General features: G+C 36.1%; 1 protein-coding gene across 2 annotated transcripts; it reads right to left on the bottom strand.

Moving 5' to 3' along the window:
• Positions 1-15,637: 15,637 nt before the first annotated feature.
• On the bottom strand, positions 15,638-201,436 carry LOC149551209 (uncharacterized). Of its 2 annotated transcripts, none has more exons than XM_089786784.1 (15): positions 201,318-201,436; positions 197,196-197,828; positions 196,674-197,042; positions 196,200-196,592; positions 195,723-196,109; positions 195,285-195,629; positions 194,741-195,061; positions 161,237-161,335; positions 161,071-161,130; positions 160,906-160,965; positions 160,652-160,800; positions 129,683-129,802; positions 81,431-81,536; positions 16,215-16,289; positions 15,638-16,059 (listed from the first exon to the last, which is right to left on the bottom strand). In XM_089786784.1, the coding sequence occupies exons 2-14, from the start codon at positions 197,616-197,618 to the stop codon at positions 16,230-16,232; spliced, it is 2,892 nt and encodes a 963-aa protein (XP_089642910.1). In that variant the 5' UTR covers positions 197,619-197,828; positions 201,318-201,436; the 3' UTR covers positions 15,638-16,059; positions 16,215-16,229. The 2 variants fall into 2 exon arrangements, with proteins under 2 accessions (XP_089642910.1, XP_089642908.1); XM_089786782.1 differs by lacking the exon at positions 15,638-16,059 and adding an exon at positions 73,870-73,968.
• Positions 201,437-288,358: the final 86,922 nt, after the last annotated feature.

The raw sequence follows: 288,358 nt of genomic DNA on the forward strand, positions 1-288,358 counted from the left end.
GAGGACACAATGTGTGAGCACCCAATTAAGTTTGAGGACACACAATCCGAGCTTGGGCTTGTCGATGCCAAGCGACTCTCCATGATGTCAGCCCTTACATAGTAAGCCCATTGAGGTGTCTGACCAGGACCTGTAGTTTATGCATTGTCTATGTCTTGGTTTCAGTCATCATACTGCTTGGCATGAGTGTTAGCCATGGTTGTTGTGTTTTTGTGTTGTTTGCGGTTGGATCACTATCTCCATCAGCACGGCAGGTGTGGACCTATGAGTTCCACGTGGTTGGGAGGCATAGCTACCCTCACCACTGCTAGGGACCAGTGTACAGATACGGTCTATTTTTCTAGTACGACTGTAGCTGGATGTGTCACTTGGTACTTCGGTATACGGAGTATGCTTCTTGTGATTTATGCTCTCATTATGATGTTATCATGTCTAGATGATGTTAGTTTTAACACATTCCTCATTATGATGATTAGCATGTAGTAGATGATGTTATCTGATTACAGTTTTATCTTATGCTTACTACTAGCATGTTAGATTTTATTTACTTACATTATAGCATGTTTAGTAGTGACGTCCCTATTACGACAGCACCAATGATTTGATCGATGGCTTGGGATGTTATGCGCAGGGGATGGCTAGGGCCCATGATGGTCCTATGACGCCATTGATGGTTGGGAGGAACTGCGTACTTAGTTGGTTATTTTGCTCATTGCAATGTTAACTATGTTATTGCGATGTTTCTTTCAGTTGAATGTGATGTTTCCTTTCTGTACTTTTCCCTTCTCTGTTTGGTAGATGGTTAGATTCTAGTGTTTTATCTTTCAGTTACGCTGTTATTGTTCTAGTGCTCTCACCTCGGAATGTGGATCCGGTACTCCCCAGTGTGGAGCTTTTTCTGTGTGTTTGGCCTTTTTTGAGTTTCCTTAAGTGTTTTTGTTTTTTATGGGCAACATTTGTTCAGCATTGTGCGACACTGTTAAAGTATTGCACACCCATAGAAAGAATGGCGTACGATACTATAAAGTATCACACTCATTACTGGAGAAGTATCGTACGACACTGGAAGAGTGTCGCACGGCTTCATGAGAAATGTCGCGCGATACTTTTCCAGTATCGCACACCTTCTTGAGAAGTGTTGCACGCACTAAGGGAGAAGTGTTGCCCTCCCTTTGTAAAAAGTGTCGCACGCCCTTTGGTTAAAACCTGCGTGTGCCAACAGCGGGCACTTTTTGTAGTGTTCCAATCATTTTGAGAGTTGATCTAGATACCCTTTTGGGTGTTCTTCAAGCCTCTGTTGTTGCATTTTGAATTCAGGAGGTTTCTTTTGAAATTCAGTTTTTGGGTTTCTGTTGTTGTCCTTCAAGGTTTAAAATATATCGTTTAAGTATAAGTTATACTTTAAATATATTTTAATATATGCGACGATTCATTTGAGATGGGTTTCAGACCTCTGTGAGCTAAGGTGTAGATTCTAGGAAAAATCAGGGCTTCAAGATTTCAGACTTAGCCAGTTTCCTAGAGTCAGCTTATGTCTTTCAGCTTGGTAGGTCTTTGTGGTTTTCGTGGTTGTGTTTTGGTTGGTAGTGGCATTTGGAGATCCGTTGGTGCTTGGTTGTCTTTCAGTCTTCTGTTGCGATCTTTTGGTTTGTGTAGGTTGTATCATGTGCACTTACACTTGTTTTAAAAAAAAAATTGTTCTGGCTTGTTTTTCATCCTTGTTTCCAAGGATCTCCGGGCGAGGCATTACAGACTTGCTAGAGACTTTGGGATTGATAAGATTGTTAAACTGATATCTATGAGATACTTTTGGCCACAAGTTTATAGAGATGTGCGACGAATGATTAGAGGTTGCAAAATTTGTCAAGTAGCAAAGGGAACTAGTTAGAATGCGGGATTGTATTCGCCTATACTTGTACCTGATAAACCTTGGGAAGATGTGAGCATGGATTTTGTTCTTGGATTGCCTAGAACTCATAGGTGTAATGATTCTATTTTGGTAGTGGTTGATAGATTTTCAAAGATGACTCATTTTATACCTTTTAAGAAGACCTCTGATGCATTGTGTGTAGCTGAGTTATTTTTCAAGGAAGTAGTAAGATTACATGGTTTTCCTAAGACTATTGTTTCAGATAGAGACACTAAGTTTACAAGTTATTTTTGGATAATACTTTGGAAAAAGATGAATACAAAGTTGAAGTTTAGTTCTATATTTCACCCTCAAATAGATGGACAAACTAAAGTACTTAGTGAACACAAGTTTGGGTAACTTACTGGGATGTTTAGTTGGAAATAAGCTTCATAATTGGAATTTAGTATTAGCACAAGCAGAGTCTACATACAACAATTATGTGAATAGTGTACCTATGAAATGTGGGCCTCTGAACCTCACAGACACTTCGACATGGTCATTACGTGCGGAATCATCCTAGAATAAACATTGAGTTGTTTATCCAAGAGGTCTATCTAGAGGGATTTTTCCTATTTAATATCCTTAGAGATGAGGCTTAGGCAACCAAACCCTCTAAGAACAAAGGATTTAAAGATGTAACTAAATCTATATGGAGATGCAAAGTAATCTAGAATGGTATATGCAATTTAGTCTAAATACAAATAAAAAGAAACTATATTAGAGCATATGCATATTATACTAAAAATGATTCTTAATCTAAGAAATGAGAGTGTATGCTAATAATGAGTAAATGAGTGCACAGTTCAGCAAAGTTTCGATAGCAATTCAATTCAACCTCTGTAATGAGAAAATGAGAGTCTCTTAAATAGACTTTCCTAGAATCCATCAATGGTTGAGATCGATTTCAATCAACAGTCATGATTGAAGATGAGGTTCAGTTAAGGGGGAAGATTCCCAAATTAGAGGGAGTTAACTGGTTCAGATCTGAGTGTAAGAGTCAGTCAACTCAGATAGACTTCAGTGTGAGAGCAAGTGATCTAGGTCACTTCTAATTTGATCAGCAGTGAACTGGGCACTTCCATTCTTGAACTAAAGAGAAAATTAGGAGAGATATTTAATTTAATACAATGAGATATGCTCTCATAATTACCTTTTTCTATTTAATTAATTAGAGACACTTTTCTTATTTAATTAAATAACTCTATTTAATTAATTTAGGAATAACTTCCCATTTAATTAAATGACTTTATTTAATTAACTTAGAAGTAGCTTCTTCATTTAATTAAATAATTTTATTTAATTAATTAGAATAGGCATATTTATTAAATTAAATAAATTTAATTCCATAGTACATTAGCCTTAGGAGATAATTTAATTTAATAAAGTATGAATACTTTAGATTAAATTAAACTGAAATCAAATAGGTTTAATGTAGCTAATATGAGTGCATACTATAGGGATTAAATAATGAGCATGATGAATACAGATTAGGGTTTTCTATATCTGACAATTAAGTCAAGTAGCGAGTAGCAGAATGAGAATTGCCTATTAGAATAGGTCTTAAGAATCGATCAGAAATAGACCAGAATTGGTTGAGATGGCAATGAGCCAATTTTGGGGTATTACAAATAGAAGCACTAAGAAGACACCCTTTGAGATTGTTACTATATTTCATCGTAAAGGAACCATAGGCTTGAGAGAATTGCCTACTAAGACAAGGAGCATTGAAACTGAGGACTTTGTACTTTTCATAAAGACTTTACATGAGGAAGTTAAAAGAAATTTGGAAGACAATAGTCAAAAGTATAAATAGAGAGTTGATAAAGGGAAGAGACGCAAATCTTTTGAAGTTGGTGATGCGGTTATGATTCATTTGAAGAAGAATAAATTTCTAGTTGGTACCTACAGTAAGCTGAAAATGAAAAAGTTTGGACCTCATAAGATTTTGAAGAAGTTTGACAATAGAAATGTTTATGAAGTGGACTTACCTAAAGATATGGATCTATTACCTATATTCAACATTGCAGATATCTTTGAGTGCTATGAATCAAAAGACGAGAATGACAATAACCCAAATTATCTTAGAAAGAAAAAAGAAGCCATTGAAAAGATTTTGAATAGTAGAGTAAGAAAGAGTATCAAAGGAAAGGACTACATGGAATACCCAGTTCAATAGAAAGGCAAACTAGTTGAAGATAATTCATGGATTACACGAGTTGGATATTTATGATTTAGGTTAGAATACAAGCAGTGCCTAATGTGGACACCAATTCTTTATTAACGCTAGGTGTCTAATGTAGGAGCATCTTAGGTCTTAGATATATCTTGCGTCAACCAAAAATATCTCTAATTTTTTGTACTAGTCTGTTGTTCATGAGGTAGTCATTTTTGCTATTGGTTTCATGTAATTTGTGGTTAAAATGATGATAGGACCTATCCTTGATCCTTCTCTTAAGTGTATAAGACTTGATCGTTTGTATTTCTTGAGTTGTGAACCGTTCTTTGCGTTCCATGTTTCCTACATTTCCCTTCTAACGTGGTGTGTTGTTTCTTTTGGCATGGTTTCTTATGTTAACATGACATGTTGCAAAGTTAGGGACTGACTCCTAAGACACGTGTGGATCCCACTTCGAGTGCACATCTCTTTAGGTTTCATTTAGCAATGGTTTTGATTTACTCTTCCTAGGTTGTGTAATATCCCCATCATAAAATAGATTATTAATCAAACTATTGCTAATGGGTCGATTGATTTAATATATATCAAACTCATTTTGTTTTCGAGGGAAAAAGATAACAAACCTCCACCAAGAAAGTCATCATTGGACAAAGCTACCAGATAAGAGCTCTAAAGGAAGAAACTATGTTTCAACTACAAAGGGCCATGGGAACTTGGGCAAAACTACCTTGGGGAAGGAAAAAATCCACTACATTGAAGTCGTGTTTGATGATGAGGACAAACAGGAAGATATACCCTCCGAAGACAACCAACCCCACGAGGACACCAAAATGGTTGCTTTGAATCGTACATAAAGAATTGTAGCATTGTATGATGAGGGGGAACTATTGCCCTGACTGGTAGCCCGAGGTGCACAATTTTTCGTGTACGAGGAACCCTTCAAGGACAAAGGGTTATGGTGATGCTTGATAGCGGAGCCACCCTAAACTTCATAAACTCATCTCTGGTGAAGCAAAGAGGTCTATCTATGGAGAAACATGTAGGATTCTAGGTCAAGGTTGTTGGAGGGACTCTTTTGCCCTGCACACACCTTGTTCCTCAACTAAGTGTCACAATGACGAGTCAAATGGTGACCGAGGATTTCTTCATAGTGGACCTTGATGACATGGAGGTTATTCTAGGCATACAATGGATGGCGCCACTTGATGAATACAGTCAGAGCTTCAAATGGATGGACTTCACTTTTGTTGTCAATGGAAAGAAGGTATTCTCTGCAGAATGGAAAATGAGGGTCTGAAGGAAGTTTCTGCACATCAGATGGAGGCAATATTTTGACATGATGATGTTGCTTGGGTTGCACATTATTTTCTCTTGGCAGAACCTATAAAAGGGCAACGAACACCTCCCCAAGACGATGATCTCCAGAATATTTTGAGTGATCATGATAAAGTTTTTATAGACATTCCTCCTATCATACTGCCTCATCGAGGGTTTGAACATAATATCGAGTTGCAAGCAGAAGCCAAGCTGGTCATAAGAACACCCTACTGCCATCCCAAGAAATTCAAAGATGAGATAGAAAGGATGATTTAGGAACTACTGGAGAAAGGATGGATCCGTCCCAGTTCTAGTCATTTTGCGTCATCAGTGGTATTGGTCAAAAAGAAGGACGGGACGATGCGCATGTGTGTGGACTATCGTGCGCTAAACAAAAACATAAAAAATAGATATCCCATTCCAAGGATAGATGAGTTGTTAGATGAATTACATGGTGCAGTCTATTTTTCCAAAATAGATCTTTGTTTCAGATACCACCAGATCCACATGAGGGAAGAAGACGTAGAAAAGACAAATTTTCATTGTCACTATGAGCATTATGAGTTCCTGGTCATCTCATTCGGATTAACAAATGCACCTGCTACATTCCAATCATGCATGAATCACATCTTCAACAAACAATTGCGTAAGTACTTATTGGTATTGTTTTGATGATATTCTTATTTATAGCAAGACATGGGAAGAGCACTTGAAGCATCTGGATGTAGTCCTAAGGATCATGAATGATCAGTCTTTGTTCGCCAAGCAATCCAAGTGTAAATTCAATATGACAGAAATATTGTACCTGGGGCATGTTCTCAGTAAATATGGCCTTCAAGTTCATCAGAAGAAGATTCAAGCTATCCTTGATTTGCCCCCTCCAAAATCACTCATGGAGTTGCGAGGATTTTTTGGACTGTGCAGTTATTACTAGAGGTTTGTAAAGGGGTTCTTTCAGCTTGACGCACCACTAACAAATCTGACAAGAAAGGGATCCTTCCAATGGAATGAAAAGGCAAAACTCACTTTTGATAAGCTGAAGGAAGCAATGAGCACTTGTCTTGTACTTTACCTGATTTCACTCGATCGTTCATTATGGAGTGTGACGCATCCAAAGAAGGCATTGGCGTAGTACTGATGCAAGATTGTACTGATGCAAGATAAACACCCCATAGCTTATGAAAGCATGAATCTTATGCAAACATAACACTTATATTCCATCTACGACAAAGAGATGTTGGCCATCATACATGCGCTAATCAAGTTCTTGTAGTATCTAGTGGGTGCCAAGTTTGTCATTTGTACGAATCACAATAGTTTAAGATATTTTCTGGAGCAACGGGATTGGAACGAGAGACAACAAAAATGGGTAAGCAAGGTTCAGGGTTTTGATTTTGACATTGAATATGTGAAAGGAAAGAACAATGTGGTTGTAGATGCCTTGTCCAAGAAACCCACCATCTGCTTAGTAACCTAGATTTCAGCCGACTAGAAAGCACATATGTTGGTAGAATATTCCAAAAACACATTTTCATGTGAGCTAATGGACAACAACACCTAGGATGATTGGTACAAAGTGGTAGATGACATCATTTACTATAAGAATCAAATATTTTTAGTGCTAGAATCCAAATTGAAGCAGAAAATCTTGAAGGAAGTACACGACTCATCCTTGGTAGGACACCTGAGTTTCCTCAAAACGTACAGACGTCTCAGGGTGAGGTTTTCATGAAAAGGACTTAAAGGAGACGTATTGCAATATGTAAGAGAGTGTGCGATTTGCCAGCAGAACAAATCCAAACTTATTTTACATGTCGGGTTATTGCAACCTCTTCCAATTCTAGGACATAAGTGGGAAAGTATCTCAATGGATTTCACAACTAGACTTCCCAAGGTGAATGGAAAGAATTGTATCTTCATGGTGGTTGACAGATTGAAAAAGTACGACCATTTCTTTGCCATCCCCTCAAATTTTTAGGCTGCACAAGTTGTTGATCTATTTTTTAGAGGTCTTTCGTCTGCACGGGTTACCCCAAAACATTGTCAGTGATCAAAATGGGCAATTCATTAGTATCTTCTAGACAGAACTATTTCGGTTGGCAGGGATAGAATTTCACTGAGTACGAGTTACCACCCTCAGACAGACGAACAAACAAAGATTGTGAACAAGTGGCTCAAAGGTTACATTTGGAACTATGTTTCAACACAACAACAGGCGTTAGTCAAATGGATACACCTAGGGGAATATTGTTACAATACCACATACCACATGTCCATTGGGATGACACCATTGAAAGCTCTATACGGGTACAAACCCCTCTCCTTCATTGACACCGTTCTAGGAGACAATCATTCACCAAGGGCAATGGACTAGCTTCAGGAAGGACGAGACATTCTAAGATACCTAAAGGAAAACTTATAGTGGGCATGGAATCAACAAAAGATGTATGCTAACAGACACCAAATAGAGAGGAGTTTCAAAGTAGGAGAGTTGGTCTACCTCAGGCTCCAACCATACCAACAATCCTCACTAAAAGAAAAGGGAAAAGAAAAACTGAAGCCGTGATTTAATGGCCCTTATTGTGTAGTTCATCACATCAATGAAGTTGCCTATGAGCTAGAACTTCCGAAGGGAAGTCGTATTCATAATGTTTTTCACATTTCTTGCCTGAAGAAAGTTGTGGGACATAATGTCATGGTAGCTACATACCTACCACAACTCAATGAAGAAGGAAAGGTCATATTGGAACCAGTCGAGATTATTGAAATATGTGAGAAGACCTTGTGGAACTGAATAGTGAAGGAAGATTTGGTACATTGGAAACACTTGTCATTAGACGACGCAACTTGGGAAGGTGAGCACATTCTATAGCATCTAGTATTTCATTTTATTGAGGACAAGTAAATTTTGGGACAGGAGGATTGTAATATCCCCGTCATAAAATAGATTATTAATTAAACTATTGTTAATGGGTTGATTGATTTAATATATCTTGGACCCATTTTGTTTTGTTTTCTGTAATTTGTGTTGTTGTTGGCTATCTTTGTACACCCTCAAAAAGCTTTCCCCAGTGGGTATTTAAGCATGGCTTGTAGGTAGCCTTTAGGTAGGCAATTTGGATTATTTTCTTTGTACTGCGAATTCCTGTCAGAGTTCTCTATTTTTTGCCATTTTGAAAGTGAAAGACTTTCCCTATTTGGGTTATCCGATTTTAGTGGGATTTAACCCTCACTCTATTCTATCGCTTGTAATACTTTTCTCGGATCTGGCAAATCAGACACCATCTTTTGGCTAATATTTATTGAAGAATTATTTGTATTCGATCTCCATTATTGTTTGGATTTTATTTGATGAATTTGGGACTACAAGTCTATGCTTGAAAGACTGGAAAACACCTTCCATCCGTATGCAACAATTTCCATACCGTACAACCACGAGTCTCTTTCGTACGACCACTGTGCCTATCCACCATACGGCCCACACTTCACCATACATCTTCTTCACACCGCACAACCTTCAATCATTCGTGCATGGTTGACCTATCATCTCCATTCCCTCATACCATACAAGCACCCAAATACTGTACGACCTTCCCCCTTGTGTCACCATACATCACATCTATTATTCAATAGAATACTATACGACCTGTATCGTACAACCGTCACATTGTCTGTACCCTTTGCATCTAGTTTCCATACACCAACTCCACCTAGCCATATTGTCCTCCAGAATACCGTACGAGTTGTCATCTGACTGCCATTTCAAGAGAAAGATTGTTTGAGAGTAGTTGTGTAGGACGGTTCATTACAGGTTGGACCTATAATATAATTAAATGCTTGACTAGTCAATTTGTGACTTAGTTGGCTATATAAGAAACTTTATTAGATGTAGAAAAAAAAAAAGGTTGGATGATTAGTGAAGAACATGAAATATTGAGTAAAGGGATAGGATGCAAGGTTGGACTCTAACTTCATAAATTCTTTTGTATATGGTCGCAACCCAGAAGGCCTCACAACTGGGCATGTTGACAGACTTCTTTTAATTATTACTTCAATGTGGTTTCCAATTGCCTAGCCTCATATGAATCTTGTTTGCATTGTTTCATGTGATATTTATATTACTTCTATGTGTAACTCTGAGCAGGTTTTGTTGTATGTATAAGTTTGAGGTTTTCTACTTGAATATACCATGTCCTTGTGTCACATAGAGGTAAGAACTTGTTCAAACTCAACACCTTTTTATTACGGGATGAAGATTTCCTAGAAGCTATTAGGATTGTTACCACCCTCTCTAAATTTTGAAATCATGGAGCCTCTCTAAGAGACGAGTCGGATCAACAGGTGGAGATCTTGAAAAACATGTTTCAAATCTTTGGGAAAAATGACTACATTAATAGGAAAAAGGAGGAAAACTCTACCAAACTCAATGCTTTAGAGAAGGATTTGTAGAATTTAAAAAATGACCTTACCCTAGAACAAGAACTAATTCATGCTAAGATCAATTGAGGAAAATTCAAAACCACAAAGATCGTAGGGTAGAAAGTCAGATCAAAAGCTAGATGGATCAAAGAAGGTAATAGAGCTACCAAATACTTCTTTAATCTAGTAAGACGAAAAACAAAACAAGATAATGCATGTTGTCATTGGAATTCATAATGTCTTAGCTGTAAACCAAGATTATTTGTTTTGTTTGTGTATGGTAGTTGTCATTCTATCTAACCATTCATTACAAGTGTCATTTTGTGAACTTCCTATTAGTTACATCAACCATTCAATACATCATTGTTTATAACCTTCTACAACAAGATAGTGCATTGCAATCTAGTGACATGACAATGCTTATGTATTGAAAGAGAATGTTTTAATGCATTTTATTATTTAGTGCCATGATTGGTATAACCCTAATATTTGACTTTTTAAAAACTTTCTTCATGTATATTTCAGCATAGGTAATACTGATGTGTTCATTGGAGGTCATTATAACTATTTGATCATTAAGCCAATGTAACATGTTACTCTAATGCATAACTCTTACTGATATTTCCTTTGCCATACTAGTATAATTTTATCTAATGAGCCTATTTATCCTTCTTCGTTACATCCATTGGTATAACATAGACCACTTCTTTTATTCCCCTCGATCGATATAAGTCCCCTGATAACCTTATCAAGTATTGAGATAAGTCAAAATTAGTTCCTCTAATGTATAAAGTCCCTTGAATAGGTTCATCATTGTATGCCTTCCCAATGTCCTCATAACAGTTGATCACTATAACTTACTTTGATCTTTTTATGGTCCTTTTGTTCTTAATAACCTTCATTGCCATAGGATATACCAAAAAGCTTGTCGCATATCAAGGAGACTCAAATTTCCTTTTGTCGATTGCATATGTTATCCCAATGAGTTTCACTGGGAAGACCTTGTTTGATGTTTATGCTTTATTACTTGTTGTTTCATATCGGCATAAAATATCTCGATAGATCCATTGGGGATTAGTGGGTTTCAATAATGTCTTCATTGATGATATTTGTTACCCTGATAATATTTCTCACTATGGGTTACTCTAATATCACGTGTTTCTCTCCTTTGAATGGTAAGTCATTTGTATGTCTCTTGATGATACAACTTTGCATTATTGTTCTCATGCAATTCATTCCAGTATACACTATTTTGATTGCATCTTTGCCTTAGCTTGTCTACCCCTTATTGGGATAACTCTGATCGATAGAGTAAAACATCATCGATACAGTTCTTCCAAAGTCCAAATCCCCTAATTCAAAAGCCAAGGTTTATAACTCTTGGTTTTCAATCTAATTCTTAGAAGTCATTCTAATTGATTGATCTTTTAAGGCCACACCACAAATAGTCTTTGCTTGACACCTTATTAAATCCAATCTTGTAGATGACGACCTCTTACTGTGGTCCATCCCTCCTCCACCAAACCAGCTGCCCTCTACCCAGCAAAGTTAGCAACACCACAACCATCCCCTAAAACCCCTGCAGCCAAGGAACGAACCACAACAGAAGAATCAACAACGTCCAGAGATGGGGCAACAAAATCCAGAGACGAAGCCATAGGTGGGGCAGTAGTCGAATCGCCAGAGACAGAATCTAGAAGAAGGTGATCAAAAGAGGTCACCACAACTTAATGTAGTCAATCATGACGATAGGTCAAGCTATTGTTAAGATTGCCACCTTACAATAGCGACCTCACAAATACATCAATAAAAGATCATCACCTTTCATGACATAATACACATATGCAAAATAGTAACCTCCATAAACCAAGTTAGAGGTTGGAACGAGGGCTTTCACGTCAACTTCTCACTTATAGAGAAGATTGCATTACAAGGAAGTTCTCCTCGAACTTTTTTTTTGTAGAGAAGAACTCATTAATAAGGGATTGCGCCTCGGAATTCTCCCTCTGAACAAAGACTCTGAGAACTCATATCCTCTAGTTGCTCCCATAAAAGCTCTCTTTGTCCAAGGATGCCTAAGATAAATTGTTAGACTGCCTCTGAATATGATATCAATCTTTTAACTCTCTAGTGACAAGTTGTCGCTTCCTTATGATGTACACAAGGGTAGGCCCATCATAATCTTGGAATCATACATATGTATCTTTAGACTCCTCTTAATATAGAAGGATACTCATCCTCTGAATTATCAAATATATTTGCTTCAAGAGCCTCACTTTATCCAGCTTGATCATCAAATGAATTCTAAATCACAACTTCTTAGAAGCTACTATCATAAGGTTGAGTTTGCACACGATTTGGTAGCATGTGTAAAATACCAACCTTCTTTTTCTTTATTTGCACATGAAGGTCCATTGATATTAAATAATAATAAAATTTTCTTAGATTATTTGAGAATGGAACATCTCCCTTCTAAAGATGGTTCAAGTGGGAATGTAACATTGATTATTATGCCCCCATCGATTGAAAATTCCCACTTATATCGTTGACCCTCAGTCTTGTGTCTCATTTGCATATGATAAGCCTATCAACATGCAACTTCAACTTTCCTTCCTTAATACTTGCAACATTATCTCCTATAACTTTGTGCCAAGAAAGTATGCATCTTGAATCTATCCAAAAAATGCACCATCTTTCTTATGTGTGACTTATAACTTTATAAGTTTTGTTCATGTTATGCCATATTACTCTATGGCTCAAATGGACCCATAACTTGATCGAAGAATTAAAATAAGTTCTTCACACTCTCTTATTAGCACTGCTTAGAATTACACTATCCACTTTGTTGGTGCCGCTATAGTAATCTCTATATATTTGAATACTTAGAGATATCGTGTTGACTTGTATACTCTTGGCGTTATTATCACTATGAGTATTCCAGTGCAGTAACAAATTTGGTGAAATAATTATATGTATATTTAAACACCTTTAATTTGTTTGACATGTTCTTTGCTAAGTATATGTTGTTCATGATATATTTTGTTATCCTTATGATTTATTTATTTATCATCCATCACTCGGGGTCTCAATTGGGGTATCGGTTCATAGAGAAATCTTTAATTACGTGCCACTTAATTGACACATAATATGAAGACCGCATTCCTTATTAAATCTCCAACTTGCTTTATTATCCTCGAGTTGTTCGATCCTTACATTTCCATTTTGTATTTTAGTGAATCGTATATTAAGGTATCAGCCTTTAATATGTCATTTCATATAAAAGAGTTGGGAACAAGTGTTCCTTGGTCCACGGTGGAAGCTTGTAACTGCTGAATGGAACACCAATTAAGGTGTTTTTTTTATAAAGTCTCATTGTCAGTTTCCTCACTCTAGGTAAGGATCATTGTCAGTTGGGCTAAATACTTCGATATAAAATGACTATTAGAAAAATGTCTTATAGACAAAACATGAACTGATAATTTTGCATCTATACATGCATGAAACATTTTTGGTTAATAACACAGTAGTAAACAATTGCAGTAGATCCAGTTAGCCAACCTTTTGTAAAACTAAATACTCATTTTTATTATTGTCCTCTTCCTTTACAATTAGTCTTTACACTTCTTATTTCTTCTTGCACACTTCACCACTGTTTATTCACATAATCACGATCGCATCATATCCCCTTTAATACACACATGCCTTCTCTTCTTTGGATAATTTGATTAAACAAATACATATGTCGACTAGCAAAAATATGTTAGCTTGAATAGAAAAAGATATTTTAATATGCTTTAACACGCTTATGCCATATCAAAGGGTGATACCTTAATATACGATTCACGGTGGAAGCTTGTAACTGCTGATGTGGATATTGTTTGTCCCACCCAATAGCCCGTGACTCAGTAGTATGAAACCACTTTCAAATATGTCTCATAATTATAGCGGCTTCAAGAAAAACATCTATTCCTTACGCTAAATTGAATTTGATTTAATAAATTAAAGCCTTAAATTTGTCATTCGAAAGATACCGGGCATAGTAACCTTAGGGCAACTGTAATTCCACTTTTAAGTGAATTCTCAGTCAAAGCCAAATAACAAATTTGGGCCATTGAAATAATATGTGTATATTATATATATGATGTCTGGGTTTGTATATCTTCAGTGCGTTGCTGTTGGATGAAGTTTTACGCATTCAGACTCCAACACTATTAATAATGCACCTCCTGTACCGTGTCTTCCAAGAGATGTTGCATCTTCGAATTTCTCACTCGCTAACACTTTGTTTTTCGCGTGAAATCGGGCTTAAGTATAGGAGCGAATATGGATATAACAAGTAATGATAGGCATAACCCTTTGTTCTTTGCTCAATATCGATCATAAAACATGGCATGAAGGATATTGCATTTATGGCAATATGGAGGTTGTCTCAAGTGCGAGACACAATAAATATAATCCTTTCGAATATGATCTGTTAAGGAATTCAATATCATTGATACGAATGACTACTGAATGTATATCCACCCGCATTTATGTTGAATCATCTTCTTTCCATTTTTCTTTTTCTTTTATTTTCATTTAGGCCTTCAAAACACAAAGACACTCGATGATGTTCCTTTGAGATCCGCTATTTGATGCCAAAAGGACCTCCCTTAGTTGAGTTCAAAGGGATATGTTTGTTTGGTTGGTTGGGTCAAAGTCTTATGATGGCTTGGAATATCGATCAAGATGCTCTGCTCTTTATCTCCCATGAATGCTTATTCTTAATTATGAACAGACTACCAATACACAGTGAGTAGTGTTTAATCAAAATCCACATAGGGAAGTACATCTTCACTGTTATAGCCTAACTCCTTCGGAAGACCCCCACGCGGGTGAGGTGGTCTCCACGCTAGAGCCTCACCTGCAAACCTCAATCAAAGCCAAAGTCAAGCCATGAATGAAGATGGTTTACAAAGACCAACAGAGGACTATCGCCTACATTGAGTGCTCTTTGTTCTTTCAAACCTTTGTTGGATTACGAACCCGCAAAAAAACCAAGCATTTGGTTCTCAATTTCCATCCACAATCAATATTCATCAACATGATCTTCTTACATTTGCAACTTTGGCTTTGATACCATGTTGATTTTCAAGATCACTGCAAATGTAATGGTAATATTTATATATTATGTGTTTTTCAAATACAGATCTAAATGCATATAAATAAGAGTAAAAGAAACATATCTCTATGTTAATCAATATTGGTCATGACAAATTAATTTCATTAGACATTAAATATATATATATATAGTATTGATTATAATCGGAGGTACAAGGACAAGTCCAGGTCAATTTTGTTGGCAAGAAACATAATATCATAAAGGGTCTGATACGGAAGATATCAGATATTCTTAAATTTTAGGGGGTGGTAAAGGAGTGGTAGATATCGGTTAGAGGATATTAAAAAACATAAGTGATTAGTCAGCAACCAATAAGAGTTCAAGAGTTGTCAATAGCATGAACATCGATTATTAAGAGACGCTAAGTATAGTAAAATAGAAGGCAATGTTCAATACGTTTAATTAGTCCATGTGATATCAATTAACGTGGATATTATCGTGTTTGTATGAAGAGATACAAATGGAGTAAAGACGTATCAGTTATATCACTTAAGATGTACCAGTGATATCACTTAAGATGCATCGTTTGGTGTGGCCAAATATATAATGGATGTGTAATTCCTTTTTGGGGAGCGAACATTCCAGAGAGGGAAGATAAAATGTAAGTGTTACCAATCGAATTGAGTAATTGGTAGAGAATAGAATCAATTCATTAATCCAAAATTATATTCAACATCTTCATTATTGCAGTCGCCTTATATACAGAGACAAAAAAACCGATTATGTATGCAAAGAATAGTTTGTCCAGGCTTGGTCTCCCGAATAAAGAATGAAAAAAATAAATATTGAAAGTACTTTTCCGTTAATCATAAATTATTGTTCTAGATAATGCTACATGATCATGTTCTTATTAAAGAGATTCAGATAAATATTTCCCAACTCTATTGAGAAATCTTTCTCAAAGGACAGAGAGTTCTCAGACAAGGGTCGCTGCTAGTTTCCAATTTGTCATTTGAAAACTAATTCATATCATTCTTGTGATAATGCATGTCAAGATCAACGATGAACATTGGATGTATCCAAGTTGGATCACTCGCCCAAATCAGCTTCTGGTCTTTCTGTTATTGGATTATTCTGTTACACGGGAACATTCAGAACCAATAAAACACTTAATTTTTTAGCTAATAGCTATGCAAACTTCACTGCTAATGAGATAGATTATGTTCGAAAAAAGGTTAGAAATCAAACAATTTCAATAAATTGTTTTTGAAGCAAAAGAGAACAAAAACCTGTTCAGGTGAAATTTAAGATTGAGACTGGCTTCCCAAGTTGGTACAACTTTTTGAAAGATCCCTCAGCAGTCCCTGCACGAAGTGCAAAATAATTGTTAAGACACTTTTAAGTGTAATAAATGTGGAATTGACATAAAACAATAGATATAAGCTGAATGAATTTTTTAAGACATGCTAATAGCACACACGGCTTTGCATATTTTCAGATATAGGCAGAAAGCCAATAATCAGTCTGTTAATCATTATCCTATAGGTCCAAACTGCAAAAAGTTAAGGTGAATAATAATTTTTTAGGTCATCAACAAGCAAGATGACAATTTAGGTATGAGACTCCAAATTTTGTAATCTTGGCTTTAAAACTCATTACCGAAATTAGTAGTAAACACAACCTTACAAAACAACCTAAACACAAAGGACCCTGATAGTTGACTACCAAGGTGAAACTACTGCATTTAAATTTTCTACAAGGTCTATGCAAATCTTAAATATGCTTCTTCATCCAGAATTACCATAAAAGATAATGTAGATGTCAAAATCACCAATAAAATTCAAACCAGCAAATTATTACATTAAATTAATAAGTTAATAAATTTTGCAGCAAAGGACATCTATTGAGGAATTAATTTCTTTAAACTGATTCCCAACTTGACATATATCATATTTTCTGTCATAAATTTGATAGAAACAGCTAGATACTTCTGCTACAAATTAACCCAAAACAGTGAGCATATATGAAGTCTGCAATGTACTGCAAGCTCAACTCAACAAACTAAAACCCAACTTAGTTAATTAATAATTATCATGAAAATACATTAAATAAGAGCAATCCTACTGCCTCAAGGCTACCATGAACTTCTGTAAATGCTGAAGCCCTCAAAACCAAAAAATCACACTCCAAACAACTGCAAACTGAAGAAAATCTAAACTAATTAGCACAATGATGACCTCTGATTGAGATTATTATATAGGATTCCATGACTCCTGTCCTTGCAACATCAACTGATCCTCTTAACTCCTGTCCTTATAGTTTGGTTGGAAATTTTCAAACTCTCATTCTACAGTTTCATTCACTAGTTTATCAGCCACTGGAGAATAAAGCAAAAGCTTTCATAAAATATGCAACAAAAATGATCCAAAATGGAGCCAAATCCATGTATACATGAAACCACTTTCAAAATTCAAATTGGGCACCCAAATCCAACTACTCAAACCAGAGTAAACTTCTATGAAACGGAAATTATAAAATATGCAACAAAATGATCCAAAATGGAGCCAAATCCATGTATACATAAAATCGCTTTCAAAATTGAAATTGGGTACCCAAATCAAACTACTCAAACCAGAGTAAACTTCTATGAAATGGAAACAATCAGTTTATGGCGACTACCTCAAAGCCACTAGATGCCAAAGATGCCCAAAAGCTGCCAAGAAAACTTTCCAAAAATCAATGTCCACCATAAGAGGAAATTGATTTTATATTTATTTGTTTGAGGGATATGGATTTGCATCAAAACAAATAAACTAATAAGTTAATATATTCTTCGGGAACAATTGTACAGCCTCGACTTACTATTTCTGCATATTGGGGACTCGCTGTTTTTGGTAAGTTTTTATTTTTGGAAAAATGGAACATGACAATTCCTCCCTTCCCAAACTTACGTGCCCTCAAGAAATTGAAGGAATATATCTCCTAGTCATGATGCCAAAATGATATGTCATGACAAACTGCATACCAAGCGTTGACTCTGCATCTCTGAAATGTTGTGTCTTCTTTTCAAGCATCTTGAAGAGACTTTGTGAGTTATAGCTATGTTGAGTTGTTTGGTTGTGACCCTCTTCAATGCATAACAAAAGTGCCCATGTAATTAATTTCAATTTTCCTACCTTTCAAAACTTATCTTCCAGAGATCCACTTCCATACTGAATCAATGCACGAAAATTGAGCAACTTGTACCAGAAGCTCCTGATACTTTTTCATGAATTTGACTTTTGCTGCTATTAGGACTGTTATAGCAGTAATTGCAACCTCTACCACATCCAATACATCTTTTTGAAACAAATATTTTGTTCATCCCTATGTTGCTAAAAGACATGTTACTGAAATTCTCACCAATAGACCCATACATTACCTCAATTTGTGGAATATTATTTCCAGCTTTGTGGATTCGTATCTAAGAGAAAGGTACAATGATGGACTGATTAATGTTAACATACAACAACAATATTCATATTATTCTCTAGATACCTAAACTACAGATAACAACTTACTCTGATTGAAGTTGGTGTATCCTCTAAAATCATCCATTGCACATACTTCACACCTTTGCCATGGGCTGCCCTCGAAATCCTTCTTTTCATCTTGGTTGTAAGAAGAGATACTCATATGGTGAACTCATCTTGAAACCTTTGATGAAACCCATCATGGAAACTCCTAGATTCATCACGCACAATCATGTGATCTCCTATGAAGACATTGATCATGAATCTCTTTCAAATTAAAGATAAAGTTGTTGGATTATTTGACACTAGCAACGATAACATTCTAAGCAATGAAAACATAGAAATTGGAGCTCTTCAAAACAAGACTCGTCAGGCTGGGGGCCTGATGCAGAGATTCTAGGATTGTTTTAAGTTTCCCTTAGGGTTTCACTGACTTTAGGCTTCTACTTGGCACCATTGAATGGTCCAACATATTTGCCTTTCCAAAAGGCCTTAACACGCCTTTGAACTTGCTCTTGGCCCTTTCTCCTTGTGACAAACTCCGTGAGCAATGCAACCCTTTCCTTTGGAGATACAACTTCTCACATCCAGCCCAACCCGAGAGACAACTCAACACAACCTAAACCTCTAGCATATTAGGATTGTTGTCCTACATTTTGTAACCACAAAATGTAGGTAACAGTATGAAACCTTTTCAAGCTTAGTTTTGCATTTATCTGAGTTTAGTTCATTATTTGATTGGTTAGTATTGATCAACCAATCAGTACCAATTGATATAATGAATCTTTTTACTAAAGGCCTTCGTTAAGTCTTTTTCGTTTTGCTTTCTGTCAAGCCTTTGCTTGATTTTTGAAGCCTTCATCGTCCGTTCTTTACTTTTGAGTTTGTGTTTGTTTGTTTTTAGTTCTTTGGTTTTTTCTCATGTCATGCCTTACGTTTTTCCTTTCGATTCGGTCTAACTTAGAGGTCAATTAGAGTTGCCAGTCAACAGTTATGCCCATTTTAGTGCCTCAAAAGTGGACATTTTAGATGCAACAACACAAATTAAAAATATGATGTTATATTTTCAATTTGACATTCACTTTTTGAAGAATATAACATTATATTCAGTTTTTGTTATGTTTTTAAGTTACTTTTACTTTAAATTTATAACTTAAAGTGACTATAGTGCACTTTATGTTATAATTTTAAGTTGAGTTACTTTTTAATTTTTCACATAAAGTAACTATATAACTATATAGTTTCATTTTAATTTTTGATTTTAAAAATCAAATGCTTATTTAAATGTTACTTTAAAATGATGTTTATGTATTATATTTCATAATATGATAAATAAATACTGTTTATGACCCATTTTGTAACATTTTTATAATTTTAAGTAAATTAAATAGCTTAAAGTCTTCATAAGTGTTTCAGATGTAATTAACATGTAAAATTCATCAAAAAGTGAACTTTTTACATGCCATTGCATATAAAGTTTACTTTGGTGGACCTTTTTTATGTCATTGCATTAAAAGTTCATCATAAGTGGACCTTATTGATGTAATAACATGAAAAGTGAAGTTTTCATGTCTTTGCATCTTAAAAGTGAGATGTAACTTAAAATATGCAAGTGACCCAAAAAGGTCCGATTTTGATTACTTGCATGTTTTAAAACATGTTATGCACCCAAAAAGGTCTGATTTTACTTGGTTGCATATTTTAAAACATGCTATTGAACCCAAAAGATCTGATTTTGACTTGTTGCATGTTTTAAAGTATGCTATGCATTCCAAAAAGTCCGATTTTGAAAGGAAAGCATGCACTTGGCCTCCAAGAACCCAATTTTGCTCATAACTTGAGATTTACTTGGTGGATTTGCATGAAATCTTCTCCATTGAAGACGTTTTTCCTTGGCAATGATTTTCTTTGCGTCAAGAATGGATTTAACATGCTGAAAATTGTTTTTGGGAGCTCAATCCTAGGACACGTTTTTGAAGAAAACTCCAAATTCTTCCATTTTTGCTCATAACTTGAGTTATTCTCAATGGATTTGCATGGGATTTGTTCCATTTGAAACATTTTTGGATGGCAATGAGTTTCCTTGCTTCTAAAATGGATTCATTTACCTCAAAAACGTTTTTGAAACTTTCATAATGGTTCACGTTTTTGAAGAAACTTGTAAAAAAATTCATTTTTGATGCATGTTTTTCCTCCCAGCCAAATTGATTTGGCATATTTTGGGGATTACATTGCATTGAAGTTCATGTTTTGGTGTTTAATGATCAAAATATTTTGATTTTGCAATATGAGAAAAAACGTTTTTTGCCAAAAACATTTGCAAGCATGAAGATTCAAAAACGTTGGAATACAGAGTGTTTTTAGGGCACATTTTGGCATCTTCCAACAACTTCTTATTTTCTGCCCTCTTCCATTCGAATTTGTTGAGTTGGAAAAAGTCTTGACATTTTTGGAGAATTTTTCAAACATGGGAGCATCTTTTCCCTTCATTTTTGGCACATGTAAGTAGACTCTTTCTTTCTTGCTTTAAATTCATGCTTATCTTGTTGATTTTATGCATGAAATTACTTGATGGTTGCCATTTGTGAAAATCTTTGCCATGGAAAGTGCATTTTTCCTTTAAATATGAAGTTTTTATTCATTTTCATGTTTTTGGTTCTTTCCCAAGTCCCAATTTCGAATTTGAGTTTTGAAGTGCATTGCATCTTGGCATGTTTGAGTTATTTTCTGAAGGTACGTTGTTTCTTTTGTGTTTTGTGTTTCGTGCTTGCTTGCTGATTTTCTCCACTTTCCATTTCATGCGAAAGCATCGTCATATTCCACATTTCGTTTCCATGTCACAACACTTCATCTCTCACTCAACAAAATGCGATTACATGTTTTTCATTCCATTTTCCATCCTCACATGCATGTAATCCCATTTTCCACTTTTGTTTTCACCCATCTCACTTTTTGCTTCCATTCACACGACACGATTACATGAAATGTCTTACATGTAATTGTATCCAAAAGGTCTAATTTTGATTAAAAGTCACATTTTGAAAAGTCAAAAGGATGTCATTTTCACCTCTCATGTACTTTGACTTCTCCTTTTCACCAAAAGTGACTATAAAACTCATTATCTCACTTCCACTTTCCATTTCCATCCCTTCATATGCATTTGTGTTTTCATGAGAAAATACATGTTTCCGCATCTTTCCATGTTTTTCATGTCATCCTTCATTCCACTTACATATGAAGTGCATCCTCCACCCGTATTCGCATCTTATTTCACCTTTCATCTCCCATTGCATGTTGCATTTACATGTAATCCATTTTCCGTGCAATGACATCTTGAAAGCTCAAATCACATTTTGGAAATCAGCAATCTCCATTTGCACGCATTCTCATGCGCCAAGCACTTCAAGAAAAAAAAGAGGTAAAGGTGCTGATGGGAAGTTGTTCTGAGTTTACATCCGGACATCATCAAGAAGGTTTTCAAAGTGTTAGAGACTCCAATTTGTGCTGATCTGCAAAGGAGAATTCACGACAACTTGAACGAGAAAAGTTTGATCCCATCAAGTTTTCAAATGACAGCAGACAATTCATCAAAGTCAGAGGTTATAAAAAGACAAAACATCATGGTTATCAAGGTGAATGCAACGATACAAAATACAGGAACTCCTAATCCTTTGATCATTCGGGATTGCATCGTCAAGTACAAGGCCTTTCAGAACAACCCCTAGGATTATTTCAATTCTCTTCTGTTTTTCTTCTTCTTTCATATTTGTAGCTAGACAGGATGCATGGCATGAAAAAGCATAATTACATGTAATGTGAGTTACATGTATGTAAAAGGATGTAATGCGAGTTGCATGTGCAGTTGAATGTAACCCTTTATTTTCTTCTGTAGTTAGATTAGGTCAAAGTTGGTTGAGTTACTCGCACTTTTTCCTCCACCTTTTTCTCAACTTATTTGCCTATATAAAGGAGTGCTCTCTCATTGTAAAATCATCATTATCTTTATGCAAGAGAGCTTTGAAGAAATTGTGTCAGCAAAACTTTGTTTGTGTAAGCACTATTTTGAGAGAAAGTGAATACAAAGGAGCATTTGAGACATAACTTTGATTAAGCGAGATTGTTATTTGTATGAATTGTAAGCTTTGTTTATAATTCATCCAAGTTGTCTTTGATTCATGTTATCTTGTGTTATTGGTAATTATCATGTGAATTGAATAGAAAAGAGTTAAGAAGCAATTGAAGGTAGAGCTTTGACCAGGAGCAATTGTTTAAGTGTATAGCTAGAAGCTTTGTCTGTAGCTTATACTTCTCTCTTAATTCGCAAAATAGTTAAGTTATTTTTACTTTTAGGAATCTTTGTGCCCTAATTGTAAAGTTTTTCCATATAGAAGTACAAACGGACTTAGAGCCAAACCGATACATTTCTAGCTAGCCTTTGAGTTAGTGAACGTTTATCAGTATCACTGTTTCCAGCTCTTGATAGAAGTGTAGTTAGAGATTCACCGTACCCATTACTCGCTCCACGAGTAAGTGGATTCTTTCTTGAAAGTTCAGAAGAAAGAATATTGGTAACACCCATTTTATAAAATCTCTCAACTTCTTGCTTACCTTGAGTTGATCCAAGGAATGGTGAGAAGGGGGAGCCTTCCCTTTAAAGTAGGAGAAACTCTGTCTCACACGCTGTGGCTGGTCATCCTATTTTGCGACTAGATTTTTACCCAAAACTATCGGTTGCAAAATATCCACCCAACAAGGATCTTTTCAGCATACCTTGTAATTGGATTTGTATAGATGCTTCCCGTGTTCCTAGCATCTTATTTGATCAACCTGACCCCTTAGAACCAACCCAAACTACCCAAAACCCCAACTGGCATAGTAAGGCCTACTAGGAGACCTAGTAGCAATTAGCCCTCCAAACTTGGTTTCTAGCTTTTAACTTTCAATCCATCTGAACAAGGCCCCAAACAAAATGTATTTTTGGATATCCTTTAGCTTCTCTACAATATTGTAAAAGGGGAACTGGGTTTTTTCATTGCCCTGATCAACCAAAAAATGCCCAATTTAGGCCTAAATGGCTAGTTTGGTTAGGGTCTGAAAAACCTCTTCACCAATTATTTCTTGACAAATACCTCATCCCACCATGTCTGCCCATGCATAAGGGAACTGAGACAACCCTTCCTTCACAACCACACTACCTCCTTTTACTGTTGCAATCAAAATTCTACTCAAATCAGGCTTGTCACATCTAAATGCCAAGCCTAGGGCTTCATGCTAAAAATCAGGGATAGAGAAGACTGTTCCAAAACGAGATGCATCTTCATCTTGTACTGAACACTAAGACCTAACATTCCCCACAAAATTGGCCAAATCCAATGGTGGAATGTCAAACAATGGCCATTTGTACCCTAAACCTAGGGTTTGAATGTTTTAACAACCAAGTTTTACAAAAATGAAGAGGTTTATGTTGTTTGATCACCTAATGACTTCAAACCAATCATAATAGAGAGCTAACTTATCATGCTTGACAACCATTACAATGGATTTGACTAGCCAATCAGAGGATGTCCATACAATAGCAAGAAACAGTAAAATTGCTCGAAAATTTGCTTGAAACAGTCTCAAATTTCCTCCATTCACCAAAATCTTCAAGTTACATCTTGTGGGAACCACAATGATCTTATATCTTCATCCCACAACTCCCAGCCAGCTACAACCAAAATTTGAATTAGTTGACCATTGGATTACAAAGTTGCAACTTCTTTTCGTCAAAGTTGCCATTTGACAGCATTGACAACTTTGACAACTTTTCTTGATCAAAACATGATAACTTGATCCCCGAATGACTCAAATGGTCACGAAACAACATTTGATGCCATCTTACCAGCCAATGTTAGCCATTGACCAAGATTGATCATCAGAAGGTAAGTGCATTTAAATGTATTACAAGCAAAAAAATGGTTCTAATGGCCTTATTAGATCACATCATCATAGAAAATGGTCCATAAGAGACCTTATTACATTTTACAATGTTCCTGCCTACAAGAATCCAGTAAGGTCTTGGGCACCCTGCACAATGGTCTGGCTCATTGAAAGAGCTTCCTATGGTAAAGAACAAGGTCATGAGTTCCAGTATCTCCCTCCCACCCGCATGGCACCAAAGGAAATGGCACTAGCACATCATAAGACACATTTAAAAAGTTTACGACTAGGTTGCAGGTTTCAAACCCTGCTAGGTAGGTTCTGGTATGGGTCCTTCATGGGTTCAAATTTGCTCCGGGTCTGTAGCTGGTCCTAACACAGTCTGCGCCATGGAGTTTGGGTCCATGCAGGTCCACGTCTTCATATTATTATTATATATACCATAGATTGTGATTCATCAGACTACTAAAAAAACTCAAGGAATTCTATTATCAGCAGTTTACAAGGAAATCATCATAAGTTCTCAAGTCCTCACGGCAAGGGACATTACACAGCATAATTAGTCACAAAATATTGATTGTTAAAATGCTCTCTTAAGTTTACCATGATCTAGCATCTAAAACCCCAAGTTGATTGTTTCCATTTGGCCATTATCCAAAATATGAACACTGTCTCATCACAAAACAATTACAATGCTCAAAAAATTTTATATTATTCTTCATAAATTCCATGTCTTTCCAATTGCAACAAATGGATGAATCAATGGTATCAATGATGAATTTTTCTAACTTGATCCTCAAAGATTACTTTGATCCCCTATGCCAAAGACTGAAACGTGAAACCAAGAGCCAACATCCTCTGAACTACAAATTGCACCCCTTACTCTTATTGCTCATCTTTGAATGTTTTTCTTGTTTACAAAATTCTTGTATTGGCACGTAAAGAGGCAATAAATCTGAAAATTGAAAATATTTGTCCACAGCTGTATATAATACATTAGTGAAAGGTTTGGCGGATCAGGACAAGCTTGTATTCGAAGTTTTCTCCACCGATATTAATTACATGTTCCTGTTAATTGTCTTAATAATATTCGCTCAAGTCAGCTAAGGTTTCTTGATACATGAAGGATGTTGTTATTGCCAGCAGAGATTATTATATAATCTCATGCCTGTGGACTTACTATTGTTACTAACTCTGCTTGTCATTTCCATTATGGTATATTTCTAAACTTGTAATTTGAAATGTATTTGGTAAATAAATTTCAATCTTCGAAATTTATTTTAAATCGTATTTGAATATCACAAATTGAGGATGTTACACATTGAAAGCAGTCTATTTTACATCTATGTTCAAAGTCTCAGAGTGCATATACAAACTGGCAAGTTTTATTGCCTTGCCAAAGTTGAAGTTCTGGTAGCAACAAGATAAATAATTCATACATGTGTTCTCTGTTATTGTGGTCTCAAGAGTTGTGATCATCTTTAGCAGAGACTCTGTCTTGTCTATGCTTGCTATATTGTTCATTACGTATGTACCTGGTTTGGAGTTGTGATGGTTATTGCTATTTACAGCACTACAGTTGTATTGTTTTCCTCTTGTAACTGTCATCGCTCATTGGATGGTGATACTATGTTTGTTGTTGAGTTGTACGAACTTATTGTGGACCTCTACCTCAATCAAATGCCATCAACACTTTTTCCTCAAGCGGTTACAGGTGTTACTTTATGTTCGATGAATATAAGATGACATGGCATAGATATGAGATGCCATGGCATGACAGCACTATGACTTGGTATCAAGAATTCATCGTGGGTTGATCTACAACAGTTTATGGCTATGTTCCTTCATCTAAGGTGGCTCGTGATTATGAACGACGTAAACATATCAGGCTTTTGATGGTTCATGTTTTTTTATCAATAGTCAAAATTGTGTTGTATATGATCATCTATTGTCTTCAATTATTCATGTTATCAGTTCCTCCTTCAAGTCAGGTATTGAACGCCTTGGCATTGTTGTCCCTTCAAATTTGTGTGAGTTGTGCTCTTATTTGGTGAAGTTACACCTAGCATATTAATTGTCAGTTCTCATCTTGTGTAACAGAAGTGTCTCCCGACATTCAACGAAAAAGGCTATATTCATTCTAATCAGTTGTGAAGAGTATGTTTCAGATGTGAAGTATCAGTTTGTGGCTTTTAGTCAATTGTTGGTTCATGGTAGTAATTACCCTGAACTCTTTGAAGATTCTAGCTAGTGCTTGTAAGTTGTAATGACAGTCATTTGATATTCCATCATTAGACCCTTCAGTTACCGAGGAGCATCCATGGAATGGATGTTGCTGATGTTATTATAGCTACGGGATTCCTCCGAGACAACATAGATAACATAAAGGTTGTGATATATTATGTCAAATTGAAAATATAAGTATTATATCAATAATAATTATATATTATATTATATAATAATCATTATATTACATTGCATTAATTATTGATAATATAATTGTTATATCATATAATTATTATATAATATAATATAATAATTATGTAATTATATAATAATAATATATGTTTATGAAAAGGTGGCATCCCTTGGTGACAGGGCATCACCCACATATATGAAGGAAGAATAAGTCTTTATCAAAGGGACGGATTACAAAAGATTTAATATAAGATACACACTGAAATATTTAACATTGTATTAGAGCAGATTCAAACTTCTGAATCTAAATTTCTTTTAGGTTTTGGATGAATTCTAGTCAGAGAACGATCTGAAGTATAGAAGGATTAGAGAATTACAACAAAGACTATATGGGAAGCAACATAATACATGAGGACATCGACTCAACTACTTTGTTCTTGGATAATACACACCGGCAGTCCAGCCCTAACTAGTGGTCAATAATGAAGTATGTGTTGCTATCTTGACAGAGAAGGAGGCATCCGAGAGCATTGCAGACACAACTACCATGACATGTGCAAAAGGAAACATATATATATATATATACACACACGCACACACACATTCAATAATCAAACAGAATTGAAAAAGAAAACAGGTGAATTTGGATACTATACAAAATATAAGAGATATCTTCAACGAATCTTGTACGCCCACACCCTGCCAATTTTTTTTGTTTGAGATACTTGCTCCTTGTCATGCTACAATAGCTGAAGGTGGCTCTAGCACTCTTGGCCAAGTAAGTGCCCCACATTTGAGATAAGGTCCAAGCGTAAAGGATTGCATGGTCATGGATTTGCTAGACAGTTTAAGGACTCACGAGGGGGTTGAAGTGTAAATTTACAATTGGTAGGGCACTCCAAAATTTTGGGCCTTGCGTACATGGCACGAGGCATGGATCAAATTTGAAGTTTTTAAGCCAAGTGCTTCTCGCTCCATGTTTTACTCTTATTCCATGTTTAAATTTGTGAGTTATGCAATTGGCATTGAATGGTTATCTTGAGATAATGAGGAAGACGTTGGTGATTAATGTCAACCTATTGTGGAGACAAATGTTGCCTCCACTCTACAAAAGCTTTATGATTTGGAGGTTTCTATTTTTGTGCATGGATGTCTTAATATCATTGGTAAAGTTATAGCTAATAACAAGGACACTGTCTCATTTTCCTCAAAGACACACTTCTTTGTTTGATTTTGAAACAAAATATGTTGTAAGCATGCCTTCTATGAGGCTTCTTGCTCGTATTGTTAACAACAGTGATTATAGGAATAATTGGAATGCACGGCTCAATGATGCTACTGCTGCTCCCATAGGCCAGCTCCTTGCTCTAGTTGCCAACATTTGTACATTGGGGTCTTCGCCTCAGTTTCACATGTCTAAGAATGTTCGGCGAAGATTCGTGAACTGGAATTGGAGAATAGTTGAGTTTGTTCCTAATGGGCAGGTTACTGCCGAAACTTCTCTGTTTCATAGCATTGCTGGTTTGTTGACTTTCAAAGATCGAAAATTAAATAAAGAGAACAGAATTTGACTGATGCTTGACAATGTTGATTACCATTCCCATATCATGTCAATATCTTCTATGCAATGATGTTTCTTTTTTTTCCTTTGGAGTTTCCCCAAATTATTGTGTTAGAAGATAGTTGGCTCGCAGCTTCAAGCTTTTATTATAGTCATCAGGAATTTACTCAGACATTTGGTGTGTGCATCTACCACAGTTAGCATGCAGCTTCAAGCTTTTATTGTACTCATCTAGAATCTGCTTAGACCGTTGGTGTATGCATGTACATGTAGTGTATTCATATGTCAAAAGGTTCAACTTCAAATTGAATTGGAGTCATAAAATTTTGATAAAGTTTGGAAAGAAACATATTGTGATGAGAAACTGGTGCAATTCCACAACTTCAGCAATGAAGATCGATGTTAGGAATTTGCCACAGTTTGAGCAATAAGTAGAATTGATTATAATTGTTAACTAGCAGTAAGATTTTGACAATTGTTAGTGTTTCTAGTGTAGATGGGATAGGTAATGGTTCCTCCTGGTTGCAGAAACCTCCTATGAAGGAGTCGTAAAAGAAGCTCTTGTGAAGGTGTCATAAAAGAAGCTCTTATGTGATAAGGCATTGCTTCAACAATACGATTAATGTCTCAAATAATATGTCGTATTACTTGAGACATCATTGTGAATCAGATACGTAAGCCTCCTAAAGCTAACTTCAACACTCCCTCTTAGCTAGGGAGGCTTCCATGTTAGATTAAATTTGATGTCCCTAATTTAGCACATTTTGGTAGCTTGCCAATGTCATTTCATCATCACGACCCTTTTGAGCTAACACTATGTTTTGAGGGTCTTAGTGGAGAGACTTGCAATTTATAATAAGTTAGTCTTGGCATAGTTTTAATTTTTGGCAGTGCAGTTGAGGCACCTAGTGACTTGGCTCCTTTAGGGATTGACTTGAGTAATTAATGAATTTCATTTTGCAAATTATTAATTTAAGTTTAGCTTAATCAATAACTTTATTATTTCATCATTCTAATTTGATGGTGTCAAGTTGAAGCTTCTTTGATGAAGAGTGTAACAATGAAGCTTTGAGGTGTTTGTGTATGGGTGAAGTTTCAAGCCACAAATATGTTTAATAATGGCCTCCTTATGAAGGATCAGTCTCTCTCACAAAGTTTATGTTTTCTTGAATATGGAGAAACAAGGGTTTGGTGAATCGCATGAGGAAGTCCGAATTTTCCTCTTAACTGATAGAACATGGAATTGGGTCTAATTTTTCAATGAGTTGTGCAAGTTTCTGCTGTTCGTTTTCATATTGGACATTGTAATTTGGAGGTTAGCATTTGCAAATTGTCGCAAATCTGCTGAGGAAAGGTGTTGTTTCACTCTCAGGTTGATATCTTTGCATTCTAGTCTGAAATTTGGTATTATCAAGTGGCACAAAAAGGCCTGCGATGTGTTAGAGGTTCTTTCGAAATAACTACAGCTGGAATCATTATATCTGATTTGGCATCTTATTTGCAGTAAGGTGATTTGGGAAATTGCGGTGTTTTGGCATCAAGAAAGGGATGCGTTTGTCTGCGATAAGTGTGCGGGCAGCGTTCACACTTTGAGCTGCGATATATTCACTCCACGAAGCAACATGGTCTCAGCATTATCTAGGTTTCATAAATATTTACAAGTTGATAGTTGCTTGTTGAAATTGTAAACAAGTTAGAGAATGTAGGTGGCTTCTGAAATTTCAATTAATTGTTTAGTTTGTTTCTAAGCACTCATTCATGCTGAAAATAAAAAAAAAGCAATATACATTCAAAGCCAGAAAAACAAAACAAAAAAATTCAGCAGAGTTCTCCAATGAACTAGCAGAGCTCTTACAGTGGTATCAATCCAGTTTCTTGCTAGCCTGCAAGAAAACTGGGTTTATAATGGCACAGAGGTTCATACCTAAAATATCATCAATTTTATGATAAAAGATTTGAGAGTGTGCTAAAATGGAGGCAAAAAATTGGGCTCCATTAGTGGCCTGCAAAGAAACTGGGTTCATTATGGCACAGAGATTCATACCTGGCATGCATTATACCTGCTGCCAAAGGCTAGGTGAAGAAGAACTGGAGATACAATTTGGCAACATAAGTGACAAGGGTGTTCGTGGTTCTAGAGTTTCTAGTGGTATAGGTTACAGGGATGTTGATACAAGTTCTGTAATTGACAAGGAAGCTAGGGAGATACTAAGAGACCTTGTACATGGTCAGCACCATGTTGTCAATGTACCACACCAGCTATCTAGGACTTTGCAGCACATTTCTCTCCCTAGAGGACAAAGCAGAAATAGAGGTACTAGGAGTATATTAGTTAGATCTCAAAGGTCTAGAGCTGAGTACGAGATTGACAGGGTTGAGGACACAGACGTATATGATAGGCCACAATGGCCTACTTTTCTAAGACCTGAGCCTGGTGTGGCTAGTGTTGAGGCTGGGGCCGTGCAATTTTTCAATGATGTGGTTGCACACTATGCTAGGTGGGATGCTTTACCCTAGGCCATCAAGCAAAATCTCAAAATTGATAGGTTCTTGACATAGAAGTGGGAGCACACTAGAGGTATGGCATGTGCTTGAGAGAGAGAGGCCTAGACAAATTGATCTAAGAGAGGCAACCAACAAGATGACCTCGACTAACTTTGATGTCAGTGGGAAGGTTACAACATGAACCTAGATACATAAGCTTGACCACCTATCTCGTATTGCATCCCATGACTGAGGAGGATGCCATCCACTTTGCTAAGTCGCATTTAGATGGGATAGCCCATGACTGGTGGTACCATGGGTTAGTTTGTATGCATCATGACCAGATAGTATCCTACCAAGAGTTTTCTAACATGTTGGTAGAGAGATTTGATAAGGACCCTAAGACTTACTTCAGAGAGTTGGCGTAGTTGAGACAGATAGGGGACCTTGAGACATTTATCAGTGAGTTTCAACGTCTATCTGTGATGGTGTATGACATTTTAGAGAGGAGACAGGTTATGTTATTTGTAGAGGGATTAGTAAGCCTCTCAAAGGGTGGTTTAAGTCATTGGATCCACCTACCTTGCAAAAAGTCATGAAAAAAGCAAGGAACCTTGAGATGACTACTCCACGAAGCAAGTGTTTTTCCAAACATGCTACTTCACCAATTAATAATTGAGCAGCCCCTAAGAAAGATGACAGATCTGATTCTAAGCATCTTATGGCAGTCCTTTTAAATTAGGAGACTCTTAATGATCTAAGGAGGAAACTGTGTTTTTACTATAGAGGGCCCTATGATGTAAAACACGATTGCCTTTTGAAGCCTAAGGGTAAACACATGATGATGGAGCGGTTCTATGAAGGAGATGAGGTGATTGATGATTCTGACCTTAAGGTGGGATACCTTTCTAGCATGAGAAAAGAAGGTGTATTTAGGATGTGTGGTCTCTTCGTAGGACATCATGTAATTGCTCTATTGATAGAGGTGCTACACATAATTTCAATGATTCACATTTGGTCTCCAAGAGAGGGATTAAGATAGAAGAGTTTGAGGGACTTAGAGTGCAAGTGGTTGATGGTTACACTCTTAAGTGTAACAAGATGACTTTTGAGCTTCCCATTAAGCTGAATAATTATTCCGTTAAGGCAGATTTTTATGTCACAAGACATGGGCAGTACTTGTAATCAACTAAAAATGGTCATCTAGACTATGAGCCCCCTTTCTAGCATTTTTCCATAATTTATCCAATGGTTATTTTTTATCAAATCCTCAAAAATCTATTTATTCGATTATAACCTATGGAATGACCAATTTATCCCAAGTTCATATTTAATTAAAAGAACATGTCCCCCTTTTAATTGAATAAAATTCCCCACTCATCTCTTATCCTAAGTGTTCGCACATAAAGCATTATTCCTATTTTAAAAATAAAAGAAAAGGCATTTTTGTCTACACATGAGTGCACAATTTTCTATGTGAGAGGAATTTTCTATTTTTAAAATAACTCTAATTCTCCTCCACACATTTCAAACCCTCTCAAAAGTCAGTCATTAATTGTGATTGGTTGAGATGCTTGTGCACATGGATCACTCAAGATGCATTCTGCTCCTTTTATTATTCCTCTTTTGCCTCTTATTCTCTACCGTCCATTTTTCTTTAAAAGGGAGGGCTCTCTCCTCATTCAAAAAATCTTAGTCTCTCACGCTATTGTTATGCTACAAGTTTTCTTGGTGATTTTGGAGACTCGGAGCATTCTTGCATTTTTGCATTTTAGGTTAGCTCTCATTCTACTTACATCATGGCATACTTTTTAGCTTAGTTTCATTTATGCTTTAGCTTAGTTCTCTTTGTTAGCTTGCATTACATTTAAAATAGCTTGAATTTGTATTGCATTTTATTCTAGAGTCTTGGATATTGGCACTCTTGCCTCTACTTTTTGAATTTCTTATTCTATGGTGCACCTTGCAAGGGTTGCATAGTTTGGTTCATTTGAGAACCACCATCTCTTAGCCTTTGCACGTCATAGATAGAGAGCTATAAGCCGGCTCTTGAGACTACCTCTTCCATGGGTTCTTTCAAGAATAATGGGTTATATGAGTGTGACACTTTTATTCACACATTTTTGGCACCCCCCATGGGGCAGAACGTCTTAGTTTTGCTCTCCTTTTAGCTGTATTTTTGCATTTTCTGCATTCTGTCTACATGTTTTCCTTTTTTTACAGTCACAGTTTTCATATGACATTTTTCTAGTTTCATACGACAGTTTTCGTAACTGTTGGGCGATATTTTTTTGGAAATAGTGTCACACGACTATACTGTACTTTGTCGCCCTGGTACAAAAAGTTCTATTGTCTGGCTTAGGAAGAAATATCACACAGGAAGGTTCTGTCGCACACTCATACTGAGAAGTATCGTACGACAATCTTCTGGCAAAAACTATCACCAGACTTGAATTTGCTTGTTGTTTAGGGTGATTTTGTCAATTTTTCAGTTGTTGCTTGCTGCTTACTAGTTTTTACAGGCCCTTAGTTGTTTTACAGGAGTTTTTGTCTACACATTGCATATTGTTTTTGAAGCTAACTTGTGGGGCTAACGGTTGTGATTGCAAGGTGTTTACCTTGAAACATTTGCTTAAATTGCCTAAAACAACGCATGTCAAAGCTTCAATTGCACAAGGGCTACTAACACTTGTTTGCAGGGCTGCCCAACGCATAAAAACCCAAACTTGCTTGCTTTTTTTTATTTCATGTGCAACATCTACTAGTTGTTCATTTTTTATAGGCATATTAAACTTGCAATTAGGATTCCTTGGTGATAGGAGAGTATGTTCTTCACCCTTGTGGTGAATCAGACATCTTGACTCACCTTTGGATTTCGAAAGCACGGGGGTAATTGAATCTTCTTGATGTGTTTGGGGGAAGCAATCAAGATAAGAGAGTATGCTCTTCACCCTTGGGGTGAATCAAAAATCGACCCTTGAGAGTGGATCCATTTTGTAGTAGTTAGAATCCTTTAGAGGGCCTGCTCTCGGACAACCTGAGAGGAACAACCCAAGTGGTGACAAGAAAATTACCCGGCTCTTCCAACCCACTATAAATTCAAGGCTATCAAGGACACAAAACCTTGGTAGACATAGTGTTTGTCTTCGCTTAGTGTGATCGCTTATGGGATTTCGACCATAAGGAGATCACTAGGCAAGAACGCTTAAAGTGCTCTTATGACCGCGAGGTCTGCTACCCACTGCAAGGTGGGGTGTCCCTTAATTGGGTGCAAGAGGAACATTAGGAACAAAAGCCCTTTCTAAACACCCTAGGTTAGTATCTACCCTATTTTGCCGCTCAACTTCTTAGTGCAAGGATCGATCCTAAAGGACTACTCGGATCACCCCAAGATTTACACTTACCATATGTGTTCCCTTGGTTGCGCTTAGGGCACTTCCATGACAAAGTCAATATCTCTTGTGGGTAACCACTTGGTGTGAGGCGAAGGAGCATCAAGCGTAGGCCAAGTTGTTGAGTAATGAACCGTGACTCTAAGGTAGATTGCTTGGCTACTGTTTTCAAATGTGTTGACCAGTGTTAACATTCTTACAAATCAAACATCTCGGTAACATTGGTAGGAAGGCTGTTTTGATATCACAAATGCATGTTGGCAAAGTTGTTTTTACCCTTGTTCAATTGTTTGAGACATGTTAAAACCCCTACTGTTTGCAAACCTTGCTGATAATCAACACAAACTGAAATCTCACACTGATTGATCTGAAAACTACTTGATTGTCAAACTGAAACATAAACTTTTGGAGTCAAAATTGGTCCTTTTTGCACAAAAACTGGCACTTTATCGCCTATTCTCTAGAGAAATATCGTGTGACAGTCTTTTTCCAAAATTGTGTCGCCTTTTTGTTGTAAAGTCTATCGCCTTACTATACTGAGATCTATCGCCTCGCCTTGTGCAAAACTGTCGCTCAGAAAAAAAGTATCCCACGAATGTTCTAAAGTGTGTCATATGACATATTATGCTGTCTTACTATCGCCTGGTTTCTGAGAAAGTATCGCTTGAGATTATTTACAACCAAAACAGGGTCTGTGTTTTGATTTTTCTGATCTAGGGTCTTGTCACTTCAGTCTTTCCTGGTCCTGGTTGCACATCTATATGTCAAGAGCTGTCCAAAGTTGAAAAGATGGGTTTAGTCCATCAGATGTAAGTCTTGAAACGTCATTGATGAATCACTTGTCAAAATCTAGTTACCATTCTATTGTGGCTATTTGCTATTGAGCTTCTTGCTCGCTCGCTCAGCTCAAGTCACCAATGCTGTAAGTTCTCGAGCACTGTTTGACAAGCCATCTGTTATAATTTCACAAGTGACTAATCTTGATTGTAAAAGCTTCAAATCTGACACACTTTTCTTGTCCTATTAAACAAAGACAAATTCTTACATGCCAGTTAAAACTAGATTTCAAGTTGGTAACGCTAGTCATACCCCTTTTGTCTTCAAGCAATTGGAAACACCACCTACGCATCCTTGCAGACAACCTTGTGTGGAGGACCTCAAATCTACTCAAACACAAACAACCAACGTTCGGCATAATTCGCTTTACAACTTTGAAAATCCATTCAATAGACTCTGTGAGACACCTAAGGGTGAAAACAGTTTGGTCACCATGGTGCACCCCGATGGAGTCCAATGCCGCTTAGAAGAACAGGCGCGTGAAAATCAAAAGATCCTAGAAGCCATGTACGCCAAGGAAAAAGAACATCAACGAGCTGAAAATGATAACCATACCCGCCATAACGGGAACAGGGGAACTTGCTCTCGAAATTCTTTTGATGGTAATGATGGCCACAACACACCTCCAAGAACTCCTAGAGTCACCATGGGCGCATGCCCTTCCCATCATGAAAGTGATGATTTAGTAACTAGAGAAGATGTTGTAAAATTCCAACAAGATGGTTTTGCTCAAAAATTGATGCTTAGAGCTTTCGAGGAAAATGGGGACCAATACTTCCGATACATGGCAGCAAGGGGTTGGAAGTTCCCTCAAGATTTTGATGTGGAACGCATAATTCAAAAACGAGAACCCATCGAAGCTGAAATCTTAAGGGAAGAAATACAAGAACTGAGGAAACAATTTACACAATTGCAAACTTCAAAGGAGCCACCTAAAACTTCATTTGTTGAATCAATATGCGCTCTTCCATTTGATAGGAGTCTATACATGCTACCATTTCCTAAGGATATAGAGGTTCCTAAGTATGAAAAATACAATGGAAATGGTGACCCTCATGATCATGTGAGGCATTTTTATGCTCTTAGCATGGATTTTATGCATGAGGACACCTTTCTTATGTGTTTGTTTCCTAGGAGTCTAAGAGGACAAGCCATGGAATAGTTCACAAAATTGAGTCCCCCTCTTAAAACATTTGATGAGCTTGCACAACCCTTTATCCAACAATACTCCTACAACATTCAACATCCTGTAACTGTGCTGGACTTGTGCAACATCAAACAAAAACTGAGAGAACCTTTTGCAACATATCTTCAATGATGGAGATCCTTATACTCTCGGTACCCTCAGCAAGTTCTTGAGGCTGAAAAAATTGACATTTTTGTCAATACGCTTGTACCGGAGCTATACTTTGATCTAAGAAAATAGTTATTCACATCCTTCAACGCCATGGTTGAGAGTGCGTATCACATTGACGATGTTGCTATCAAAAAGGGTGACATTGTTATACACAAAGACAAAAATAATAGAAATGGTAAAGACAAAGGCAAACCTTGGAATAAAAACAAGTATGTTGTCAATGACAGAGTAGTGGACACTCCTAAGATCAAGGAACCTGCGTTTAACCTTTCTACTGCCATCTATGCTACAAAACAACAAGAAACTGCGAAACCACAAACATTTGACAAGAGCTCTAAATTTACCAAAAAACGACGTGGTTATACACCAATGGTTGAGCCTTACAAAGAGGTCTTAAAAACTTTAATTGCAAACAAGCTGGTTACTTTACCAGATAATTCCCGACCCTATGACCCACCCGTCAAACCCTCGTGGTGGAGAGAGGATCATATCTACAGTTATCACCGAAGCAAGGGTCACAACACTGAAAACTGTTTCAAGCTCAAATACGTAATTCAAGATCTCATTGAGGAGGGTAAATTTGTCACAGATGACCTTGTCAAAAATGCTGTCCATAAAGCTTTTAAACAACCCTTGCCAAAATACGAGGAAGGTGAAACCTCCAAAGCTGCTAAAAAGAATCATGATGCAAAGATCAGCTATGCTTATGCTGACACAGACAATGTCATGGCAAGTTCTAATGATGACAACCAACTTGAAGATGAATGACCCAAAGTTGTCCTAAAAACGCGCAATGTTCCTCAACACCATAATGACTCTAGACCTAAGGTGGTGCTCCGAGTGGCTAAATCTTCCTCTTCACAAAGTGAACCGCTTAACGCCGTCACTAGGGGGAAATATTTGGTTGTCCTAAAAAATGCTCATGATCCTAAGAATGCTTCATCTTCTAAACAACCAACTACTTCCAGGATCTCCAACTATGACCTTGTCAGCCAACTACAATGTACCCTAGCTCAAATTTCCATTTTCAAGTTGTTAGAATTATCCCCTTTGCACAAGGATATCCTTGAAAAAGCTTAACGTTATGCCAATGTTCCCACAGATATTGATGCAGAACGATTCCAAGCTATGGTGAACCATATCTCTTCACCTCACTACCTCACCTTTTCTGACTATGTAGAACGGATTTCCAACATCATACATGTATCTAAACATGATAAAACTATCCGAGTTTGTACTGGTTTCAGAGATCTTAACAAAGCATGCCCCAAGGATGACTTTTCGCTACCAAACATCGATATGATAGTGGACATGACTGCAGATTATGAAATGTACTCCCTCATGAATGGATTTTCTGGGTATAACCAAATTAAGATAGCTCCAACTGATCAAGAGAAGACAACCTTTACATGTGCATGGGGTACTTTCTGCTGGAATGTCATGCCTTTTGGGCTCAAGAATGTTGTTGCTACCTATCAAAGAGCAATGACCACCATATTCCATGATATGATGCATAAAAATATGGAAGACTATGTTGATGAGACACTAGCAAAATCTAGAAAACGAGACACACATCTTGAAGACCTTAGCCTGATATGGGACCGTATGGAACAATTTCAACTAAGGCTAACCCCAAAAAGTGTGCCTTTGGTGTTATTTCTGTAAAATTGCTAGGCTACATTATCTCAGCAAAAGGTATTGAGGTTGATCCTAAAAAAGTCCAAGCTATCATGGAAATGCCTCCAAGAAATATCAGCCAACTTAGAAGTCTACAAGGACATCTACAATCCATAAGAAGATTTATTTCTTAGTTGGTTGATAAAGCTCAACCTTTTAACAAGAATTTGCATAAAGGCTCTACTCATATTTGGAATGACGAGTGTCAACAAAGTCTAGACCAAATCAAAAGGTACTTGGCAAAACCGCCAGTTTTGATGCCACCTATTCTAGGAAAACCTTAGATCTTGTATATCTTAGCTACAACTTCTTCTCTAGGAGCAGTATTAGCCCAAAGTGATGAGACTGGTAAAGAACGAGCTATATATTACATCAGTCAAATTTTGGTTTCTTATGAAATGAACTACACTAGTATCGAGAAAGTCTATCTTGCAGTGGTCTTTGCTTCTCAAAAACTCCGACATTACATGTTGGCACATACAGTTCACCTAATTGCTAAAATTGATCCTTTGAAATATTTGTTGAGCAAAGCTGCGCTTACTGGTCCTCTAGCTAAATTGATGATAATTCTTTCAGAATTTGACATTCAGTATGTCAAACGTAAACCCATCAAAGGACAAGCTATAGCTGACCAATTGGTTGATTTTCCATTAGAGGATACAACACCCATGCAAGTTGAATTTCCAGATGCCTCAATTATGTACATCACTGAGAGAACTTGGAAAATGTTCTTTGACGGTTCTCATACACAGAATGGAGCTGGAGCAAGTGTCTTGTTTGTTTCCCCTCATGGATATACAATCCCCAAATCTTACAAACTCTTATTCCCTTGTACAAACAACATTGCAGAATATGAGGCACTAACAAATGGGATCAAAATGGCCCTTGAATGGAGAATAATTGAATTGCACATCTATGGAGATTCTCAACTTGTTATCAACCAAGTGAACAATGACTATCAAACAAAGGATGACAAGTTGATACCTTACAAAAAGTTGATAGACGCTCTAAGGAACTATTTCACTTTTGTGATATTCCAGCAAATTCCTAGAGCAAAAAACAAGGCTGTCAATGCTATGGCCACTCTAGCATCTATCCTCCAACTACAAGAACATGAATCACGATTTGAGTTCCTGGTGGAAGAACTGCGTCATCCCACCTATGATTCCTCAGATAACCACGTGATCTACACTGTTATATGTCACGATTCCTCTAGCTACACGGCTATCTTCTCTTACTTGTGTGATCAAGTTATTCCTGAAAACGTCACGCTCAACCAAAAATGCCAATTCCTCCGCAATGCTTCACATTACACTTTGGTCTCTGGTGACTTGTATAGGAAGAGTCTAGACGGAACATTGCTTAGGTGTTTAAAACTAGAAGAGTCTGAAAAGGCACTTGTTGAAATCCATCACAGCATTTGTGGGGCACATTCTAATGGCCTTGCATTTTCTCGAAAACTACTTAGGGTGGGTTATTACTGGCCAACCATGCAAGCTAATGTTGTTTGTTATGCCAAGTCCTGTTAGAAATGTCAACTTCATGGCAACTTAATTCATGCTCCTGGATGTGAGCTGATTCCCTCTGTGACATATTGGCCATTTCAACAATGGGCCTTCAACTTGATAGGCAAAATTCACCCAAGTTTATCTAGTGGTCACAAGTTCATCATTACAACAACTGAATATTTCACCAAATGGGTTGAAGTTGTGCCACTATCTGCTGCTACAGGCAAACATGTCCTCCATTGTCACTAATAATGGAGGACAGTTCACGAATAAGGACCTCAAATAGCTGTGCAAGAAATTTCGAATTAAACAACATTGGTCCTCTGTTTACTACCCTCAAGGGAACGGCCAAGCTAAGGCCTCCAACAAAACATTGTTCAAAATCTTACACCGCATGGTTCACAAGTCTCAGAAAGATTGACACCTACAAATAAATCCGACACTTTGGGCCTACTAAACTACCATTCATACTCCTACAGGGGCCACACCCTTTTCTCTAGTTTATGGCTCTGAGGTCGTCCTCCCATTAGAAGTAGAGATCCCCTCCTTGCGAGTCTCCTTACAATGGTTGATAACTAATGAAGACCATAGAGCTATGCGAATACAGGAATTGGAGACTCTTGATGAACGCCGTAAGGCTGCTTTTGATCACATGAGGGCTTATCAGAAGTGCATGTCTACTCTGTATAACAAGAAAGCTCACCCACGTGAGTTTCAAGTAGGTGAACTTGTGCTTAGAGAGAATCCGAAAAATCAGCTGCATAGAGAGCAGAAGGGCAAGTTTGAACCTAATTGGTTAGGCCCATACATTATTACAACAATATTTGAGTCTGGTGCTTATCAACTGTCTACTCCTAAAGACGAAGAACTTGTCAAGCCTATCAATGTCCTACATTTGAAGAAGTTCTATGCTTAGAGGCTCACTACTCAATTATCTTGTACATACTTATTGATCCTGAAAAAATTCTAAGAATCAAAAAATGTCCTGAAAAAATGATCATCTTAGTGAAAACCTAGCAATAGGCGCTTTGATGCATCACCAAAAAAATCAAAAAAATCAAAACTCCAAAAAAATTGAAAAAAAGTCACGAAAAAAAATTGCCAAGTGGTGAAAACCTAGATTATGTATTCTTTGACGTCATGTGTTCCCAGATTGATCACACATTAGTCAAGGAGGGACAAATGTAATCAACTAAAAATGGTCATCTAGACTATGAGCCCCATTTCTAGCATTTTTCCATAGTTTATCTAATGGTTATTTTTTATCAAATCCTCAAAAATCTATTTATTCGATTATAACCTATGGTATGACCAATTTATTCCAAGTTCATATTTAATTAAAAGAACATTTCCCCCTTATAATTAAATAAAATTCCCCACTCATCTCTTATCCTAAGTTTTCACACATTAAGCATTATTCCTATTTTAGAAATAAAATAAAAGGCATTTTTGTCTACACATGAATGCACAATTTTCTATGTGAGAGGAATCTTCTATTTTTAAACTAACTTATATTCTCCTCCACACATTTCAAACCCTCTCAAGAGTCAACCATTAATTGTGATAGGTTGAGATGCTTGTGCACATGGATCACTCAAGATGCATTCTCCTCCCTTGATTATTCCTCTTTTGCCTCTTAATCTCTACCGTCCATTTTTCTTTAAAAAGGAGGGCTCTCTCCTCATTCAAAAAATCTCTGTCTCTCATGTTATTGTTATGCTGCAAGTTTTCTTGGTGATTTTGGAGACTCGAAGCATTCTTGCATTTTTGCATTTTAGGTTAGCTCTCATTCTACTTACATTATGACATGCTTTTTAGCCTAGTTTCATTTATGCTTTAGCTTAGTTCTCTTTGTTAGCTTGCATTTCATTTAGAATAGCTTGCATTTGCATTGCATTTTATTCTAAATTCTTGGATATTGGCACTCTTGCCTCTACTCTTTGAATCTTCCATTCTATGGTGCACCTTACAAGTGTTGCATAGTTTGGTTCATTTGAGAGTCACCATCTCATAGCCTTTGCACGCCATAGATAGAGAGCTATAAGTCGGCTCTTGAGACTCCCTCTTCCATGGGTTCTCTCAAGAATAATGGTTTATAGAAGTGACACTTTTATGCACACAGTACTGGTGTGGTTCTTGGTATGAGTTGGTTACACACCATAGAGAACATTTATCTCAATGTCAAGAAGATGAAAATAAGATTCATTAAAGATGGGAAAACACATCCTTAACAATACTACAAATATCAATCTGAGGATAATTTCTTTCAGGTGGATGCAATGTCTAGTTGATCATGACATAGCTGATTGCACAACAAAGTGTAGGATGTTGCCTACATTTGATGGGACAGAAATACTAGACTATCATCCAAATATTCAACATCTTAGAACTAAACACTCTAAGGTGTTTAGTGGCATACCACCTGACAAGCCACCTAACAGAGGGATAGAGCACATCATTGACCTAGAGGAGGGCACTAAGCTCGTTATGATCACTCCTTACCAGCACCCTACGCAACTAAAAGATAAGATAGAGAACACCATTCAAGAGTTGCTCGCTATGGGACATACTAGGCCGAATGTGTCTCCTTTTGCTTCATTAACCATTTTGGTGAAGGAAATGGACGAGATGTTGAGAATGTGCATAGGCTACTAGATGCTAAATAGGAGAACTATTATGAACCGGTATCCTATTCCATGGATTGATAAGCTTATAGATGAGTTGCATGGGGTATGTTATTTCTCCAAAATTGATTTGAGACTGGAATATCATCAGATCAGAGTCAGAGAGAAGAATGTGGAAACGAAAACATTCAGGTATCACTATGGACACTTAGAGTTTCTAGTCATGCCATTTGGCTTCACAAATGCCCCAGTCACATTTTAGTCTACTATGAACAGTCTTCCACAGTGAGCTAAGTATATTTGTTCTAGTGTTTTTTTATGATATACTTGTTTATAGTAAGACATGATATGATCATGTAGCTTCCTTGTAAGCCAAGGAGTCCAAATGTGCATTAGGCATGACTGAGTTGCTCTATCCTAGGTACACAATCAGCGCAAAGGGAGTTCACATGGATCTTGATAAGGTTTGTGCTATACTGGATTGGCCTACTCTAGAGAAGTTGACACGGCTTAGAGGATTCAATGGGTTGTGTGCATTCTATTGCAGATTTGCGGTAGGTTTCTCTTGCCACACAGCTCCCCTAACAGATCTAACAAGTAAGGGTGCATTTGAGTGGACTACTCAGGCACAGGGGTGCTTCGAGAAGTTCAAAAAGATCATGACATCATGCCTAGTGTTAGCATGCTAGACTTTTCAAGGCTATTTGGGTTATATTGTGATGCCTCCAAGGACGGCATTAGTGTTGCTCTTTCCCAAGGTTGCCATCCCATTGCATTTGAGGACAAGAAGCTTAAGGATCCTGAGAGATCATCTAGTGTTTATGATAAGGAGATGTTGGCCATTATGAATTCTTTGGCCAAATTTAGGCAATACTTAATATGTAGCCAATTTTGCATCAAAATTGATCATAATGGCTTGAAGCATTTCTTTGGACAATGGGATCTTAATGAGAGGCAGTAGAAATGAGTCAGCAAACTACAGTGCTATGATTTTGATATTTCCTATATTAAGGGTAATTAGAATGTAGTTGTTGAAGCTCTCTCATGGAGACCCCACTTGTGTGTGATTATAGAGGTATCTAAGGACTGGAGACACTTGATCACTGCAGATTATGTCAAGGACCAGTGGGCAGCAGGTATTGTTGATGGAAGTATTTAGGACAGCAAATATGCCCTTGTGTGATGTTTCATTCCTGGAGGGTGGTCTGATGGTCAATCAAAAACACTAAGGGTCCTCAATGAAGAGCTACAAGAAGGCCGTACGGTGGGATTGTTTGGTCTGTACAGAGCCTCGAAGCTAGTACGGTGAGCAAGGGCAAATGAACAGGGGGCTGTATGGTAGAAGATGGTGCAGCTGTACGCTATTCAAACAGGGTCGTACAGTGGGAGACGTGAAGAGGTGGGTGTACAGTGGATAGTTGGCCATATAGGGAGCAAGGAAGAGCAAGTTGTACAATTAACATAGGAGTCTAAAGGGTGAAAGGGAGGGAAGTATAGTGAAGTCCAAGAAGGCCTTATAGTATGTGCAACCCATATAGTAGGACCACTGGAGGGTGCAGGATGTACATTTGTACGGTGATTCAGTAAGAGTCTGAGCGAAGTGTTTAAGGCAAACATTGCTAGGGGAAAGTGCTGAGGAAATTCGATAATGCCGTTAGAAATGTAAATGTGATATACTAAACACAAACAACTTGTTGAAGCTAGAGTCCGAATAGATACACACATATAGTCAATACGCACAAACAACCAATTTACTACCAAGTCGATATCATAGTTACAAATAACAAAGATGCTTTGATTTGCCAAATCCAAGCCAAAAGCACAGACGGAATAGAGTGAGGGATGAATCCCATCGAAACCGGACAAGCCAAGTAGGGAAGATCTTTCACTTCCGAAATGGCGAACAATAGAGAATCCCAACAGGAATTCACAGTACATAAGAAATAATCCAAATCACATCCCTACGACTACCTACAAGCCGTGCTTAAATACCCATCAGGGGAAACCTTTCCAAGGGTGTACAAAGATAGCCGACGGCAATACTTACCAACGAAAACTAAAATAAAAAATAGGTCCGAGATATATTAAATCAATCGGAACCACAAGTACAAATATTAACTTGGGCTCCATATTAATTAATTAAAGTAGCTAATTAAGGTCCTTTTATTATATTATTTAAATTCTGGGACCAGTTAATTAACTAATTTAATTTAATTATTACATTAAAAACTGGGAACATTACAAATCCTTACCGGCCAAAGATTGTTTGTCCTTAAGCAATACGCAAACTCCAAGATCCCAAACCATGCGCAGATGCAGATTGCTATATCTATTGAAAACTCCATGCTTCTTTAGGATCACAAATTCAATTGAGATGAGTAGAGCGTCATTCGGCTTCACTGCGCCACTCTGATATAAACATTGTTTTATCCAAAACCACTAGGATCCCAAGGGCAACAATCATTAAACACATTGATGTCCAAATCCATAATCTTCATGTAATCATCGATCTCCTCAGGAACTTCACAACACATGTAGATTCTAATATTTTTATGAGGAAGCACTTCACATGGAAAAATTGCAGTCATGCACGACTTAGGCGACACTGAAGGGTAAACTCCATATTCAACCAACCGTGGTTGCTCCGGCAAGGAATCATCCATGGCATCTCCAGAAAGTTGAACAACCATTGATGGAACCTTCTGAACATTTGGAGGGCCACTGACAAAACCCAAATTTTCATCGAGATGATCACTGGGTGTTGGTTTGACAATATTTGTGTCGGTATCTTACTCCAGAATCCATTCCTTCATCTTCGATTTGAGTACCAAATAGATTCTTTCTTTGTGGTAAGTGATATCATCAACCACTTGGTATCTGTCATCCTGCACTTGTCCATCCAATAGTTGGCATGCAAAAGTATTCTTGGAGTATTCGACTAACAAATGTGCTCTCCAATCGGATGGAAATTGAGCCATAGTGTCATCCAAGTCAAAGCTCTTCATTCTCTCAACAGGCTGGCAGAATCACCAGTTCTGATACCACTGTGATGTTTCGTTCCTGGAGGGTGGTTTGATGGTCAATCACAAACCAAATATTAACTTGGGCCCCATATTAATTTATTGAAGTAACTAATTAATTATTATATTATTTTAACGCTGGGACCAATTAATTTAATTTAATTATTACATTAAAATTGGGGACATTACACCTTGCAAATGAGTTGATTATTTACAAAGGAAGGATTTTTTTAGTCCCAGGATCAGGTGTTAGATGGATTATATTGTGGGTCTTTCATGACTCTCCATTAATTGGACATCTCAAATTCTTTGAGATCTATAAACAAATTCGGGAGACGTTCATATGGAAGGACCTGAAGTGAGATGTGCAACAGTATGTCAAAGAGTGTTCTATTTGTCAAAAAAATAAATGGGAGCATACCTATCCAGTCGGGCTACTGCAGTTACTTCATATTTCTGAGAGGAAGTGGGAATGTTTATCCATGGATTTTATCGTGGGCTTGTTGAAAGCCTAAGGCAGAGACTGTATATATGTAGTGGTGGATCACCTCACCAAATAAGCACACTTATTTCCCATCACTACTCCATTTTCAGCCACTCATATTGCAGAGTTGTTCTTCTGAGAGGTATTCAGATTGTATTGTTTAACCTGGAGTATTGTGCATGACCAAAATAGTTGTTTTATGAGTCACTTTTGGTAGGAGTTATTCAGATTATGTGGAACAAAGTTGACTCCGAGCACTAGTTACCACCCTCAAACTGATGATCAAACTTAGATTGTTAATAAATGGGTTATGGGTTGTGAGCTATCTACAGAATTATGTATCAGCACAACAACAGGCTTGGGTGAAATGGATATACTTATGTAAGTAATGTTATAATTCTACTCACTACATCTCTATTCAAATGTCCCCATTTAGAGCCTTGTACGAGTATGATCCCTCAAGCTTCATGGATTTTCTATTCAATCATAGAAGGGTACCTAGTTCAAGTGATTTACTATAGCACAATAGGATGTCATGAGGACTCTGAGAGACAATGTTCAGAAGACACAGAATCAACTGAAGTAGTATGTTGATCAAAGGAGGATTATTCGTTCTTTTTAGGTTGGAGGTATGGTATACTTGATGTTGTAGCCCACCATGGAATCTTCCATTAGAAAGAGTAGAGCTGACAAGCTCAAGCCTTGCTATTATGGTCCCTTCCGGGTGATTAGACATGTGGGTGAGGTAACCTATGAGCTTGGTTTGCTAGAGGATAGTGGAGTTCATAATGTGTTTCCTGCATCGCGTCTCTCCCCACGGCAATACTGGATACCAAGGAGTATCATTTGTGTTAGCCGATCATTAGAGAGTTTCTAGTGAAATGGCAGGCTCTTCAAGATGAGGATGCCACTTGGGAGCCTAACGATATACTTCAGCACTCCAAACTACAATTGCTTGGGGACAAGCAATCTTGGGGAGGGAGGACTATAACATCCCCAATTGCACAATTTCTAGTACCTAGGCAATGTCAATTCATCATTACAACCCTCATGAGCTGACACTAAGTTTTGAGGGTCTCAGTGGAAAGACTTGCTATTTATACTAAGCCAGTTTTGGCATACTTTCTATTTTTAGCTTGCACAATTTCTAGTACCTAGGCAATGTCAATTCATCATTACGACCCTCATGAGCTGACACTAAGTTTTGAGGGTCTCAGTGGAAAGACTTGCTATTTATACTAAGCCAGTTTTGGCATACTTTCTATTTTTAGCTTAATCAATAACTTAATTATTTCATGATTCTAATTTGATGGTGTCAAGTTGAAGCTTCTTTAATGAAAAGTGTAACAATGAAGCTTTGAGGCATTTGTGTATGGGTGAAGTTTCAAACCACAAAAATTGTTATAAGAAGGCCTCTTTATGAAGGATTGGTCTCTCTCATTATGTTTATGTTTTCTTGAATACAAAGAAACAAGGGTTTGGTGAATTACATGAGGAAGTCCGAATTTTCCTCTTGATTGATAGCACTTTTAATTGAATTTAATTGCCAATGAATTGTGCCAGTTTCTGAAAATCTATCTGTTGTTTATTTGCATACTAGAGGTTGTAATTTCGATGTTAGCATTTGCAAATTGTGGTAAATCTGCTGAGGAAAGGTGTCGTTTCACTCTCAGGTTGATATCTTTGCATTCTAGTCTGAAATTTGGTGTTAGCAAGCGGCACAAAATGACCCGTGATCTCATGTTAGACCTGCATTGCAAATACCTATAGCAGTGATCGTTATATCTGATTTGGCATCTTATTTGCGGTAAGGCGATTTGGTAAATTGTAGTGTTTTGGTGTCAAGAAAGAGAGGTGTCTGTTTGAGATAAGTCTGAGGAAAGCATTCACACTTTGAGCTGTGATATACTCACTCTACCAAGCCACATGGTCTCAGCATTATCCAGGTTTCATAAATTTAGAAGTTGATAGTTTCTTGTTGAAATTGTAAAGAAGTTAGGGTTCTGAAATTTCAAATAACTGTCTAGTTTGTTTCTAAGCATTCATTTATTCTGAAAATACAAAAAAAACATATGCGATCAAAACCAAAAAAACAAAACAAAATTCCTAAGCGAGCCAGCAGGGCTCTTACATTAAATCATAATGAATTTATCATTAAGGTTCATCAAAAACATCACAATGAATTTTAGATATCTCCATATGATACATCCTAGGATATCATCTCATGCGATATGATCATTTTCGATATATCTACAACATAGCATGTCCTTAGACATCACCTCATGGTGGATTTAGAAAATTACCTTTATGGAATGTCCTCGGATACCATGATGTAACCCAATCTCGTCCAAAAATAATTTAAAAAATTGACTCAAGACAGATGTTTCAGAATATCATAATTCTTTATTAAAACTTCTGCAACTCTACTCTACCACTACAATGAAAACCAACCCCTACTTAATACAATTCCGAAAATTACCATATTTGGCAGTTTTTCAGGAAAAACAGATTTTTCCATTTTTGGTAATTTTTAAAACTCATCCTAAGAATCCCGATTTTTCCCAAGAAAAGCCCCCAACTAAGGCAAGACGAATTGCCAACTAATCAATGAAATCAAAGATATGATTTCGGATTTAGTACAAAAACGAATTTCTAAAAAAACTGGAAAAAACACAAAAAGCGAATTTTGGAGGTCAGGATGAGAGATTTCAGGCTTCCAGAAAAATGTCAAAACGGCCACCTATCAAGCTGAGCTCAATCGGCAATCCAAATAACTCCTAGTGCAACTATCTGTAAAATTTCAGCCAAAACCCACATCCAAGTCAAAAGTCATGACCCCCGGAAGTAAATCTCAACCAAAACCCACATCTAAGTCAACAACTTTGACCCACAAATGCCCCTGCATCATTCTCCCCTGCTTGAAAAGAACGAAGCTCCTGCGAGTTTCGGTCCTCAAACTGCTTCCATTTAGGCTCATCTAGCTTCTGCAACTCCCATTCTATAATCCAAGTGCTATCTATCGGTGCCAACCCTTCCCACTACACGAGGTATCTGTTGTAGTCACCTTGGCGAGTCTGAACAATCTTCTTGTCTAGAATCTGTGCAACCTTTTCTCTCTTTTTTGACGGGTATGGTGTGTGTCCAGTCTACCTCATCTTCCTTTTCAACAGAAGTATCATCACCATGGAAAGTATACAAATCAGAAATATTAAACACAGGAGATATATCAAGACCACTTGGGAGCTCTACCTCATAAGCATTATCATTAATCTTCTTCAAAATCTTGCAAGGATCAATTTTCTTATATTTCAATTTATGATACGTCCCAGTAGGAAACCTCTCCTTTCTGAGATAAACTATCACTAGATCCCCTGCACTAAAAACCTGATACCTTCAAGTAGCATCTGTAGAAGCTTTGTACCGCTCATTACTGTCCTGCAACTTTTGTCTTACATCTTCCTGCAACTAGTAGAGCTGCTCTGCAAAGGCTTCTCCATCATCACTGACTCTGTCACCCAAAGGAAGCTACACCAAATCGAGAACACCCTAAGGGTTATGTCCATAAACAACTTGAAATGGTGACTTACCAGTTGACCTGTTCACTGAGCTGTTATAAGCAAATTCTACTTGAGGCAATGCCAAATCCCATTGTTTGGGCTTCTCTCCAACAATACATCGCAACAGATTACCCAAACTCCGATTGACAACTTTTGTTTGTCCATCAATTTGTGGATGGTAAGCACTACTGAACTGTAATTTTGTTCCCATTTTCTTCCATAACATCCTCCAAAGATGACTCAAGAACTTGGTATCTCAGTCAGAGGTAATCATTTTTGGAACCCCATGCAATCTGACTATTTTAGAAAAGAATAACTCGGCCACCCTAGTAGCATCACTAATTTTCTTACAAGCAATGAAATGAGCCATTTTTTAGAATCTGTCCACAACTACAAAGATAGAGTCATTACCTCGTTGTGTATGTGGAAATCCCAATACAAAATCCATACTCAAGTCTACCCATGGTCTGACTGGTACTGGTAATGGCATGTACAATCCAGTGTTCTGGGAGTGCCCTTTGGCTACTTGACAAACTCGACAACTCTCTACAAACCTGGTGATATCTCGCTTCATCTTTGGCCAATAGTACTTATCTGCCACCAAAGATATTGTTTTATCCTTCCCAAAATGCCTAGTCATACCACTACTATGAAATTCTCGAATAATATTTTCCCGCATTGAGCCTATAGGAACACATAGTTGCTTCCCCTTGAATAAGTAACCATCTTGCATTAGATAATCACCTTGAATAGTGTCTGCATGTCCAGGTACTGGATTCTTTAATTGATCAACAACTTCCCAAAAGTCACTATCAGATTCATACAAGCCTTTGATTGCATCAAAGCCAACCACCTATGTTTCCATGATGGTCAGAAGAACAACTCGCCTGCTGGCATCTGCAAGTTGATTCTGTTTCCCTGATTTATGCTTCAAAACAAAGGTAAACCCCTGCAGGAAAGGAACCCACTTTGCATGTCTAGTGTTCAATTTCTTTTGTGTGTTCAAGTATTTCAGAGCAATATCTGTAAACAACACAAATTCTTTGGCTACTAGATAATGCTTCCAGTGCCTCAAAGCTTGCACAATTGCATAGAATTCTATATCATATGTAGAATATTTCTTTCGCACATCATTCAATTTTTCAGTAAAAAAGGCAATGGGCTTACCTTCTTGGCTAAGTACAGCACCAGTGCCCACATGTGAGGCATCACAATCCACCTCAAACACTTTGTCAAAATCTAGTAGTGCTAGTATTGGAGCTTTAGTGACCTTCTTCTTTAGTTATTAGAAACTCTCTTCAGCTTCTTTAGTCCATGAAAACTCTCAACCCTTAGTGCAATCTGTCACAGGTGCTACAATGCTACTGAAATTACGAATGAACTTTCTATAGAAAGTAGCCAAGCCATGGAAACTTCTGACCTTTGTTAGGAACCTGTGTGTTCCTTCTATTTATTTTGTTAGAGTAGTGTTGTTGGACGCATATGCTTTGTAAGTCGTCCGGTGAGTATATTTTATTATCCCACATGCATAGGTAGTATTACTTTTCTAGATCGTACCCAGTATATAAGAATAGGTTGAGGCCCTTGATGGGCACGGACGAATTTATTGTATTGAGCTTGCTCAAAGGAGGTTACCCCCTCGAAGTGGCCTGCGATCAGTAGATTCATTCTGAGTTCTGCTATCACTTTGTATTCTGTTATTTCGAGCATTCGCACGATATTGCTATAAGGAGGTTCTTCACATCTGGTATCAGAGCACTCTCTTGGGCTCGCTGGGTGGAAATTACATCAAATTTTTTTTTCTGTCGTGGCCTTCAGGTTCCTCTCACTTCTAATATCTCTTGTTATTGCAATAACTCTTTTCAGTTGTTCTGTCTGTGAGTGAATTTTTCTAAGTCGACTGTTCAAAAAAAAAGAGTAAAAATTTTTCTGTTTTTTCGTCGTAGCTTCCTTGTTTGCTTTCTGTTTCTGCTCATACTTCCGCAGAACGTCTGCAATATCATTTCGCATACTTCCTTCCTTGGCGACCCAACCCCAAATTTTACATATCAAAGCCCTAAATCCCTCATTTATCTAATTTTAGGGTTTGCCCTATTTTTTTCCCCTCTCATCCAATCGCCACCAAACTGAGCCACAAGATTCAATTCCTCATTTTGCTCCCTTATCCCTCTTGGACTGTTCGCCTCATTTCGCCTCCCTACCCTTGAAACCCTCATTTTTCTTTTTCCCTTGTCCCCAGATAGTCTCCTACCACCCGTCGAACACCCATTTCCTATATGAGTTTTACCCAAATCCAAGTTTGCCGTAACTAAAAAAGTTTTTGTTTCTCATCTTCTACCCATTCCAAAAAAAAAAAAAAAAAAAAAAAAAAAACCTTGTTTTATGGTTGTTACGCGTACAGGAGCAAAAATCATGGAAGAGGAAATTGCATCCCTCAAAACCAAACTTCAAGATCTGGATGACAAAATTCTGGGTCTTAACTTTCAGCAGTCAGCCATGAGCCGAAACCATTCAGGAGATACTGGGTCCTCTTCTGGCAATTTCCGTGGACCAAAGCTTGATTTTCCACGCTTCGATGGTTCTGATCCGACTGGATGGATCTATAGGGCAGAGCAGTATTTCAGCTTGCATAATACTTTGGATAACCACAAAGTCTCCCTTGCATCTTTTCATTTGGAACATGAAGCTCTTCAATGGTTCCGTTGGTACATCAAGGCTAATGTAGACCCAACGTGGAGAGAATTGTGCACCCTCATTTTGGAGCGCTTTGGCCCTAGTTCCTTTGATGATTTCACAGGAGCACTCACTAAACTGCGTCAAACAGGCACTGTAAGAGAATACCAGACAGAGTTTGAAAAATTAGCTAATTACACAGAGGGCTTGTCTGATGAATTCTTCCGTAGTTGTTTTGTCAGTGGTCTGAAGGATGCACTTCGCTCAGAAGTCAAAATGTTTCGACCTACTACAATGATGGAAGCCCTTGGGTTGGCTAAGTTAGCGGAAGACAAGATTAGTGCTCTACAACGCTCCAGATCTAATTTTGTTCCATTCAGAAATACAGGTTCTCACAACCCTCCAGTCATACCAGCTCCCAAAACTACTCCGATCAAGCACTTGTCTGAAACAGAGATGCGAGTCAGGCGAGACAAAGGGCTTTGTTATAATTGTGATGAGAAATGGTCTCGGGGCCATAGATGTGTTCAGCAAAAGCTCTATCTCTTGGATGTGGATTCTCCACCGGAACTGGAAGAATATGTAGATGCTCAGGAAACAGTGGATGATGAGGTTGAGCCTCACCAGCTTGAACCTCCTTCACCAGAAGCTCCACCAGAGATATCTGTCCATGCTTTGGCAGGAGTCACTACTCCACAAACCATGCGGGTCCAGGGTTTCTTCAAGAAGATCCCTCTTACTATACTCATTGATTCTGGTAGCACTCATAACTTCATTGATCCACGAATAGCCAAACAGGCTGATTGCTTTATCCATCCCTGCTCTAGCTTTGAAGTCATGATTGCCAATGGAGGCACTTTACCTTGTAAAGGGAAATGTCGCAATGTGCGTCTCTCTATTGGAGATTATAACATGCGCTCTGACATGTTTGCCTTACCCTTAGGTGGCTGTGATGTGGTTTTGGGTGCCCAATGGTTACGCACTCTTGGCCCCATTCTCTGGGATTTTGCTGAACTTTGGATGCAGTTTTCAGCCGAGGGGCACCAACACACTTTGAAAGGCTTACAACCAGGGTCTCTCAGCATCATCAGTTCACACCGTATGGAAAAACTTCTTAAGAAGAATTCACATGGTGTCATCGCTCAGCTCCATTCCATTCAGATGCAGCCATCAGCAGTCTCTAGCACTCCTGCCGATCTCCAACACATTTTGGACAAGTATTCTGGTATATTTGCTGAACCTGTGGGATTACCTCCTTCTCGTTCAGAGGACCACCGTATTCAGCTCCTTCCTGGTAGTGTTCCGCCCAACATCAGGCCCTACCGCTACCCATTTCATCAGAAGACCGAAATCGAGATACTTGTCCGTGACTTACTGAAGCAAGGTATTATTCGCCCTAGTACCAGTTCCTTTTCTTCTCCAGTTCTGCTTGTTCGCAAAAAAGATGGGTCATGGCGACTCTGCATTGATTTCCGAGCACTTAATCATCTCACTATAAAGGACAAGTTTCCCATTCCAGTTATTGATGAACTTCTTGATGAACTTCATGGGGCTCATTTTTTCTCCAAGTTAGATCTTCGTTCTGGGTATCATCAAATTCGGGTTAATGAGGAGGATATACCTAAAACTGCCTTCCGCACACATGATGGTCACTATGAATTTTTAGTCATGCCCTTTGGCCTCACGAATGCTCCTTCAACATTTCAGGCAGTGATGAATAACATATTTCGACCATACCTCCGGAAATTCATTCTGGTCTTCTTTGATGATATCCTCATATATAGCAAAACTTGGGCTGAGCATCTCCATCATCTGGAGCTTGTCTTGCAACTTCTCTCTGATCATCAACTCTGTGCAAAACTATCTAAATGTGTGTTTGGCCAGGAGGAAGTGGAGTATCTCGGGCATATTGTTGCACACCATGGAGTGCGGGTGGATCCTACAAAAATAGATGCCATGAAAACTTGGCCGCATCCTAAAACTCTCAAGAGCCTTCGGGGTTTTTTGGGGTTGACTGGCTACTACCGCAAGTTTGTCAAAGATTACGGGAAAATTGCAGCACCATTGACAGCTCTGTTAAAAAAGGATGCCTTCTCCTGGACCCCTGTTGCTGAGACTGCATTTGAACAACTGAAACAGGCTATGTGCAGTACACCTGTTCTCGCGATGCCAGATTTTTCCAAACCCTTCACTATTGAGAGTGATGCTTGCGGCAATGGATTGGGTGCTGTTCTCCTGCAAGATGACCATCCTATTGCGTTCACTAGCAAAGCCCTCTCTGGTAAGAATCTAGCCCTCTCTACTTATGAAAAAGAAATGATGGCTATTTTGCATGCTGTACAAAAGTGACGGCCATACCTCTTAGGGAGTCATTTTTGCATCAGAACCGATCACCAAAGTCTGAAATACTTCCTGGACCAACGGGTATCCTCTCCTACACAACAGAAATGGGTCAGCAAACTCATGGGGTATGATTATGAGATCACCTACAAGAAGGGTAAGGAGAATATTGTGGCAGATGCTCTTTCTCGCACATTTGATAATCAAGCTTCCCTTTCCGCTATTTCTATGCCCATTCCCAATTGGTTAGCGTCTGTTCAGCAGGGCTACGACAGTGACTCTTCTTTATCTCAAATCATTCACCAGCTAGCCAATAATCCTTCTGCAATACCACATTACTCTTGGGATGGTGCTTCTCTTCGATACAAGGGTCGGCTAGTGCTTCCTCAGAAGCCAGCTCTACATCAGGCTATTTTTTATGAACTCCATGCTTCTCCTTCAGCAGGGCACTCAGGCTTCCTCAAAACTTATGAGCAAGCAAGGAGAAACTTCTTTTGGAAAGGGATGAAACAGACGATTCAACAGATGGTGGCTGAATGTGATACTTGCCAACGCCACAAGGGTGAAACGACCCTCCTTCCTGGCTTGCTCGAACCATTGCCCATCCCTACACGGATTTGGACTGATATTTCTATGGATTTCATTGAAGGGCTTCCTAAATCCGGTGGCAAGACAGTGATCTTGGTTGTGGTTGATCGTCTCTCGAAATATAGTCATTTTTGTGCCCTCAGCCACCCCTATACTGCCTCCTCTGTTGCACAAATCTTCATGGACCAGATATTTCGTCTTCATGGACTCCCTTCTTCCATTGTCTCTGATCGTGATGCAACTTTTACCAGTCATTTTTGGACTGAACTGTTTCAGAAAACTGGCACCAAACTGAAGATGAGTTCGGGCTATCACCCACAAACTGATGGTCAAACTGAAATTGTCAATAAATGCTTGGAAACTTATCTTCGTTGCTTCACTTCCGAACAGCAACATCAGTGGGCCAAGTGGCTCCCTTTAGCTGAATGGTGGTACAATACCTCTTACCACACTGCCTCTAAAATGACTCCATATGAAGCAGTCTATGGTCAGGCACCTCCAGTGCTCCTTCCCTACACTCCCAACAGCTCACCAGTCCAGGCAGTTGACATAGTTCTCCGCAGCAGGGATCAGATTCTTCGTACCTTACAGGATAATCTTCACATGGCCCGTAATCGGATGAAACAGCAAGCAGATCAACACCGTTCTGAGCGCTCATTTCAAGTTGGGGATATGGTTTTTCTTCGTCTACAGCCATACAAACAATCCTCCCTAAAGCTGAAAGGGCGTCATAAGCTGGCCCCAAAATTTTATGGGCCTTATAAGGTTCTGCAGAAGATTGGTTCAGTTGCTTATAAACTGGAACTTCCTCCTTCTTCCCGCATTCATCCAATCTTTCATGTTTCTTGTCTAAAGAAAGTTCTGGGTACCACTGTCAGAGCACAAACTACTCTCCCTGAAATGGATATGGAAGGATCCATTATCCTGGAGCCGGTGGCAATCATTGACCAGCGCACTCGCCAGCTTCGCTCTCGCTCCATCTCTGAGGTCTTGATTCAGTGGCATGGCATGCAACCAGAGGATGCTACCTGGGAACCCCTTCTTCAGATTCAACAACAATTTCCACACCTTAAGCTTTGAGGACAAAGCTTTTTTCTAAGGGAGAGGGGATGTTAGGAACCTGTGTGTTCCTTCTGTTTATTTTGTTAGAGTAGTGTTGTTGGACGCATATGCTTTGTAAGTCGTCCTATGAGTATATTTTATTATCCCACATGCATAGGTAGTATTACTTTTCTAGATCGTACCGAGTATATAAGAATAGGTTGAGGCCCTTGATGGGCACGGACGAATTTATTGTATTGAGCTTGCTCAAAGGAGGTTACCCCCTCGAAGTGGCCTGCGATCAGTAGATTCATTCTGAGTTCTGCTATCACTTTGTATTCTGTTATTTCGAGCATTCGCACGATATTGCTATAAGGAGGTTCTTCACAACCTTGGTGATACTTTGTGAACTACGCCATTCAAGAATGGCTCAAACTTTCTCTAGATCCATCTTGACACCATCTGCAGAAATGACAAATCCTAGAAAAACCAAGCTTTCTTGCATGAACCTACACTTCTTCAAATTAGCATAGAGCTTTTCTCTTCTCAATACCCCCAATATGATCCTCAAGTGTTGCAGATGTTCTTCCCTTCCCTTACTAAAAATCAATATATCATCAAAATAAACTACTACAAACTTACCAATGTAGGGACGCAACACAGTGTTCATGAGTCTCATAAAAGTACTAGGTGCGTTGGATAAACCAAAAGGCATAACCTTCCATTCATATAAACCATCCCTAGTTTTGAAAGTTGTTTTCCATTCATCCCCCTCTCGGATGTGGATCTGATAGTACCCACTTCGTAGATCAATCTTAGAGAAATACTTCGCTCTAGCAAGAACATCCAACATGTCATCCAAATGTGGGACAGGAAAATGATACCTGATGGTTATCCTATTGATGGCTCGACTGTCTGTGCACATCCTCCACGTTCCATCTTTCTTCGGAGTTAATAATGTTGGGACAGCACAAGGGCTCATGCTTTCTTGTACTAAGCCCTTTTGTATTAGCTCAATCACCTGTTTGTCCAGTTCTGCATGTTGTGTCAAACTCATTCTATATGTCGCTTGATTGGGGAGACTTGCTCCTCGAATAAGATCAATATGATGTTGTATATCTTGTTTTGGGGGAAGTCCATCAGGTAGCTCCTCTAGAATGACATCTGAATATTCTTCCAACACTGCAGCTGCTTCTGGTGGTATAGCCAAGTCTTCTTCTTTTCCCTTTTGTACTACCAATGCATAACAACACCCTATCACTTTCATCTCCTTGACAAGTTCCTTTTCAAATAGCATACTTTCAGTTTTTCCATCACCCTTGAGAGGTAATAAGAATACCTTAGATCCATCCTTCCAGAAGGTGTAAGTATTATTTTTCCCATTATGAATAACCTTTCTGTCATACTGCAAGGGACGACCCACGAGGACATGGCATGCATCCATTGGAATCACATCACACCATAGCTTATCCTTGTAGACCTTCCCTATGGAAAATTTAACAAGGCATCTCTTATCTACTGTGACTTCATTTCCCTTTTTAAACCATGCAATCCAATAAGGAAAAGGGTTATTTTCACACTGGAGATTTAGTTTATCTACCATTTCTTTAGAAACCATATTCTCACAACTACCTCCATCAACAATTACTTGACATACCTTTTCCCCTGAGGTGCACCTTGTCCAAAATATGTTGGTCCTGAACCATGAATCATCAATGCCTTTCTCCTCTACATCCTCCTTGGCTGGAATAATCATTGTCCTTCTCATCATGAGACTTTCTACCATATCTAGAGATACTTCTTGTTCAGATTTGCTGTTAGCCTGGGCTAGGTTCACTCTGGATGGCCCTCCTTGATTTCTATCTTGCATGTTGAAATTGGAACACTCAAAAGCCCTATGGCCTTCTTCTCCGCACCTAAAACAAGTGAAAGGCCTTCTCTGGTTTTCCCAGCCTCTTTTGCTTCCATAGCCTCGACCTCGCTAAAACCCCCTTCCTCTTTCTTGATTTGAAGGATCCTGCCTAGTGTCTATATTTCTTTCAGAACCTTGAAAATGTTAGAATCTGAAAAGATTAATAACCTAGAAAACTAGTGCAAAGAGTAAATATCTAAACTATGAATGCAAATGATACAAAATCAAAATAGCATCATAGAGTTAGTCTCCAAGAGAGTAATGCAAATGCTGGAAGCAAAATAGCATTAAGAGGATGCAAAAACAAGAGATGCAAATACAAGCCAGGTAGCATGCTTATATAGGCTAGGAAGAGGGAGGAGGTGGCAACTCCAACCAATGAGGAGCAACCATCTATCGGACTAAAGATAGCAAAGTATCTTCCCAAGATAGCTAATGGATGCTCACATGTAGGAAGGTGACACCTCACAACCATTCACCTAATAAGACATGCTTTATTAACCTAAGCGAGATTATTAAAAAGTGTAGGAAAAACCTAGCAAAATAGGAAAAATAAAAAACTACACTAACACCCCCCCATAAGCGAAGCTTAGGTGGATGTAGAAATGGGTCCCGGCAAGTCAAGCCTGATGAGGTACCCATGTACATAAGATTTCTCAAAAGAAAGAGAAAAGAGACCCCCCCACAAAAAAGTTAGGACTCCGAGTGAGAGGAAGAGGCCCCCCCAAAAGATGAAGCATCCCGCACCCCCAGCAAAGCTCGCAAATGAAGGAACTTGCTCTTAGTGAAAGGTTTGGTGAAGATATCAGCAACTTGCTCAGAAGTCGGACAATAGCGAAGGTCAATGACATGACCATGGATGAGCTCCCAGATGTAGTGCATGTGGACCTCTATGTGTTTGGTCTGTTGATGATGAACTGGATTCCGTGAGATCTGAATGGTACTCTGGTTGTCACAAAATATGACTGATGGCCGTCTAATCTGGATACCAAACTCAGTGAGAAGATGTTGAATCCAAATGGCCTCAGTGGTGGCATTTACAGCCCCCCGATACTCAGCCTCAGTAGAAGACAGAGCAATAGCAGACTGCTTTTTGCTTGACCAACAAACAGGACCTGACCCAAGTGAGAAGCTATACCCTGAAGTAGACTTGCGATCCTCAGAATCACCTGCCCAATCTGAATCTGTGTAGCCCACCAAATCAAGCTCAATACCTGCTACGTAGTGAATCCCACAACTATGAGAACCCTGAATGTAGTGAAGGATCCGCTTGGCTGCTTTCCAGTGTAACTCATGGGGCTCCTGCATGAATCGAGAGACCATGCCTACAGCATAGGAGATGTCAGGTCTCGTATGAGTCAGATAAATGAGACTCCCAACAAGTTGGCGGTACAAAGTGCCATCAACAAGTGGAGAAGAACATTGAGCCTCAAGTTTGACTCCAGAAAGGAAGGGAGTCGGAGCAGGCTTACAGTCAGCCATATGAAACCTCGAGAGTAAATCTAGAGCATACTTGGATTGTGTGATGGTGATCCCAGAAGGAGACTGAAGGATCTCAATCCCGAGAAAGTAATGTAACAAGCCCAAGTCAGTCATCAAAAAACTGTCCTGAAGGGCCACTTTAACAGCCTTAATGGTGGGTGAAGAACTTCCTGTGATCAGCAAGTCATCGACATACAAAACCAAAAATAGAAGTGAATCACCCTGTTGCAAAATGTACACATTAGGATCAGAATGGCACCGAGTGAACCCAACTGATAGAAGGAAGGAGTCCATCTTGGCATACCAGGCCCGAGGAGCTTGTTTGAGGCCATAGAGAGACTTTCAAAGACGACACACAAGTGAAGAATCCTGAAGGAAGCCCTGTGGCTGCTCCATGTAGATCTCCTCATGAAGGTCACCATGAAGAAAAGCACTCTTCACATCCATCTGATGTACTTCCCAACGATTAGCTGCAGCAATGGCAAGAACAATTCGAATGGAATTCATTCGGGCAACTGGCGCAAAAGTCTCAGAATAGTCAATCCCAGGAACCTGGGAGAATCCTTTGGCGACCAAGCGAGCCTTGTGTTTGTCAACTGACCCATCTACTGCAAATTTTGTCCGATAGATCCACTTACATCGAACAAGTTTTCTTCCTTTAGGAAGAGGGACAAGATCCCAAGTGTGGTTCCTCATCAAGGAACTATACTCTTCTTGCATAGTTGTATCCCACTCAGAAATACCAGAAGCCTCATGAAAGGACTGTGGATCTGAGGCAGTAGCAATGAAGACATGTGGAGCATCCTGGAATTGTGAACGAATTCGCCTGGTGTCTGATGGATCCCCAACCCAATCACCTGCAGACTGCAAGGTCTGTCTAGCCCAAAGTGGGCAAGCAAATGGAGAATCTGGAGGGGAATCATTAACCTCTGAATGATGACTAGGAGAGGAAGGAGGTGAGTTCTCTGAATCACTTTTTGCATCAGAAGTAGAGGAAGAAGACTGTTCAGGTGAATCTGACTCATCAGAAAATCTGTCATGTATTCCAAGTGACTCTAATGTCAAGGTAGAAGGAGTTGGAGAAGTGATAGAAAGTGAGCTTGAAGATCCCTCCTCAAACTAAACACTCCTCTCAATGAATAACTCATGTGTAGTAGGGTGGAGCAACCGATAACCCTTCACACCATCAGGATAACCTACAAATATGCAAGGTCTGCTTTGCGGATCCAAGGCCTTACGTTTCTTTGTAGGAATGTGGGCCCATGCAGGGGAGCCAAAAACTTGAAAGTGCTTAACTGATGGTTTCCGACCGCTCCAAGCTTCAAAAGGAGTAACTCCCTTCAAGGCTCGGTGAGGAACACGGTTTTGGATATAACAAGCACAGTTAATGGCTTCTGCCCAATACTGTGGTGCAAGAGATCTAAAGTGAATCATACAGTTTGCCATTTCCTTCAAGGATCTATTCTTCTGTTCTGCAACACCATTTTGCTGAGGATTGTATGGAACTGAATGCTGTAAATCAATCCCCTCTGAAGTGCAAAATCTTTCAAACCGATGGTTGACATACTCACCACCATTGTCTGTGCGCAAAACCTTGATGACTTTCCCAGATTGCTTTTCTACAAAAATTTTGAAGTCTTGAAAATGATCAAATACCTCTGACTTTTGTTTGAGAAAGTACACCCATGTATATCGAGAAAGGTCATCAATGAATGTGAGGACATATCGGGCCCTGCTGAAAGAAGGATGTTGAAATGGACCAGCCAAATCACTGTGAACTAACTCTAGTATCTGTGAAGCTCTCCATGCCTTACTTTTGTCAAACTTTTCCTTAGGATGCTTACCAAGAATGCAACCTTGGCAAACACCTCCTGAGAATTGAACCGAAGGCAACCCTGTGACCATGCTCTGCTGGTTGAGCTGATGCAAATAGAGGAAGTTAAGATGGCCAAACCGCTCATGCCATAATTTACTCACATCATTAGAGTGAGTGAGCAAAACAGATGAAGGAGGATCAGGAACAAAGTGAAAAAACAGATAGAGCCGTGACTGATGATCTACTCTCCCAACTGCAACTACAGAATCACTATGCAACTCATGTATCTCCACTGAATCAGGAGTGAACTCAACCCGCTTGCCTAAACCTGTGTGAGTGATTTGGTATATTGATAGGAGATTAGTTGATAATGAGGGTACACAAAGAACATCATGGAATGTGCCATCCCCCACATCAACAAACCCTCTCCCACACACCTCAATAGGAGTGTCATCACCCATCAAAATAGAAGGCATAGTACATGGCTCCAAGGATGCAAGTTCTTCCTTAGATGAAGCCATGTGGTGCGAAGCACCCGAATCAAGAACCCAAGTGGATGGTGAGGAAGCAACTGCAACAAGAGCTTTGCCCTTTCCTTTCCCCTTGTTGTTTTCTTTTGCCTTGTTAGACTCTTCATTAGAACTTTGTTTGATAGACTCAGGAACACTAATATTATTCTTCTCAAGAATGTATGTCAAGTGATCAATTTGTTTCTTCAAACATTTATGTTCATCATGACCGGGTCTTTTACAATAGGCACATTTAACCTTTTCTTTCTTAGGCTTATTGCCCTTAGAGGATGAGGTATCAATAGTTGCTTTTGAAGCAATTGGTATCTTATCCTTCTTTTCCTCATTATTATTTTGTTTCTCATCCTTACTATTATTGTTACTACTTTGTCTTTTTTGTTCTTTTGTGCCTTGGTTGGTTGCTAAGGCATGTGACTTAGAGGACTTAAGAGTGCCCATCTGGATTAGCTTGTCCTGTTCTCGAGTGAGATTGACAGCAAAATCATCTAGAGATGGCATGGTGAATTGAGTACCAAGTGCACCCTTAGTAGCATAGAAGGTAGAGACAAACACAGAATATTCTGAACTTAGCTTAGAGAGAATACTGAGAATCAGTTGTTCATCTTTCTTTTCAATTCCACATTGTTTTAACTGCAGCCTTAGTGATTTCAATTTGGTAAAGAAATCTTGGATTGTGTTGAAATTGCCTGGACTCACACTAATTAATTCATTTTCCAACATATGACCCCTCATTGAATCTTGTGTGCCAAATAATGTTTCTAGCTTTGTCCATACTTCATTTGGTGTATCCAAAGACTCAATGTGAAATAGCAAGTCAGGAGAAACAGACAAACACAATGTTCCATATGCCTCATCACATTTGTTAAACCACTTAGGCTTGTCTTCATCTTTAGCAGGTTCAGTTTCAAGTTCCATAGTTATCCTATTTAATCCAACTTTCCTTAAGTGAATTATCATGCGTGATTTCCACTCAAAGTAATTGTATGGAGTTAGGATGGGCATATTTGTTTGATCCATGATGAAGGAATGCAAAGAAATGCTAAAAAGAAGAGAACCCAACCACGACAATGCCCCCCCCTTTTTACTCAATCAAAGAACACCCCCCCCCAAAGAAATATGATTTGGCACTTTATTTTAGTGCATTTACAACTACCACTAGAAAGAGATACTTAGTGGTCTTGATTTCAATGCATTAAAAACCCTCATGAAGAACATATGCTAAAAGTGAAACTTGGGCACAATAATCAAGGAAACAAATAGCACCACTGTGATCTACTCGAAAAATCATGGACTTTCAAAAAAAGAATCGCCTCGATACGAGGTCATATGAGAAAGTTATGATCCTCCGAAATTTCCAAAACGAGAACTGTGCACAGTCACGGCTGAGAATCTGCAATTTCTGAAGAATTCATGCATGAAAATCAAAAAACAACTCCACTAGTGGATAGAGCACAAAAAAATAGCCAAGTTCATAACAAGAATCATCAAAATCGGAGTCCGTATGAGCAAGAATGAGACATTTGAAAACTGCATTCAAATCTGCAACTGCCAACGGAGAGGGGTATGGCTGTAGCTTTGCATGCTCGATTCTGAAAAATATACAGCCTGCATGCAAAATCTAAAAGATACCCAGATGGTTTTTCGGGGCTGCGAACAAAACCCAAAAAGCGTTTTTCTTGCTGATGTACAAAAGATGTTGCTGTAGTGTAAATCAGACGCCTTTAACAGTAAAAAACGGCTCCAAAAATCAAAAAACGACCCCAACAACCAAAATATGACATGCAAATGCTGGATCAGCTACTTAAGTCCATCAATGGCATGCTGGAACCTGCAAAACTGATTGAAAACTCCAAATATGCAAGTTGGTTGTCAGATTTGAGATTGAAACCCCAGAGAAAAACTGTTTTTGTCAAAACTTTTCTGATTCTCAGGATCATCCAAAGATGCAAGAGAAGAGCATACTTCGTTTTTCAAAAAAAATACAATAAAGTTTATTTGCCCCCCCCGAATCTCTCAAATAAGGAAACTAAAATCTACTCTTGCACATAGAAAAGCTCTGATACCATGTTAGAATCTGAAAAGATTAATAACCCAGAAAACTAGTGCAAAGAGTAAATATCTAAACTATGAATGCAAATGATACAAAATCAAAATAGCATCATAGAGTTAGTCTCCAAGAGAGTAATGCAAATGCTGGAAGCAAAATAGCATTAAGAGGATGCAAAAACAAGAGATGCAAATACAAGCCAGGTAGCATGCTTATATAGGCTAGGAAGAGGGAGGAGGTGGCAACACCAACCAATGAGGAGCAACCATCTATCGGACTAAAGATAGCAAAGTATCTTCGCAAGATAGCTAATGGATGCTCACATGTAGGAAGGTGACACCTCACAACCATTCACCTAATAAGACATGCTTTATTAACCTAAGCGAGATTATTAAAAAGTGTAGGAAAAACCTAGCAAAATAGGAAAAATAAAAAACTACACTAACAGAAAACTCTCTCCCCGGCCATTATTAGAACCTCCCCGAAATGGAGTTGAGGTACCCCTTCGACCACCTCTATTCCTCTAGTTATATTGCCTATTCTGCTTTTCTTCAGCCTTCAAAGCTAATTGGTAGGCTTCCTCCATATTGTTAACACGATGCATGCTCAGTTCATCTTGAATTGAGAATTTCAAGCCATTCACATATCTAGCAGCCATCTGCTCATTATTTTCTTGATGCTCTATGCACATGGATAGCTTGTAGAACTCATTTGTATAGTCTTGCACTGAAGACAAATTCTACTTCAAATTCTGGAATCTGCAAAAGAGGGTTTGTGAATAATCCATGGGTAAGAATTTTTCTCTCAGCTTTTTCTCTATCTTGGTCCATGTCTTAACCTTCTCCTTGTCATTTCTAACTTGTTCCTTTTGGAGGTGATCCCACCATATCATTGCATATCCTTTTAGTTTTGTGCATGCAAACTTCATCTTCTTTTCTTCTGTCATAGGTTTCCATTCAAAAAACTTTCCCATCTCGTTCAGCCAATCTATTAGTTCTTTTGGCTTAAGACTACTAGCATAGTCTGAAACATCAATCTTTATTGCTTTGCTCCTTCCTTCTAAAGTCCTTAGAACTCTATCTTCGTAGCTCATTTCTCCCAGTCTTTCATCTACGTTTTCACCCTCTTCATCAGATTCATTTCCTCTTTGTATTCCCTAATTATCTAGTCTCTCATTGAGTCGTTCAATCTCCCTTTGCATATCTAATACCAATCTTTGCATCGGCGTGATGCCTCCTCTTCCTCTTCCTCTTCCTCCCCCAGCCATCTTACTGCTCTGATACCAAATGATGTAACCCAATGTTGTCCAAAAATAATTTAAAAAATTGACTCAAGACAGATGTTTCGGAATGTCATAATTTTTTATTAAAACTTCTGCAACTCTACTCTGCCACTACAATGAAAACCAACCCCTACTTAATACAATTCCGAAAATTACCATATTTGGCAGTTTTTTGGGAAAAACGAATTTTTCAATTTTTGGTAATTTTTAAAACTCATTCTAAGAATCCCGATTTTTTCCAAGAAAAGCCCCCAACTAAGGCAAGACGAATTGCCAACTAATCAATGAAACCAAAGATATAATTTCGGATTTATTACAAAAACAAATTTCTAAAAAAACTAGAAAAAACACAAAAAGCCAATTTCGGAGGTCAAGATGAGATTTTTGGCTCCCGGAAAAATGTTGAAATGGCCACCTATTGAGCTGAGCTCAATTGGCAATCCAAATAGCTCCTAGTGCAACTATCTGTAAAATTTCAGCCAAAACCCACATCCGAGTCAAAAATTATGACCCCCAGAAGTAAATCTCAACCAAAACCCACATCTGAGTCAACAGCCTTGACCCCCAGATGCCCCTGCATCATACCACCACATGCACTATCCACTATAAAGGATTTTAAGATATCTACCATTATTTCCTTGGATGCCATCACATGCGCTATCCCCCATAATGAATTTATGATATCTACCATTATGACATCTCATCGGGTACCACCACATGTGCTACCCACCATAATGGAGTTAGATAATTACCTTTATGACATGTTCTCGGATACCACCACATGTACTATCCACCATAAATGATTCTATGATAACTACCATTATGTCCTTGGATACCACCACATGTGCTATCCTCTATAATGGATTTATGATATCTACCATAATGACATGTCCTCGAGTCCCACCACATGCACTACCCACCATAATGGATTTAGAAAAAAAAAAACTTTATGGCATGTCCTCGAATACCATCACATGCGCTATGAACCATAAAGGATTTCAAGATCTACCATTATGTCCTTGAATACCACTACATGTGCTATCTTCCATAATAGATCTATGATATCTACCATTATTGTGAGATCGTCACCTCACAATAAATGTAACAATGTACAAGTGTCTTATCGTTGTGAGATCGTCAACTCATAAAGATATTCCCTTCACACGTACTAGGAAAACCACCACGGATTCTCTCATGTGGTGTTGTCATAGTGTCACACACGACATCCACACAAGGGCTTTCACCTCAAACTTCTCTCTTACAAAGAAGAATTCATTAACGAAGGGTAGCACTCATTAAGCAAATATTAATGCCTTGACCTTATCGTCCAAGGTTGTTTTTGATGAATTATTAGACTCCATCTGAATCTGATATCAACCTTCTAACCTCATGTAAGCAAGTTGTGTATTTATTCTTTAACCTGCATCAACCTCTTTTCTTGAATGCTCCTTGATCCAACAACTATCCATCTATTCAGGATATCATGAGTTGGATGTTATCATAAAGGTCTTCCAGTCTACATACATGGAACTTCATCATATGAAGTTATGAACCATAGCCCTTTGACTGTAGCAGTTTCCTAGTCAATAGAGAAACCATCGCAATACAGTCCACTCCCCCTAAACCAATATGATCAAAGATCATCGACAGTCAACTGAAGAAAATCCTCTAGTTGCTCCCTTTGTCACAGAAGGATACCCTGCTCACATAGTCCCAATCATGGAAGATATCCTGTTCCAAGAGACTTATAACCTGACATGATTCACATACGACTGAAGGTGCCAGATTCAAGACCAGTTTGGAGTTACTGTCATAGGATCAAGTCCTGGACAAATGCCTCAACAGTATGCCTAATGCACCATTTTTCATTTCTTGCAAGAGCATCCCCAGAGACCAAGGAAGGAACGAGAGTATAACAAATCAAATCACTCTTATAGTACATATAGGGATACAAATAAGAGAATAACTGCAAACAAAAGGTACTTAAGAAAGAATATATATCTCACTATTCTAGAGAAAATGCTCATCAACATCCTTCTTGATATAATGCTCTATATATTTGGCTTTCGATCATCAAATGTATCCTTAATTGATTTGTGCCTTGTGATGACAATGAAAGTAACAAGATGAAATCTTGAGTCTTGGATGAAATGATCTTTTCTTGGCTCTTTTACAATTTAACCAAAAAAAAATTAATATTTAGTTGAAAGAAATTGTTCATAGTGATAAGACAGGATTTCCAATTCCCAAAAACATAAATAGCTCAAGCAGAAATGAGTAATAACTAATGAAGTCCTTGTGGAATTCAGGGAATTAATTACACAGGCTGAATATACAAATAGTTAAATCCTAAATCAAACAGACCAGAACTTTGACCATGTGGCTAGCAATATTGGTGTTTCAGATTTTTGGCAGACCTCAGCCAAGATGCTTTTTTGGGGTTCTAGACAATTGTTCCAGCTGCTTGATGTTTTACCAGGCTGAGAATTACTACAAAGCTTCATCAGTTGGGATCGAAGAAGGAAACGCTAAGCTAAAGGTGCAGATTGGATGCTCTCAGAATAACTTCATTTCCATGTTGTCCTTCCATAAAAAACATAGCTCACTGAATGATAAGATCACTAACTAATAATCTGTACCGGAGTTGCGTCCAGATCAGCTGCTGCATCAGAGGTTTCGTCCTGAACAGATACACGATATGCAGAGAAAAATAACATAATCAAAAACTAGAATGCCCATTCTTTCCCATCGAGAGCCCTTGTATATTCTTCTTACTCCAAGAAGCTGTGATCCTCACAAAATCCATATTTTTAGGTGGTTTCTATATTATCTCCCACCATGAGATTTCCACTAGTAACAAAACATTTGCAACATAAGTTGGACCCATTAATGATCTTAATGAATAATTAGATATATTTAAACTGAACTTTACCTCTTTGGCTCTTTTCCCCAGTTATTCAGTTGTTTCCCTTATTCGTTCAATTTGACTAACCCCAGGAATGAGGAAGGCTAGGAAAACTCTACTCCAATTGTTGTGATATGGAAGGAACTTTACAGTCTTAATCAGTGATTCAAAGAATGAGCAAACAACAGTAATGATCTCCATAATAACTAAACCAGTGATCTCCAATATCAAGTAATGTTTATTCCATAAGGCAAGCAATTGTATTAAGGACCAATTATCCTGAAATAAATTTAATAAAATATTTTAATACAACAATTCCAGTAAGCAATAAGTTCTGTAGTAGCATGCATTACATCAGGAAAGAAGTAATTGTTAGAAGCAGTGCTTACATTCTATAAGAGATCTTTTAAAGATGGTGATTTGTAAAAGAGATGAAAGCCAGCAATTAGCACTTACATGACAAAAGGTGCAAGTTGTTGAAAAGAAAGAAACTTTATTCTTTAAGGACCGTGGTGTGATTATAAACAAGACTATAGTGATTAGTAATTGTCTTCTCAAGGGGTGCATTTTGTTTTGTTCCTCAAGATATTTCATTTAAAAGAGATGTCTACTTTCATAAGGGATATGTCCCTTCATTAAACATGAAGTTATTTAGAGAGAGAGATTGAAAGAAAGGAGAAGCATGTGATGTGTCTTTAAAAGAAACCAAAGTTTATGCACCAAGAGCAATTGTTAAGAAGATAGACTGCAGATCTAATAAAGAAAGTCTGAAAAGACAAATGGCAGATTTAATGAGAAATGTGTAATGCAGATTGGAAAGAAAAGATATGGGATAAATGGCATCAGATTTAACAAGACCTGTAAGAACAGATTCATACAAAGGTAAAAAAGACTTCGCTGCAGATTTATGAAGCATTTTGAAGAAAGTATTCTGAAGTTTGTACGACAGATTTATAAGAGTTTTATTACAAGATTGTAAACAGTTTTATGATAAATTTCTTGTCACCATAACAGCAGTTTGAAGAAGCGAGTTTGTGGAGGAAAAGGATATCCATCTTTTGTTGTACAAGCAACATTATAAGGTGGAAAATTGGAGGGGTTGATACCTCAAGTAGGCAGGTGCTCATGAGTAGAATGATGGATTGGTGCCTCTGGTAGGTTAAGCCTAAAATTTTTGTAAAAGAAGAATCTGGATAGAAAGCATTAATTTGTAGAAGGGCATTAATTTTCACTTCAATTGAATGGATTCAGTTTGTCTTTGCTAGTCACTTCGATGCAAGGATCATCTCCACATTTGTTTTTAATGAATTTTTGGTTGGATGCACGATAAATGTGCAAATTTCATAATCAATTTCTCAACTGTATGCCCAGAAAATCTCAAATTGGAGGTTCAAAAAAGATTCAGTGATTTCAAAGAGAGATCAGTCATATTTGATATTTCAAATGATTTGGACAACTTTTAATTGCGATTTGACAAACATTTAAAATCAAACATAAAGGAGAGAAATATTGTCCTGTCCCCTAATTTCCTCCAGTAGAATTTAATAAAAATTAATAATAAAATGAATAAATAAGTAATAATATAATTTATGATTCAATTAACTATAGAAAATGATATACTAATTAATATAATATAAAATTATACAAATAACCTATGCCCCACGGAGTCTCCAGGATGGGGACGTGTTTTCAGTATAGATACAGGTCAAAGCCAAATTTTAAGGGACAGGACCTCAGGGGACGGCATAGATAAACCATTTGCCATAGACATTTTAGAAGATCAATACATGGAAAATTATCAAATGACAAACACTAAGTACTTCCATTATAACAATATCACATACATATATAGCAAAAAACAAAATGCCTAAAGGCTCCAAGTATCATGCATGAAATCAAAATGAAAGAAAGAGAAGTTCAACTAAAATAGTAAATACTAAATACTAAATGTGATCTTTCCTCACTGCTGCTGCTGGTCTATGTTTTTTTTCTTCCTCTTTGCAAGTATGTCAAATTTTTAAAAAAGTCGAAGAATTAATGTTTTAGTGTTTTAAATTGTTGATGGATAAAATATGGTTTGCGTATTTTTATCATGTCTTTAAAACAACTATGGGCCAGACAGCAAAAAATTAAAAATTAAAATAGTTTTTGGAATGTTTTGCCTTTACCCAACTGGCTGGAATAAAGGGGACAGCCAGCAGTTTCGGGGATGAGTTGGGGATGGCAAAGCAATCCCCGGTACTGTTGGTCGTCCCCAAGTTTCCTGCAAAAACAAAATTGACCATTTCGAAGACGTTTTCAAATTAAGCAAAAAAAGGATGGCTCTAGGGATGGCAAAAATGTGTACCCGTCGAACATTGCAAATAACACAATATGATATTATATAATAAATGACAAAAATATGATATAATCTCATGATAATAATAATAAAACAAGGATGTCGACCAAGTATTTAATAAATAGATAATCTAAATGATAATATTATATTTAAAACTATATAGTATATAATATAATAATATACTATTGTTAATAAATAATGAAAAAATATATATGATATAAATTAATATAACTATTAATACTGATAATATAATATTAATGTATTAATATTAATATTACATCAACTAATATAATAGTGAGGAGTTATACAAGACAACGATGATTTAAAGAAGTGATTAATATGAGGAATGTGAGATGTGATTAGTAATGGAGTTGTGGGAACTGAGACAAATAGTTATGTCTTTGCATCATGTCTCATCATTCTCTTCACAAAGTATATAAAGATTTCCCTCATTGGAATAGGGGAATACAATGGAGAAGATAATAATTGATAACTTAGGAAGGAAAGATAGATGGTGGGAGGAATATAGGATGAGGGCAAGAAAGAGTAACTAGAATTGTAAAACATTAAAAAAAATATGATCCATCGAACATGACTGCACTAGACAATCATATTAAAGACATTACATGGTCATAATTGATCAAGCAATAAGTGTGCTACACAAACATCCAACCTGTATAGGAATTACCCAATATATAGAACTGAAAATAGAGATTCAAAGAAAGTAAGAAATGTTAATATGATGGACAACATCAAACAGGAAGATCAAAGCATGAACGAATGGTCAAAGTGGGTTAGTTGCAGTCATGGATGACGTTAGTGTGATATCTCCACTAAAATAAGATTTATATAATTGAAACATAAATAATATTATAATTTTATGTTATAATATAATATCAAACAACATATTACATTATAATAATGAGAAAATTAATGAATAAGATGGATTAAATGGTAATTAAATATTATTATATAAAATTATTAAATATTGATTTTATTTTATTTTGATAGATAACAATTTATTTATTTTTATTGATAATAAAAGAGGTATTAAATTGGATTTCCATTTGCGTAAGTTGGCCAAAAGCATTAGAAACTTCTATCTTCCCTACCCCACAGACATATATAGATATATGACAAAAAAAGGGCATTAGCACCCAACCCAAAAGACAAAAGCACCCCAACCCACATAAAAGAGACATAGAAGATGCCTAAGGCAATGACACCGTCAATCACCACCAAACGCCTGTGCTAGTCCTTAAACCATTGTGCCAGCTCCTCCCTCGTGAAGTTTGGAATGGCCCGGTCATCCTGAACTAACCTTGGCATGCCGAGACTACTAGTTCCTTGGTCACACATACTGCCCATATCACTTGTGCTTGCCTCTTCAGTCAATGAGATGTCCAACTACATTCCTCTCACCATGGAATCTCCAACATCCTTCTGAAGTCTCCTCTCAATCTGGTGTTGCGGGGGAAATCCTGTAGTTGTCATGCTCTTACGTGGCATCGCCTTCATAAATCCCCGCCTCTCCTCGCTCGACACCCAGATCTTCCCCTACAAGAATTCCACAATCTTCTCCCACCCTTTCTCTACCTGTGGTACATGCACCCCTTGTGGATTTGCCAATGACCAAACAATCAAGGGTTGAACTGAGGAATCCCATCCCCCACTTAGCCTCAATGGCTCCTGTCCCATCTCTAAACCCATACCAAGAACAACTCTGTCCATAATATCCTCCAGCCCCTGCAGTCATTGTGGGTTGACAAATGCTGCCACAACCCTAAGGACTTCCTCCTTGGTCTCACCAACTAGCAGTGCCAACACCACGAATAGCGAAACCACATCCAAGTTGGAGCGTCTCCTTCAGTAGGATTCCAGGCATTTCAAACATTTGTTGGATGCCATCCAAGAACTCTTGGTCATCAAACAAAAAAATGTTCTTCAGACACCTAACCATGATCTTCCCTTCATACGATTGCATCTGGTTGTCTGATTCAAGCGCAAAGTTAGCCTCCACTTCCATCACTCTACTGAAACCCTATAAAGTGCCCTTCCTTTCCTCCTTAAAATCACACACTTCAAACAATCTGGAAGCCTTCTCTATGCGGGGTGCCATTTAATTATTACAATCTTTGTCGCATGCGTGGGATTGATATTTCATGAATGCCACCGGGAGTATTGATGCATGATTTGAGTTTCACTCCCTTCATAATCAGCTAAAACACTTTTTTGGCCCTTTCATTGTGTTTTCCAATCTTTATTCCAAGTCGAGAAGCCTAAGGTCTTCAAAAATTTTGTTCTGAATCCCCAAAGCTGCATTTGCACCCATGTTGGCCAGCTTATCTGCCACCTTATTTGCTTCTTTGTAAACATGGGAAACCTTAAAGTCCTCGAACTCCATTAGCAAGCATCTAATCTGCTTTATGTGCTTGTCAAGATGCCAAGCTTCCAGCTTTCCTTTCTTAATTCCGTTAGTGATTATCTCTGAATCTCCTTCAAGATGCACTCTACGGATGCCCAATTTAACACCTAAGACTAAAGCCTCTTTAGCCGCTTCACATTCTACCACATTATTTGTTCCATCCCTCAGTCGTTTGGCCACAAAAGCAAGGGTGTTACCTTGATGATCTCTTGCTATACATCCACAACCGGAGACCCCCGGACTTCCCCGAGCTGCCCCATCATTGATTTTTACCCATCCTTCCTCTAGTGGTAGCCAACACACCTTTTCCCTTTTCTGTTTAGGATCAATCTTTAAAAGCCCATTAACAGGCCAAATATTAATATTTTTAATAACAATCAAAATATATAAATTAAAGTATATATTTTTACGTGTATTATAATATTAATATTAATAACATAATATCAACATTAATAAATAATAATAAAAAATAACGAAAAGGCACACCTTTTCTTTTCTCATAACAAAGTATATAAGGAACATTATACTCTAATAAGAGATAGGAAGAAGGATATGAAATTAGTTTACTAAAGTTCAAATCTAAAAAAAAAACAAGACAATTTAACTAGGTCCTAGGTCCTAGGTCTTAGCAGGGGACATTACAATTTGTATTGAAGCTGGTTCCCCTACCAGTCTGTGAGGTTTTTATTTAGATAAAAAATATATTGTGCCATACATTTGCCTATGCAAAAGCCTTGGTGTCATGGTCTTGAGAAATCGGCTTTAATATTTAAAGTGGGTACAATGAAGTATTTCATTTGGACAATTTAACATTAGAAAATGCAATTTTAGTTTGTCGTGAGGAGCGAATGACCAATAGCTTGATAAAGTTGATTAACGGGCTCTATCTTTTATGGGAGGACTATAGTTAATGTCTCCATTTAATTCAATACACAAAAAGTACTGCACAACAATCTTTTAAGATAGTTTGCCTATAGAGAAAGGGTAAGAGCAAATGAAAAAGATAAGTGTGCAAATACTCCTATTAAAAACAGGTTCATCCTAAGTGATAAAAGATCACTTAAGCAAAGCAATAGTAGTTTAAAAATTGGTTCGCAAATTGAATAAAAACAAAGGAATTGTGAAAATAAAAATAAAAATAATGTGGGGTGGTTGAGGTGGATGGATCCGTCTGTAGGAATATACTAGGCAAAGGTAAAGGGAGGTGTAACATACCTAAATGTATATGTCTATGCCTGCTATTGCTCAAAATCCGTCGGGAAAGTCACTGCTAGAATTGTACAATGTTATAACGACAAAACAAAGTTGTTCCATCTGCAAAATGATTAGAGGAGTTATACTATTTTGTTGCAAAAATCCGCTACATCATAATTCCTATACTATTTTTCGACTATTTTATCAGTACAGGAAAGCAAATATATTAATCTTATATTAGATTTTATTGCTAATAACACTACTAATTCTTCAGTGAGAATCTTGAGAGATTGAGCACTCTATTCTATTTTATCATAAAATTTATGGTTTTTTTTTCTTATGAAGGATGCTCACGTAGATTCAATTTGAAATTTTGAGACACTATTGAAATTCGCACCAGTAAAGATAATTATTGTAATGAGGGATATCGAAATCATTAATACATTAGGGTTTATTCTGATTCTATCAATCAGATATCATACCCACTATCTAACGCAGTACTATATCTATGAAGCACTCCACACATGTTTTTAAAGAGTTCGGGAATGCCAACATTGCTAACCATTAGACTTTACATTTCCCACAAGGAGATGTGTATTCAACAGAACAATATACCAACAGAAAATACCTTCCCAATAGAAGGAAAATGCATGCTACATTTGCAGAAACATTTTTACACATTTGTAAAGCTTACGACATACCTGCTTCAATGATGTTGATGAGAAGCAAGGTTGAGGATTTCAAAAATTACTTTGAGGAGATTTGAGGGAAATGGATGGAGAGAATTGTGTGTTCGGAGCTTTATAAGTTGAATGCTAGGGAGGCTGGCTAAACTGTAAACACTTGTGTTACCATGCATGTCTTGCTGAAAGAAAATGGTGCCACATCTATTTACGATGTTGCAATTTTTACCTAAGGTAAGGAGCTATTCAGAGATAACCATTTTGGCCCGAATGTATGACAGGTGTATACTGGAGATCAGCCCTTGAAATTGTCAAAAAGAACTATTTCCGATCCCAAAACACGTTATTCTTACTCCCGTTCTCCATCTAGCCATGCAAACAAGGCTGCTCAAATGTATGATAGGCATGTCATTTTGACTACATGATATTGAGGTGTCAGAGAAGGTTTAACCATGTTCATTCAAATGAAGATCAAGAATTTCTGCCTTTACTATTTTAAAACATTTGGATTTTATACATTTCTTTTTTTTTTAATTACTCTACAGTATACTAAATAAAGAATGTTCTTGCTCTTATAGTTTATAAGTCACATATATGCTTATATCAACATATAAATAATATATTTAACTATAACTACCTTCAAATTTAGTACCCAAAGTATTAAAGCAGTATTATACATTTTAATTCTAAGGAGACCCAAACCTGCTGATTTCAGGTATATCAGAACATCACATTATTTTTTTTAAATAAATTGTAAACATGTGATTTCCACACTCTGTATTAATTTTGGATTAAATATATGGTTTGGATGTCACTGGGCACCTTCTATTTTGTCTGTCTTTGAAATGAGCTTAAACATTCTTAAATTTTGTCATTAACAGGCATCTAAGAGTGCTTGTGCACTGGTCAAATGTAGAAATCTTTTGTCCATTTGTGAAGTTTAGAATATCATTTGATTAAGCGTGCTTTTAAATAATTTATTTCCAGGAAAGCCATTTTGGCTGCATTCTCCTGAAAATAATAGATTTAGAATTTAGAATGCTTTAAACAGCTCACATGTTAATTAAATTCCAAATCACTTAAACTAAATACTAAAGACAATATTAACATCGCACATGCCAAAAAAAAATTCCCATCGAAATCACTGTTAATCCAATAGCTTTTTACAGCGGGGTCTTTTTAAGCCAAAGGTCATCTTTCTATTCTAAAGCATCTGACCATGCCGGATTGTCAAACAATCCAGCCGAAAGTAAACCTATCAGCTTAATAAAGTTTGGTATGCATCCTCTTTTGCACAGAGTTAATATGGAAAACATTTGTGATATAAATACATTGCTTAAATAAATAAATATTTGGCAGATAAACTTCAGAGCTTCTAAAGAAGGGATAATTTCTGATAATTGTCGGGACTTTCTTCCAAGGTTTTGACATATATTTGCAGAGACTTGCTAGAATGACTGCAATATGCATAAATTTTGGAAACTATTCTTGTTAACAAGTTCTTATATGTCGTTTGTGCTCACCATTGTTATTGTTTGGTCCTGATGAAGGAAAAGTACCCTCCCAGTGGAGGAGGATTTGCCTAGAATTGGGAATTATAAATCTTTAAGCTAGCGTGAATATTGAATTTGGGCCCGAGTTCTGCCTTGCCCAACTACACTGAGCAGCCACTGGGTACAAGACAAGAAACAAAATTCCACAATGAGGTTTGCATAGTTTTTGGTTCACTCGGCAAGGGGAGGATTACAGTGATGTCTGGGCATCAGTAGAAAATTGCTGAATAATTGTTCCTTCTAACATACAGATTCATAAGCTTGGCAAGGGCTCGCCATTATCAGGTGCTGCATTGTAACCACACTTTATACCATTTCATTTTTATGAACGCTAGCACAAGCTTCTAGTCATTTGTATGTAAAAAAAATCACAGAATGTTACATTTTGGGACATAGTATTTGCTGGACAGAGATTCATATTACTGCAGTAGTTAAAAGAAATGTCACACCCCTTAATCATTACTGGAGTTGTTGAGTTGATAATCCATTAATAATGAAAGTTCCTCCTGGGCATTGAATAAGGAATCTGGTTTGAGTATATCATCAAGAAACGGTCTTCAGATGGTTCACAACAATGATAGTTTTGATACATTTCTCAACTATTTCAAAACTTCACATACAACAAAATCTATGCAGTTAGAGATTACTGCAGACCAGGCATAATTATGTTTGTAAGAATTTGGTCTTGTGTAAGGAGTAGGACAAATAGTGTGGCTCAGATTTTGGGATTTTAAGAATAAATGGTGCATTGACCAGTGCTATTGGAGCCAGATTCAATATTCAGTAGAAGGTACTCCTATGACAGGTTGCAGACATAAATTTCTAGATCGGCAGTCTGTTTGCTTTTTAAAAAACTAAAGGGGAATTAATAGCAGCTAAAAATCGTTCAGAACCTGGGAATTTCTAGTGGACCCAAATTATTTCTACCATTTGTCTCTTATGCATGAAGACTTGCTGTGAATAAGCCGTTTAAATAAATTGCTCAGTTACCGAGTACTGCTGTTTAGGCCCGGGTCCTGGTACTGGTACAGTGTTGGTACTGGTTCTTCCAGGGTACTTCATGTTTTCTCTGTGGGTCATTCATAGAAGAACACACAATGAATGTGGGCACCCAGGAAGTACCCCAAATCGTAGGTCAGTTTATGTATGTATTTGTGATTTGTTCATCAGCATGCTCTTTGTATCAGCTTTAGGTAGCTTCTTGCAACAGCTTGCTAATATTATTTAAGTTAAACTTTATCTATGTAATGCCCTTAGTTTATGACAGTAGTGAACAGCAACCTACTTCGATTCATTTGAAGGTCAAGGATTGATTTTTTATTTATTATTAGATCTGAGTATATTAATGTTGATAGATTTGTATAACCCAGCAAATAGTTATGTTTGTTGATCATGTTCAGATATACGTCAATTTGTAATGCATGTAATCTGAAACTATATTAGTGATACAATTATTTATTTATAATTTTATTGGAGAATATGGATTTGAGAATTAGTCTTCTTTTTGTATTTGTAACTTTGATGTTTGAACATAAATACACACATATATGGACAAACCCGAATCTGCAAGGGGGGAAAATTGTCGTACCCGAACCCCGTATCCTTACCCAAACCAGAACCCGAATTAGCAACTTAGATATATTGCAATGGTTCGTTGATTTCCTTTTGGAAAATGTAGTGGAGTTTCAGATCATGATTTCTATTCAACTTGGCCTGAGCATGGGAGTCTATACAAACACATGGTACATTCAGAAAATGAGGTTCGAGAGAGTTCAAACTATACCACTGTTACCGTGAAGATTCAATTCTATTCGAGCAGACAATGCATGTGGGCTGGAAGTGAAGAATCCTGAGCCGCATGTTTAGTGGTTGTTGTATATTCACAGGGAGTTACTGTTAAATTGCACTGAAGTTATGCCGGTCCTATGGTGTACGGGTTGCAAGTCAAGCTTTGAAGGTGAGTTGCAACTTAGCAAACAAGCTACTTCCATCTCAATGCACATGAGGCTGACCTCTTACTGTTGATAGCACTGAAGATTTTTCTTTCCTGGCCCTACTTAGTAGGGTGTTACATGTTACTTCTGAAAGTGGCAATTAATCCAAGCGGAGGATAAACCACTAAGTGTTTGTCTGAAATAATGTTAGACATATTCTTCTAATTCCTATTTTCATTTGAATATGCAATGATTGGATGATGCTCCATTTAGCATTTTGGAAGCTGCAAATTTCACCCAGTAGTAGCGTTGGCAGGTAGAAACCATTTCTATGGTTTCCTGGACAGTCCTGCAGTTGAATACATCTCAGATTTGATCCAATTGTTGTCTTCCATGCCTGAGTATAATATCAAAGGTCTGTCTAGTGTGATTTGGAGCCATTACAGTTCTGAAAATTTGTATGCAAATATCCAGGTCTGCACCACATTATGAATCTCTGAGATAAGTATGTTACTTATTAATCAATTCATTTAAATAATATCCATGCTCAAATCATTATAATTATGAAATAGAAGAAATGAATAGGGGATATAGTGTGGGAAAGGCCAACAGGTTATTCTGAGATGGGTAAGGATCGGCATCCCCAAAGATGCCTTGAGGACATGTCAAAGATGGATTTAAGGGCTTGGATCCACAAAAACCTTGAGGAAGACAGTTGAGTTTGGTGTCAAAGTGACCTATTGCATGTTAGCATTCCTTTTAGACCAAAGTTATAACCGAAATAGCATGAACTTTCAACTCATATATAGTTTATTAAATTATTACTAACTTACCTATAAGGGTAACCTCAGCAGAGAGAACAAGGTGTATTCAGGGAGAGGCTAGTTTAAATCCAGTCAATAGGTTATTCCGAGATGGGTAAGGATAGGAGTCCCCAACCAATGCCTTGACGACACATCCAAGATGGGCTTAAGGGCTTAGATCCACAAAAACCTTGAGGGAGGCAGTTGAGTTTGGTGTCTAAGCCATCTGATTACATCCTAAGTATTCTTCTCAACTAACAACGATAATAAGAGAAAAACAAAACAAGCATCCCACTAAGTAGGCCACCTCGTGTGGATGCATAAACACCAACACCGAGGCTAAGGGGGCCAAAGTTCCACTCTTGGACTTAGTATGGGATTGGCTTGGAGTAAATTATCATGACACACTTTCTTTGAAATCTATATATACTCATATGTACTAATGATCAGTTGTGGTTGCAGGATTCTATTGAAGAAGTAATTTTTTGTAAATCTTTTTCTTATCCCTAGCTCATTACAAATTGTATGCCATTAATCAGGAATGCATGCATTGTATGTCTGCATCATGTCTACTCCATGTCTTCATGCATTCACGTGTCTGCTTTGAGTCTACTTCATGTCTTCATGCATTCATGTGTCTAATTCGTGTTTTCATGCACTTACGCGTTTACTTCATGTATGCTTTGTGTTTTGATGCATACTCCATGAATCCCTCATGCTTTCTTGCATACAATTATATGCTCTACAAGAAAAGTTATAAATTTGAGAGGGGAGGACACTGATACCCCTGCTAAAACAAGATTAATATAATTAAGATATAAATTACATTATAATACAATAATAATATCAAACAATATATTACATTATAATGATAACAATATTGATGAATGAAGATGGATTAAATGGTAATTGAATATTATTATATAAAATAATAAAATACTATTACTTTTAATAATAATCAAAATATATAAATTAAAGTATATACTTACATATATGATAATATTAATTTTAATAACATAATATTAAGAATAATAATAAATTAACGAAAAGACACCTTTTCTTATAACAAAGCATGTAAGGAACATTATACACCAATAAGAAGGATTTGAAATTAGTCTACTAAAGTTCAAATCAAAACAAAAAAAAATGAGACAATTTAACTAGGTCCCAGCAAGGGGCATTACATAGAGGCACAAACAGTACTGACTCAGAACCTTGATGTTGATACTGTTCAACACAACTAATGAATACATAATGATATTCTATACATTTGTCGCAGTGTAAGTGATTCAAAGAATACGGTACAGAATTATAATATTTGGTGGAGACCAACGAAGGGATCAGAAACTGTTGCAGATACTCATGAGATGTTTTGTTAATTGAATCATATTGATGGAATGAAATATTCTCAGCCTACTCAGCATCCAATAAGGCATCGCATAAAAGAAGGGATAAAAACAAGAATATAGTTTCATCCATAGCATCCATTTGCAGCAAAAGGCAAAATCAAACAATCAACATATAATCACATAACAATCATAAGGAAAGGAGCACATAGTTATTGCAGAGAATAGACAACAAAAATATTTCAGAGAAAAGAAATATTATTGGATCCCAATGCCCAGCAACACAAAAAAAATAGTCTACGCTTCCTCTCAGCCATGAAATACACATCAGCATGTACCATTGTTAAAACATTTGACCTACATAATCAGTGTCAGCAATCTGTGATCGCATGTCATAGCAGAAGTATAAAGAGTCTATTTGAGAACGACAAAAGGAAGCAAAGATCGATAAGAAAGGAAAGAAATAAATAGAATATTATCGTACTTTGGACATATTTCAGAACCAATAAAAATATCAGAACCATATTGTTTAAGAATGCTATTTGCTTGAGTTGCAAGGGTGAGATAGGGAGTAAGCAGTTGGCATTGCTACCTCATTCAATCCTATGAATTACGGACGAGAATAATGGTGATCTAATTTTTTTCTTACTCCCCACATGAGGAAAGAATACAATCTGTTAAGGGCTTTATACTAGCTCATTATTGAAGGATTTAGATTATTATCATATTAAGGACAAAGAGTGATTCCTTAAATCACTATATCAATCAAATGCTCAGACAAATGGTAAACATACACGATTGGTCCAGGATTCCCAATAATCATTAAGTATGGATGGAACCTTTGGTTATGAGGAGATATAACTATATTAAATGATCTGGTTTATTATTAAGGACAAATCGAATAAATTATTTATATTGGAAAAGTAAGGAAATAGTGCAACAACTTGATCAGGGACATTACAAATATCATCATTCACTTTCCCTGCAAGAGAATCTCTCGGTAATATCATAAAGAAAAACACAATGGATGAGGCTCAAGCATGGATATTTAATGCTAAGGACGATAATTAACACTACACAATAAAGGGAAGACAAACTCACATTTTACAAGGGTCACAAAATGTATTAGTAAAAAGGAAAAAGGCACATTGATGCCACAAATCAAACAAAATGCTGTAAATGTATCAAACTCAAACCAAGAGAAATAATATATCTTTTACAGTTTTAACCTAACACAAAAGATTCAACAATCAATGGTCTAACCTTGTTGGCCCATGCCAACCCACAGGCATTGCAAAGTGTCCTTGGCCCAGATGGGCCACGACGCATCATTGGAGTAGAACTTTCACCAGCACCACAATGAAGGCAACTGTCACAAAAATATACAAATTCCATGAACCTCAATTCTGTAATTGTACCTCTCCTGATGTAAATTGCAAACGTACATAATGGAATATGGGGATAAAGACAACTACACAAACAGGTGCTTACAGCTAATATGGCTAAAAGCCTAAATATCATTAAAAAAAATTGCATTTTGTATGTCTCGCCAGTACTGTCTAAGAACTCAATTGGATGGAAATGGAAACTTTGCACCTTACTTATGAAATCCAATCTCACAAACTTGCCTTGAAAACAAAATACCAATTTCCACAATTTGCATGCAATACAAAAGAACAGAAATACTTCAAACTTCATCGATATCAAGTCAAAAGCCACTATGTGAAAAATGTCACTAGATTCCCACAATTAAATCTAGATATACTGTCGCAATAATATAATTTATTAAAACAAATAAGCCACTAAACAGAATCATAATATTTTATGCTACAAGAACACGTGCATTCCTGTGTAAATGTTATATGGCACATTCATCTAAAAATTCCCTGGAGTACATCATCTTTACAGAATACTACATTTTTTTTTTTCATTTTTATAGCAGGTAACAGCGATATTGATTTAAAGGAACCCTCCCCTGTTAAAGGGAACGAAGGTAATTAATCAATAGCAGTTTATAGCCAAAGATAATAAATGGAAATCAAGATAACAATTTAGAATAGCACATCAGGAGTACCAAAAGGTCTGCGATAAATAAACACATTTAGAACAAACTTGATATCTAGATCAAGGACAAGAACTTGAAAAGAAAGGTATAAATCTTAGACAGAGCAGTCTATAAAGAGCCAGTAGTACAGAACAATCCTAGGAAATGTCACTCACCTGTGAAAAACATGAAAAATGCTGATGCTAGAGCCAGGAGAAGAGATCCAATAAGGAATAAAGCTCTAGCCTTCAACAGCATTGGGTAAAGGAGGGACCAGAATTATCAACAACAACAAATGGGTCAAGGGATCTGATGATGTCCCATGTACATGACCAGGGATAAGAGCAGGCAGCTGAACAACCCTTCAGACTTTAGTATTTTACCAGTTGGTAAATCAATGAACCATGTACAAGGAATACAATAGGACAGGTTTGGGTGTGACATAATCTGAGCTGAAAAATATTTAATGAAAAAGCTTGTGCAATACCATCACTTTCGACATAGCTGGATCCACATACCAGTTCCCATGGTATATCAGGTAATGTTACCATTTTACCTGAAAGCTCCTTCAGCACAGCTTCAAACCATAATCTGACATATCAGGAGCATATTTGAAGAGTCTCTCAATCATTTTACGATCAGTTTTCTCTCTATCACAAGACTGCCTTTCACAATGAGTATAGATAAACCTCTCAGAATACCTTCATTCAAACAAAAACCAGAGCTCGTCCTATTTACTTAAGCTTATTTTCAAGTTTGGAAATTCATAGATAACAAAAAAAAATCTTCCCAAAGTCTTATTCTACATCATCTATTGTACAGACCACAACAAGCCTTGCACCCAGACCAAAACTACAAAATCGAGAAAACTGGACATGGTAAAAACTTAAAAGATTTTAAACAGACACTGTTCCAACCTTTATATTGGACTGAAATGTTAAGAGCACCGGCTAACTTATCATTGATATAGTGTTAAAGATGCCGGTGTTTTTAAAGAGATACCTCTTCTGGTCATCTACCCTTTGTGAGTTTTATTTGGTTGATTGTGTAAATTGGGAATTATTTTAAATTCCCTTATACGAATGCACTAGACACTCCTGCTTTCACACTTATTGCAGTCCCTTTGGACATATGGCCATTTATTTCACTTATAAATATTTGCTACACACAAATACTGCATGTGCCTTAGTGTGTGATTTCAGGCATTGTAACTGCACACATTACACTTCAGTAGGTAAGGTGTGTCCTTGCATAGTTTAGACTGCAAATGTGCATTCAAAATAAAGTCTCCAAACCTCCCCAAGCCGCAATAGGCCTGGGAGGTTTCCTTGGCAGCAATCATAAGAACATGATCAAGATGCAGCCTATGTAACCTAAAATCAGGAGAAACATAGATAATACAAAAGTAATGGATATTTTCCAAATTGAGATCAAAACATGCATTAAGTGGTAAGCAAATGATAACATTCAGAGATTGTTATAAAGTGGCTTTTTAATGCATGCGAGAACATGTAAAGAACAATGGATTTTAGAAGAAAGCTAAGAAGGATTTAAAAGGCCAAGCTCAAAAGAAACAGAACTGGGGACCCTCAAGACAATCTCTCAAAAGGCGTGCAGGAATTTGAATCCAACCAAATACTTCTAAGTATTAGCATCCCATACAATAAGTACAAGTTTATGTCTGAAATCAAAAGATTAAGTATCAGCATTTATTTGATGAGACAATAGGCATTTGGCATCCAAACTAATTCTTCTTCAACTCACTACCAAGAGACAGGAGAAGTAATTAATAAAGATATTTGACAGCCAGCTCGATTTTGAATATCAGCAGCTAATTTTAGAATATGAATTCAATATTTAAAGTGATATTAAATAGAAAGTCACTACAATCTTCCCAACAGTTTCTAGGGAAATATAAACATATATGCGAGAGAAGAAACCTTCAATGAAAGCAAATGCTGTCATATGCATGTAACAAGACTTGAGGTTGAATAGCTAATGCCATCAACATCTCTACCAAGATGGGATAAAAAGGGGATAAAATCAATAATTAATTTTTGTAATCATCTCCTTATTGAATCCTATGTAGGGATCAGTGCTTTGCTACTGGTCTCCAATACTTCTAGATTAGTTTAAGAAATCACCGAATGGTTACGTTCACTTGAGATGCCTAGAAAAAGAATCAAGGATCATATTCAAAGTGCTTACCTATTTCTAGGGGTAATAATTCTGATGAACATATACAAATTACTGTGCACCAAAATATATTAAAAAGTTAAAATTAATTTTGGCAACTCAGATGATGGAAAATTCGAAACTGGACAAGGTAGTGTTTTGTTACCTGGGGAATTAGTTAGATAATCAACATGGTGTCCTCAATTTTGACATTACAAAATTGAGGCAACTCTACAAAATTTCTCATGGATTCGTAAGCTCATCCTCTTTGTTTTAACACATTGATTAGGAGTCATCAAAACAATTCATTATCTCCAAATTGTTCTTTGTGTATTCTTGTCTATGTGTTCTTTTGAAGGTTCTCCGTCGAGATTATCCCCAATTGTTTGTTGGTAAGATTTTTTCTTCTCACACTACAAACATTTGATTTTGGTGAACTTTCATGTGCTTTCTTTGTTTTTCTTTATGTTGTAAATAGTTTTTGGTCTTGTTTTTTCCTTAGGTGAATAGCCCCTTGAATTCCGCTCGTTTCGAGCTAACTTAGATCAAAATCAAAGTTGTCTAGCTCAAGTTATAGAGGAAAAAGTGGGAGTTTTTAGGTCAACTACATATTTTATTAAAAACCTCATACAAGTGGGGTTTTTATTGGTAATTACACAATATAAAATTATATTTAATATTTAAAGAAAATTTTGTGGTTCATTTTATAATTTCAACTCATTATGAGTTGATTTGACCATAGTTTTTTATGTTTTATGAAAATAGTTTATTTCAAGACTATTTTTCATGTTACTTTATTAAAAACTACAATTGAATATTAAATATAATTACATGAGACAACTTAAGTGTATAAAGTGGGATTTTTATTTCATATTGCATATATCCACATGCAAAATACGTCATGCAAATCCACTCCCAACAAATTTTAAGTCCCAACATCATTAAAAGTGTTTTTTTTTTTTAATAAATACGATTACATATGTTATTGTATTTAAAGTTCATTTTTAATAATCAAATGCATATGTATTGTTAAATCACCATTTACGCGGGCTTTTGAGATTCATTCTAAGACTCTAGATCATTCACGTTTATATCCTTATGTTACTAATTTCTTTGTACCAAGGAAGGATCTTTAGTCCTTACCTTGGTTTCTCTGGCTTAGTGTTTTGTTTTGTTTCTTCTCAGACACCATTTGGTGTTCCTATTTTGGTCGGCTCTTCTGTTTGTATGCTCAGTCCCATAAACCCCTATGGTGTTTTGTTGGACATTAATATTATTATCTTATCTTATCTTATCTTTTCATGTCTTTATAACATGTAAATGTAAATTTAAAATGAAGTTTTTACCCATATTAAGCCAAAGTGAATTTTGGATCCAAATACAAATGTCGTTGATTAAAAATACATTATTCCCTTTTAGCCTAAGGCAAAAGTGGCAAATTCAAAGCCAACTGCATATCTTTTGAACTCATGTAAATGCATCTCAAAAATGTGTTATGCTTTCGTCATTGGAGAAAGATTCAAGGGTGGCAATTTTCTACCCTATTGCATATGTTTTAAAAATATGTTAGTGACTTCCAAAAACACGTTTAGACTTGGTGGCAATTTTTGGAGGGTTTGCATATATGTTAAAGCACGTAAAAGCTTTCTAAAAGGGCATTATTCACTAAAGTCATTAATCGTTTAGATTTGGTGGCGATCTTCTTAGCAAAAGCATGTAGTTATAAACATGTTAATGTCTTTTTTAAATGCATAAAAGACTTGGTGGCTATTTTTATGGTATTACATGTTCTCAAATACATGCATATACCTCCAAATAATAAGTTTTCTTCTAATAGGGCAAAAGTGGCAAATTTCCTTGCTATTACATGCATTTTGGTGTAAAAGCATGTTCTCCAATACATGTGTTTGGTAGAAAACAGCCCGTCTAGGGCACGTTTTTGGTCAAAAACTTCACATTTCTTCATGGATTATGCCTTCCAATCACTTCAAGAAGCATTCTAGGGTAGGTATTTCAATTTTCAGCTTGTTCATCATTTTGCAAGCTAATCCCTTGCCCTAGATGTTGTTTTTACATGCCTTTGCATATAGAGTTGCTAGGTCAAAGTTTGTTCCACATTTTGAGCATTGTATTTCTCTATCCATCTCTGTAAGAATTTGGCTTAGGCCAAAATTCACCCAAGACCAAGGAACTCAAACACAAGCACAACTGTAGACCAAAGAGTATGATCAGAATGACGATATATTCATTCAATATGCCATATGAAAGTACACAAGGAGTGCCTGTATTTAAAGGCCTTTAGAGAGTTTCTAGAATGCATAGAAGTTAGCAACATGATAAGTCATACAACCAGGCACATGTCCACCAGATATGGGTTATCCTCCATTAAGCACGGAAGTAAGTGCAATGATGTGAGGATAAGCCTACAATGGTGTATCACACAAATCAGTGGTGTAGACAACATGTGATAAACTAGGAGTGCAAATAATTGTGTTGGCTACATGACAACTGAGTGAATGATGCAAACTCCAATGTTGTAGACACCATGTGCTGAAATAGAGTTACGTACTTCTGTGTCATGAACATGACAATTCATGAGAGTACACAAACTCCTAAGTGTCTCACCTAAATAAATAATAAAATAATGCATTAACCTAAGTAAACTTAAGTGTAAATAGTAAATACTTATTTACACCAACAATCTCAACATGTCCAAATTCAAACCATGTTTGGATTTCGAAATCTATTTAGGTCTTCGACTTTGGACAAATCTAAAATCCTAAATCTCTTGGATTTATTTCAGATTTGCTCAAGTTTTGGATAAAGACTTGTTTTTCTAATTCTTGATGGAGTTGAGGTAAATTTCTTTGGTTATTTTCCTAAAGGCATTTGCATATATTTGATTTAACTGTTTTTGCAAATCCTTGTCATTTCCATTTTCAGATTTGCATCTCTTTTTATGTACATGAAGTTGCTATTTCTATCTTTCGTCTTCTTCTCCAAGTTGCATATGCAAGGTCTCATTTTACTTGCATATGCAGTTGAGTGTAAAATCTCGTTCTTAAAGGAAAAACAAGATCATTTTTCCCTCACATGTGAATGAAGATTAAACCCCACCATCACGCATTCCATGTAACTCCATCTGGCTGCCCTATGGTTGAAGTTTCTCCCACATGCTTACCAAATCGTCCCACATTTTGCACTTATTAAAATGTGCTATGCTCAATGTGTTACTCATTTTCCCCTTGTTCAATTAATTCCAAGCATGCTGGTCGTATATGCAATTTACTCCAAAAACCCGCTTTTGGCTACTGTACTCATATTTGAGCCTTTCTAAGCTTGCCCATTTGTTCATTCTTCATCCTTAATCATTCCATTCATTTTCCCTATCCATACCTTTCCCAAAACTCATGTTTTTACATCAAAAACTTATCATGGATCCCTCACATGAAGATGTTCTCACATTATGGGATTTTTATGTGATTAGTGTGCAAGCGTACCATTTTGCTATGTCGAGAGAACCTACTCCAGCAAAGGGCAAAAGACAAAAAGAAGATGAAGTATCAATATGATCAGTATCATAATTCCATTCCACCATCACAAGTAACTCACATGAGCATTGAAGACTTCCTAGCAAGAGTCGATGTTGAAGCTACTAAGAATATGACATGGATCAAATGAAGCCATATTCATCTATTGTCTACTTTTTCCTTGGCAACACAAGTCAAGATTCATTGTTGCATGTGCGAAACACTTTGATGCACCCTCCCGAACCATTAGAGATCAGGATGGTAATGCTATCATTAGTCTCGATCCCAAGACTATTAATCGTATTTTTCATGTTCCTCATACTCCAGTTGTTAAAAACATCACAAGACAAAAGGCTATGGAGCAATGGAACAAGGATACTTCCTATTGTACCAAGTTCATTAATGATAACTAGTTGGTCACTAAAAGGCCAAATATGGTTAGATGGCCAATAAAGGATGTTCACCGATGTCATTTCAAAGAAGAAATCAATGACCTCATTACATTGCTCAGTCGCTTGTCAGGGCTCAAGGATTCAAGGCTCAAGGATTCAAACAACTTTGAACCCTAGATGTATAAGTACATCTCACTCATAATAAATTCAAAAAAGAATGTGTTTTGGGCTGAAATAGTGAATGATTCAATATGTGAGCAGTTGGTGAACGTGTTGTCTATTGGTGTATTCAACATAAATTCCTACATGGTATATATTGCTGCTGCCTTGAGTACTTTTTCTGGTTTGTCAACAAAAAATGGCAGGTCTATAGTTCATGTGTGGGGGTACTATGAGCAACTACCTTTGAAGTAAAGTCGGATACACTTCCAATGGGTTTAGGATGCCTTCTTTGGGCATTTCATTTGCTTATTTGATAAAAAACTCCCAAACAACCAAGTCTCTGATGAGGCATGGAACAAGGTAAATGAGTATGGTTGTATGTTGTTACAGTCCCAACTACACATATATGTGAGTTGGATGTGAGTTGGATGCTTCAAGGGAGAACCATACACATTGCCAAGGTACCCTACTGATAAAATTATACTCATGGAATGGGCTAGACAACTCATGGAGGTACACGCTTATCAATCCAGTTTGCACCAGCCAGGAGTGGGGATCTCATCATGTAACATAAAGAACTCCCAAACAACCGAGTCTCTGATGAAGCATGGAACAAGGTAAATGAGTATGGTTGCATGTTGTTACAATTTCCCAACTTCACATATATGTGAGTTGGATGTGAGTTGGATGCTCCAAGGGAGAACCATACACGTTGCCAAGGTACCCTACTGATAAAATTATACTTATGGAATTGGCTAGACAACTCATGGAGGTACACACTTATCAATCCAGTTTGCACCGGCCAGGAGTAGGGATCTCATCACGTAACCCATTGAAGATTTGTGGGTACTCATTAGATATTGTGCCTAAAGTGAAGACCATGGAATTTGAACTTCAAAGGATCACGCTAAACAGATTTGCAGCCAAGACATATTTTGACTAGAGAGGGCTACATGACAAGATGAGGAAGCAATTCCTATACATACATAGTCTAGAAGATATTTGGATCGATGTACGAACTAAGGTGGATATATGACACATTGACTATACTCAGTTTATTGTGAAGCAGGATTGTGGATTTCAACTTGGCATCAATCCCTCCTGGATTTGAGGATGATGATAAAATTTTAGATCCTGAATATTTTCAGCATGATGTGGAGAAGTTACCCTTTCTTCCTCCTGCATGGTCGTGCAAGAAAAGCACCTCAATTTGGGATTGATTTCAGTCTATTCTTGCTAACAACAACACTTGTGTTGGTTAACAGTTTGTCTCCTTTAATTCTTTGGTTTATACCTTGACTCTTAAATGCCCAATGGCTAGTGGAGAACAAAGAAGTTAACAACAGAATGGGCCACTGTAGTAATCTATCAAAGACCCCTGAATTGAAAGGTACAGCTCCCCTAGGTGCAAGATTTGCAATGAATTTTGTTTTTAAATTTTCGGGGGTATGCTCTTAACTAGAGAGTAGAAGAGGTCAATAACCAGATTGTTCAACACTTGAAACAACCTACGCAGTTTCAAAAATAAGGACTAGCTCATGAAATGCAGTCTATTCTAACTTAAATGCAAGGATGGAAACATGGAAGACTAGCTACGACAACAAGAGAGTAGAAGGAAAGACAAAATGAGCAATTCTTGGATTGTTGAGTTAACTGATATTCGACAATACCCGGATTGTCCCCTTTTCAGCTACTTCATTAGTCTAATTCCGGTCCTATCATACAATGAACTAAGCTACACATACGAACTACAATGTATAGCACGAAGAATAGAATAATGCTTTATGTTGAAGAGAATAAAGCTTACAATCCATTGAATGAAGGAAATAATATCAAGTTTACTTGCAATCATTCAATTCTCAACAACACATTCATTCCACATATTATACAGTAACTAAATGAACAACAAAATATAAAAATGGACTCAGAGTCACACACAGTAGTTCCAGCTACAGGGGTTCGCCCACATATAATTTGCCGATCTTATTAACTTCTCAAAAAGTTACATATATAGGCCTTTCCAAAATCACCAGTTACATTTGATGATTGTAGTGCAGAGCATCCTTGAACAGAATAAACTAAAAATAGAACTATCCATTACAAAGAAAAAGCTTACTGAGAGAATGCCATAAATGGCTACAAAAAAAGAGAGAGGGAATGACAGATGTCTAGAAGAATGTCAGAGCATCATGCCTTCTTAGGAGTAACTGCCTTAGCTCTATAAGCCTTCATTGCATCCATTACTTTGTCTAGCTCCTCGATACTTGGGATGATGATATTGTCAGCTTGAATCATCCAGTAGTCGTGCATCTCTGTCACCTCATCCACTCTGCAAACTTTTGATTGGAACTTCTCTGATGCACGCCTTGAGATTGAATTAGTGGATGAAAGTTCTTGGATTTTGACATCTGGAAATTGAGTGGATCAACAACTTCATCAACAAATGCCAGGAACTTGGTTTTCATCCTCTCAATATTTACGAATCTGCCATTGACAAACACATAGGACTCTATGTGCAGTACTTTCAAGTATTCAAAGAACTTCTCTATGACCTTTTGCACTAGGTCATGCACATCCTTAACCTCATTTGCAGATCTTGCAGAGCTTTCCATTATAAATTCCAAAGATTGTTTCCAATGAAACAATGGCTCCTTACTTGTTTTAAGGATCCCATGGGAGATGGCAACATTGGTCTTCATATCAACCGCTTCTTGCAATAGTGCCAATTGCTTTGTTAGTTTGTCTATTGCGTTTTGTGTGGTAATTTGATGAATTAGTAGTTGCCTCCCTTAACTTGTGAGCATATAACAGTAGATTTCCCAATTTCTCAATGAGTGGGGGACCTTGTGCCTTCATCTAATCAACCCATGCTCGACAATTTGCCCAAATTGCCTTTCTTGATGTAGCTTCATAAGCAAGTTCTTATTCTCTTGTGCATTTGGGTCAAATGCACTAGTTGAAGTACTCCCAAGTGCAAACCTAATGTAGTTCATTAATTCTTTGTTTGAGGCTTTATGCACCTCTTCCTTCACCCTCAACTCTTCTAGCCTGTCCTCAATATTTTCATTAGTAGACTTCCATATATTTACCATGGAATCATAAATAGCAATACCAAGGTCCACCATTCGGATCTGGAGGTCATTTGCAGTGAGCTCATGGAACTTGCCCTCCTTTTGAGGCTCTGCTATTTCCATCAACATGTGGCCAATAGAAGGATCAGTGGCCAATGTTGCTACAGACTTTTGCTTCTTTGTCTTCTTCAATGGTGGCTGAGAAGTTGTTGCCTGTGTGATAAGGTCTTTTGATGGGGCGGCTTCTTCATATCTCTACTTCTTCCAACCAATGGTTTCCTCCAACAATGAGTTGGTTGAAAGGACATTGAGTGCTGATTGCAGGGCAGTAGGATCAAAGAGTTTCCTTGGGACTAGGGGACTTTACTTGCTCTAAGAAATAGTAGGGAAGGCAGTGACTTAGGTTACTGAGAGGGACAAAGTATCCCCTTATTGTGATGTATCCTGTTCTTCGCCATCCATGGGGTTGGTGTCACCATCCAAATTGATGGCTTGGACAAAGGAGGCAGGCTTAGCTACTGACTTCTCTTGTTCTTCCTCTTTTTCCTTCCCCTTGTCCACTTCCTTCTCCCCAACTCTTCCAGTATTCAAAAGAGATCCACCTTTACAAGTGGGGGTAATTGGAACATTTTTCTACGAGGGTTGGTCTCCTCCTTGGCCTATAGACTGAGATGGGCCCGAAGATGTTGAGGTGGCAGCAGTGGTGGAGATCACTACAGTTGATTGAGCAGTGTCGAAAGTCACTCCAACATTGGATCCAATACTTCTTGTTCTCTTCTTTTCTTGCTCGAGTCCACTCTGCCCACTTGTCCGTCCTCTCGATGATTCTGTGCATCAGAATCTACATGGTATCGATGACATGCCTTACAAGTGGGGTAGACACAATGGGAGTGCCTTTAATCTACTCGTAGGACAAGGGATACATATAGAAGCCATCATCTGCAAGATTAGAAACATCAATAGAGTCATTATATAATTTAACTTCTTAAATTGTCAACCAGGACCAAAACTTCTCCCAGGTTTAATACTCATTAAGGCATCCAACCCAAAAATCTTCAATGTCTGGAACGTGTCTATAGGCATATCCCAACTTCAAACAATCCTTCACGAAGTTTACTGGTTCATACTGAGGCCTGAGTACCTCATAATCGATCAATTTGATTTTACTTTCAAAGTTCTCAACTAGATTTCAAGCATCGGATCTAGAGGCACAGGAATAGGGTCCAACCACTATGGGGAAGGAAATCTTGGCTATCTTCTTCACATTTGAACACAATGTGTTCACTTTAAGAATTTGCCGACACAATTTGAAAAGAACAACCTTGTCTTCCGGGTACCTAGGAAGTCTTTTGGGAAATCCATAAAAAGCACCTATCTATAGCTAGGAGAAGCTCAGAAATTGGATGAAATAGCATCCAAACTACCATATGGCCGAAATTGCTTCTAGTGAAAATCTTCTCTCAGGGCAGTCCTACAATTCTCGGTACAATCACATCGTGAAAGCGTCATTGACTGTTACATACTCCTCATAGCTCCTCTACAGCTGAAGGTGCGGGTAGAACTCATACACTTTTGTTTTTTCATCGTGGTCTTCAGTTCTAGGAAGACCTGTCCATAGGTGATGCATAGCCAAGGTGTAGATTAAGTACGAAGACATTGTAAAACTTCTTGAATCCTCTAGTGGAATTCAACCATGATGCAAGCTTGTAAGCATATGATTTTGGCCTAGTCAATTTGCAAACCTTTGGCACAAATGGCTTGCACCAGGAAGAAGTTGTGCTCAATGAATTCTAGGATTTCCTCCTTTCCTTTTAATCTAAGCAACAGTGCTAGGATGTCAATGATCTCCCTTTTTAAATTGGTTCAAATAGGGTCTTCGACATCTTGCTCTTCTTTGAGCGCAGCGTTTGGAACCAGGTCCTCTGCAAATCCTCTATTCTCAAGGTCTTCCTCTCATTGAACATGGATGCAAAGGAGCCGAAGTCAATGTCACAATATTCCTCCTTCACAGGCATGCCCAATGCAAACTGCATTAAAGCCTTGTTGATTGAGAGGAGGATAGACTGGTCAGGAAGCAGAGTTTGCTTCATCTCTAGATCATATCTCTCTCTGCACTCCCTTACTAGCTCTGGAGCTTGTACAGCCATGGGAAAACCAATAGCTTCCACCAATCCGCTTTCTTTCAACTTCTGAGAAATCAGGTGGACAGGCTATGAGTTAAGTCTTCTGTGAAGCTCACCTAAATCATAAAACTTGAATGTTGTACCTATTAAATCTTTTAACTCACTCTCTAGGTTTATAAGCTTATCATAACTTGCAGCTTTGATTACCATTTGCTATGATTTCAAAGGATGTGATTCTCAATAAATAGTCATTTCAAATAGCGAGGAAACACATTAGAGGCAATTTCGATGAAATAGATGCAAAAATCTGAACATTGGCGCCACACGAACGAAACTAACTTCAGCCAACGATCATAACGGCAGAATTTGCAATTAATTTCATGATCAACGGCCATTTAAAACTTTTCGTTTCTATGCACATAAAAACTCATAATCTTGAAAGCCATATTACTTTACCTAAAGTAAAGTCATATCATTAAAAGCCACTTACCGAAACAAGGGTTTTAGTTAAGCGGAAAATGCCTTGTTTCCTTCTAAATCTGGAATGAAGATTCATTCGATAACTTACTATGTGCGGGGGAGAGAGAGCAGATCAACTTTTCCGAAAGCCCAATTTTCCTTTGATTCAGAATTGTAGTACAGTGAATGATCTTTTAATAGCTTGAGCACTTCATTCTTTCATTCTACACCTAAGCACTTAACACTTGGGTTGCTTATATCGGGGTTGCACCTTTATAGCTGACTTTATCGGAAGCATCTATTGGGCATCTCTGAAGAATATTCGCACATTAAAGTCACTTGGTTATTTGTTTTCCAAGCCTTCGGATAAGTGGTCCTTTACATTTCGGTAAACCCCTCTGAAAGTAGCATTTTCCAGAGAGAGGAAAAGTTCCCGACATCTTCTCTTTGATCTCGATCTAATGGCTACGAGGTAAGATTTCGAGTGTGGATCTTTCATTACAAGCTTAAAATAATTCCTTTTAGGATCATGCTTGCCCTACTTATGCACAAAGACTTTAGAATTGAGCACTAGCCTAGTTAGCTTCAGTAACAGAACAGAATACCTTTGTTTCCATTAGTGAGCAGCTGGAAACCCGCAAACCCGTCTTTCTTCATAAAAGTAGGTTTTTACCTCTGCAACTTGATTTGAGACCTTCTAGGCTTCAACTTACACTTTCATGGATCTTTCCATAATGACACAACCCAATGTACCGCTTGTTAACACCATCAGGACTTCGTTCCTCAAGTGCATACTTGATGAACTTCGCCAAGGGGAAAACCAACACGACTGTTCAGAATCTGTAGGAAATGGAATACTTGTACAAGATGGCAGTTTGGAAACATTGGAGAACTTACTTCTCATCGAGAAGGCACTTAAAACACATACCAATCCAACCTAAACTACCCAAAACCTAAATGCATTAAGACAACAAGAAACTCACATTGAGGGATAAGGATAAGGCAAAGCAAAGGATACCCAGAAAAGATACAAAGTGAGAGCCTTGGGAATTGATGAGAAAGTAAGTCGCCTAAAGACTACTTGATATGCAAACTTGGACAAAGACTCAATGAATACCAACAATTATAAGGGACAAAGGAAAAACTGAAAGTTGGCAACAACTTGGATGAAAAGAAGGGGTCTCAAATGCATTAAAGCCAAGCCTCAAAAAGACTTTGATCCTGCTGGTCCAATTGGTTTGAGATAAAAAATAAAGGGTAAAGGTAAAGATGGGACATCATCCTCTATATTTGAACCTCCTATTCAAAGTTTTTCCAAGCTATCTATCAAAGGAGGAAAGGAATCGAGAGTACTTGAAGTAAAGGGGATTGAAACTCAATCAATTCAAGTTGACTCAAGTGATGATGAAGCGAGGAAATCAAAAGAGCCTTTACCATTGGTTTCATGTCCTCTTGAGGTTCTTGTTGCGGCTTCTCTTCCAGATTCAACACTAGTATTAGATGAATCTCATGATTCACCCTTGGGCATGGCTATGGATGCATTTTCTATAGAGCATCTATCTCTTGAGGATCCTGTGACCATTACTCCAATAATGCCTGTATCCTTAGCTACACCTGCATTAGAAATAGAAGGAGATCAATATGATTATGAGAGTGTCTTTGATACATACTCCTTGTCAATTCCATCTGCCATTGTTTGTTCTACAACATTACTTGATGTGACTTCAGCTCAGTTTGAGTAATTCATGACTAAAGTTACACATAGTAGTCCTACTCTTGTGGCCATTCAAACTGAGGCACCTGCTATAGTCACTACTGTCATGCAAAGCAATCCAGAGTTAACTATGGTGACTACTACTTCAAGCAATGCTTCTTCTTTCAGACCTCCTCCATGGTTGAGTATTGTCGCACAAAATAGAAAGAAAGAGGAAATCCCACTTGAGGAGTCTGACAGGCAGGTGACCAAACCAAGGGTTTCAAAGAATAAGAAAGCCAAGACAATTTCTTGAGTTGTGGTTGATGAATACCACATTAAGTATGTTGAAGTAGCTGAACCACTTGTGGAGAAATCTATTGAAGACATGTAGCCTGTTGATTATAGAATTACATGAGTTGAACTGGGTAAACAAACTAGGCTAAGTTATCAACAAGATGCGTATGAGGTCATCAACTTCTTAGCTCGGAAGAATCATGAATTATGGGATAAGAAGAGAAAACTCAAAGAGTAGAATACATATCTCCTAGGGGTCATTAAGGAACTGAAGAAGTCTTCTGTGAAAACCGAATCTATTCCAGATACTTGTACTGAGAAGATCATTAGAAAGTCACAACTTGTGGATGAATGGGCAACCAGCATTGAATTACAAGGTTATAACTCATTCATGATATTTACAGGGTGTTGAGGAAAGGAGAGGAAGTTGTTGCTCAATTAAGTGATATTCAAGGGTCACTTAAATGACAATTATAGTCGTTGGATGGGGGCTTTGGTGCTTGGAAAAGTGTGATGGATCTTGATTTGGATGGTTTATGTGATTATGAAGTCATCTCATATGTTGAGATATATTATGATTACAAGCATTTGATGATTAACAAGGAACAAGTCCAACAACAGCACATGAAGGACATAGAGACAGCAGTGGTGAAAATTGATGAGCAGGAACACATGATCAACGAATGCTACAAAAAGTTATCATGTGAAGTTATGACTGAAAACGGAGTAACTCAAGAAAGAAGAGGATATTCTCACAAGCAATTCGCTTACAGCTTGGAGCGAATGATTTCAATCTCAGTATAATGAATACATTTGCAAGCTAGAAGTGTTCACTAGATGAGCTACAAAGCGAAAAAAAAATTATATCAAGGAAGTTGCAGAGGCAGCCAATACATATTGAAGGATCATAATGGTTTTTTATTACATCGGTGAGCCCGATAACGAGGTTTTGCGTGACTCACTTATTTGCAAAGATTATTGAGACTCTATGAACGTTTCACTTTTTCATATGCTTTGAGTAGAACAGTAGTAGGGAAGCTACATGTAAAGAGCATCTATATTGTAAGTACAGGATAACATGTACCTTTATAATCAGCTCATATAGTTATATTGCAATCGCAATAGGCAAGCCACTTTCAATAAAGTCAAAATAGTTAGAGATAAGTCAAGGTGGTTGAGGTTGTTCCACTTTTTCCTCCACCTTTCTCTCTTCGTTTTTCCTATATAAAGGAGAGAGATCGTTGTAAATAATCATCTTTTTCTTTATAGGAGAAGGTTGGGCTTGTGACAAGAAGGCTTTGTATTCTTGTTTCAAATCTTTGAAGTGAATACAGAAGTTTTTCCTAAATGTTGTGTTGTGATACTTGGAAAAAATCTTTGTCTCTTGCGTTGCATTGATTGATTCATCTTTGTTAGTTCTTTCTTTGTGAAACATTTGAGTATTTGATGTTGTTCTTGAAAGACTTTGAGCTTTCATAAAGAAGATTGATATAGTCTGATAGTGGCTGCAAGTAGTAGGAATTAAAAACTTTGAGCTTTACTTCTTCCTATATTATTTCACATCTAAATAGTTGAGCAAAGACTTTGAGCTTTGTTGGTTATTCCTCCTTTTGTTTCAAAGAGATTGCTTATAGGATACTTTGGGTAGTTGTTGTCAAGCACACAAATTAAGTCATAATTGTTGTCTTAAGGTTGTTCTTACGTCAACACTTAAGCCACTGGTATTACCATAGCAATAGATTCTGTAGTTAAATTGCAAATAGTTGTTGTTAGTATAAGATCATTCCTGAAAGAAGAGGAATTGATCCCACAAACTACCCATTTGTTAATTTCAATTAGGTCTCTATTGTAGCCACCTACTGTAAGAAGGGAGCCTCCCTTATTGCTGAGAGGAGACACTTGTCTGACTACACCATTGCCTAAAGTTCCCATTTTGTAAGTTGTGGTTACAATGACTTACAAAATATTTAACCAACACAACAAGGGGCACATGAAATATAGTATAACTCCTTACAAATGGACCAACACAATACTGATATCCATAAGGCAAGCAAGCTATAAGGATATCAACACCAAAACAAAGTAGATCCCTAATGTCTGGAAAGGAAGTGATTTGACTAAAAGATTAGTAGAAATATGCGGATCAGCAGTGGCTCACTAAGCTATCCCAATCTATGCGAGAATCAACAATATTAAAAGGGTACATAAAATTTGTGTTGTGATTGAAATGCAAGTTGCAAGAAACCTAGAAACGAGTTTGGTTTTGAAAACAAAAACATCTTATGTAATGTGTAAAGTACCCAATTTTTTAGGTGACAATTAATTAAATTGATTGCTACAAAAATGTCAAAATAAAAATAAAAATGCTAAAATAATCACATAATATTAATTATTTCACTTAAATAATAATAACCTACTACAAAATGTCACTTTTTTAAAAAAAGTTTTCCAAATATGATAAATATTAAAGTCAACTTACACGGCCTATTATTCTAGATACTCCTTAGAATTCTTTATAAGAGGTTGCAAGAGGAAGTCAGGAACCTTTTGGATTTGATGAATGTTTCATGATTTTTGCACATAGCCTTCAAGAATTCAATTAAAGGGCTAGACAAAAACCTGGTTCTTCCAAAGGGGTAGACTATAATGTTTCCATTTTTGGCAAGCTCTTGTGGATGACACAATCAGTTATTATAGTGACCCTCATGAGTTGACAAAGTGATTGAGGGTCTCACTGGTGGACTGACTATTTTTAGTGAGTCAGTTTCAAGTGGTTTTCGTATTTGGCAGTGAGGATGTTAGCACTAGAAGTTCGTCGTTGCTTGCAGTTATAAAAGAAAGTTGTGTTGGTGAAGTTTGGGAAATGAAGTTGCATTTGGGAAACTTTTGCCATCAGGAGAATATAAATATGGGCCCATTTAATGGAAAAAAGCATTGATCAAATATTATTGCTTTTGTGTATTTCCAACATTTTTTGAGTCTAAAGCTTTTGTGCCCTTGCTGAAGTATAAGGGTTTAGTCCGTGATTTTGAGAAGTGTCTGGCAATTCACAGTTGAGGTATTGTGAATTAATTTATGAGAGATAGTTTGGTCTTCCTACTGTTCTTGTTACTGGAAGATTTTGTTATCATTATCTTGAATTTTGGTTGTGATTCCTTTATGTTTCATACTGTGGCTAGGAAGCAATCTGAGTGTTGAGTATTTAGTTGGTATTCTGGTGAGGGTTCAATTTGAGCCTGAATTGTGAGTTGGAATAAATTGTCCTTTGTGAATGAATAAAGGAAAGAGCGGAATTTAGTGATTTATATCTGTGTCTAGAAGTGAATTTTGAATTATCGAGAATAAGTTGTAATAGATATCCTACAACTTGCGCCTACACTTAGTGATTCCCTGAGGATGGAAACGGAAATTGTTTAGCATTTATATGCTTCGATGTTGAAGAAAGGAGAGCCCATTATGCAGGAAGGAGTTGTGAACCCTCATTTGTTTCTCACATGAGTAAATTGGTTGCCTGTGAACTATCTTTTGTGGCTCACAATTATTGTCCAAAAGTTTGCAAATTGTTTTGAAGACTGCACTCTTCCCATACAAACACAAGGGTGTGTGTCTAGTGATTTATTTCTATGCTAGTTGTGTTGGACTCCATCTACGCTGTGGTGGGTTCTGGCATTTGGTTGTAAGGTTGGAGGAGCTCACATGTATTTAACCCATGGTTGCGATTTAATTTTTTGGGGCACACGTTACTCCTTAGCACCCACGAAAGAAACACAATGTTGCATTGGAAGCAAACAACCCTTTCTGGCAACTGCATGAGCCATTACCACTCTAGTCAGGAGCTTGAAAAAATATAGGCACTCTCTTGTTTGCTATCATGGCACCCAGGTGGCTTTATATTGGTCATTCACTCTTGAGAAAACAATGAGAAATATATTTTCTGGTCGACGCCTAGCTGACTGGACATTTGGGACCGGTTTGTTTTGGACTATTATGGCATCTTTGTGACCAGGTTCGAAAGTTTGGTTAATGCCAAAATGATCAGGCATATCAGGTTCTTTAGTTTAATGTGATTTTCAGATATTGTTGCAACTATGGGATAATGAATAAAATATCAATATCATTGCAGCCTTATTGTAATCAAATATGAACTTAGTAAAAATCAGTTAGAGAATACTTGCAACTCTGAATTTTAAATGGAAAATTCATAAGGAACAATTCATGTGTTTGGTATTTATCAAATGCAAATTTCCTAAATTCTGATTTATCTAACAATTGTGAGTAGTTCACTACACTTCATAGTATTGTGTTTAGAATTTAAAAATATTGTATATACAATAAATTCATAATGTTCACCAATTGTTTGACAAAATGTCAAACCTTTGAAATGTGAAAGAAATTAATGTTTGACTAAGCTATAACCAGATAGGGTTTATTACATAGACTCATGAAAAAGTCTACGTCTGTGACAAATTTATGAAATCCTCATCTACAGAAACTTTGTAGGAATAAAGATATTTTATATCAATTCATATTGTCATTCATTTTGTCATCACAAAATGGAGGCAACGCTACAAAACTTTTCCAATTAAATTTCATATTTCTCTAAGGTAACTCACTATTTGATAGGCAAAGATTGATCAATCAATCATTCCCAATGTATATAATGAGTCTTTTTACCAAAGGCTCTCATCAAGTTCTTTTTGTTTTTTCAGTTTGTTAGTCTACTTGATTTTTGAGGCCTTCAAAGTCCTTTTTGCATTTTTGAGTGTTTGTTGGATTGCTTTTATTTATTTGTTTCTTTCAATCTCTTGCTTTTGGTCACTCCCTCGTTTTGAGCTAATTTAGGACTTAATCAGAGTTGTCAAACAAAAGTTATTTAAGCTAAAGTGCATATGTAAGGGGGGTTTAGAACCCCCCTGCATATTTTAAATATTGGACATTATAATTTAATGTTTTATTGCACTTTTTGAAATATATGACTTAAACTTGCTTTATGTTATGTTTTTAATTTAAATAGTTTTACTTTTTTACTTTTAATTTATAACTTAAGTGATTCAAGTTATATAGTTCAGTTTGTTAGCCTACTTGATTTTTGAGGCCTTCAAACTTCTTTTTGCATTTTTTGGTGTTTGTTTGGATTTATTTTACTATTTCATTTCTTTTAATCTCTTTCTTTCAGTCACTCCCTCGTTTTGAGCCAGCTTGGGACTTAATCGGAGTTGTTAGACAAAAGTTATTTAGGTTTAAGTGCATATGTAAGGCGGGTAGAACCCCTACTACATATTTTAAATATTAGACATTATAATTTAATGTTTTGTTGCACTTTTTGAAATATATGACCTGAACTCACTTTATGCTATGTTTTTAAGTTGAACAATTTGACTTTTTGATTTTTCATTTATAACTTAAGCGATTTAAGTTATATAGTTCACTTTTGTTCTAATTTAATGTTGAGTTGCACATTAATGTTTTAAATTAGTGAAATTTCACTTTTTCAACCTATTCACACAACATTTAAAAATGTTAGTGGAAAGATGTAATGGACCCTTTGAAGTGAGATTCGCTTAAGTGAATCAATTGAACATGTGCTAAATTAGATCTTTAAGTTGATGCAAGTCTCATGCACATGTAGTTGCACTCATGAACCCCCATTTTTGCTTGTATTTTCTCACAAGAAGCAAATCGTGCTTTAGAGCGCCAATTCCATGTTAAATGTTACATGTTTTGAATATGCAATGTGTAAATGATTTCTTAAACCATGTTTTGACTTGCAAAACTACTTGTTTCTCATCAAACAACTAGCTGGGCAGTTTCATATGCATTTTAAAACATCCATTTCATTCTCCAAACCCCACTTTGCTCTTTTGCATGCAATATAAAATATGTAAATTTTTGTGAGAACCACGATTTGCCAAATGCATGTGTTTTTAAAACACATAAAAGACTCCGTGAACCACAATTTGCCAAATGAAAGCAAATATGTGACTTATGTTTGCATTGCCAAACTACAATTTGCCTTTGCTCTTGATTTATAAACATGTAAATGCATATTCAAACCACGATTTGTCTTAGAGGTTATTTTTTATATGCAATGAGTTCTTCAAACCACAATTTACATGGAAAGGGGTTATTGTAAATATGTATATGGGTTTCTAAACCCCCTTTCCACCCTAAGTTTGCATTTTAAACTTAATCTTTCCATTTGGGCGTCTGAGTCTATGAGTGCATGTTTTCCAAATACATCATAAAACGTAACATGCAATGACCTTTCCAAACCCTGAATTGTGCTTGGGCATGGGTTTTATGTACTTGCATTACATATTTCAAATATGCATTGGTTTCTCCAAACACGATTTGGGCATTTAAAGGAAAACGCTACATGTACGGGCATTCTAAAACCCGATATATGGCAAAGGGTTTAAATTTGAACATTCATGTCATCCCCAAAACGTGTTTGCATCTCCAAACCATGATTTGGACATGCAATGCAAAAGCATTACATGTGTTGTCCTGCATTGTCATCACAAAATGCAGGTAACAGTATGAAACTTTTTCAAATTAGTTTCACATCTCTCTAAGTTGAATTTGATATTCAATTACTTAATGTTGATTGATCGATCAATTACAATTCCTATATCAAATTGTTTTACTGAAGGCTTTCGTCAAGTCTTTTTCATTTTGTTTTCTGTCGAGCCTTTGCTTGATTTTTGAAGCCTTCATCGTTCTTTTCTTTGCTTTTGAGTTTGTGTTTGCTGGTTTTTAGTCCTTTAGTTTTGCTCATGTCATGGCTTTCAGTTTCCCCTTCGTTTTGGTCTAACCTAGAGTGTAATTGGAGTTGTCAGCCAAGAGTTATGGTCATTTTAGTGCCTCAAAAGTGGACATTTTTTATGTAACAACACGAATTAAAATTATCATGTTATATTTTATAATTGACATTCATTTTTTGAAAAATATAACTTAAATTCACTTTATGTTATATTTTAAAATTACTTCATCATTTAAATTTTCACTTAAAGTAACTATAGTGCACTTTATGTTATACTTTTAAGTTAAGTTACTTTTTCATTTTTCACTTAAAATGACTATATAAACTATAGAGTTTCAGTTTAATTTTTGATATTTAAATCAAATGCTCATTTAAATGTTAATTTTTAAATGACATTTATGTGTTATATTTTTAATATGATATATAAATATAGTTTATGTCCCATTAAAGTAACATTTTAATGAAATTAAATTGATATATGTTTATTAAATGAATTTAAGTTATCAAAAGTGGACATTTTATATGCATAAGACTATCAAAAGAGGACCTTTTTGGTGTCATTACACCAAAAATGTGAGTTTTCACTTGAAATGTGTCATTGCATCAAAAACACGAGCTTTAATTAAAATATGCATTTCTCCCTAAAAGGTCCAATTTAACCATGTGTATATTTTAAAATGTGTACTGCCTCCCAAAAGGTGCAATTTGCCTTATGGGGAGTTTTTGAAATGTGCATTCCATCTTAAAAGGTCCGATTTACATCTTGCATATTTTAAAACATGTTATGCCTCATAAGAAGTCTGATTTTGGAAAGGAAAGGAAAGGAAAGGTGGTTTTATAGTCCACGACACTATGCCATAGTTTTTGGGTTTACATATGGTGACAGTGATATGGGACTACCTCGTACTCTTTTTCGAGAGGCACTTGGCGCTACAAACGAGGCATACATACCCTACCCCCCAGTGGGATTTGAACTTGTGACCTCTCTTTCAAGAGTACAAGTTCTCCACCACTAGGCCAACTCACGCTGTACAACTCAGGAAGAAGACGTGTAATGGGTCTCCAAGAACCTGATTTTGGAGATTGTGAGAGATTGATGGTATGGGGAGTTTTTAAAATGTGCATTCCATCTTAAAAGGTCCAATTTACATCTTGTGCATATTTTAAAACATGTTATGCCTCCTAAGAAGTCTAATTTTGGAAGAAGACATGTAATGGGCCTCCAAGAACCCGATTTTGGAGATTGTGAGAAATTTACTTGATGGTTTTGCATGAGATTTTCTCCAATAGGGTCGATTTTTCTTGGCAATGGATTTTCTAACATCAAAAATGGATTCATCTTGCTAAAAGACATTTTTCTAAGCTCTATCCTAGGGCACGTTTTTGGTGAATACTCCAAATCAATCCATTTTTGGCCCACATTTTTGCTCAAGAAGGAATCGATTTGATATATTTTGGAGATCGCATTGCATTTTGGCATATGTCTTGGTGTTTAATGACCAATACGTTTTGATCATGTGCCTTTGAGAAAAACGTTTTTATTGAAAACATCCCATATGCATTTAATCCAAAAACATTGAATCTTAGAGCAAGAAAAGGGCGCGTTTTGGTGTCTTCCACCTAAAACACCTTGTTTCCTACCTTTTCCCATTCAAATTTGCAAAAGTTTCAAAGATTCAAGTGTTTTTGAAGAACTTTTCAACATTGGAGCATCTTTTTCCTGCATTTTTGGCACTTAATCTTCATGTAAGTGGACTTATTCTTTCTTGCTATTTAATTTGTGCTTATCTTGTTGAATTTATGCACATTATTGCTTGATGATTGCCACTTGTTGAAATCAATACCATGGAAAGTGCAATTTTTCTTTAAAAATGAAGAAATTGTTCATTTTCATGTTTATGGTTTTTCCCCAAACTCCAAATTCGAAATTGTGTGTTGAAGTGCTTTGCATGTTGACATGTTTGAGTCACTTTCCAAAAGTACATTTTTGTTTTGAGTTTTTGAACTTTGTGCTTGCTTTCCAGTTTTCTCCACTTTGGAGAAGTTACAAGTTCTTTCTCAAGAACTTGTTGGTGTTTCACTTCATGCAAAAGCATCATCACGTTTCACTTCCATCTTTCATGTCAGAACACTTCACATTTCATCCAAGAAATGCGATTACATGTTTTTCATCTCATTCGCCATCCGCACATGCATGTAATCTCATTTTCCGCTTCCATTTTCATTCATCTCACTTTTCACATCCACTCGCACGACACTATTACACAAAAAGCCTTACATGTAATAGCATCTACAAACCCCGATTTTGACTAAAAGTCACTTTTTGAAAAGTCAAAAAGATGTCATTTTCATTTTCCATGTACTTTGACTTCACCTTTTCACCAAAAATGACTATAAAATTCATTATCCCTCTTCCATTTTCCATTTCCATCTCTCCATATGCATTCGTGCCTTAATGAGCAAATACATGTTTCCACATCTTCCCCTGCTTTCCACTGTTACATCCCAAATCTTGCCCTAATTTTAAATTTGTTCATAACTGTTGGATTTAACGAATTAATTTTTTCATGATCATGTGAAATAAGCTAGTTATTTATATACGTTGCACTAACTATTGATGATATGTTATTAAGTGATTAGCAGTTGTTGATTTAAATTAACGATTAATATGTTTTATTATGAATTACTATGGAATTTTTATTATGGCAAAAGTATTTTCATGGGTGACTGCAGGAGAAGATTGAAGAGAGGGGAAGAATTGCTAAACGGGATCATCGGAATGGGATGTTCGCTTGGTTCAGTCATTAGGATCAGCAGGTATGACCTTAGACTTCCTTGGAAAGAATATGATGACTTGACCACAAGTTACATTATGGGACCCGCATGAGCTATTAAGAAAACAATATAGGAAAAACATAAAATAATCTAATTTAAAATATAATACATACCTAGAGATTTGTTTATTAATTTTCATCATATCATTATAATAAATACTTACATACGAACACATAAATATAAAAATGAAATGGCACCACTAAATTATAGTAATATAATCTAATGATGTCGCCCCATCAATATACTTACATGAAAGTACATAAGAATATATTATAATATATGAAATTATAATCTCTTCAACTCCTCTTTACAAATTTTTTCTTTATTTATTTTCCTTCGTTTTCTTTCTTTTTGAAATTGAATCAATGATTGGAATTCGAATGCACTTCTTGAAACCGATAGAAGCCGAGAAGCCACGGCTAGTTCTTTAAGAGAAGTCGTACCAAGACCTCAAATATCATCCTTATTTTCCTGCTACATAGCTTACTTTCCAAGCTGAGTCCATACATTCTGAGCCGTGATAGGAGTCGGATTGTTTTATTTTACCACTATTCAGCATGTTTACACCGAGTTTTCACCATTATCTCTCATTTTCGGCCGAACCCTGCAAATATCCTAACCATACTATAATCGAGATCAGGTGGTGTACTAATCTGAGCAATAAAACTGGTTAGAGGATGGCAGGAAGCCAAATTCCAAATCAATTCTCAATTGCATACATAACATGCAACTATTGTCTATCTGTCATGAATTATGCTTCCATCTTTTCTTATTTATAAGTCTGATTACAGTCGGCTAGGTATAAGAAAGACAAACAATAGAACTGAGATCATATTATGATTACTTGTTGATGGCTCTAATGATTTCCATATAGTTCTGTTGATCTTTTAATTATTGAATACTATCACCATCATTAAGAAGTCGAAATGATAGCTGTAGAGTATTGTAATGATTGTATAAACCATCACCATTAATTCGAAAATCAATGGCATTAACCATGCAGTCTTGATCCATGACATAAAGAACAAAATGCTTTTAATTCTCTAACACCTAGGATTCACCGGCAATGAAGCCATGAAATGGTGAAGAGGTGTAAACAAAACAGAATGATCATAATATTTCAAGCACCTAGGATTCACCGGCAATGAAGCCATGAAATGGTGAAGAGGTGCAAATAAAACATACTGTTCATAATCTTTCATGCACCTAGGATTCATCGGCAAAGAAGCCATGAAATGGTGAAGAGGTGGAGTGAACCTGCAAAGAAAACAAGAATGAAATTAGATATGAACATCTTAATAATGAAATGCTTAATAGCCCATGCTTATCCTTGTAATGGAAATTGTTGTCAAGTCGAGTGGTGGTGATCGGGTCTATGCACCCATCAGAAATCCTTGGCCACGGTAGTATATAGGCATGTGCCATTCTTTGATCACTTGATGTCCATAATGTCAATTATATAGGTATAACTGATTGGGCACTCGAACCACCCGATAGCTTGGATGGTTGCACTGAAGAGCATCCCAAGCCCGATCTCGAGGTAGGGAGGGTCGTTCTAATATGTTAGGATGTTTGGGGATAAGTGTGGTCCAAGGTTGGGAGGTTAAGCCTATGTAATGCTTTTCCTCTCATCAATGCCAAAGCTTGCACAACTAAATAAAGAATCTTCGATAATACTGTATGTTTTTCAATCTTCTTGATACTTACTTGTTAATCATTTAGCATGGATGTTAGATAGTCATTTTATTTCAGCTAGAATAAGATAATTGTCACCTAGATCTAAATAAGAATGCATATATTTTCAGTTAAGCATAATTATAGTTAAGAAAGATAGTCGTTGCTTTGTTTTCACTTGAACATGATTACAGTTAGGAATGGTAAAATTGTTTAGAATGAATATGTATTTCGTTATATCAGCTGAACATGAAAATACAGTTAGATTGGTTAATAGTTGTTTTTCCGAATATTATTACAGTTACTTCCTATTAGTGATAAAAGAAGTTATTGTCATGTGAAATGGAATCAGTTACTTTTATAAACGTTTGAAGTCATTAGTCATTAAGATGTCTTTCAATTATTAGGAAAATCCGTTTGTTACATATGGTATCAAAGCCAAGTTCAACACTGAGCCTAGGGCACACTACCTTCTATGTAAACCTAAAAGTTCTAGAATGATTGCACAGGATGCAAGTATGTAAAACACCCCACAAGAAGGCTCGATATCCCATATTTTCTTATCTAACTAAAAACATGCCTAAATATGACTACACATGTTGCGCGATGCCCCAAGACAACGAAACTCTGAACCAGGCATTACAACAGATGAAAAAAGAAAGAGTCAAATGGACTCCTGCTAGTAAAGCAGCATATAGGAACAAATTAATCCAAAACTAGAATGCTCGACAGGGCAATTCTCTTTTGCAGTTCAATAGATCCTAGATGGTGCGGGATATGTACCAATATGAGGCAAAACTAAGTGTTGTAAAGCAAGATTAAATATATTGATAAAAACATCCTCAGTAGAGGAAATTTTTGTAAATAAGGTTGCTCTAAGTGCAGCAACAAAGTATTAAGTTAAATAAAAATTTAGTTCATCTGTTCATACATCCACAAGCTCATTTTGATTTAATTTCTTAAACATGTATAAATCCAATTAATTGACACAAAATTGTAAATTAACAAGTGAAACCAATAAACATAAAATGAACAACAACGAGAACGTTGCAAATCAGGGCATAATTTGTGAAAACACTCAATCTTCTAATGACTTGTTACTTCAAATCTTGCAAGAAACGCAACTGAAGTTGGAAAACATGGAAAAAAGAATGAATGAGATGGCAGCCCAGATGGGGCATAATCACAAGGAAACTCAATCATCACCTCCTCTTAGAGCAGAGACAGAAGTCTCCGCGCATAACAGGAGAAACTCCTCACCCAAACAAACAGAAAAACAAAAGAAACAAGAGATAGTGGCAGATCTATCAACGGATATTAAGAAAATCAAACCACCCAAGTTTTCTGGTTCTAAGTCCGGAGAGGAAGCAGAAGCTTGGCTAACCGAAATGGAACAATATTTTGAAATTAGAAACTTCTCTGAAACCTCAAAAGCGGTTTGGGGAATATATCATTTTACTGAAGATGCTACAACCTAGTGAAGAAACACCAAAATTGCGCAAAACATTAAAACCACTGAGATCACTTGGGAAAAGTTTGTGACCATTTTTAGGAACCGCTGGCTGCCCCAAACCTTTTATTATCAGAAACTTTTAGACTTCCAAAACTTGAAGCAAGGAGATATGTCAGTACATAAGTATTGGGAGAAATTCACCCGATTGTTAAAGTATGTACCACCGTATCAGCAGGATACCATCCTGAAAGTGAGGAAATTCATTATGAGTTTGAACAACAAAAAAGGTGGAGCAATTGATGTTCTCACTCCTCGAACCATGGAGGAAGCTCTAGAGAAGGTTGTTCGGCAAGAGCACAAAATCAAGAAAGATGACTCCATCTAAGATAATAAAAGGAACACAAACCGGAATTCAAAAGGTGCTGATTTTGGATCTCAGAAAAATAGTTTAAGGACTTCAAGTGCAGCAAACCAAAGCCAAAGGGAAATGGAGTTAAGGATGTTAAACGTAATTTTAATGCAAATAAGAATAATGAGAGGAAGGGACCACTTTTTGGGTCCTTCACTTGTGGAGGAGATCATTTTGCTAATAAATGCCCCAACAAACCCAACACCAATCAGGCACAACGACATCCTCTTCCGCAACAACAGCAAGTTTTTCAACAGAGGATTCATGCAACCCTAGATAATAGGCATGCAGAACAGCAAATAGGCCCAATTGAAACTCCGTTTAAGATCTACGGAAACCCTGTCTCCATTTTAATTGATACTGGAGCTTCTGAATTTTTTTTATCTCCTAGACTGTTAAGTAGATTCCCTAAAAAGATCTAGCTGTATGGCAAAACCATGGACAATTGAATATGAAAAGCAATCAAGAGCTAAGGTAGAGCAGTGTCTGTTTGAGGCTCAGCTTGACTTTCCAAATTTTTCAACAGAATTGAACTTATATGTAGCACCCTTGGGTCTTACAACATTATCATAGGCATCAATTGGCTCAGTGAACATAAGGTCAAGGTGGATTGTCTTGCCAAAACTGTAAATTGTTTGGATGATCAAGGTAGACCGACAAGCATTACAGGAGTTAAACATAAAATTAAATCAAAATAAATATCTACAATGCAACTTAAGAGATATGGAAGAAAAGGATGTGAGATTTTTGCACTCAGGGTCGACGACACGAGAGAACCTCAAACCACCAATTATGGAGATGACTATATTTATGAGGATGGGGAAATCAGAGAAAAATTAAAGGAATCTTTTGAGGAAATATATCTCTATCTAAAGAATTATCAAGATGTGTTTCCTAAAGAAATCCTTGGGGTACCCCCTTACCGAGCCTTTGTTTTCACCATAGATTTGATACCGAGAGCAGACCCATATCTCGAGCACCATATAGGATGACTACCACGGAATTAATGGAGTTACAGATCCAACTACAGGACATGTTAGATAAGAAACTGATCCGGCCCAGTGTCTCACCATGGGGAGCCCCAGTGTTGTTTGTTAGGAAGAAGTACGGAACCATGAGGTTATGCATAGATTACAAAATGCTCAATAAAGTTACTATCAAAAACCGGTATCCACTTCCTAGAATAGTGTTTTCAAAAATTGATTTGAGGTCAAGTTACCACTAGCTATGTATAAAGGACGAGGATATACACAAAACTACATTCAGAACTAGGTACGGACATTACGAATTTACAGAATTGCATTTCGGGTTAACCAATGCTCCAGCAGCTTTTATGAACTTAATGAATAGCATATTTCAAGATTGCTCGGGTAAGTTTGTGTTGGTCTTTATAGATGATATTCTAATCTATTCTAAGAACGAGGAAGAAAATCAAAGGTATTTGGAAATAGTTTTGCAAAAATTAAGAGAACATAAATTGTATGGAAAATTGTCTAAGTGCGCCTTTTATCAAAAGGAAATTCAGTATTTAGGGCATATTATATCAACTCAGGGCATAGTCGTAAATCCATCAAAAATAAAAGCAATTATGGAATGGCCTATACCTAAAAATGTGTCACGAGTTAAAAGCTTTATGCGATTAGCAGGATTTTATAGAAAATTTGTCAAAAATTTCTCTAGGATAGCTTATCCAATCACATCACTCCAAAGGAAAGGAAAAAAATACATCTGGATAGAAAATGTCAATCAGCCTTTGAGTATTTGAAAGAAAAATTAACTACAGCACCCGTATTAAAGGTACCTAATCCACAAAAGCAGTTCGCAGTTATAACAGATGCATCTGGAGAAGGATTAGGAAGTGTGTTAATGTAGAATGAACAGGTTATTGCTTATGAATCTAGGAAATTGAAGAATTATGAATAGAATTATGCACCCCATGATCTCAAATTAGCAACTATTGTACATGCTCTGCAAATGTGGAGACATTACTTAATCGGAAAACTTTTTGAACTTCGATCCGATCATCACAGTTTGAAATATATTTTCACCCAACCAAATCTAAATGCTAGAGAAAGAAGATGGCTGGACTTTTTAGCAGACTACGAGTTTGACATAAGTTATGTTAGAGGTAAGGAAAAAATAGTGGCAGATGCCCTAAGTAGGAGAAGACACATCTCTGCAATGGCTACTATAAACTTCAAATTAAAAGACCAGATTCTACAATACTTAGAACATGATGAGTTTTATGCAGAAATCAGTCTAGCTCTTATCACAGACCCACATCATTCTAAGTTTTCAGAGTTTAGTTTAGATGAGGATGGATTACTAAGATATCACAGCAAGATTTATGTACCTAACAATCCTAAACTCTGAAGATTGATTCTGGAAGAATTCCATTTAGCTTCATCTTCAGGACACCCACGGGTAACAAAAATGTTACCTTATGTAAAACCCCTATATTTTTGAAAAGGGATGAAAAGGGAGATAACAGAGTTTATTGCAAATTGTTTAGAATGCTAGAGAGCAAAGGCAGAACATCTATACCCAGCAGGTCCTTTGCACCCTAATGAGGTACCCAAATGGAAATGGCAGATAATTTCCATGGACTTTGTACATGGATTACCTATGAGACGGAATCGACACAATACCATTTTGGTCGTGGTTGATAGATTGACAAAGCTTGCTCATTTTATAGCAGGGAATCTAAATGATGGAGCACCAGAAATTGCTCATAAATTCATAAAGGAAATTTTCAGATTGCATGGAATTTCAGAGAAAATTATTTCAGATAGGGATGCTAGGATAACTTCTAGATTCTGGCAAACATTATTTTCAGCATTGGGCACTAAATTAAACATTAGTTCGGCTTATCCTCCTGAGACAGATGGTCAAACAGAAAGGGTGAATCAAGTATAAGAAGATCTTCTGAGTATATTGTATGGACCAACAATACCAGTGAGAAACATATTTACCCTTGGTAGAATTTGCATATAACAATTCCTATCAGTCCACCATTAAAATGGCTCCCTTTGAGGCCTTGTATGGCCGTAAATGTAGAACTCCTGTGAGTTGGAATCGGTTGAAAGACAGAATCATTGTTAGACCCGAAATGCTTAAGGAAATGGAAGAACAAATAATCCAGATTCATCAAAGATTAAAGGAAGCTAATGACAGATAGAAAAGTTATGCAGATGCAAGAACACCTAGAGAATTCTCAGTAGGAGAAAAGGTATTACTAAGAGTTAAACCTCATAAAAGTACCATCAAGTTTGGTAAGAATGCCAAGTTAGCCCTGAGGTATGTGGGACCTTTTGAAATACTAGAAGTTGTGAACCCAGTAGCTTACAGAATTGCTTTACCACCAGCCCTTGCCAGGATGCATGACATCTTCCATGTGTTGTATCTTAAGAAATACATTACCCACCATGATCATATAATCGATTGGAAATTATTATAGGTGCAAGAGCCAAGGGTGGTAGAGGTAGGACCACTCAAAATACTTGAGATGTGTAAGCTACACTTATGAAATTAGGAGGTGACACAATGCAAGGTCTAGTGGGACTAGTATGCAGAGGCTAATGCCATTTGGGAGGATTATTATGAAATTTTCCAAAAATACCCTCATCTTTTCTCTGGAACTAGAAATTGAACATTTCTTTTTGAATAAACTGATTAAGTATTGTTTAAAGTTTTGTTGTTATGTTCATCGAGGACGATGAAAAATCTAAAAGAGAGCTTATGTTACATCCCAAATTTTCCCCTAATTTTAAATTTGTTCATAACTGTTGGATTCCACGAATTATTTTTTTTCATGATCATGTGAAATAATTTAGTTATTTATATATGTTGTACTAACTGTTGATGATATGGTCGGTAGCCTATAATGATTAATATGTTTTATTATGAATTACTATGGAATTATTATTATGGCAAAAGTGTTTTCATGGGTGAATGCAAGAGAAGATTGGAGAGAGGGGAAGCATTGCTAAACGGGATCATCGGAATGGGATGTTCGCTTGGTTCAGTCATCAGGATTGGTAGGTATAACCATAAATTAAAATATCGCCGATAAGTAAACTTCTCACGAGAAGTTTGAGGCAGTGAGAAAACTCTAGTTTTTATCACCAGAGTAGGGTGCCAAGATTTTCAACTTATCGCCGCAAGAAGTTGGCGAGAAATCGGCAATATATCGCCAATTTCTCTCAATAACTTGGACTTTTCTCGCAGGCAGCATCTAGTATAAACCTGCGGTTACAAAAAACAACATTTCATTGTTTCATTTTTTGCGTTTGGCGTCTTGGGTGGAGGAGAAGAGTTTTGGAGCAGCACCAAGTGTTGGGCATTGATTTGTAGCGATTTCCAACGGAGTAGCAACGGATTCGAACCGGATTCAAAGCTCTCTCCAAGCAAATAACCCCCTCCCTCTCCCATAGTTTTTACTAGAACTATTGGGATGGGGAAGAGGAAGATGTAGAGTCAGAATAGTTTCATACTGAACTTGACATTTGTATTTGCTTATATTTTGACAAAGACAATTCGGTATTTACTATTTGTAGCTTGTTTCAGTGTTCAAAGTCTGTGACTACATCAGCATTCCACATGAGGATGCGATTTTGTTACTTATGGCATTTATATATATCTAGATCATCTTGTTTGGTTTGTTTACTCATTTACTGACTCAATACATGCATCTACTTATTGAATTTTGTGAAAAAATGCATTTTTAATTAAATAAGTCATTTCTAAAATTCCTGATATTTTCCTGAGAAGTTGCTAATTTCTCTCCGATATTTGCTGAGAAATTTTTTTTGGCCTCACCGAGAAGTGGCAAAGAACGAGAAGTTGAACTATGGGTATGACCTTGGACTTCCTTGGAAGGGATACGATGACTTGACCACAGGTCACATTATGGGACCCGCATGAGCTATTAAGAAAACAATATGGGAAGAAAACAATATGGGAAAAACATAAAATAATCTAATTTAAAATATAATACATACCTCAAGAGATTTGTTTATTAATTTTCATCATATCATTATAATAAATACTTACATACAAACACATAAATATAAAAATAAAATGGCACCAATAAATTATAGTAATATAATCTAATGATGTCACCTCATCGATATACTTACAAGAAAGTACATAAGAATATATTATAATTAATGAAATTATAATCTCTTCAACTCCTCTTTACAATTTTTTTCTTTATTTCTTTTCCTTCTTTTTCTTTCTTTTTCAAATTGAATCAATGATTGGAATTCGAATGGACTTCTTGAAACCGATAGAAGCCAAGAAGCCATGGCTAGTTCTTTAAGAGAAGCCATACCAAGACCTCAGATATCATCCTTATTTTCCTACTACATATCTTACTTTTCAAGTTGAGTCCATACATTCCAAGCCGTGATAGGAGTCGGAATGTTTCAATCCGACTAACCATTCTTCTGCTACGTTTACCACTATTCAGCCTGTTTACACCGAGTCTTCAACATTATCTCTCATTTTCTGCCGGACCTTGCAGATATCCTAACCATACTATAATCGAGATCGGGTGGTGTACTAAGCCAAGCAAGAGTACTGGTTAGAGGACGGCAGGAAGCCAAGTTCCAAATCAATTCTCAATCGCATACATAACAGGTTACTGTTGTCTATCCGTCATGAATTATACTTCCATCTTTTCTGATTTATAAGTCCGATTACAATTGGCTAGGTATAAGAAAGACAAACAATAGAACTGAGATCGTATTATGATTACTTGTTGATGGCTCTAGTGATCTCCATATAGTTCTATTGATCTTTTAATTACTGAATACTATCACCGTCATTAAGAAGTCGAAATGATAGCTATAAAGTATTGTAATGATTGCATAAACCATCACCATTAATTCGAATATCAATGGCATTAACCATGCAGTCTTGATCCATGACATAAAGAACAAAATGCTTTTAATTCTCTAACACCTAGGATTCACCAACAATGAAGCCATGAAATGGTGTAGAGGTGTAAACAAAACAGAATGATCATAATTTTTCAAGCACCTAGGATTGACTGGCAATGAAGCCATGAAATGGTGAAGAGGTGCAAATAAAACATAATGTTTGTAATCTCTCAAGCACCTAGGATTCACCGGCAAAGAAGCCATGAAATGGTGAAGAGGTGGAGTGAACCTACAAATAAAACAAAATGAAATCAGATATGAATATCTTAATAATGGAATCTGTTGTCAAGTGAGTGGTAGTCATCGGGTCCATGCACCCAGCGGAAATCCTTGGCCAAGGTAGTATATAGGCATATGTGCCATTCTTTGATCACTTGATGTCCGTAACACCAGTTATATAAATATAATTGATTGGGCTCTCAAACCACCCGATAGCTCAATGGTTGCACTGAAGAACATTCCAAGCCTGATCCCGCGATAGGGAGGGTCGTTCTAATATGTTAGGATGTGTGGGGATAAGTATGGTCCGAAGTTGGGAGGTTAAGCCTATGTCAATGCTTCTCCTCTCACCAATGCCAAAGCTTGCACAACCAGATAAAGGATCCTTGGATAATACTGTGAGTTTTTCAATCTTCTTGATACTTACTTGTTAATCATTTAGCATGGATGTTAGATAGTCATTTTATTTCAGCTAGAATAAGATAATTGTCACCTAGATCTGAATAAGAATGCGTACATTTTCAGTTAAGCATAATTATTCTTAAGAAAGATAGTTGTTGCTTTGTTTTCAGCTAAACATGATTACAGTTAGGAATGGTAAAATTGTTTACAATGAATATGTATTTCATTATATCAGCTAAACATGAAAATACAGTTAGATTGGTTAATAATCGTATTTTCGAATATTATTATAGTTACTTCCTGTTATTGATAAAAGAAGTCATTGTCATGTGAAATGGAATCAGTTACTTTTATAAACATTAGAAGTCATTAGTTATTAAGATGTCTTTCATTTAGTTAGGAAAATCCATTCGTTACATCCACCTCATCCACCATTCGCACTTACACGAAAAAGCTCATCCTCCATCCACCTTCGCATCTCATCTCACTTTTCATCTCCCACTACATGTTGCACATATACATAATCATTTTTCATGCAATAATGCCTTGAAAACCCTTAGTCACATTTGAAAATCAGGAATCTTCATTGACACGCATTTCCATGCATTCCACCTTCACACATTTTCATTTCATTCCATCTTCCATCTTTCATCTTCATAACACTTCATTCCGCATTTTGTTTCCGTTTTCATTTTCCATCTTCATTCACTGCATATGCATATGATTTCTTTTTAAGATCATTTCATCGGATCTACAAAATCTCCAATCCATTTCTGAACCTTTGTTGCTGATCACAAATCAGTTTGTATGACAATTCCTTCTAATGATGTGTTTATGTTTTGGGATTTTTGTGTTGCAGCGCAAGCACAAGAGGTGCCCTCATCATCAAAATCCAAAGGAAAGATGAAATATCAATACAATAAAGAGTTGGCTCATGCAACTCCATCATCAGTCGTATTAGTTCTTGATAATGTAATGGACACAATTATCAGTCATGTGGACGTAGCTGATTTTCTGCGAAGAGTTGAAACTCCTATTGGCCATGAGATAAAGCGCATCAAAAGAAGTAACATTCACTTGGTGTCTGCATTTCCTATGGCAGCCATGGACATTGGAACCTGATTTTGTTCTTGGGTGTACAAGACACATTAATCCAATATCGAAAACTATCAAGGACACTAACGGCAAGGTTGTTATTAGCCTTGATCCAGAGGTCATTGAGTAGATCTTCAAGGTACCAGATAAAGCAAAATGTGCAGATCTAACCAAGGAATCATCTTTGGCATGCTGGAATCAAAAGAAAGGTGATTATCAGAAATATGTCAATTTTCAAGATGGCCAAAGACCGTTCATCGATCTAATTTCAAACAACAATACAAAGACCTAATTATCCTTCTCAATAGAGTTTGCAGTCTCAAAGATTCCACTGATTTCAAGCCATGGATGTACAAGTTCATCTTCCAAATCATGGAAAATAGAGTACACATCTTCTATGGAGAACTGATTAGCACTGCACTTTGCCAATAGTTGCTCAACATGGGAACTTCAGCACCCTTCTACATGAACTTCTACCTTGTCTACATTGTTGATGTCATGGGATCTTTCTCTGGCCTCTCAACCAAAGGGGATTGTCTTCAGATTCCAGTTTGGGATTACTATGAACAGATCACTCTGGTTAATAGTAAATTTCATTATAGAAGGGTCCAAGATGCCTTCTTTGGGCATTTCTAATGCTTATTTGATAGATAGTTATCCATCAAGAGGGTATCTGATGCAACATGGGAAAAGGTGAATCAATACGGTTGTATTTTCATTCAATTTCCAACTTTTACATACTTGAAAGTTGGGTATTTTAAAGGCGAACTGTATAGCTTACCTAAGTATGCTATAGATCAAATCATCTTGATGGAGCTAGCTAGACAGCTCATGGATGTCCAGAGTGATCAGCATGCTATGCATAGGCCTGGTTTCGGTATTACTTCAACCAAACCCTTGGTGATTGGTAACTATTCATTCAATTATGAGACCAAAGCAAAGATCATGGAAGAAGAGTAGTAGTTGATCACCTTGAAGAAGTTCAAGGCCAGATTTGACTTTGATTACCGAAAAATGAATTCTCAAATGAAAAGAGCGTACATGCATGTTCATCGCATCTAGGACATTTGGATTGATATGAGAATAGAGCTTGACATAATGAAGATGGACTACTGTAGGTTGACCTTGTAGCAGATTTCCAAGTTGAAGATGACGGCAACATCCTTGATTCGACATTTCATCAAGCTAGTGTGATAAAAAGTGCCCTTTTCCTATTTAGTGGCAACAAAAGGTCGGTAAATCTATCATGGATAGATTTCAATCCATTTTGGTAAACACCAACAAATGGCTGAAAAATAAAGGCTTTAAAAGAGTTAATCCTAAGATGGGCTTAGATTGTGGAAGCTTTGGCCCTCCTAGAAGGAAGTCACAACTGGAAATAACAAGAAAAGATGGTGCCTCATCTTTTAATGCTAAGGGTTCCCTCAAATTCAAATTGAAGGGTGGAAAAGACTCTAAGTCATCACAAATCTCTGAACTAGTCCAAGAATTAGAGGAAGAATCATAAAAGGAACTAGAGATAGAATCGGATAAAGAAAATCCAGATGAAGAAGGTGAAGTCATGATCATATCTCCCCCAAGGCCTACACAAACTCGTGCATCGTCCATACATGAAGCACCTTTTCTTGGAGTAGATGATGATGTGGATTCATTCTCCACTGTTTTCACTCCTATTCCAGTCTCGAAAGTCAATACAATGGCTCTTCCTATTTCTTTTGTTGCTCCTCTCATACCTGCAAATGAACAATATGAGTATTTGGCAAATGTGTTTGAGGATATTCCAACTCTTGCAAGTGGTCAAGTTTCCCAACTTGATACATCTTTGACAGGTTTTGAGCTTTTCATGACAGAGTCCTCTCAGCATGCTCCTATGCCTTCAACTATGCAAACTGAATCTTGCTCAATCACGACGGAAATACAATCTGGATCAATGCCAATGGTCTCCCTTGTACCTGCTTCTACGGATGAAAGTTTCAACTTGCCTATATGGTTGAGCAAAATAACAACTAAAAGAAGGAAAGTGGTTGTACCGCTAGATAATCTCCCTGTCAAGAAGACCAAATCTAAATCTTTGAAAGATATGATTGTTTCAAGGATTTTGGTTGATTCAGATAAAACCAAATTTGTTGAAGTTGTTGAGCTCTTGGTGGACAAACCTGTTGAAGAACTTACTCATTATGATTACAAGTTCACTAAGGTTGAAATCGGAAAACAATCACATCTAAGTTGTTTACAAGATGCTCAAGATGCATTGGCTAATGTATCAAAGAGCAATCATGAGCTATGGGAGAAGAAAAATCAACTAAACAGGAGGTTTCTTGCCTAAACAAGGTCATTCGACAAAAATCTTCTCGAAGTGTTTTGTTATGCCTCAGACATCCAAGGAAAGGAAGTTGATTGAAGCCGCCAAGTATTGGATAGGGGAAATCATCTCTGAAGGGGTTTGAGCCATCACGGAGACATTTGCAATTCTTAGGCACATCAAACAGATGAATGAAATGGAGCAAAACTTGATCTCTTCTTTGACTCAAGAAGCAGATAATTTGAAGGAAATCCTCAATGATTGAGATGAAATGGCAAGATTTGATCTAGATGCCTTGGTCTCATGTGACATTCTTCTGTCATGTGAATGTTTTTCAAGTTTCAAGGACTTATTGGCTACAAAGAGGAAATGTTGAGGAAGTTGATTACAAAGTTGCATACAGCCCTTGGAGATTGTCAAGCAGTTGAAACAGGTGTTACTTGTGATTTGGAACAAATGGGATGCCAGGTTATTGATGAATCCAATAATCTCATTGCAGTTGAAAGGGTAAGCTCAGAATATACAATCAGGATCAATGCTGATGTAGATTCTGAAGACTTTGGTTCACACACAATGGATAAGTTTGTCTTGTATAAACCCTCGACAAAACACTTGTTAGATTCTCTGGCAACAAATTCCAAGGTTGTACAATCAGTGTATGCAAATGCAGTGAGGATCGAAGCCATATCAAAGACCATGGAAATTGCTGATCTTACCTCAGTGCATGATATCATCGTCAAATTCAAGGCACTGAAAAACAATCTTTAAGATTGTTGTTTTTATGTTTATTTTTGTTTGTAGGTCTAAGAGAATGCATTACATGACAAGATGAATTACATGTAATGCGAGTCACATGTGTATGTAAAAGATGTAATGTGAGTTGCATGTGTAGTTGCATGTAACCCTATATTTTCTCTTTTAGTTAGACTAGATCAAAGTTGGTTGAGTTGCTCCCACTTTTTCCTCCACCTTTTTCTCGACTTATGTGCATACATAAAGGAGTGCCCCCTCATTGTAAAATCATCTTTATCTTTATTCAAGAGAGCTTTGGAGAAATTGTGCCAGCAAAACTTTGTTTGTGTGAGCACTATTTTGAGAGAGTGAATACAAAGGAGCATTTGAGACTTAACTTTAATTAAGTGAGATTGTTACTTGTGTAAGTTATAAGCTTTGTCTATAATTCATCTAAGTTATCTTTGATTCATGTTATCTTGTGTTCTTGGTAAATGTATCTTGTGAATTGAATACAAAGAGTTAAGAAGAAATTGGAGCCGGAGCTTTCATCAAGAGAAATTGTGAAAATATATATCTATAAGCTTTGTCTGTAGCTTATACTTCATTCTTAATTCGCAAAATAGTTAAGTTATTTTTAATTTTAAGAATCTTTGTGCCCTAATTGTAAAGTTTTTCCATATAGAAGTACGACCAGACTTAGAGCCAAACCAGTACATTTTTAGCTAGCCTTTGAGTTAGTGAAGGTTTATAAGTATCACTGTTTCGAGCTCTTGATGGAAGTGGGGTTAGAGATTCACCTTGCCCATTTTTCGTTCCATAAGTGGATTCATCCATTTTAGAAAATCTCTGGACCTCTTGCTTACCTTTTGTTGATCCAAGCAACTACGGCTACGTCTCACACGCTGTGGCTGGTCATCCTATTTTGCAACTGGATTTTTACCCAAAACTGTCAGTTGCAAAATATCCACCCAACAAAACCAAACCGTGGACTTTATATATTTCATGGCTTAAATAAATTTATGATCACTGACAGGGGAATTTTTTATACAGATGATGTCTCTAACGCTCCACTCATCCATTCTTCTTTGTCTTTGAAGAATTAATTCTCTTCCATCGAATGAATAAGATGCATTATAACTATTGCTGGATGGTATGCCTACTAAGCACCACTTTTTTCAGTATTAGTTGTTCCTTATCACTGAATACCCTCTACTATGTATAAAGGATTTTGTTTGATTATCATCTCCTTTCCCTAAATTGCTCGTTGACCCTCTATATTAGATATGAATAATATATCTATACCATTTTTTGATATGTTCCACCCTGTATCCCTTTGAATACATTGTGTCCCAATATGCCTACCACGTGCACAGTCAGGACTTGATCCTCTAAATATATTTCCCGCACTCTACTCCATCCAATCGCCATGACTGGAGTCCATGTGGAAGTGTTCAATATGAGAGTTTAATTGCTTCCACCCTTCCTATTATTTTCCTTAGGCAATCATTATATTTTCAAAACTCCTTATTCATTAATATGCTTCCGAGGTTGAGATCAGGATTTTCTCGCTCGAGTGTGTGTGCTAGATCGATGTTGATCAATCTCACTCACCAATGGATGCCACCAATGCTTGTATGCCTAATCTCCGATATCTTTTTGAGAATTGCAATAGTGTCGCAAGTCAACAATTGTCAAAGGTGATAAGTCAAATCACACTCAAAGGTAGAACCCACGAGCTAGTTGGATCAGATCATTGACACATCTTAATAGAGTGTTGTGGAGATGGAGGCGCAAAAGATCTTGCAACCCACATAGAGGCAGCAAGTTGGAAGGGCCCGAGTCAGATCTAAGAGCTGTCTAAGGATTCTATCACTACAATTTGTAAGTATTCGGTTTGGCTTTTCATTTTCTCCTTCATATTGTTCCTCTATATTCCTTTTTATTGGATAGCCAAATCGTTCTCACATTTGATGTTGCGTAACTATAAGCACATTTGCAGCCTGCCTCTGATACCATGTTGAGTTTTTCGAATCTGTTGCAAATGTAATAGCACTGCCATTGTATTTAGTATGTACTTTCAAAATGGCGGCCATCTCTCTAATATAGGATGAAGTATGGATAGACATGTCTCTTCACAAGACATGTCTATTCATTAGAATGTAATTAATATAATGATTAAATATCTCATATATTTAATATATTAATATATATATATATTATGTCTCACACTTTTATATATATATATATATATATATATATATATATATATATATATATATATATATATATATATATATATATATATATATATATTTGCACTCTAATTTATCCTAACTAAAGCTACCAATAATTAACAAATGCAACTTGAAGGGGCTGAAAAGGAGTCCATATCTTTGAGTTATGGCCGGTTAAAGTTTTGCTTGAGTCGAGTATGGAGGCCAATCGGAAAGGCGAAAAAATTAATCATATTGGAATTGGTCAAAGTTGACACCAAGTTAAAGAGAAGGAGGAGAACTTTCTAACAATGTTTGTTTTGTCAAAAATAGAGTCCGTATATAAAAGCTATCGCAATTTGAAGTTTGCAAGGAAAAAAGTAATTATGATGATGTTAGCATATCACATGTCTCCCGGTCAAAATCTTTGATCAATCCCAAGCTGACACTTGACAACCAAGACGATGAAATGGCACCCATAGTTGGCATCATAGTCAACACGTTTAGTGAATTACATGGCACCCACTTTTCTGTTTGCTTCCAATCAATTTTGTGAGCTTAATAAAATCATCCCTTTGTTTTGCAAGGTAAAACATTCAAGGAGAAGCAAGCAAAGCAAGGAGATGATAGCAGACCAAGCTCAAAACTTCAAACAAGCGGCAACTTGACAACTTCAAATGAAGAGGTTCAAAATCAAATTATCAAAGTACAAATTTGAATTTGCAAGATCAAGATGGGGCTCAAGGAGAAAGAACAAATTTGCAAGCCCTCAAGAAAAAGAGAAAGCTGAAGATTGAATTTCCTCCAGAAGTCCATGTTCATTTTATAGGATCCATGCCCATGAAGACTTAATCACTTCAAGAAGTTCAAGATTCCAGTTTGCATGTACAATCAAGTTCAAATCATGGCAACAAGAAAATTTCCAAGACTAAAGATGTGGAGAAAATTTAAAAAGATGAAGCAATTTGGGAATATGCCATCAAAATTGAAGGCTTGAGAGTATCAAGAGATATTTTCTCATCATCAAAGAATTGATCAAGTCTACAAGATAAGGATGAGAAGGTAGCAGCCATTTTTCTTCAACAGATCAGAGTATTCTAGTCACACATGTTCAAGCACATTCAATCATATTATGACAAGTGTAATATTTTCTCATTGGCTCTCAAAAGCATTGTAATTTTATTTTCACCCACAAGGTGGTGCCTTCACGTAATTGATTGATAGGGTGGCAACCTTAATTAGGGTTTATAAAAGATAAATCTTGGCCCTTGATCTTGAATCTATCTTAGCCTTTCATTGTAATTGAGCAACTATAAAAGGACAAGGCCTTCTCATTTATAAGGCATTAGATTGTAGATTCATTGAAGACAAGATTATCTAGAAGAAGATTAGAGATATAACTTGATATAATTGATGATTCGTTGTTGGTATTCATTGTGGATTACTTAATGTTTCTTTGAAGTGTTACATGGTTTCTTCAATTCCTCACTTAGATTAGATTTCATTTTATGTTTAGCAAAAGTAGATGAATGGAAGATATTGTTGAATGATCCTTAATGGTGAAGCTAGTGTCCATACCTACTGGTTCTTTGTCGATTGTAAGTAACAATGCAAGTGTTTAACTTCTATTGGAGATGTTCGTTTAGATTGCGCCTTCATAAATTATTTGGATGAATATTGACAATGTGAAATTCATTCCTCCATACATAGAAGATAGCACCCTCCTATGGCTATTTGATTTGGCAATGTGAAAATTGGCTAGAGGCTCACCCCATCATCAACATGGTCTTGCATTCTTAGAGTAGAATGGCTTTCTCTAATCGCTTTGCTAGAAGTTGTTTGATTTGAAGAAGTTAAAGTAGTTGATATCCATTGAATGAATAGTGTAAGTCCCTTTTGTGATTACTAACATATCAATCATTATAAGTGAAAATCCACGATCAAGAGGGAACCATGAGGTTGTCTCATTTGAAAACATATTCCAGATACAGTGTTTAGCATTTGAGCATCTCTATTCAACAAGGGATTGAATATTTAGTGTTTTACTTTAAAACATAGAGAATTTGATTCTAGATGTTGTAGTGGAAAAAAAATCACATGAACAGAAATCAGCGCTAGAAAGACGGTTAAGTCAAGATTCATTCATTGGAAAAATTTAAAAGATCAAAGTGTTAATGGTATGCATGCCCTCCATCATCACACCATCATAAATTAGCACTCTAAACAAAGATCATTCATGGAATTATCAACAAGAATGAGCTTTTAAAGTTGTATTTGAGATTGAATATCTCTCTTTAAAGGTTAAAAAAAGTGAAAAATCAAAATATCAAAGAAAAAAAAAAAGAGGTTTCCAAATGGAAAATCAGGTTGGCATTTTTCCAATTTGATTTGATTTGAACAAACGGATACATCCACATGGATTATCTCAACTTGCAACATTAGGACAATGTAGAATACACGACACTGTAGAACATGAGGAGAATTAGCATTGCAAAGAAAGCTCAAGGATACTTGTGAGATCAAAATCAGAGCTCCATGAAATCTCTGTTTTGTTTTTAGCTTGTTACAAATTGTAAAGTCAAACTCTTCTTCAAAAGCTTACTTTAATCTCTCTCATGTTTTCATTGAGACTTGGTCTATTTCATATAACCGTCAAGATGGTTGGAGAAGATCGTAGCCAAATTACTCTATCATCATGCACTTTTGTTGTCCACATCTGTAATGTTCCCTATCCCATAGGAGGTCATTGAGTTCGTAAGGAGCTCAAAGATGCCATATGGTGGAGGCAAGGATTTTGGACTTATGGATTGGAGGAAGGGAAGGCGTACGGGTTGGCGAAGAGATTGGTGTATAGACTGGAGGAGAGGTTAGTGTGTGGACTTCAGGACAGGTTGGCGTATGGGCTGGATAAGAGGTTGGCGTACGGACTGGAGGAAAGGTTGGCGTACGGATTAGAGAGGATAGGCATACAAAGTCGAGAAGAGGTGGGCATACAGGATAAAGGAGAGGTTGGCATACAGACATCAAGAAGTTGATGAGCGTACAGTATCTAAAGTGGAGGTAGATCGTGTCAGGTATTTGCCTCATAGGGAGAAAATCAATATGGAGCTTAATATCCTCCATTAACAACCTAGAGAAGACGTCTCATTGCCAACACACAGACGTACACCATAGAGCAAATACGCGGACTAGTCACAATATATAGAGAGAATATAGTTGTGAACAATGATGGTCCTTGGATTCATCAAATCCAAGTAAAGTATTACAAAGAATGGAATAGGGTGAGGGAATCCCACCGAAACTGTGATAGCCAAGTAGGGAAGGTCTTGCACTTCTGAAATGATGAGCAATACTAAACTTTCACAGGAATTCATAGTACAAAGAAATAATCCAAATCACATACTAACAACTCCCGACATGTCCCACATAAATACCCCTTCAGAGAAACTCCTGAGGGTTTACAAAAAAATGCCGACACAACAAAACACTTACGGATAATCAATAAAAATTGGGCCCCTTTATTAAATAATTAAAGGTCCAAATAATATTATTTAAATTTTGGAACAATTAATTATTTAAAGTATTTTATTAATGTTGGGGACATTACAAATCCTTGCCGCCCCAAGATTGATTGTACTCAAGCAAACCACAAACTCTAGGATCCCAAACCATGCCTGTACGTGGATAGCTATATCTGTTGGAAACTCCATGCTTCTTCAGGATCACATGACCATAATTGAATTCAATTAAGATGAGTAAACCACCACTAGGCCTCTGTTGCGCCACTCTAATATAACCAATACTATGTCCAACACCACCAGGATCCCATGGAAGCCAATCATAAAACACATCAAGATTCCAATCCAAAACCTTCAAGGGAGCACGCACACCAATCTACTTCGGAGTCTCATAAGTTACATGAATCTTACCACTTCCACGAGGATGGTCTTGCATTAGCACGGATCCATTCCACTCCACCCCCGACATTATACCCATAATTGTCAGCACTACCACATCATATGAGGGAAGAGTAACTCTCCATCAAGCTTCTGCTGCTCTATTCTAATATAAACATGCCTATCAAATTTTTGTCATACTACATTGTCATGTCTGGAATCACCAAGATCCCAAAGAAGCCAATCATAAACTACATCGATGTCTTGATCCACAATCTTCATGTAATCATCTACCTCCTTAGGAATCTCATAGCTCATGTAGACCCTATTGTTTTTATGACGAGCCCCTTTACATGGAGAAATTGCAGTCATGCACAACTTCGACACAACTAAAGGATAAACTACATATTCAACCAATTGTGGTTGCTCTTGCAAGGAATCATTTGTAGCTTCTCCATGAAGTTTAACAACTACTAGTAGAGAATTTTCATCGAGTTAATCAACGAGTGTTGGTTTGATGAAATTAGTGCAGGCATCTTCTTCACCGTTTTGCCGTCTTAAATTTCAGGTGCTCTTCACTTGTAAGCATAGCAACATATTCTTGCAAATCCTCATGTGACTTCACTTTCCTCTTGTGCATGTATAACTTCATCGTGTAGCCACTTATTAATCTCCTACTTCAGCCCATTGATGAAGAGCTTATTGTGTTGAGATGATGAATACTTCATGCGTAATTCTATCTAATCCTTCAGAGATATGTCTCTCTCCCATCTACCAAACACCCAATCTTGCTTGATTTGCTTCAGCGACTCAACCAACATGGGAGTATGCATTTCTTGTTGCTCTGGCCTAGGAATGAATGTTTTCACCAATGACCTTGTGTGCGTCAAGAGGTTGAGTGTTTCTTTGGCCCATTCGTGTAACCTTTGGTGACTTCTTCTTAGCCCTCTTGACGCATCAACCAACACATCACTTGGTGCCATGCCTGAATCTCAAATCCCCACAGGCTAGCAAGATCACCAGCAGTGTAACGTTCCCAATCCCGTAGGAGAGGTCACTGAGTTCCTAGGGAGCTCAAAGATGTCTTACTATGGAGGCAATGATGTTGGATGTATGGACTAAGGAGGGGAAGGCGTACGAGCTAGAGAAGAGAGTGGAGTATGGACTAAAGGAGAGGTTGGCGTACGGACTTGAGGAGAAGTTGGCTAACAAATTGGATAGGATAGACATACGGGCTATAGAAGAGGTTGGCATACAGACTAGAGGAGAGATTGGCACACGAACTAGAGAGGATAGGCATACAAACTCGAGAAGAGGTTCGCGTACGGGCTAGACGAGAAGTTGGCGTACAGGCTGGAAGTTGCCTAGTTCCCCTCAAGAAGTTGTTGGGCATACAATATCTAAAGTGGAGGTAGTTTGTGTAGAGTGTTTGCGTCATAGGGAGTAGATCAACATGGAGTTTAATATCCTTCATTAACGAACCAGGGAAGACGTCTAATTGCCAACACACAGACGTACACCATATAGAAGATACACAAGGGACTCACAATATATAGAGAGAATATAGTTGCCAACAATGATGGTACTTGGATTTGCAATATCCAAGTAAAGTATTACAAAGAACGGAATATGGTGAGGGAATCCCACCGAAACTGCGATTAGCCAAGTAGGGAAGGTCTTGCACTTCCAAATTGACGAGCAATACTAAACTCCAACAGGAATTTGTAGTACAGAGAAACAATCCAAATCACATACTAACAACTCCTACATGTCGGACATAAATACCCTTTTGGAATAAAACTCCAGAGGGTTTATAAAAGAATGCCAACACGACAAACATCTACGGATAGTTTATAAAAATTAGGCCTCTTTATTAAATAATTAAAGGTCCAAAATAATATTATTTAAATTTTAAGGCCATTAATTATTTAAAGTATTTTATTAAAATTGGGGGCATTACAACATCCCTTCACTAATCTAGTAGTGCCTATCAGAATCCTCTGATCCATTGCATGAAAAATTTGCCAACTTTTACTTTTCTCCACTAGGATTTCTCATGGTATTATGCTAATGCAAACCTAGCGCCTCTAATTTACTTGCTTGGGAGTTTTGATTCGGATGTTCCAAGGCTTCTCTTAAACTCTAAGTCATGTAGGAATCCACAGTTCTTTCGGCAGCTTCAGTCTTTTGCATGGTTGTTTCACCTTTAGATTTTTTCCTATATACGCTCAGCTTCATTTCTCCTACAACTGACAACCTTTCAATGCCTCAAAAGGTACTCTAAACCAATTCTCAAGAAGGGGTCCAACATTGGAACTGTCTGGTTGTATTTTGCTCAAGAAAGGCTCCAAACTAGGGAATTGTCCAGTTGTATTTTGTTCAAGAGTTTCTTGTTATCTTCATTCCCTTAGCTCAATGATAGTTAAAATATCATCTGATCTCATGGTCTTAACCATCTTGTGAACTTTTCTTGCCATGGGATATATGGGCCTGCATTGCTCAAATATGACCAAATTTCTTTTAAGGAAACGATGCAAAATGTTTACTTTTCTATCTAAAAAATAAATATGTGAATTAATAATAGAGATTACAAGGCATACTAGGTACAGCAGTAAAATATTTATTTACTTGCACACGAAATTATTATAAAAGATCAAAAATGGCAATCCAAGGATTGGAGTTGATCCAACTAGATTGTCCTACTTTTCTTGATGATATATAATCTATTTTAAAAAATTGACGGTTGCCAAGAGGAGCAAAACTGTCAACTGACCAATGCTTACAACTACATGATTCTTATAAATACTTAAAGACCGCAAATACCTAATACAAACAAATAACTATATAACCAGTATTATGGAAACATATTAATAGTCATTGTATACTGAAAACTATATTTTTCTGCCTCTGAGATCTATTTATTGTGAAAAATTACAAAATTCATGAAATGATTGTGGACATATTTAATATGTTTGGTGATGCTATTGCTTACTTTTGAAAAAGCATTGTCAGTATATCTGGGCATGAAAGGTGAGCAAATGTTTTAGGAACAGAAATTTGTCTCGTCCTTTCCTGCCATTTCTCTCCCTGAGAATTGTTGGAATATATTTTCTGTACTAAAGCAATAGCAGTTTCTGTCACAAGCACATGCTTAGCACTGTTGCTTGTACTGACCCAAAAAACTGCAAATGGAAGATTGCTACACTTCGTGAACTAACTGGCATTTATCCTTCATTTACTTCACTATCTATCCTTGTCTTAAACCAAGCCCAGAATTGTCTAGGTCCCCATGTTCCAGAATAAATATCTTCTGGTAGCCTTGGACGTAATAAAGTGCATTTTAATAAGCCAAACATGGAACAACATGGCATCTAAAACAACAGTCTTCGAGATATATGTTGGAGCCTAGACCAGTGCTTCTACTTTGATGTCTTTACTAATCACTCAATAAATAACATTAAGAGAATTTTCTCAGGCTTCTCTCCCATGCAAAGGCATGATGTCTTCATTTTAGCATTTCTTCAAATTTGAAACCAAAACATTTCAAAGTTTTGAAAATCATAAAAACAACACTTCCTACCATATTTAAAACAAAAAACATTAGAGTAAAGTAGTCTGGTTGAAAACTCACAAAACTTCCTGATTAGTGTGTTGGTTCAATTCTTCATATGAATCCCACTTCTTCTCATCTGATGCTAAAACATCAGAATTGTTTTTTGATGATATAAATTGACCTTTATGGCGTTTTATCCTACAATGAAAAGCCAATTAATTAGGATAGATAAACTTTAAGTATATATAAATGTGTAAAAAAAGTTGCATCCTAATATACACAATCCTACAATACACCTGGAAAACTTCTTACTGAAAAAGACAAAATACGATCCTTATTAAGCAGTCAAAAACAAAACTGTAGAAGCTGATTAACACTCTAGAATAAGATAGTGCTGAACCACAACAAACATGGTTTATTGCTCTTAAGATGCATTGACATTTTAAATATATTAACATATACTCTTATAGTGTGCAGTATCATATGCCAGCTTCCGACACCCACGTCAAAGAAGGATTGTTTGCATAGCCAGTTTTGCAGAACATATGAGACAAAATAGAAATGTTCCAGATGAACCAAGGCTAGGAAGACCAACTTGTTTATAATTTCAGCATCCCTTGGGCAGGGGATTCTTTATGCTGATTAATCAGATCTCAAGAACATTTCATGTTGGAATGGTATAATCCCCTTGATCTTCCATATTAGAGAATTGAAAAAAATGTTTGGCAATCTAAGACCTTGACCAAATTGATATTACGGCTTTCACCTCATAGCAAGACTTTGAGGAGGGTAGCATTTAAAGACCGGACCATAATTTTTATGAGCCCTAGTGGTGATTATAATCTCTACTAAGTAGCAATGGAAGATGTCAATTGTTTGCTTTTCTGTATTTCTAAACTAGTGACACGATGTCAAGGCTGAAGTAAATGTGGCATGGATAAGACCTTTGTTTATTCAGCAGCATACTTCTGGGGGTACTCTAGAGAAATTCTTTGTCACTTCTTGAAGTATGGCAAACAGCTAAGGCTCTGATATGTTGCATGGTATAGTTAGAAAGAAATATGGTTCTTAAAAGGATTGCTAGATTATTTTTGTCATAGAAGATGATTAATAATTCCATTGGGGAAATGATGGTTCTAACTTCTAATCAAGTGTAAAAAACCAAAAGAAATTGTTTCAATTAGAAAAGTTATTCTCTGCCATCAACAACTTCAGTGACAAATTTCAAATAAGACACATAAAACTAAGAACGAAGGTAAAGAATTAACTAGAAAGCCGCAAAAAAAAGGTTCAAAATAGATTCCAACGGTACAGATTAATGTACCTCAAATTCAACAGCTCTAACAGCATAAAAGAATAGACATAAAACCTTAATACTGCAAATATGCATTCTAAGCAGCCATCAAAAACCTAGACAAAACATGTATATACAATATGAATGTAATGATTGTTAATATAAACAAATATCATGTATATACAACCGAAAGGACAAACCAAGAGCAGCATGGCAAAAATTCTTAATGGTTACTTCCTAAAACATTACCAACTTCATAATTATTTTATCATTTGACTTAACTTAGATCTTCATATTAAACGTCAAAATATAAGGTCTATTTCAAATGTCTTTATTCTTTTAAATAGATCAAATATAAAAACCTCTAATCCTCTACAATATTTAGAAAGAAAGTCCAGGAATCTCTAGTTCTAGTCACATTAGAAATTTTCAAAAAGGCTATCACAATTAATGTGGTGCATACAGGAAAGAAGTCCAATGATGTAGTTAAGGGAGAAGGTTTCTTTACTAGATTGAGGTTTGCAATTGAATTTTAAGGTGAAAAGTTCCTATACAATAGAGTCTAAATTTGTCATAAAAGGCAGGTTAATTAGAATCTTATTAGAATTACACTTTTCAAATACCCAACTAGAAGCCTCTCCTTTCATTTTTTTCCAAACTTTAAGGGAAAGTAATAAAGTGGTCAAAGGGTTTGCATTCATGGTAGTGTGTCCAGAATAAGAAATGTTATTATATAAAAAAAACTCCATACAATGTACAAATTACTTGTCACTAAGAAGACATGTACAATCAAGGACAAGTATGGGAAACTGAATGGCACAGATGCAAGAATTAGAGGTAATGTTTTTCAATTGAACCCTACTAAGATATTAGTTGCAAGAGTGGATGACGGTTATGGCATTAGAAGATTTTGTCATATAAACTTTGATAATATAGTGAAGGTAAGTAACTCTAATGCTGTAAGAGATTTACCAAAGATTGTAAAACCTTCTAACATGATGTGCAAGGGATGTGTGGTGGCTAAACAGAAGAAGACTTCATTTCCTAGCAAGGTATTGACTACTTCAAAAAAGTTGGAAATTGTTCATACAAATTTCTGTGGTCCTACAAAGACTAGAATTTTCTATGGTGAAAGGTATATCATTCTTTTTATTGATGATCATACAAGAATGATGTGGGTTGCATTTCTTAGAGAAAAATCATAAGCTTTTGACAATGATAAGATTTTCAAGGCTAAAGTTGAAAATGAATCTGGTATAAGAATCGAATGTTTAAAGTTTGATAGAGGAGGAGAATTTACATCAAATATGTTTAACACCTTTTGTAAGGACAATGGCATTCATAAACAGGTTCCAGCTCCTAAGACTCCACAACAGAATGGAATGACAGAAAGAAGGAATAGAACTGTGAGTGAAGCAGCTAGAGCAATGTTGCTAGAAGGCAATGTAGCACATGTTCATTGGAAAAAAGCACTTACTACTGCAGTATACACCATGAACAGGGTCCAAATCAGGCAACGAACAAGTAAGACACCCTATGAGTTATGATTTGGCCATACAACTACTGCAATACACTTTAAAATTTTTAGAAGCAAGTGTTACATCAAAAGGGAAGATGATATAGGAAAGTTTAATCCTCAAAGTTAAGCTTTCTTTCTTGGTTATTCTACTAAGAGCAAAGCATATAGATGTTATAATCAGAGATTAAAAGAAGATTGTTGAGAGTGCAAATATTAAGGTTGATGAAAAATTTGAGGTACAAGAGAAGATACTTCATTATGATTTAGATAACAACTCAAATCAGGATGGTACAAGTTAGAGACCAGTGATAAATTAGAACATAGAATAGGAATGATTCTTTGAATTGGACAATGACATAGAAATAGAAGAAGCTGAAGAAGGACATAGAGAAGAGAAAAGAACAACAAAATATGTTGCAAGTAACCATCCTGAAGATCGGATCATTGGTAATGCTAGCAGAGGAGTGCTGATAAGAGGCAAGGTGAGAGAAGAAATTTGTTTAATTTCACAAGTTGAACCTAAAACTACTAATGAGGCATGTAAAAATAAATTTTGGGTAAATGCAATGAAAGAAGAACTTGATCAGATAGAGAAGAATAAGACATGGGAATTGGTCCCCATACCTAAAGATATGAATATGATTGGTACAAAATGGGTATTGAGAAACAAGATATATGAACAAGGTGAAGTTGTAAGGAACAAGGCAAAGTTAGTATGCAAAGGATATTCACAACAAGAAGATCTAGACTTGGAGCAAACTTTTTCTCTTGTTGCACAACTAGAAGTTGTTAGAATGTTTTTTGGCATATGCATCTAACAAGAATTTCGAGGTGTATCTAATGGATGTGAAGCTTTCTTGAATGGAAAACTTGAGTTAGAAGTATATATTGAATAGTCTAATGGTTTTCCATTAACTGAAGACAGACATGATATGTAAATTGAAGAAAGCATTTTATGGATTAAAGAACGCATCTAGAGCTTGGTATGCAAGGCTAGATAAATATTTATTGAATTTGGGTTTCAAGACAGGGAATATAGATAGATAGTAATATGCAGTTGAGGACATATTTAGATGGTTTGTTGATCATTGTTGTATTTGTTGATGATATTACCTTTGAAGGTAATGATGAAGCTAGTGAGAAGTTTTCTGATGAAATGAAGAATGAATTTGAGATGTCTATGATTGGCGAAATGAAATATTTTCTAGGATTGCAAATAACACAGAATAAAGATGGCATTTTATATCCCAAGCTAAGTATCTTATGGATTTGTTAGCAAGATTTGGTTTGGAAAATTGTAAACCTGTCGGAACACCTATGGTGACACGATGCAAACTATCTAACAAAGATGAATCACCTAGTGCTATGCAAACTAGATACAAATCTATGATTGAAGGATTTCAATATTTGACACATACAAGGCCAGATATAGCAAATGCAGTTTGAATAGTTACAAGATTTCAAGCAAATCCTAAAGAGATACATCTATTAGCAATTAAAACAATTTTCAGATAATGAAGGGAACAATAGAAATCATTTACGGCACAATAGATCTAATAGTTTCACATTATATGCATATATTAATGCTGATTGGGCAAGTAATGTTGATGATAGAAAGAGCACAAAAGGTGGTGTGTTCTTTCTTAGTGGAAGCTTAGTATCTTGGTTAAGTAAGAAATAAGATTGTATTTCACAAATCCGCAACAAAAGTTGAGTATGTTGCAGCAGCAAACAATTGCAATGAGAACATGTGGATGCAGCAAATGCTGAAGGACATTGGTATTGTATATTCAAAACCTATAATTATGAAATGTGAAAACACAATTACTATCAATATGTCAAAGATTTTATTTTACATTCAAAGACTAAACACAATTCTATTATCATTTTTTGAGAGAGAAAGTTGCAGAGAAAGGGATTAGATTGGAATATGTGAGTAATAAAGAATAGATAGCGGACATATTTACAAAAGAATTTGCTAAGGACACTTTCTAGTATCTCAGAGGCATGCTTCGATCAATGCCCCCACCTAATATAGAGTAAAAGATTCAACATTGCATTGGTCCAGTACAATCAAAGCATTAGTCATACACCTGGACGTGATGCTTGGTACTATTCACAAGGAGTGGTCACATTGGGCAGAGTTCTGTAAAAGTTCATTTTGTAATGACTTCTAACAATAAGAGTGTCTATTGGCACTTGGCACATTTGTCATTGATGTCAAAGGGGGATAGATCCACAAAAAAACTAATCAAGATAAAAGTTGATATAAAAAGGGAAATATCAAAGTATGTAAAGGTTGTATACATTGAGGATATTCAAAAGATTGACTGATACAGAGATTTTTAGCAAGGCTGTATATGTTGAGGATATTCAGAAAATTGTTTTGGATTGATGATTTTTCATCATATGTTACCATCAATGTCAAAGGGGGATATTATTAGGAATACAGTTTTGGTTGGCACTAGGATATACTATTTATGTGTTGTATCAATGATAAGTTTTGTCATTGATGACAACATATGTTTGTGAGTTCATGACAGATTGAGATTCTATATATCATAGAGTTTTATTGGCACAGTGAAGTTGACACAAAACAGGTTAAGCTATGCGAAGTTAGGATTGTGATCACGGATGAATTAATAGGCCAACCTAATTAGTTATTTGGGAAGGACATAAAGGAAAGATGTTTTCCATGGTTAGTTATCATAGTGATGATCCATGTATTCCTAGGTATGGTGATATAATGCAAGTTTGAAGGATGAATAATCAGAGCAGTACAGAGATTGGTAGTATTGAGATTCAAAGGAATTGTATGGGCAAGTAAGTTGCAAAATAGTCAGTTCAGTTTTTGGATATATTATCCTAATGTATTTATTTTCCTAGTTGTTGGAACAATTTGGACAGTGGGTCTAGTTGCTTCCCTCTTAACCTTTAATAGGGTTAGAAACTTCTAACAAGGGTTCAAGGTCTAACAAGGATTTGTCCTTTAACATGGACTCTTGTCCTGATTACATTGTAATTGGCTCCTAACAGAGTCACATCCTTTTACAAGGAACATATATATTAGTACATTATCTTGTGGGTGTCATACACAGTGGAGTTTTCCCTCGATCAAAGGTTTCCCTAGTCAACAAATCATTGTGTCATTATGCATGGTTTATCTCTTGTTATGCTTCTTTGTTTTGGTTGTTGAAGTTGGATATAATAAGTTTAGAATTAAGTTTAATTGTTCATAACTTATTCACCCACCTTTACCCCCCCCCCCAATTGTGTGTATCAACTTTACTTCTTCACAATTCCCTCTTCAACTTTGGTCTTAAAGAAAATTTGGTCAATCTTTTTGGGGCGGAAATTTTGAAAAGTGAGGAATGGAATTCCCAAGCTATTGGAAATTCTGCCCAAAGAGAAACATGGCAAGGTTCTAAGGGAGTTGGCAAATTTTTAAGGGTTGTGGTCAGTTCATATCCAACTTCTGATCCATTCTTAGTCATAGAACCATCGAATTTCAATGTCCAAACTTGATCGCTTTCATGATATCCCTTTTGGAGTTCTTTTAACTATGTATCCATTTCTTCTTTACTCCTTTTTGTTGGAGTATGATTTCTCTCTGCTCCCGTCTTACTACTTTTATTGTATCGTCTTTTGGATGGTTCTTCGAATTTACATTATCATTTTGGCCAAGAACTAGATAATTGTAATTATATTTCCACATAGTAGAGATGGATCAGGCAATGAAGTACAAAGTGAAATATTTGAAGCAATATCTCCAATGGCAAACTAAGGTGAGGAGTTACTCCCACTGAAATTGCAATTACAAAATAGGGAGGCACTTGCACCTTTGAAAAAGAAATAGTATTGAACTCCAATTAGAATTTTGCAAATACAAGAAAACGGCAAATTCGCCATACTTTCTTATGTTGCCAAGGATTGCCTTATAAAAGGCCTCCAAGAAGTTTCGAGAAGGTTGCCATGGGTCAACGTCATTATATTATTATCATTTGGGCCTCGTTTATTTTATAACTAAATTAATTAAAGGAACCATTTATAATATTATTTAATTTTTGAGACCACTTAATTAATTAACTTGATTAAGTCACTATATAAAAATTGGAGACATCACATATATTAATGGCATACTTTAACTCACAACATACCAACTTCTCTTAAATTTGGACTGTTGCTTCTTTGTGTGGCATCAAATTAGGAGAAATATGGAAAGAAATGATGTTCTCTATTAGTTGGATTAATATCTCATGCTTTGCTCAAATTTTGTAATGTGATAAAAGGCCTCCAAGAAGTTTCAGGAAGGTTGCCATGCGTCAACGTCATTATATTATTATCATTTGGGCCCCCTTTTATTTTATAACTAAATTAATTAAAGTAAAGACTCATTTATAATATTATTTAATTTTTGAGTCCACTTAATTAATTAACTTGATTACGTCACTATATAATTATTGGAGACATCACATATATTAATGGCATACTTTAACTCACAACATACCAACTTCTCTTAAAGTTGGACTGTTGCTTCTTTATGTGGCATCAAATTAGGAGAAATATGGAAAGAAATGATGTTCTCTATTGGTTGGATTAATATCTCATGTTTTGCTCAAATTTTGTAATGTGATGAAGAGACCCCCTTTTCAAGTGAATACTATTGTTGGACCATCATTCTATCAACTAATAGAATGGAATGCTTTCCCATTACAAGTATAAAATTTCTCCTAAGTTGGATTGCCAATGGAGATATTTGAGTTTACAGATAAATCAAATGCTATTCATATCAACATACTAGAGCTTGCCCTGGACTAACCAACATCATGTAGTTCCTTTTTGGGGTTTTTATAGTGGAAATTTGTTCCTAAGTAAGGTTATTCTACCATTCCATAATGGTTGAGATAGTTGTTGCCCTTTATATTGGAATTCTATTTGTAAGGGCATCGTTATGCTCCATTGATGTGTTTTTGGTAAGGGATAAAATGTTCCTTGCTAAAGTTGTCAGTGTTAAAATAGTGTTTCCACTACATTTATAGCAACTATTGTGTTGATGTCAATTTTGTACCACTACATAACATATAGCAATTGAACACTTGATATGGGATATCAAACACTCAATTCCTCTCTCGAAAAGTTAATACTCATGAAGACATGAGAAAAATTCTAATGTTCCTTACACCTGTGGATACTAACTCAGTCATATTGATGTGAATTGCTGGTAATCACGTAGGCGGCCTTACGTTGTTCATGCAAGGATGACTTGGGCTTTTGGTGTGATGGTGATGATGATGGGTTTGTAAAATATACGAGTGTCAGATAATGTTGATGGTGGTGATGATGGAGGCAATAATGCTCTAATGACTTTTACCTTCCTAACTTTCTTAGAATGAAATCTAACTACTCAACTACTCAATACTCTACTCCTACTCCTATGAATGGAAAGATTAGCAAATCGACGGAGATCGAATCTGATGAAAGCTAACCAGCGGCTCTACCTCCATAGATGCAATGATTCAAGGGAAAATGACTAGATTACCACACAAGGCTTCCTAACAAGCCGCTAGGATGCTCATGGCCTAGTTTATAGATCCCTATCACATATCTACTAATATTACCATGCAACTATCCATCTACTCTTACTCTTACTTAGCAACTTTCTCAAAATGAAATCTACTTTAACAACTTCAAAGGAAATCTAACTATAAGTATTTGGAAGTAGAAACCATGCAATAACACCAAATGTTCTTAATCACTATGCAAGTCACAACAATGATAAAGAGAGGCAATTTCGGTATTATCTTAGCAACAATTTTCTCCGACCCTTTACAAATGAGAGCAAATGGCCTTACATAGAGGCCAAAATTACAACCAACGGTAGAGATTAAGAGGCAAAACCAATGATCCAGATTGGATCCTAGAAACCCTAATTAGGGTTGCCACCTCCTCGGCCAATGAGAAAACACCACCTCACTAATGGACCAATGAAAAAAAAAAGGAAAAGTGGCAACCAATGAGAAGGCACCAAAATGGTAGCCAATCAGAATCAGGCACCTATCCTACCCAAGAGAAGGAGAATTTGTCACTTGGGCTTACATCAAATGATCTTCTAATATAGTTCTACCCCTTTCTTTCATCTTTTTAACCAAAGCAATGAACTTGGCTAGCTTGTCATTGACTTCCTTCATAGGAGGGCAAAGTGTATGTTTCATCTTGAGCTCAGCTGAATTCAGCATGTTGCTCGCTGCTTGCAGTGTTTTCTCATGATCCTTCTCATATTCTTTCACGTATCCTATAAAGGCATTGAGGGAGGCAAGGGTGCCCAAATGTTTCTTCTTGATGGCAACCTTCCCCAACTCATCCAACCTTGATCCAAATTCTATCGCATTGACGTTCTCCTCTTTGATATCTTCAAAATCAAGCGCAACCCCAACATCGCTCATTGTGGTTGAAATGGAAGTGTCAATGCCTGGGTTGTGCTGTGCAATCTCATTTTGTACCTCTTCAAATATTCTCAATCTGATAGTCAAGGCAACAAACCAAGACTCCACCATACTCAATCCTCCTTTATCCACCAACTTGTTTCCCTTAGCTATCCTGGTCTTTTCTAATTTTCCTATTCAAATTTGGTTTGCATGAATAGCCAAGCCTGGCCTAGCCTCAAATATTTTAAAATCACTTCCTCCAAATTTGCTCTTCCTTGAAATTCACTCTTCCTTGAGATTCACTTTTCAATTTTCACCGCCTCTAAATCAAATAAAAGAGGTAGGACCCCATATAGAATTGCTTTTGATTTTGCACTATCCTAAGTTGCAACTATAAATTCTCACCTATAATTCTAGCCCAATCAAATCGTCTCTTTCCATTTTCAATTCTATCAATAAAATAATACATCCAATTTTCGAATTGCATACCTTGAGCTAAGTCCATGATCCGGCTGATAAGCACAATGAGATCGCCATACTCTCATTTGAAATCTAACTTTGTGAGCTTTGACTACTTGGTGACTCCCTTCTTGCCTTCGTGTAACCAATTTTGCTTTAGGTGAATAAAGAAAGCCTCTTGATTATCCTAAAATGACTCGGCCACCTGATCCATCATTACCACTATCATGCCTTTGTACTGGAGGATATTAAATGCTTCTTCGACCACTTGTCCGCCGATGTTGGCTAACACTCTCTTCCCTTCATCAAAAATGATGGACTTGGTAACAATATCAAATCAGGATGCACACTCCATTACCAATTCTGGACAAGGCAAGACAGGAGTGAAGGCCGCCACATGTACAATTCCGCTTTTGTAGATTTTCTTTGCCATGGGGGATCATCCTTCCTTCAGTCTGTCCTTTAACTATATCATGTTCACTGTACCGATATTAGTATCACTTATTCACCTCACTTTCGAGAAGAAGGTGGTGTTAGGCATCATGTCTTTCTTGTCTTTTTGGGTATTCGTTCCCTTTGGGTTCTTGCTTGCAATAACATCTACCATCTTAAACATTTATTTCTGCCCTTTCGTTCTAAATAATATGGACTACACTTATCGATCTCCAACCTTCTTTCTATCGATGGAATCTAGCTTATTTCTACCTCACCAAGTCCTATCTCTACACTTATCAATCTCCAACCTTCAACCTAAGGGTGGGACCACCACTTATTTCTGCCTCTTCGTTACCTTAGGATGGACTACACTTATATCTCCCAACTTCAAACTAGGGTGGTTTTAACTTATTTCTGCCTCTGCAAGTATCCTATCATGATATCTATACTTATCTCTCCAAACTTCAACCTATCAATGGAACAATAAATTGGTGGATGATGAATGCACGAAGAATATAAGGGAAACGAACCAAGCAAGAACAAGGAATAGAATCCGCTTTTAAACCAATCTTCACCTCTACAAATGAATAGAATTTACCTTAATTTTGTTTTTACCAATAATCAGACTCTCTTCGAATTTGGATCAGATCTCAAAAATTTCAAGCCTCCTTGCAAATAATGATGCCCTAGCAAAAATCAGAACTTTGACCTCCTTGAAACTGTCCACATTTGCCAAAATCAAACCCTCGGATCACATAGCCTCCTTTACCAAATAAAATCACCCAAATCTAGGGCAGAACTTCGCAGCCTTTGGCAAGAAAATCAGGCCTCCAAAAAATCGCCTAAGTTAGAGAATTTCAAATCTGCTCTAAAAAAATCGCCTAGGGCAGAAGTTTGCCCAAGATGGAAGAAGAGAAAATACCACTAAGAAGGAGAAATTCGCTTCAAGAAGAAAATCGCATAGGCTGTAAATTGCCTCTTCAATAAAAATCGCCCAACACATGAGGAGGACGAAGGTGGAATGAGGAAATGAGAGAGGGGGGAGCCCCTCTTATACCAAATTTTCCCATCTCTCCAAGCTAGCCAGCTTGCCCTAGAGGAGAACAAAATTAAATTAGCATCTTTATTAATGGTCCAGATTTAAATGACATGCTAAAATTACTTAGCTCAAAGTGAAATTAGCTCATTTAATTGTTGGTTGTGATTAAAAATTGCAAAATTAAACAAGGAAAGCCTAGGAGATGCCAAAATTTTCATTTAACAACGTTTTAGCAATTAAAATATCATTAAAATCGAATTTAGCAAGCTAAAATTGATTTTCAATTTTAATTTACCAATCTCTTTCAACATTTAAAAATCTTCTAAGCAATATTTAATGAAATTTTGCAAATTTAATCCACTTTCAATTTTGCAACGCAATTTTATTTTTTTAACCAAAATAAATCATTTCTCTAGCATCCAAAATTGATTTTCCAATTTTAATTTCACTACCAAAAAATTTCTCTTTCACCGAAAAATTTAAGATTTTCCAAGACAATTAAATCTATAAAAAAATTCATTTTGAAAATGTTCAAGTCTATACAATTATATCAAATTTCCAAAATCCGTCTTAAGTGCAAAAATTTGCAAATTTATCCTGCCTAATATGGTTCTAAGTTCTAACCATCGAAAAAAATGTTGTCTTTGGAATTTGCTTGGCCTAAGGATAAAATTACAAGTTCCAGAAAATCAAGTTAAGACCGGGTGAACAAAGAAATCCAACCACATCCTGGCCCGAAGGCATCCAAGGTGTAAAATTTTCAAATCAAAAACTTTTGGACAACTTCGAAAAACTTGCCAAGGCAACCAAAAAATTTCTAAAAATCTGCAAAAATTGTCAAGGCTTGCCCGAAAAAAGGGGTCCCCAAAGTTTTGGGGCAATGGTGTGAAAACCTCATAACATATTGCTGCAAGGAATAGGAGGTCTAGAGATACATAATGTAATGTTTTTCTTTGACATTGAAGGGGAAAACTCAATGTTTACAATCTGGGAATTGCATTAAATAGCGTCAAGGTGATTTGTAATTAGGAGAGTTGTTGCATTCTCAACTCAACACATATTTTGATGTATATGATTGATTTGCTAGAAAATATGAAATGGAGTAGCGATTGTGTAAGTGTGAAAGTTAAAATTAAAAGCAAGAAAAGAAATTGCACAAATAAGAGGACACACAATTACCCTAGAGCAAAAACAATGTGAGAAAAACTCCAACAATTTGAATTTTTGCCTCCTTAGCTACAATCTCAGCAAGAATAAATGGCAATGCCTCACTTGGCACTTCCAAGAATGTTATGGGACTGTATCAGCACTACAGCAATGGTCTTCACAGCTTGCTTCTATAACTTACTGATACTCAGAAAATGTCACACATCTTGAACACTTGGCTGAAATAGATTGCTCACATCATGAAACGAGGTCCAACAGCATTTAATCTCAAAATATTATCTTCACATCTACCATACCCCGATAAAATCAGGAACCTTTGAATGTCTCTAGTTTCCATTGTCGATAGATAAGATATTTGGTAAAAGTTGAAGCTTGTATATCACATATGGCAGCTATCTTATGTATCTTGATGTGGCCTTGTTATAAAGGGAAAATTCAACAGTCAATGAATCCATGCCATATCCTTGTTTTGTAAAAAAGGAAAATTGAGATTGTTCAGCCTGTAGGTGAATAGGAAAGACACATATAATAAATTAACTAAGTAAAATATTATTCATTCATCAGATGCTTCGTACATAACAATTATGTTCCATACAATGATGCCAAATACATAAGTGAAAGCCACATTTATAACATCCAACACGGTGCCAATGAAACGACACAACCATGGTCGTACCAGTAACTATTTAACTACCCAATTCGCCGGACAACATCATCTGCCCTGAAAAAGAAAAGTTGTATCCTGGTGACTCAAAACTGACAAAATTAGGAAACAACATACAAACATAGAAACAACATAGACTAGGGAGGAGGTTGCGTCCCTGAAGTGTTCAGCTACTAACGCAGCTCGTAAACTTGATCAGTGTGTATACATAAGTCCCTTTGCGTCCGTGTGTTAACTTCCATCGCCTCTTTCAAGAGAAGTGTTGACTCCATGGCCTAAGTTTGGCCGCCTGCAATCCTTGTTCGGCCTTTTCCTTGTCTCGCAATAGCGCTGCTCGCTCGGCCGCCCATGCTACCTATTGGCTAACCAATCTAGTAGCTAGCTTCTACCTCAATTGCCCTGGACCTCACAGTTGCAATCCTCCCTACTTCCCTTTCTGCCTCTACACGCCAATGAGCATAGTTGACGTCTTTATATGCCCCTACTATCTCATGTGCAAGCTTCTCCATAGCAAAGTTGCACGGTCCCAACTCAGGCTTTGTAGCCCAATCAGCCAACATCTCTGTTGTTTCCACGGCTGGTCATCCTCTGGCCTCAAAGCAAGAGCAAAAACACTCCAGACAAATCTTGCGAATAAAGACTCGGACCCACTGCAACTCCCTCCTACGGGTCAAAGCCTGGTGCCCAACAATTTGACCTCTCTCCAGCACAACCTCCATGGCTCTGACATTTGCCCTGCATCTCTCCTAATCCGACCCATAATTCACTCGATCCTCAATGCCGACATCCTGCTTCATATCTATATCCATCTCTGCCTCTTATGTGGTAGCCACGTCCACATCCGGTGCGGCCTCCTCATCTCTAGGCGCACCCTCGAATTGTGGTAATCTTGACTCTTGTGGCGCTAACATGGAAACTACTCCTAGGGATACCTCTCCCTGCCTCGGGGACTGAATGGAGGAACCGACACCTCTAGGAATGAATTGGAACTATTGTCTCAAGAATGCACTAGCTCGGTCCAACACCTTAACATTCTTCGGTTGTGTTGTTTGGGTCATTCCAACACTCTCGACTAGCTAGGTTGGCTATGTTGGGTGAGTTGGTTGGGCCATACTCACAGGTTAGGCCAGCAAGGATGAAGTGATAGTGACAACAGCCTAAGAGTCGATCACATCTAGCCGAACTTGAGGCTCAAGCTTTGGTGTCTACATCTCCACTAACCCTGTCGTTGGCACTGCTACTACTAACTCCGGTGCGACTGGAACTACTAAGATATTCTATGGAGTCATAACATCTATGGTTTTTGTCATGGTTATGGGTGGAGTCATGACAACTGGTGCATGCCTCTGGCCAAATGAAGGAATGAGTGTGGTGGTGGTTGTCACGTCTGCCGAAGTCGACAACTGGGAAGGAGTGAAAAGAATAAACCCTCCAACTACTACATCGTTCACAGCCCCTACAAAGGTACTCTCTTCCTCTGAATCGATCCCACTACTTTCTGTGGTATCCTCTCGTCCACTATCAGTGTCACTGTACGTGAATAAGCCCTGCAATACCTTCTTCTGACCAACCACTGTGCCACCCGTGTCCAAATGCCTCCAATAGAATACTGGGGGTTCTCCTGGCACCAATTTTCCTCTCGGTAGGACTTCAAAATCATCCATTGGAATTTGATGAAGTGTTGCTTCCAAAAACAAATCAATGGCATGATGCGGCATATAAAATGTCCAATGTTGCAATGCCATGAACTCCTCCATTCTATCTGCGAGGAGGGCGGCCCAATCATGCACCATACCATTCATAAAGGTAATTTGAGGCAAGGCAATATCTGAAGCCCTACTTGCCCCAGTTAACCTGCTTTTTATTACATCCATAATACATCTCCAATGGCCTTCCCTGATGAAATGCCACCGTAGTCCTTGACTCTTAGTACCCCTTACAATGGAGTTAAATTCTTCTAGTGTGAGGTTGTGTCCCACCAATTTTACCCAATACTCCTTATGTTCTTGGGGCAGTTTGTGGTTCATGGTCACCACTTTGCGACCTCCTTGGCCAAGAATGCCAAGAACTCTACTGAAATCTCGAGCTTCAAAGGAGATTTTCATACGATGCTTCTTGTTGTGCTTGTTGTACGTTTCGATCATAGTTCCTAGAATCGTCTTAAAAAGCCGAATGGAGAACATCGGGAGTTGTACTACCCAATCTATTTGCGCACAGATCAGAATTTGCTTGATTAGGTTTGTGTAAGCCGTTTGTTGCCACCATCTCTAGCACTCACTATCATTCAACCCTTCAAACTGAACTGTGAGATGTGACAAGTCGGCCTTCACTTTCTGCTTCTCGCTAGTCAATGTTGCCGGCCTATAACATGGACTCCTCAGGCCAACACTCACACATTCTTGTCCATCTCAGCACTATTTCCCTTCAACTGATCCCTCCACTGTCTTCTTCTTTTCCCTACAAATTGCATACTAGCGGTCTCTTGTTTTGTCTTTTATTGTAACAAAACAAAAATGTTTAGGTTTTGCTTCTCCTTTTCACTTCACTGTGACTTGCTTTAGCCCCTCGTGTTATTTCTAGCTCCCACGGAATGCTTCCTTCTATTACTACTCAGCTTGTCCAGACAACAATGGTTCCCTTTGTATTTCTTCTAACTCTACTTCTTTCTACTTTTCCACCCTCGAATTATTTTGTATTACTCCCACATTGAATGCTTTTGATGTGTCTTATACTTCCCTGCGGATATTCTTCTTATGTTTCCCTCTTACCACAGAACACTCACAACAATCTTCCCATTCTTGCCCTTCACATGGACCTTTTCCCTCTCTGCAGACTCCTTGCAAACGAGGTTTTTGTTTCCACTATATGTCTCAGCGGAGTTAACCAATATGTTATGTGCACGAGGTACAAGCTGTCCGTGGGCCTTCACCATTTTATTAGCGCACGGTCACAGGTTGTTCGCAGCCCTTTACTTTTCATTCCCGCAGAATTACAAGCTGCCCACAGGGCCTCCACTCCTTTTCACCAGTTGGCCTAGCAAGAACCTTGTTCTTTCCAAATGTTTGTCGTGCCATGCCTTTCAACAGGTCTACACCACCTCCGTTGCCCACTGCGCTATTAATCTGCGTTCATCCAATTTGTTCAATTGATATAGGCGTTCACGTACACGCTCCGTATCTCCGAGTCTATTTTCAATTGCAATCTGGAGGCTCGGGACCATGAATTCAGTTGGTACCACAGCTTCTTGGCCAAACATTAACTAGAACAGTGTCTGTCCAGTTGTGACTTTGAATGTTGTGCGGTAGGCCAACAGCATCGAGGGCAATTTTTCCTCCCAGTCTACATGTTCTACTCCGCATGATTTATATATGATGGCCACGAGAATTTTGTTAGTCGCTTTCGCTTGGCCATTGGCTCGTGGGTAATATGGACTTGACAACGAATGATAAATCTTGAATTCCGTTGTCAGTAATCTGATCAAGTGATTGACAAAGTGACCTCCTTTGTCACTTGTCAACTAGATGGGTATGTCGTACCGTGTGATGATCTGTTCATACAAAAACTTTGCAGTAGTTATTGCAGAGTTGTCAAGTAGTGCCTATGCCTCTACCCATTTTGTTAAATACTCAATAGCCACCACTACGTAACGTCGGGCCCTACTGGCCTTCAGCGGACCCACGAAGTCCAGTCCCCAACATTCAAACAACTCCTAGGCGTGGGACAGGTTTAATGGCATGAAGTCCCTCTTGAGTGGTTTTTTGTCTCTCTAGCATGTATCACAGCTTAACACCCATTCCCATGCGTCATTGTAAAGTGTGGGCCACCATAATCCAACAAGTAGGACCTTTCGTGTCGTTGTGTCGGGTCCCATGTGGCCGCCTATTGGACCCTCATGTGCTTCCCTCGGAACACTCTACACTTCCTCTTCCATTACACATCACCTTAGCACTTGGTTTGGGCCCATCTTATATAGGAGACCATTTATCAGTTGGAAAGTCTAGGTCCTTAGCACTAGCTTCCGTCGTTCGTCTAGTGGCATCTCCCTCAGAAATTGAGACATGTATAGAGATTCCCCAATAGACTTGTACCATCCTGGAAGAATGGCGACCTTGAACAATTGTGCATCCAGAAAATCATCATTGACCCCCTCCAATGGTTCTCTGGACCTAATTCAAGAGAGCTGATCCGCAATGACATGACTCTTCCTAAGTCGCACAATAATGATGAAGGTGAATTCCTACAGTAGTAACAACCATCTACTAATCTTGCCATGGATAATTTGTTTGTTCACCAGGTACATCAACACCTAGAGGTCCACATAAAATGTGAATGGTGTAGCCAAGAGGTAATGTCGAAATTTTTGTACTACGTACACCATCGTGAGGGCCTCCCTTTCAATGGTGTTGTAATTCTTCTCAGCTTTTGAAAGTAGCCGGCTTGCGAAATATACTGGGTGATCCAGGCCATGATCACCAGTTTGCACCAATGTTGCACCTATGGCGAAGTTAGAAGCATCCACATGGACGTGGAATTCCTTGTCCCAATTTGGGTATGCCAAGAAGGGTGCCCCCAACAACCTATTCTTCAACTCTGTGAAGGCAGTCTCCTGCTCGGAGCTCCAGACGTATGGTTCTCCCTTTCGTGTCAACTTGTCCAAGGGAAGAGCAATTCGGGCATAGTTCTTTATGAACCGTCTATAGTATCCAATGTGCCCGAGAAAAGACTTGACTCTAGTTACCTCTGTTGGGTCTTCCATTTCCACGATCACCCTCACTTTGTCTGGGTCAGTCTTCAATCCTGACTTGCAAACGATGTGCCCAAGTAATTTGCCTTGAGGAACCATGAACCGACACTATTTAGGATTCAATGCTAGCCTTGCCTGCCGACACCTCTCCATACATTCCTGGAGTGCCTTCATGTGGTTGTCCTGTCCACTGAAGATGGACCAATCATTCAAAAATGCTCGAAAGTTGCCTACTAACATTTTGTCAAATGTGTAAAATAATTCTCTCAAAATGTAGCAAGTGCGTTACACAATCCGAAGGGCATTCGATTGTAAGCATATACTCCACCTCCACCACAAAGGTAGTTTTCCGTTTATAACATAAGTGAAAGCCACATTTATAACATCCGACATGGTGCCAATGAAACCATCTCCGCACCGGTAACCGTTTAACTACCCAGTTTGCCACACAACAAAGACAAGGTCTTTGACAGTTTGGACCATTCCCAAAAAAGGACATAAATGGAGATGGTGACTGAGGGATGGGGATCACACATGGCAGCAAGGAAAAGCATGAAATTGACTGAAGGCTCAATCACATTTACAACAGAGCAATCTATGTGATCGTTTAAATTGTTGTGGTATAAAGTAGTTATGCTTATGTAATTATGTTGACTATATATAAAAGTAAATGTATATTTACACCAAATTATATGCAGTCAACGAATGCTTGGATTTAATTATTTATGCATTGTCATCTATCAATATGAATTTATGCAATAATCGATCGTGTTGAGGAAATGAAGAGAGTGCAAGGAGGGTGAATGGTAGAAGATCCCTCATAAAGATGTTTGAGGACCATCAGGCCAAAGAGGACAAGGTCCTACTCTTGGGCATAGGGTCAAGGGTCGTTTTAAGGACACCCTAGTGCAGTCTCCAAGGTCACCGGGAGACGGGGAGACTTTGAGGTCTCCGGTACTGGTACTGGTACCGGTACGGCAATTTTTCAAATAGGAGACGGGGGTACTTGGAGACGGCAAATTTTTTTTTTTTTTTTTTTTTTAAAATAATTTTTTAATAGTTTAAACTTAAAGAGTCTAATACTAAAAGTAAATACAAAATTTCAAAATTTCAAAATAGTAATACCGTAAGACTAAAATACTAAAGTAAATAATAAATTAATAATACTAGTGTTGTCACATTAAAAATTAAAATAGATTCATAGAGTCAAACTGTCAAAGATTATAATACTAATAAGCGGTCAGATACAGAAGTACATTACTGAAATAGATTTTAAAACCTGAAAAATTGGCATTGGTACAAAAAATTTGTGAAAATTATTGAATTATTCAACATCAATGCATGCATAGAGACACACTTAGGATTTCTATTTTCTAACTAAGAGTTAGGATTGCTTAGTTTAAAAGGGAGTAAATCATTTTGTAATAGTGTTTTTTTTCCAGTTACACAGATTCAACTAACAAAGATTCCTATATTGGTACTAGGATATTGCCAACAGCAGATAAACAGGTACGAATAACAAATACGACTTATACATCAAACTGAAACATGATATCCTCTTGAAAAAACAGAAATATGGGACCAAATACATTCATGTTAACATACATAAAACCTCTAGTCTATCACTGTTATCGCTCAGTCTTTATCAACAAATAGATGCTTGGTTTTCATGAGGAATAATACTATTATCAAGCATTTGCATATCAGATTTCTGTAACATACGTAATATTATCTTCTAATGCACTAACAACAGTTTTTGCACCCTAATTCCTCAGCCGCATAAATTTATGTGATTTGGGATCTTTACTGCAATCCTGTACAGCTTCCAATATGTTGTCTTAGACTTGTATCGTGTTCCTGTAGGTCACGTACATCACCAAACAGTTGTTACGGAATTCATATAGTACCTTAGATTTTTGCATTAAAAACATTTAAATGAGGGCTAAAATATATAAAATTATTTAATATTATATTTTACATCTATATTTTATCAGGAGACTTCGGGGAGACTTCACTTTTTGGATTAGGAGACGGGGAGACTTCAGGAGACTTCGTCATGAAGTCTCCAACCTTTTTTGAGGTCTCCGGAGACGCGAAAAGTCTCCGAGACGCGTCTCGGTCTCCGAGACGCCACTTTTAGGGGGGAGACGGGTCTCCTGGTAACCATGGCAGTCTCCCATTTCGATCAATGGTTGATGTGAACGAAACGAAAATTGGGTAGTGTGGTTTAGAAAAACGGCATAAATAACTCACTAGGTACACCACCTTATAAGAATGGTTAAGAAACACATGAGGCCAAGGGGGACAGGGTTTCCACTCTTGGGCCTAGAGTAGGATATTTGTAGCACATCATCATGTCTTCCATCTCAACCCTTCTCATGGTTGTTGCATCTTGAACCTCACTGTGGTTGAACTCCTACATGATCATTTAGATTTATTATGCAAATCTATATATTTTTTAACCATAAAAATGGGTGTATCTCATGACTTATATCTACATTATTCTCCAACTTGATTACAAGATTCCTAAACAAACTTATCCCATCTTATTACGTAAAGATTGTACCTCGTTATGCTCTTTGTTTCATTTTGGTCTGTGAATTAAGGGAAAAATTCAAGGTGATCCAAGAAAGGAAGATTACAAATTATTTATTTAAGAATGATTGAACAAAATGACCAGCCTAGCACATTTCCTTGGTTTTACTAAGACGCCTAAGTATTAAAGCATGGAGATGCATTCTTAATTGACGACATAAAGCATTTCCTAAAATCTTCCATTATCCAAATATATGAAAGTTCTATCATCTATGTCATGAAATTTTCAAGAAATAATTAAATTATATTAAAAAAATTGGCATCTCCTACTTAAAAATAGTTGTACCAGTATCGGTACAAATCTCTAGTGTCCAAGTATCCTTGTCTCTTGGGGGCCTTGATATTCTTATTACTATAAGTTTGTCTCAACTCTCAATAGTTCTTACTCTGCTCGAAATACTAGGTTTCATGTTCCTTTATCCACTTAGTTATATGCAAGCAATTAGTACTTAAAAGGGCAATGAAAGTGTATGTGTTTCGATCAGGTTTTCATCTCACATTGGCAAGTCAAGTACAAAGAAAGGAAAACGATTCATTTTGATGTAGCCGTAGGGCATCTTGACTTGGACACTTTTGTTGTACAACTTCCTAGTCTCAATCCACAATAGGGAATATGAGTGTGCTACATAGGACATGCAACATGTAGCTAGTAGGAAAGTCATTAGTGCTTCTCGTGGTTCTAATGAACCAAATTATTATTTTCACGCTCTCAATGAAGAGTATTATCGTTAATTATATTGAGTTTCTGTGCAAATGCACATTTGATATTGATTAATTTTATATTTTGAACATATAAAAAAACATTAATTAATCTTTAACATTTGACACTGAAATATTAGTTATCCAGTTGTGATTTGGATTTTATTTTGTATTTTTGACCTATTTACAATCATTTTTTTATTAGATATATAGTACAATCACATCCAAGCCACACTAAACCTAATTCAAAAATTTGGCAAATCGCCATATGTAAACACACATTTTGCTAGGCAATAAGAGAAAAACAATGATTTGCTATATCATCTTCCTCCATTTGTTTGCTCCAATATTTACACTTACTACCCTTACAACTTCACACTCGGTCCTCTATTCCTTGTCAACATAAAAGTAAAAAATTGCCTGGCTGATTTATCCTATAGATTGATTCCCTTGATGTAATTCTACTCCATTAGTTGACCTGTGAGGGCTAGGACAATTTTGACTCAGTGCCTACTACCATCCTTGTAATCCAACTTTGATGTGGGTAGTTATTCCTTTGCCCCACCAAACAATGCATTTTTAGCACCCTTAACCCTTTGAGGTTGATGCAACTATTCATCCATGATGCAGAGCATCCATCGATGTAACAACAATCTTGTATCACCCAAAAATATGTTTAGGCATTGTTTATGTTTGATGTGTTTGCATTTCTAGATACCCATTTGGGAAAAATAGAATTTCCAACTCCTAGATTTTCATTGGTACTTTTCGAGGTCGGTATTTTGGCACACCTCGACATACCTACAAATGCAGAAAATGAGTTATTTTGTTGGTGAGTCATGACTATGAAGAATTCAAGTGTGAGTTGGAGGGAAAATTATTATAGTTTCAAGTTGCTCAGAGACCTCCTAGAAATGCTTCGGAGTCAAATTTGAGGCACTAAACGGCCTCATACGGCCCGAAAAAGGGGGATGGCCATAGGCAATTTGTAAGGCTATAGAGTGCTCAGAGAGCTTTCCAAAATGTAAACGGTTTGTCAATCAAAATCCTAGATCAAAAGTTATACCTCCCGGAGTTGGACTAATTTTTTTGGAACCTTTTGTTTTTGCACCGAATTCTAATTTGAATTCGAGAACCTTTGTTTTTGAGTCGGTCGCCAAATGTCAAAATGCAAATTCTATTCCTAGCCTTAAAACCTAAGACAAACTATTTAAGGCTCATCCTTGACCTGTGAAGGCATCTTTTTCGTGGAGTTTGGGAGAAGGTACTATGAGAAGGGTTTTTCTCCATAATCTAATAATATTGTAGCCTACCGGGAATGTAGTTGGTTCTGCTATTTTACTGTAATGCATGCAATAACTTTTTATTTCGGATAATAGAATTTCCTTTTTTTGTTGTCTTCATTTTTGTCTCAAATTGTGCCCTCGTCACTCCAAGTATCACAACTCATCCTTCCATATGGTGAGTTAGTCCATGCCCACTCCCACCAATGGTCACTCCAAGTATCACAACTCATCCTTCCATTTGGTGAGTTATGTTAAAAGTAAAGGATCTCTGATAGATAAACAATTACAAATATTTGTTTATTGATTCTGAATCAAATAGGCAGAATGATATTACTTATCTTCACTGTTTTGTAGCAGATTCTAGAGTTCTTCCTTCTTCAGCTCTGATTGCTTTTATTGGATCTCTGTAAGACAAATGAAATAATAATAGCAATTGATATTCTAATGTGAATATTATACTGCAGGTACTTGTATTGCCCTTTTTTTAATATGTTCACTGCAGTTGAAGGAACTCAAATATATATGCACCAAACTACTTGTATATATATGTTTGGTATAACTATTCTGTGTTTATTATTTTGTTGCCCAATAACACAAGGCATAATCTCGATATCATTAAGAGTGCCAAGTCATGGGTTGTAAACCTGACACAAGATGCAATATATATTACGCGGGTTCTAGCATCCCGACTGTACATCCGTTGAGGATAGCAATATGCCTAGTGATAATCATCAATCATGAATAATACAAAGTTCGATAGCGATATTTGTCGTGATTTAAATGCAAAGTTCAACAGCAAGGTCTATCAAGAGTAATGTGAATCTTGACCACTTAAGTTGGTCGATAATGCATATAAATACTGTCACAATATATGTACATAACAGGGATGTATGTATATGTACATGTATGCATAAATCAGTATGAATACATGTACATATATATAGGTCTCTGTCATGTATATCAGACAGTGATGCATAGATACTGCTCTGCAGATATCAGAGTTAGAACACAAATTGCTTATATCTCTGAAATATAGTTACAAATAATAACATCATGAAAGATTCAGATTTACTTCTCTTGACGCTAAACATCAACACTCCCTCTTTAGCTAGGTAGAAGGAAAACTTGATCAGAGTCATCTAATAAGCAATATTGTAAGAGCAGTAATTGATCTCTACTTGCACTTAAGCAATGTCTAGAGACAACACACACAACCTCTACTTGCACTTAAGCAATGTCTAGAGGAGCTTAAAATAATCTCTACTTGCACTTAAGCAATGTCTAGAGAGGCTCAAAAATAATCTCTACTTGCACTTAAGAAATGTCTAGAGAAGTCCAAAAATAATCTCTACTTGCACTTAAGCAATGTGTAGAGAAACTCAAAAATAATCTCTACTTACAAGATCGTCACCTTGTAAATAATTAAAGATTATTGAATATGACCATGAAAGATCGTCACCTTTCATAACATATAAAATAGAAGAAACAAATAAGTCTTTTATTTCAAAAAATTTCCATTACAAATAATCATACCAAGCCTTTCCCTGAAATATTTCAGTTTCACTTTAGCAAGAGGTTTGGTAAGAATATCAGCTAATTGATCATTAGTACATATATATTCCAATTGAATAACTCCTCGATTAACCATATCCCTAATGTAATGAAATGGAATTTCAATATGTTTAGAGTGATTGTGAAACACAGGATTAGAGGAAAGCTTGATACAGCTTTGATTATCACAATATTTCACAGTAAGCTTCAATGGTCTTTTGAAGAGATCTGAAAGCAACTTTCAGAGCCATACTGCTTCTCTGGCACATAGGGAGGATGCAATATACTCGGCTTCAGTAGAACTCAAGGCCACAAAAGTTTGTTTCCAACTAGTCCAAGAGATCATACCGGATCCAAGACTAAAACAATATCCTGAAGTACTCTTGCACTCAATAGAACTTATAGCCCGATCAGAATTAGAGTATCCAATTAGCTCAAGATTAACTTTGTCATATTTGATTCTCATTCCAATAGTACCCTTTAGATACCTCATTATGTATTTAGCTGCCTGCAAGTGTATCTTCTTAGATGAGCACATGAACTGACTTAAGGTTGAGTTGCATAACAAATGTTGGGATGAGTATTAACAAGGTACATTAAGGATCCAATAATCTGTCTGTAATATGTAGGATCCACATCTTCAGATTCATTCATGTCATCTTTTAGTTTGTGTAAGTTTATCTCCATAAGTGTAGCAGCTGGTTTGCATTCCATCATACCAAACTTGGTTAATATGTCAACTGTATATTTTCCTTGATTTAGTATAATGCAATTGTCTAGTTGCCAAATTTCTAACCCCAAGAAATAGTGAAGTAACCCTAGATCCTTCATTTCAAATTCAGCAAAGAGATCTTGTTTACATTTTTCTATAAGATGTTCATCACTTGTAATAAATAAATCATCAACGTATAATACCAAGATAACCATATCATCACCTTCAGTTTTTGAAGTATAAATTTGGATCAGCTTCATTTTTCACAAAACCCAATTTCAGTAGATAATTATCTATTCTTTCATACCAGGCTCTAGGAGCCTGTTTAAGACCATAAAGTGCCTTCTTCAATTTACAAACATGAGTCTAGTGATCAAATATACTAAACCCTTCTGGTTGTTCAACATAAACTTCTTCTTTAATCTTACCATTGAGAAACGTTGTTTTGACATCCATTTGATGAACTTTCCATCCTTTAGAAGCAGCAATAGCTAGAATTGTTCTGACTGAAGTATATCTAGCAACAAGGGCAAAAGTCTCATCATAATCGATGCCTTCCTTTTGAGAGAATCCTCGGGGTACGAATCTTGCCTTGTATTTTTCAATACTGCCATCTGCGGCATGTTTAATTTTGAACAACCATTTAGAAGAAACAACAAATTTGTTTTTATGTCTTGGTACTATATCCCAAACATCATTTTTCAATATTGAATTATATTCTTCAATCATGGCTTCCTTCCAAGATTGATGTGAAAGTGCTTCTTTAACATTGGCAAGTTCAAATTTTATGAGTTCAGATAATAGAGCAACATAGCAGGATTGGTTCCTAGTCCTTTTGCTTTCTTGAATTACATCATCTGGTTCAACTTGATTTTCAGCTAACATCTTTCTAGCCTAGAGGGGTCTCTTCTTATTATTAAGGTTGACGTTTTCAGATTCAGTATGATTTGACATCGAAGAGATGTCAAAATTGTCCTCCCTCTCAATTTTTGTATCTTGATCTTCTTCTGAAATAGATTCATCGTTATTAGAAGTCTTGAAGGCAGCGTCTTCTTCAAATATGACATCTCTACTAATCTCAATAGTTCTTTGACCAAGAATGTAGATTTTGTACCCTTTTGAAGTTTCACTATAACCAATGAATATCCCCTTCTTCCCAAAAGGCTCTAATTTGGTTCTCTTTTCTTTTGGAATGTGAATGTAGATTGGACATCCGAAAATTCTTAAATGACTTAAATTTGGTTCAACTCCGGTAAACGCTTCTTCAGGAGTGATGTTTTCCAGTATAGAGTGAGGACAACGATTTTGAATGTAGACGGCTGTATTGGAGGCTTCAACTCAAAAGGAGTAATGGAGGTTTTGATCATGTAACATGGCCCTGGCTGACTCAACAATGGATCTATTTTCCTTTCAGCTATTCCATTTTGTTGAGGATTATAAGATTACGAAATACTCCCTCTTAATCCCAACAGAAATACAAAAGTTTTTGAAAATATCAAAAGTGAATTCACCCCCATTATTAGACCTAAGGGTTTTGATCTTTTGTCCTGATTGATTTTCGACTGGGGCTTTAAACTCTTTAAACTTGGATAAGACTTCAGAAGACTCCTTTTGTTTCAGAAAATAAATCCAAGTTCTCCTAGAGTAGTCATAAATGAAAATTACATAAAATTGACATCCATTTAGAGAGGGAATTGACATAGGACCACAAAGATCTGTATGAATCACCTCAAGTATGTTTTAGATTTATGAACACTATTGGGAAATGAGTGTTTAGTGTTTTTCCCTAAGGCACACCCTTTACAAATACTTGAGTGATTTGAATTTAGATTTGGAAGACCTTTTACAATTTTACTTATAGATGCTAAAGCTCGAAAATTAAGATGACCTAATCTTCTATGCCAAATTTCAATGGAGTTAGTCTTATTTCCACTAAGAGTTAAGTTTAACTCTAGGTTTTGAAAATTACATAGTTTATAAAGACTTTCATCCCTAACCCCTATGGTTATAGCTTTCTTGATAGATGAGTTCTTAGTCCAAGATAGAACTTTATCTCCTTGAAATGCGATGTGGTACCCTTGATCAGCAAGTCCAGAGATGGAGACAAGATTTCTTTTGATTCCTGGCACATAAAGGGCGTTCTTTAATTGTAGAGTGATATCAGAATTCAGTTGAATAGAACATGTACCAATGCCTTTAATTAGATGAGAGGAGTTGTCTCCAATACTAACTTCTTCTGATTCATGATTTGAGAGAGTCTCAAACTTGTCTTTAAATCCAGAGATATGGCGAGAAGCTCCACTGTCTAGAATCCAAGTGTTGTGATTAAAATTTAACTCACTTGAGAGAGCTACTATAAATGCATAATTTTCTCTGTCTATCTTCTCATTATTCTCTTCTTTAACTTCTGCCAATGTTGCTTGAATTTTCTGTTTTTCAAAAAACGCATAGTAGGAATGACCAAGCTTATCACATTTGAAGCATCTTACTTTGGACCAATCTCTATGTTTGTGGGATTTGTGACTTTTATTATTTTCCTTCTTGTTATGTTTGAACTTCCTTTTCTTATTTGATTTGGAATACAAAGCTTGGATGTCACCGTCTTGATTTGAAATTAAACCTCTGGATGCTAATCTGGACTCTTCTTGAGTGCATTCATTCTTCAATTGATCAAACTTTGGAGGTTCGGGATGAGAACTTAAACCTCTTATGAAAGTTTCCCATGATAGTGGAAGTCCTCTAAGTGCAATCATACTTAATTCCTTATCATCTATTTGATTTTGCATAGTAGCCAATTGATCCTTTAATTCAGTAATTCTAAGGAAGTAAGATGTAATTGATTCTCCATTTTTCATCTTTATGTAAATTAGATCTTGTTTCAAAGTAAGCAATCTACTTGTATTATTAATTTCAAATGTACTTTGAATTGTAGAAAACATATCAAATGCAGTTTTGAGATTTGCTATAGAAGGAAGTATATGATCTTTCACTGAATCTATGATTATTTTCATTGCCTTATTATTGTGCCTTTTCCATACTGCTTTCTCAGATTCATTTTCAGGCATAGGTAAATTAGTTTCAATGTGATTTTCTAATTCCATTTCTCGTAGAATTATTAATAGCTTGGTTTTCCAAGATGAAAAATTAGAAGCTCCATCTAATCTATCCTAAATTCTTACATGGTTCACCATCTTAATGCCTTTTAAAACTTTTCTTTTTTTCTTTAAATTAGACTCAGAATTTAATATTTGCAATGGTTTTCTTATCAGTGCAGCTCTGATACCATGTTAAAAGTAAAGGATCTCTGATAGATAAACAATTACAAATATTTGTTTATTAATTTTGAATCAAATAGGTAGAATGATATTACTTATCTTCACTATATTGCAGAAAATTCTAGAGTTCTTCCTTCTTCAGCTCTGATTGCTTTTACTAGATCTCTGTAAGACAAATAAAATAATAATAGCAATTGATATTCTAATGTGAATATTATACTACAGGCACTTGTATTGCCTTTTTTTTAATATGCTCACTGCAATTGAAGGAACTCAAATATATATGCACCCGAACAGCCATGACTCCGAAGAGTCATACCTCTACGTGGCCCAAGGGCCACGTAGGGACATGGCTTTCGAAGTCATGTTTGGTATAACTGTTCTTTGTTTATTATTTTGTTTCTCAATAACACAAGGCATAATCTCGATATCATTAAGAGTGCCAAGTCACGGGTTGTAAACCCGACACAAGATGCAATATATATTACACGGGTTCTAGCATCCCAACTGTACATCCGTCGAGGATAGCAATATGCCCAGCGATAATCATCAATCATGAATAATATAGAGTTTGACAGTGATATCTGTCGTGATTTAAATGCAAAGTTCAACAGCAATGTTTGTCAAGAGTAATGTGAATCTTGACCACTTAAGTTGGTCGATAATGCATATAAATACTGTCACAATATATGTACATAACAGGGATGTATGTATATGTACATTTATGCATACAGCAGTATGAATACATGTACGTATATATAGGTCTCTGTCATGTATATCAGACAATGATGCATAGATACTTCTCTGCAGATATCAGAGTTAGAACACAAATTGCTTATATCTCTGAAATATAGTCATAAATAATAACATCATGGAAGATTCAGATTTACTTCTCCTGACGCTAAACATCAACAAGTTAGTCCATGCCCACTCCCACCAATGGACTTAGGGTGGAGTCCCATGGGTGTTTAAGCTTCTATTTTCTAGGATGAGGTGGTCCCACAAAGAAAAGAAGAAAATCTGCTCTGCTTTATTTGGAATTTATTTTCTAGAATTTAGAAGCACCTACATTTTAAACTTGCATTTTAGTTTGGGTGAAAATGGGGTAGGGCAAGAAATTGTCCCACCAATTTAGGAATGTAGCTTGCTACTTGTCAAGCATCTATATTTAAACTTTCATTAAAAATAAGTTTGGAGGAAAATGGGTTTCTTAAACTTGTTTTGTTGTTGCACAAAGTATAGAAGACAAAGGTATTGTAATCATGAGACCACTAGCTTCCTTAAATTTTGGAGCTTAGACTTTTATGTAGAGCTTGACCGCAAAATTCATGGGACCAAAAACTCTAAAGTATTCCTAAAATACCTCAAGCAGCTCCAGCTCTATTTTTAGGAAGGCTCCTTCCATGGAACCCCACCCTTAGTTTTTGAGCTTTGTCAAATATATCTCAAGTAGCTCCAGCTCTATTTTCAGGAAGCCCCCTTCCATAGGACCCCACCCTTAGTTTTTTGAGCTTTGACATGGTTGGAGAAACAGCACCACATATAATCCATCTGATTCTTCAGCATGGGATTCTGCTTTTATACCCCCATCATCAACTCATACTTGATTATCTTGTCAAAAATTTGTGATATAAGATGGCCTGCCTAACAACCTAGCACTCGTACATGATTATTCCTAAGATTGGACAACTTACGAGAAGTGAATTTCTATAGAAAATGCAACTTCTCATTGTTGCCCCCTGAACTGTTTATATTTTGTCCACTAATTTTTTGCTATTGCTGGAGTTTTTCATGGCCAGAGAAACAGCACAGCATAAAATCCATCCAATGCTTTAGTATTCTGCTTCTATCCTCCTGTTATCTACTCTCAGTTGATTATTTTGTCAAAAAATTGTGCGACATGGCTAACCTGGCAACCAAGCACTGATGCACAATTATTCCTATGATTGGACAGCTTAGGACAAGTAGATTTCTACATAAAATACTAACTTTTCATTATTGCCCTGATCTGTTTATATTTTTCTCAACTAATTTTTTGTTATTGTAATTTTTTTCAAGACCAATATTTGGCTCACATTCTACAGCTAAACATTAATAATGTGTAAATTGCGAGAACATCAAACAAGCTATATAGCCTTCTTCAATGGTAGGTGGAAATGAGTTCCGCTTGTTGCATTAAAATAGACAGTTTGGGAAGTATCATCTGACTGGAACACTTAATGAAGGTTATTGAAATAAGATGACACCAGTTTGTTATTACTGGTCTACATTTTGCCTCTTTAGTTTTGAATTTATGGTTATCCAAACAAGATGACACTGCAACAATGAAATCTGCAAACCAGATTGGCTGTCTCTCCTTGACCGCAGATCTGCAAAGTTTATGTTAAAATAAGAAGCTTATTTGAAATTGCAAGAATAATACTCTACTTATATATACTCAGAGGGAGTCATATTTATTTAACCTCATGAGCAAAAACATCATGAAATACAAGTATAGAACATTTAACTCATTCATCCCTGATTGGATTCCAAAAGAATTTAATTCTAATTACATAAGCATAGATCAGCTATGTAACATGCTCAACAGGTTGTGCAAAAGAATCATGAGCTCAGATTTCAAAAACTGAAAACCTTAATTGATCATGAATGTTAAAATTGCAACTATTGCATTGTACCAAACTGATACATTGCAAGCCTAAAGCAAGTTCCAACTTGGATCCTTTCTCTCCTAAGAGAACAACGCAGGGGTCTCCTAATGACCAAAGCTAGAGTATTTCACATAAAAGTGCAGGAAAAGCATTGTGCATTTCAAGAATAGAATGAGGAATTTTACAACGGAAAAGTTATAAATGCAAAATGTTGGTTAATCTACTTTTGAAAGCAAGTATAAGGCATTCTCTAAAACAAAAGGCATGCCTTGATTGTTATTATGCCAAACTACCAAGATACTTTAGCCACCCAAACAATTTGCCATTATTCATGGCACAAGAGTAAAAACTTAAAAGTACATAAAGCATAGTTCCTGCTCAATAAGCCTTCAGAGTTGTGAAATAAGACATCTATAGAAATGCAACCAAAACCTATACCAACAACTGAAGTTTCTTAATAAATTAATTTTTCGCAGTATCTACAGTTTGATTCACTGTGTCTAATGCTAAATTACACATAAGAAATAACGAATACCTTAGAGCAGCCTCTTTGCGAACTGTGTAACGGATCTTTTTGTCAAAACAGCGTTCCTTACGCTTTTCTCGAAATCTTGCAAGAGATGCGATTCTTTGTGGTTGATTCAAACGATGTGAAATATCAGATAAACCCTGGACAGGCAGATTCTGGGAGCAAAGGGCAATAAGCCAGGATAAACCAAATAATCTGAGAAACTACACACAATATTCTAAGATTCGAAAGTTTAATGATACAGGGATCCTAGAGCACACCTGCTGATAATGAGGAGTCACAGAAGGTGAGCCTTCAGATGAATCCTGGACATGCGGATTCTGGGAGCAAAGGGCAGTAAGCCAGGATAAACCAAATAATCTGAGAGACTACACACAATATTCTAAGATTCAAAAGTTTAATGATACAGGGATCCTCAAGCACACCTGCAGATAATGAGGAGTCACAGAAGGTGAGCCTTCAGATAAACCCTGAACATGCAGGTTCTGCGAACAAAGCACAATGAGTCAGAATAAACCAAATAATCTGAGAGACTTTACACAATGTTTTAAGATTAGCAAAGGTTAATATACAAGGATCCTAGTGACACACCTTCTGATTATGAGGACTCACAGAAGGCGATTCTTTTATGGTAGTCTGTGCTACTGCCACTGATTCACGTCCTCCAAACGACAAAAGCACCTGCTGTATCTGAATGCTCGTAAAATTTTAAAAATGCATGTCATTATAAGTTGGTAAAATAACTCTGGAAAAAGTGTCTAAAATGTACCAGCTTATAATATCTCCTTTCTGTATTTTTATCTAATTTCTGATCTGTTTGAATTTACCCATATTCTACAAATTAAAACAGACCATAATGAGAAAACCAAAATAAACTTGAAGACAAATAACTGAAAACACATGATCAAGCACATCATGTAACAAATCTGGACCAACTGATATTAATTATGAATTTCTGACTACTGATGCAAACCCTAGTTCACGACAAATACTTGAATCTGAACCAATCATTGAAAATCATGACTGCTGGTACAAGCCTTAGCTCACACCATATACTCAAATCTGAACCAAATATGAATATAGAAGCCCTCAAAGCTCTGGTTTTATTAAATACAACTGTTGGAAATTATTACAAGGCTAGCAACAGTGCTGCTAATGATGTCTGGTGGCTGGAACAACAATATTTGATCATTACTATTCCTCAAAATGATGGCGCTATCATAGTGGCTGCATGATAATTCCCTTCAGCTGAAGCTCTTTTTCATATTTTTCATCAAGTATATTCCCTTATTGTATCAGCTTTCTGATGTTCATCACCAGTTATAACTGTTCCAGCAATCCACCAATGATATAACAGCGGGACTAAAATTCCATTGAAAAAATCAAAGGTGTGAATAGTGTAGGGGATAAAACTGCTCTATCAGCATATATGAATGTTGACTCTTTCCTTCTTATGCTTAAAACTCCCTACATAAACAATTTTATTTAAGTTGTGTGGAGTCTGATAATAACTATGACAACAGCATTTGGGCCGACTGTTCATGCACAAGGTTGTCCCAAGTATGTTCCCTCCTTCCTTAAGTGGTAGATCATCAATACTTGCCCTTGTTCATCCTTGCAAGTAAATCTTTCCACAATATCCCAAGTTCAATGTTGTCTGTTGATGTGAGATTTGTTACACTATAACATGCAGAATCAAATACTCAGTATTTCGAGTAGAAACATCAAACCCTCAATCCTCCCTAGATCTAAGGCCATCTCTCATGTTAAGCTTGCAAAGTAAGATCATGCAATGACTTCAAGGTTCCATTAATTGTGAATACTCGCCCAGTGAAATAATGTGATTTGCTGGTAATCACTTAGGGGACTTACATTATTCATTCAATGGACATCAACCATTTGCATGTCTAAGATTTTTGCTTCACAATGTGCAAAAAAATATAATTTTAACTTTCCAACATCCACTTCAACTTAAACTACCTAACTTCAACTACTTCTAACAATAAATGCAAGGAATCATGGATGGACTTGGACTCTACTAGATGTAGCTTAACCAAAAACTCCTCCAACCTAGTGCAATCTTCTAAGAAACACTCAAATGGTTTTCTAATCAATATCCCCTCTCTAATCCCATCAAATGGATGCAAACTAAATATTGAATATCAGCTGAAGTTAAGTGCTTTCAATCATCAGCTTACCATCAACAAGGGACTAGTGGCCTGGACTTGAACTTCGAGACAAGCAAGCAAGCATCCACAATTATTTTCATTCAATTAAACTAATTGAACATGAAAAGAAATCTAATCCAAGTGAAAATTTGAGGAAATAGTGCAAAACTTTAAAGCAACATTAAATAATTCACCATGGATAACCAAAAATGAACTATCCATTATTTTTATAGCATCGTACCAACAATCTAATCAAGTCTTTCCCTTAGCTAGACTACTATGTAACTCTATATCTAATAGCTCTCTAACTACTAACTCCACTACTAACTAACTCTTACAACTGAGAAGGCTTGGCCTTTTATGGTTCTTCCAATACAATGAAGACCCAAGGCCGATTTGAGATCAAGGGTCGAAATTCATCCCTACAAACCCTAATAAGGGTTGCCAAATTTATAACCAATTACATGACAGTACCAATTCATGGGCCACTACAAATATTACAATGATTTCCAACCAATGAGAAAATAGGACACTTTGCATGATGTGATTGACTATGCTCAAATCTGGAAATTTCCAATTAGAGGAGACAACTCATTGCCACCTCATCACCCTTATCCTATACATCTACTTAAGAACATTTGCTTTGAATCTTGGCTTGTGAAAATGTTTGTTAAAACTACATATATTTCTTGCTCAATTGTTAGAAAGTAATTCTCAATACTTGTGATTAACTCTTCTGAAACTATCAATTCCTTGAGGATGATTGTGATGACTCGCATTCTCAAATTCAATGAACCCTTGAACCTCCTCCATCCAATTGAGTTTTTTCTTTCTCATGGCCATAATTCAAATTGGTATTCTTCAATTTGTAAGCTTGATGTAAACTTGATCTCCATCTTGAGTTTCTACGTGATGCCTTTGTGAACTTGAATTAGATTGTGCTTGATTCTCATCTTCAAATTTCTCCAAGATGTCCTCATGTAATTGAATTGTCGTGATCTCGGGTTGTCTTGAACAACCTGATCCTGGTTTGGACTTGCAAGTTGATTCTTTCCTTGTCTCTTTGAATGCCTTTGACTTATTGATCATGACCTTGCCAGTATCCTCCTTCCAATTCTCCATGCAAATAATAATGGGGAGGCATCAAGTTTGTGAAGAGTTAATGAACAATTAAATTAAAATAAAAGGAAACTCAGAATTTTTTATTTTGAAGTAAAGCTTCTTTCAGATTTTATTTTCTTCCAACAGCCCTACAAACTTTCCAATCAGAGATCAGACTCTCTTTTCTCTACAAAAAACTCCTAAATTTTAATCCAAGTGCAGTTTGGATGGATCTTGGGAAATCAACCCATTATGGAAATTTTGATTTTTTGAAAGAGGGCAGAAGCTTCACCATAATGGGAATTATTTGCTGTTACATCCCAATTTTTTGCAAATTTAAAATAATCATATAGCCATTATATATATTTCATGTTAATGTCAATTGGATAGTTAAATCAGTTGAATATTATGATCATGTGAAATGGAAATTATGGTTGTTCGTTTTGATTCGAGTAAAAATGACTTGTTAGTTGTTCGTTACAATTTTAACTGAAAATGAATTATTATTATTTTACAAGAAGTTATAAAAGTTAGTTGTTTAGTGGAAATGGAGGTTAGCCATTATAATGACTATGAAATAACTTTTGGTTATAGTTATCTTAATTTAAATTGAGGAGCATGTTGTTATCATGGAAAATTCTTCTTGGATGCAGGAGAGGATATAGGGGGGAAGTATTGCTAAACAGGAACTGAGGATTGGGGCACCAAAAGTCTATCTACAAGCCATCAGGTATGGATTCTAAACATCTTGGTTTTCATTCTTCAACCTCGGGGTGTGTGCTTTCCTTCTTGCCTATTCCCTTTATCTTTTTGGGTCATCCATTATCTGCAATATATTGTTTTTTGCATCTCTTGCTCTTCATCCTAATGATGGATCACGTAGTGTGATTCGAAAAGTTGATGGTAAAAATCTTAACACAATTGAATCCAGAAACATATCAATACAATCTTGGTTAAGGGTTTAATGATTGGGCAAGCAAGAGTATACCTTGGACAACCATGAGCTACCTAGTCAGTTCATAACATAGAAAAACATTAAACACTTAAATAACATAATATTGTTACCTTTTCTATCTGAGATCGTTGTGTAGTTTCTTGATTATAATTCTATATATTGACACCATGTTATTTTAACATCTGTACTTGCACCTACATGTATATATATATATATATACACACACGCACATGTGCATAAACCAATATAATGATACAAAAGAATTACGTGATTAAATTTATACACACACATATATGTATGTATGTATGTATGTATGTATATGTACGTACAAATAGAAGTGGTACAAATAGCATGATGCCAATGTATTTTAAAATTGTGAGGGATAACCTTTTTGAATATCTTAAATATTGGCTTCTTACTATGTGAATGTTTGCCATTTTTCATCAAGCTCATTATACTTTTAAAAATTCAAATCAATGGAGTTGCTTTTTTATTTTGGTTGGAAATTAATCATTCTTTGAACCAATAGTTGGCTTGCACTGCCACTTCAGTGTCCTTGTAATCGAGAGAGAGCATATTTGGACTGCTTATTTATGCTCTCGCAAAGAGCATGCGAGTACCTTTTTTCTTTATTGTCCAAGCTTCGTTATACACTGCAGAAATTCCATCTCACAACAAGAAGTCGAGTCTACATTTACAATCAAAATCATTTGAAAAAGCCTTCCATTGTAGTGAGCTTGGAAGATACATCAGCTCTGTCGAATTCATTTCCAACATTCCAATTGGCATTTCATCTGCATCTCGGCCCGTGGTTTGAAGACCACTCTAGGTAGTGCAGCACCCAATTATTGTTTTCTTGCTACATTGCCATTTATCTATATTGCTTGTTGTTGACACTATTATGCAAAGAATGGTCTTACTACGTTGCCATGGGTTGCTTGCCCATGGAATTGTTATTCAATCATCGTACATCATTTCTGATGCCATGCATATAGATTGTTTATTGGTAGTACTGTCATGAAAAATCATAAGTTGTCTATGTGATCACAATAAATAATTTGAATTACCTTCCATTGGTATATTTTGTGCATGAAATGCTCTACAAGCAGGCACCGAAACACTTTTGTGCAAATTAATCAGCCTAACTCATACAAAGGTGTTGGCAATTTGCCTCTAAGATGAGGTCAGCTCGTGATTCCATAACTATAACATTAAAAGCAGAATACTTAATCTGAAACCTGTTGTATGTGATCTCGGGATCTCCTAGGATGCATCCCTAAGATCAGAAGGGTCAAGTCAAATGGGTGGGAGGAGAAAACATCCTTGCAAGAACAAAGGAAAGTCATAAATGAAAATGGATAAATCATAAAACTATACAAGTAAAATTGAGTCAACTCATGGTTGTAGCCTGCTGAAATCCTTGGCCAAGGTAGGTTACTGGTATGCTTGTCACAGCAATCACTAGAGGTCAGAGTGCTAGTTGACAGAGGGAAGGTTGATGGAGGATATCTATAGCCTTGTCTGTTGTTTAGCCGACACTCTAACACCAAAATGCTCAGGTGGCAAGACCATGGTGCCCTAAGCCTAATGCCTAGGGTAGGGAGGGTCTTTCTCGATTGAGATTGTGTGGGGGATATGTTAAGGTCCATGGTTGGGAGGTTAAGCCCATGTCAATGCTTCTCCTCTTCACCACATGCCGAGGCTTGTTCAACACAGTGACCTTCTTCTGTTTTATGTATGGTACTTGATTCTTTTATCCTCATTTATCTTTGTCATTATGTTATGTGATCATGATACTTAGTTATGTTAATTCCTTATGTTGTCTTTTGTAAAGATTGTATTAGAAATAGAAGGAAATAACCATGGAAGTTGTAATTGATTTTCATTTAAATAGATTAGTTCATTATTGTTCTCTTGAATGTGAAATGCAATAACTGAATAAGTTCGTCAATTTCTCTTTCATATGAACTAGTTGTTATAATTGTCACTTGTCATTCTGTCATGAAAATTGACATATTTTTGAAATAGAATTTTAAATTGGCTATGGAAAAATGGTATGTTACATATGGTATCAGAGCGTTGGTTTCAACTTTGAACCTCGGCTCATCACCTAACCAAACCAAGAAAACTAAAAAATATAGATTTAAATGTTAACAGGGTGTTCACCCAAATGACTCCCCGCAAGAAACCCTGGCATTCCCATATTCTTTTATTTGATAAAGAACATGCTGAAGCATAACTATTCCTACTGCTCCACACCTAAGGATGATGAAACCTTAGCACATGCATTGTAGCAAATCAACAAAGAGAGGGTCAGATGGACTCTTAACAAAAAACAATATTGAGAAATAAATTTATTGAGGCATGGAATGCTAGGCAAACCAATTCTCTTATGATATTTTGTAAAACATGTACAAGGCAGCATAAGCCCGAAGATAAAATTGGACAAAATACTCCGGATCATAGTATCTGATTTGTCTAAAATATTTTTTTGCTGTGTCCTCAAACGAGGAAATTTTTGTAAATAAAGATGTTGCAGCTACAACCATCAAATTTTGAAAACCATAGTAAAATGAGCGATTAGCAGTACTTCTTTTGTTGCCTTTAATCTTTCTAAGTAATCATATACCTTTGAATGCGAACATGATATTGATTAAGAAACATTTGTATAGTTCAGGAAACTTTAAAACATAGAAACATGGCCAGTAATGGAAACATTGTAGACAATGAGGTGACCAGTGGTACCAACCCCCAGAATTCCTCAGATCTATTGCTCCATGTTTTGCGAGAGACACAAACAAAGTTGGAAAACACAGAAAAGAGAATAAATGAAATGGCAGCCCATATCAAGTGAGGTCAAGAGGAGACTCACTCCTCTGAAAGATCCCTGATAGATGCCCTTGCTGATTTGCTGTAGTTTTTAAATTAATAAACTATATTTTCCTGTGATTTCTTTGATGGTCTTTGAGAATAGACAAAAGTTGCAGAAGGTTTTGTTTTTGTTCTGTGTTTTTTGATAGTTTTCACAATAGTAATGAATAATGAACAATAAACATGAGAGGAGACTGAAAACAAATAAGAACATAGAGCCAAATCAGAATTGCTATAAATTGTACTAGGCAGATTTCTGATTTATAAAGCCAAATAATAAATCCAATGCAGTTCCAAGGAGCTTACATCCAACAATGATGCCAAACTACTGCAAATGGCAGCCGTAAGACTGCAAGGAATCACGTCCCAGCTGAAAGAATCAATCTGTAACGCTGAAACCATAAATCTGCAACCTGAATCCACAATGAAGAATGGTGTACTCTATCCCTAATAGCAACGCACACTGTCTGAAGAATCCAATGCCAATAACTGCTGAGGGCTACGTCCCAGCTAATCCAAAACCTGGGGTTTGCGTCCCAGATGAAGAATTGCTCTCTTAGAGCCAATTCACAAAAACAAGTTTTTCAATATGCAAAAGATAATAAGAAATTAGGTCTCTATCTCCTTATATCCCCTTCCAACTGTAAATCGAACCCTAAAGGGAAATTACACTTTGCCCTTTAAATAAAATATAATAAAATAACATTTTCCCAATTAAAGTCGTCCATGCTATAGGAAAAACATTACTTTATTAAAATTCCATAGCTGAAGGCACCAAAAAATCTACAGATAGTAAAAATCATGTATAGTAATTCGAGACCTTTCCAACGAGCTACAACACATAGGTGTACCTGATCAACTGAAGCCAAAATCCCCTTATTACTCCAAAATGGTTATATTATTAACCTTATTTTAATTTATTTAATCACCAACTTAGGAAATATTTAAATATATTAAAATATTTCCCAAATGGTCTCAAAATGCCCAAAATGACCAATCAAACATGAATCTAACCTTGTCACCTATCTGTGACTGATGCCGGACACGATGTGTCAACTGGTAGTCCATTCCTAAAATCTAGGGATGCTCCTAAAAAGTAGGAGACAGCCCCAATCAACCAAAATTGAATCCCAATGACTCCCCTGCTGTGTGCACCTCTGAGAGAACTATCACTGAATTGGGAATTCCTCCTAAAAATAGGAATGCCTCCTAAAAAATAGGAGATGCACTAAGTCTCCAAAATGTTCGCCGAGGTCTCCAAATGCCTCCTAGACCACTCCTAGTCAATTCCTACAAATTAGGAATCCCTCCTAAATTGTAGGAAACTGTTGTCTACTGCTCCAAACTACTTGGGAAGCTCATGCATGACTCTCAAAGTCCCTGAGTTGGTTCCCTCTACGCTCTGTTGGCCTATGGGAACCAGATAATAGACCAACCCTGCTAGAAATGTTGTCACTAAGCAAGGGCAAAAATTGGGGACATGACAGTCCTCCCTTCCCAAAGATTGCTTGTCCTCAAGCAATGTCAATCCAACTCCAGAAACATCAGGCAAGTCCATACCATAACCAAGAATGATCCCAGAGTCCCAAGCCATCCTGGAAGGTTTGTAGTTCCATCTTCTAGAAACATTGTCCTGCACTGCACCCAAACAAGTAACCTCCTGAAAACCCCCTAAAGGAAGAGCAATCAAATATTGTACCAACTTTGTCAACTCCTCAATGAACTGCTCTCCAAGAGAACCAAACTGGAACACTAAAGGTAGAAACTCTAATAAGCCTACATTGGCTTCCACATCCTCAACTATTGAACTGCAAATCCAAGTGATTCCAGGATTCCAAATCCGCCTCAAAAGGGAACCACCATGTTGACGCTTCGTCACTCTGATATAAATATTAGTGAACCACAAGTTGTGAAGCAATTCATTAGGACCCTGAAGCACCAATGTATCAATGAGACCAGGACCCGGATCCCAAACCAAAATACCAAATGTACTGAATGAGATGAAGAAGTATCTCAACCGCACTCCATGAAACATACATACAATGAAGCAGACCAGCAAGGTGTGAAAGTGAACTCCCATAAACCAGTATTCCAACCCACATGACCACCTAACAATGCTGCTATAATTCTGACCAGCAACTCGAATGATATCATAGACGTCATCATACCAATGCCAAACAAAAAATGTCCCAAAGAAACACTTCTCAATGCCCTCATACTGAATCATGGATGTAGTCAATGCCAAGTCAAGTAGTAAATGATTCCAGCTTGGATAGCCACTAGTCCATAAGGAATCGAAGACTATGGAATCACCAATCAACAAGGATACCATTGCCATATCAATGGATGTAGATGACAAACTCAAAGATGAAGTATGTATGCCATCATGAGAAAAACCAAACCATGTGTTATTTGTACCCAACATTGTAGGATTATCAATTCTTGAATCCCATATCGATCAGAGAAATGTTGCTCCACCCAACCACTGCGCTACTCTGATGTAAACATCTGTATACCAAAAGTGAAGCAACTCAACATGAATCCACTGAAGAAATGCCCAAAACATGTTGATGCCAAGATCCCAAATCTTTGCACTGACACATCCCTCCGGCATGTTGATACTCATTATGTTGCTGTTGTGAAACTGTACCTCATCTAACCAACTAAGAACTTCACTCCAAATGAAGCCACAATTACTACCAACAACCAATGCTGTTTGGGATTCACAAATGAGCCAATCATCGGCAAGGAAAGTTTGTTGAATACTTTTCCAAGTCCTCCAAACAGCTACTACAACTTTACCTATATTTCCACAAATTAGTGTGCCTTCATTAAAGGTTGTTAAGTAAATGTTTTGTTTAACCATGTAACCAACGAAGTCCCTTATATTCTGATCTTGAAAGCCCAATGTAATATTTAAAAAGTCTGAATCTTCAATTAGAAGGTACATCGCTGCCCTATCATACGGAAGAGATGATAAACCCATTGATGAATGAGAGATGTTTCTAATTCTCAACAAAGACAGGCTCTTTGTAGCTGGTCCACTAGGTATGCAACTTAATATGTCATCAACTCTTGGTAGGGAAGGATCAACTTCACACTTGAACACCCCAACTTGAATGTAACCAACCCAAGGTTCAAAGTTTGACTCATGAGATGAAAGAGAATTGCTGTTCAAAGTCAGAAAATCAGAAGTATGTTCATACCTTTCCACAATGTTTTTGTAGTCTTCTCTTGCCTCTCCTTCCAAGGTAGGTGACTCTTCTGAAGGTGTTGGTCCATGGGGTGTGTTCAAACGAATATAACATGTCCCATTAACTGCTTTAGCTGCCCAAAATCTGATCCATACCTCTATCTCCATAACTGATATGTTTTCCATTACTGACAAACTCCAAGGTGTAGTATGCCAAACAAACCAAACATTATCAAAATGCAATATCTTCTTAGTAAGCAGGCTCTTAGTCTCCCTAATTATCTCTTTAAGACAAGATGCTTCATATGATCTTAACAATTGTCCTTCCATTGTAGATGATGCATGACTAACCAAATCAGAATCAATAATGTTTCATTCCACACAAATGAAAATAACACTTGTGGCTGGTCCATCAAGTGTGAAACTAATATCATCATTGTTTGGAGCCTTTCAGGGGCTCTTTAAAAGAGGAACGCCATAAACTTCATAATGCAAACTAGACCAAACTGAATTTTCTAAATCATAACTCTTTTCCTCTTCACACATCTCAACATGCTCTTCTTGTGGACTTACCTCAAGAAGCTCTTCCCTTGTATGCTCAACATCCTCACTTTCTTCCCTTGGAAGAAATAAGGATCTAATGTATGACTCTCTTTGTCTTCTTGCATTATCAAGTTGATTGCATTTTTCCTTGACCTCTTGTAAGTGTTGTCTTGCTTGGGCAGCAAGCATCTTGGCCTTCTTAGCTCTATGTGACCATCCATTGCACGTCTCTTGAGCCTTTTTCACATCTTCCAAGGTCGGGTAAACACAATCAAAACCTTTGTGGTTTGAATCCACAATATAAATCTCATGTGCAACACACTTAACCTGAGTACCATCATAGGAAGACTCAACAACCTCATTACCTTCATGTGAAATGGATGATACCACATGACTAGAGCTACTATTGCAAAAATTAGAATAGGGATCAGATCTTGGAGACATGCTTTCAGCATCCCTAATGGACTGATCCATGATTGTAATCTCTTCCATTTTGTGATCAACTTGATGAGTCAATGGTGTGCTATGTGTCTCCTCCTGATCTAGAGTTATTTCTTCTTTAGGAATCCCACATGATGACTGATTTTTGTTTTTCATAGGCTGCAACTGAAATGATAACACATCTTCATGCCTTTCTTCTGCATACCCTGCAAGTGACTGATCAATTATGGTGTTTTTATCATGAACATGGATAGGTTGACACAAATCTTCTTTCTCACATGAAAACATATCATCAACTATGGCATGGTATTCTTTTTTTGCAAGCTTAACCTTATGATAAATTTTTGGATGCATGTCAATGTAATCTTTGAAATGAAAGTTCTCCCTAACATATTGAGGAAGAGTATTATACTCCTCAAGTATGTTAATTACTTCCGCTTTCCTGTGTAGTGGCAATGGATCCTTTCTAAAAGAAGATGATGATCCACTAGCATGTCCAAATTTCCTTGACATAGAATCATTGAACTGCTGCAATTGAAGCTTGAATTTTTGTTGTGACTGTTCCCATTCTTTCCATAGGGTTATATCTCTTAACAATTTTGCCATAATGAACTACCACGTTGACCAACTGAAACTAACATGCCAGAGCAAAAATCGACCCTATACTACTAATATGAATTATCAAAACTTTTGATCCAGTACCCAGATGCCAAAATGAATTATCAAAATTTTTTAGCCAGTACCCAGATGCTGAAATAAATTATCAAAACCTTTTATCCAATACCCAGATGCCAAAATGAATTATCAAAACTTTTAAGCCAGTACCCAGATGTTGAAATGAATTATCAAAACTTTTTATCCAATACCCAGATGCCAAAATCTGTTGTGACAATTTCTCACAAACCCTACAGGCTGGCAGGATGTAGGCTCTAATACCACTGAAAGATCCCTGATAGATGCCCTTGCTAATCTGCAGTAGTTTTTAAATTAATAAACTATATTTTCCTGTGATTTCTTTGATGGTCTTTGAGAATAGACAGAAGTTGCAGAAGGTTTTGTTTTTTTTCTGTGTTTTTTGATGGTTTTCACAATAGTAATGAATAATGAACAATAAACATGAGAGGAGACTGAAAAAAAATAAGAACATAGATCCAAATCAGAATTGCTATAAATTGTACCAGGCAGATTTCTGATTTATAAAGCCAAATAATAAATCCAATGCAATTCCAAGGAGCTTACATCCAACAATGATGTCAAACTGTTGCAAATGGCAGCCGTAAGACTGCAAGGAATCACGTCCCAGCTGAAAGAATCAATCTGTAACGCTGAAACCATAAATCTGCAACCTGAATCCACAATAAAGAATGGTGTACTCTATCCCTAATAGCAACGCACACTGTCTGAAGAATCCAATGCCAATAACTGTTGAGGGCTACGTCCCAGCCAATCCAAAACCTAGGGTTTGCGTCCCAGATGAAGAATTGCTCTCTTAGAGCCAATTCACAAAAACAAGTTTTTCAATATGCAAAAGATAATAAGAAATTAGATCTCTATCTCCTTATATCCCCTTCCAACTGTAAATCGAACCCTAAAGGGAAATTACACTTTGCCCTTTAAATAAAATATAATAAAATAACATTTTCCCAATTAAAGTCGTCCATGCTATAGGAAAAACATTACTTTATTAAAATTCCATAGCTGAAGGCACCAAAAAGTCTACAGATAGTAAAAATCATGTATAGTAATTCGAGACCTTTCCAACGAGCTATAACACATAGGTGTACCTGATCAACTGAAGCCAAAATCCCCTTATTACTCCAAAATGGTTATATTATTAACCTTATTTTAATTTATTTAATCACCAACTTAAGAAATATTAAAATATATTAAAATATTTCCCAAATGGTCTCAAAAGGCCCAAAATGACCAATCAAACATGAATCTGACCTTGTCACCTATCTGTGACTGATGCCAGACACGATGTGTCAACTGGTAGTCCATTCTTAAAATCTAGGGATGCTCCTAAAAAGTAGGAGACAGCCCCAATCAACCAAAATTGAGTCTCAATGACTCCCCTGCTGTGTGCACCTCTGAGAGAACTATCACTGAACTGGGAGTTCCTCCTAAAAAATAGGAATGCCTCCTAAAAAATAGGAGATGCACTCTAAGTCTCCAAAATGTTCGCCAAGGTCTCCAAATGCCTCCTAGACCACTCCTAGTCAATCCCTACAAATTAGGAATCCCTCCTAAATTGTAGGAAACTGTTGTCTACTGCTCCAAACTACTTGGGAAGCTCATGCATGACTCTCAAAGTCCCTGAGTTGGTTCCCTCTATGCTCTGTTGGCCTATGGGAACTAGATAATAGACCAACCCTGCTAGAAATGTTGTCACTAAGGAAGGGCAGAAATTGGGGACATGACATCCTCGCTTCCACCTAGAAGTGAACCTAAGTATTTTGGCTACAGTGAAAGGAGTACTTAAGCCTCTCCTACTCAAATTTGCAACCTCCACAACCAGCAAAAACTACAAAACTTGCTATCTCCAGGAGGGAATAGCAGTGCAGACATACTTTTTGGAAAGCTTAAACACCTACTCTACTATGTACAAGTATTTACAACAAAATACATTAAACAAAACCATTGACTGGCTTGTTGAAATAGATGCCCTTCCTCACAAGTTAGTTTTTTTTTCCATGCACGTGAGCAGCTGAAAATAGTAGCAAGCATGTTGTTGCATGAAAAACCTTCCCAATACTGAGAACAATGAATCTCTCTAGCACTGGGAAACCTCGATCTTAAGCAAGATATACTTGCTCCTCTTTGTGAAACTCCCCCTCATGCTTAGAAATAAGCATGACCAGGGGCAACTTGCTGATTTGTTGCAAAGCTAGATGCCTTATGGGGCATCCTCTTGATGGCTTCGGGTCTAAACAACCAGACTTGACCATATTGTTGTGCTCTCCAATGATGGTCTCCGACTAGTTTGAAAGTGGCTCCTCCTCATCTTGTGAAGAAATGATCTCCACGTCTTCTTCATACTGCTCATGAGCCACCTCCTTGGGAGCAACTGGTATGGTGTGGGTCTGCACTTGTTATAGCTGCAACTCATAATGTTATCACGAAGGAGCAGATTGCTTGATGTCCATGGATGAGCAAAACATTTCTAGCTCATCCCAAAATTTCTCCTCATCAGAATCTTCTTGCTCTATTGCAGTAATATGCATAAGTTGAAAAGAAACAACCTTGTACATATCAATATGTTCTTCCTCAAGGACAAAGCTATCCTTGGGGTCCTCTTTTCCATCCTCCATTTCATAGAGGAATGTTTGCTGCAATAATTAATTTTCCTCTTCCTCTTCCTGCAGCAAAATCTTATTTTCTTGTAAAGGCTCAAAAGCCCATTATTTGTTCCTTAAGAAAAGGAACAACCTTGTCTTCTCTCTTCCTCCACAAATGAGGGAAGCTCTTGACGTAAGAGGACTGGATCCTCTTCCTTTTACTCAACAACCACCTCTTTGTCCTCCTCAACAAACTGTAACTCCTCTCATGGTAGCTTTGTTGGTTTTGTCCGACTCTCCCAAAATGTCATGTTTGGACCATCAAGAATTCATACAACCGGTCCACCCTCAAAGTGTGAAATGGCAAAAGGAACAGAAGATTGATTGGGTTGTCTCTTTTGTTAAGGGGAGTGGAGAAGTTACCACAGCAGGCTCTTGTAATGGAGGGGCTTCTTGAAGCTAGGAATGACATTTTGGAGAAGGGACTACCTCTGCTTCTTTGGTCTGAAAATGAGCTAGCTTGAGCCTCATTTCCTCTTCTTTTACTGTAGCAACTTGCCTTGCAAGTTTCTCCTCAAAATGTCTCTTCTTCTTGTTGGAGATAGGCCCGGTATGCCATCTCCTCCTACTATCATTCTAATTCTTGCCACCTCTCAATCTCAACAAGATGCCTATCACAAGCCAACAACTGCTCATCTTGTTTATGAAACCATATATCCATTTGCCTACTTTGTTCATGGAGCTTCTAATTTGTATGGGGGTGTTGGAACTAGTGGAGTAGGGGTAGGAGGAGAGTAATAATTTTGAGCATATGTTGGCTAAAAAATTTGTAAGCCATTTTAACCACAACTTATAAAATAGGACTTTAGGCAACGGTGTAGTGAGATAAATCTTTCCTCTCAACAATAGGGGAGGCTCCCTTGTTACCATAGGTGGCTACAATAAAAACCTAATTGGAATTAACAAAAAGGTAGTTCACTGAATCAATTCCTCTTTCTTCAAGAATGATTTTATATTACCAACTACTACTTGCAATTAAACAAAACGAATCTATTTCTATGGTAATATCGGTGGCTTAAGTATTGACGTAAGAACAATCGTAAGACAGCAGTTATATCTTGACTTGTGTGGTTGATCATAAGAACGCGAAGCCTCCTACAAACAACCATCTTGAAATAAAAGGGTGAATACCTAACAAAGCTCAAAGTCTTTGTTCAACTATCCAAGTATGACATAATATACTAAGAAATCAAAATCAAAGTTTTCAAATCCTAGTACTTGCAGCCACTAACAAACTAGATTAATCTCATTTAATAAAGCTCAAAGTCTTTCAAAAACAACATTAAACACTTAAATACTTCTAAAGAGAGAAGTAACAAAGATGAATGAATCAATGTAACATAAGAGACAATGATCAATTCCAAGTATCTCAACACAAAGTTTGGGAAAAACTTGCTTCTTTTATTCACTTTAGAGATTTACAACAAGAAGTACAAAGCCTTCTAGTCACAAGCCCAGCCTTCTCATATAAAGCAAAAGATGATTATTTACAATGAGCTCTCTCCTTTATATAGGAAAAATGAAGAGAAAAAGGCGGAGGAAAAAGTGGAACAGCCTCAACCACCCATACTTATCCTAACTAACTACTTTGACTTTATTCAAAGTTGCATGCCTAATGCAATTGCAACTTAACTACATGAGCTGATTGTACAAGTACATGTTATCCCGTACTTACAACATAGATGCTCTTTATATGTAGCTTTTCCATTACTATTCTACTTAAAGCATGTAAAAATATGATTTGGAGTTTTCACATGGTATCAACCAGCTCTCAAAATTTCTATAGGGACTCTTGTACAACCGTAGCATCCAGTTCTCCAATGTGTTGTAAGATCATGGTAACTTTCCTAAGTGCGCTTGCTGCCCTAGATGTTTTCTTGTTACAATCCTTCATTTGATTATGCAAATTCTTCAATGAAAACTTCCAATTTGCAAATATGTCAAGCACACTGATGTTGAAGTCATCCACTGCAAGCTGTAGGCGAATGGCTTCTACACATTTTGTGAGAATTTCTTGTTGACTCTTCACTCCGTTGTCCCCCGGGTTAATCTCGCATGACAACTCTTTGAAAGCGTCTTTGATCTTATTTTCTTGAGTAGATACCATGAGTACTTCTTACTTTATCTCTTCTATAACATTTTGGAGAACTTGTTTCTTGTTTTCCATTACATGCACAAAATCATGATACATTTCAATGATTGAAATGACATCATACTCACAAAGGAAGTCCAAATCAACTTCCATAATGTTGTTCCAAGAACCGAGATCCCTGTCCAACAACTCAAATTGATGATTAAGTGATTTCAACATGCCATCCAATTTAGCAGAGACTTCTCTTCCTTTCCTCAACTCCTGGTATGCTTCTTGAATCACCTAGATTCCCTCATTTTCAATATTGCTGCTCCATTCATCAATAGTATGTGCCTTTCATTTCTCTATTTCTATGCATACAACTGAGACAAGGTCACTGCCTACAGAAGACCTCTTCATCTCTTTGATAATTTCTAGCAAATGTGCATTCTCTTCTTTGAGTTTCACTTTATTTTCCCACAATTCATCGTTCTTTTGAGAAAGAAAGATAATTGCCTCATGTCCATCCTGTTGATAACTTAGTCTTGTTTGCTTACCAAGTTCAACCCTTATGATTCTGTAATCAGAAGGCTGCATGTCTTTGGTAGATATCTCCACAAGAGGTTCAGCTACTTCAGCATACTTGATGTGACTGTCATTAACCACCACTCAAAAAACTGTCTTAGCTTTCGTATTCTTTGCAACCCTTGGTTTTTTCACTTGTCTACCATCTTCTTCAAGTGAAATTTCTTATTTCTCTCTTTTGTGTGACAGCGCTCAACCATGGAGGAAGACTAAAAAGAGATGCACTGGTTGAAGCAGTAATTACCATAGTTAACTCAGGATTACTTTGCATAACAATAGTAACTATAGCTGGCGTCTGTGTCTAAATGGTCATAGGAGGAGTGCTAAGTGTGACCTTAGTCATAAATTGTTCAAATTGAGTTGAAGTTGCATCAAGCAATGTTGTAAACCGAACAATGGCAGAACGAACAATAAGGAGTCTGTATCAAACACATTCTCATAATCGTACTGGTCTCCTTGTGTTTCTGGTGCAGGTGCAGGTGCAGCTAAGGATACAGGCAATGCCGATGTAATAGTCACAAAGTCTTCAAAAGATGGATGCTTACTGGAGAATGCATCCATAGCAACACCTAAAGGTAAATCATGGGATTCATTAGATACTGGAGATGAATCTAGAAGAGAAGTTGCAGTGAGAACTTCAAGGGGACATGGAGCAAGAGGTGAAGCTCCTTTGATTTTCTTGCTTCATCATCACTTGAGTCTACTTGAATTGATTGAGATTCAACCCTTTTGACCTCAAGTACTCTAGAATCATTACCTCCTTTGATGGACAGCTTGGGCAAAGTTTGAGTAGGAGATTCAAATGTAGATGAGGATGTGTCGTCTTTACCTTTACCCTTAATTTCTGATCTCAAACCAATCAGACCAGCAAGATCAAAATATTTACCAAGTTTTATTTTGATGCATTTGAGACCCCTTCTCTTCATTCATGTGTTGGTATTAGCGAGGACAAACAGAAATCTATCCCAAATGGACGTATTTTCTTTGCATGACCATGTAGGAGGAAGAATGGGTAACTTCTCCACATCATGCTGAAAATATTCAGGATTTAGAATTTGATCATCATCTTCAAAATCAGAGGTGCAGGAGCACCTAGGCTATCCGTAAAGTTCCAATCAGTTTTGGTTTGTAATTGACTATGTCTTTGCTTAGACCTTAGACGGTCTTGTTCTTGTGTGTGACTAGATGAATTAGTGGTTAGTGTTAATTTCAATCTAGTTTAGTTTAGTTTTCTTTCAAGTGTTTAGTCCTTACAATAGGCCTAAATTTGGGAAATAAGGTCTAAATGTGTCCTAGACCTTAGTATAGCGAGAAAGATGCTTTAAAAGGCTTTAATGATGTTAGTTCATCGAGTTGTATGGGTTAAAGGCCCTAAAAGTTAGGTTGCATCATAAATGCAATAGATGCTAAAAAGTTGCCATGACAACATTTGCAATTTTTGCAAATGTTGCATGCAACTTGACAACTTTGGATGCCCTTCATTCTAGGAGTGCGAAATCAATGTTGAAGGCCTGAAAACATGGGAGAGGCACCTTAAGATACCTTGTGGTTCATTTCCCAAGGTAGAGAGTATTGTATGTAAGTTTTTGGGGTGAAAGAATGGCACAAAATTCTGAATTCCCAGTATAGTCAACTTGTTTTGAGTGCTAATAGTGTTCTAATGGATTGAAAGGCTTAAACTAGTGTTTGATTTGTAGAATAGAGGTAGGAATAAGACTTTTTCTTTCAGTGAGCAAGTTGTTTAGAATAGATTAGAGTACATTTGTAAATTGTTTAAGTTTTAGGCTAGTTGCTGGTCTAGTTCAAAGTGGTTTTTAGTTTCAAGGCTCCCCCATGAAATCCAACCATAGGAAACTTCAAAAGTTGGATGAATGTGTTAGGGGAGCCCCTGTATAGTGTGAATATTCAAGTAGGACGTCATAGTAGTCAATTTGCAATTTTTAAGACCGTGCCGTAGGCGAGCTTAGACTGTCTGGCTAGGTCTATGGAAGTTGAAAATCTAAATGCAGAAGCAAGGGTGAGTGTGAATGAACTGAACCAAGAGAAGTTACAGAGTCATTAGGGTTCTATAGAGCCCTAGGTGTGAGCTAAGAGCTGACCAATCCATTTGAATAGATTTCTAGGTAGAAATCAGCCCACTGCTTCCTAGGAATCTAAATAGCCCTATTAGCCCTAAATTTCAGGACAGTGGTGTACGGAGAACTTGAGGACCTTAGACCTAGAAAATCTTTTGGGTTTTCGAAAAGGGTATCAGAATCTTAATTTAGAATTTGGGGTTGTTTGTGAGTTTTGGGAGAAAGTCCAGAAAAACCCTCTGGATAGGGCTAATTGGTCAATTAGGCCTACTAGAGTCCTATAAACAATGAATTAGGAACTCGATTGAATTGGGGTAGGAGACCTATTCAAATGGGAATGAATGGATGCAAAATGAGTGAACAAATGGTGGATAAGGCCCTTGTAGCATTGGAGTTGTGAAGGATTTATGCCTAGAATCCTTCAAGCAAAAGTGAAGCATTGAGACAAAACTAGTGATAGTTGTCCTTCAAGGTTGAACACAAGAAGACTAACTCTTGGAATGGAGTTAGGGTAGTCTAAGGCTTGGATTCTTGAGGCTATTGAGATCCTAGGAGAGTGATTAGGATCCCAAGAAGGTTGGACAAATAGAGTCCTTTGGTAACATGTGTGAGCACCCCTTAGAGAACTTATATCAACCTGGAGGAATTGACGCCAAGTTGAAATCTACAATTTGTTTCACAGTCAACTGAGCATAATCCACGACGTATCTCCACCTCGGTATGTACATCAATCCAAAGATCTTCTAGACAATGTATGTGCAAGAACTGCTTCCTCATCTTGTCATGCAATCCCCTCCAATCAAAACAACTCCTAGCTACAAACTTTTTCAGCATGATCCTTTGGAGTTCAAACTCCAAATTCTTTTCCTTAAGCACAGTGTTTATTGAATATCTTTCAATCTTCAATGGGTTTCGAGATGAGATCCCCACTCCGAGCTGGTGCAAACTAGACTAATAAACCTAGACTTCCATAAGTTGCCTTGCTAACTCCATGACTATGTTTTTATCAGTGGGGTACCTTGGCAACGTGTATGGCTCTCCATTGAAGTATCCAACTCGTAGATATGTGAAGTTGGGGAATTGTAAAAACATGCAACCATACTCATTAATCTTGATCTTGTTCCATGTCTTATTAGATACTCACTTATTCAGAAGCTCTTTATCAAACAAGCACATAAAATGCCCAAAGAAGGCATCCTGAACTCTTCTAAAGTGTATCTAACTTTGCTTCAAAGGCAATTGTTCCTAGTACTCCCACACATGAATTGTAGACCTATCATGTCTTGTTGATAAACCAAAAAAGGTGCCTAGAGCAGCGGCAATGTATACCATGTAGCAATTCATGTTGAACACACCAGTAGCTAGTACATTCACCAATTGCTCACATACAGAGTCACTCACCAATTCAGCCCAAAACACGTTCTTTTTTTACCGTATTATGATTGAGATGTACTTATACATCTAGGGTTCAAAGGTGTTTGAATCCTTGAGCCCTACCAAGTGACTAAGAAGTGTGATGAGATCATTGATTTCTTCTTGGAAATCACATATGCGTACTCCCTTAATAGGCCATTTGACAAGATTTGGTCTTTTGGTAATCAGCCAGTTGTCATTTACAAACTTAGTACAATATGGAGTATCCTCATTCTATCGCTCCGTGGCCTTATTCCTTGTGATATTCATAACAAATGGAGTGTGAGGAACATGAGATATTCGATCAATAGTCTCAGAATCAAGACTAATGATAGTATTGCCATCTTGGTCTTTAATGGTTCATGAAGCTGCATCAAAATATCTTGCACATGCAAGGATAAATTCTGGTTCATGAACTACCAAGGGGAAAGTGGACAAATGATGAATATGATTCCGCTTGATCCACACCATATCTTAAATAGCTGCAACATCAACTCTTGCAAGAAAGTCTTCAATGTTCATATGAGAAATATCAGTATCCTGTACTTCATCACAGTATGAGGTTACTTGTGATGAAGGGATGGAGTTATGATACTGATCATATTGGTACTTCATCTTCGTTTTGTCTTTGTCCTTTGCTGGAGTAAATTCTCTTGACATTGCAAAATGGTACGCCTACACAACTGTTACATGAAAATCCCATAAAATGACAACATCTTCATGTAAAGGATCCATAACAAGGTTTTGATGGATTTTGAACAAGGTATAAGTGCGGAAAATGGATAGAATATATGTAGACAAAGAATGAACAAATGGGTCAAGCTCAGAATGGTTAAACTATGATTAAAATAGCCTAAAACGGGTTTTTTAGGATGAATTACATATGCAACCAGCAAACTTGAATCTATGTGAACAAGAAGAAAAACGAATAACACATTGAGCACCTCATGTTTAAATAAGTGCAAAATGTGAGATTCTATTCAGCAAAAATGTTGGAAAGACTTCAACCATAGGGCAGCCATATGAAGGCACATGGAATGCATAATGGTGGGGTTTTGACTTGCATTCGCAAGTAAGGGAAAAGCAAAATTATCTTTCTCTTAAGAACGGGATTTTAAACCCGACTACATATGCAAGTAAGATGAGACCTTGCATATGCAACTTGGAGAAGAAGACATAAGATAGAATAAACAACTTCAAAAACAAAAAATATGCAAATCTGAAAATGGAAATGATAATGAGTTGCAAGAATATTCAGCATATATATACAAATGTTTTAGAGAAAATAACCAAGAATGAAAATTACCTCAACTCCACCAAATATTTAGAAAGACAAATCCTTGTCCAGATCTTGAGCAAATCTGAAAAGAATCCAAGAGATTTTCGAATTTTAGATTTGTCCAAAACCAAGACTTAAATAGATTTTTAAATCCTCTAACATGGTTTGAATTTGGACATGTGGATATGGTTAGAGAAATGCAATGCCCAAAATGTGGAACAAATTTTGACTTAGCAACTCCAAATGCAAAGACATAAAAATGGCATCTAGAGCATCAAAACAGCTTGCAAAATGATGATAAACAAGCTTGGAAATGAAAACTCTTACCTTAAAAAGCTTCTTGATGAGATTCAATGCAAAAACGCATCAAAATGGAGCATATACGTGGTGAAAATCATGCCCAAAATGGGTTGTTTTACTCAAAAGCATATGTTAAAGCTCCAAAAATCACCATCTATAATCTTGCAAGTTTAAACGCACTTTAAAAAGGCATTAACATACTAAGAAATGCATGTTTTTCTCCAAAAAATCGCCGTCTATAAAAGATAAGGCGTTTTCAAAGCAAAACGCATGTATGGGACTCATAGCATATTAAAAACACATGTATTTCCTTTTAAAAACATCATTCAGCCCTAGGTACAAGAAAAATTGCTTTTAGAAGGATATTAGTATGTCACAAAATACATGCATTCCTCTCAAAAATCACCGCCTAGGAGAAGTAGGATGTTTCTAAGTCAAAACGTGTTTCCACGAAAATATAGCATATTGAGAATTATCTGCATTTCCTTCCAAAATCATCACTTAACCCTAAGCACACATTTTAGATGAGCAAATACATGTTTGATATTCATGCATTCTCAAAGAAAATTGGCAATTATGATCTTTTAGAGGAAAACGCATAATGAAAGGTCAATAGCACATGTTTTAAAAAATGCATTCTTATTAAGAATTACCACTTATAAACTTGGGGCTTTTGTTAGTGTCAAATGCACTTTTTAAGGGCAAATGCATATTTTGAAATACATGTATTCTCTTGGAAAATCCTCACTTATGGTTATTTCATTTGCTAATGGAAAATGCATTTTTGGAGAACAAAAACATATGCCAAAGTGCATGTAATAGCATGAAATTCGCCACTTTTGCACTTATAGAAGAAAAAGCATTTTGGAAAGGCATTTATATGCATTCATAACATATGAAGTTGGCTTTAAAATTGCCATTTTTGCCATAAGTTTAGAGGAAAACATATTTTTTAATAAAAAACACATGTATTTCGGACCAAAATCTGAAAATCACCACTTTGAATTAAAATGAATAAAGAACTCATTTTAATTTTATATTTACATGTAAATGAGTTTCAAAAACCCACTTTAAATGGTGATTTAAAAACACATGCATTTAATTATTAAAAATGAACTTTAAGTTTAAACACAATCACATATGCAATCGCATTTAAAAAGCACACCGTTAATGATTCTGAGACTTAAAAATTATTGAAAGTGGATTTTCATGAACTATTTTGCATGTGGATACATAATTTATGAAATAAAAATCCCACTTACGCACTTAAGTTATCTCATGTAATTAGAATTAAAATTTACATAATTTTTAATAAAATAACACAAAAAATAATCTTGAAAAAGGCTTATTTCATAAAACATTAAAAACTATGGTCAAATCAACTCAGAATGAGTTGAAGTTTTAAAATGGACCACAAAATCCATTGTAAATATTAAATATATCTTTATATCTTGCAATTATCAATAAAAAGCCCACTTTTATGAGGTTTTTAATAATTAAAAATGCAACTGTCCTGATAAACCCCACTTTTTCCCTTATAACTTGAACTAGACAAATCCGATTTGGATCTAAGTTAGCTTGAATCGAGCGTAATTCCAAGGGCTATTCGCCGAAGGCAAAAATAAAAGCAAAAACTATTTACAACACAAAGAAAAACAAAGAAAAGACATGAAAGTTTACCAAAAATCAAGTGTTTGCAGTGCGAGAAAAAAAACTCTTACCAACAAACAATTGGGGATAATCTCAATGGAAAACCTTCAAAAGAGCACATAGACAAGACTACACAAAGAACAATTCAGAAATAATTAATTGTCTTGATGATGCCTCATCAATGCATTTAACAAAGAGGATGCATCTACAAATCCATGAGAAAAATTCGTAGGGTTACCTCAATTTTCTAATGTCGAAATTGAGCACAACAGCATACTTACTATAAAGAGCTTGAGGCTAAGATTGTAATTGATGGTATGAGGGTTGAAGAATAGCATTTTCACAAAATGGCGAGGGGGGAATAGTAGTCATTTCTGTGAAATGGGTTTGTGATTAGAACTTCATTAAAGCTACAAATTCATAGAAAATTTTGGAAATCACAAAACATCAAGAATGATCTTACATACTAGCACTGTTTCTATTTGAAACTAATAGATTTTCACTTAGAGTCGCCATGGTGTTTGATTGAAATGCCTCTAAAGGTTGTTGGCACTAAATTTAACACCCAAATTCTTAGAGAATGAATTTTGAATTGGCTCCCAGCGGACTTATGTAGTTGAATTTGTCCCATCGAACGTGCCAAAAATTGTTCACACAAAAGTTTGCACCCTTGCTTGAGAAACGACCCTCAAGCGACCTTGTGTAACACAAAAACAACCTCCAAGAGTAGGACTTGCGCTCTAAGGTTGAACCTCCGGAGAAGGTCGGCTTCCTTACAATCAAGATGCCCCTAAACTACTGCTTTGAGGGAAAAGGGAGAAGGATTGCATGAAAGTAAAATGCTGAAATGGAAAGGGGGTGATGCACCAAATTGAAACATGGTTACTACCTCTGCCTGTAGATGCACAAAAAACATCAATATAATACCCAACTACACAGATCTTAACTCCAATCTACCTTCCAAGAACTTGTATGCAGTTTAGAAACTAATTAGATGCTAAAAGGAAATGGATTTTCATTATACAGCAACTACCACAAGTGACCTTGTGTAACATGGTGTTAAATGTAAGGATCTCTGATAGAGAGAAACTATTATAGCAAATTTGCACAAATACAAATTACCTTACTTGTTATCTCAGACTGCTGAATGAATGATGCAGACCTTCTTTGAAAAGTAGTCAGTGTAATGCGATCTTCAAACTTGTACACCAATGGAGGATCGGTGACCTTGATTATATTAACTTGCAGAGAGAGAGCAATCGTTGGGACTTGTATGCCTTGTATTGATATGTTTTCCAACGACTGCTTGGCACACATATATATTCAAAAGGAGAGTCATGTCCCTGTAGAGACATGACTCTACGTGGCCAAAGGCCACGTATGGTCATGCCTTTACGTGGGCATGACTAATCATCAATTTCCATATTAACAAATGCAACGGTTAGTTTCTCATATTAATAAATGCAACTGTTAGCATCAACAAATGTAATCATTAGTAACTTGTTTCATTTGTTATTGGCGGCAAAGCAGATGAATATAAAGCCCCGATAGTAATAGTCTCTTCAAGACATGAGCCCAATAATGATGAAGTTATCTTGTGAACAAAATGTATATATATATATATATGTGTGTGTGTGTGTGTGTGTGTGTGTGTGTGTGTGTGTGTGTGTGTATATAGGTATATATATGTATATATTATCACCAGTAAAGAAATAGAGTTCATATAAATCATGACTAATATTACTTCAATTGATGCTATACATCAACACATGGAAACAACCTCCAAGAGTGGGACTTACGCTCTAAGGTTGAATCTCTAAAGAAGGTCGGCTTCCTTAAAATTAGGATGCACCTAAACTACTGCTTTGAGGGAAAGGGGAGAAGGATTGCATGAAAGTAAAATGTTGAAATGGAAAGAGGGCAATGCACCAAATTGAAACATCGTTGCAACCTTTGCCTGTAGATGCACAAAAAAATCTATAAAATACCCAACTATACAAATCTTAACTCCAATTTACCTTCCAAGAACTTGTATGAAGGTTAGAAACTAATCAGATTGAGAGGAAATGGATTTTACTATACAACAACTGTCACCATGTTAAACATGACACACGAATTGGAGAAAATAGAAAAGAAGCATTCAAAGTGAAGCAAGAAACATGCACATACTATTGAATGGAAAGAAGAGGTAAAAACAGAGAAATTTTATTAATGGAAGGCAAAAGGAATGCATTTATAGAGCACGAGACTGCTGCAAAATGCAAACAAAGAGGAACCCAGAAAAATAACTACAAGCTTTCCTTTATAGATCAAGCATAACTTAGATGAAGCATTAAAGTTCAAACTCCAACCACAGTGGAGTTAAAGTTGAAGAGAAGAAACAAATGAATATCAAAATAAAATTTGATCTTGAAGTTCAACTTGCCCATTTGAAGTGACAGGAAAAAGCCCAAAAGAATGCACCCAGCCATAAGAGGATAAATCCAAAAGATTTGATCCTTGCAAGTAATAAATAGGCATGGAGATGCATTGGCGTCAAGCAAACAAGGCCCCAAAAGTCACCCAACATTAAAGAATCGGCCTTGAAAATGTGTCATGGCTGCAACAAATCAAATCAAGGCACTGTCAAAATATCGGGATGGGATAACACCAAATGTCATACATCTATAGAGTTGACCCGTTGATCTTCACTAATTCGTAAGCAAAAATGTGTTTGTGAAAATGCAAAAGAAAAATTGGTCGTTGATCATTAAAAAAAGATGCACACCATTAACCTTGAGAAACGTGACATTAGCATGGCCCACAACACTTGTTGGCATAAAAAAAGCCCCAAACAAATCTGGCATGGCACCGTTTCCCATGAAAAAGTAGCAAAAAAGAGCGCGGGAAGGGATAACACGAAAACTTTACCCCCAACCACATGGCACAATTTCGGGCCTTTAAGCCTTGAGAAAAAGATGCAACACCATAACTCATCGGAATGATGACACATAGCAACAATGCAGGAAGGGTTAACACGAAATGTTAACTCAATGCCACCTGGCACAATTTCAAGACTTTAAGCCTAGGAAAACACTACAGCACCACTGCATGAATGGAATAAAGACACGTGGCAGTGAAAACATGGGAACAGCAAAGCTAACCCTCCACCATGTGGACCCAAGTCCATTAACTTGAAAAGATATCACTATACGTGAAAGCTAGGACACATAGGAACAGTGCAGATCTTTTACCATTAAGGAAAGCGGAAATGCCATATTTACACCAAAATGGTGACACGGGGCAACAATGCAGGAAGGATTAACACAAAATGTTAACCGTGAGTTTGGTGTGTTAACCCAATGCAAAGAATCCAACCCATTGAAAATCTCTTAGATTAGTTATCTATGATGGGCTGAATGGGGGCGAAAATAGCCAACAGTTATATATCTTTTATTTGGATATCTTACTTCAGATAAATACAAGTAATCATCAAACAAAAGTTCAGATTTGACTTCAACAAACATATCCTAATATCGGTCAAGGATTTTGGGAGCTTCAAACAAGTGTTGTTCCTAATCTTCCATGGTTTCAGGAACACCTTTGAAATAGAATCTGGCTTCTTCCTTTGGTAAGCATTTAGATCACTATTTCATGTTATCTCATCTAAATTCCTTTTCTCACTAGTGTCCATGGCAATCTGAACTCAAAATGTTGACTTTTAACTCTACAAGACAGCAAGATCAAGGCCCCAATACAACAACTGTAATGTCCCCATATTTTTAATCTATTTTCTGATTTTTTTGTATAATTCTCAGTTCTGCAAATTAAAATAAACTTGAAGACAATAAAAGAAAACGCTTGCTTAAACACTCAAACACATCACATAACAGATCTAAAACAGATATTATTAATTGACGCTGGTACAAACCCTAATTCATACCAAATATTCAGATTCAACCAAACACGAAAATAGAAACCCTCAAATGTCTGATTATATTAATATGCAATTGCCGGAAATTATTACAGGGCTACGAACACCGCTGATAGTGATGTTTGGCAGCCAGAACAACAATATTCAATCATTATTAATCTTCGGAATGAAGGCATTATGCTGGTTTGTAATGTACAAGGGCTGGAAGGATGCAAATCAGTGGCTGATATGGCTATGACAAAGTTGTAGATAATAGATTTTGATCATTAAAGATGATGCACACATTGTATGACTGAAAATTAGACTTATGATGTTGCTTTAGCAAAACAATATGTTAATGGCTATTATTGGAAACCTGTGTTCCAATGTCAAATCTGGTTGACATCTCCAAAGATTGATAAGCCAACAGCCCCAAAAGTTAAGTTCCATGCCTCTTGGTTCATTTCCCCTAAATTCGATCAACACTCATCCTCGTTATGTTTTGTAGTTGACTCAGCAAGAAAATCCCTTATTGAAGTCATCACATTTGACGGTAACCTTAGAGGTGTATAACTGAAAATTAGACTTATGATATTGGTTTAGCAAAACAATATCGTGATGGCTATTATTAGAAACCTGTGTTTCAATGTCAAATATGTTTTGACACCTCCAAAGATTGATAAGGCAGCAGCAGGGTTTGCCAAAATAGTGTCTTCAAAGTTCAAATCTAGCTAACAATAATGCTAATCTGCTCAAAAAAATTCTAACATTTAGAAATCTCCCAAAATGATGTGTCAACAGGTCAGCAGCATTTGTTTGCAAAAAATTTGCCCTATTGCTGGAATCTTACATGAAATCTCGAAGATCCAAAATCAGCAACAAACACCGTAGTGCACTTTAGCACCACTCTAGCGAATTGAAAAGTCTTCAAATCCTCCACAAATCAGCAGCATTGTGATTATTGATTAGAACCATACCAGACTGGAAAAAAGCATTTTCATCCTCTCAAACCCCTAATGAACACATGGGTTTTCATCCATGGATGCCCTAAATTAAAGAAACTTCTCAAATCTGAAAATTGGATGCAAATGTAGAACTCCTATGATCCTCAAATGGAGATAGGCACCTCCTTGGTATACCTTTCTGAATCAGGCCCTTGGGTCCTAAATAACTTTCCTAGTATTTAAAATACTTTTATAATTTATTTTTGTTTGAAGAAAATAATTAGTTTACTACTTAGGGCTTAAAAGCATCTTTTTATTTTAATTGTGATTATATTATTAAATTTTAGTCCAAAGAAGGGGACATGACATAGCTAAACAAGATTTTGCACAACTTTTCATACAAACTTAGGAAGGATCTCATCCAGAGAGTAAAAATAAGTTGTAACGAAGGAGCTTTAATGGAAGTGCAGGGTACTAATTTCTTATAAGCTACAACTATTTACTTAAGGTTATCATTAGTACCCAAAAAAATACTAAATCAGTTTATCCCATTACTAGCTTGTTTATCGGGTATCTATTATGCAGATATTTTCATATGTACTGCCAAAATGCCAATCAAACTCTGAATGGAAGAAAAATTACCCCTGGGTTGCTGCAGAAAGGCCCTTGCAAATTTATTAGTGAAACCCGAGGAATTGCACTGCCCAAAAAACCTCGAAGTACCCATCCCTGGTTCATTCCCACACCAAGTACTAGGAGTACCCAAGTACCCCTAGCTCCGCCATTCCACAACCACGTCGTGCCAGAATGGGTACTTGAATTTTCTATTCGAATCTTGATTTTTGAATGTTACTATTGGGTATTACTATGGTACTATGCTGAATGTTCAATGTGTTGGTGTAATTAAATATTCACTAATTACACTTACTTAAGCTTACTTAGGACAACGCACTGCATAGTAGTTTGTGATTAAGACACTTGGGAGTTTACAATTAAACACATGGTGTAGGAGAATTCCACTCTGGGTGGTTATAGTTGTTATCTCATTCCACCTTTAGTATACTTATCACATTATCATCCTCATCATCGCACATACTTCATTTCATAATGGAGGATGATCCACCTTTCGTGAACATGTGATTCCACCTTGTGTGGGTGATAGCTTATCTTCTCCTTATAATTGTCTCTTATCGCCTCTCCTATATAAGGAGGCCTATTATGTACATTTCAAATCAATCCATTGGATGTCAATCAAGTCCATTATCAATAATAGCATTCTTGCATCTTCATGCAATTGTCTTGCCATTCTCTTGTGGAAGTTATCTTGGTCTTTCATTTGATCCTGGGGGTGTTGTAGAGTTACCTAAAACTCTAACATGGTATCAGAGCTCTCATGGTGTGAAGTCTTCTTCTCAAGAAGTGCAATCTTGGCCTGACTCATTATTGGTGCAGCATTTGGCAATTTGGACATCACAATTTGGAGGAGATTTTGAGAGTCCTATTTTGTAGCCTTCTATTGCAAGTGAAAATTGGAGCTTGTTGGTGCAAATTAGAGGTTGGCATCATATAGAGGAGGTCCATAAACCCCTAAATCGAATTTTGTTTCTTCCAAATCGGACATCTAAGGCCAAATCTAGAGCCATTTGATTTTTGAAGGTGTGGCGGCGACAATTCAAAAAAAAAATTTCAAAGGCGATTTTCAAACAGCGATATCTCACTCATACGGACTCTTTTTTCCAAGCAATTTTTTTTTTTTCGGAGTAGAATTTTACAATCTACACAGTGGTGCAAGTGATTTTGGATCTCTGTCTCTGAATTTTTCTGAAAATCGCAAATCCCATTTTTTGCAACTTTCAAGGCTCTATTTGGGCACATTTAGTAACATTTTCAGGTGCAATTTTTTTTTGAAAGTGCATGATTTTTCCTCTACTTTCTAGATCTGTAATCAGATTTCAATGATTTGGAGTGGACATATCACTTTCAGAAATAGGTCTTTTTTGGCTATATTTGCACTTGGTAGATACTTAGATTGCAATTTTCCCATATAACTATCATGAATGGAAACAAGCAGTTTCTGATTAGTTGATGAGCATTGGATTGCTTAGAATGATTCTTGGACAGGATCTAGAACCAGCTACAGGTGTTGCAGAAAGAAGGAAATGGTTTGATAGAAGGGATAAAGCACTTGGCTCTCTTAGATCTACCATCTCCAATGATTTGTTATATCATATTGCATCTTGCACACATCCTCATGATGCTTGGACTACATTGGAAGGAATCTTTGATAAACCTAATAGAATAAGAAAATTCAAATTGGAGAATGAGCTTATAGGTCTAAATCCTTGTGATTTTGACAAAATTCAAGACTTTTTCTCTAAGTTCAATTCCATTAGATTGGAGCTTTCTAATTGTAGCATTACTAAAAATGATAAGCAATTGATATTATCTATTCTTTCCAAGCTAGGTCCTGAATATTCAATCTTTGTTTCCACATTCTATGCTACTACGGATGGCTCTTGGTAGTGCATAAAAGATGCTTTCTCTTGATGAATTTGCAGCTCAGCTCATAAAGGAACAAGCAAAGTTAGCATACATAGGTCAATTGAAGCCTTTAAAGCATCAAGCATTGGCTGCAAATGAGTCCTCTCCAAAGGCTCCCAAAGGAAAGGGAAACAAACAACACAAGGATCCTAAGCAACATGAAAAAGGTGATGACTCTCCTTCACAACATAATATTGAATCCAAGTCCTCTTCAAGAGAGGAATTATCAAGAAGAAAGAGAGATAAATGTGCTTATTGCAAAAAGTTAAGACATGATGAGCATAAATGTTTCCATAAGAAGATTGATGAGCTTACTCACATTCTTCAAAAGAACAATATCCAGTTGCCCTCATCAATGTCTTCTTCTTCTCAATATTAGGCAGCTGCTACATCTACATCATCATCTAGAAGCAAAGGACAAGCACTCATTGCTTCCATACATCCTGAGCAAGGTAAATGGCTTCTTGATTTAGGTGCATCACATCATATGACATCTTCTATGGATATGTTTTCTTCTATTGAGCCTTGTACTTCTCCACCTATATTGATGGGTAATAATACATACATGAAGGTTTGTGGGAAAGGTCTTATTCCTATGGGAGAGGGTACACTTAATGATGTTCTTTGTGTACCATCTTTGACCACTAATCTCCTTTCCATTTACCAAATTACTCATGGAGCACAAGGTAAAATTGTTGAGTTCACTCCTGATTATGTCTATATTAGGGACATGGAGACTTGAGATGTCATAGCTATGGGAGTTGTTGATCATACATCGCACTTGTATTCTTTTGCACATTTTGTTGATAATGATGATGATATTCATGATGTACCTAACCCTTTATCAAGGGTGAATAATTCATGTGAGGAGAACATTGGACACTTGAATCATTTTGTTCTTGAGACAAGTGTTGAACTTCCTACTCCTCCACCTCCTGCTTCTTTAGACATGAGTTCTACTATTCAGCGGGATGATCTTTATGCTTTAGATCTTGCAGTGTGGGATGAATTCCTAGATGCTCTTCAGATGAGTCTCATAATGCAGATTTGGTTAATACATCTGAGGAGGTTTCTCTTCGAGATACTTCTTCACCTTCTTTGGAGATTGGATTTCCGAACTCTTCATGCTCTCTTGCTTTTTCACATCTCATAAGTCATCTTGATGGTGTGATAGAATCTTTGAGCTTGGAGACACCTATTCAGTCTTCAAAGATGCATACATGGAGAACTTCTTCCTCCTTCCTCACTTTTTACATGGAGTGGCTTCTTCATCTTTTGATGTATTTATCTCTTCCTAAGGAGAGACATGTTTCTTGTAGGCATTGGATTATATTTTGCTTGCAGGTACTCTTCATCTACATTGGAGCTTCTTCATTATGGGGGGGGATATCATGTCTCCTTATTTCCTTCCTATGGGAGGATCATTCTTTGTATATACATGATGTATGCAATTTTCGGGGGGTCTTAAGTACTCCATCCATCCATGCATCTTGTTTTTATCTCTCTTTTTGGAGGAGGGTTTTCCCCATGAGGTTTTCTCTCTTTCTCCACTTTATGAGAGATTACATTTCATGTATTGCAATGCATATTGTCCATGGGTACCTAAAATGGCCTAGTAGCTGGGACCCATCTTGCATTGTGAGTTTAAGTGCATTCCCTTAAGTTGCACTTAAGGGGGGGTGTTGGTGTAATTAAATATTCACTAATTACACTTACTTATGCTTACTTAGGATAATGCATTGCATAGTAGTTTGTGATTGAGACACTTGGGAGTTTGCACCTCAATTAAACACATGGTTTAGGAGAATTCCACTCTAGCTGGTCATAGTTGTTATCTCATTCCACCTTTAATGTACTTATCACATTATCATCCTCATCATCGCACATACTTCATTTCATAATGGAGGATGATCCACCTATCGTGGACATGTGATTCCACCTTGTGTTCATGATAGCTTATCTTCTCCTTATCATTGTCTCTTCTCGCCTCTCCTATATAAGGAGGCCAATCATGTATATTTCAAATCAATCTATTGGATGTCAATCAAGTCCATTATCAATAACAGCATTCTTGCATCTTCATGCAATTGTCTTGCCATTCTCTTGTGGAAGTTACCTTGGTCTTTCATTTGATCCTGGGGGTGTTGTAGAGTCACCTAAAACTCTAACACAATGGTTCTTATTTGTGCTGCAATTTTGCCATGTTCAAGTATTTCAATTTGGTATGTTATACTGAAACATCATTTCATAACTAGCATTCCAAGTTCTATATGTATAGTATACAGCACCCCTCCCCGCCACCATCCCCTTTCCATCCCGAAATTGAGGCCCTTTGTCCCTCCGTCTTAGAAACTCGCCCAATGTACCCAAGCGCTGGTGTTACACTGAATTTTATGGTCGTCAAACCAAAAAATAGGATAGAGAATTGAATATAGAAAAGTGAAAACAAATACTATTTATTTACACTAGATTCAATTCTAGGTCCACAATATAAAACAGGTAGTAAACACATTATAGCTAGTATAGAATGGCAAAATAGCCATAGGTTGTAAGAACATTATGCAGTACGTGCAAATCTATTAGCGTGCAAGTTGCAAACATATGCAAACTTACATAGCTCAATGGACTTTAATTTCATTAACATATTCGCATACTGCCCCTTAAGATTTACCTCTCCAAAAAATGCCTAGTAAGTCTCCCACTCATAAATCAATAAAAGTAGAAAAAATACAAACCTTTGCAGGTGGCACAGCATCAAAGACATAAACCTTGCCCTGATAGGAAAGTGTGAGTTGATTTGTTCCCTGTGTGTAAGAAGGGGCAATCAGCTGTTGTTCTGGTAGATTAACTCCATCTGATTGAGCATGTGTTTCATCCATGAAATTGCTTTCATGATCCCCTCTGTCTAATTGCTCCAGAATACAATCACCATTATTCTGACACAATGGATGCTCCTGAACATGCATGTAACGAATGCTGCAGTCTACTCCATGATATTGTGCCTCAGGATGTACATCAAAATCTACCTCAGTTTTTGGAACCTGCGTTAGAACCTCCTGCACATGAGCATGATGAACTTGTGAATTATTAGAAAGGACAGATTTCTGCTCGGAGTAGAAACCATGATGCTGATGGCTGAGGTTTGGAATAAGCTAAAATAATGTTTGGTAAGTCTCTGGATCATAAATCAATCAAAGTAGAGAAATATAAACCTTTTCAGGTGGCACAATATCAAAGACAAACCTCGCCCTCATATGAAAGTGTGAATTGCTTTGATACCTGAGTGTGAGAAGGGGCAACCGACTGTTGTTCTGGTAGTTTATCTCCATCTGATTGAATATTTGCTTCATCTGTGCAATTGTTGTCCTGATCTCCTTTATCTGATTCCTCTATAATAACATCACCATTCCTATGACACAATGGGTTCTCCTGAACAGGCATGCTGTGAATGTTGTAGTCCACTCTACGGTACTGTGATTCAGGATGTTCATCTACCTCAACTTTTGGATCCCTAAGCAAAATCTCATGCACAGGGGCATGATGAACTTTTGAATTATCAGAACGGCCAGGATTCTTCTCCAAGTAGAAACCATGATGCTGATGGTTGTTGTGAGCTGGCATGATCTGAAGAAAATGATTAGTAAGTTTCTCTGTCATAAATCGAACGAAGTGGAAAAAATAAACCTTTTCAGGTGACAGAGTATCAAAGACATAAACCTTGCCCTGATACAAAAGTCGGTTATTTCCCTGTGTATGAGAAGGGGCAATCAGCCGTTGTTCTGGTAAATTCTCTCCATCTGATCCAACATTTGTGTCATTCATGGAATTGTTCTCCTGGTCCCCTTCATCTTGTCTCTCCAGAATACCATCACCATTACTGTGCTGCAACGGATACTCCTGAGCATGCATGCAATGTATGTCCAGATGACTGCAGTCTACTCCATGAAACTGTGCTTGAGGATGTAGATCAAAATCTTCCTCAGTTTTGGGTACCTGCATCAGAATCTCATGCACATGGGCATGGTGAACTTGTGAATTATCAGAACGGACAGCTTTCTGCTCTGTGTAGAAACCATGATGCTGATGGTCGTGGTTTGGGATTATCTGAAAAAATACATAGTAAGCCTCTAAGTCATAAATCAAACAAAGTAAAAAAAAAAACTTTTCAGGTGGCACAGTATCGAAGACATAAACCTCGCTCTGATATGAAAGTGTGAGTTGATTTGTTCCCTGAGTGTGAGAAGGGGCAATCGGCTGTTGTTCTGGTAGACTAATTCCATCTGATTGAACATTTGCTTCATCCTCACAATTGTTATCTCGAACCCCTTCATCGAGATCTTCCTGAATACCATCACCGTTACTATGACACAATGGATGCTCCTGAACATGCACGCAAAGATTGTCCAGATGATTGCAGTCTACTCCATGATACTGTGGTTCGGGATGTATATTAAAATCTACCTCAGCTTTTGGGACCCGCATTAGAATCTCATTGACATGGGCATGGTGAACTTGTGAATCATCAGAATGGACAGGTTTCTGCCCTGAGTAGAAACCATGATGCTGATCATTGTGGTTTGGAATGATCTGAAAAATTAATTAGTAAGTCTATGAGTCATAAATCAATCAAAGCCAAAAAATAAACCTTTTGAGGTAGAAGACATAAACCTTTCTCTGACATAAAAGTGTGAGTTTATTTGTTCCCTGTGTGTGAGAAGGAGCAATCGGCTGTTGTTCTAGTAGATTCCCTCTGTCTGATCGAACATTTGCTTCATCCGTGCAATTGTTCTCCGGATCCACTTCATCCAATTCCTCCAGAATACCATCACCAATAGTATGCCTCAATGGATTCCCTTGAAAGTGCATGCAATGAATATCCAGAAAACTGCAGTCTACTCCACAATACTGCTCTTCAGGATGTGCATCATAATCTGCCTCAGTTTTTGGGACCCGCATTAGAATCTCATGCACATGACTGTGATGAGCTTGTGAATTATCAGAACAGACAAGTTTCTGCTCCGAGTACAAACCATGATGCTGATGGTTGTGGTTTAGAACAATTTGAAAAAATGATTAGCAAGTCTCTGAGTCATAAATCAATCTAAGTGGAAAAAATAAACATTTTTTAGGTGGCACAGTATCAAAGACATAAACCTCACCCTGATAGGAAAGTATGAATTGATTTGTTACCTGAGTTTGAGAAGAGGCAATTAGCTGTTTTTCTGGCAGAATACCTCCATCCAATCGAACATTTGCTTCACCTGTGCAATTTTTCTCCTGACCCCCTTCATCCGGATCCTCCAGAATACCATGACCATTACTATGACGCAATTGATGCTCCTGAACAGGCATGCAATAAATGTCCCTATGACTGCTGTCTACTCCATGAGACGGTGCTTCAGGATGCACATCCAAATCTACCTCAGCTTTTGGGACCCGCATCAGAATACCATGCACGTGGGCATGATGAACTTGTGAATTATCAGAACAGACAGGTTTCTGCTCTGAGTAGAAATCATGATGCTGAAGGTTGTGGTTTGGAATGATCTGAGAAACTTGATCAAGATTGTCAGTATCTGACATTTTTTTCCCAAATGACTTGCAGACAAACATGTCGTAGTGTGATTTGAAACGTTGATGGTAATAATTTTAACACAATCTAATCCAAAAGCCAATCACTGTAATTGTAATGGATAGTAGAAACTATATCTCTCTGATGTTGTAGTGTATTGTGAGCATTATCCACAAATAAAGGCTATAGAATCAAGAACTCCGCAGTGAAATCCAGTGTCCATCCCATGCACTATTGAGATTTGACAAGATCTGTAACATAGAAATACTTTGTTTTATGCACTCATTTCAAAACAACACAATGCTAGCAAGGGTTTGTAAAAACCTGAAATGAGCTTATCAAATAAACCATAAACAGGGAACAAGTCCACTTTTATCTGTACATGATAGAGAAAACAAAAAGTGCCTATAAACTATGGTTTTTCCACATCCTGGAAAATACAAGCCTAAGCATTTGAATGAGCAATAAAAGAAAGCACTCTAAATATCTCGAATCGTGATCTGTGTCTTCAAAAGCCTTTGTGATGGATGAATAAGCTCTACAAAAGCTCACCTACAAAATTATACCAAAATTTAAATTTAAAACACCAATTTACTTGCAAACATGTTGTTGCTGTTGTTGCTCAACATATTGTAAAATCCACAATTAAACATTTAACTGCACAGGTACAGAAATAATAGCAGAAATCTACAATTGATCTGCATCTTTTACGTGCTCTGGTGATGAAGTAAGAAGCTCTCTAATATCTTACTTTGGCAGAAAACTTCCAAAGCAATAATATCCCAAAATTCAAATTTAAAAACCAAATTTGAATTTTCCAAAGAAATTATCAAATGTTGCACGTGTGATTAAGTCTAGAACATATAAACACGGAGTGAACAAAATATATATCTGTATATAGATTAAAATATATTAATAGACCAAAACTTGATTTCAAAAAAATAAAAATAATACCCAAATAAATATTCCTATCTAACATAAGCTTAGAAAGAAAAAAAATTAACTTCAAAATAAGCTCACAAAAATATTACATGTACATCCAGACTCCAAATTCAAACGAGAAACAGGATCAACCAATAATTTAACTCTAATACTCATCATAGACCTGACATTAATTGTTATGAGCCAAAACTAATCATATATCAAATAAAATATCGAAACTTGTTCAAAATTGAGAAGTTGAGTGAAACCTATTTCTCAATGATAGAATTTGAACACGATTGAAAAGTTGATTGATATGATATGATATGATAGATTTTAATGACCTCCACAAGGCTAAAGTAGCCTATGGGACCTACACGATCAGCCCCCAAGGCAGGAGCAGAACTAATCTAGCTGCAAAGTTTTGGTTAACTTGTCTCTCCTTCTCTGAAGTTTGATAATCAGAGCCGCTGTTCTCTTCACTTGATCTTCCTCGAATAAGTAGTTGAAGTCCTTGTTCTGTAATATCTCTGTATAACCAGATCCGATGTCACTGTATGCCAGGCAATCCTTGACAACGTGCTGCTCCGTCTCTGCTGCTCCCATATTACAAAATGCGCAAATAGGAAAAATAAGCAGAAAAATAGAAAATGCATTTTTCCCAGGCACAAGGGATTACCAGCAAACTTAAATTTTACCAAGAAGAGTTTTAAAAAAAACTAAGTGACTCCTGGGTAAGTTTTAGGTTTCTGATGGCTGGATAGACGTTTCCTAATAGATTCCACTTCTTTCCCTCCGGGAAAGCCTATCACTATTTTGGTCAGTGTTTTTGTTCCAGGTTCACAGCGTGTTTCCAGGTTTTGTAGGAGATATAAGTGATTTGCATAACGTTAACAAGGATTATTCTGGATCAGTTCGTGTAACTGTGGTTTCTATAACACTGAGCAACTGGCAAGTGGGCTTTTGAGTACGGCAAGGTTGTGATTGTGGGAAGTCCCCATCACATCTCCCATTTGCCCATTTGGTAGGTCCTTGTGAAGATGCCAGCTGAGTGTAATAAGGAAAACACACATGCTTATCCTACTAGACATTCTTGTACAATCTCCTATTCCATGGAGACTCTTGTATTATTATTGGTATCTGAAAATTCTGATGAATCTTTTGTTATATGGCTTTCACCATCACAGACCTAGTTTGCCAGAGCCACTCTTGGGTCTATCAAAATTGGTTACCCTTTATTTCAAAAACTGCCCAAAAAAACCACTAGCACTGGAGTTTTTCGCTATTTCTTCTGTGCTCGATCAGGGTAACTCCTAGCTTAGGACCCGTGGTTTTGGTGGAAGGCAGACTTATTGTTGAAGTTGTCAAACCCGGTTTTCAACCCTCTTTCGAAATGGTTAGTTATGCTTCCTATGTGGCTAAGATTACCCTATCTTACATAACATTTTTTAATAGATTCTTTTTTAAAATCCATTAGCAATACTCTCAGTTCTGTCTCCAAAAAACAATGCTTTTTCACATACTAACTTCACCCGCATCCCAAGTTAAAATGGATATCTCTAAGGTACCAGCTGAATTTCGCTTCAAATGGAAGACTGAATCTAGAAAAGATTATGTAAAGTTGGTTTTTTCGGTGTTGTAAGTGTTTTTGTTTGGGCCATTTGGCGGACGGATGATCACTAGCAAGGTGGAAACCTTGCCCTTGGGCTTCGTGTGGAAGGAAGCAAATACTTCTCATTTATCGGTTTAAAATTGGTATTAGGGATTCATTGAAGTCCACTCAAGGTCTCTATTTGGAATCCCTTCTCCCGTGTCTGCTACCACCTTTGAACCCTTCATTCTCCTAGGCTTGCTGATGCGATCTCTCTGAAGGCTTCTTCTCTTCGATCAGCTACTTCTGTGTTTCTCTCTTCGGGTTGAGCTTGCCAAACTCCATTGCCTTTGGCAGAGCTTTCTTCGGCGGCTTCGAATACATCTCTTGATTGGACGACATTCAACGGTTGCTATTGTAATTCCTCCTGCTCTTCTGCGTTCAACTCAGCCAAATCTTTGCGCCGTAGTAGGGCTGCACTCGGATCAAGAAGTTTAGACACGAGTTTCATATAAAAAAGGAGGATCCCACTCAATTAGTTCTGAAGTATTAGGCGATAAGGCAAATGAGTAAGCCCGTGATGATCCTCCCAGGCAACATCCTTTCATGGGCTGTTGTGCAGCATTTTGAACATCATTTATGTATTTTGGTTCTCTTTGATCGTTTCACTGGCGGCTGCCCCTTAACGGATCCCTGTAAAATTATCTTTAAAAGAATAGAAAACGCACGAAATTGGAAAACAGAGTGAAACCCATTTCCCAACAACTGACAATGCACCGAATTTCCCCGGGATTATCTCAAAACTAGACTTCACACTCACAATGTACCCTCAATTGTATTTCTGAAGCAACCAAAAAGTTTACATGCATCATAAAAGCCCCCAAACATGAACAAATTGATTGATTATGCCACGCCAATATAAAGCGAAGGAAAGTGCAAAGTGAAGCTCAGAAGGCATTCCGAGTTTTCAAAATGACCAAGGCTGATAGTTTTTTGGTTTATTAAAAGACACGATAAAACCTTGACCAGATACAACACTTTCAATTATCGTGTGCTCTTACTGAAATTACTTTTAATTGGCAAATCCGTCCTAGATGAAGCGAAAAGAACGATGCAAATACTGAGAAAACGAAAAATTAGCCTATCAATGCGAGTTAATGATAAATTCACATACAATGACGAGGTAAACTAAATCTGAAGAAAGAATTTGAGATTTTGTCGTCCTTGCCTGGGAACGTTAAATTGCAGCAATTCAAAAGCCTGTGCGGAATATCAGCGTCCTGAGAAAAAGCCGCTCCAAAAGTCAACCTCCTCAGAAAAAGCCACTCCAAAAAGTCAAATGTGTTTTTTTTTTTTTTTTTTCTTAAATGTTCACAGCTTAAATTAAAACTGGTCAATTAGCTCTCATCACCTCAGATGTGAAATGGGTCCATGGAATAAGAAAACAAGATGCACCTAATGTGACATGAGGGTTATTGAGACGAATCACTATTTGGTCATGAGATGTTCGCATACAATGACACCAGACTTGAGTTTATAGAGATTTTAGAAGACTCTAATTTGAACTATACATATATAAGGAAAAACAACAATTAGACAACACGACAAACCTAATTATCAAAATCCATGGACAAAGAGGAGTTAGTCGAGAGGTTACAACTTGCTTAGATTATGTTTCTCTTTTTTAGGGATGTGTGCTAGCTTGTCAAAACCATGGACTACTTTGACCAAATGGATGTCCCTAAAATCTTTCATTCATTCATGCATTGGTTCACATTTTTTTATTAAACATTGCTAAATGATTGTTTGGTCCTCTTTACTATCTTCATTCATAACCTTGTTGTACTTTTTATCTTAACTAGAATATTAATGTGAATGGGAGAAAATATCCACCAAATTAACATGTTTTCCACCAAACTATCATGTTTCCATTCAAAAACTAAGTAGGAAAAATGTTTTAATATTGTGTTTGCTAGATTCTATAAAATTTATTTGTAAAGACAATTCAATAATTAAATAGATTTACAAATTAATGCATTAAAAATTAATAACTTTCTTATTCATAAACTCTAAAACATAAAATAAGCAAAGTTATATTATTATAACATTTATCAAAAAATTTAATCTATTATTCTTCTATCCTTAAGATCTTGTATGAAATGATATTTGCTAACATTGTATTCATCACGTTCACAAAGTGAATGACATAGAAAAAGAGATAGAGTATAGTTGATGATTGACATTTTTAATTATTTCTTTCTTTCTTCTTCTTCTCTTGTTCAAGGGGTTAATGATCAATATTATTGCAAGAAAAAATATTAATTAGTATTATTGTTAGAAGATTATTTTAAATCTTTTTCACAAAATATAAGTTCTTACATTTTAGAGTTGCATTCTATTTATCAAAGTAAACTTTTAATGCATATTCATGAATTTATATTCTGTGGTCATTTTTCTCTTATTTCAAATATATAACTACAAAAATATGTCATGAATGTGTATTTCTTTGATTTACAAGTAAATAAAAGGAATATATATATTCTTGAGAAATTTATATTTTATATTTTTAAAATAAGAAAAAATACCACAAAATCATAAGATATAAATCTTATGATGGTTTCTTCCATTTTCTTATATTTTGTGGTATGTTTTCTTATTTTAAAAATATGAAATGTAATTCTCTAAAGAATATGTATTCCTTTTATTTACAACTAATAAATATGCTAATGTTGTTATTTATATATTAAAAAGAAGGAAGTCCCCTCTATGGCACCTGACCCTCGCAAAATAGGTAAGAATGATTAGGATTGTGCATTGATTTTAATGAGATGAGACTAAATGGCAGGTAACCAAGTTTATTTATTTTAAAATTTTGAAATTTTTTTATATATTTTTACTATATTTATCAAAGTAAGATTCTAATACATGGTTTCTTCCTTATGAGCTTAAACTTTTAAGTTTAGCTACATTGAGTAAAATAAATAGGAAGCCCCACTCCAAGAGACCCCACCCTAATGTAATAGTTAAGAATGACTAGGATTAGGTGTTGATTTTAATGAGATGAGATTAAATGGTACTTAACCAAGTTTATTTATTTTAAAATTTGTTTTATATATATGTGTACTCTATTTATCATAAACTTATAATGTATAGTTTCTTCCATTAACTTATATTTTATAGTCATTTTATAAAAATATGTCATGAATATATATTTCTTTGATTAACAACTAAATCAAAGTAAAAATGTAATAGATAAATTTCTTTCATTTTCTTATATTTTGTAGTTTTTTTTTTCTTATTTCAAAATCATAAAGTGCAAATCACTCAATATGTATTCCTTTTATTTACAACTAATAAATATTCTAATGTTGCTATTTATTAAAAAAAATACTATCAAAATTCAAATAGTAAGATCTTAATGATTTTGTTTGTATTCCAACTTTCTTATGAGCTTAGACTTTTAAGTGGAGCTACATTTAATGAAAAAATTTAGTAAGCCCCCCTCCATCAGACCCCACGACAATAGAATAGGTAAGAATGACTAAGATGACATAAGGATTACATAGAGATGTTGAGTTTTGGTAATATGTTTGTGAATTCATTGAGCTTAGGCATGTTGTAAGATGTGAATCAAAAAGGTGAACTAAGAGGAGAATAACATTTATTACATGTCTACAAATTGAGAATTAAGACTAGAGAGATAAGGATCGTAACTTAATTAAATAAAAGAGTAGAAAATAAATAAATAAAATATATTTATTTATTTATTATTTGTTTATTTAGTAATGAATAAGATAAATAAATAAATAATTATATAACTAATAGAAGAAGCTAAGGAGTTTATTTAATAAGATTTTACAATAAAATTAATTCATAGAGGTATTAGGATTTCATTCTTGAACATATAAACTTAGCCATGTAATACAGCGATAAAATTAGACTATGAGATACAAAAGAAAAAGTCATAGAGTCAATAATACAAGTCAAAGTTTTCAACAATTCTAAAATTTGTCGCAGGGACAAACTCAATCCTATTAAAGATAAGTCTTGTTTGATCTAGGGGGGTCAGTGGTGGAGGATTTGATAGAAGGAAGAAAGGAGAAGGGTAGTACGTAAGAAGAGGGAAAAGAGGAGTGACCACAATAAGAGATCTATGTGTAGGTGTATTGAGGTTGAATTTTAAACAACCAAATAGGAGATAAGTGATGAATTTTAAATCCAATCGTGGGGGCAAGGATTTCTTTTGAAAATGCAATTAGTCAAATTCTAGGAGTTGTTGGTCGTTTGGCTAGAGGATAATATGGATATACTTTAGTGTTTCCATTTATGGCAACATATAACCTATATTAATTCAGCAAGATATGAAGACATGTATTTGGTAAGAAGACTTAGAAAGTTGTCTAAGTGTTATGAAGATTAACTACCAGCAGGCACCTTTTTTGTTAGCGCACTTCACTGATAGCATTTTGGCACGTGCGCACCTAAGAGAAGGTAGTATAGGGTATGAGGATTCTATATTTGACAGTGCATGTCATTATGAATTGTATGACCAGAGATATCATCGATTTATCAATTACAAGTTTACACATACAGAACAGGACAAAGTTGAGAGAATGATTAATAGTGTTAAGGAATTATTTTGGTTGACCAAAATAATTACTTAACTATTATGGGACAACATCCTAGATGTTAACCCTAACTTAGCATGAAGTGATTTTATGTTTTGGGAAGCATACAAGAACGTTGAAGGGTGGTTGGATGGTATAATTGGGTATAAAGGAAAGAGTTTTGTATGTGAAGTTGTGTCATGATTATGTCATTGTATTATGATTATTGTACAATGTGAACTTTATGTTATAGTAGAGAAAAGACAGTACATGCAAAGTGTTGTAAAGAGAGCTAGCAAAGACAAATTGGATATTGAAGCTATTAGCTCAGTAAGAAATATTTTTGTATCTAAACCTTTGGTATAAAGATTGCATTATTATGTATGCATGTTTGAGTAGTGGACTCAACTTGCTACATTTGTAATTGTAATACCAACTCCTAATAGGGTTGAGGCTTCTAACAAGGACATATACACTATATGGATGTAATAGACTCCTAATAGGATCAATATCTTTCACACATTAAAGTACACTAGGAGTGCCTATATATGAAGGCCTCTAAGATACATCGAGAATGTCTAAGAATTAGCTACATGATAACCATGCACATGTCCACCATATATGGGTTATCCTCCATTAAGCATGTAAGTAAGTGTGATGATGAGAGGATAAGCCTACAAGGGTGTAACACACAAATCAGTGTTGTAGACAACATGTGCTAAAATAGAGTTGCATACTTCTATGTTGTCAACATGACAACTCAAAAAGGTGCGCCAACTACTAAGTGTCTCACAAAATAAAATAATAAAATAATGCAATATAATAAAATAATGCATTAACCTAAGTAAACTTAAGTAAGTGTAAATAGTAAATACGTATTTACACCAACACTATTATTTTTTTTTTTTTCCATACAAAGATCTACGAATGTTTGGTCTTTTATTTTTCTCTTTGCCCAAGAATCTATGGCGAGGGAAATATCTTCAAACTTTCTCCTTTCTTAGTTACTTATAGAGCAATTAACTTTATCTTCAAGCTCTAAAACACATTGCTAACCCAATCTATTCAACTATTTCTATATTTTCCACCTCTATCTCCCCTTTTTATGTGAGAATTTCTATCTTATCAAGATATTTGAGATTATTGTCCATGTCCATTAAATTTTTAGCTTCTACTCCAGGTTTTCCATAAAAGAAACCATCTTCTACTCCTACGAGGGAACTAATGTTTCTCCAATCTTTTGTTAAACTTCTATTTGGACATCTCGTAGGTTTATGATTTATTGAGTTGGAGGTTGCTTCCCAATCCACCCAATCAAAAGAAAATCCCTATAATATTTTATTTTTTCAAATAAGATATCTTTTTTTTTTTTTTTATAGATTTTTTTATGCATTCTTTAAAAAGCCATTTTCTAAACCTCTAACACTTGCCCAACCTTCAAATAGTGTTCCCTACCACTCAACAATTGTTCGCTAGAAACACTTCCTCCTTTTCATTTTACAAATAGGTTGCATCGTTGTAGGTGTCCTTATACAAGCTCTAATTATTTTGAAGAAATTATCACGACCCTTTCAATTCTCCTCTATGACAACATACAATTTCAATTACTCATTTATTTTCCTTACTTTCCAGGTCATTGCTATGCATAAGGTACTCCTATTAGAAATAGGAAATACTGAGGGGTGAATCAGTATTCCACAAACTTTTACCCAACTATGGACATCTTTAACAATATTTAAGCATGCACATGTGATCAAACTAAAAATTAAACATAATAGTAACACAATGCAACTCAAAACACCACTATTTATTAACTAGGGAAACCCTAGCTAAGGCAAAACCCTAGGGGGGGATGGTACTGGGCACAAAATGATCCACTAATTGAAAGTATCTCATATATTGAATTGGATACATTGTTATTCTGATCATACTCCTTTCTAGTCTACAATTGTGTGTGTATTTGAGTTCTTAGTTCTTGGTGAATTTTGCCCTAAGACAAATCCTTACATAGTATCAGAGCTTGGAGAATTTATCTTCACATAGTCGTTCAAGACCATTGTTACTTCAGCACCTCGACCCAAATCTGAAGTACTGCAAAAATTGGGAATGTCTAGAGCTAGAACAGACCTCGCCATTGCATCCAGAATGTTGATTCAGCGCAAATTGACTATAAATTTGGACACCCTAGCCCAAAGTCGATTGTGAGGCAAAAAAAAATTTGCAAATCGGCACTCGGAGGCCTCAATTTGCAACTCGGGTATGATCATTTGTAGATCTCATTAATTATTTTTTAGATCTGTAATTTATTTAATCTCTGCAATTATTTTTCAATTTCTGGATATTTTCAAAAAAAATTGCCCAGTCGAGCTAGCAGAGAAAATTTTTGTTTGCAAAACAGGGCAGTCACACCCCAGCCCTACAATTCAGAGGGAATATTCCTCTATTACCAACAGCTTCATCATTCTCGGGTGAATCTACAATAGTATGGCGGCTCTGCAATATTTTGTGAATTTTGGCCACATTATCCTGGCCGAGCAAGTCACAAGCCCGGTGGCCTTTGTTACTACCTCTATGGCCTTTGGTTTTTAACCACCACCGAAGGTGGTTTCCCATGCAATGTGGGATTAAACCATAATTCTTCGGCGTGTTTTTTGCATAAGCAGGGGCACAAAACCCCACCCTGGCGCCCATGTTCCAACATTCCAGTGATGATAGAGCCTCTTCGAACTAACAAAAATGTTTTTGTGTTTGCACTCTATAGACTAGTCCCCGGTGACACTTTGTCTTTCAACCAGGCATGCCACACATCGCCTCTCTGTTCAACCTTGTGATGCATAATATATTCGAACATGCGGCGATATTTTGTTTGCCACATTAGTACACCCTAAGTTAGTGCCATGGTGAACACCCTGCCACGTGAACATGGTCTGACAACAACTGGTGACACATCAGACCACACCCATCTTCCTTTCGCCTTACATGTGGCAACCCACTTGTACACCAGCTAAGCGCCTAGTCAGCATACGTGTCTACAACACCAGCCCATGTCAGCATCCAACTTGGCAGTTGTACCAGATACATTTGCATACAGTCAATAGATACGTGGATTTTTTGTACTATTTTGTACGAGTTACATAAGCAGTCATACAGTGACATCAGTAGTCTATACTGCCACATCAGCAAAGGAGTCTTTTTTCACTGATATCAATATTTCATGAGATTAAATTTGATAGCCATCTGATCATCATTTCCAGGCCTTTTATAACTACTATGACAATAGTTTGACCGTCAAATTTAAGCACACAATTTTCCTCCCAAACCCCTCTTCAGATGCATTTTTTATTTGGTAGCTTGACTTTGAGAGCCCATAACTTGGTCATTTGGACTCCAATTCACGTGATTTTTCTTTTTCTTTTTGGGTAAAATTTCTTGAACTTTTTAGTGGTGCTATTCTTTTTTAGTTTTGGTGCAAGGATTTTTCAAAAATTGTATTTTTTGGTGACTATACCTATTCAATCCTACATTTTGCAACTTCAAACACTTCGTACGGGCTCATATGGACACAAAAATAGGTTCCATTTTTTTTGAAAGTGTTTTTTTTTGTCTACTTTCTAGATATGCAGTCAGATTCTAGGGTTGTGTGGAAAAAATGCTCACTTTCATACCTAGGGCTTTTTTTTCATTGTAAAGCTTTGATTACTTTTCAAAATTGTTGTACATCTAAGCTATAGTGCTTAGTGACAGATTTGGGCCTCAAAAGGTAATTGTAAAAAGCAAAATCAAAAGTCCACTTTGTTCATTTTTACAAGTGGCCTATTGTACACGCACTACATATAAAGTGTCAAAAACATCTTTTTTGGGGGGGGTCTTTTGATTAAGTGAAAGGGGGGTGTGTACTGTGTTTTATTTCTCTCTTTTGTGCTCTTTTCATTTTTGCATCATGGGTTCACCTAAATGTCCACTTCTAACTTCATGTAATAATTCTACATAGAAAGATATTGAATGGAGTAGATTAATGGAAAAAAGTTACAGTCTTTATGTTGATGGTACGATTACCAAACCTACTGATGCTAAAGAACTCATTGATTGGAAAAAACAAGACCAACAAGCTTTAGGAATTATCAGGAGTTGTGTACATAGAGATCTCTTCTTCCACTTTGCCAGTTTCACGGAATCCAACCCTGCTTGGGACAAACTTGAATCATTGTATGGTACGGTGGATGAGGAAAAGGGATTTTAGATTGAGGACGATCTACTTCTCTTGAATCCAAAGAACTTTGACACAATTCAAGATTATATCAACAAAGCCAATGAGTATAGGGCACTACTTAAAGATTGTGAAAATCCCATGAAAGATGACAAGTTGATTCATCACATCCTAAAGAGGCTACCTTCAGAGTATGCCTCCTTTGTTTTGAGTTTTAATACTCGTAGGTTGACCATGGGAACTACTTACCAGAAGCCTACATTTGATGCATTTGCAGAGATGTTGATTGTTGAACAATCTCACTTGATAGATTTGGAACTTCTCACATCATCAAAGACCAAAGCATTCATGGCTAGTAATGAGCACCAATCAAGTCAAGGAGAAAAAATTTCTAGCAACAATAAGAAGAAGTATTGGAAGCAAAAATCACAATCTGAGACACAATAATCCTCCTCACAATAAGGCAATTCTTCTTCCAACAAGAAGGGAAGTAATGAAAAGAAGGATAAACTTTTTTGTGCATATTGCAAAAAGCCAAATCATGATGAGCATCATTGCAAGACTAAAAGAATCGATGAGTTGGAAAACCTACTCAAGAAGAACAAAATTCAAGTGTCAGGTACTTCCAAGGATTCAAATCCAACCTCTTCAAAGGGAAAAGGGCAAGAACTTATGGAAAATTCAAGTTCTTATTCAAAATGAATACTTGACTTAGGTGCCTCCTACCATATGGGTTCTTCAAAGGGATAATTTTATTCATTGAAGCAGTCATAGGTACTACACATCTTCATGGGAGATGATACTAAAATAGAAGTTGAAGGGAAAGGACATGTGGAAATTGAAAATGGGGAATTTAAAGATGTTTTGTGCGTTCCAAACCTTAGCTCCAATCTCCTTTGAGTTTACCAAATCACTCACCTTGGAGATGGACACAAAGTTGAGTTCCTTCCAGATTTAGTGATGGTGCGAAATCTAAAAGATGATTCATTAGTTGCAGTAGGGAAAGTCAATCATGATAAGAGGCTTTAGTCCTTCTCCGACTTTGTGCCTAAGTCTCTTTCTCAAGCCTTGTTAACTCACTCTACTTCACAAACTACATTATGGCATGAGTGGTTTGGTCATCTTTCCTTCCACCATCTTCAGCAACTTTGCTCAAAACACATGGTCCAAGGTCTACCTAACATCAACTTTTCTAAGGGTAAGTGTTCATCATGTTCAGTGGATATGCATCTTGAGGAGAAGTATGATAAAGGGAAGTCTTCTAGAGCACCAGTTGTTCTCTAGTTGGTTCACATGGTATTAGCAAGTCCTTTTGTAGTGACTTCAGTCAGCTAAGGCCGCTACATCCTTACTTTTGTTGATGACTTTTCACACTTCACATGGGTCTATTTCCTCCATCACAAAAATGAAGTGGTTCATAAGCTTCAAGCCTTTAAGACTCATGTTGAACACAAATCAAGGAAAGCCATCAAGGTTCTACGGATGGACAATGAGAACATATATGTGAACAAAAGACTTAAAGACTTTTGTAAACATGAGGGAATTGATCTTCAGAATCCACCAGCCACACAAGATAAATGTTGTAGCACTGAGGATTATAACTCTTAAGACCATGGCAAGTTGCATGATAAATGCCAAGTCTCTTGATCCAACACTTGAAGTTGAAGCCATTAGCAGTGTCACTCACATACTTAATAGGTCTCCTCATAATGCCCTAGACCAGAAGACTCCTTTTGAGGCATGGTGCGGTAGAAAAATAGTTGTGAGTCACTTCAGAGTCTTCAATTGTCTAGCATGGGAAAACCTAGCTTCTAGAGGATGCAAGGCACTATCACCTAGGCCTTATACTTTCATTGAATATGAAGATGTTGTGAAGGCATATAAACTTATGGATCCAGAGAATCATGAGATTTTTGTGGAGAAGGATATTCACTTTGAGGAAAGTTCACCCAACTTATCCTCTAATCCTCTCTACACTTCATATACTGTGGAAACTAATAGTGACACCAGTGATAATGCTTCAACAGATTCAAACACATGGGGTTCTATCAACAGTTGTAGCGAAAAGTCACAACATCAGTATAATCCACATGCATACATTGCCATAGTGAAAGATCCAACACAACATGGTACATCTTGTCTTCTAGCTCTAGCTACAAGGGATGACTACATGGCAGACATTGCAAGTTTGTTTGTGGAGTCACACACCATAGATTTGGGAGACAACCTTGATGATCTACATCTTATCTTTGATGAAGATGATCCTTCTATAGTTGTTGCGAGGGCTCACTCTGACCCTCATGTTCATTCTCTACATGATCAATCTTCACTGGTTGGTGTGATTGTGGATCCTTATGAACAACAATTGGAATAGGTCTCTTTATTAGTTGAGGAGACAGAGTGTTCATTGGGATAGGTTCAACAGACATCCTTGCCAGATCTGCATTCATTCTTTTCAGTATCGTTGGAAGGGGTGACCATCAACATCAACACAAGGATACTTGAGCAGGTTTCAAGGCCACCATACATCTTTAGGATTGTACATTTGCCTTTGTTTCTTCCAAAGGGGAGGAACATTAATTAGCATTCTTGGACTTGCTTCTTCCTTGGAGCAGCAATCACTGGTTGACATTCTTCATTTGGGGGGGTGGGGGTGACTACCTTGTCTCTCTTCCTCTTCTTTCTTATGCGGGGGACATTTTCCTCTTATGAGATCTTTTTCTTCTCATTCTTCACTATTGTATATACTAGATGTATGTCATAATGGGGGGGTCTTGATTACTCCATCCATCCATGCATCCCTATTCGTCTCTCTTTTTGAGGGAGGGTTTTTCCCATGAGGTTTTCCCTCTTTCTCTGCTTTATGAGAGATTGCATTTCATTATGTACATGGGTACTTAACATGGCCTTGTAGCTAGGACCCATCTTGCATTTTGTTCTAGTTCTCATAAGCTTAAGGGCATTTCCCTAAGTTGCACTTAAGGGGGTGCATTGGTGTAAATACATATTTACTGTTTACACTTACTTAAGTTTACTTAGGTTAATGCATTATTTTATTATTTTATTTTGTGAGACACTTAGGAGTTTGTGCACCTTTTTGAGTTGTCATGTTGACAACACAGAAGTTTGCAACTCTATTTTAACACATGTTGTCTACAACATTGATTTGCCTGTTACACCCTTGTAGGCTTATCCTCTCATCATCGCACTTACTTCCATGCTTAATGGAGGATAACCCATATCTAGTGGACATGTGCCTAGTTGTATGACTTATCATGTAGCTAATTCTTAGGCATTCTAGATGCATCTCAGAGGCCCTTATATACAAGCACTCCTAGATCATAATCCTTTCTAGTCTACAATTGTGCTTGTGTTTGAGTTCTTAGTTCTTGGGTGAATTTTTCCCTAAGGCAAATTCTTACAAATAGAAATATAATTAAGAGATCTATAATGAAGAAAAGATAACATTGAAAACATCATAGTGTTGGAAATACAAGAGGAGTAACTAAGATGGGAGGGGTTAATTAGTTACCACTAAAATAAATCTCAGATCCCTTAGATGTTAATACATAACATAAACTTCACTAAAATTATTGATGCTTGGTAAACACACAAGCACCCAGTTATACTAGTAAATGTTGTAACTTGACAAACACTAAAATAGTAATTGTAACTCAAAAAATGCAAAACTTAAGATATTAACTGTGATTAACTTTACTTAACTTAGTTGCATACACATAAAAGAAATAGCATGAACAAAAGTAGCACCAAGATTTAACGTGGAAACCCAATTTGAGAAAAACCACCAATTGCAACTAGTTATTGATTTTCACTCTTTTGAAGTGAGCCTTATGAGGAGCCAACCCTATTAAAGGTTACAAAACACATTTTTAGGTGTGATCCTGTTAGACGATTTAATCACCCTATTAGGAGTGGCCTTGTTAGAGGTCTTTAGGCACTTCAATCTAGAAATGTCATCTTGCTAAAGGATTTACAAATAGTTTTTAAGCCAACTCTGTTAAGAGATTTAGATCACTACTATAATGGTTAGAGAGTAATAATGAGATGACCTAATTTATGATGCAACTAAATTGTTGATTATAGATCTCAACTCTGGCTTGTATACTTGATCCTTTCTGATCGAATGTATCTTTGCAGCTCCACAAGGATAAGGATATGTTGCTTATACTTCTAACTCACTTCCTCTAAGCATCATCAAATCTTCTATTCACTTTCTCACATTCAATCCTCAACTTGACCTTATATTTACATCATACACATTGTCAAGTCGGCTTCAATACAACTTAAAATACTTAATATTCATCTCCTCAGTCGACTAGAACCAACAAACAAAACTATTGAATTCAATATTCCAAAGCAAGAAAATCCTTTATTAGCCAACCCTAGTCGATAGACACTAACTCATAAATGATTTTCTTGTGTTTACTAAGTGAACTTGGTTAACACTGCATTTTCACAAAGTTCCTTTGGTAATCAAGTGATCTTGGTTAACATTAGTTCCATCCAATTTTTCCTTCATTAACCTAGTGAGCTTGGTTAACACTCAACTTCTACGAACTTCTATTTGTCGCTCGAGTGAACTTTGTAGACATTGTCTTCTGAACTTGGAAAACTCTAAAATGCTCGGCAAACACAAGGAACTATCTTCAATGTCCGAATGAGCTCAACATTCACTGACTAGTAAAGTTATGACATTTTGTGTAACATCAAAGACAATACACAATTAACCAATTATTTTCAACAATCTCCCTCTTTGGTATTGATGGTAACACAACATGTCATAATACAATGAAATAGTAGAACAACAATAAAGTAAGGAGCATATCCTTAGTTTTGTTCGGATTCTCATCCATGAGAACTTTCTTTATCAGTGTGAACTCCCCCTGCCTTCAGTTTCTCCCTCTATCAGCAAACTCTACCTTCAACATCTTCTTTTGATAGCAACTCTTCTTATTTGATATCAGACCAAGTTCATCTTCTTCTTTGACATCTTCAAACAAAATTTCTATGAAATATATACTCTTCTTCTTTAGAAAATTTATGTGATAATGGCTTAGTGTATATGTCTACATTTTGTTCTTTAGTATTAACATATTCCAATCTTACCTTTTTATCTTGTACCAATTCTCTCAAAAAATGATATTTTATTGCAATATTCTTGGTTTTCATATGCATTGAAAGATTCTTTTCTATATTAATTGCACTGGTGTTATCATAGAAGATAACCATTGGATCCTTGATTTCTATCTTCATACCTGCCAATAGTTGTTTGAATCAAACAATATTGGAGAAATTAATTGTTGCTACCATATACTCTGCTTCTGATGTAGACATCTCAAATTTTTTACTCATCTTTTTTGAAAAATCTTTGCATAAGTCATCATTTCCAGTAATTCATGTGTCATCTGCAAATATTTTAGCCAATAGAATCTTCTTGTCTAGTCCTTCTTTGATATACAAGCTATTGTTATCATTTGTTCTTTGAAACCCAATCTTTATTAAGTAGTTATGAAGCCTTTCATACCAAGCTCTGGAAGATCTCTTTGGACCATACAATGCTTTGTACAATTTATAGACCACATCCTTTTTGCTAGGATCCACAAAACCTTTAGGTTGTTCTATGTAAACTTCTACATTCAAGAATGCAGATTTCACATCCATTTGATAAACTTTAAATCCTCTATGTGTAGCATAAGCAAGTAAAGTTCTAACACCTTCTAATCTTTCAAAAGGAGCAAAAGTTTCACCATAATCAATACCTTCTTTTTGATAATAGCCTTTGCATACTAATCTTTCCTTGTTTCCTGGAAACTTCTCCATCTTCATTCAACTTATTTCTGAAAACTCACTTTGTACTAATTACATTTTTTATCCTTGGGTTTAGGAACAATAGTCCAAGTCTTATTCCTCTCTATATGTTCTATCTCTTCATTCATAGCTTCAATTCAACTTTCATTATCCAAAGCATCTTTTACTGATCTAGGTTCAAATTGAGTAAGCGAACATGGGCCTTTCAATTTGTTTCTTGTCATTGTTCCACTTGACTTGTCTTCAATGATCTGATCAGGTGCATGGTGTCCTCTGACATATCTTGCTAACACATGTACTTTATATTTGGAAAATTTTCCACTAGGCTCACCACGATCTTCTATATCTAGCTTGGGCCCCATTGTCTGTGACTCGGGTCCATTAGACTTAGTTTGCTCTGGCAACAACTCAATAGCTTCTAATTGCGACTCGGGTCCTTCAAACTATGACCCGGGTTGCACTGGTTGCAACTCGGTAGCCTTTGGAGATTTTGGGGACTTAGGAGGTGAAGTTTGCTAATTTCCAATTAGATTTGGCAATGTATCAGGTTCATAGTAGACAAACTTTATGTAATCCTCAGATTCTTTGTTTCTCTCTTATTCACTTTTTTCTACAAACTCATCGATTCTTACATGTGCACTTTCTATGATCTAATGAGTTGGCAAGTTCAAACATTTATATGCTTTACTTCTATAGGAGTATCCCAGGAATATGCCTTCATCACCTTTGACATCAAATTTACCTTTCCTATACTCTTTCAGAATATAACATTTGCTACCAAATACTTTCAAGTAACTTACCTTAGGTTTGTAGTCATACCTTAGTTCATAAGGAGTTTGATTTGAGTCTTTCTTCAAATGTACTATGTTCAAGGTATGCACTATAGTATTCATTGCTTCCTTCCAACATTTGATTGCAACACTCTTTTCTATAATCAAAGTTCTTGCACAATCCATGATGGATTTGTTCCTTCTTCCAGCTATATCATTATGATGTGGTGTACTAGGGGCTGATACTTGTCTCTTAATTTATGTTTCAATGCAGAATTCATTGAACTCATTGGAAATAGATTCACCACCTCTGTCTAATCTTAAACACTTCAACTTCTAGTTTCTTTCTCTACTCTTGTCAGATACCACTTAAACTTTTGAAATGCTTCATACTTATTTTTCAGATAAATAACAATCATCATTCTAGAACAATCATCAACAAAAAGAATAAAATACTTATCTCCACTATAGCTCTATATTCCAATAGGTCCACATAAGTCTAAATGAACTAGCTCTAAGACTTTTTTAGAATGATAGTCCTTGCTTTTTGAAACTTGTTTTTCCCATCTTACCAATTTGACAATTTTTGCATAGGCCCATATCAGGTTTCCTCAGACTAGGAATACCTCTCACTCTTTTTTTTTTGCTTATCTTGATAATATTATCAAAGTTCATATGACATATCTTGTTATGTCATAACCAACTTTCTTTTACTTTGGTAATAAAGCATGAACTTTCACTGAGATCTAGGTAGAATAGGTTACCTTTTCTTATATACCAGACCCAACCAGATTTTCTTTCCTATCTAGCAATCTGGCCTTCCCATTCATGAATTCTACCTTGAATCTAATGTTATTAAATTGTTCCACACTCATTAGATTATGTTTTAGTCCTTCAACCTAATAAGCATTATCACATCTAAGTTCATTGGTTAGTGAGATACAACCTTTTCCCTTTATGCAACATGATTCATTGTTTCCAAATCTCACACTTCCACCATCCATATGTTCCATATGTTCAAACTTTGTTCTATCACTAATCATATGATGTAAGAAACCATTATCAATAATCCATGTATCATTTTTGCTAACATGAGAGATAAGTGTCATTTTATATCCTCCATCATCAGATTCATCTTTTGTAGCAATGTAAACCACTTCATCATCTTCACTATTATCTAAATCTTTAGCCATAAAACAAGATTTCTTACCTTTGTCCTTGTAGTCCTTGAAAATCTTGAAATCCTTCTTGCCTTTGTACTTGTTGTTCTTCTTTTCATCTTTGTCTTCTCTATTTGGACACTTTGCAGTAATGTGTCAAACTTCTTCACAAGAGAAACAGATTAAAGGAATTTTACATTTGTACTTTCCTTTGCCTTTGGGATACCTTCTTGCAAGTTGGTAGGTTTCCACACTAGGTCAAGATAATCGCACCACTATTACTCTCACAAGGATACTATATCCATTTTTAATGACTATCTATTCCATTATGAAAATACATTTGAATTGTCAACCCAGGGACGTAAGACTTGAAATGGGTCAGCACAATATGTGCACTAAGTTCATGTAAGAGTCTTAACACCTATGTTGTAGCAAGATAAAACACATGAAAGGAATCTATACTATTGACATAGAAAAATAAACACACTTAGACTATCTACAGAGAATTATGGAAACTACGGAAAAGAGAATTCTAAACTAATTAACAATTCAAACATCCACTATGATCATTTTCTAGAAGTGTTGCAGGAACTTTGACAGTAATTATGCTATAGTACTAATAAAGTAAATCTATCTTAAACAAGAAATTGCAATAAACAAATCTACTCTACCTAAATCTATTCCACCTCCCAAGTGGGCCCCCTTGGTTGGCTTCAACTAACTAAGAACACAACAAGTAGTCCAAAATCACTCTTTCATTAAAATTCTTCTTTTGCTACATGACTGAATAATTCATAGAGAATAGAAAGGAAATTGCAATAAATAAATCTACTCTACCTAAATCTATTCCACCTCCCAAGTGGACCCCCTTGGTTGGCTCCAACTAACTAAGAACACAACAGGTAGTCCAAAATCACTCTTTCATTAAAATTCTTCTTTTGCTACATGATTGAATAATTCATAGAGAATAGAAAAAAATAATTTTAAAATCCTTTTTTTCAACTAACTACTTTTTCCTTTTCTCTCATATATATAGAGGATTGGAACTTATTACAAACATAACATAAGAGAAACTGGGAGCAAACATTGTCAGAAGAAAAAGGTGGAATGTCAATCATGACTTTAGAACATTGATTTAGCAACAAAATAACGGTCTGCAAATAATGTAACAAGTCAGGTCTCCTGGAATAACTCCTCTCATAGGCATGGCTTATCACCTGGAACTAACTTGCACTTCTCATGCTATGACTGGTCTTCATTACTCCTTTTTAATACAATGGTCTCCACTCTTTGCACCACTTCTCCATTTCCTAAAGATTAGAAACATTTGAATCATATGGACAACAATTTTTCTACTCTCATTCAAATATTAAAATATAGCTTAAAACATTTATATGAAATACTGCACTTTATATATAATATTAAGCAAGGTATGTTATATCCACTATCCATAGGTTTAATAGGTTCTAGTTGCATTCAGCATAAGCTCACAAGACATTTAAAACAAATATATTGGAAATGTTTTTTCACACAGCTCAAAGAGTAAGTTCAGACTATATAAAAATTATATCAAATTTGAGACATTAATATGCCTCATCATCTGCCCCCCACTATGCAAATGCTTGTCCTCAAGCATTGTACTTCTTTGCCATTGCTCTAAAATCTCCTACTATTGTATTTCCCTATTTCCCACTTCTAAAGTGTAGAAATATCCTCTGGATCATCTCCAAAGCTCACCCAAGTGTTCTTCAACTAATGGATCTAACCTAGTAGCATTGCTCTCATACAGGGGCCAAAGAAGGGTAGGAGGTTGGAAAGTTAGTGGCATCCATAACTCTTTCCTGACTTACCTTCCTAATTGCATATATTTAGACACTCTATTCACTACTGCCTCGAAATTAATAGGGTTGTGTGGTTTAGCCTTCTTGAAAGATTCTGGCAATTGGCTCCATCTATTTCTAAGCCCTACAGTTGCTCTTTGCTATGTGAAATTAGGAAGTGTCTGATACTCTTTGTAAACTTTTTCCCTTTCTTCGAACACTTTCTCTCTGATTTCTGGTTTTGGCCTTCCACAAGTTAATTTGAACCAATCTCTCAAGAAGTCATAAGGCTTATGGGATTCATCCTAGAGTGGTAATGGTTTAGACTTTTCAAGGTCTCTATAGGTATCCAATTGTCTATCATAATTTGTCTCATTGTGCTTCCATGACATCAGGGCTCTCAAGTGAACATCCCCTATGTAAAGCAAGGGATTCCACTTCATTTCTTGTGGAATTATGAAATTATGCAAATAGAGTTCACACAACAAGTTCTTTTGCCATGAGGGCAAAGTTTGATACACATTATAAAAATCTCAAGCATTCTTAAATTCACAATCAATATTTCTCATTATCATTATCAACTAGAATAATAAAAAACTGTTCTTTTAAATACATAGCATACACCCTTGGGGGTGGTCTATAGGCCATAGCCTGATCATCTGGCTTCAAAGCTTTATTCATTTGTTGCTTCTGCTTTTCTAGTTTCTCTTTTAATGATTCAATTTCCTCGTCTATGTTAAATATTGCCTTTTGCATTTGGTCTCTTTCTTGCTTCCACAAGGCTTTCTAAAAAATAAAATGATTGTATAGACCAAACAATATTGACTGAATTATTGATGACGAAAATTCTTGAGTTTCAGATTTCATCTTTTGCTCTCTGGCAACTTGTTGGAAATGCTGGGTGTACTAGGAAGATTTATAAGGTATAAGAGAGACATTGGAATATTCAGGAACTGATGGCATTGTAGGTTGATCATTGCTAGGTGATTTTTCTGGAACAACATTAGGATTATATTTGCATATTTCCTGATTCTCTTGTGGTGTCTCCTTGACAGGCCCAATTTCATGCATTTCTACATTTTCGGGCTCTAATTGCACAAGAGAATCATCTAGGACATTTTCAACTACTGACTCTGTATGAGACTTTAGAATTTGGGCATTTATTTTTTCAATAGAAGTTGGAGATACACGAACTCGCATACAAGGGCTTCTACATACAAGGACTCCTTGAGCTTCAACCACTTTGTGGGCATGTTTTGGTTTAGGCATGACTGGAGTAGATGTAGCATGATTAGTTGTTGCAGGAACAAACCACTTTCTTTTTGTTACCTTAATAGAGGGATTTTGTACTTCCTTTTCAAGGTTAGGGCTAATCTTGCACTTGTCTTTGCCCCTAGAAAAGCTTGGCATATCATCCTCTAAATTGGGCTTAGAAGACTTATCAGGAGAGGGTTCTTTTTCCATCTTAGATGGATTTTGAATTGGCTCTATGGTTTCTTCCTTATTTTCTAGGTTTTGAGGAACAAGGTTGGCTTACAGCTATAAGGTCTTGGCTTCAACAAATTCTGCCCATGAAATAGGGGAGGAATCTCTAAGAGATCTTTCAACTAGAAGCTTAATGAGGGCATGACGAGAAATAGAATTTGCCTTTTCTTTTTGAGTTTCCTTAGCACTTATACAAAACATATTATAAATAAAGTTGGGAACATTAACTTGCATGTTATGCCTTATGCAACTAAGCAATTTAAAATAATGAGCATGCAAGTTTGAAAACCTACCTTCATAGGTTAAATATCCGATAATGTGGGTTGCTAGCTCTAGATATGGAGGTGGAAGAGAATGTCTCTTACATCCTTGTTTTATAATTTCTAGTTGAGGGTCACCTTGCTGAGTGAACTGTGCCCTTGAAGACCTGGCATCATGTTCATTTGGATAATGTTCTCCAATTGTTGATAATCCTGTGACCTCTGCTATCCTTTCCTCGGTAGCAACCACTCTTAATCCCCAAACTAAGGATTCTCCTTCATTAAATATTGTCATGAACTCCATTGCCACTTCTTCATTGAATTATGTTAGTTGTAAGAAGTAACCAAGCCATCCACAAGCATGAAATCGCCAAATTGCTTCAATGTCTACAAGTAAAACATTATGAACGACTGGCTCATACCTTTTTAGCTATCCTCCCATCTTCAAAATGTCTGGCTTCCACTCTTGCTACTATGATAAAAAATTTCCCCTCTTACCTTTGCAAATTCCCTCTTTCTCTAAACTTCAAAACTCATCTTTATGAAAAATGACCAAAAAAAATGTTGTATGCCATTAACATTTCTCATAATCAAGACCCCTTTGTTTCTGGCATGTAGAATAATGATACATTAATGATGAAGGACATTGAGACTAACTGAAGGTGTTCCCATAATAACTCTTAGTCTTTTCAATCATGCCAAGTATAGGAGATCTTTTCCCAAAAATTTCAATAAAAGGTATGACGAATATAGAAGGATTTTAAAAATTAATGAAATGAAAACTATCAGACTACCGCCCAAGTACATCCTTTAATGTAGACATGACTAGGATAACATGGAGATGACATTTGAAAATTACTACATTTTCCCGTCCCCCCACTAAAATTTAACAAGTGTCCTCACTTAAAAAATTTTGGCATGGGAAGGAGAAACTAGCTTAAGTCTTATATGATATATATAATGCAGTATTAGATATAAATATCGAAACCTATATTATAAAAAATGAACAAAGAGTAAAAGAAATTGTTATATCTATAAATTTGAGTGTTTACGTCCGCATGCAAGTTGATGACCGCAGAAAGTGTTGATGGTTTTGTTTATTAGAAGCAAGAAAAATAGTGTGTGGGTGACATGGAGTGTGGGTGGATGGTAGAGAGAGAAATGAGATGGGTTGATATGAAGAAAGAGAAGAGTGAATGGAAGAATGGAGCCTCATATTTAAATGAGGTTTTATTATTAAGGTTCCTAAAATTTTGATCATTGCATGGTTGCAGGAAGAAGACTTTCATCTTCTATTGTAGGAACTGTGCTCAAAAGAGTTGGTGCATTGGTTGGTTGGAATTGTTGTAGGAATTGTGCTTTAGTTTATGGCTTAGGATAGAGATGTAGCCTATGGCCATTTACAAGTAACTTAAACTGAATAGGGTCAATGGTTGTTAGTTGCACTACACCATTGTCAAATACATGTTGAATTTCATAAGGCCCTAACCATCGAGTCTGAAATTCCTCTAGATTCTCTTTGAAGTGAGAATCATAGAGGAGGGTCCAATCTCCTACTTAGAATTTTCTATTCCTGATATGTGCATCATGCCACTGCTTTCATTGTTGTTGAATATTTTCTATTCTCTCTAAAGCTCTCTTTCGTATTTCATCCAGTGAATTCAAGTGGGGGAGTCTCTCTTGTTGTGCTACATGAAGACTAATGTTCAACTCTAAAGTAGTGTACAATGTTTTGTGTTCAAATTCAATGGGAAACATTGATGCTTTACCATAGACAAGCTCAAATGGAGTGAATCTAGTTGTTGTCTTCCATGTGGTCCAATATGCTCAAACAGCTTCAGTTAATCTGCTTGTCCAATCCTTCTTGTGTATGTGCACTATTTTAGTCAGAACGGCTTCTAGTTCTCTATTAGTAACCTCTGCTTGTCCATTTGCTTGAGGGTGATAAGAACTAGATTTATGGTGCCTTATGTTGTATTCCTTCATAACCTTAGTGATCAAGTTTGATGTAAATTGAGCTCCTTGATCTATGACAAGTTCTCTGGGCACCCCATAACAGGTGAATATTTCTTCATACAAGAACTGAGCCACTTTTTCATCTCTGGCATTTTTCATTGCTCTAACTTCTACCCATTTAGTAACATAATCCGTACATACTAAGATGTAGGTTTTTCCACTTGATGGTGGATCAATTGGAACTATGAAGTCCATGCCTCACTTATTAAAAGGTGTGACTACAATCTATGGAGTGAGTCACATCTCATTAGTTTTGGTTGGTCAGACCATCCTCTGGCATTTGTCATAATTAGTTGTATATGTCATTGCATCCTTATGTAACATTGGCCAATAATATTTCGTGGTAAGTATCTTCAGTGTTGTTCTTTTCCCTACAAAATAGCCTCCGCATGGTTCATCATGACAAGCATGCAGTATATCATATATCTCATCTTCCCTAACACATCTCCTCATGACTTGATCTAGTCCTACATAGAAGAGATTGTTATCTATCCAAGAATATTGAAAACTCTTCTCTGCTAGCTTTCTCTTTTGTTTATGAGAAAGTGTGGGGGCATTCTATTTGCAGCAAGATAATTTACAATGTTTGCATACCATGGTGTATGAGTTTCCATATGGAACAAATGCTCATATGGAAAGGTTTCCTCAATTAGAGTTGGATCTTCATCAACAATGGTCAATCTAGACAAATAATCTACAACTATGTTGGATTTTTCCTATCTTATCAATAATAGTAATATCAAATTCTTGTAACAACAAGAGCCATTTTGCCAATCTACCAATGATAGTTGGTTTGTTCATTAAATACCTTATAGCTGAGTGATCAGTATGAACAAAAATAGGATATCCAGTCGCATAATGTCTGAATTTGTTCAATGCATAGACTACAGCTAAAAGTTCTTTTTCAGTTACTATGTAATTCAGCTCAGGTCCATGTAGGTTTTTACTAATGTAGTAGATAACATTCTCAAGATAAGCAGGCTTTTGTCCTAATATGGCTCCTACGACATAGTCTGATGGATCAGTATGAATATGGAATGGAATTGACCAATCTGGTCCTTGTAAAACTAGTGTCGTGGTGAGGAGTTTTGTAAGCTACAGGAAGACTTCATTACATTCAAGCGTCCAAATAAATTCAACTTTCTTAGTCAACAATGTGTACAAAGGACTAGCTATTTTGCTGAAGTCTTTTATGAAATGCCTATAATATCCAACATGACCTAAAAAAGATCTTACATCTTTTGGTTTTGAAGGTATGGGCAACATTAAAATTGCTACTATCTTAGCTGGATCCACTTGTATTCCTACAACTGATATGAAATGACCAAGTACCACTCCTTCCTGCATGAGCATGAAACACTTTTCACTATTAAGTGTTAGATTATGTTCTTTACATATGATGAGAACCTTTTCAAGATTCATCATGACTTCTTCAAAGGTGACTCCAAATGTTGTGAAGTCATCCATATATATTTCCATACAATCATGTGATATATCGGCAAAGATGTTGATTACAACTTGTTGGAATGTTGTAGGGGCATTACATAGGCCAAATGGAAAAATAAAATATGCAAAATTACCCCATGGACATGTAAATGTGGTTTTGTCTTGATCTTCAGGAGCAATAGTAATTTGATTATAACCACTGTACCCATCTAGAAAAGAGAAATACTTCTTTCTAGCTAGAGTGTCCAAAACTTGATCAATGAATGGTAAAGGAAAGTGATCCTTTTTGGTTGCCTTATTCAATTCTTTGTAATCTACACAAATCTGTCATTTCCCTCCCATTTTTGGTACTATGACCAAGGATGAGACCCATCTACTATTAGATATAGGATAAATAAAACCAACATCAAGCAATTTTTGCAATTTAGTTTTAACTATTTCTCTAAGGGTTGGATTAATACTTCTCTGGGGTTGAGTACATAGTGTAGGACTCAACCCTTTCATATCCCCATAATCCCATGCAAAAGCATTTTCATGTTTTTGAAGTAGCTTTGTTAATTATTTCATCTATATGGAAGATAATTTGGGATTGACATGGAGATTATGACCATTTGATAGCTCAATAGTGGTTGTAGACTCAATTATAGAAGCTTCAGATATTGGACTTCTATCTAATTCACATGGTAAGAGTTGATGAATAATGTTTGGCTCCTTGAGTAGAATACAATTCTTATTACATTCCTCGTATGTGGTTAATTCTAACACAGAACTATCAGATACATCTTTTTCTACCACAAGTGTTAGTAAGAATACTCTGAATTACTGAATCCTCTTCCTACAAATTTAGAAAAGATTGTCTATGTAACATCATAAGATATGCTATAGAGTTTAACTCTTCTTCTCCATCCCCTAAATCTAGCCAGACAGATGTGCTTAAATCTAGTTGTGGTTGTGTTGGAGGATATAAATCAAATTTCTTTGTTACTTGACCATTACATATGGTCATATTCCCTAACCTACAACTTATATTTGCATCAGCTATAGCTAACCATGGTCATCCTAAAATGACAGCGTAACAAGATAAATTGAGTTTGGGAGAGAGAATCATGAAATCTGTAGGGTACTCTAGAGAGTCTAGGGTTATAACTATGTCTTCTATCATTCCATCAGGAGTGACAGTAGAACCATTTGCAAGTTGCAAAATTGTTGGAGTAGCCCTCAATCTTTCTTCATAGTATCCTTTTTCATGATATTTATAGCAGCACCAAGGTCAAGTAAAGCATTTTTAACAAACTAACCATTTATAATCACATTCACAACTAGATTTCCTAGATCAGAGTATTTAGAAATGATTAGTTTTGCTAACATAATGTCAGCCAATTTTCCTACAACATGGACTGTAGTTGGGTCCTTTTTCTTCCTCCTAGGCTTTTTTAGGCAGGCTTCTCTGATGGCTTTTCCATAGATAGGAACATCTTTTAATAGCTTGGAATGGGGGTATTTGCACATGCATTTTCTTTAACTAATCAATAATATCAAAAGGTTGTTCCTCTATTTGTCCAGGTTTACTTTGTATGAGCTTCTCTAGAAAAGAAGGGTCAACTGCTGGGTTGGCTTGAGCTGAGCTAGTGACATTAGTTGGGTCAACCTCTATAGGAGTACCTAGTATTTTAATTATAAGAGGCAGTTTAGGTGTTGGTAGGGTTGTACCAGATCTCAAATGTATAGTTGGAATATTCAGAGAATAAGCAGGATATTGTTGAGCATCAGCAGAGTACATGGGTTGTTGTGACTACTGGTTATTTGGATTTGACTAAGGTTGTGCAGGTGATTGGGTCTACTTATGAGGTCTAGGACTTGTAGGTGGTGGCATTAGTGCAGGTTGTTGGACTTGAGATGGTAATTGTAGATTACCAGTATTTTGGTTACGACACTGTTGAGGTCCTCTTCATTAATTTGTAGATTACCAATTCTCCTAGGGTGGTTGTTGTAAGGAAACTCAGGTGCGGAAACAACTTCCTACACTAATCTCAAAAGGAAAGTATGATGCAAATCCTATTAAAATCTTCTACGCTTACAGATTCAATATCATGTAAACAACAATATTGCAGCCAAACATGCATACAGAAAATAGACAGAGAAAGGAACACATAACACAAGGATTTGCTGGTGGGGAAAAACCTTTCGGTAAAACAACCCCACCCCTTCAGAACCTGCGCAATGTATTATCTTCAACATAAGGTTACAATACACTTGCAATGCAAGTTCAACATCAACAACAAAAGACTCCAGTAGCTACTCGCAGTACCAACAATACACCTTTTTCGCATTACATCTCTTCGCAACCCTAAAAATGCTTATAACATGTGCTTCACTTTAGGGCTACTCCCCAAAGGTAAACCGTATTAGGGTTTTATAGTACTCAAATATCTTAGTTGCCACATGTCTTCACCTATCATTGAATCTTCCTAACATAGCTCTTACATGTCATAAGAATCCATCATAACCGTTTTAGTCATGATCTCCTTACACACAATTCAAGATGTCGATACATCAACATTATTTGCAAGAAATACATTTTACAAAACAAATAATAAGAATAGGAATTATACAAGGTTGAGACACCTTATTCTTAACATTCTCCCACTTGTCGAACACCTTGTAAGAGCAATAGGAACATAATAGGAACTAACCGATATAGGCCGAAAGGCCCATAGACTCCGAACACCATCTGAACTTCTTAGTGCCCACTGGTTTTGTTAATGCATCTGCAACATTCTTCATACTATCTACCTTTTCCAAATTTACCTTTCCATCTTCCACCATATCTCTCACAAAGTGATACTGCACATCAATGTGCTTCATTCTGGCATGGAAAGTTGGATTCTTTGCAAGGCAAATAGCACTCTGACTATCACACCAAATAGTAATCTGTTATGCATCAACACCAACATCAGAACACAATCTCTTAAGCCAAATGGCTTCCTTACAAGCATGAGTAGCATCCATGTACTCAGCTTCTGTAGTGGACAAAGCAACCACAGGTTGTCGCTTGCTCATCCAACTGATGGCACCACCAAACATAGTGAACACATAAGCACTGGTGGATCTCCTGCAGTCAATATCACCTACCCAATCTGAATCCACAAACCCATGAATACAAACTGAATGCTGAGATCTAGAAGAGTTACCATGATAACATATGGAGTAATCTGATGTACCCCTCAAATATCTAAATACTCGCTTAACTGCATCCCAATGTATCCATCCAGGATTAGCCATAAATTGACTCAGGACTCCCACTGCTTGGGCAATGTCTGGTCTAGTACAAACCATAGCATACATAAGACTGCCAACTACACTAGCATAAGGTACTCTACTCATGTCCTCCACCTCACTAGGAGATTTTGGACAATCATCTACAGATAACTTTGTTCCCATAGGAATAGGAACACATAGTGGTCTACAATCTGCCATGTTGAACCTATCCAACACAGACTTCACATACTTACTCTGACTCAACCAAAGTTTTCTGTTAGACCTGTCTCTACTGATTTCCATACCCAAGATGTACGTAGCTGCCCCAAGATCTTTCATCTCAAACTGTGCTGACAACTGAGATTTAAAATCAGAAATCAAACCCTTACCCTTCCCAAACAGCAACATATCATCGACATATAATGCAACAATAAGAAGGCGATCATTTTCAATTCTGAAATAAACACAATGATCTAATTTTGATCTTACAAATCCAATTGACAATACAAAGGCATCAAACTTAAGGTACCACATCCTAGGAGATTGCTTCAAACCATATAGAGATTTCTTTAATCTGCAAACTAAGGATTCTTTACCTTTAACAATGTAGTGCTCAAGCTGTGACATATAAATCTCTTCCTCCAAATCACCATGAAGGAAAGTTGTCTTCACATCCATCTGTTCTATCTCTAAATCATATGATGTAGTAAGAGATAACAGAAATCTAATGGATGTCAACTTTGCAACAGGAGAGAACATTTCACCATAATCTATTCCCTCTACCTGTGAATACCCCTTTGCAACCAATCTAGCTTTGTACCTTTCAACACTGCCATCTGCACAGAATTTCTTCTTGAACACCCATTTACAGCCAACAAATTTTCTCCCTTTAGGCAAAGGTACAAGGTCCCATGTTTTTTTTTTCTCTAATGAAGCCATCTCATCATCCATAGCCTCAATCTTGGAACCTGCATCTTCCATGCCCAAAGCCTCTTTCACAGATCTAGGCTCATCAGTGTTAGTAATCAAAGCAAAAGCACAACTGGAATCTAACATAGAATAACCAAACCTTTCTGGTTGCTTTCTTTCTCTCGTGGATCTCCTCAAGGGCTGAGGTTGAGGTTGTTCTTCCTCTTCTTCTGAACTATCAGAGCTGTAAGAGCTCTCCTCATCATTAGACCCAACATGGTCTCTCTATTTAGTCTTCTCAGGGGTAGGAGGCAACTGAACAACATCTTTTTCCTTTACTTTTTCATTTGGTTGTAGCACAATAGGAGAAGATGTTAGCTCTCTAAAAATAACATTTCTACTATACAACACCTTACTAGTCACAGGATCCCAAAGCTTGTATCCTTTCACACCAGCACTGTACCTGATGAAAATACATTTAACAGCTTTGTTTTCCAACTTAGATCTTTTCTCCATTGGAACATGTGCATAAGCTTCACAACCAAAAACATGAAGATGTCTAACTGAAGGCTTCTTACTAGACCACACCTCCATGGGTGTCTTACCAACAAGAGCTGATGTAGGAGATCTGTTAACCAGATAGCAAGCACTAGCCATAGCTTCAGCCCAAAACCTTTGTTCTAAACTAGCTCCACTAAGCATACTCCTAGCCTTCTCCATCAATGTCCTGTTCATTCTCTCTGCAACTCCATTTTGTTGTGGGGTATACGGAGTTTTCTTATGCCTATCGATACCTTGTTCTTTACAGAACTGTTCAAACTCTACTGAGCAAAACTCACCACCATTGTCAGTTCTCACACACTTAATCTTCTTACTAGTCTGATTCTCTACAAGGGCTTTAAATTCCTTGAATCGACTAAAGACTTGTGTCTTACTTTTAAGGAAATAAATCCATGTCCTTCTACTGTAATCATCTATGAAAGATACAAAAAATACAGACTTGGATATTGAAGGAACTTTTACACGACCAAATACATCAGAATGAATAAGATCCAAAACATCAGAAGATTTGTGAGAACTAGAGTAAAACTAAACACAATTTTGTTTACCATATACACAGTGTTCACAGAAGTCGAACTGAGATTGCAATCATTTAACCCCTCAACAAGATTTTTATTTTTTAGGGTTCTGGGACCCTTCTCACCAATGTGGCCAAATCTCATATGCCACAACATTGTCTTTTCTGCAGGAAGCTTACCTTCCAAAGTGTTTCCATTGCCATCAGAACCAATAACCACAGTCTTCTTTACTGCTCGTTCAGATGGTGGGGATGAAGTGATAGCTGCTCTCTTCTTTGAAACAGAAGAACTATTACACTGAGAAATGTGTGCATCAAGCTGAAACAAAGTACCTCTCCTAGTACCCTTAGCAAGCACCATAGCTCCTCTCATCATCTTACATCCATCTTTAGAAAAAATAACTTGCACACCTACATCATTCAACATACTTACAGATAGTAGGTTTCATGCCAAACTTGGAATGTGCATTACTCCATTGATTCCCTTTACTCGTCCATCAGGAAATTTGATAGTGACCCTTTCGTCCAACTATCTTTAGGTGAGAATCATCACCCAAGTACACCTTTCCACCATCGAACTCTTCATATCTTGAGAACCAGTTTCGATGAGAGGTCATGTGAAAAGATGCACTTGAGTCAACCAACCACACATCATCAGATGCATGGGCTGCCAAAGCTACGATGAATGCATCGCCATCTTCTTGAGATTTTTCAGAACCAGAATCTAAGGCTTTCTTCTTCTTCTTAGGCTCTTTACAGTCTTTACAAAAGTGCCCAGTCTTATCACAGTTCCAACATTTTGCCTTGGACTTATTGGAAGTCTTTGACTTCCCATGGGATTTGGATCTACCCTTATTGTCAGACTTATTGTCATTTTTATTTCCTCTTTCTGTGGATCTCCCACGAACAACAAGGGCTTCTTTTTCCAAAACGAAAGCCTTTCTTTGTATCTCCTCTGATAGCAGCGAAGACACCACATCATCCATTTTGAAAGTGACTAATGTGCTTCCAAGAGCCATCACAAGATGGTCCCATGAGTCTAGTAAAGAACATAAAAGTGTGTAGCAATGATCCTCCTCCTCTAACTTGACACCAGCTGATGTCAACTGTGCAGCCAATAGATTAAATGCATTTAAATGATCCGTTAAGAATCCACCTTCCTCCATTCACAGAGAATACAACTTCTTCCTCACGAACAACTTTTTCACCAAAGATTTGGCCTGATACATGGCCCCAAGTCTCTCCCACAAACTATATGCGGTTTTCTCATCTAGAACATTCAGAAGGACTGCATTGGTTAAACAGAGTCTTATGAGACCCTTAGCTTTATGGTCTTTGATATCCCAATCTGCTTGAGCTATAGTTGCTGGTCTTATAGTGCTTGTAGTCGCTTCCCATAGGTCACGATCTTCCAACATGTCTTCCATTTTGAGTTTCCACAACTCGAAATTAGTGTCATTAAATTTCTCCACCTCCATTCTTCCATATGATGAACTCACCATCTCAATCTGCAAATAAGATTCAGGATGCTCTGCACAAGACTCCCACTCAACTTGAGATTAGCTCAAAAAACCCTACCCAACAACTAGGATCAAAAGTTGATCAAGCTCTGATACCACTTGTAAGGAAACTCAGGTGCGGAAACAGCTTCCTACACTAATCTCATAAGGAAAGTATGATGCAAATCCTATTAAAATCTTCTACGCTTACAGATTCAATATCATGTAAACAACAATATTGCAGCCAAACATGCATACAGAAAATAGACAGAGAAAGGAACACATAACACAAGGATTTTCCGGTGGGGAAAAACCTTTCGGTAAAACAACCCCACCCCTTCAAAACCTGCACAATGTATTATCTTCAACACGAGGTTACAATACACTTGCAATGCAAGTTCAACATCAACAAAAAAAGACTCCAGTAGCTACTCGCAGTACCAACAATACACCTTTTTTGCATTACATCTCTTCACAACCCTAAAAATGCTTATAACATGCGCTTCACTTTAGGGCTACTCCCCAAAGGTAAACCGTATTAGGGTTTTACAATACTCAAATATCTTATTTGCCACATGTCTTCACCTATCATTGAATCTTCCTAACATAGCTCTTACGTGTCATAGGAATCCGTCATAACCGTTTTAGTCATGATCTCCTTACACACAATTCAAGATGTCGACACATCAACATTATTTGCAAGAAATACATTTTACAAAACAAATAATAAGAATAGGAATTATACAAGGTTGAGACACCTTATTCCTAACAGTTGTCATTGGTTCTGCTAATTCTGTTATTGATTATTCTATTGGTTTGGCTAGGAAGGTTAGGAATTTTGAGGCCATTGAGGTTTTTGTGGATTATATTGCCAAACATTATTCCAATTAGGTTGACTATATTGTGGAGGGCCTTGGGTATTACGGTTTTGCCATTGATTACCATACAGATTTGAATTTTACAAAGGGTCCCAAGGCATACCTTGATGTTGGCCCATGGACGACATTGAGTAACAAAGAATACTTGCTGATTATCTCCATTTATCTTGATGTACTTAGTTGGAAGATGCTAGTTTTCCATGCTAGCACCAATTTGCATTGGCAATCTTTCTTCTGCTTCTGAAAATGTGGGTAGTACTCAGCTAATTGTACCTTAGCTTTTGCATGTTTCTTCTTTGTAGTCATTGTGTCGAGATGTGTAGTGACATCATTTATAATGTCCTGATTGAAGTCTGAGAGCAGATTAGATATCTCAAGCTTTGAAATACCCTAACTGATTCCTTTAGTAGCTGTAGTCTGATGTCCTTTTCCTTTCTTCATTGTTGATCTTGAGTAATTAAGACAAATTTTCTTGAGGCCATCCCAAGAAGATTGATATACATCTCCTCTAGCCATCAAGTCTAATGCTTTTAGACAACTATCATTTACCCCTCTAAAAAAGACTAGCTTTTGCGAATCTTTGGACAACACATGTTGAGGGTTCTTTTGCAGTGTATACAAGAAATGTGAAACATAGTCTTCCAATGTTTCTTCCTCCTTTTGTGATATTCTAAAGATATCATCTCCTCTTGAATCATTTCCTTTGCAATACTCTTTATATTTGTCTAGAAACAGAGGTTGCATTTCATCCCAAGCACCTACTACATTGGCTCCTTAACCCATGAACCATCATAAAGCTGACTCTTTCAGTGTTGCTGGAAATAATTTTAGCTTATGGGCATCAGTGTTGTAGTCAAAGGTACGATAGAGTATGTCAGACTCAAACAAGAAGGTATCAAGATCTTCAATTGCAAGGCCATAAAACTTTTGAAGAGCATTTGGAGGTATATTTTTATGATTAGCATTAGCTACAAGACTTGGGAGAGGAAATGGAAAAGTAGGTTGTGCCATTATTGGAGGTATTTGATTATGAGGTTGTTGTTGAAAAGGAACATTGGGCATTGGATTGTTAACAACTGGTGGCTTTAGAGTAGTACTAAGAAAACCAGCCAAAATTTTAGCAAAAGGTTGAAGACCACTTGTATCCAAAGGTTTTGCTCTTGAGGATGATTCTATAGGAAAAATAGGGCTTGCATCTGAAAAAGGCAACTCAGCTTCTTCTTCAATTTCTTTGTTCAGATTTACAGGTTCCCGTGGAAGAAATCTCCCATATTCATCTTGTTTTCTGCCTCTTTAATGCATGCAATTGAATTGGTAACTTGTGAATTAAGCATTGAATCTTGTGATTTCTAACTAGCACACTAATCTAAAAATAGAGGACTCATGAAGGTTCCTAGTTTGACACCATCCTCGGCAATGATGCCAAAAATGGTAGGTTTCCACAACAGGTCAAGATAATCACACCACTATTCCTCTCACAAGGATACTATATCCATTTTTAAGGACTATCTATTCCATTATGAAAATACATTTGAATTGTCAACCTAGGGACGTTGGACTTGAAATGGGTTAGCACAGTATGTGTACTAAGTTCCTTTAAGAGTCTTAACACCTATGCTATAGGAAGGTAAAATGCATGAAAGGAATCTATATTGCTGACATGGAACAATAAACACAGTTAGACTATCTATAGAGAACTGTAGAAACTACGAAAAAGATAATTCTAAACTGATTAACAATTCAAACATCCACTATGATCATTTTCCACAAGTGCTACAAGAACTTTCATAGTGATTATGTTGCAGGACTAATAAAGTAAATCTATCTTAAACAGGAAATTGCAATAAATGAATCTACTCTACCTAAATCTATTCCACCTCCCAAGTGGGTCCCCTTGGTTGGCTTCAACTAACTAAGAACAGAATAGGTAGTCCAAAATCACTCTTTCATTAAAATTCTTCTTTTGCTACATGACTGAATAATTCATAGAGAACTAAAAAAAACAACTTCAAAATCCTTTTTTTCAACTAACTACTTTTTCCTTTTCTCTCACATATATAGAGGATTGGAACTTATTACAAACATAACATAAAAGAAACCGGGAGCAAACATTGTCAAAAGAAAAAGGTGGAATGTCAACCATGACTTTAGAACATTGATTAAGCAACAGAATAATGGTCTATAGATAATGTAACAAGTCGGGTCTCCTCGAATAACTCCCCTCGCAAATGTGGCTTATCACCCAAAATTGACCTGTGCTTCTCATGCTATGACCAGTCTTCATTACTACTTTTTAATATGGTGCTCTCCACTCTTTGTGCCACTTCTCCATTTCTTGAAGATTAGAAACATTCAAACCATATGCACAACAACATTTCTACTCTCATTCAAATATTAAAACATAGTTTAAAACATTTATATGAAATGTTGCACTTTATATATAATATTAAGAAAGGTATGTTATATCCACTATCCATAGGTTTAATAGGTTCTGGCTCCATTCAGCATAAGTTCACAAGACATTTAAAACAAATTTATTGGAAATATTTTTTTCACATAGCTTAAAGAGTAAATTCAAACTATGTAAAAACTATATCAAATTTGAGACATTAATATGCCTCATCATAAGCAATGCTTCAATGGATTTAAGATCACTATCAGAATTGTCTTCCTCTTCACTTTCAAATTGTTTGCTTTTAGACTTTTTAGCTTTCTTCTTGAGTGATACCTTGACTTCAAATGCAGACTCAAGATTGCTAGAACTAGGAGTATAAATATCATAGTTATCTAGTTCAAATGCAATCAATCTTCCAACTAAAGCATCCAAATTTATCTTGTTATTTGGATCACATCTCATCTCTTGAATAACAAACACTCTGATTGCATATATAGGAAGAAGGGTTCTAAGTACCTTACCACTGTCACATCTTCAATTGTTCCTCCAGAGGCTTTGATAGACTAGATCTGATTCTCTCAAAATATTTTTCAATGTTTTCATCCTCTCTCATTTTCATCTGATCAAACAGACCTCTTAAGATTTTTTCTTTGGCTCTTTTTACGTTATCATCACCTCCATAGATATCCTTTAGTCTGGTTCATATGTCATGAGCAATAGAAAATCCTTTGATCTCATCAAACTTAGCATAATTAAGAGCTGATGCAATTTCGATCATCATGATATTATGATTTTTCTTTTCAAAAATCTCTTCTACAGATAATGTTCCAGTAGGAGCTTTGTAAGCATTTTTCAAATATTTCAAACTTGAATTGTTGATGGTTTCCAAGTGCAACTTCATAAGTTCCTGCCATGCCTTGAAGTTTTCTTTATTCAGCTTGGAAATCTCTCTTTTGTAAGACATCCCAATCTTTAGCTTAGCTCCTTGAAACCTTTCTCTGTAAGCACCAAGATGCTCTCATACTAATTGTTGGAAATATAAGAGGAGTAATTGAGAAGGGAGTGGTGAATCAATTACCACTAAAATAAATCCCAAATCCCTTAGATGTTAGTACATAACATAAACTCCACTGAAATTATTGATGCTCGATAAACACACAGACACTCATTTACACTAATAAATGTTGTAACTCGGCAAACACTAAAATAGAAACTTTAACTCAACGAATGCAAAACTTAAGATATTAACTGTGATTAACCTTACATAACTTAGTTGCATACACATAAAATAAATAACATGAACACAAGTAACACCATGATTTAATGTGGAAACTCAATTTGGGAAAAACCACCAATTGCAACTAGTTACTAATTTTTAACTATGATTAACCTTACTTAACTTAGTTGCATACACATAAAAGAAATAACATGAACACAAGTAACACCATGATTTAATGTGGAAACTCAATTTGGGAAAAACCACCAATTGCAACTAGTTACTAATTTTCATTCTTCTCAAGTGAGCCATGTTAGGAGCCAACCCTGTTAAAGGTTACAAAACACACTGTTAGGTGTGACCTTGTTAAAGGATTTAATCACCTTGTTAGGTGTGGCCTTGTTAGAGGTCATTAGACACTTTAATCTAAAAATGCCACCTTGTTAGAGGATTTACAAATAATTGTTAAGCCAACTCTATTAAGAAATTTAGATCACTTCTACAATGGTTATAGAGTAACAATGAGATGTCATGATTTCTGATGCAAATAAATTATTGATTGTAGATCTCAATAATGGCCTATATACTTGATCATTTCTGATCGAATGTATCTTTGCAACTCCAAAGGATATTTTGGTTATCCTTCTAATTCACTTCCTCTAAGCATCATCAAATGTTCTATTCACTTGCTCACATTCAATCCTCAACTTGACCTTATTTTTACATCACACACATTGTCAATTCAACTTGAATACACCTTAGAATAATTAATTTTCATCTCCTCAACTAGCTAGAACCAACAAATAAAACTATTGAACTCTATGCCAAAACAAGAAAATCCTTCATTAGCCGACCCTACTCAGTAGACACTAACTCAGAAATGATTTTCCAATGTTAACCAAGTGAACTTGATTAACATTACATTTTCACAAAGTTCCTTTAGTAACTGAGTTAGCTCGGTTAACACTGGTTCCATCCAACTTTTCCTTCATTAATCGAGTGAGCTCATTTAACACTCAACTTCTGTGAACTTCTCTTTGTCGTTTGAGTGAACTTAGTAGGCATTGTCTTCTGAACTTGGAAAACTTTGGAATGCTCGACAGACACAAGAAACTATCTTCAATGCCTGAGTGAGCTCGACATATACTGATTAGTAAAGATATGTCATTTTGTGTAATGTCAAAGACAATACACAATTAACCAATTATTTTCAACACATAGGATAAGCTAGATGGAGAACAAAAATAATAAAAAATGAAGAAATTATGAATTTGTCTTTCTTAAACATGAAATTGAAGTCCTTTAGAGAGAAATAGATAAACGATTAGAAATAAGGCAATCTAAGAAAAGTCAATATAATTCAGAGGAGAGAAGAGATGAAGAGGATGATGGAAGAGATTTTGTTAGAAACAAGGTTGGCGTAGGTGTTTTATTTGAGCCTAGTCATGAGGAAGTAAAAAAGAACCCTCAAGATGCTAAATATAAGGAAAGTAATTAAATAGAACAAGAGATAAGGTCCAAAGATGTGGTGGCTTAGGTTTATAGAAATCAAAGTTCTGTGGCATAGACATTTTAGACCAAAAACTTCCTTGTATTGATTCTAACAAGGTTGAGGGTGAAAATCCTTAACTAGGCCCCTTATATCTTGTTTGAACCCCTTGGGGTAGAGGCATACAATCCTCTTTTCTAATTCACTGTATAGAATTTTTTTGAGCTTCAATATGAAGCGTGAACTATCTAATAGAATATGACTAATATCATTAAAAGAATTCAATTAATTATGACCTTGAGTTGTCATATTGTTACTTGGATTCCCGTACCTTATGAATTACAAAAATCTCATCTTCTTGAGCCAAAATGAGATTTTAAATGTGTCAAGCTTTGATGTTTAAAAGAGACAACAAGTCATGGTGTTCTTATGAATTTTATAATCTTAGCATTTCCGATTCATCTCCCTCTTCATCCAGCATTTTGAGTTTTCAAAATCCAATACCTGAACTTCCAAAGTTATGGAAAGTTAGAGAATGTCCAAAAAATGTGTATCTATATAAAATAATCAACATTGAAATAACAATGGGTTAAAGGGGTAGGTTAAGTGGGAAAGTTCCCACATGTAATTACAATCAAAATATTAACCTCATTAACCAAATAGAAAAACAAAGATGTTAATCATCCCAAATAAAAATTAGTTATTTTTAATACTCTACAGAAATATAATTAATGACAGTTGGATGAAAGAATTAACTGCACCAAGAATCATAGGAGGTATGTTATTCATAGGTTTTGTGTTTTGAATATTGAACTCGACATTTACCATTGAAGACTTATATAGAGATTGACCGAAGGCACCTACAATATCTTATATATTATCTCAATAAAATCGAACCTACATAGGTAATGGAGAAATGGGCACAAATGGGAACTAGCCCTTAGGTATGATTAGATATTGAACCAATGGTCAATGAATATTCCTAGCATCAGAGTTTAGGTCTTTAATCTCTCGATCCAATATGCAATGCCAATGTAAGGAGAAAATTTGTCATCATCAATAGAAGAAATGTGAATTTGGAGGTATTGAGGGTCGCCCTTAAAAATCACACACTAAGGAGGAAATTAAACTTGGAAAATAAGTCAACTTTGACTCTTTTAACACTTTTAGTTTAGGTATTAAGCCTTAGTGTGTGATGTTTAATTCATCTAGTATCGAGATGGCACATTATATGTTCAACTGGATGGCAAGCAATATGCTATCTCATTGAATGAGATAATTACAAATTATGCATTCAGGAAACATACATATCAATATATCCTCACCACAGGTAAAGTTAAATGCCATTGATAATACACAATGTCGTCCACCACATGGTACAATAGGAGCTCTCTTTAGTATTTGGAGTCATCAAAGTGAAGGGTTAAATATATCTATTGAGCCATTAATAATGCATGTTAAACTATTGATAGGATAACTCAACTTATGACATCACACAAAGATTCCTGGGCAACCCCTTTCTATATTGTCCTTTGATGATTTGTGGAGTATTTGACAAAATATCAAGTCTTGAAATTTTTGATAAGATAAGAACACTGACTACCAGTTTGGAAAATATTTTGCAAGATCCTCATACTTGTATAAAGATGACCATGCAAACTACATTATGAAGAGTCTTGAAACATTAATGGAAGGAAGGACCAAAGACTTTTTGTTGAAATATTCTATGTTTTGGCTCTGAATAAACTTATATCTCTCTCCATTAAGGGTGTGGTCTCATGGAGGGGGGCTTCCTTAAAAAAATTAACGGCTACTTTAGAAGTTTTTTAGTATTATTTTAAAATGGGAGGTCCCATGAATTTTGTAGTGGAGTTATTCTTAAAAAGTTTAATCCCGATAATTTATGGAAACATGTGGTCTTATTTTTTTTAAAATTCTAACATATTCAATTCACTTACTAAATAAATAAATATGTTAATTTTTTTTTAATAAAAATTAGAATTGTTATATGATTGACAAGTGGCACAAGGAAATCCTAAGTTGGAGGGGCAATTTCTAGCCCCCCACCTTTTCCACCTACTTAAGTTTGCACCCTAAAAAGTAGGGGCTTCTATTTTTGAGGAGAAGATTCTAATTAATTCTATGACAAACTATTTTTTGGCTGTATGGGACTACCCACTCCACAAAAATAGATCTTATAGCCATTCCACCCTAAGCATAGTATAGAAAGCTCATCTATGCAAAATGTCTAATCGGTGTTATAGTTGCAACATGAGAACAAAATATATGCTAAATGTAGAAATTTTGATAAGGAACCTGAACAATTTGACAAAACTCCATCATGTGAGAGGATTGTCTCGAAGATTGAGATAAAACAATTCCATTTTGGATGACATGTCATGGATCCAATATATATAAAAGTATGAGCATTCTGCCAAACAAAATCTATGCCAAAAGTCACATGATGTAGAAGCATCAAACAAACTACTTAGTGCTTGAAAAATTTCTCAAGAAACATTGATTTATATTATGCATCGATTAAACATATGAAAAGCTATTGAAAGTATTGAAATGGATATATGTTGGCAAGGGTACATTTCTTTTGTTTTGAGTTATAGATTTATAGGTGACATACATGCAAAATCAATGATGTAAACAAAGAGCAACAATACATTCGATCAAATTCTCTAGTTGTGTATGTAAGTCATTTGGCAGAATTCAAAGGCTGGGACTACGATAAACATAGGTTACTCACCAATTAAATTATAGTGGGAGTTAATGGGAAGCTCAAATTTGAAAGCGGAATGCACCACATGTCCAATGAAGATGCTCAAATTAGACATGAGCCTCTAAATGTTAGAAAGAAAAATGAAACATCTGTTAACAATAAATGATTGTCAAAATAGGTAAATTGTGCCCACTAAATGGAGAAAACAAAGAAGATCCACCATCACATGACTGTGGGAGAATATTATCATGATCTTCTGATTACAATTTATTCAAAGACGTGTTTGGAGACGTAGAAGCATAGACAATAAGATGATGTTTTGACAAAGTTCCCCTGCAGTTACAAGTATTCGATGTGGGAAATCAAGTTGAGAATCATGAGGTGAAAATAGAAAAGGCTAGAATATGCCCCAGTCCTAAAAAAACACTCTGCCAAATATCAATGACGCTATTTTAGGAAATGTTAGTTTGCAAGATTTTTAGTCATCTCTGAAAAGTGGTAACAAAACCACTTTGTTCACAAAGATATTGAGTAGCAGATTAGCTTAAGCCAGAGGACATCCCATCTCAGCACAGTGCCCATAATCGGTATTGGATTGCATGAAAGCTTATTGTTCAAACAAAAGAGAGGTAGTTACATCAAATGACAAGTGATTGTTTAGTTAGATTCTATTTCTATTGCTATGGTTTTTCATTTCCCTATTAGGATAAAGAAATCATAAAAGAATATTACATTATAAATCAAAATCAATATTTGAATACTATTGCCAGATCATGGTTTTCACAATCGAGAAAAGATAAATCCCAATCAGCAAAGTCAATTCATAGTTCATCATTAAGAGAGGATCTAGCAAACATGGTAATTCTTCTAAGCAGGGTGATGGGACTCAAGAATTTGCATGAGTCCGAGGATTGGATGTTCTTGTTTATTAATATGGTTTGCGAAGGGAAGCAATACACTGATTGGGTATAGTTCATCAACAATAATCTTCATGATTAACTTTTGGATCTTAAATCTAATAATTATTTCTACATGACTTCCTACATTCTCTATGCCGTAATAGGTATGAAAAGTTGACTCAAACTTGATAGACAAGGTATCCATGATGATGCAACTCCCATTTATAATCACCTCCCTCACTTGCATTATGTGAACAACCTACACCATTTTATAAGGGTGTATGATGCATTCACAATGTTAACTATGCGAGAACTTCAGGAAAATATAGGGCTTAGAATATCATCTGAAGTGATAATAGTAATTCAAAAGTATGGAAGCTATTTTATATAGTTCCAAAAATTTAGCTATATTTAGTTGGCACCTTACAATGGATTCCCCCTCATGCAACGTAGGTTTGTCAATGACAAGCTAGTGTTGATTGAAATGTGCAAGCAAGTTAGCCAAATTAATAGGCTTTGTAAGAATCAAAAGGTGGATGATAATATTTCTTTTCCTATTAGCATCGGACATAACAAATGTGACACACTACTAGATGAGAGAAATATAGAAAGTTCTTTTGCTAAAATCAATTTGAATCCCTACACCATGCAGTTTCCCTATTATAGTAAAGGTTACACGAGCAAGGAAATAAAGCTAAATATTGGCCTCAGTCACTTCCATATCTAGAGGACTCTTAGGAAGACTGAGAAGATGATTTTGAAGTTAGGAGAAGGGATTGGATGAGGCTTATTGTATGATAGGTAATAGATTTTAAAGTAGTTATTGATGTAACAAATATAGAAAATGATGAATGTTCATTGATAGATCATTTCTACTATGAGAAGATTCAGGTGTTAGAACTTCTACCTATTGACTGGTCCATTCTAGAGTTGAAAATTTTGAAGAAGAGGACAACCGATGTCATTTAAAGATTAGAAGAATGGGCAAAGAAGAAAATAATAGAAAGCATGATATCCAAGCCTCGCAATGAAGGAAGCAACCCTATGAGAAAAAAAAATGATAAAGGGGAATCATCTCATATGGCATAAGAAGCATTACTAATTAAGAAAGCACAATAAGTGAACTCAAGTGATAGTAGGGGGTAGGGGGTATGCATGCAGGGGGTAATGTATCTTCTTTCTTTGTGTGGTGTATGAGCTTTGCTACTTTCAACCCTACTTATAGTATTCTTGTTAGGAGAAGTCATAGACTCATGACTCTTTTTTATCCAAATACCTCTTCTCCTTTCCTTAGGAACCTTAGTGGCCCTATGGTTTCTATTGATCCTAATTATTCAATGAAGCATGAATCTTCACACTCATATCATGATGAGGATGATGCCTTAAGGATTTCTCCTAAACAAGTTGATAAACTTGTTACTAAGATTGATAAAATGCATGATTGGCTTCTTCAAGAAAATCACAATACTGAGACTACTATTATTCTTTATTCTCTTCGGAAAGTGATCTATAATGATGAACATGGTGTTAATTTGTTGTGTGGTCTTACTCACCTTGTCCATACTCATGTTAAGCTGTTAACTCAAGTTGCTTCTAAAGTATGAATGGCTCCACTTGTTTTTGTAGACACCTAAATCTGATTACATCACTTAAGTAATCCTATTTAATCATCTCCTAAGGCATCGTTAATTAAGTATTTAATATTTAATTAATCTATTGTCATCCCCTAGTTAATTAATTAATTAAATTAACTATAGTCTAATTGATAAAATCAAATGATAACCCTAAATCAATTTATCAATTAAATCCCTATTCCTATATTAAACTAAATAAATCCTCAAATCTATTTAATTTAATCTCACATCCCCCATTTTATTAAATAAATCATTTAATAAATTATCCAAACCCCTAAACATCCTTAAACCCTACCTTTACCCCTAATCCAACCCATCCACCCATACTAACCTCACTTAGCCACCTAACTAACCCATCCCATCAAATCTAAGCCACTTGCCCCCTAATCCCCCTCTAATCCAAGCCTAATCCTCACTCTAACCATGTGCACAACCTTAATCCTAGATTAAAAATTCCTAACCCAAGCCAAAGTCAAACTTTCATCCACCTCCCATTTTAATATTCAAACAAAGGCTTCAACCTCCATTTTAGTATCCAAAGACAAGACTTCCATCCAGCTCCCATTTTAATATTCAAACAAAGACTTCACCCTCCATTTTAATATTCAAACAAAGACTTCACCCTCCATTATTATATTCAAACAAAAAATTTATCACCCATTTTAATATTCAAACAAAGACTTAACGTCCTCTTTTAATATATTCAAATAAAGACTTAACCTACCTCATTAAATCCCAAACCACTTGTCTCTTAGTCTCACCCTAATCTAAGCCTAATCCCTTCCTTAAGCATGTGAAAAACTATAACCAAGGGTTAAGAAAGTCTTAAACCAAACCAAAGTCAAAGTTCTATCCTTAAAAGTCTTGCATTCTTATCCAAGAGCCTTAAAGGCTCTTACATGACTTAAAGGCTCTTTAAAGGCTTTTTACACCTATTTTCCACACTCATCCTCCCTTTTCCTCCCTCATAACTCCCTCTAGTCACCTATCTTGACCCTCTTCCATATCTAATCCCCTTATGAAACTTGTCACAAGGCTAGAGCTTTCAAGAACCACAATCCATGTGCTCTCTTCTCCTTACATCCTAGCCCTGCTTAACCAATTCCCCTTCCTTACATCCTCACCCTCCATCTCTCTACCCCTTGGCCTACAAATGAAACCCTCTCCCTTCACAAATATCATCCACTTCTATGCTAATGTTACAATGCTATTTTGAGAGTTAATGGACTATCAAAATACCATCATAATGGAAAAATCATCCACAAATCCATTTTGAATCATATCCTCCATTAAAGATTGAGCAACGTCATTGAGCACACATCCTATCTTTCGGACACATCTATACATCATAGGGAAGATCGCTTGGTTTAAGAGGTTTGCATGTTCTTAGGCTACTTTGGTACTTTAATTCTCTTTTGTCCAATCATATATGTGAGTTAAATCTATTGTTTTGAATGTTTTGATTATTCATTGTATTCCTTTAAGCACTAGTTTTACAGCTCTACATTTTGGCACACCCAGTGGGAGAACCACAATCACAAGGTGAAATTTATTTATTTTATTAAAAATGAATTAAAAAAAAATCTCACCTTCTCTTTTCCTCAAATTTTCTTTGATATTTTTATATTAAAAAATAAATAAATAAATAAATTGGGTTACACTTTTTTTTTTGGGTAAATTTGGTAAAATTTTTCCAATTTCTTGTAGGCACCACCTTGACCCAGCCGACGGCCACCACAATGCCTCTCCTAGTCTGCATGACATCAATAGCCTTCTGCAAGCCCTTTCTAAGCCTTAAGAACCAACATTCGGTGTTGTGCTCATAACATGAGCATCTAGACTCTATTTTTGAAAAATAAAATATCATTAGAAAGCTAGTTCCGAGCCCATCATGATGGTGTTGGTTTCATTAGATTTTGAGGCCTTTTAGATACTTTTTTTTTTGCTATCAAACAATGAAATTTGTTTTTAATGTTTTCATTGCAGGGTTATTTCACTTTCTATTTTTTGATACCCTAACTTGTGGTCTTGTAGGGATATTTGCTGACTGATGTATTGTTGCTTGAAGAGTTCTAATAAACCACAAACCATTTTTCTTGCAGGTTTTCCTTAAATGTTCTATTGCTCTTGGAAAATGAACTTGAATGTTTAAAAACTTGTCTTTGAATGCATGTTGCTAAAATCAAATCTTGAATGCCATGGACTAAAATATAACATTTTCATTGGAATGCATGATCAACACACTCTTCGATGCTAAAGGTTAAAAAGAATGAATGCGATGAACATTTGATTTTGGGTATTAAAGAATATTTCAAATCAACAAACTTCAACTTTGGTGCTTAAAATGAACTTCATTCAATCTTGAATGCTCTAAAGTGAAAATGTTCTTATTCCTTCCTTTTTAAACCTTTCACGCGCACGATTTACTTCTATTGACTCGATTTTACTTTTGTTGGCAACGTTGTCAAGTTGGAAGGAACCTTTGAATGCTAATCACATGTGTCTTGAAGTCATAAAATAGTGCATCTAAAAGCGTCCAAATAGAAATGAACCAAGCGCCTTGCATGTTTTGAGATTGTGCCCTCGAGCACATCTTTGTCTTCTCTATTTCTTGCATCTTAAGACCTTAAAATACACGATGCATGTACCAAAAGTTGTTACAAGATCATCTGCAATAACCTAGGAGTGCTTCTAGTGAGTTCATCCACCTCTGGGAAGCACTCTCGCTTTGGTGAGGAGCTCAAACCAGTAAAAAGTCTGGCTAGTATATAAATGAGGAAAAAGGTAAACTTTCTCGATCTATCACCCAAGTTTGAGCAGTGTGTTTCTGGGGGTAGCTTGAGGTGGAAATACTTTCCCATGATTTTAGCATGTCCAAAATAGATTCTTAAGTGGATCATATACGTAACAACCATTTGGTGAGACGCCACAAACCCATTTACAACCCTTTAGTTAAAGTTTCTCGCTTTTATCTATGGTATGTTCATTCACCGTGCAAGGGAAACAACATCCCTCAAGATTACTCACCATTGTGCTCCCCTGGTAGAGGCATAAGGCCACTTGAGTTTCATCTCCAAGGGTCATTGTTCCTGTAGAAGAGGGACTTCTATTTGCCATGCTTTGAAGATTCTTTGATGTGTATCATTTGTTGATCGACTCTTGTATCAACTCACCTCTTCGATGAGAGGGACATATTGCACTAGAATTAGGAGACATCAAGTTGTGGGCCGTTAAATAGCATATTGTAACCAAAAAATTTGACCTTAGGGATAAAGCATGTGTTTGAATTGTCTTACTTGTGCTCAAGACCCGTGAAAAACATTTGTAAAAACATATACAGTTCTATGGTTGTTATCAAATCCTTTTGCTAAAGAGATCATCTGTTTGTCTTTCTCAAAGTTGCTTTGTCCTTTGAGAAACTGTTTGCTCATAAATCCCTTACATTAGGAAAAAAAATATCCCATCTTTGTTATTTCAAAAGGAAATTTTTAGCAAGTCCATTCGCAACAACTGTTGTCTCGTTGGTTCAACTTTCCCTTGTCAAAAATTATACGTGTTCCCTCAAAACAAAAAACCACTAAGCACGTCTCAGTTACAAATCCCCATTTTTTTTTTCCTTAGTCCAAAATTTTGTCCTTTTCAAAATATCCTTGTTATCTATCCTACTTGATAAAAAATAACACATTTTGTCTTTAAAAAATCCCATCTTTGATAGTCTAAAGAAAAACAATTGTTTGCAGGTCCATTTGCAACAGCTTGCATCTCCTTAATTTATCTTTACCTTTTCCAATACTATACTATTACGCAAAATCCAGTTGCAAACAAACCTTTTTTTCCATGGTGCAAAATTTTTCCTTTTCAAAGTATCCTTATTACCTATCCTACTTGACCAAAAATAACACATTTGTCTTCCAAATAGGTGCTCCTTACTATTGATCACCAAATTGTTAGCAAGTTCATTCGCAACAAATCCTAAGCCTAGTTTGTCCCACTTTGCTACTTACGTCCCAAAAATACCCCAAGAAAACCATTTTAACCAAGAAAACCACTTTGCCCCTTTTCCATAAACACTATTCTCTTGAAATTTAGTTACTCCTCAATTGATTTATGTTTTCAACCCAAGGTTAAAAGGTATACTTAGTGTAGTCACTACCTCTAAAAAACCCACAGTTGTGATCAAATCTCATAGAGTTATCCCATGTCAGGCCAAACCAAGACCAAATTCAAAAAAGCTAAACTTCCACAAATACTAATTTACAAGGAAATATAGGCCGAACATAAGAAGTATATCCCCAACCCAAGGATCACTAAACTAGACCAAATTGAGAAAGACGATGCAGACATTGCACTACAAACTGAGTGGGACTACAAGATTCAGAACCTAACTCTCCCATGAGGTGTCAACCATAGCCTTATCAATAACTCTCATGTTAACTACTTTGATTAGGTCCATCTTTTTCCACACACACTTATGCACTTGTCTCCTTGTAGGCTTAGTCTCTATATTAACTCTTCATCCCATCTAAACATTTGGTAGAATCATCTCCTCCACTTTTTATCATCAACCTTAGGTTTTCAGAAATTCTCCAAATCAAGCATCATTAAACCCTAGAATCCTCCATTAGTTGCTCCACACTTAGACATTTTTTAGCATCACCTCATTAAGCTTTGTCTCCCTAAAGAAATTGCCATCCATCTCATCATCATAGTTGTCCTTAAACTAAGCATTGTTTAGGATAAACTATCATTTGTGTCTCACATCACCTTAAGCAAAAGGTTGGGCTATACACTTGATCCCATTTGTCTTCCAAATGGTCACAAGGCTACCTTAGGGTTTGATATCACCACCACATATTCAAGTTCACACTTAAGGGAACACAATCTCCTCCATGTAGCACCATATCATTTAGGCTTCCTAGATACCATTAGAAGCATTTTTTTACACATCCTCCTTTGCATCTTAGGAAATCCTTCCACCCTAGTCATACCTAGGTAAAACATATTGTCACATACACTCATCACCATCTCTTTTGCTTTCCATCCTTAGAAAAGTTAGCATTTCATGCCACCAACCAAACATTTTGGTAAGAACAAATGAGAGAAGAAAGACATGGATCTTAGTCTTAGTAGTAGCATGACTTGAGCTAGGCCATGCCCCATAGTTTTGGAAGCACCACTAGATCTACCATCACAAACTCTTGAAGAAACAGGTTCTTCCATAGATATTGATGCTTTCATGAACCAACTTGGACAGGCGACTATTGTTAATGCCATCATAGATAGAAATAGCGAGACCATCATGGAAAACTTCTTAAGAGACAATGTTGGCGCCTTTGATTTTGTATGACCACCACCTCCCAACATTACAGATCTTGCACATCCTCTATTCAGGATGGCAACCACCATCTATAGGGTCATCTATCCCTCATGATCCTTCCTTTTCACCAAACAATGGGTATCAACCAACACACACAGAACTAGCAGACCTGAATATCCCTTCAACATAGGTCACTACTCCCTTTCCACAAAACACTCAACCCATCCTCACTAAACCGTTAGTTCATACCACATCCCAACGAACCTCAAGTATATCATCTACATCTACTTCCACCATTCCTATCCCTGCTTCACAATACACCCCCTTTTCACTTAATAGCACTACATTTCCCCTTCCATCCCAAAATGGATCTAATCCATTTACTAGTACCATAAACATCCAACCTATATCCTAGTACACTACAGGAATGCCTCCATTAGGGTCAAACACTTCATCCTCCATCCCCCCCAACATCATTGTCAATCCATTTATCACTAGCCAAAGTACTTTGGCCTCATTTCTATTAGGACCTTGGATTTTTGGTATGACCCAAGGGCCTACCACAAATATCCCCTTTAGCATTGCATCCATGCCCATACCTCAGTCACATTCATCCCTTCCTTCTTAACTCTAGTCATTACCTCTTGTTACTAGCTATTTTCTATTGCACCCTTAAGCAATAGCCAAATCATCCCTCCACTACAATACCCTGTTGCACACACTCTACCTCACATTAATTACCTTGCACCTATTACTATTCAATTGATCTCTCACACAGGAGCACAACCAACATATATTGGGCAAAGTATACATTCCCAAAGTGTGGCCCAGGCATCGCCAACACTACCACCTTTTCATTTGCAATCATCGCACCAACAGTATGCCCAAGTACCCCCACATAATTATGTAGCCAAGAAACAACCCCACACATATGTCCCTCCACCACAAATTCCCCATCAACAATCTATCCTATAGATGTAGCAGTATGCCCAAAACCCATTCCAACAACCCATACTCTCTATCCCACTAGTAGTGCAACCCGTATTCCAACCACCACACTATGGCAGTTAGGGTTTTCCATATTAGCCTTCAACATCAGCTACACATCCTACATCAGGGGCACTTGGACTGGGGGCACTCGTTTCCCTACCTGTGAACTCTGAGTGGGAAGAGATGAAAAATTCTCTAAAAGCCCTCAAAGATGGGACATACTCAAAGACTTTCAAGTTTGAAAATGATTGTTCATATCTGTTTGACAAAACCATCAAAATGACACATTTTCAAGTTCGATAAATTTAGAGGTAAAAGTGACCCAATTACACATGTTAAGGAATTCTATATGCACTGTCAATAAGTGGCCTATAATGATGTGTTCCTCATGCACCTTTTTCTGAAAGCTTAGTTGGCCCTACCCTTGAATGGTCCTGTCAAATACCCTAGGGCACCATTAAAACTTTTGTTGATCTTTCTAAAGTCTTTGTGGCTCAATATGCTCATCTAGTCAAAACTAAGTTATCTATTGTAGACCTAGTTCATACCAAAAAAAAGGGAGGAGAAAGCCTTGTAGAATACTTACAACATTGGCAAACCCTCACAACTAGGATCTCATGTACTATCCCCAAATGTCACTTGTCAAAATGTTCATTAACAATGCACATCCTAGTCTCGCCCATCACATGGTTATGAATTGTTTACAAACATATAAATACATTGAATAAAAAGGGATGGGACTCGAGCAAGGGCTCATCAAGGATGGAGTCATCAAACTTTACAAAGAAAACACACAGGACCAAGGTTCAAGCAATGAAAAACCACAACATTGGAATAAAAATAAGAACATGGTTACTGACGTCATTATCGACACCTGACATGTTCATGTCATCAGGGTAGTAGCTAACAATCCTACCACATTTTGTCAACAACAACCACCATCCTATTAGCAGCCACCTATGAAAAACAATCAACACAATGTCCAAATACCTAGCCATCAAAATTAGACTAATGCTATCACACTTTCGGCCAGACCTAAACTACATGTTTAGAGACAACCTTGTGTATACACCTAATTGGGGGAACCTCTTGATGTGATCTTTGAAAAACTAGCTAAGGATAATCTTATTCAACATCCACAAACACAACCCTCGGAACCAAACCACTCTAGGGAATCCTAGTATAAGGATAATGAGTTTTGCAAATTCCATCATGTCAAAGGACATACCAACCTCAAATGCATGCAACTCAAGGACTATGTCCAAGACCTGATTGATTAGAAAGAGATCACAGTGGGAGCACAAGCTTCCCCAAATGCCAAATTACTGATATACCAAAATACTTTTCCTCCCCATAACATGAACACAGGTAAAGGACCTACAGATGCTCCTATCAACAAACCCAATAATACTCGTGGAAAACAAGGAGATAATGAAGACAAGTCTCAAAACTATACTTCAACGTACTTGGACTATGGAAGCCTTATTGATTGCATATCACAAGTTGAGCCTTCTATCAATGTTATAAACATCAAAGGCCCAGACGCCCAATGTGTAGTTACTACCCAATGAGCTTGACTCAATATAGCTAGCCCATCTGTATCTTCACCCTTAAGGCCACCTCTGTTGAGAGTATCTTCATCAAGATCACCCCCATTAGGACCACAATATAATATCTTGGAACACCTTGGAAATACGTCTGTTTAGATTTCCATTCTAGATCTCTTATGAACAAGCCCACTTTATCAATAGATCCTCGACAATACTCTCCATGAGTCACGTGTCCCTACTGACATAAATGCCACTGAGTTCTGCAACTTGGTCATCCACCTTTTTGCATCATGTGCTCTATCTTTCAAAACCACTGATATCCTAGCAGTTGAACATGATCATATACTTTCGCTTCGCATTGATGTCATGGTTTCTGACTTCGTAGTCAAACGGGTCATGATAGATAATGGATCAACTTTAAATCTATGTACTTTAAAATTCATCAAACAAGCAGGATACACTGAGGCAGATATCATTAATGAGGTCATTACTGTAGACACCTAAAAATTTCTAAATCCCCTTTTCATGACCAATTAAATAGATATTTATTATTTATTTAATTACCCTATCTTTAATTAAATAAATTTACATTTATTTAATTACATTCACCTTTCCTGGATTTAAATAAACTAAGGTTTATTTAAATCCTAGCCCTTCCCCTCATTCCACTTACATCCTAACCCATTCACTTTAATTAAGTAAAGTACTTCATTTACTTGATTAATCCTCTTTTAAGCCCACTTGGAATTAAATATTAAAAATTTAATCCTATTTGAGCACATGGCTCCTAACTTTAACCCTCACCCAACCTCACTTTCCTAACCTAACTCATCCTTCTAAGCCTACCCACCACTTAATCCCACTTACCTTTTCCTAATCACCTTGCTAATCCACCTTTACTCCTAAGTGTGTGCTCACACATGTATGAAGAATTCTCACACTTCCCACACCCCCCATGCCTTCCACACCTCTTGCATGTGTGTCCCTCTTCACATGAGAGTCAAGGTGTCTCACACATGTGTGAGAGACCATGCTTCTCACACCTCTTACACTTTCCATTGACCCATCACATCAAAGGTTGCTCACACATGTGTGAGCATCTTTCCCAATTTGAATGGTCAAAAACCCTAATCCACATGGAGTCCACTTGGCCTCCACCTCATGGAAACTTCATTGATCCTGAGAGATCCTAGCCCTTCATCTTGCATTGAATCTCAATCATTTGTTTCATCTCATTTCCTATAAAAGGAGAGCCCTCTCCTCATCTTGACATGAAGCACTATCTAGCCCATTGTTATGCTATAGGATTTGTGAGCAACCACATCCCACAACATGGAATTATCAACCACTTGGTGATTTTGTGAGGTTTGCATTAGTGCTATTTTGAGTAGATTAAGCTATTTTGATTTCATGTTATCCTTATTTACATGTTGTCTTTCATATTTTAGGTTTGCATGAACATGTAGGAATAGGCATTACTTGCTTAGTGTTTATCCACTTGTTACATTTTTATGCAATACAATTACCATCAAAGCATATGACAACTTGGAGTGCACCACTGAAGGAACTATCTTGCTACCTATTCGAGTTGGCCCAGTCACTCAGGAAATATTTTGTCACGTAGTTGATCTTAACCTTTCATACAACATCCTCCTTAGCTGACCATGGATTCATGCCATGAAAGCTGTTCCATCCACATATCATTAGTGCATCAAGTTTCCACATAATGGCACTAAGGTAACCATCCATGCAGATCTTGAACCCTTTGCTTATTGCAATGTGGTCAAAGCTTCAGACACCAATCATTATCCTAGAATCAAAATTGGACACGCCGTGGCTAGTTCCTCTAGCACCTACCATGATCTAGATACCATCTTAGCTTCCACCCTTTCCATGGTTAAGATCAATTACCAAGGTTGTAGAGAATATAGTCTCACAGATGCTTTTTTTGTTGGTACTTTACCACTTGATCCACATACTCAAGGGCACCCAACCTATTAGATACCAAGAACAAATATGACCCCTCAGATTAAACATCTAAGATCTACCACATTTCTTACCAATGATATCCTCGATGGAGAAGAAAATGCTCCCGACATTAGTACATGTTTATACAAAGAGCCACCTCTAAAAATCAAAGAACTTCTTGATCACTTCAAACAAAAATACCCATGGTCTCATCACCTTGCTACTGAGCAATGGGATTATCAAGGAGGTGGTCTAGGCCATCTGGAGTCAAGCATTAGTAGCCTATGGAAGTATACAAAGAAGAGAAAAAGAAAGGCTTAGGCTATGGACTCCCCATGACTAGGGGCACTATGAAAGAAGACCATGTCTTCACAAACATCCATAATAGTCCCATTGAGGTTGAAGGACTATTGAAGAAATCCCTGAGGAAGTAGAAAAGAAAGCCTATGATGATATCTTCCTTGATGAAATTATCCTAGGAGATTTTGTGCTTTGCCAATTATCCCTAAATCTCATAGACTTACCACTCGCTCACCTTAAACTCATTGATTGGGACCAACCAAGTGTGGTCCATGTTGATGAATTCTCTACCAAGCACACACTCCCTAAATTCATGGGGGCAAAAACACCATATAAACGACCACCACCACTGACAGCATATGTTTACAAACTAGATCCAGTAGGTTACTTTGGGGAGGAGGAAGTATCCAGTCACAAAATTGAATTGAAAAAGGAAACAAAAAAGAAAAAAAGCAAAAGCAAACCATCCTCTGGTGAAAACTCCTCTAGGGCACCATTGGATGATTCAAAAAATGAAATGAAAATAAAGGATGTATCTGACAGTGAAAACCTCTCAGAAGCACCCGAAGATGGAGATTTCATCCTTCCCCCATAGGATCATAGGCCTCCCATATCTTCAGTCTTAATAGAGGAAACTAGACCAGTCAATATCAATCTGACTGAAGTACCACATATCACATATATCACAACATCTCTACCATCTGAGCAAGAGCAACTTCTCATTGAAATCCTCTGTGAAAATGTTGCTCACTTTGCATGGTCCTATCAAGACATACCAGGGTTGGACCCCAAGTTAGTAGTACACCATTTGGTCGTGGATCCAAAGGTCAAACTTGTCAAGCAAAAGCTCCATAAGATGCACCCCAAAGTTGCTTTGTTGGTTGAAGTGTAGTTAGAAAAATTGCCAGAGGCAAAAATCATTCGCCTGATTGACTATTCAGAATGGATCTCCAACATGGTACCTATTACAAAACCTTCTAGTGATATCAGAATTTGCATAGACTTCATAGATCTCAACAAAGCTTGTTCGAAGGATGATTTCCCATTACCAAATATAGACATGATTGTCGATCTCACTGCAGGCCATGAGCTCTTATCACTCATGGATGGTTTCTCCGGATACAACCAGATTCAAATAGCAGAGGAAGACCAACATAAGAAAACATTTACCACACCTTGGGGAACATTATGTTATAACATGATGCCATTTGGGCTAAAGAACGTCGGAGCAACATATCAGCACGCCATGATGGTCATCTTCCATGACCTGATCCACAAGACTCTTGAGGATTATGTAGATGATATCTTAGTCAAATATCTTAATGCCCTTGATCACTTATCTCATCTCAAGGAAGTGTTTGATTAATTGGCTAAATATAATCTCATGCTCAATCCTAAGAAATCTGTCTTTTGTGTTACCTCAATAAAGCTCGTAGGATTCATTGTATCATGACATGGTATTGAGATTGATCCTAAAAAGGTCAAGGCTATCATAGATATGGCTCCTCCTAAGACACTCAAGAAACTTCACTCTCTTTAGGGGAAACTACAATCAGTGAGACGATTCATCTCTCAACTCGCTAATAAGTGCCAACCATTTACACATTTACTCAAAAAGATCAAAATTTCAAGTGGGATCCCATTTGCCAATGCAACTTTAAACTAATCAAGAAATACTTGGCTAACCCACCTATCTTAGTTCCTTCGGATGCAGGACGCCTGCTCATATTATACATTATAGCTACTCCCACAACACTGGGTGCTCTTCTAGCACAACTTGATGATAAAGGCAATGAAAGGGCTATTTACTACACTAGTCATACTCTAGTTGGATATGAGCTCAATTACACAAAAATGGAAAAAGATTTCTTGGCCATGGTATTTGCCACTCAAAATTAGTGTCATTATATGTTGAGCCACATCGTGCAACTAATATCCAAAATTAACCCATTAAAATATATGTTGTCATGCACAGTGCTCACAAGTTGCCTAGCCAAATGGGTCATGCTTCTCAATGAATTTGACATCCAATATGTCAATAGAAAGGCTATCAAAGGTCAAGCTATAGTAGATCACTTGGCTGATGCACCTTTGGTTATGGATCACCCTCTCATTATAGAATTCCTAGATGAACACCTTTGCTTAATAGAAGAACAAACATCCTGGAAGTTATACTTTGATGGATCATACACATGCCATGGCTCTGGATCCAGCATACTATTGGTCACACCTCAGGGAGATTACATTCCTAAATCTTTTAAACTACAATTCCTATGTACCAACAACATCTCAAAGTATGAGGCCTTTATTACAAGACTCAAAATAGCAGTCAAATGGAACGTCACAGAGCTACAAGTCTTCAGAGATTCACAACTCATTATCAAACAAGTTCTAGATGAATATCAAACCAAAGATGACAAGGTACAACCTTACAAAGAGTTGGTAGATCACTTGAGGGAACATTTTACTCAACTATAGTTCACACAAATACATAGGTTGTAAAACAAAGCTGTGGATGCCATGGCCACTATTGGCTCACTGTTAGAGATCCCGTGGAAGGCTACACAATATGAATTCTTAGTTGAGCAACTACACAAACCTACATATGAGAATGATGAATCAACACGAGTTTGCATCTTGGTTGGTCCCCAATCCCCATGGTACCATGAAATTCATGCTTACCTACAAAATGGTATCATATCTCCCCATCTCACATGAACCCAATTCCAAAACCTTATTAGCAGAGCATCCTTCCTCTCATATGATCTTGGTCCCTTAGTATCTAGTCCTACCAATCTCTTTAGCAAACAGTTATTTTTTCATGGATTTATACTTTCTTTCACTTTATTTTCTTTTCAAGATTTCAATTTTGGTTCTTAAAGTATCTCTTCCAAGTGATTTGGGTTATTCCCTCCTCATGGTCGCCACAATGTTTTATATCATGGTGTGCTGTAAATGGGGCAATTCAAGAGCAAGGTTTTGATCAGGTCTTTTTCATTTTATTTTCTGCTTATGAGTCGGTCGAATATGACCCTTGCATAGTCCAAACACGTGATCACTTGTGGTTACATGGTGCACTTGGGAGATATCATTTGCTTGTGGATTACCCAGTATCATTTCCACTCTAATTCTTTCGAGATTCATGTGTGATGCTGGGACAATCCTTGCATGTTTGTTTCATGTCAATCCTATGTAATATTGGTACAAAGGCCTTGATGTTCTTAGTAACCTTGGCATATCCCTAATATTCCTATATCAAAATAAGTGCTCAACTACATGGTCGTGCTCCCCTTTGGAACACCCACACGCTCAAGCTTCGATGGATTACTTCACACTCCCATCTTATCCAAGCATCTCATCCCATCAATGCATCCCATCCTATCAAAACATCCCATCCTATCCAAGCATCCCATCCAATCACTCCTACAATCATGATCTAACAGTTTTATCCATGTCACAATCAATCTACTACTAATCATAATCATAGCTCCTTCATCAATCATAATCATAGCTCCTTCATCAATCATAATCATAGCTCCTGCATCAATCATAATCATAGCTCCTTCATCAATCATAATCATAGCTCCTACATCACTCATAATCATAGCTCCTTCATCAATCATTATCATAGCTCCTACATCATTCATAATCTTAGTCATCACCAGTCATAAATCCTCAAATCATAATCTCCCCAAATCTCCCATCTTCCAAATCACTTCCCTCGGTTCAATTTAGAAAACCACTTAACCTCCCCCTCCCCTTGTAGCCAGTGTTCTTAACCATCGGTTATCTTTGTGCACAAGGTTTTCCTTTGTATCATTCTCCCATATTGAGAGTATGCGCTTACTTGAACCCCCTCTCTTAGCCACTCTTAGTCCTGCTACTCGCCCTAGATTCTTGTACCTTTCAAGAAGCTATCAGGCCTCACCTTCTCTCTCCACCACCTTCTTGATGGGGCATCACACAATCCACTCTCTCCTCTTCTATTGAAGACTGGGGAAACCATATTTTTTTTAATGTCTTCTTCGTGTCATTTATATTCAAACTTCTTTGAAATAGTGTTGTCCCAACACTATGTCAAAGAGGGGCAAAATGTAGACACCTAAATCTGATTACATCACTTAAGTAATCATATTTAGTTATCTCCTAAGGAATCATTAATTAAGTATTTAATATTTAATTAATCTATTGTCATCCCCTAGTTAATTAATTAATTTAATTAACTATAGTCTAATTGATAAAATCAAATGATAACCCTAAATCAATTTATCAATTAAATCTCTATTCCTCTATTAAATTAAATAAATCCTCAAATCTATTTAATTTAATCTCACATCCCCCATTTTATTAAATAAATCATTTAATAAATTATCCAAACCCCTAAACATTCTTAAACCCTACCTTTACCCCTAATCCAACTCATCCACCCATACTAACCTCACTTAGCCACCTAACTAACCTATCCCATAAAATCTAAGCCACTTGCCACCTAATCGCCCTCTAATCCAAGCCTAACCCTCACTCTAACCATGTGCACAACCTTAATCCTAGATTAAAAATTCCTAACCCAAGCCAAAGTCAAACTTTCATCCACCTCCCATTTTAATATTCAAACAAAGACTTCAACCTCCATTTTAGTATCCAAAGTCAAGACTTCCATCCACCTTCCATTTTAATATTCAAACAAAGACTTCACCCTCCATTTTAATATTCAAACAAAGACTTCACCCTCCATTATTATATTCAAACATTTAATATTTAAACAAAGACTTAACATCTTCTTTTAATATATTCAAATAAAGACTTAACCTACCTCATTAAATCCCAAACCACTTGCCTCTTAATCTCATCCTAAGCTAAGCCTAATCCCTTCCTTAAGCATGTGCACAACTTTAACCAAGGGTTAAGAAAGTCTTAAACCAAACCAAAGTCAAAGTTCTATCCTTAAAAGTCTTACATTCTTATCCAAGAGCCTTAAAGACTCTTTAAAGACTTTTTACACCTATTTTCCACACTCATCCTCCCTTTTCCTCCCTCACAACTCCCTCTAGCCACCTATCTTGACCCTCTTCCCTATCCAATCCCCTTATGACACTTGTCACAAGGCTAGAGTTTTGAAGAAGCACAATCCATGTGCTCTCTTCTCCTTGCATCATAGTCCTCCTTAACCAATTCCCCTTCCTTACATCCTGACCCTCCATCTCACTACCCCTTGGCCTATAAATGAAACCCTCTCCCTTCACAAATATCATCCACTTCTATGCTAATGTTATAATGCTATTTTGAGAGCCTAAGGACTATCAAAATACCATCATAATGGCAAAATCCATCGAAAAATCCATTTTGAATCATATCCTCCATTGAAGATTGAGTAACATCATTGAGCACACATCCTATCTTTCAGACACATCTATGCATCAAAGGGAAGATCGCTTGGTTCAAGAGGTTTGCACATTCTTAGGCTACTTCGTTACTTAAATTCTCTTTTTTCCTATCATATATGTGAGTTAAATCTATTGTTTTGAATTTTTTGGTTATTCATTGTATTCCTTTAAGCACTAGTTTTACAGGTCTATAGTTGCTACTCTTGAACCTGCTTTATTTGTTTCTACACATATCTCTAGAATTTAAACTTATGTTGCTCATATTGTGACTACTTTTATTCATTTGTCTAATCCTCTTAGTTATCTTCCTATTCCTTCTTTACCTGTGAGTGTTCCACTTGTTTCCTTGCTAGCTTCATAGTCTTCATATAACAATATTCCTTTCAATTATCCTATTCCATCTATTCTGGTTCCTAGTGTTCCACTTTTAGTTCTTTCTATTCTAGATTATTCATACACCCTTCCTAGAGTACTGAATGTTCTTGTACCACATATTCCTCTAATGATTCTTCTATCCTTAGTATTGCTCAGACTATATCTTCTTCTTCACAACAAAATGCTTTCTTTACTCAATCTAAGTTTAACATTCATACATGTGATATGGGTAGTCCTTTGTAAATTGACATTATCTGTATTGCTACTCCTCAACAAGTTTATATGCCTCATCTTGATACTTATAATGGTAAAGGTAATCATGTGATACATCTTAAGACTTTCCAAGTTCTATGTATTGACTATTCTTGTGACCATAGGATTTTAGCTAAGTTGTTTGCTCATGTTTTGTATGACAAAGTTTTGCAACGGGATTACTCTTTACCACCTTATTCTATTGGTTTCTTTTATAAACTATTGAATATATTTATATAATAATTTTAGTATAATATTGGTCCTTCTAGTTCTTTAACTGATTTGATGCATTGTAAACAAGATCCTAAGGAGAAAGTGACTAATTTTATTGGTAGATTTAAGCATTTGCATGCTCATATTTCTCATCTTGTGCCTGATATTGATATTCAACATATGTTTATTGTGGATTCATAGAAACATATTAGAGATAAGATTCTTCTTACTAAATTTATTTCTATTTCAAAAATTTGTGCAATACTTCATCATTGTCAATTACAAGTGAATTAGTTTGAGAGTACCACTCCAATGGCTCCTATACCTTTTGATAAGAGTGATGATGCACCTACTCATAATTTTTTTTAGAAACCTAACAACTACATCAAGATTAAGCCATGAATATAGTATATGATCAAGTAGTTGCTACATCTCAAGGTGCTACTACTACTTCCTCTATTTTTTAGATCAAGCGTATGTTTACTCCTCTTTTTGAGTCTTTACATTCCATTAGCTAGTGCTAATATGATTACACTTCCTTTTGTTAAACTACTTCTTCCTTCTACTACATTGAGTATGCACTTTAATCCTAAATCCTTTTGTCAATATTATCAGCAACCTGGACATGATATTGAGTTGTTTTATTCTTTGAATCATAAGATTCAAGATTTGATTGATTCTAATGCCTTATCTATTGATATTTATGATATTGGAAATAAATATGTGGTGCCTCCTAATAAAAAAATTCAAATCTATACTAATCCTTTACCTCAACATACTATAATATTATTGTTCAACATCCTCCCCCTTCTTCTCCTGAAGTGAATATTGCTTGTGATACCTTATGACAAGAGAATGATAATAATGTTAATGTTGTGAAACATGTAGCTCAATCCACATCTACATCTCCACCTAAGAAAGACATTTCCTCTACATCAATTAATCAACCTAAGCCTAAACTAAATTGTAAGTATGTTAGACCCCTTGTTATATCATTTGTTGATATTGATAAGTTCATGTCTCCTGATGGTCCTATTTACATTACTAGCTGGATTGCTAAATATCCTTTTTATGGGTGTCTTGTTGACCCTACTACCATGGTTAATGTTATTACTGAGAAACATTTATATGCTTAGCAAAAATATCATGATTTTTATGACTTAATTGATACTTGGATTCATAAGTGTAATGGTTTCTTGTATCCTATTTAAGGTTCCATCTCTTTTCCTATTTAGCTCTAAAGTATAGTGGTGAATAGTACATTTGTTGTCATTCCTATTTTTTATCAGCTCCAAGTGAATTTTGGTTTACCTTGATTGACTTCGATGCAAGCCATTGTTTCCCCTATCCATTAGTTGAGTTAAGTAAGCCTAGGGATTTTTCTCATGGTCTTTTACCTACACCTTCTATGCCTATTTATTCTTATTCTTCTATTTCTAATGGTCAAACACCTCTTGCATCTATTGATCCTCCTAGTGTGGTTCCTCTTCCTAGCGTGTTTCCCCCTCCTAGTGCAGTTCCTTCTTCTAGCTCTTAGCATCCTATTGTTTCCCCTCTTGTATTGTCAAAAGGTAAGGAACCTATGGTTGTTGACCTGTCTTCTTCTCAAGAGATCTCTAATAAAACTAAGCTTAATCAACATGCTCATGAGCATCAAAAGAAATGTCAATCTCATGACAAATTATGTATGAATGCTTCTCATCAACTCATGTATGTTGAGGAAGTCAATCATAATGAAATGGATAGACTTGATATTTCTATTTTGGATTATATTGCTATTAATTTAGATGAAGAAGATACTTCAGATGATGATGATCATTAAATTATTGATCTTAATGTTGATTTACCTAGAACATACTTTATATGCAGCTTATGCCGACATATAATCGTGAGTATAATGACCCTCTAGAGGGTCCTTCTTTAGATTTAGCTATTATTCCTATTGTGTTGGATATAGCTCCTTTTACAAGTTATCCACCTTTTCTTAATACTACTGACCAAGATAGGGGAGGAGGACAACATGCTTGAAGTGAGTGCCATAGCATAGTCTCTTTTTGTGTTTTCTCTTGTTGTTATGTGCTTCCCCTATACTATGTTTACTTAATGTTTGATATATTTCTTTAGATGTCCCTTGTTGCTCCATTGGAACAAGGTGATGAAGGAATAAAAAATATTATATCATTCTTCCATTTGTATCTCATTTCTTGTATATGTTGTTCTATATTATGGTGTACTTATGTTATTATTCATACATGTATCCTTGTGTTGTCTTCTTGGATTTGTGATGTGGTAGCACCAATTCTTCTTGGTCTCTATGGTGGTGGTCCAAAAAGACTCTTCTTTGTAACTTTTATGTGTCTTTCTTCCATTGTGTTGTAGTTCTACTTCCTTTAAGGGATGATGATATTTCATACTTCATATAATATTTATATATTATCATATGATCATACTGACCCCAAAGTTAGTAGATCCCTTTGTCCTCTTATTGTTAGCCCCAACTGATAATGTTGTTAATATCTGTGAAAGAGTCATATCAATTGTTATGTTGTTATTGATGTCAAGCCTTAATTATTTAGACATTATTCAAATTCAGTAGAGTGACATATCATTTAATTTATGAAGAGGATTGGATTGATGAAGAGGATTTGGAGAAAGTATGATGATGTGAGTGTTCATAAGTGTATGATACTCAATGGGCTCTTAAATGAGTTAGACTCTGATAGTGTAATGATGGTTCTATTGTTTTACATGATCTTCAAAGTATGACAAAAGTTGTGAAATCATGTATAAGAAAGACAATTTGGTTAGTGAATGAAGAAATACACTATTAATTGAGCTACTAGAGTTGTCAGGGAGCACCTAATAAAGAAGTGAAGGTCGCATATTGTTAACCGAGTAATATTAGTGTTAACCGAGTCTAGTATTGACTGATTGAGATGTAATGTTCATTGAACATGAACAACAAGAACAAGTTTACAAAATATTTAATCTGAAGCCAACTGTTGATGAAAAATAATAATGTTCAAGAAGTTTTAAGGATGAAGATGAAGTTAGCTGTGAGATCAACAATTGGAGAAATTTAAAGAAGATATAATAGAGAAGATTTATTAATTTGAAATGGATCACAAAGTTCAAGGTGGAAGTTTATTTCCCAAGTATCTAAGTTCAATGAATATGAACTTGACGAAGATCTAATGATTGTGATTAAGTGGAAAAAACCTAGAAGATTCTAGAGGAATGGAAAAAGTTTTCTATTTAAGGGATGAAACATGATGTTTATTGTTGTTGATTGAAATTGATCAAGTTGATGAAAGAATAAGGTGAACCAAGTATAACAATATTGTGAAGATCAAGCAAAGGAAGTGCTAAGTTGAAGTGTGAATTGTGTGAGCTAGAGAAAATAGAATTAGAAGAAAGAGATTGAGTCAAGCAGAGATCTAAATGAGCATGGGATAGTGCTAAAACCTAATAGATCATTCCATTGTTACTTTTTTACCATTGTAGCATAAAAATCTCTTAACCAACTAGACCTAAGAGTATTTTGAAATCCTATATGGTGGGATTCTTTTGAATATTTTGTAAGTCCTTTAGAGTAGGCCATTCTTTATAAATATTAAGGAGTGATAAGGTCTAGATGATCTTTGGTGTAAATCCTCTAGCAAGGCCACATTAACAATGTGTATGTAACCTTTAACAAGGTTGGCTCCTAACATAGCTCACTTTAGAAGAGTGAAATATTTGGTTTGCTAGTTCCCAAGTGGGTTTTCCCTTTATAGGGTTTCCACATTAAATACTTGTGACAAAATGTGTGAATTCTTATTATGTTTCATGTTTATTTAATGTTAACTTCTTAATGTTGCAACTCAGTATAAGTTGGATGATTAATCTTGATACTCAGTATAGTAAGGAATATCATCTAATGCTAAGTTTATGTTAGTTTGAATTATGATGTTAGATCTAGTTATCAAGTTGATGATCTAACAGATTAAGAAGTTTAAGTTGGTGAAAAGTGTTTTTATGGCCTATACGATAATCAATTATAAGCGATTCACCCCCCCCGAAACTTATCTAACAATTGGTATCAAGGATAAATGCTTGAAGGAAGAAGTTTCAAGGGACTTGAGATAAAGATCCAAAGATGTATAAAAGAGAGGTACCAATACTAAAAAAAGAGAATTTTTCTTCATGAGAAAGAAGGATATGGATTTATCTATCTAGGATTGGAGACAATGCACTATATTATTTGGACAACCAATACACCCCTCCTAATCCTCCCATGATAGTTGATGAGATGAACCAAAAGAATTAACATAATTATCTTATGATTAAGATTGCTTATGCATTGAATGATGATGAGTTTGATGATGTGAAAGATTGTTCTACTTCTAAAGAAATGTGGAACAAGCTGATACTTGTGCATGGTGGAGATCAAAATGTATTGAGAACTAAAGCATAAAGTCTAAGACAAAAATATGATGAGATGGAGATGAAAGAAAGAGTAAATATTGTTCATTATGTGAATTGAATCAAGGAAGTTGTGATTATTATCAAAGTTGTTGGAGGAGTCATAAGTAATGAATAAGTTGTATGAAAATTTCTTAGAAAACTACTTCCTATTTATGCTATAAGATTATCTACTATTCAGGAATTTAGAACTATGCTTGGTAATGATCTTACTCTTGATGGTTTAGTTGGTCATCTGACTGCATTTGAATAAAGTAAATTTAATAATAGTGTTCCTAATATTGAGAATACTTTCAAGTCATCACTAAACATTGGAAGTTCAAAAAAAGAGAAGAGTAGCAAGGATGAACGTGATTCAGAGGAAGAGGAAGATATAGATGAGATTAAAGCACTACTTGGAAGGAGGCTACTAAGAGGTAGAGGAAAATTCAAAGGTCAACTGCCTCTGATATGTTTTAAATGCAATGGAGTTGGTCCTATTGCTGCAAGATGTACTAACATTAACATGTGTGACAAAAATTACAAGGAGCATAAATACAAAAAGAACAAGGACTAAAAGGGAAAATGGAAGAAGTCATGCTACATTGTTGAGGAAGAGCACATTAAGTCAGACATTGATGGTGAGAAGGAAGGACTAGAAGTGGCATATGTTATTGTTAAAGAAGATCCAAAAAGTGATACATGGATTATTGATAGTGGATGTTCACATCACATGACTAGTAATATTAGTAAGTTTGATAAGCTAGAAGAGTATGAAGGTGGAATTGTTAAACTTGGAAATGATATTCGATGTCTTGTGAAAGGTAGTGGCTCATTGATTCTAAATGATAAAATCAAATGTGAGGATGAATATTGGGTTAAAGGACTAAAGGATAATATGTTGAGTGTTGTATAGATGAATAATTTAGGTCACAAGCTAGAATTTCATAACAGAAAAGTAAAGATCTATGATGATAATGGAACTTTGATTGGTGCTAGAGACAAAAAAAAAAGGTAACCTATTTTACTTAGATCCTACTATTAGTACATGTTCGTTCGCAAAATTTGAAGATATATGGTTGTGGCATAAGAGATCATGTCATGTTAACTTTGAGAATATGGTCAAAGTAAGAAAAAAGAAGAAAGTGAGAGGCTTTTTGAATCTTCATAAACTTGAGAATGCTATGTGCAAGCAATGTCATCTTAGTAGGATGACTAAGTATAGTTTTTCAGGCAAGGCACATTCAACTAATGAAATTCTGGAGTTAGTTCATATTGATTTGTGTGGTCCAATGATAGTTCAAAGCTACTATTGAGATATGTCTCTCATAATGTTTGTTGATGATTATTCTAAAATGGTGGTAGTTGTGTTTTTGAGGTTGAAATCTGATGCTTGTCAAATGTTCAAGTGGTATAAAACTAGAGATGAAAAAGAAATTGGTAAATAGTTAAAATTTCAGAGATCTGATAGAGGTGGTGAATTTATGTTTAATGTATTCAATAACTCTTGTGTTGAGAATAGAATTAAGAGATAACTGTCTACACTGAGGATACCACAACAAAATGGGATTACAGAAAGAAGACGTAGATTGATTGTTGATTGTGCTAAAATATTTTTAGTTGAAAAGGGAATTGCACAAATTTTCTGAAGAGAAGCTACAAGCACTGTTGTATATACTCTCAACCAAGTTTAGTTGAAGGAAGGAACAAGAAAGACACCATATGAACTTTGTTATGATCATGCATCAAATGTAAGTTATTTCAAAATATTTGGCAGTATGTTTTATATTCATAAAGATTTAAGGAATGAGAAGTTTGATTCAAAAGGTAATGAAGGTATATTCCTAGGTTTCTCCACTAGGAGAAAGGCTTACACGATTTTGAATAAAGAAACTAATAATATGATTGAAAGTTCAAATGTTATAATTTGACATGAACAAATTTCTACTACCAGTCATAATGGAGAGATACATATTATGGATCTGAGTGTGTGCCATATATTTGCATCAACATTTTGAATCACACTTAGTGATCCATCATCAGGATGTGAATCACTAGAGGAGATAAATAATTAGTTATAGACCAATAAGAGAATATATGTGAGAAATTTTGGGTATGAGGAGAAGAGGGACACAAAGACAAAGACAAAGTAACTTAAAAGCACAAATAAAACAATAGTGATAAAGATAAAAATGACCAAAAATATATTAAACATGCAAAAGGAGCAAAAATTAAAAATAAGACAAAGATGGCAGTGGCAATAATAATAATTCTAATGAAGAAAATAATAATACAATAACAAGTAAAATAAGAATGATAATAAAGATGAAAAATGTAATAATAAAGTTACATATATGTATAAACTATATATATATAGTATATGTATCATCTATATATATATATATATATATATATATTTATATACATGCATGTGTTAGCACAAATGCTGATGATACTACTTTGTGGAGTATCTTAAGCATTGGAGAGTATTGATACATTGCATTCATGATTGTGTTTGTCATTGATGTCAACATAGCATGGTTTCTATAAAGACTAGCTAAGAAGTAATCATAGATCTTGATGGTACAAACAATGGTTTGATTGTTTGGTCATGCATAGTTATGGACATGTTTGGCACAATAGCTTGATGATGTAGTCAAGTGCATAATGTATGAGTCACAGATGTACGAAGGTTGTACCTCATTTATAGAGAGCAATTTAGAGATAGAGTATTGAGAAAGTAGTTCTTGATGTTTGTTGGCTATCCTACATCTGGGATTTAATGAAGAGATGTGTACTCAAGCAGTGATAGAGGATAGTCTATTGATGACATCAACCAGTGCACAAGCATTAGTATCACACATGTGAAGTTTCATATAGACTATGAGCCAACAGTGCTATTCTAATTGTAATTAATTAATTATCTTATTTTAATTAATTGGGAAAACCTCAAGGCTAACTCAAGGAATTATTATGAAGATATGGTATAAAGGAAAGATTTTTTCCTTGATTGTAAAGTAGCATGATGTATTTGAGATAATTGTTGTAGTGCAAAGTGTGAAAAAAAGCATAATGCTTAATGAATATGTGTAAGTGATCCAAGAAATTTTTGGATGCGAGATTCAAGATTTGGTTACAAGACTTGAAGAAGCAGAGTTTTGGTTGATAGGATAGAGAAAGAGGAAGGAACAATATAGTACCATTCTATTATTTTGCAAGGAATAATACAAAGATCATTTGGACAATGGGTTCTTTGGTCTTTCCCTTGAAGTTGTTTGGGCAGTGGGTCCAACTGTATTCCGTAACTCCTAACAAGGTTGGAAAAACTCCTAACAGGGTTGGAATATCCTAAAAGGGATTTAAAGTCTCCTAACAAGGACTCATATGTATTGAATGTTGTAACAGACTCCTAACAGGGTCTATCCTCTAACAAGGAATATTTATATTAGTACATCATCTTATGGATACCATCCCCATTAGGGTTTTCCCTTTGATCAAAGGTATCCCTAGTTAACCTATATGTTGTTATTGTGTATGAGTATCTTGTTGTGGTTTCAATTTATGTTACTCATACAATTAATATTGTTAAAGGTTGATAATTGTGACATTAGTTGTATAACTAATTCAACCCCCCTCTCTCAGTTATATTGGTGGACTATATATTCTAACAATTGGTATCAGAGCATTAGATCCTTGAAGGATAAGCTTAATAGCTTTGGGAGATCATGGCAAGAAGAGATAGTCCAAAGTCAGATCTAGAAAATTTTGTTGCCTGGAAGATGGAGATTCTTGGTGAGTTATCAAATATGTGTAAAGATCTAAGCATTGAGTTTCTTGATCTAGAATCCTTTTGTTGCATACAAAAGAATAGAAGTGTATATGAAAAAGACATGAATACACTAGAAGGAATTGATCTACTTATGAAAAGAGAGCTACAAGGTATGAAAATTTTCATTTGTTGGACATGTAAAGATCTTGGTCACTTTTCATCAAGATGTCCTATGAGAGCAAGAAAATCTAGAAAGAGTTCACTTTGTGATAAAAATAATAAGTTTAAAATGATTTAGAAAGAGGAAGTAAAAGAAGAGATAGCTCTAGTAACTATTATTGAAGAAGATAATAATGGGATTATTAGAAAAAATGTTGAAGTTTTATTTGAGACAAACAATTATCTGCAGAATGATGAGTTGACTATTAAGAAAAGAGGAGAGAGAAGGTATGAAACTAGAGATGAAAAAAGAGTCAAGATGTCAACTCCTACCCCTAATAGGAACCTGACAAAGAATCACCCTCCTAAGAAGATAATTGGAAGCAAAAAAAAAGGTGTGATGACAAGAAACAAAGTTAATGGAGAGATATGCTTGATTTCACAAGTTGAACCTAAAAGTGTAGATGAATGGTGTAAAGATGATCATTTGATTCAAGAAATGAAGGAAGAAGTAGATTAGATTGTGAAGAATGAAACATGGGAGTTAGTTCCTATACCTAAAGACAAGAATGTTATAGGAACCAAATGGGTATTTAGAAACAAGATGAATGAGCAAGGAGAAGTTGTGAGAAACAAGGCCAAACTTGTATGCAAAGGATATTTATAGTAAGAAGGCATAGACTATGAGGAGACATATGCACCTATAGCCAGAATGGAAGTAGTAATAATGTCTTTGGGTTATGCAACGAATAAGAAGTTCAAATTATATTAGATAGATGTTAAATCATCCTTCCTGAATGGAGAACTTGAAGAAGAGGTATATATTGAGCAGCCTGAAGGTTTTCCTCTGATAGAAGACAAAGATATGGTATGTAGACAAAAAAAATCTCTATATGGTCTAAATCAAGCACCTAGAACCTGGTATGCAAGGTTGGACAGCTATTTGACAAAACTTGGATTTGCTAAAGGTATGGCGGATGGTAACTTGTATTTGAAATAAATTAAGAATGGTTTTCTGGTAATAGTAATATTTATTGATGACATCATATTTTGAGGTACTAATGAAGTGAGTAATAAATTTTCTAAAGAAATGAAGAATGAGTTTGAAGCATGATAGGAGAAATGAAATTTTTCCTAGGATTGCAGATTGTGCAAAATAATGATCGTATTTTCATCTCTCAAGCTAAGTACTTGAAAGAATTGTTAAAAAGGTTTGGATTGGAAAGTTGTAAGCCTATTGGTACACCTATGATAATTGGTCACAAATTATCTAGCAAGGATGAGACAACCACAGTTGAGAAAAAGAAGTATAGATCCATGATTGGAGCTTTGAAGTATCTGACTCACACTAGACTAGATAAAGAAAATACAATTGGGATGGTAACCAAATTTCAAACTGATACTAAGGAGTATCATTATGTAGTAATAAAGAGGATATTTAGATATTTGAAAGGAACATCTAACCATGGAATTTGCTATGATAGATCAAGTGATTTCACTCTATGTGCATATACTGATGTGGGTTGGGTAGGTAGTATGAATTATAGAAAGAGCACTAATGGTGGAGCATTTTTCCTTGCAGGAAGATTGGTTTCCTAGCTAAGCAAAAAACAAGATTATATTCATCAGAGTACAACTGAGGTAGATTATGTTGCATCAACTAATAATTGTAAGATCAAGTGATGTGGATGAAATAGAGGTTGAAGGATATCAGGATTAAGTTTGCAGATCCTATTATCATTTACTATGATAACATAAGTACAATGAGTATATCTAAGAATCATGTATTACATTCAAAGACAAAACTTATATATATTAAGTATCATGTATTGATAGAGAAAGCAATAGAAAAGGAGATCAAATTAGAGTATGTGAGTACTAAATATTAGATTATAGATATATTTATGAAGCCTTTACCTAAAGATACATTTGAGTACTTGAGAAGTATGCTTGGGGTTATTCCCCTTCCTACTACTGAGTAGATGATGCAGTAAGTGCATCATTCCAGTGGTATAGAGTACTATTATTAGACTGGACTAAATGTTGATGCTTCCTATATGGGGGAGTATCTGTGATGAGCTGAGTCATTGAGGACTCTTGGCATTTAATCTTGAACAATGTCTTTGGACACTTGAGAACACTTGAGCTGGTTGAAGACTTGGAGCAGTAAATTGACATAATGAGGCCTTTTTTATTGATGTCAATGGGGGAGAATATGCATGAAAAAAATCTCCTAAGTATGTATGGGGAGAGTGCATGGAAATCTCTACTTTATTAAGGAGACTTAGAAAGATTCATGTAAGAAAGAAGGAGGAATATCTCTATGGGAGATATACGTATCATGAATTGTTTAATGTGAACAATAGTTGCTAATCCTAAAGAAGAAGAATAAAGTAGTATTCTAGAGGATTTTAGATTTTATTGATGAAGAGGATTTGAGAAGATGGATACAACAACAGTAGCAGTAGAGTATTGGTTTGGTATTTGTGGAACTTAGATATTTTTCATCTATGTTTCCATCAATGCCAAAGGGGGAGATTATTAGCATGAATATTGATGATACTACATTAGGGGAATATCCTAAGCATTGGAGAGTATTCACATGTTGCATTCATGACTGTGTTTGTCATTGATGTCAACATAGCAACAAGTTTGTGAAGACTGGTAGAATAGCAGAGAGAGATCTTAGTTGTATGGACAATGATTTTCTTATCTAGTGATGCACGGTCATGGAAATGTTCATTATAGTGTTCTAATGATGAGGTTTAATGTGCAACACATAATTTGAATACGTATGGAAGTTATACTTGATTTACTAAGAGTTGTACAAAGATAGAGTGCCTGGAAAGCAATTTCTGGTGTTTATATTATATCTTTCATCTGAGATGTAATAAGAAGATGCACAGTTAGTCAGTGATAGAGGAAAATTAGATGATGATGTCAAGGGATGCATAAGCCCTAGTATCACACATGTAAATTTTTGTATAGACTATGAGTCGATAGTGCTATTGTAATTGTAATTATCTTATTATAATTAATTGAGAAAGCCTCAAGGCCAACTCAAGGAATTATTTTGAAGATATGGTATAAAGGAAAGATGTTTTCCTTACAAGAAAAGTAAGAAGTGTTTAGTGTGAAAAGGAGTACAGTGTTTACTAGATGCAAGCAAGAGATCCAAGGGATTATTGGATGTGAATTTTGTGATCTGGTTTACAAGATCAAAAGGAGCAGAGGTCCAGTTGATAGGACAAAGGAATGAAGTACTATTCATTTCTACTATTTTTCAAGGAATAATATAGAGATTAGTTGGAAAATGGGTTCATTGGTCTTGCCCTTGAAACTATTTGGGCAGTGGGTCCAACTGTCTTCCAAAACTCCTAATAGGGTTAGAATCTCCTAACATAGATTCAAAATCTCCTAATAGGGACTAATATGTACTAAATGTTGTCATCGAATTCTAACAAGATCCATCCTCTAACAAGGAATATTTATATTATTACATCATTTTGAGGGTACCATCCTCACCGAGGTTTTTCCTTTGATCAAGGGTTTCACTAGTTAACATATCAGGTGTTATTATGTATGAACATCTTCTTATGATTTCTAATTGTATTTCTCACTTGGTTAAGTTAATTTAATGTTGATAATAGTGATAATAGTTGGATAACTAATTCACCCCCCCCCCCCACCCTCTTAGTTATATTAGCGGACTAGATATTCTAACAACATACTCTCCCCCTTTGACATCAATGATAAAGGATTCATTATGTCAATCATCTGCTCCAAGTATTTGTTAGCATATATAGTCCACCAATATAACTAAGAGGGAGGGGGGATGAATCAGTTATCCAACTAATATCACAATTATAAACCTTACTAAACTTTAACCATATGAGCAATATAAATAGAAACCACAACAAGATACTCATACACAATAAAACTAGATATGTTAACTAGGGAAACCCTTGATCAGAGGGAAAACCTTAGTGGGGGTGGTACCCACAAGATGATGTACTAATATAAATATTTCTTGTTAGATGATGGACCCTGTTAGGAGTTTGTGAATACATTTAGTACATATGAGTCCTTGTTAGGAGATTTTGACCCTGTTAGGAGTTGTGGAAGACAACTGGACTCACTACCTGAACAACTTGAAGGATAAGACCAATGAACCCATTGTCCAAATGATCTCTTTATTGTTCTTTGTAGAATAATAGAATTTAAATGTACTTCTTTCCTCTATCTTGGTCCTGTCAACCCAACCTCTACTCCTTCTAATCTTGTAACTAGATCACAAATCTCGCATCCAATGATCCCTAGGATCACTTACACACATTCACCAAACACTCTGCTACTTTTTGCACTTTGCACTTCATACAATGATCACATCACTCATACTCTTTTACAAACAAGGAATACATATTTCCTTTATACCATATATTCAAAATAATTCCTTGAGTCATCCTTGAGGCTTTCCCAATTAATCTTAGGTGTAAGATAGTGAACAAACATTAGGAACTATTTTTCAAACTCTCTATCTCTGAACTACTCAATGTAAATTAGGTACAAATTTTATACGTCTTTGACTTAGATTCTGTGCACCAAACCATGTCATCAAGACACTATGCTGAACATGTCCATGACCGTGCATCACTAGACAATCAAACCATTGTTCGTACGACTAAGATGTTTGTCTTCTACTTAGCTAGTTTTTACAGAAACCATATTATGTTGACATCAATGACAAATACAATCATGAATGCAACATGTCAATACTTCCCAATGCTCAGGATACTCCCCCAAACAATCTCTCCCTTTGGAATTTAAGGCAACATAGATGTAAAAACATCTAAGTTCCTAGAGTACCAAATAGTACTCTAGTGCTACTGTTGTCATCTTCTCAAATCCTGTTCATTAACCAAGTCTGAAATCCTTTCAATTCTAAGATTAGCATCATTTTTTCACATGCTAAACAACTCTCAACACATCAGGTGCATATCTCTTGGAGATATTTTTGCTTCCTTACATGAATCTTTTTAAATCTCTCTAAAGAGATACCTTGCCCATTCATACTTACCTTTTCTTCTCCCCCATTACTTAGGAGATGGTTTTTCATGCATATTCTCCCCTATTAACATCAATGTCAAAGGCCTTAACCAATTATTAAATACCAATTGTTAATACACTATTCCAATTCGTCAACCAGCTCGAGTGTCCAAAGACACTATTCAAAACCAACTATCAAGAGTCCTCAATGACTCTGCTCATCACAGATACTACCCCATACAGGAAATATCAACATCCAATTCAATCTAACAATAATGATTTGTACCATGGGACTGATGCACTTACTACATCATGCAGTGCCTGCCCCTAGTTCACATCTCTATTATCATTGCTGAACTCTTTTGGGCTAGTTTTATGCTTATGATTAGTAGCATTGTTTTGAGATTTTTAGATATTGTTTTACATTCAGTTAATTTTTCAATGAGATTAATTGGTACTCTATATTTCATGTATGCATGATGATTATTACAATGTTGTTCAATTATTGATGATGTTTAGTTAGATGGATTATCACATGTGTTTTATTATGGATACTTACCCCATACTGCATGTATATGGTGTGTGTGTTTGTTTTCTTTATGTATGGCATTTCTGATGTGGTTAAGGAAAGGAGTTGTAGTCACCTGCTAGTTGGGATCTACACGATGAACCACTTCCTGCCATTGCCTATTTAGCTTAGAATATTGTGTTTGTACATGCATGGATTTTATGCAGGTTGTAGGTATCGAGTATCGACCTCCCTGAATTGTCAGGATGAGCATACCTTATCGCGTTATCTCAATGGTAAGAGAGGGGAGATAAATTCTTAAGTCCAAATCTCAAACCTTTAAGCCATTTGTCCTAATTAAAAATTAGGAGAACTATTTGAGTTGAGTACCCTCCAAATGCGTCGGATGACGTTAATTCATGATTATAACCCTTTAGTTTGATTTTGTATGTGTTTTTGAATGATGGGTTTTTCGTGTTTTATTTTATGAGTCTTTGGTGTATTTTCTATTAATTAATTCTAATTAAAAGATTAAATTAATGATTTAATTTAATGGAAAATTATTATGATATTTTAATATTCAATTATATTTAATTAATTAAGAAATTAATTAAATAAAAAAAATTAAATTTGAAGATAAAAGTTATAAGACTAAATTTGGAACGTGATGATATTTATTCAATTTAATAATAATATATTTAGAGTTTATTTTTAATTAAATGCTAAATAATATTATTATTTGAATTAATAAATATTTTATCAATTAAGTTTCAAAAATAAATTAACAAGTGAAAAGATATTAAATTATTAAAAGTTTCAAGTTCACATGATGTATGCATGAGGTTAAAATATGAGAAATTAATTAAAAGATAAAAAATAAGTAAATTTAATAAAGATATTTTAAATTTCATTAAGTGTGCATGAGATTAAATTTAATAAATTAATTGAAAAGAAAAGTCAAGTGGAAAAGTAAATAAAGTTATTTAATAATGTAATTAACGTGCATGAGAAGAGATAAAAGAAAGATTAATAAAAGTTAATTTTGAGTTAAGGGTTGTGAGCAAGGAGTTCTCCTGGGTGAACACACTATCAGTGCCTCAATTTAAGGAGAGAACTCTTTATCACAATTAAGTGGTTCATTATTGAGGGATAGGATTTTTGGAGAGGAATTTGGATGTGAATTTTGAGAGAAATTTTGGAAGGGAAATCTTTGGGAAAGTTTCAGAGAGAATTTTTTGGATAGAAGCGAATTTTCGCAAATCTTCTGGGCGTTGTGATTTAGTATCAGAACCAGGTAGGTTCTTGAGTTTTATGCACCCAGTTAAAATTATATTACCTTGTCTTCTTTGTGATTGTTGAGATCGAAGTCTCTGGATTTTGTTGTATGATTCTTTCATTCTCTTGTTAGAAAACCCCGTTCTACAATTGAAAGAAATAAGAATTTAATATTGGGAAGGGTTTGAATTCTAGATTGGAAATTAAAAAGGTTGTTTGTAATTTCCTATTAGATTAATATGGAAATTGTTTATATATATATATATAAAGATACTATTGTGAGAGAGAAAATTAGTTTTAATGAAACAAAATTTATTAAATTTTAAATTTTAAATTAAAAAATATGTTTTTTAAAAATAATAAATTAAGGTGGGCCGGGGAGGGAACAACCCCGTACCCCCCACCCATGTACGTGATGGCAATCACTGCTGTCGTAGGCCTGCGTCAGCAGGCGACTACCCAAAGGCCGACGATATTAACAATGCCAAGCGTATTAAGAAAATCGCACCCCATATGAATCTTGTTTAATTTTTATTTTGTATATTATTTAATTAAATTTTTATTAATTACTTTAAATGTTTATTGTAAATAATTATAATAATAGTTTTATTAAATTATTAATTTAGTTATTATAAAATTTAGTTAATACTTAATAATAATATTAGTAATAATTTTGTAATGTTATTAATAAAATTTTAACATTACTTCTCTATTATTTAATAATATGAGTTTTATTATCATTTATCAATTTAAATATTAAAGCATTTAAATATACTTTATTTTTAATTAATAAAATTATTAATAATTTTATTGATTATTAATAACTAATAATTGTAGATGTTAATATAAGTTTTTAGTTTGAAAAAAATTAATTAATTAAATTAAGGGAAAAAAATTAGTTTAAATTAATGATGATTGTAGTTAAATGAAAATTGTAGATTTATTCTAATATTATTCCTAATAATATTGTTTAGATTGGGATTACTTATTTGTTTTAATAAGTTAAATGAATAACTTGCCTCTAGATTATTTTAGAAAATTGATTTAAATCAAGTGGGGTAGATGGACTTTTATTCAAATATGGGAAATGGGATTAAACTATATGGATTGAAATGTACCCCTTTAAATTTGAAAACTCACACTAAAATGAAAATTGGAACTTTACTATGACAGTATGATGTTTTCCATGTACTATCTATGCTTTGGGTTGTTGGGGGTTGATTTAGCATTGACCAATCCTAGGTTGTTACTAGAGGCTCAGGGGTGGTGTGATTATGGTGATATGATGTTTTGTTCTCGATCTTTATAAACCCAACCATGGTAATGCAATGGCATGCTTTATGCTGTGTGTGGATTATTGAATGTTATTGCTTTCCAATCTTCTTGTGTGAAACTAAGGTGTATGTATATGAGATACTTGACTTGACCATTTTTGAGTCATCGATCAGTTATATTTGATTTGCTTCCTAGTCGCTTTAACAGGACTGAGATGTTTTGGATGATTTGTTCTTGATGATGTCATGTTGTGACATGTTTGACTTGACCATTTTGGAGTCTTCGATCAGTATTATTTTGGGATACTTTTCGGTTGCTCGTTGATAAAAGATGGGTATTGTGATTTATTTTGAGATACTTTTTAGTTACTCATAGAGAACCGATGGATATTGTGATTTATCATTTGATGCTTTTTAGTTGCTCATGGAGAACTAATGTGATTATTGTGGATTATCTTTTGATGCTTTTCAGTTGCTTGTATAGGACTGAGGTGATTTTATATGATTATGGATTTGTGCTTTTATGAGCCTAGGGTAAGTTATCTACATGTAGTGTCGAGAAGTGGCTTACAATGGGGGCAAGGGCCCTAAAGTGGCTGCTAGGGTAACTCATTGTAAGTTTTTTAATAAGTGAAAACATTACACTAAATGGGGATTAAAATGAACCTAATAAGATAATTGTATGTTCTCGGCCATGCCTCGAGTGCTAGCACAAACTAGGATGGGAGTAGAGAGAACGCTTGGTTGCAACCTTGCATTTCGTAGTATGCCTTGTCAGTACGAGAGGATACTAGTGGCTACATAGGGATCACTAGGGACCCTAGAGTCCTAAGCTAACTACAAGGGTAACTTCTAAGTGATTTATGCGATGACACTTTCCTACTTACATAATGGGTTTCCTACATGTTTTGTGTGCCTCTAGGAATTAGATGTCGATCTATCTTAGAACCTTTGAGTTAGATTCCTTTTAGGATCTCCTGGACTTAGAGAGTACTTGTGATATGTGATTTGATTTCCTACTTGGAACTTGAGACTATCTCCTCAACGTGGTGAGAGTGGGCCATTTAGGTTCCATGTGGTCGGGTGGTAGTGCTTTTTACTCTTACCATTGAGATCCATCCGTAGCCACCGTGGCTGGAGCTTCTTGGGATGCTTGTTTATCATGATTAAGTGATGTTATTTACTAATGAATTTCCTCATATTGATGATTAGCATGTGATAGGTGATGTTATCTACTTGTAGGATCATCTTATGTTGTATTCTTGTATGTTAGATTTCCTTATGATTATGTTGTAGTATGTTTAATAGTGACATCCCTATTACTATAGTACCAAAAAATTTATCGATGACTTGGGATGTTACACATGAGGGATGGATAGAGCCCACGATGGTCTAATGATGCTATTGACGATTGGGAGGAACTGCGCACTTAGTTGTGTTTTTATGATGGATAATTGTATTTCATGTTGGATGTTTATATCTTTTATGATGGATGGATGTATCATGTATGGTAGATGGTTTCATTTATTTTTACTGTACTTTATATCATGGATTCAAGGAGGATGATTTATTTTTATTTCTACATATGTATATTCTTTTAGCCTTTCATACCCTATGACATGTACAGTGGATGATTGAGCATTCTAAATTAATTTTTCAAGAGGCATTCGAAAAAAATGTATATTATGGACTTTGGACTTTATAACTATTCTTTCATGTGAATGTGGTAGTTGTTAGAGTTAGTATTAGATTAAATTTAAATGTAATTCATCGTCATGGGATCCTTAAGAAATGTAACCTGTTATATATGCATTAGTTGATTGTATGTCATTGCTTCCGCTACTATGTGTTTGATGTGCATGTTATACTTTTCTACTTCAAAAAAAAAATATTTTCCATACCTAGTAAAACTTTAGGTCATTTCTTTTGGGTCTCTTGACGGGGCATTACACATCATCTACTCAGAAGTAGGCAAGGGCATAACCCCAAGCATACCTCTCAAGTACTCAAATGTATCTTTGGGGAAAGGATTCATAAAGATATCTACAATTTTATGTTTAGTACTCACATACTCCAATCTGATCTCCTTTTCTGCTACTTTTTCTCTTAGTACGTGATACTTAATAGATATATTCTTAGTCTTAGAATGCAATACATGATTCTTAGACATACTCACTTTACTTGTGTTATCACAGTAAATGATAACATATTCTGCAAACTCAATTATGATATCTTTCAACATTTGCTTCATCCATATTACTTGATTACAGTTATTTGCTACTACAACATACTTTGCCTCAACTGTAATTTGAGAAATACAATCTTGCTTCTTTCTTAGCCAAGAAACCAATCTTTCTCCAAGAAAAAATGCTCCACCACCAGTGCTTTTTCTATCATCCATAATGCCTGCCCAATCCTCATCAGTATATGCACATAGAGTGAAATCACTTGATCTATCATACCAAATTCCATAGTTAGATGTTCCTTTCAAATATCTAAATATCCTCTTTACTACTACAAATATAGCTACAATCCTAATTGCATTTTCTATATTTAGTCTGGTGTGAGTCAAATATTGCAACCTCCAATCATGGATCTATACATCTTCTTCTCTATTGGAGGTGTCTCATTTTTGTTGGATAACTTGTGACTAGTTATCATAGGTGTACAAACAAGTGTATAACTTTCTAATCCAAATATTTTCAACAAGTCTTTCAGGTACTTAGCTTGTGAAATAAAAATGCCATCAATGTTCTGTACAATCTGCAATCCTAGGAAAAACTTCATTTCTCCTATCACACTTAGTTCAAACACATTCATCATTTCTTCAAAAAACTTATCCCTCACTTCATCATTACCTCCAAATATGATGTCATCAACAAATATTACTATTTTCAGAAAACCATTCTCAATTTCTTTCAAATACAAGTTACTATCTAGTGTACCTTTAGTAAATCCAAGATTTGTCAAATAATTTTCCAACCTTGAATACCAATTTCTAGGTGCTTTATTCATATCATATAGAGATTTCTTTAGTCTACATACCATGTCTTATCTTTTGACAAAGGAAAACCTTCAGGCTGCTCAATATATACCTCTTCTTCAAGTTCCCAATTCAAGAAGGTTGATTTAACATCCATCTGATAAACCTTGAACTTCTTATTCACTACATAAGCCAGGAGCATTCTTACTACTTCCATTCTGGTTGTAGGTGAATATGTATCCTCATAGTCTATGCCTTCTTGCTATGAATATCCCTTTCATACAAGTCTAGCCTTATTCGTCACAACTTCTCCTTGCTTATTCATCTTGTTTATGAATACCATTTGGTTCCTATCACATTCTTGTCTTTAGGTCTAGGAACTAACTCCCGTGTATCATTCTTCACAATCTAATCTAATTATTCCTTCATTTCTTGAATCTAATGATCATCTTTACATGCTTCATCTATGCTCTTAGGTTCAACTTAAGAAGTCAAACATATCTCTTCATTAACTCTATTTACTCTCATCACACCTTTGTCTTTGCTTCCACTCATCTACTCTGGAGGGTGATTCTTTATCAGATTCTTGTAAGGGGTAGGAGTTGACATCTCAACTCTTATCTCATCTCTAGGTTTAGATCTTTGCTCTCATCTTTTCTCAATAATTAACACATCATTTTGCATATCATTGTTAGTCTCAAAGAAAACTTTTGCATTTTGATGGTTAGCTTTTGGATCAACAATAGTTACCGGATCTATCTCTTTTACTACTTCCTCTTCCCTAAGCCATTCAGGTTCATTATCTTTAACATCACAGTCATTCAAGAATCTTTCCATACTTTCTTTAAATTCTTCATCTTTATCAGAAAGTGAACTCTTTCTAGATTTTCTTACTCTCTTAGGACATCTAGACAAAAAATGACCAAACTCTTTGCATGTCCAAAAAAAAAAAAATCATACCTTCTAGCTCTCTTTTCCTAAGTAGATTAATACCTTCCTTGGTATTCTTGTCTTCTTCACATATGTATCTATCTTTTCTTCTATTCTTTAGTATATAGCAAAAGGATTCTAGATCAGGAAACTCAATGTCTAGATCTTTTATACATATTTGATAATTCACCAAGAAGCTCTATATACTATGAGACAAAATTTCCTTCATTAGACTTAGGACTAATCTTTCTCGCCATGATCTCCCAAAGTTGTTAACATTATCCTTCAAGGACTTTATGCTCTAATACCAATTGTTAGAATATATAGTCCACCAATATAATTGTGACGCGGGGGAGGGGGGGTGAATAAGTTATCCAACTAATATCACAATTATCAACCTTATTAAACTTTAACCATATGAGCAATATAATCAGAAACCACAACAAGATACTCATATATAATAACACTAGATATGTTAACTAGGGAAACCCTTGGTCAAAGGGAAAACCTTGGTGGGGATGGTACCCACAAGATGATGTACTAATATAAATATTCTTTGTTAGAGGGTGAACCCTGTTAGGAGTCTATGAATACATTTAGTACATATAAGTCCCTATTAGGAGACTTTGAATCCCTATTAAGAGATTTCAACCCTGTTAGGATTTGTGCCAACCCTATTAGAAGTTATGGAAGACAGCTGGACCCACTGCCCAAATAACTTCAAGGATAAGACCAATGAACCCATTGTCCAAATGATCCATGTATTATTCTTTGTAGAATAATAGAATTGAAATGTACTCCCTTCCTATATCTCTATCATGTCAACCAAACCTCTATTCCTTCTGATCTAGTAACCAAATCACAAATCTCACATCCAATAATCCATTAGATTTCTTACATGCACTTACCAAACACTTGGCTCCTTTTTGCACTTTGCACTTCATACAATGATCACAACACTCATACTCTTTACAAACAAGGAAAACATCTTTCTTTTATATCATATCTTCAAAATAATTCCTTGAGTTTTCCTTGAGCCTTTCCTAATTAATTATAATAAGATAATTAATTAATTACAATTACAATAGCATTGGCAGCTCATAGTCTATACAAAACTTCACTCATGTGATACTAAGGCTTGAGCACTTGCTGACATCACCAACAAACTATCCTTTATCACTGATTGACAACACATCTTCTCATTACATTGTAGATGTAAGATAGTGAACAAACATCAAAACTGCTTTCCAAATGTTGTGTCTCTAGACTGCTCTCTGTAAATCAGGTAGAACTTTTGTACGTCTTTGACTTAGACTATGTGCACTGAACCATGTCATCGAGATACCCTATTGAACATGTCTATGACTGCACATCACAAGACAATCAAACCATTATCTGTACGACTAAGATCTTTGTATATTACTCAGCTAGTCTTTATAGAAACCATACTATTTTGACATCAATGACAAACATAGTCATGAATGCAACATGTCAATACTTTCCAATGCTCAAGTTACTCCCTCGAAGCAGTATCATCAAAACTCATGCTAACAGTCTTCAACCAGCTCGAGTGTCCAAAGACACTATTCTAGACCATCTATCAAGAGTCCTAGATAACTATGCTCATTAGATACTACCCTATACAGGAACAATCAACATTCAATCTAGTCAAACAATAGTACCATATACTACTGGAGTGATGCAATCTCTACATCATCTACTCAGAAGTAGGTAGGGGCATAACCCAAGCATACCTCTCAAGTACTCAAATCTATCTTTAGGAAAAGGCTTCGTAAAGATATCTACAATTTGATCTTTTGTACTAGCATACTCCAATCTAATTTCTTTCTTTGCAACTTTCTCTCTCAAAACATGATACTTAATAGGTATATGCTTAGTCTTAGAATGTAATACAAGATTCTTAGACATACTCATTGTACTTGTGTTATCGCAATGTATGATAACAGGAATTGAAAATTCTATCCCAATATCCTTTAACATCTACCTTATCCACATGATTTGATTACAATTATTTGATGTTGCTACATACTCTTCTTCAATTGTACTCTTTGAAATACAATCTTGTTTCTTTCCTAGCCAAGAAACTAATCTTCCTCAAAAGAAAAATGCTCCACCACTGGTGCTTTTTTTGTCATCCATACTACCTACCCAGTCTGCATCAGTAAGCACATAAAGTGAAATCACTTGATCTATCATACCATAATCCATAATTAGGTCTACCCTTCAAATATCTAAATATCCTTTTCACTACTGCATAATGATACTCCTTAGGATCATCTTGATGTTGACTTGGTGGTTAGCACCTCCTTCAGAGTTCATGACATGGCTTAACGACCTCTCGTGGATCTAGGTAAGTTTGGTGTTTATGACATTCATTGACATCTTGAGCTTTTGGCACAATGAAAAAATATACCAACAATTGGTATCAGAGCCTTGGGTCATGGGTTTGAATCTCAGGAGGTCTCCTTCATTCTATTGGTTTGAAACCTTCAGTTGGTGCTCAGAGGGGGATCGTTGACTTGGTAGTCACCACCCCTTCCTCTTCCCTCCCCCTGCTCCCTCCCCCCCCTCTCCCCCCCCCCCCCCCACTACTACCCCACCTTGGTGCCTCATTTTCTTCTATCAAATTTCCTCTTTTGTGTATGATATTGTCTATATTCTTTTGCTTCTTTTATCCTTATATATGAGGGTACATTGGGAGATGAGGTGTTGAGCCCCCATAGTTCTCTTTTTTGCAATTTGTAGTGTGATCGTTGTTCTTTCTTGCCCCCTCCCTATTGGGTTCTTTTCGTTGTGTAGGCATCTCTTTTTTCATACATGAATATACATACCCATGAATTTATCTACTTAATTTTTCTCACATGCATTTATATACATACTTATTTTTGCATATACGTATACACATTCATCTATATCTATTATTTATCAAGTTTTTAATTTTTTAATTGATTGATTTATTTTTGTATAGTAGTGACCCATATACCTATTTGGATATATATATATATATATATATATATATATATATATATATAGATATATATATATATATATATATATATATAGATATATATATATATATATATATATATCTATATATATATATATATATATATATATATATATATATATATATATATATATATATCTATATATATATATATATATGTATGTATGTATGTATGTATGTATGTATGTATGTATGTATGTATGTATATGTACTCATATATAGATATATATACTTATACATACACACACATATATATCCTATATTGTACTTCATATTTTTTACTCATATATTTATAAATTTCATATACATACATACATACATACATATACGTATACGTATATGTATATATATATATATATATATATATATATATATATATCAATCTATATGTGGTTTGATATATAGGTGCTTTGTTTTCGTATCTCGCTTCATCTAGTTTGTTTTGTTTTTCTTTCTACTATGAACTCCCTTGTGTCCTATCTTTCATTCATTTATTTCGCTTATTTGGGTAGCCTTTTTAAATATTTATTTAGGTTTCATTCTATGTATTTTTCTTATTAATCTTTTCTATTTATAATGATTTTTTCATTTCAAATTTTTAGCAGCTTATTTATTTATTTATTTGCATATAGTAGTGGCACATATATCTAGGTCCACATTCATGGACACTCACACACACACTTAGATAGATATGTCCATCTTGGTCATTTTTTCTTTCTTTTTGCTTGTTTAGCTTTTGTGATGTTCAAATTTTATATGTGTACACACACACACACACACACACACACACACACACATATATGTATGTATATATATATCTATATGTATGTATATGTATATATATATATATATATATATATATATATATATATATATATATATATATATATATATATATATATATATATATATATATATATATATATATATGTATATTTATGCATATATAGATATACATACATACATACATATATATACATATATGTGTGTGTGTGTGTGTGTGTGTATATTCATAGATACATATATGTGTGTGTGTGTATATTTATGCATATATAGATATATATACATACATATATATATATGTATATATATATATATATATGTATATATATATTCATAGATACATATATATGTGTGTGTGTGTGTATTTATACATACATGTATATATACATACATGTATATATATATATATATATATATATATAGTTTATACACATATTTAACTTTATTATCATTCTTATTTTACTTGTTATTGTATTCTTATTTTCGTCATTAGTATTATTACTATTGCCACTACCATATTTATTTTATTTTTTATTTTTGTTCCTTTTGCATGTTTAATATCTTTTCGGTCATTTTTATCTTTATCACTTCTTCTTTTTGTGCTTTTAATGTTCTTTGTCATTGTCTTTGTGTTGACTTTTATCTCTCTTGGTTGACCTTGTTTCCTTGATCTTTATGTCCCTCTTCTCCTCATACTCAAGCTTTCTCACATATATTCTCTTATTGGTCTGCAATTAATCATTTATCTCCTCTACTCTTCACATCCTGATGATGGATCATTGAGTGTGATTCAAAACATAGATGGAAAAATATGACACAGAATTGAATCCAGAATGTTAGAATTGATGAGTTTTTAAATAAGAATGTCAAGGAAAGAAAAAAGGAACCTCATGATTACAACAAGTTTGTATATGTATATGAGAATGAACTAGGTATAATACCCAAGCAATAGCAGAAAGATGTTAGCAATAGCTTGCATTACCCAAGCCATAGACATAAAAACTCGAGCATAATACTAAGTCCAAACCAAGCAATGATAATACAAGAGATCATAGAGTTGAACTTGTCTTAGAAAAGTATATGAGAAGGAACCATTCACCAAAACAAATCATTGGAGATAAGAGTATTGGAGTCATGACAAGAAGTAAGTTGAAGGATAATACATGTTTGATTGTTTAATTTGAGCTAGGAACTATGAAAGTTGCACTTGATAATGAACATTAGATCAATGTTGTGAATGAAGAAATAGACCAAATTGAGAAAAAAAAAACTACATGGGCATTGGTGTCGAGACCCATAGACAAGAATGTGATTGGAACCAAGTGGATTTTCATGAGAAAACTAAATAAGAATGGAGTAATTGTGAGGAAAAAAGCTAGATTGGTTTGTAAAGGTTATGTCCAAGAAGACGGTATTGATTATGGTGAGACCTTTACACCAGTAGCAAGATTAGAAGGAGACACAACACTATTTGCATATGCAACTTACAATAAATTTAAAGTCTAGCAAATGGATGTTAAGTTTGTACTCTTTAATTGAATACTGGAAGAAGATGTATACATTGAACAACTTGAAGGATTTGTATAGCCAAATCTGAAGCACCTGATATGTAAATTATACAAAGCATTGTATGGATTGAAGCAAGATCAAGAGCATGGTATGAAAGGTTGTATCCATATTTGTTGGATTTGTTAGAACAAGTGAAAACAATAATCTGCACTTAAAAAGTGAAGTTGAAAATAAGGTATTGATTGTTGAAACTTTTGTAGATGATATAATATTTGGTAGTAATGACTTGTTATGCAAATCATTGTTGATCAAAAGAGTTGGCAGTGTGACATGTCTATGTTTGGTGAAATTAAATATTTCATTGGTTTGCAAGTTCACCAAATAGAAGGTGGTATATACAGGACTCAATCTATATATGTGATTGAATCTACGTACACTAAGGAAATATTGAAGAAATTTGGTATGGATGAGTCAAGGCCAATTGGCACACCTATGGTCACTAGATGAAAATTATCTAAGGAAGATACTACTACTGAAGTGAATGAGACACAATACATATTAATGATTGGCAAGTTATAGTATATTGTAAATAATAGACATGATATTGCATGTGCAGTTGGTATTGTTGGAAGGTTTTCCTCTAATCCTAGGGAAGCACACATGACTACAGTTAAAAGTATATTTAGATTCTTAAAGGGGAAAAAAGACTATGGATTGTGGTACAAGCAAGGAAGTGATTTCAAACTTAGAGTTTACGTTGATGTTGATTGGGCTACTAATGTTGATGACAAAAGAATCACTAGTGGTAAAGATTTCTTTTTAGGAGAAAGATTGATTACATGGTTGAGAAAGAAAAAAAGTTGTTTCTATTAATTTTTCAAACATAGTTTGGATTAAGCAAGTCTTGGAAGGAATGCATGAAGAAGTCATCAAACCTAATATTATATATTCTAATAACACAAGTGCGATAAACATATCCAAGAATCTTATGATGCATGCAAAAACCAAACATATATATATATATATATATATATATATATATATATATATATATATCAAGTATCATTTCTTGAGGAAGCAAGTACAAGAGAAGCACGTAAGATTGGAGTATGTGAATTCTAAGGAGGAAATTATAGATACATTCATAAATCCACTTTGTAAGGATGCTTTTGAGTATATGAGAGGTGATTTTGGGGTCCTTCTACTATCCAAGATTCACTAAGAAAGGATGCATGTTGCATCAATTCATGGATGATCTGATATAGCTCTTTGGAGTTGATGCAAGAGTTCACTCTTTAGGGACTGATTCTTGAAGTTGTGAAAATACCTATAATAAAGCTAATAAAATAAGTACATGTAAGGCACAAGGAAATACTACAAGATTTTATAAGTTTCTAATTGGAACTTATATTTTCCTTTGGCACTATTTTCAAAGGGGGAGAGAATAAAAAAGAGAGAAGCAATAAGGAAGCAAAGTATGATAAGAAAGATGGTATCCTAAGGGGGAGTTCTAAAAGTTGATATGGAGATGGGTAATAATGAAGATGAGTCAGAATGGAGTGATTGCAAGATGGAATCGCTAAAGTTATTGTAGAGAGCTTGAATGAAGTCAGAGAGTTGAAGATGTGATTCACATTTGATATTTCATGATGTCAATGCCAAAGGGGAGATTTTTAACCCTAATTGATAATGTTGTTAATGTATGTGAAAGAGTCATATATGTTGTCATTGATGTCAAGCCTTAATTGGTTACACATCATTTTAATTTAGTAGAGTGCCATATCATTTGATTGATGAAGAGGATTTGATTGGTAAAGAGGATTTGAAGAATGTATGATTATGTAATTGTTGATAGGTGTATGGTATTCAATGGGAACTTGAATGAGTTAGAATCTGATAGTGTAATGATGGTTTGATTGGTTTAGATGATCTTCAACATATGAGCAAAGTTACGAAATCATCTATAACCAAGACAATTTGCTCGATGAATGAAGGAACACAATATTAACTGAGCTACTGTAGTTTTCACTGAGCATCTAATAAATAAGTGATGGATACATAGTGTTAACTAATAAATTTCAGTGTTAACCAACTCTAGTGTTGATTGAACGAGATGTAATGTTCACCAAGCATGACCAAAAATTTTTAAAAATATTTAATGTAAGGCCAACTTTTGATGAAAATTAAGAATCTTCAAGAAGTTTCAAGGATAAGGATGAGGTTAGTTATGAGATCAATGGCTAGAGAAATTCAAAGAAGATCTAATGGAGAAGATTATTTAATTTGAAATGGAGCACAAAATTCAAGGTGGAAATCTATTTCAGGAGTTTCTAGATTCAATGGTTCTAAACTAGATGAAGATCTAACAATTATAATTAAGCAAAAAAACCTAGAAGATTCTAGAGGAACATAAAAGGTTTTCTATTTAAGGGATGAAACATGATATTCATTATTGTTGATTGAGGTTGATCAAGTTTATGAAATAATAAGGTGAACTGAGCAGAATAGTATTGTGAATATTAAGCAAAGGAAGTGCTCAATTGAAGTGTGAAGTGTGTGAATCAACTAGAAAGGAATCAAAAGAAAGAGATTGAGTGAAGAAGAGATCTCAACAAGCAATTTGTAGTGCTAAAACCTAATAGATCATTTCATTGTTACTTTCTTACAATTGTGGCAAAAAAATCTCTTAACCAAGTGGACCTAACAGTATTTTGATATCCTATATGGTAGCAGTCTTTAGAATGTTATATAAGTCCTTTAGAGAAAACCACTCTTTAGAAATGTCAATGGGTGATAAGGTCTAGATGATCTTGGTGTAAATCCTCTAACAAGATCACATTAACAATGTGTGTGTAACCTTTAACAAGGTTGGCTCCTAACATAACTCACTTCACAAGAGTGAATATATTTGGGTTGCTAGTTTCAAGGTGGTTTTTCCCTTTACTGAGTTTTCGCATAAAATACTTGTGTTAAAATGTGGGAATACTTATTGTGTTGCATTTTTATGTCAGGCTAACTTCTTAGTGTTGCAACTTGGTATAAGTTGGATTCTTACCTTGATACTCAATATAGTAAGGAATATTAAGATGACAATAAGATGCAAATTTTATATCAATTTGAATTGTGATGTTATAACTGGTTACTAAGTTAATGATCTGAAAAATTAAGAAGTTTAAGTTGGTGAAAAGTTTTTTTAAGGCCCACATGGTAATTGGTTATAATTGATTCACCCCTCTCTCAGTTATCTAACAACATGTTATGTACTTATTTTCCTTGATTTTTCTTCTCTTGGGGGGTATCTCACAGTGGAAACATCTCTCAATGATTGTACATATACTATATTACACCCATTTATCATGTTAAAGTGTTAGAAATGACTTTAATGTGGGGGCATACACTCTACTCATTTCTTTCATTCCATTCATGGAGTCCTAAATATAGATTTTGAGTATAGCTTGGGGTACTTTAGCCATGGATGTTTAGTATGCTTCCTAATTTATTCTTAAATTTATGCATTGCTACTTCATTCCATTTTTCAATGCACACATCTTGTGAATCCCTTTTGTATTATGCACAATCCTAAAGAATGGATTCTTCATGCACACATTCAATACAAGAGGTGAGCATCATATACATTGGGTCTCTATTTCCTTTACATGCACATATACTAAATCTCATCTATGGGTAATGCATAAAAATTTGGTAAGTCTCATACATGGTAACACAATCTTATTGGATATTTTTATGGTGATACAAATAAAATTGATCTATGGGTGGGCCTTCTGATGGGTTGATTAGTGAGTTACCACCCCATTAGACTATTTCAATGCCATATTTCGCAACAACTCTTTTAGTAATTTATAGTAGGGCAGAAATTCTACTGGGTGAGATAATGACTCCTCTCCTCTTCTCTTCCTTCTTTTTAGTCAATGATTTATCTCTTATTATTATTTGGAAATTATCAAAGTCTCAATCCCTTGGGGGCTTGATAAACTCTTTAGATTCTAAAGTTGTTTCCTCTACCTTCTTTTTCCTTTCAACATATTTACTTATATATATATATGGCTTCTTACATTGTCTAGGGTTTTCAAGGAGTTGGATATCTTTTCCCCTATTCTTCCTATACCTAGTTTGCATTAGTGCTTGTTACTTTTTTGGTTAGCACTGATCTCTGTAGACCTAGTTCTTTAGAATTGGGATTGAAAGGACTCATCTCATTGACTTCCCTCCCTATATTACATTATGTGTGTGGTTATGTGATTAAGTTAGGCTTCATATCCTTGATTCATATTTCCAACAAAACAATAGTGCAATAAAAATAATCCAAATCACATAATAACAACTTCCTGCATGTCACACATAAATAGAAAACTCTTGAGGGTTTACAAAAGAATATTGACATGGAAAACACCTATGAATCATTAATAAAAATTGGGCCCCTTTATTAATTAAATAAGTCCTTGTGATATTATTTAATTTTTAGGACCATTTTATTAATTATCCTAATTAAAATATTTTATTAAAAATTGGAGACATTACATTTGGCCAATAGGATACGGGAAATTTTTGAGTCCTAAATGTACCATAAAGTTTGAAAATTCTAACAATCTTATCAAATTAAAGAAAGGCT

Source organism: Cupressus sempervirens, chromosome 6 (genome assembly GCF_028749045.1).
Source record: "Cupressus sempervirens isolate cs-2001-9-10 chromosome 6, ASM2874904v1, whole genome shotgun sequence".
In the NCBI taxonomy this organism is placed as follows: Eukaryota; Viridiplantae; Streptophyta; class Pinopsida; order Cupressales; family Cupressaceae; genus Cupressus; species Cupressus sempervirens.

Coding starts and splice junctions, on each gene's coding strand:
- LOC149551209 (XM_089786782.1), bottom strand. CDS start 197,618: ATGTTTGTCTGCAAGTCATTTGGGAAAAAAATGTCAGATACTGACAAT. Junction 196,110..196,199: donor CACTTTCATATCAGAGCGAG/GTTTATGTCTTC, acceptor GTATTTTTTCAG/ATAATCCCAAACCACGACCA. Junction 160,966..161,070: donor TGACTCCTCATTATCTGCAG/GTGTGCTTGAGG, acceptor CTTTGCTCCCAG/AATCCGCATGTCCAGGATTC.